The sequence below is a fragment of the Aquarana catesbeiana genome, linkage group LG07 (genome assembly GCF_042186555.1).
Source record: "Aquarana catesbeiana isolate 2022-GZ linkage group LG07, ASM4218655v1, whole genome shotgun sequence".
Taxonomy (NCBI): domain Eukaryota; kingdom Metazoa; phylum Chordata; class Amphibia; order Anura; family Ranidae; genus Aquarana; species Aquarana catesbeiana.
In genome coordinates, this window is record NC_133330.1 from 90,956,132 (window position 1) to 91,244,489 (window position 288,358).

General features: G+C 43.4%; 1 protein-coding gene and 1 non-coding gene across 2 annotated transcripts; one reads left to right on the forward strand and one right to left on the reverse strand.

Moving 5' to 3' along the window:
- Positions 1–72,803: 72,803 nt before the first annotated feature.
- Positions 72,804–211,517, reverse strand: CYTH4 (cytohesin 4). Its single transcript, XM_073592477.1, has 13 exons — positions 210,824–211,517; positions 165,200–165,270; positions 157,255–157,319; positions 157,108–157,174; positions 154,105–154,223; positions 151,074–151,154; positions 147,302–147,414; positions 106,095–106,243; positions 105,380–105,494; positions 82,050–82,126; positions 81,900–81,971; positions 76,250–76,395; positions 72,804–73,807 (listed from the first exon to the last, which is right to left on the reverse strand). Exons 1-13 carry the CDS (start codon positions 210,921–210,923, stop codon positions 73,729–73,731), a joined length of 1,254 nt encoding a protein of 417 aa, XP_073448578.1. The 5' UTR covers positions 210,924–211,517; the 3' UTR covers positions 72,804–73,728.
- LOC141104008 (small nucleolar RNA U3) lies at positions 160,581–160,795 on the forward strand. Its single transcript, XR_012235404.1, has one exon. It is a non-coding gene; the product is annotated as a small nucleolar RNA U3 (small nucleolar RNA).
- Positions 211,518–288,358: the final 76,841 nt, after the last annotated feature.

Genomic DNA, 288,358 nt, shown 5'->3' on the forward strand with positions numbered 1-288,358 from the left:
TGATCAGTGCGTGTGCCACCAAATCTTCATTGCTGGCCATCCTGGCACCCACTGGGCTGTTTCTCTAGAACTATGCTGCCATGAAAATTTCTTTTTAAAGAATTCTGCTGCTTCCGACGGAGAACAGGTGACAAATAATTATTAAGTAATGGAAAAAATACCGCGCTGTATGGTGGTGAAAATTAAAATAAAATATAAAGTGCAAATAGTGACACAAAGATTACCCTTCATCAATTATTAAAAAATGCAAACCTGAAAAAAATATTTATGGGTACTAATAGGAGCAGCCGCTAAATCTGGGATACATACAAAAATATATGGAATAAAAGGTAGCAACGCTAATAGCGTAAATGACAAACACTAAATTGTGATAAACCCCAAATGAAAAGATATGCAATATATATTGAACGGCACAGTGGTGTAGTGGTAGCACTCTCGCCTAGCAGTAAGAAGGGTCGCTGGTTCGAATGCCAACCACGACACTACCTGCCTGGAGTTTGCATGTTCTCCCTGTGCCTGCGTGGGTTTCCTCCGGGTAGTCCGGTTTCCTCCCACACTCCAAAGACATGCTGGTAGGTTAATTGGATCCTGTCTAAATTGTCCCTAGTATGTATGAATGTGAGTTAGGGACCTTAGATTGTAAGCTCCTTGAGGGTAGGGATTGATGTGAATGTACAATGTATATGTAAAGCGCTGTGTAAATTGACGGCGCTATATAAGTACCTGAAATAAATAAATAAATAAATATTGCATAAATAATCATATATGAAAAAAATGTCCATCTAAATAAATGTGACAAGCCTTAAGCCCATGACTAAATCTTAATTGTGATAATTCGATATGAAACTTGAATAAAAAATTCCTCCACCGCACTGCTGTGATGACACCATATAAAATGCACGCTTACCGCAAGGCAAGCTTTAAAAGCTTGCGACCTTTTACCCGGTCGGGGCCTTTAACCAGAGGGAGATCTGGAGGGCAATATTCCACCAAGCCTCACGGAAGGGGTCAGTCACAGCACAGATCAAATCAAGCATACAGATACAAGGTACCAGGATGGATAACACTCAGAGGTTCCCCGGGAAAAGGAAAGGAATCGACATAGCGTAATCCTGATAACTTGCATTTATTAATAGATTAAAAAGACACTTACAATGTTGTAGAAGTAAAACAGCAAATAACAATCAGCCGGCCGGCTAAAGCGAACACCCGTCCTACAGATGGTACACGCGGAACGTCAGCACGTCAGCTCCTCCCGACATGTATTTCGTCACACAGTGACGTCGTCTGGGGCACGGGCGACGCACTGACGTGTCGCATGTAAATACACAACGGTTTGAACCAAGCCTCAATGTGGGTCAAAACCGGAAATCACCTTGCGCTTCACCAGTGAATCTGGCAACGTTTAAAAACACCATTTTGGATGTGGGAAAAACTTTAATAAAGGATAAACTAAGGTTAATATCAATATGGATTAATATAAGTGTAATAAGAGCTTGGAAAGAGAATGGTGGGGCCAAATTAAAGGGCTCCACCAATCTGAACTCCTTGCGCTTTTACAAAAAAAAAAAAAAAAATTTCAATTTCACAAAAGGAAAATGCATTAGTAATTAATTTTAAAGGAAGAAACCATACTAATTAAAGTATTAATTTTCGTTTATGAAATCGATCTCTGTGCAGATAGGTATATATACCATGATCAGGTATTGGGTAAAATTAATAAATATATATATATATATATATATATATATATATATATATATATATATATATATATATATATACACATGAAAAATATTAGGCCTCAAACAAGGCTAGGACGGGATTAAAAACAGGGGACAGGAGAAACAGAGAGAGAATTGTGTATATCAAATCACCCTCCATTGGCGTTAAATTAACCGGGACCACAATAGGGCCCAGCTAACGAAGGGCAGATTTCCTGCACTTAGTTTATTATTCAAATTTCCAATATTTGGATAAAAAATGTGTATGGGAAAAATATAATGAAGTGCAATAAAAAAATATAAAAGATGATTTCCATTAACCCACATGGAGGGTGGTTAATTTAGCATATATTCGAATATGGGGGTATCCAATATGAAGACCCCATCTATTCTACAAAATAAACGTCTAATACATATAACAACTAGACGAGGCTAAACAGACATATACCCATATAGAAAAGCCTAAAAAAACATCAAAAACAAGTAGCCAGATGGCTATCAAGAATTGTCAATAAAGGCATTAGTATCAGTGTCCAGGTTGAGCCCAAATGGGGTGTAGCATTTAATTTTATGGATCCACAACATCTCGAGTCTGGAGATACTCCTGACTAGAGAGCTACCTCTTCAGTGGGGGCGTTACTTATCAATCCCCAAGAAGATGGTTTTGGAGGGGTCTTTGTTGTGTGTGGTCAGATAATGCTTTGAAACTGAATATTTTGGAAACCCATTTAGGTTGTATTTTATAACTGCACTGTAGCCTGAAGAAAAGTTTTTAGGGAGTACAGCATCACAGGATGAGTGAAAAGAATTACAAATCCTTTCACATGATAGAAAGCTCATATATATGCATATTAGTTCTTAAGGCCCGTACACATGATCGGACTTTTTGACAACAAACATGCAAATTAGCTGTTTTGGAGCAACATCCGACCGTGTGTACGCTCCATCGGACAAACTTTTTTCTGTTTCCATCGGACTTTTGTTGACTGTGCGAACGCACAAACTTTCTGGCAACAAAAGTCCGATGGAGCAAAGTCCGATCGTGTGTACACAAAACCATCGGACTTTTGTACAAACTACAGTACGCAGCCGCAAGAATCTGATTCTCGGCGCCAGGGTACTGTACATCTCGCGCTGGCTGCAATAGGAATAACACATTTTCCTACTGCGGCGGGCGCGAGGGGGAATTCCCCAAAAAAACGGCGTGGGCCCCCCCCAAAATCCATACCAGACCCTTATCCGAGTAAGCAGCTGCCCTGCCCCCCCTCCCCCAAAGCACCTTGTCCCCATGTTGATGAGGACAAGGGCCTCTTCCCGACAACCATGGCCGTTGGTTGTCGGGGTCAGCGGGCGAGGGTCTTATCGGAATCCAGGAGCCCCCTTTAATAAGGGGGCCCCCAGATCCTGGCCCCCCACCCTATGTGAATGAGTATGGGGTACATCGTACCCCTAACCATTCACCCAGGGAAAAAAGTGTCAATAAAAAAAACACTACACAGGTTTTTAAAGTAATTTATTAGGCAGCTCTGGGGTCTTCTTCCGACTTCGGGGGTCTCTCCGGCGTCTTCTCCCGGTGTCCGGTTCTTCTCCGCTCTCTCTCCAGAGTCTTCTCCCGGTGTCCGGTTCTTCTCTGCTCTCTCTGGCCTCTTCTCCCGGTGTCCGGTTCTTCTGCCAGCTCCTCCGCCGCATGACATGACCACGCCCCCTTATGACGTCACAGTCCCAGCATGCCACCGGGACTGTGATGTCATAAGGGGGCGGGGTCAACGCCTATATAAGTCATTGCGCAGCGCTCAGACAGCATTACAGCGGGAGAGTGCGTCGTGTCAACATCGGAAGAATAGAAGAGGGAAGAAGACGATGCAGAAGTCCGGGCCACCACTAGCAAAAGAGCGGCAGAAGATAGTGGAGGAGCCAGCAGAAGAACCGGACACTGGGAGAAGAGGTCGAACACCGGGAGAAGAGGCCAGAGAGCGGGAGAAGAACCGGACACCGGGAGAAGAGGCCGGAGAGACCCCCGAAGTCGGAAGAATACCCCCGGAGCTGTCTAATAAATTACTATAAAAACCTGTGTAGTGTGTTTTTTTTTTTATTGACACTTTTTCCCTAGGTGAATGGGCAGGGGTATGATGTACCCCATACTCATTCACTTAGGGTGGAAGGCCGGGATCTGGGGGCCCCCTTATTAAAGGGGGCTCCCGGAATCCGATAAGCCCCCACCCGCAGACCCCGACAACCAACGGCCAGGGTTGTTGGGAAGAGGCCCTTGTCCTCATCAACATGGGGACAAGGTGCTTTGGGGTGGGGGGGCCACAGGGTGCCACCCTCCCCCAAAGCACCCACCCCCCATGTTGAGGGCATGCGGCCTGGTACGGTTCAGGAGGGGGGGGTGCTCGCTCGTCCCCACCCCCTTTCCTGACTGGCCGGGCTGCATGCTCAGATAAGGGTCTGGTATGGATTTTGGGGGGCCCCACGCCGTTTTTTTGGCGTAGGGGCTCCCCTTAAAATCCATACCAGACCTAAGAGCCTGGTATGCCCCTGGAGGGGAACCCATGCCGGTTTTTTTTTAACATTTGGTGTGGAGTTCCCCCTCAAGATTCATACCAAACACGTCCGATGACCATGCCTCCTTATGATGTCACAGTCCCAGCATGCCCCGGGACTGTGACGTCATAAGGGGGCGGGGTCTCCGCCTAAATAAGTCATTGCGGGGACCTCACACAGCATTACAGTGGGAGAGAGCGTTGTGTCAACATCGGAAGAAGAGAAGAGGGAAGAAGAGGACGCAGAAGTCCAGGCCACCGCTAGCAAAAGAGCAGCAGAAGATAGCGGAGGAGCCGGCAGAAGAACCGGACATCGGGAGAAGAGGTCGAACACCGGGAGAAGAGACCGGAGAGCGGGAGAAGAACCGGACACCGGGAGAAGAGGCCGGAGAGAGTGGTGAAGTCGGAAGAAGACCCCCAAATTCGTAAGAAGACCCCCGGAGCTGTCTAATAAATTACTATAAAAACCTGTGTAGTGTGTGTTTTTTTTTAATTGACACTTTTTTCCCTAGGTGAATGGGTAGGGGGTACGATGTACCCCCTACTCATTCACATAGGGTGGGGGGCCGAGATCTGGGGGCTGCTATCACTCTTTTATCTGAGGCAGAGAGACAGCTGCAGACACACTTGGCTGCAGTAACCTCTCAAGAGATCTTCACCCCCCTCCGCCCTCTCTAATACAGGACAGCACTTTCCCAGGAGGATGCAGACAGGCTGAATAATCTCCCTTTCATCCAGCCCGTGAAAGAACGCTTATACGTGGACTGGTATGGAACACAGAAAACCATATTCCACATTTCAGGCCATCTTTTCCAACTAGCCATTATGTTGATGTACAGATTTTGGCCTACTGGCCCATAGAGACTGCGCCCTGGTTCTCAAAGGCTCCTCGAAACGCGTCAGCCAACTCTAAACACCCGCCTCAATATGGGCTCATGATACTTTTAACCCATTTTTATCTTTAAATTTCCATGTTTTTTATATTTTGTTACCTGTTTGTATTGATACGTAGTATTGGCATTATTTAATTGCTTTTATTTGCCTTCATTGGCTTTTATTTTCATATGAATACATTTTATACTTTTTGATGTGAGCAATTGATCATGCGCCCTTCATCCATCACTCTCCATAGGGTCCCCCACCCTACCTGAGCACGGGCTGCGTGCTCGGGTAAGAGTGTGGTATGGATTTTGGGGGGGCCCATGCCATTTTTTTGAGCGTAGGGGGTTCCCCTTAAAATCTATACCAGACCGAAGGGCCTGGTATTCCCCCAGAGGGGAATTCCCCCTCGCGCCTGCCGCAGTAGGAAAATGTGTTTTTCCTCTTGCAGCCAGCGCGAGATGTACAGTATCCTGTTGCCGAGAACCAGTGCGATGGGATTGCGCTGGAAACATTCTCGCGGCTGCGTACTGTAGTTTGTACAAAAGTCTGATGGTTTTGTGTACACACAATTGGACTTTGCTCCATTGGACTTTTGTTGGCGGAAAGTTTGTGTGTTCGCACAGCCAACAAAAGTCCGATAGAAACAGAAAAAGTTTGTCCAATGGAGTGTACACACGGTCGGATGTTGCTCCAAAACAGCTAATTTGCATGTTTGTTGTCAAAAAGTCCGATCATGTGTACGGGCCTTAACACATGAATATGTTTTGATCTAAACCATTCCATTGTAGCTCCGGCTGTATGTTTAGGGTCGTTGTCCTGCTGGAAGTTGAACCTCCACGCCAGTCTCAAGTCTTTTGCAGACTCTAACAGGTTTTCTTCTAAGATTGCCCTGTATTTGGCTTCATCCTTTTTCCCATAAACTCTGACCAGCTTCTCTGCCCCTGCTAAAGAAAAGCATCCCCACAACATGATGCTGCCACCGCGTTTCACGGTGGTTTGGCAGAAGAAAGGGAATGGGGTTTTTAGGGTGCCCAAAAAAATATAATAGTCAAATATATAAAAATATATTGAATATATTAATACAAAGTATTTAAAAAACATCACAGTATCACAATACAATAACCATCATATGAGTAACCAGCAGTAGCTTCATGCTGTACATGTTTCACCATGCAATGGCTTCCTCAGGAGACTTCCAATAAGCACTGCATAATGTGGTCACTATAGGTAAAAGACAATATGTTAGAAGATCAATATTCACTAATCATAACAAATGTAAACAAATAAAAAAAAACACCTGAACTTTAAAGCATGTCCTATGGAGGTCATGACCCTGATGTCTTAAGGACATTGAAAGATGCAGAGAAATCTGGTGTATCACAGAGGACATGCAAGCTCCAAGAGATAGAGTTCTATCTAGAAAGGGATACTGTATATTGTGAGCTCAAGCTAAACAATCTACAAAATATAATCAAGGAAGAATAAACATATTCTAACCTCAGAATACAGATTTCGGAACTGGTCAGTCAATGGTGGATGATATCTTAGCAAATGGTATTTCCAGATGGTTAACAAATTTGAAGGCAGACTTTGCCAGAAGGAACTTCCAAGCAGTCAAATATCCTAATCAATGACGAACAAGCGGGAGAAAAAAACATTCAGACCAACTTGCTAACTACTAATATGACAGTCCCTACTGCTATGCGAATAACTTTTACCTTAAACCTTGAAGCATCACATACCACTTGACCCAAGACTTCACCGCTGCCATATCTGCAGAAAGGGAGATCCTTTTATGTCCCCTCCACCTCCTCTGCATCCAGTGGCGCCGAAGGAGGCGCAGACGCCATAAATTGCCACCGCGCATGCGCAAACAGCGCCGGAAATGACCTCACGCGCAAGAGCAATAGTCATACAGGGCTATGTTACAGCTCCGGAAATGACATCATACGCAGGCACGATAGTCATATGGTGCCAAGATGGGAAATCTGCCCATAAACCCTCTTCGGTTGATTGAACCAGTGGCCGCCAACTCAACACCCATTTCCCAACCAAAGGGTTGGCAGGCGGGTATCCAGTCAAGGTAACACAATGAGCAGGTGGCCAGTGGCGCCAACCCCACAAACAAATACTGGAGAGATTCCCCTATATGGTTGGCGGAGAGGACATCCTGGGCGTCCATATGATCACCTATCTCCTAATTAAATATTGCCATCCAGTGGCCAACCATGGTAATGAAATCCCAGGCCTTAAAATTATAATAAGGGGAAAAAAAGGGAAAAAAGTACCTCTCCTCAAATAAAGAAAAAAGAGAGGAGAGAGAAATAAAGGCACATGTAAAATAATCAGTTCAGGTGGGGCAAACATGGGAACCCCCCTGGCCAAGGCATGAGCGAGTTACAAAGCAAACATAATAATTTAATTCACAACAAAGAATGGTCATTAAATTAATGGAGTCTTAACAATGGATCCCAGTTGCAAAGTATTTTAGTTTATCTAGAGTCTCTTATATAAAGAGATTCATATGATCCTAAAGAAAGGGTGTATAGCTAATGGACTTGTTCAGTCTAGGATGTTTTGTAGCTGATAAGGTGTGGATCCATTTTGTTTCACGCTGTAGAAGTAGATTATCCACATCACCCCCTCTTTCATGTACCGGTATATGCTCCAAAGCAAAAAAACGTAATTTTGGACAAGACAAAGTTATGATGGAAACCCCGATCAGCCAACACATGGGACTCTAGTTTTTTCTCGGAGACCAGGGACACATGGTCCCTGACCCTATGAAAAAATGGTCTTCTTCCATGAGATATATTACACCAATAGTCTGACAATCGGCATAGAAATTAGGTCTATATTGCTCTCCATTGGGTAGCAATATCTGAGAGGCACTCATCAGTTATCTACAGAAATTGCAATTCCTGCAGGGCCTGATACATGTGGTTTTACGGACAACATATTTTTAGATGTGGTTGTTAAATGACTGTATACAAGATGATCTCTGATTGAGATCTCTTATAAGTGATTTAAGGATATGAACTTACATATTTTGAGACAACATCGTCAGCCACCAATAGATGCCAATACTTTTGGATGACATCTTGTATCTGACGATGCTGTCCTGAAAATCTGGTTATCAATCGAACCTTTTGGTCTGGGATATGAACTTTTTTGGTATGAAAAGAACTTTTTTGGTAAATATGAACTTTTCAAGGTATCTCTTTCCTTCTGATTGGCCTTATGATAAGCCTTTTTGAGGCACGATCGACTGTAACCTCTTAATAATAGACGGTCTCATAGGGCCTTGGCTTCAATCTCAAAGTCTTCCTGTCAACTGCAGTTCTTTTTAGCCTGAAATAATGGCTATAAGGTATGCTAGAGATGAGAGATCTGGGATGGAAACTCTTGGAATGTAAAATCGTATTGCCCGCAGAGGGCTTACAATATAAGGAAGAACCTAAACTTCCATCCTCATTGATGAAAATCAAGATATTCAAAAAACTGATAGTCTTTTGGTCATAATTCATCATAAATCTGAGATTAAATTCATTTAATTTTAAAGTTTCCAAGAAGGAGATTAACTCCTTCTTGGACCCAGTCCATATCAAGAAAATATCATCAATGAATCTTCACCAAATTAATACCCTACTCAGGCTCTCTTGCAATTCATCACAAAATATAGATCGCTCCCACCCCCCCAGGTACAGGTTTGCATATGAGGGGGAACAACGTGTCCCCATTGCAACACCCTGCACCTGGAGGTAGTGGGAGCCATTGAACAAAAAGATATTATTGGCCAAAATAAAATACAATAATCCCAAGATTAACTCAAGTGGCAGCTCTACTACCCCTCTCTACAATGAAGCTCTCCACAACCTGAACCCTCAAATCATGGGGGATTGAGTTTTAGAGAGCCCCCACGTCGATGGCCAGTGTCCTGGATATGGGAGCTAAGAGCTACCACATGAAGCCGCAGGTAGTCATCGGCCAGTTGACTGGCTGATTCTGCTAAACAGTCATTCCCCGATATGATAAGTCATCCCGGGGGATGGTCCATACTCTTGTGTATCTTAGGTAATGCGTACAGGGTGGGCATTCTCGGAGCCTTCACTGAAAGAAATTCCCAAGTTTTTCTATCAATGATATCTTTATAAAAGGCCTGAGCAATTAAATTGGCATCATTTGTTTTAATCCGCTCAACCTGGAACCCAGGTATGGTGATATACCACTGACGGTTTTCTGATATTTTATTACATCCATAACCACTATGTTCCCATCTTTATCTGAAGGCTTAATGATTATGTTATGTTTTTCTTAAGGGCATTCAAAGCTTTTTGTTGGGCCGAACTGAGATTTGATGATTTATTATTTCTATTCCGATTGATTGGAGTGGGGATTTTGTGTTCAGGTTGCAGTGCAGTGTTATTATTTCTATTCCAATTGATTGATTGGAGTGGGGATGGTGTGTTCAGGTTGCAGTGCAGTGTTAGTTTTCCACCATAAATAGTGTTTTGCTTTTAGGTCAAAACATTCAATGTTGATCTCATCTGACCAGAGCACCTTCTTGCACATGTTTGCTGTGTCCCCCACATGGCTTCTCGAAAACTGCAAATGGCACTTCTTATAGCTTTCTTTCAAAAATGGCTTTCTTCCTGCCACTCTTAAGGCCAGATTTGTGGAGTACGCGACTAATAGTTGTCCTGTGGACAGATTTTCCCACCTGAGCTGTGACTCTCTGCAGCTCCTCCAGCGTTATTATGGGCCTCTTCCGCTTTTCTGATTAATGCTCTCCTTGCCTGGCCTGTCAGTTTAGGTGGACCGCCATGTCTTGGCAGGTTTGCAGTTGTGCCATACTCTTTCCATTTTCGGATGATGGATTAAACAGTGCTCTGTGAGATGTTCAAAGCTTGGGATATTTCTTTATATCCTAACCCTGCTTTAAACTTCTCCAAAACTTTATTCCCGACCTGTCTGGTGTGTTCCTTGGCCTTCATGATGCTGTTTGTTCACTAAGGTTCTCTAACAAACCTCCTGAGGGCTTCACAGAACAGCTGTATTTATACTGAGATTAAATTACACACAGGTGGACTCTATTTACTAATAGGGATACCAAACAGGCAAACAATTTGTCAGAACACACAAACACCGTTAAAGTCTATGGGGTGCGAACATGAATAATCAAAAGTGCTCATTTTAAAGGCTTATATGCAAGTTATTGTCATAAAAAGTGTTTGGGGACCCAGGTCCTGCCCCAGGGGACATGTATCAATGCAAACATTTTTTTTTAAAACAGACGTTTTTTCGGGAGCAGTGATTTTTTTAATGCTTAAAGTGAAACAATAAAAATGAAATATTCCTTTAAATATTGTGCCTAGGGGGTGTCTATAGTATGCCTGCAAAGTGGCACATTTTTCCCATGTTTAGAACATTACCACAGCAAAATGACATTTCTAAAGGAAAAATTGTCGTTTAAAACTGATCACGGCTGTAATGAATTGTCAGGTCTCGGCTAAATAGATAAAACTCATTAAAAAAAGAGCATGGGGTCCCCCCAGTCCATTACCAGGCTCTTTGGGTCTGGTATGAATATTAAGGGGAACCCCGAACCAAAATTAAAAAAAAAAATTGCTTGGGGGTCCCCCTAAAATCCATACCAGGCCCTCTGGGTCTGATATGGAAATGAAGGGGAACCCTGTGCCAATTTTTTTTAAAAATTGGCGTAGGTGGCCCCCCCCCAAAATCCATACCAGACCCTTATCCAAGCATGCAACCTGGCAGACCGCAGGAAAAGAGGGGGGAAGAGAGAGTGCCCCCCCTCCTGAACCATACCAGGCCACATGCCCTCAACATGGGGAGGGTGCTTTGGGGTAGCCCCTCAAAGCACCTTGACCCCATGTTGATGGGGACAAGGGCCTCATCCCCACAACCCTTGCCGGTGGTTGTGGGGGTCTGCGAGCGGGGGGCTTATTGGAATCTGGAAGCCCCTTTTAACAAGGGAACCCCCAGATCCCGACCTCCCCCCTGTGTGCAATGGTAATGGGGTACAAATGTACCCCGCCCCCTCTGACACCACGGGGAAATTCCCACGGCTTCCCCTGTGGTGTCAGAGGGGGCGGGGTCACTCGCTTACATAACCGGGTGGCCCACCCTCCTCTGATGCCACAGGGAAGCCATGGGAAAGTCCCCGTGGCTTCAGAGGGGGCGGGGTGACCCAGGGACGTCACCCTTAGTTATATAGGAACTGTCAAAGGCGATGAAGCGTCACCCGGGAGCCTCCCATTAAGGGCGGATTGGTCTTGGCTTTTTTTCTTTTCTTTTTCGGTCTGTCGCAGCATGAAGAAGATGAATGGACATCGTGGGACTTTTTTTTTTTTTTTAATAAAGGACTTGTCCCCAAGTTGTGTCTTGTCGTTTTTAACATTTTGATACTTTTTTGTGAAATGGTAGGGGTACTTGTACCCGTTGCCATATTATACAGAAGGGAGATCTGGGGGTCCCCTTGTTAAAAGGGGCTTCCAGATTCTGATAAGCCCCCTGCCCGCAGACCCCCACAACCACCAGGCAAGGGTTGTGGGGATGAGGCCCTTGTCCCTATCAAATCAACCTCCCCATGTGGAGGGCATGTAGCCTGGTAGGGTTCAGGAGGGGGGGTGCTCTCTTGCCCCCTCTCTTTTCCTGTGGCCTGCCAGGTTGCGTGCTCAGATAAGGGTCTAGTATGGATTTTGAGGGGGACCCCTATGCCATTTTTTTTTTTAATTTTGGCGTAGGGTTCCCCTTAAAATCCATACCAGACCTGTAGGGTCTGGTATGGATTTTGGGGGGGGGGCCCTACGCCATTTTTTTAAATTTGGCGCAGGGTTCCCCTTAATTTCCATATCAGACCCAAAGGGCCTGGTATGGATTTTAGGGGACCCCCACGCAATTTTTTTTTTAAATTTTGGTTCAGGGTTCCCCTTAATATTCATACCAGACCCAAAGGGCCTGGTAATGGACTGGGGGGGACCCCATGCTCTTTTTTTCAATGAGTTTTATCTATATTGCTGAGACCCAACAATTCATTACAGCCGTGATCAGTTTTAAATGACAATTTTTCTTTTAGAAATGTCATTTTGCTGTGGTACTGTTCTAAACACGGGAAAAATGCGCCACTTTACAGGCATACTCTAGACACCCCCCCCCCCAGGCACAATATTTAAAGGAATATTTAATTTTTATTGTTTCACTTTAAGCATTAATAAAATCACTGCTCCCGTAAAAACTTCCTTTTTTTCATTGATACATGTCCCCTGGGGCAGGACCCAGATCCCCAAACAATTTTTATGACAATAACTTGCATATAAGCCTTTAAAATAAACACGTTTGATTTTTCATGTTAATGTCCCATAGACTTTAACGGTGTTCCGGCGGCTTTCGAATTTGCTCCGAAAACCGCATATTGTTCGGTGTTTGCAGAACATCCGAACAACCAAAGTTCGGCCCGAACTTATGCTCGGGCCGAACCGTTCACCCATCCCTATTTACTAATTAGGTGACTTCGGAAGGCAATTGATTCCACTGGATTTTAGTTAGGGGTATTAGAGTAAAGGGGACTTCAAATGCAAGCCACACTTTTCAGATATTTATTTGTAAAAAAATTTGAAAACCATTTATCATTTTCATTCCACTTTGCGACTTTGTGTTGGTCTATCACTTAAAGTTCCAGTGAAATACATTTACATTTTTGGTTGTAACATGACAAAATGTGGAAAATTTCCAGGGGTGAATACTTTTTCAAGGCACTGTGCAACATGGGTGTCCATTATATTCACAATATACATTAATAAGCTTTCAACTGTCTTTGTAAAACTATAGGTATCAATATGCCTCACTCTCACTTACTTCTAAGTTGATAGCTGCAATCATCTTTGTCCAGGTCTGGCAGCCACTTTCACTATTAGGGATGAGCTGAACACCCCCCCGGTTTGGTTCGCATCCAGAACATGCGAACGGACCGAAACATTCGAACACCGTTAAAGTCTATGGGACTCAAACGTGAGAAATCAAAAGTGCGAATTTTAAAGGCTAATATAAAAGTTATTGTCCTAAAAAAGGTTTGGGGACCCGGGTTCTGCCCCAGGGGACATGTATCAATGCAAAAGAAAGTTTTAAAAACGGCCGTTTTTTCGGAAACAGTGATTTTAATGATGCTTAAAGTGAAAAAATAAAAGTGAAATATTCCTTTAAATATAGTTCCTGGGGGTTGTCTATAGTATGCCTGTATAGTGGCGCGTGTTTCCCGTGTTTAGAACAGTCCCTGCACAAAATGTAATTTCTAAAGGAATAAAAGTCATTTAAAACTGCTTGCAGCTGTAATGTAATGTCGGGTCCCAGCAATATGGATGAAAATTTTTGAGAAAAACGGCATGGGTAACCCCCCAGCCCATTAATAGGCCCCTTGGGTCTTGTATGGATATTAAGGGGAACCTCACACCCAAATTAAAAAAAGAAAAGGCATGGGGCCCTCAGGCCCTATATACTCTGAACAGCAGTATACAGGTGGTCCAAACAAGACAGGGACTGTAGGTTTGTTCTTAAGTTGAATCTGTTTGTAATTTGAAACAGGTACATTTTTTAAGTGTAGCTCCAGCCAGAAAATCTATTTTTAAGCTTTTTGATAACATAGGGAAGGGTTATCATCACCCCTGTAACATTTGTTTTTTTGTCTGTGCCCCTGTTCAGAAGATTTCACCTCACTTTCTGCCCCAATGACAATTGGATTTTGAAAATTTGGGGTTTTTAGGGAAACATGGATTGATGATAATAAAGCATCAGTGGAGACACCTTTTTTCCATATTAACTCTTTACAGGAAAGAATTTCTCTTCCTAGGGGTAGATTTCCTCTCACTTCCTGTTGTCTCCCTCTGTTTGTAAGTAGGAGTCATTTGTAAGTCGGATGCTTGAAATAGGGGACCGCCTGTATATACTATATGGCCTGCCCTATATGCTCTGCAGAAATTTGGGCCTTAGGTGTTGGTGGTACCAGAACACTGTAAGCCCTCACAGTTACTCTTGGTGGGCGCTGAAACAGGCCCTGCTGTGAAATATTATATCAAGAATTGTAATTACATGCCCCTGTTGAACAGGGTCAGAAAAATTGGGCCTTTGGTGGTGGTGGTGTTGCCACAACACTGTAAGCTCTCACAGTTACTTTTGGTGGGCACAGGAATGGTCCCTGCTGTGAAATATAATATCAAAAATTGTAATTACACACCCTGTTAAACAGGGGCAGAAAAATTGGGCTTTAGGCACTGGTGCTGGTGCCACAACACTGCAACCCCTCACAGATACTCTAGTTGAGTGCAGAAACGAGCCCTGCTCCAAAATATTACAGCAAACATTGTAATTACCCGCCCCTGTTAAACAGGGGCAGAAAAATTGGGCTTCAGGCACTGGTGCTGGTGCCACAACACTGCAACCCCTCACAGATACTCTAGTTGAGTGCAGAAACGAGCCCTGCTGCAAAATATTTTACAGCAAAAATTGTAATTGCACGCCCCTGTTAAACAGGGGCAGAAAAATTGGGCTTTAGGCACTGGTGGTGGTGTCCAGAACCAAAAATGTTCTTAGAAGCTATCAACATGAACATTGAGGAGGAATAGGATAGTCACTCAGCATAACAGGATAGTCACTCAGCATCAGCATAGGCAGTCTTCCATTGATCTCACATTCATAAAGAAATTAATCGTTTACATCAGCATCAGGTGCTTGGTAGCTGGTGATCCAAAACTGATTCATTTTTATGAAGGTGAGCCGATCAACCGAATCTGTGGACAGGCGCACTCTGTGATCAGTTACAAAGCCTCCAGCAGCACTGAATGTGCGTTCAGATAGAATGCTGGATGCAGGACAGGGCAGTAGCTCAATTGCATACTGTGCAAGCTCTGGCCAGTGATCCATCCTCAAGACCCAGTAACCCAGTGGATTTTCGGTTGGAAAGGTCTCCAAGTCTGATCTTACCCCAAGGTATTCCTGCATCATGTAAATCAGACACTGGCGATGGTTGCTGGAACCGATCAGACCTTGGGGCTGTGGACTAAAAAATTGTCTGAACACATCGGTCAGACCGCCACTTTCTCCAACACTCCTTCTGTGACTGACCGAAGCCTCAGCAACACGTTGTCCAGGAAGACCAGGAAATTGCAACCTCCCAGGCTCTGGAAACACATTGCACAAACCTTTCTGCAAGGCCTCCCGAAAATGTTTCATCCTCTGCTCCCTCTGTGAAGGCTGGATAAGTTCCCCAACCTTACCCTTGTAACGTGGATCACGAAGGGTTGCCAGCCAGTACTGATCCCTCTCCTTGATACCACGAATCCGAGGGTCCTTTCACAGGCTTTGCAGTATCAGGGAGGCCATGCAGCGTAGGTTTGCTGAGGCATTCGGTCCGGAGTCCTCTGGGTCACTAAGGACGACATGATCTGCAGCCACCTCCTCCCAGCCACAAACAAGTCTATGGGTTTCTGGGGACTGAAAACAATCCCTTGAAGACTGCTGCTGATGCTGAGTACCAGGCTCCACCTCCATGCTGACACAATCCTCCTCCTCCTCCTCTTCCTGTGTGATAGGCCTTCAGGAACACTGTCTAGATAAAGGAGGACTTGAGAGGTAAGGAAGTCCTCTTCCTCCCTCTTTTCTGCCTCAAGTGCCCTGTCCATTATTCCATGCAGTGTGTGCTCCAACAGGAAGACAAGAGGGACAGTATCACTGATGCATGCACTGTCACTGCTCACCATCATCGTGGCCTCCTCAAATGTTGACAGGACAGTGCATGCATCCTTGATCATTAGCTACTGGCATGGCGAAAAAAAGCCAAGCTCCCCTGACCCTGTCCTGGTGCCATACTCGCACAGGTACTCATTGATGACCCTCTGGTGCGTGTGCAGCCACTGCAGCATTGCCAACGTTGAGCTCCACCTGGTTTGCATGTCACAGATGAGGCGGTTCTTGAGCAGGTTGCATTCCTTTTGAAGGTCAGCCAGCCGAGCACTGGCATTATATGGTACCTGCACAAGAGCCCTTGCACCACCAAATTAAGGACGTGAGCCAAACAAGGAACATGGGTCAAGTGTACCTGTCAGAGGGTAGAGAGGAGGTTGGTGCCATTGTCGCAAACCACCATTCCTGACTGAAGCTGGCATGGCGTCAGCCACCTCTGAACCTGCCCCTGCAGAGCTGCCAGAATCTCTGTCCCAGTGTGGCTCCTGTACCCTAAGCAGACAAACTCAAGCATGGCATCTTTTTGCCTGAGTGCTTGCATAGCCCCTAGAATGCCTACAGAGCACCGCTGGTTCCGAGGACAAACCTGTAAAGGAAGAGGCCATAGAGGAAGAAGAAGAGGAGGGGGTGGAGGACAGAGGTGTAGCAAAATCACCACCACCAGCATTTTGGAGGCGTGGTGGCGGAACAAGCTCCAACATTACTGCACCCTGTCCTGCATCCTTCCCAGCTGCCAGCAGGGTTACCCAGTGCGCCATGAAAGAAAGGTAACGTCTCTGTCCATGCCTGCTGGACCATGAGTCAGCGGTAATATGCACCTTACCGCTGACCGCCCTGTCCAACGAGGCCAAGATATTGCCTTCCACATGCCAGTAGAGAGCCGGGATGGCCTTTCGAGAAAAAAATGGCGTTTGGGAACCTGCCACTGAGGTAACGCACATTCCACAAATTCTCAAAAGGGGGCAGAGTCTACCAGCTGAAAAGGCAGCAGTTGCAAGTGCTAGCAATTTAGCCAAACTAGCATTTAGCCGCTGAGCATGTGGATGGCTGAGACCGAATTTCTTTTGATAGTTTAACAACTGTAGTAGGGAAATTTGCCTGCTACAATCGGATTTAGGTGTATCGCTAGCAGATTGCCCGCAAGTGCTTGGGACACCTAATTCTACACCTTCTTTCCTCTCAGTGCAGGTCTGTGAAAGGACTGAAGGTATAGTGGGGTTGGAGATCACAGCTGATGAGGAGCAAGGAGAGGTCCGCCTTGTTCTTTGGTGTGGGTCTTTTAAGTACTGTTGCCAACGGACTGCATGTGAGCTCGACATATGTCTGGTCAAGCATGTGGTGCCCAAGCGGCTGCTGTTTTGGCCACACTTGATACGCTTCAGACATATGTTGCAAACAGCAACAGTGCGATCTGCTGCACACATCTCAAAAAAGGCCCACACCAAAGAACTTTTGAAAAAACACACAGAGTCAGCAGCGCCCTGCACATGCGGAGTTCTGCGGTGTGATGCAGTCGGTTGGCTGTCCTTAAGCTGGCCCCTGGAGGGCATCTTGCCTCGTTGGAGATGTGCCTCCTCCTCCTCCTCTCTTCTATCAGGCACCCACATAGACTCATTGACTACAGTTTAGTAATGTTAGTCTATATATATATTTGATTTTTTCATTTCTCTGGCCATTTAGGAACTTTTTTCCTTATGTTGTTATTTGGTTTTATTTTTGTGTTGTATAGCGGATGTCATATCGAGGCTTGGTGTCCTCCTGTGCATGCTCAATGCCAAGAACAGCGTCCAGACGAAAACGAGGTCTGGTTGTCGGTGTTTACTATAAAGGTGATGGTTCAGTGCGTCGCCCGTGCCCCTTTGAAGACGTCATTTATGACGAAACATGAAGGGCGTGGCTATGAACTGTACGCCATCACGCTGTTAGCCCCATGTTAGTTATGCACGGATGTTCGCTTTATATGCAGGCTTTTTTTTAACACTTTTTACTTACATTGTATGACGGAGATGTGCTCTCTGCTTTTATGAGGCAATAAATTACCTTAATTTTACTACATCATCTGAGTTTTTTTCTTGCTTCCTTTGTGCTCACGGCTCTTGGGATGAGCGAGTGCCTCCCTCTAGGCTGACGTGTTGGAACCACTTCCTGCTGGAACGCGGCACACATTGGTCGATCCAGACGCCTCCATCCATCTGTCCCTGCAGAGGGCTGTATCTGCATGCCTATAAGACCTTGCTATTAAGGTGGTCCATCTTTTCTGGTAAGGGTCCATCCTTATTATCCCTTGGATTCACCGCTGGCTTGGAGTTCCTTTCACGTTCCTTCCATCTTTTCTCACTTACATGGGTTGCATTTAATGAACTGTGGATATGCGACTTTCCCTTATGCGACTTGTGTGTCCTCATTGAACCCTTTACGAATGGATTGAACTTTACTACTAATTACTTGCACTTCTTAATGCACTAATATTTGCACTTCCTAATTGCACTAGTAATTTATGATTTTGGATGTTTTTTAATTTCATTCACTTCATTTCACATAATCACACACATTGGTTGGACTTGATGGACTTGTGTCTTTTTTCAACCTCACCTACTATGTAACTATATGTAACTATATTATGTAATCTGTTATTTTTGTATTAGGTTATTCTATGCTCATCCAATTTAAATTCACTATTTTTAAGCACTGATTATTAATTATTGTCAGTCAGTGTACTCACCGTATATTGACTTACATATTAGTATATTTATATTCTATTCACATTTTCATCATTTGACTGTCGAAATATTGATTTATGTCATTTAATGCAAGCGCACTTAATTTTTTACTTACTGCAGCATGTACCCGACACTGTGGTCGAACAGTTCGGGGGACTCCTCAGGACATGATGGTGGGGCTAGGGAAGGAGTGGCTGATGCCATTGAGCTGATGGAATAGGCCGCTTTGGCAGTTGCATTGTTAGCCAAACTTGTCTTAGCCTGGGTGACAGGATGAGAAGGATGAGAACGGCTTTGTGATCCACTCTACCAACTCTTCTGCATATTGTGGCTCAACACGGCCAGCTGTCGTAAAAAAGAACAAGCGTGCCCCACGGCCACATGCTGAGGATGCACCGTGTCTAAAACCAGCACTGTTGGCTGTAGACACAGAGCCTGCTTGCCCTCTTTTAGTGGTCTGTGAGCATCTGCATTTCCTTGGTGGCCTTCCAGATATGCTGTAAAATTGGATTAGCAAAACGCCTGAAGTTTACTAGAAAAATTACACCGGGAATGGCCTGCAGTCAGGTATAGGCTTGGCTAGACTAGAATGCAGTGGATATATATATGTAGGAGACTGTATATATATTTAATGCACTGCAGATAATTCAATCATTTGCCTGTCTGCCTGAAAGTGGCTGGGCCAGTCACGGAGTTGTTGTGAAGCCACTCCTTCATTATTTTAGCTGTGTGCTTAGGGTCATTGTCTTGTTGAAAGGTAAACCTTCGGCCCAGTCTGAGGTCCTGAGCACTTTGGAGAAGGTTTTCGTGCAGGATATCCCTGTACTTGGCCGCATTTATCTTTCTCTTGATTGTAACCAGTCGTCCTGTCCCTGCAGCTGAAAAATAACCCCACAGCATGATGCTGCCACCACCATGCTTCACTGTTGGGACTGTATTGGACAGGTGATGAGCAGTGCCTGGTTTTCTTCACACATACCGCTTAGAATTAAGGCCAAAAAGTTTTATCTTGGTCTCATCAGACCAAAGAATCTTATTTCTCACCATCTTGGAGTCCATCAGGTGTTTTTTAGCAAACTCCATGTGGGCTTTCATGTGTGTTGCACTGAGGAGAGGCTTCCATCGGGCCACTCTGCCATAAAGCCCAGACTGGTGGAGGGCTGCAGTGATGGTTGACTTTCTACAACTTTCTCCCATCTCCCGACTGCATCTCTGGAGCTCATCCACAGTGATCTTTGGGTTCTTCTTTACATCTCTCACCAAGGCTCTTCTCCCTCGATAGCTCAATTTGGCCGAACGGCCAGCTCTAGGAAGGGTTCTGGTCGTCCCAAACGTCTTCCATTTAAGGATTATGGAGGCCACTGTGCTCTTAGGAACCTTAAGTGCAGCTGAAATGTTTTTGTAACCTTGGCCAGATCTGTGCCTTGCCACAATTCTGTCTTTGAGCTCTTCAGGCAGTTCCTTTGACCTCATGATTCTCATTTGCTCTGACATGCACTGTGAGCTGTAAGGTCTTACATAGACAGGTCTGTGACTTTCCTAATCAAGTCGAATCAGTATAATCAAACACAGCTGGACTCAAATGAAGGTGTAGAACCATCTCAAGGATGATCAGAAGAAATGGACAGCACCTGAGTTAAATATATGAGTGTCACAGCAAAGGGTCTGAATACTTAGCACCATGTGATATTTCAGTTTTTCTTTTTTAATAAATCTGCAAAAATGTCAACAATTCTGTGTTTTTGTGTCAATATGGGGTGATGTGTGTACATTAATGAGGAAAAAAAATGAACTTAAATGATTTTAGCAAATGGCTGCAATATAACAAAGAGTGAAACATTTAAGGGGGTCTGAATACTTTCCGTCCCCACTGTATATGTTGGAGACTGTATATATATTTTATGCACTGCAGATCACTGATTCACCTGCCTGCCTGCCTGCCTGCCTGAAAGTGTATTTGAAAACGTACACCAGGAACTACCTGCAGTCAGATATAGGCTTGGCTAGACTAGAATGCAGTGGATATATATATGTAGGAGACTGTATATATATTTTATGCACTGCAGATCACTGAATAACCTGCCTGGCCTGCCTGCCTGAAAGTGTATTTGAATATGTACACCAGGAATGGTCTGCAGTGAGATCTGGCTAAACTGGATACAGTGTATATGTATATATACAAAGCTGCGATGTGTATATATATATATATACTAAATACACGGCAGCTAACTGAATCAACTGCCTGCCTGAAGTATATTAGAAACAGTACAGCAGGAACGGTCTGCAGTGAAATCTAGCTTAACTGTATGCAGTGGATATATATATATACCAGTCTGACTGTGTATATGTGTATATATATATATATATATATATATAAATATATAGTAAATACACTGCAGCTAACTGTATACAGTGTGTGTGTGTGTATATATATATATATATATATATATATATATATATATATATATATATATATATATACACAAAGCCAGGATGTATATATATATACTAAATACACTACAGCTAACTGAATCAACTGCTTGCCTGAAATATATTAGAAACAGTACAGCAGGAAAGGTCTGCAGTGAGATCTAGCTAACTGAATAAACTGCCTGCTCAAAGTAAATGAAATGACACTCTCTCTCTCTATCTCTCTCTCCGCCAGCAACAAACTACACAAGGCCGACGTGCAGGTGGCCTTATAAAGTTGGGGGGCATGGACTTAACTCCCTGATCCAATTTGGCCCAATACAGAGTTTGTATCCTTTACTTCCAGTCTATGTGATTTTGAAACACTTTGGGGCAATTATGAAACATTATGCAGCTCATCAACTTTAACATTCTTTATTTAGGCAATTATGACACCTATAACTTTTAATTTTAGTTCTGATATCACATATAAGAAATTGAAGTTATGGCTGTTTGATTGACTTTTTCAGTGTACAAATAATGTTAGTCTTAACCTCCCTGGCGGTATTCCCGAGTCTGGCTCAGGGTGGATTTTACATACCAAAAGCGGTATCCCCGAGCCAGACTCGGGCTTGCATCGCAGGATCCAGGAAGAGTTTACTTACCTTGTCCCCTGGATCCTGCGATGTCTCCCCGCTGTGATCGGCGAGCCGCTGTGTCTCGCTCGATTCACAGTGCCGAGCTCCGTTCCCTGCGAGCGTTGCGACGCACGGGGACGGAGTTCGGCGGTAAATTCAAAAGTGAAACACATAGTATAGATACAGCATACTGTAATCTTACAGATTACAGTACTGTATCAAATAACTACACATCCCCTTTGCCCTAGTGGTCTGCCCAGTGTCCTGCATGCAGTTTTATATATATAAAACTGTTCTTTCTGCCAGGAAACTGGAGATTGTCCATAGCAACCAAAACTGTCTCTTTACATCAAAAGTGGTTTTAGACCAGCTAGAAAAAAGCGATAATAAATTATAATCACTTGCAGAATTGAGCGATAGTGATTTGTGGGGAGATCCGTCATCAAACACTAAAAGTAATAAAAGCTAAAATTCTGCAACTGTGCAAATTTCAGTGTTTTTGATTTGATTACATTATTATAGAATTTTTATTATTATTATATTATTATGTGTTTTAATTATTTATAGTTATTTATTATATTATAATTTTTTATTTCGTTTTTCAAACTTTATCATACCCGGGATGTCTACTAGACTCTTGTTTGGACAGATTTAATGAACTATTCCTAAGAATTACAGGCCTACAATATAAAACGCCAAATTTCTGTGCAAAATAATTGTACCGCTTTCAGCACCTAAAATCTGAAATAATCATACCGCCAGGGAGGTTAAACCCAGATCTCATCCAGAGGCTTTTTTTTTGTATTTATTAGGGATATACAAACTAGGTTAGGAAGTAGTGAGGCAATACTAGGTACCCTTGAGTGTCCTTATGAGTACAATGATTTGGGGACCTGGGATTGCTGTTATCAAAGGTTGAGGAAAGGAGAAAGAGGACTGAGGTGGAATTAAGCAAAAATAAAAGATATGGGAAAGCCTTGGAACAGTTTAATCTAAGTGCCCAGGGGTTCCCTGGGTCCTTAGAGTGGTAGTAAATTCATTTTGTTCAATTGTACCTACAGGTAATACTATAATACACCTGTAGGTACAGTGAATATTTCCCAAACTTGCACAGTTTAGGAGATATTTACTGTTGCTGCAGCTGGTGATGTCATCGGCCCATGTGCTTTGAAGGGACAGCATACTCATGCCGCCCTATCTGTGTCATCCACACGTGTGACATCATTGCTGCTTGCCCATTCAAAGGACCAGAGCCCAGGAACCTGGAAGGAATACTGGGTGAAGATGGAAGCCTTGTAAGTGGCGATAGCACACTGCGGGAGGGCTTCATTTTAAGGTAAGTTTTTTTCATAGTGTACTAGTATGCAATGCATACTAACACATTATAAGGAAAGGAATGGTCAGCACCCAAAATAGTATTCCTTTATTAAATACATGTACAGAGCTGTAAAAAAAGCCCTTACGTGGAAAGGTTGCAGCACCTATACACTTGTTTTCCTTGGATACTAACACTTTATGCCATTGCCTTGCAGGAGATTTTTTTTTTTAAATTGCCAGAGTTTACTACCACTTTAAAGACACTAGCAACTCTCCTGCCAGTAAGTGAAGGGGTGTAGTTGGATGGCTGTCAGTAACTGGCTATCAGTCTGACAGTAGGCAACACTTAAAACATACAGTATAACAACTAGTTCAAATAACTTTACAAAAAAAAAAAGAACATTGCTGATAAGTGTTATCATTAACAACATGAAATATGCAAGATCTTCATATTCATGAGAATTAACACTGTTCTGTTGGCGCTGAATGAACGCATTTTCTAGTGTTTAAAAATAATCAGAAATTAGACAGTTTTCCCCTAGGGAAAAATCCATTTTAATCACACATAAAATAATTTTGCCAAGAGTGTCATCATGTTCACTTACTGGAAAGTGGTCATTTAATGATAAGTTGTCCTTTAAGTACATATGCTTTTTAATTATGGTAATTTATTTCTGTATCTTGGCCTGGCCATCTTTCTTTTCCAAGTGAACAGTGTAAAACCTCAAAGTCTGACTCCTCCACCTTACTTGCTTATTTGAACCCTTGGCAATAGTTAACAAGAACATGCAGATCAAGCAGGAATAGCTGTCTTCTCTAAAATACATAGTAAATGTGATATATTGTAATTTTGCTAAATATAGCACGCATTCAAAAGTTTCATGTGACTACAGAGGAAAATATAAGACGTGCTATAAAATATGTACCTTTCAAATCTTTATACACTACAATTTTTTATTCATAGCAATAAACTATTGAAAATGTAATTAAATCCAATTGTTTTTCATCAAAAATCATTATATCAGTCAAGTTAAACAGTTAAAATAAACAATTCAGTCCAGTTAAATTTTTATTAAAATCATTAAATGTATTTTACATATAACCAGCATGAGAATATGAATCTGTTTTAAAATAAACTTACTGTAACTTTCTGCACAGCAGTAGGGATAAGCAAATCTGCTAGGTTTGATTTGCCGAGTCCATCGAAGCCTGCTTGAAATCTGCAAAACCCAAACTTAGCAGTAAATCCTATTTAAATCATGATACAAAATTCTGGCTTATAGGGAGTTGCGCACTGCCATAAGGGACATTTAACAAAAAAGTTTTTTTTTTAATACCATAAAATGGAGAAAAGCTCCTTTTGATACAACTTCAAGGACAACATAAAAAAAAATAAAAAGGTCAAGGTCTCTAAATTTACCGAGGTGTAGGCGTACTGGGTGCACGTCATAGAGACTTCCTCTTACCAGTGGCGGCTGGTGGGTTCTTTTGGGGGGGCAGCAAACAAAGAACACCCCCCTGGCAGCGTGGCATGGCACTGAAATAGCACCCCCCAGGGGGTGTCCTCTCCTGGAGTGCGGGCAGCGGCGGCTCCGGTGTTTGCTCCTTCAGCTTCCTCCGCTGTGTGTCTCCTCTTCCGCCAAAGCACTAGGCATCCAATAGGTCTCACAGACCTGCCTCCTGATTGGCAGGGAGGAACTTTAGTGTGAAAATATCGAAAATGTATTCGCTATGGTCACACAACTGGGTGGCCTCAGAGCGCAATGCTCTGCGCTCTGAGGCCACCCTTTTTTATATCCTATTAGAGCCTCTGGCTCTAATCAGGTGCTTCAAAAAAACACCCACCCCAAAATGGAATCCATGGTACAGTGGCACTGATATGTAGATCAGGGGGCCCGGCGCATGGATAGGGGAGGTCACCCATGCGCCCTCTATGGACGGGCCGCCACTGCCTCCTGCCATAGCCTTTTGAACAACCACACCTAATAACTTCTTCCAGGGCCCAGGGCAACACTGGTCTCTTACCTCTGATGGCGTTTCCTCTTATTAATGAAATAGGTAGCACAAACCTATGCCTTGGTCTCCTGAACAAAGTGAAATGTCCTCTCCGAGGGCCTAAGGGATTGAGCAGCGAAATGGAAAATGAGGGGTGGGGCTTTTTTCTTTCTTTCTTTCCCCTCCTTTTTTTTCTTTCCTTTTTCTTGGTTCTATACCTGGTCTTTCTTCCTTCCTTGAACTACTGTAGATAGTTTATCCAGCCTGTAGATTCTCCCTGGTGAATGATTTTACATTCAGTTTGCAACATTAACCCCTTTGGTCCAACTGCTCTTTTATAAACTGAAGACTTCTACTAACCACAGCCAACCTGGTGAAGATATCTCCTTTGTAGACCCAGCCACTGAGTTTACATATCACTGAATCCCCAAAGATCAACTAACCCGCATAGCCAAGCTAAACTCACCCTAACTGAAGGATGGGATACACCCAGTGGCGGCTGGTGAAGTTTTAGGATGGGGGGCACCAGACCCCGTCCTTCCTTTTTGACCCCTCCCACTTGGTGAAAATGGGCGTGGTTTCAGCGAAATAGTGGGTGTGGCTCTAAGGCGGTGTGGTTAGCGTCTGAGATGAACGAGTGATGGAGGGAGAGGGAGGGAGAGAGGGAGGGACAGCAGGCCCAGATCCTACACAACAAAATAAATATGTGTATTCTAGAAAGTTTAACAATCAGCAGATAAAGATACTCCAAACACCTGGTGTTAGCACTTCAATCATCCCGGCACCATGGTTGTTATGGTGTCAGGATGATTGAAGGGCATTATTTCTATTATTACATTGTAATATAAAATGAAATCATTTAACTCACCATAATGCAGAATCAGTGGGAGCCCTGAGCCTGTCACTTGCCATGTTACCCGCCACTAGATGCCATCAAGTGTCCCCAGCAGAGTCCGTTCTTACATCAGGTGCCCCCAGCGGAGTCCATCCTTACATCAGGTGCCCCCAGCGGAGTCCATCCTTACATTAGGTTCCCCCAGCGGAGTCTGTCCTTACATTAGGTGCCCCCAGCGGAGAGGCTCTTTACATCAGGTGCCCCCAGTGGAGTCCCTCCTTACATCCGTGTCCCCTTCAGCGGAGTCCCTCCTTACATCTGTGTCCCTGCAAGCGGAGTCCCTCCTTACATCTGTGTCCCCAGCAGAGTCCCTCCTTACATCTGTGTCCCCAGTGGAGTCCCTCCTTACATCTGTGCCCCCAGCGGAGCCCCTCCTTACATCTGTGTCCCCAGCGGAGTCCCTCCTTACATTTGTGTCCCCAGCGGAGCACCTCCATACATCAGGTGCCCCCAGCGGAGCCTCTGCTTACATCTGTAACCCCAGCAGAGCCCCTCCATACATCAGGTGTCCCCAGCAGAGCCCCTCCTTACATCTGTGTCCCCAGCGGAGTCCCTCCTTACATCTGTGTCCACAGTGGAGTCCCTCCTTACATCTGTGTCCCCAGCGGAGTCCCTCCTTACATCTGTGTCCCCAGCGGAGCCCCTTCATACATCAGGTGTCCCCAGCGGAGCCCCTCCTTACATCTGTGTCCCCAGTGGAGCCCCTCCTTACATCTGTGTAAGGAGGGGCTGCCATTCTGCCTGCATAATGAATAACCGATGGGTGCTGGTGGACATCGAGTCTGCGGTACCTGCTGATTGGGAGCAAGGCGCCAGCGGTGCACCAGTGTGCCCCCAACCCGGAAGTGGACTTTACATAAGTGATTAACAATGTAAAGCCAAACTCCAGCTAACACTTTTTAGACCATTACAGCAATTTTCTTTTCTTTTGGAATAATGGCTTTACATAAATTAATAAAAGCTGATCATTGTAAGCACCCCTATCAATGTTAAAATGGTTCTAAAGTCTAAATGTTTTTTTTACCTTAATGCAATCTCTGCATTAAAGTAAAAATGCCCACTACCTGTCCTATTCCACTCTGTGAATAAACACTTACCTGGCAACACGTCACCTCTCCAGCACTGTTTCTGGGTCCAGTACCGCTCCTCTCATTTCCTGCATTCACAATAGAAACTAAGGGCAGCGAAGTCATAGACTCCTGCTGCTGTCAGTCAAACTCCTCCTGAGCAGGTACATGGCTGACCATTAGGGATGGGTGAACGGTTTGGCCCGAGCATAAGTTCGGGCCAAACTTTGGTTGTTCGGACATTCGGAGAACAACGTACGTTATGCAGTGTTTGCGGCAAATTCGAAAGCCACGGAACCCTGTTTAAGTCTATGGGACACTAACATGAAAAACCAAAAGTGCTAATTTTAAAGGGTCATATGCAATTTATTGCCATAAAAAGTGTTTGGGGACCCGGATCCTGCCCCAGGGGACACGTATCAATGCAAAAAAAAAGTTTTAAAAACTGCAGTTTTTTCGGGAGCAGTGATTTTAATAATGCTTAAAGTGAAACAATAAAAATGAAATGTTCCTTTAAATATCGTGCCTGGGGGGTGTCTATAGTATGCCTGGAGCAGGGTTCCCCTTAATATCCACACCAGACCTGAAGGGCCTGGTATGGATTTTGGGCGGACCCCCACAGAATTAGTTTTTTTAATTTTTGGTTCGGGTTCCCCTTAATATTCATACCAGACCCAAAGGGCCTGGTAATGGACTGGGGGGGTTTATCTATATTGCCGAGACTCGACAATTCATTACAGCCGCGGTCAGTTTTAAATTACTTTTTTCTTTTAGAAACGTCATTTTGCTGTGGTACTGTTCTAAACAGGGGAAAAATGCACCACTTTACAGGCATACTATAGACACACCCCAGGCACAATATTTAAAGGAATATTTCATTTTTATTGTTTCACTTTAAGCATTATTAAAATCACTGCTCCCGAAAAAAACGCCGTTTTTAAACTTTTTTTTGCATTGATACATGTCCCCTGGGGCAGGACCTAGGTCCCCAAACACTTTTTTTTGACAATTACTTGCATATAAGCCTTTAAAATGAGCACCTTAGATTTCTCATGTTCATTTATGACATCGGCCATTTGATGGCTTGATAGTTTGGTTGAGGCTCAAGCATATGTGACAGTATTCCCAGCAGGCCGGGAACATAACTGTTTTTTGAAACCGTTCAATTGATGGGTTTAGTTCAGCATTGAAGGAAGTTTGAAAACAACAGACTTATTGGCAGAATTACCAGATAATAAACTATGTTACATGGGGGACTCAGAAAAAAAATATTTGTATTTAATGCTAGTGACTGACTGTATTATATACACAGTTATTTTTGATTTTGATCAAAGTGTCACTTTAAGGGCTCATTCACACTTGCTTTGGCTTCATCACACATTAACGGCTAGTTTACGCTTAGTTCAAAACAAGGCTTCGGACACGCTTTGTTAAAGCTCTCTGAACGCCAGTCAAAGCTCATGTCACTAAATAAAATGGTTAGCTTACAGTCCTGTTTATACCTTGCTTTTGCTTTGCATTGCTTCGACCTTGCTTCAAAGATTATACCCCATGTAGCTTTAGTGGTGCTTCAAAGCATCTTCAAAGCCTCCATAGAAGTCTATGGTAAAGTTTGCTTGAAGCCCCACCGAAGTCTCATCGAAGCATCACCAAAGTCCCATCAAAGCCCCATTGAAGCTCCACCAAAGCCTCATCGAAGCCCCACCGAAGCCTCATCGAAGCCCCACCGAAGCCTCATCAAAGCCTCATCGAAGCCCCACTGAAGCCTAATCAAAGCCTCATCGAAGCACCAAGCAAAAGCAAGGTGTAAACAGGACTGTAAGCTAACCATTTTATTTAGTGACGGGGCTTTGACTGACCTTTAGAGAGCTATAACAAAAAGCGTGACCGAAGCCATGTTTTGACGCAAGTGTAAACTGGCCCTTACAGTTACTAGTGTGCTTTATGCCAGCTCTCAACCGACCTGTCAAGCTGGTTTCAATGGCTGGTGTCATAGCTGATCACATGAGCAACATGCAGCACCATGGCAACTGCAGATCAAACAGAGGCTAAGATGACAGCTTCCTTGGTTATAAAAAATAGGAGGGTTTAGTTCCACTTTAAATACCATGTGTCATTATTGGTGTCACGTTTACTAATACATGGTCCTTTAAAGTGACATTGTATTTGATGGCTTTAGATGCAGTAACCCTCAAACAGAAGAATGTCCCTAGAAATTTCGGATTGCATGTGTATCCACAATACACAAACCTCATACATGGCCACATGTCCTAAATGGGTCCTTGGCTCATAGCAGAGTGACAGCAGGATCTGGCTTATTCAGCATGTGATTTACAATCTCCGCTCTCACCTCATGCCTCCCCCCATTAGTCTTGGTGGCAGGTCTCCTGTCCTCCCTCTTGCACACACAGGAGCAGTATTCATCTTCATGCATCTTGATCAGTGACAGACAGAAACACTTAAACCCTATTGATAGATTTACCTACACTGTCCACACACCTAGACATGGAGAGAGATATTGTACATACTGTATATAAAGGAGATACGTTTTTACATTCATTGCATTTTAAATGCATCTGAAAATGCAAAAAAATAAACATGGATTTCTTTTCCGAAATACCTGTAATAAATAATAAGTAAATAATCAATCAAGTACAAATTCTACTTAATAGAAAACAATTTGAATATACATAAAAGACAGACAACATAAAAGCGAATCACTGGCAGCACTATTTAGAGAACATGAACTAATTATTTTTCCTACTTAGCCAATAAGGATTTGTGAAGTCAATACATTATTTACATATTCTTGCATTTCTTCCATTAACTCGTGATATGTTCCCCCTCTTCTCTTTATTGTACTATTATTTTCGCCATACTTCATTTATTACACTCACTTTCCACCACATCTTACCACTCATAATATCCTCTACATATCTCTCACGCCTTTAATTTTTTTCTTCCTCCTTTCCCTCTCTCCTTCTCCCCATCCCTCACTCCGGGGTGTGTCCTACCCCACCATAGCGCACTGCAGAGATGGGATGTGTTGTTACCATGGAAACCTCCTCTCCACAGCACCAATTAAACCTGATGCTTCACTGCTTTAAGTCCAGTGATCCATAGACCACACACACATCTCAGTGTACCACAACACACACAAAGCACACAGGAGATGTTATCACACGTAGCACACTGCATAACACAACATTCGTCCCTCTGGGTGCTATGGCATTCACACATCCTAAGAACACTAATACACAACTCACACAGTGTAACACCAGACTAACATCACACCATGTAGCAAAACTCTCATTCATCACAGAATCACAGAGAATCACAATGCATAGCACAGCATTACTCTCTGTGGCACACATCTTAATATAGAAGGTATTGCTTTGTGTAGCAGACACATCAAAATCATACAATGAGTGTTAATACACACGCACTGAATTTGCTTAATAGCTACATCATATAGACACATGAAGGTCTAACACATTACACTGGGCCTGATTTACTAGCCCGTACTTTTATACTGGCACATTGATCATGACTAGGGTAATAAAGATGGCTCCTGTCTGCTTGACCATCACTGCACCCTTTAACCACATTTAAGTAACCACACATGACAACAACCTGGAGTTTCATGGCCATAACAACCCTTTATTAATGAATTGTATAAATAACACATACAGTAAATAACATGTCATCTAGGGATGCACCAATGCCATTTTTTTTACAATGAGTACAAGTACCAATACATTTTTTTTTAGTACTCGCCAATACCAATTACCGATACCTACCGCAACTGTTTTGTTTTAACTTCAGCTGTCAGCAATGGTACAAAGCATTGAAAAGTTATTTACAAATGAAATAAATTGAATTTTTTTTTTTTAATTTTGCGCTTTTTCAATGTGAAATGTGTAAATATGTGTTAATATATATAAATATATTCACTAACAAAGTAAACAAAAAAAGTTTTAATTGTTTATCGTTTATAAAATAGACGTGAACAAAAGAAAAAAAGCAGGAAAATAATAATTAAATGGAGAAGAATAGGGAGTTAATTAAGGCCGATTCGAGTAAAGAAAAGGTTATTAAGGGGTTAAACAGAGGAACATTTGTTGATCCCTTTGATCTGCAGATGAAGAAACAGAAATATACAAAAAGAAACAATGGGGGTTATTTACTAAAGGAAAATCCACTTTGCACTGCAAGTGCACTTGAAAGTGCAGTCCCTGTAGATCCGAGGGGGCATGCAAGGAAAATAAAAAACAGCATTTTAGCTTGCACATGATTGGATGATAAAATCAGCAGAGCTTCCACTTATTTCATATCTACCCCTTAGATTTAGAGTGACTGCACTTCCAAGTGCACTTGCAGTGCAAAGTGGATTTGCTTTTCGTAAATAACCCCCAATGCTTCTTTTTATTTTAGTGTTTCAGGATTGAGCAATGATGGTAATAAACATTGCCAGCTGCTTTTTTTTTTTGACGGCTCCAATTACTGGACTTCTTTAACATTGGGGAGACCCGCTGACAGCTCAAAGAGCCGAGCCTGAAAGTATCGGTTTCAGGTATCGGTGCATTTGCACGAGTGCCGATACTTGTGCAAATGCTTGCTATCGGCACTGATACCGATACTAGTATCGGTGCAACCCTAATGTCAACAATAGACACAGTATGAATGGAACCCCAAGGTCCTAGTAGGCCTCAAATTAATCTAGTAACTGTAGGCCTTCAGCCGCAAATCCAGGTAAAGACGGAGACTGGGAGACAAACAACAAATGGCAGGTACACCATACCAAATACTGGAAGCTGTATGCCTGATGGGTCAATACAATGTATATTTGTGCCCCATAGCAACCTACAAGGACCTTATACCCCTCCAGCTGCCATGACACAACCACGCAAAGTACAAATTGGCCTATTAAAAGCCATAGAATCAACAGAACTGAATTAAGGGAGGGAGGGCAGGAAGCCTGACTCAGCTTCCTCCGACTGAGGACCCTCTGAGACCCTCCTGCTGACCACACATTTGAATCCACTCCAACCTGACTTCCAATCTGGTAAGTCCCTGCCAAAACATGTTTTTTTAAAATAGTTTAACCCCTCCTGGACCCCAACCCCTTTAACCCCTGTCATGCCAGCCCTGCATGCATGCTTTTCCTTTCTTGTACTCTGGACCTAACTTGAAATCGTAACTTTGCGGTATTTACTATTCACTTGCAATGCACGTAGATACGTGTGCACAGACTACAGCGTACATATCATAAATTTTCCTATAAGTAGTTATAAGCTTGGGTGTCTTTGAATCCTAGTCCACACTCACATGAATTAGCCTGGCAGGAAGCTGTCACCTCTACTGGGCCAATCATGTGGCCAGGGTATATACGTGCAGCTGCCTCGGTCGCAGATAATTGGAGTAGTACAATGTCAACTCGTGGGTTTGGACTAGGATCCAAACAAGTCCAAGCTTATCACTACTTACAAGTGTGGATTGCAAAGTAGTGTACATTGAGGGCCCATTCACACTTGTGCACTAGAAAAACACTGGTCTACACAATTGATATGAATGTGATCTGTCCACAATGGAACACAGGCAGCAGCTGCAGAGAATTGCTGTGCAGGAAAAATTGCAACGTGATTGTCTGCATTGCTCTGCACCACTCCACAGCTTTCTGTCCCACCTTATGTTTCTATGCACTGCAGATGAGCTGCAGAGCATAGAAAATAATGAAAAGTTACTTTGTAGCATTTCAATAATGTAAAGAAAAAAGGTAAAACATTGCCTTGCCCCAAAGAGCCTAATGCCTGTCCAGAATGGACACCAGCCCAGATATTGTAAACCAGCCCTTAAAGCGGCATTAAACCCAAAACCAGAAATGTAATGCAATGAAGCTTACCAGTCCTTAAATGTGGTAGCTGAATTTGTTTTCTTTTTAAGATTTTTTTCCTTTCTTTTCATCTGGGGATCCGGCCAGTAACACACTTCAGTGGTTGTAAACCTCAGACATGAAATATATGAACAAAGCATATCCTTCTATAGTGTATACCAGTCTCAATTGATAGCACTAAGTGCCATATCTGTCTGCAGCTTCATTTCTCTGTGATCAACATAAGTCACTTCTGAAAAGTTTTCCTGACACCAGGAGAAAAAAGGTGATGTGGAGGGATCTCCAGTGCACAGCCTGTGATTGACAGCCCCTGTTCTGTTCCTGTGTGAAGAGGGGTGTGTCCATTCCCTCCAACCAGCCCTTAGAGCTCTCCTTACTGTGCTCTGCAGAGTGTAAGTTCAGCTCTCTCCTTTCTGCTTTCTGGAAGCTCAGACAAGCTTCATAAATTATGCATTTTGGATTGATGTAGAGAAGAGAAGACTGCAGATAAAGATGTGCAACTTATATAGGAGGGTTTGTTTCATCTTTGTGTATCACCTGAGGCCAATCACTTCACTATGTGTAAGGGTTTACAACCACTTTAAGCCAGTTTCACACTCTGTGCTATGGTTTGGCTGCAGCGTAAGTGTAACTGGGATTTTTACACATTTTATCCGTATCATAAATGTGGCATGAAGGACTTTTAGTTTGCCAAAAATGCACCAAAAACATGTGACCTATCACATGATCACAATGTCAACAAAAATTAATTTCATTCATAACAGATGTGTTTCCTAATGAGTGATGCTGTGACAGCATCCTAATGTGATTAGCTGTAGCCAATCTCAGATCACTAGTAATCACAGCTGTTGTGAATGTAACCCATTCATGACAGTTCAAAACTTTACAACGATCATCATTATAGCAACAATCAAAGTGTAAAAAAAAGAAGAAAATCCCTTATCATCCCCCAGAGTAGCTTAGTGTTACTATGGTGACATAATGGTGACACTGAGCGATGCTGATGAGGGTGTGTAAAATAAAAAAATAGTAAAAAAAATGTTTAAAAAAAGTTAAAAAAGAAAATAAAATGTTTAAAAACATTGAATAAAAATGTATTTATTTTAACATACTGTTACCAGTCAGAATCCCTGATCGCCACCACACCAGTCATATGATGACGCTGTACGGCACTGGTGACAGTATGTAAAAAAAAAAAAAAAAAAATTGAAAAAAATATTTAATTTCTTCATTTACTATAAAATTTCGACAAAAAATTGCAACTTGAAAAAAATGGCCATGTCTCTTATTAAAAGCCTCAGACTGTCTATTTTTTCCAAAAAGGGGTCATTTGGGGGGTATTTGTTCTGTTCTGGCATTGTAGGGGTCTCGAGAAATGGCATAGGCCATCAGTACATCAAAACTGATCAATTTTCAAATATACAGTATCTCACAAAAGTGAGTACACCCCTCACATTTTTTCATGTGACAACACTGAAGAAATTACACTTTGCTTCAATGTAAAGTAGTGAGTGTACAGCTTGTATAACTGTAAATTTGCTGTCCCCTCAAAATAACTCAACACACAGCCATTAATGTCTAAACCACTGGCAACAAAAGTGAGTACACTACTAAGTGAAAATGTCCAAATTGGGCCCAGTTAGCCATTTTCCCTCCCCGGTGTCATGTGACTCGTTAGTGTTACAAGATCTCAGGTGTGAATGGGGAGCAGGTGTGTTAAATTTGGTGTTATCGCTCTCTCATACTGGTGACTGGAAGTTCAACATGGCACCTCATGGCAAAGAACTCTTTGAGGATCTGAAAAAAAAGAATTGCTGCTCTACATAAAGATTGCCTAGGCTATAAGAAGATTTCCAAGACCCTGAAACTGAGCTGCAGCACGGTGGCCAAGACCCTACAGTGGTTTAACTGGTCAGGTTCCACTCAGAACAGGCCTCGCCATGGTCGACCAAAGAGGTTGAGTGCACATGCTCAGTGTCATATCCACAGGTTGTCTTTGGGAAATAGACGTATGAGTGCTGCCAGCATTGCTGCAAAGGTTGAAGGGGTCAGCCTGTCAGTGCTTAGACCATACACATCAAATTGGTCTGTATGGCTGTCATCCCAGAAAGAGTCCTCTTCTAAAGATGATGCACAAGAAAGCCCGCAAACAGTTTGCTGAAGACAAGCAGACTAAGGGCATGGATTACTGGAACCATGTCCTGTGGTCTGATGAGACCAAGATAAACTTATTTGGTTCAGATGGTGTCAAGCGTGTGTGGCAGCAACCAGGTGAGGAGTACAAAGACAAGTATGTCTTGCCTACAGTCAAGCATGGTGGTGGGAGTGTCATGGTCTGGGGCTGCATGAGTGCTGTTGACACTGGGGAGCTACAGTTCATTGAGGGAACCATGAATGCCAACATGTACTGTGACATACTGAAGCAGAGCATGATCCCCACCCTTCAGAGACTGGGCCACAGGGCAGTATTCCAACATGATAATGACCCCAAACACACCTCCAAGACGACCACTACCTTGCTAAAGAAGCTGAGGGTAAAGGTGATGGACTGGCCAGGCATATCTCCAGACCTAAACCCTATTGAGCATCTGTGGGCCTTCCTCAAATGGAAGGTGGAGGAGCGCAAGGTCTCTAACATCCACCAGCTCCGTGATGTTGTCATGGAGGAGTGGAAGAAGACTCCAGTGGCAACCTATAAAGGGGGAAAAAACGCGCTAATGTATCAGTTAACAATTAATTAATAAATTAATCAAGTAATAACATTATATTCCAATGAGCAGCAGCTTAATGTGAGATATACATAAATAAACATAGATAGGAGAACTTGCGCTTATATAGTCCAATTATTGAAAAATATTTGATTGTGAAAATAAACATCATGTTTCTAAGGGCTGAAATGATGAAATAATAAACCAGGTTCTTCTAGTATTGACACCACAGTGAGTTCATTCAACGAAGTGTGCCACCACCTTTAGAAAAACTTGCTTACCAGATGGCAAGCAAAACCAGGTATGTGGCTATAGCCCAGTCAAGGCCTTTGCTTGCACGGAAGATTGTGGAAATAAACTCTGGATGGACCGATGGCTGTATAAGTATATCCAAACACTGATACCACCATTCAATCCAGGACATTAGTTCAGCAACAAACTCAGCAGTAAACCCAGAAAGAGAAAACCAACCATAGTGTAATATTGTCGAACCAGATATTTATTTGGTAAAAACAGTATTGCACTTACATTTAGACAGTAAAAACGCGCATAATGCGCATAAACAGCAGAGCTGGCCGGTTATAAACAAACTCCTGTCCTCCCAAGGAGACCACGTGGTGACTTCAGCAGCACGTATCCTCCTCCAGACATGTTTCATCATATGTGACGTTGTCAATTGGGAACTATGTGGCTTGATGAGCGAGTTTACAAGCTTATGTTTATGAGTAGACGTCTTTTTGGTTTTATTAGATATTTTTAATAAATTTGTTGGATGATTCACTAGGCCAGTGCACCCTCTCTCTCTTTTTTCTTATATTCCTACAGCATGGCCAGGACGACCCCAGTCTCTGTGCTGGGAGCGCGCCGTGCTGTGCGCTCCCGGCACAAAGGGAGGTATGCAAAAAGCCCAGTGCAGTGGGGCTGCATATTTGTGTGACTTCGGTGTGAAGGTGTTAATATGCGACTGCCTCGGAGGAGGTTTACAGTTATAAATACTGAGTATATGCAATATATATGGTTTTTCATTTCAGGCAAAACATTTTCAGGCCAGAAGTCACAAATGCACCATTCTTTTGACGCTCAATACACAAACTAGGACTGCACTGTACATACTGGGGCTGATTTACTAAAGGATCTGAGAATGTTCACAAAATCGTGTAAAAATTCACTTCAATATCTATTCATGTGAAAGGAAATCCCTGTTTACTTATCTCATCTCCACATGATTGGATAATAAAAGTATATATTCACACATTTTTTATTTATTTTTTTATGTCAGCATTATTAAATCCTTTCTAAAGGGTCATATATGCAGTCCAGTGTGCGTTTTTTCTGCATCAAAAATGCATGGAAAGTAGGTTATATGATTTCCAATAGCATAGTTCACCAGTGAGGTCAGTTCCAGGGCGTTCCAGTTCCAGAAAAAAATAGAACATGCTGCATTTTTTCTGCAAAAATGCATCAAAAACGCACCGGATTCCAGTACAGTGGAAAGAAAACAAGAAAAAAAGAAGAAATAAAGAATCTGGAATGCATCCAGAAATGCATCAAAAATGCACCAGAACTTGTCAAAAACGCGTGCATGCAGAAATGCATCCGGAACAGATCTGCAGTGTGTTTTTGTGGTGTGAACAGCCCTTAGTCCAGTGCAGTTTTTTTTTTTTCTGCATTAAAAATGCATGGAAAGTAGGTTATATGGTTTCCAGTGGCATCGTTCACACCAGTACGGTCAGTTCCAGAATGTTCCAGGTCCAGGACATTCCAGTTCCCCAAAAAAAAAAAAAAGTAGAACATGCAGCATTTTTCCTGCACTGGTCTGTACTGGAATGAGGTAAAACACATCAAAAATGCACCACAAGATGCTGGAAAACATTAAAAATGCACTAGACCCAAAAATGGAAGAAAGGAGCATCTGGAATGCATCTGGGAACGCAATGAAAAATGCATCAAAAACACTCCGGAAAGTGTAAAAACATTTAAAAAACGTGCATGCAGAAACGCATGTGGAACGGATCTGGAGTGCATTTTTGTGGTGTGAACCTGGAGTATTTGATTTGCTAGAAAGGTTAAGAGCTTGTGTTCCCTCAGTAAACATCCATCCATGTACCTATGCAAGCCTGCAGTGGTAGGGTAGCATAGCAATTGTATCCTTGTTTTTTATTTAGTAAATTAGATCCACTGCGTAGCACAAGGTACATTTATAAAAAATATTACATTTAAATAAATTATTAGGGTACAGTATCAGATAAGCCAAGGATTCCTGGTCAGGCCAGGCTAGGTTGCATTTAGGGGCTGCTGAAGAGGAAATAGCCAGTGGAGGGCCAACCCAGGAGTGGAACCCCAAAGGACCCATGTTATAGGAATCCCATGGGCCACATAATACATTTACGTACACTTCAGTCTACCAACATATACTGTATAAACTAGTTCTGTTTAAACAGATGTAAAGCTTTTCTCCTTGGGAAATACTGTTTTCATTTTTTTTTCAGTACTGCTGATCTCCTTCTGCCTCTTTGAAACCATTTCCTGTATACATATACTCCCCCCCAGGTCAGTGGGCACATTAACAATGACAGGACATGTCTGCACAAGAAGTCTATAGCCTTCACTGAAAACAACACAAGGTTACAATGCAGAATAGCAACTGGGAGATATGTAGAGTTGTCACCAGAGAAATCAGGAAGTGTCTGAACAGGAAAATTGCTCAGCAGGCAGCATCTCAGTAAAAGGAGTGAATCTGAAAATATTGCAACACATTTTTTAAAGCCTAATGGGGCGTACACACGGTCTGACTTTATGGGAAGCTAGGTCCGACATACTTGCCGCCAGACTTCCGGCGGACTACCGCCGGACTTTCTGAACGGACGGACTTGCCTACACACGGAAAAGTCCGTTCATTTTGAATGTGACTCGGGTACGACGGGACTAGAAAAGGAAGTCAATCTCGCTGCTTTTATCGGCGAGACTGACACCTTGCGAGCCCCGTCGCGGGCATCCCAGGCCCTTAGGTCTGGTATGGATTTTAAGGGGAACCCCCTACGCCGACAAAACGGCATGGGGTCCCCCCCAAAATCCATACCAGACCCCGATCCGAGCACACAGCCCGGCCGGTCAGGAAAGGGGGTGGGGACGAGCAAGGGCCCCCCCCCAACCGTACCAGGCCGCATGCCCTCAACATGGGGGGGTGGGTGCTTTGGGGGAGGGGGGCACCCTGCGGGCCCCACACCACAAAGCACCTTGTCCCCATGTTGATGAGGACAAGGGCCTCTTCCCGACAACCCTGGCCGTTGGTTGTCGGGGTCTGCAGGCGGGGGGCTTATCGGAATCCGGGAGCCCCCTTTAATAAGAGGGCCCCCAGATCCCGGCTCCCCACCCTATGTGAATGAGTATGGGGTACATGGTACCCCTACTCATTTACCTAGGGAAAAAGTGTCAATAATAAAACACACTACACAGGTTTTTAAAGTAATTTATTAGACAGCTCCGGGGGGTCTTCTTCCGACTTCGGGGGTCCCTCCGGTTCCTCTTCTCCCGGCGTCCGGTTGGTTCTTCTCTGCTCTCTCTGGCCTCTGCTCCCGGTGTTCCAGTTCTTCTGCCGGCTCCTCCGCTATCTTCATGCCGCTCTTTTGCCAGCGGAGGCCCGGACTTCTGGCTTCTGGTCTTCTTCCATCTTCTCTTCTTCCGATGTTGACACGATGGTTTCTCCGGCTGGAATGCTCTCTGAGCGATCCGATGTGACTTATATAGGCGGAGACCCCGCCCCCTTATGCCATCACAGTCACTGGGCATGATGGGACTGTGATGTTTTAGGGGCATGGTCACCGAGTGATGTTGACCACGCCCCTTAAAACGTCACAGTCCCAGCATGCCCAGTGACTGCTCAGAGAGCATTCCAGCCGGAGAGACCGTCGTGTCAGCATCGGAAGAAGAGAAGATGGAAGAAGACCAGAAGCCAGAAGTCCGGGCCTCTGCGGCATGAAGATAGCGGAGGAGCCGGCAGAAGAACTGGAACACCGAGAGCAGAGGCCAGAGAGAGCGGAGAAGAACCAACCGGGCGCCGGGAGAAGAGGAACCGGAGGGACCCCCGAAGTCGGAAGAAGACCCCCAAAGCCGGAAGAAGACCCCCCGGAGCTGTCTAATAAATTACTTTAAAAACCTGTGTAGTGTGTTTTATTATTGACACTTTTCCCCTAGGTAAATGGGTAGGGGTACCGATAAGCCCCCCGCCCGCAGACCCCGACAACCAACGTCCAGGGTTGTCGGGAAGAGGCCCTTGTCCTCATCAACATGGGGACAAGGTGCTTTGTGGTGGGGGGGGCCGGAGGGCGCCCCCCCTCCCAAAGCACCCACCCCCCATGTTGAGGGCATGCGGCCTGGTACGGTTCAGGAGGGGGGGGGGCGATCGCTCGTCCCCACCCCCTTTCCTGACCGGCCGGGCTGCGTGCTTGGATCGGGGTCTGGTATGGATTTTGGGGGGACCCCCACGCCGTATTTTTGGCGTAGGGGGTTTTCCTTAAAATCCATACCAAACCTAAGGGCCTGGGATGCCCCACGCTCGCCGCAATAGGAAAATTTGTTTTTCCTATTGCAGCGAGCGCGAGATGCAGTACCCTGCCCCTCTGTTGTATCTGGTCCATCCATGAAACTAGCACCCCCTGAAGATGTGAATTTGCATAAAATGTGTTGGGGCAGTAGCGACAGGCTGATGTCATGCTTGGAACTGGCAGCTCTCTTTGTAAGTGTACTGTTTTATTAGTCATGACAAGTGTTTTACTGGCATTTGGAAAAAACTCTTTTACTTTTTAATAAATATACTACACTTTATGTGGTCTGGTCTCCTGCTTGTGGCTCATTGTGGTGAGCACTTTTTCCTAGACAGTATCAAGCAAACCTTCTGACTGTCCCCAGTGGTAAGAAGCGGTACTGCGGGTGACCATGTGTAAAGGATCCTGTAGACACAAACATACATGTTGTTGCTTTTTCATCTGGCAGCTTTAATGTGTGCATTTTAGTTTTGTTGTTTACGTGTGGTGGAGAGGATTTTCATTAGCTGGTGGAAGACATTTTCTTTGTGGTGATATTTATCACATATTTTGGACTCTTTTGTATTGGACTTTATTTACACTGACTTATTTTTATTATCATTTTTTAATATCGTGGATGCTTTTTGCACATTAAAAATGCTGTGTTGATGGCACATGTTTTAAGTTTGTATTATTCTATATTTGGAGGCACTGCATTATTTTCTTTGTACATCTGCAAGAGAGCTTGTTCTTTTTAAAAACACCAGACTTACTGGCCAGATCACTAGGTGAAAACTGAGGAAGAAAGCCTAAGAAAAGAAAAAAAATGTAGCCAATGCTTCTAAAAATTGGTAAGCTGCAACATAATAAATGTTTGCTTTTGGGTGTTAACAAGCATTTAACTCTTGCAATGCACTGCAAGGGTATTTTTTGGTTGTGCCTGGAGTTGGGATTTAAATGACATGTTAAAGATTATATGTGATTTTAATGATTGGCTTTAGATCTTTAAAGTGATCCTAAGGCTACAAAAGCACTTAACCACTTGCTTACAGGGCACTTAAACCCCCCTCCTATCCAGACCAATTTTCAGCTTTCAGCGCTGACTCACTTTGAATGATAATTGCGCGGTCATACAACACTGTACCCAAATGAAATTTTTATCATTTTTTCACCACAAATAGAGCTTTCTTTTGGTGGTATTTGATCACCTCTGAAGTTTTTACTTTTTGTTAAAAAAAATGTAAAAAACTGAATTAAAAAAAAAAAAAAAATTATTTTTTATATTTTGTTATAATAAATTTAAAACAGGTCATTTTTGTCCTTCATTGATGTACGCTGATGAGGGGGCAGTGATGGGAACTGATAGGCGGCAGTGATGGGCACTGATGGGTGACAGGGATGGGCACTGATGGGTGGCAGTGATGGGCACTGATGGGTGGCAGTGATGGGCAGTACTGCTAGGTGGCACTGATTGGCACTACAGGTGGGCATTGATAGCTGGCACTTGTGGGCATTGATAGGTGGCACTTGTGGGCACTGTTAGGTGGCACTGTGGGCACTGTTAGCTGGCACTATTAGGTGACACTGATGAGGCAGATGCGCCTCTTCCACTTCGGGACCGATGTCCCTCACATCTGAGCCGGTGATCGGCTTTTTTTTCTACTCACGCTGTCAGCGTGAGTAGAAAAAAAAAAACGATTACCGATCTTTTGTTTACATCATGTGATCAGCTGTCATTGGCTGACAGCTGATCACATGGTAAGGGGCCGGGACCAGCCCCTTACTTAGAACGGTGATCACCCGAGTCTCAGTGACTCGGTGGTCACAGCACGCTCGGTGCGTGCCTGCAATGCACGTGCACAGGGGAGGCCGTCATATAACGGCCTCCCTGGAATTCAGGTCCGCGCTGTGGCCGTCATTCGGCCATAGCGCGGATGTGAAGTGGTTAAAGTAAATGTATAATTTCCACCATATAATGTGAAATCCTACCATTTATAGTATTACATGCTACCCAAAACCACTCCAAGACCCTGGGAAAATTATATGTAAATAGTGGCTTTCTGAAAACAGTATTTAAATAAAGATAAGTGTGTTTGCAAATGTAGGCCTGGTGATTGGTTACTCCTAAGTGGACTGAGGAGGTAATGAAAAAGGTACATGGATGCATCTCATTGCACATACCATATAGTATCACACTCACTCCTTTACTTTAAGGACCTGTTCACACCACATGCAGTCCAGTGCGTTTTTTTTCTGCATCAAAAACGCATGGAAAGTAGGTTGTATGGTTTTCAATGGCATAGGTCACACCAGTGCTTGCAGTTCCAGAAAAAAAAGTACAACATGCTGCAATTTTCCTGCACTGGACTGTACTGGAACACTATAAAACACATAAAAAATGCACCGGTACGCACCTAAATGCATCAAAAACGCACTGGAACACACATGTCCTTATTTAAGGTTAAGAAAAAAGAGGGAGAAAAAATGAACTGGACTGCATCAAAAACACATAAAAAATGCACTGGAACGCATCAAAAACGCGCATGCAGAAAAGCATCTGGAACGCATCCAGACTGCATTTCTAAGGTGTGAACTGACCCTAAAGCCCAATTGTATGCATACATCACATTTAAATAGTGCCTCAGTCTTGATTCCAAACACCTCTACCTAAGCTATCCAGTGGTGTAATGGATCAAAGTCACAGTTTCCTCTATGATCCAGGTTAGTTTCCTGCCCTGGGGACCAGACGTTTTACCCTGCTTGTTATTTGCTTGGAAACTGGTCTCCGCACCACCCCCATGAGTTTTCCTGCCTCTGGAGCCTATGAGAGAAGACCCAGCTGGAACCCTCACCTCCACCAATAGGAAGTGTCCAAGTCATGCACGGCAGTGACGTTGACACCCAAAGAAATACCCCCAGAAGTAAACAGAAGAATATAGATTGGGCTAGCAGTGTCATGTGACTGCAGCTTCAGGTAAGTAAAATGGGTGTTTGGTTAGTTTTCTATTTTTTTTTTTTTTGTTTGGCTGTACTTCTCCTGTGGATCGCAGGGGTGCAGTTCATCCTGCACTCCTGTGACCCGTTTTCAGCTGACAGCAGGCTGTAGCTCGCTGTCGGCTGACGTCAGAGCCGGTCTAGGCTGGGGAAAGATTGCGACCATATGGTCTGGATCCACCCAGGAGCCTGGATTGGCACCTGGCTCAGCCTCTCGGCGAGCCTGGGCCAGCCGCTCCCGCCCCTTCACAGCCCAGCCATCCAGTGAGTGTGGGGGGGGAGGGGGCAGAGCAGACAGCGGTGACTGAGTGATCGGCGTTGTTCAATCACTCGGTTCTCAGTCTTAGAGCCGGTGGGGTACAAATGCTGCATCGACTTGATGCTGTATCCACCTAGGTAAGTATGATTCCAAAATCAAAAAGATATAACAAACTTCTCTTTTTATACCAGCAGTTACTTAGAGGGGTGTAGGGAAAGTTGCTAATATCCTGGAGTTGGGTTTTAAAAAAAAAAGTACAATTCTAATTGTTTTTTCAACTCATGAAAATAACATACATTTTTATAGAAGCAATCCTCACAACAGACTGATGGAACCAGAAGAAGCAATCTCTGTAAATATACGTTTCCAACCCATTTCTGCTGTATACTGTAAAGAGTCTCTTTGCCTGTCTGTTTTTACATCCTGAGCTAATGATGTGATCAGTTGCAATGCACACACATGCACAAGTGATTGTGACACTTACAGGATTTCCTAGATATGAAATCATCTTGATGTCTGTAACTGTTGCTAACGTATTTTGTAAACGTTAGTAGATCCAAAACTTTTTTTCTTTATGTTGTTAGGATTAAAATCTCATTCATTTACCCAGCAATGTCCTGAAACAAGAATAGAAGGGAAATCTTTCTATAAGGACACTAAAGCCTGGTACACACTATTCGTTTTTGTTTTTTTTTGTTCAACCCCTACATACCATACGATTGTGTATGTAGGGGATGGCACCCCTACCAGAACACTCCAATCAGCGCTCTCTGCCATGGGCTGAGAGCGCTGATTGGGAGTTAGTCAGATGTTGGTTTTCCAGCATGCACATCCGACAGACCGACATGGGCCGAATGTCATCCCTTTTTTTTTTAACCGGCCGCTGTCTCCCAACATTTAGCCTGTGTGTACCCGGTTTTATTCTGGGTGGGGGTGGCACAAATTACTCTAACTTCCAGGGGTTTTACTCATGGCCATAACTCCAACAGCTCTGGGGGAGCTGGGGTGTTTGAGGTGGAAGGTAGGTGCTTTGACCTGGTGGATGAGAGGTCCATGGCACAAAGGCAATGTAATGAAATAGAGGGTAAATTGTGCGTAGAATGGAGGTTAGAAGGTAGTATGAGGAAGAAGAGGGGTTAGAGTTTGGTGTCACTGTGACCTGGGAGGCAAGGTAGTTGGCAGAGAGGCACAGAAACCAGGGAGAGAGGTGAGTGAGAAGTGCTAAGATTGGAGTAGAGAAGGTGAGATGGTATGGGCAGGGGGATTTAAGGTGGCAGGGAGTTGTTGAGAGTGGAAAAAAGTAATGAAAGGGGTGTATCACCACCCCTGTAGGAGCCGCTGTAGATGTACCCTTATGGATACATCCCCACAGAGGGGAAAAAAAACATCTCCTCAGGGCTCCAGACATTTTAATAGCAACCGAGCTCTATCTGGGCACACCTCCCTCAGGGACTGGCTAGGCCTTGCTGAATTATACATTGGAATCCTCCTGCCCTAAGTTCTAGAAACTTATTCTAGAGGCAGAGGGAAGTAATCAAACTCTCAGCATGTGAAGCAGACCAAACCAAACAATTACTCCGCCTGTGATAACAGCAGAAGTTAAAAACTAAATTTGTTTAGTAGCCTAACTAGAAGGGCGCTACAGGGAAAGGGGGGGGGGGGGGTTGTTTCTAGGGACCCTGCCAATGCTTCCAGTCCAGCACAAGCATAATATAGTCATCAGTCTCCTGATTCATGGAGCTCCTCCTCCTCTTTTGATGCTCCTGATCCAGATTCTCACAGAGGATGCCAGCAAAGCCAAAACCCTGTCTTGAAGAAATCAGTGCTGCTGGTTGGCCTGGAGCAATGGCAGAGCACACCCTGTCCAGGGCCGGTGCTACCACTAGGCATACTAGGCAGCCACCTAGGGCGCACTGCCGCCCGGGGGAGCCCAGCCACTGGGTTCCTACTCTCTCTCTCTCTCTGCAGCAAGCAACTAAGTCTCAGCATCAGCAGGCAGCCACCACTTCGTTCACACATAGTGTCAGAGGCACAGCGACGGTGGAGGACTATGTCTGTGTCCCGACTCCCGAATGAATGGAAGCAAGCAAACATTGATTGATGGGCACTGGTAAGCTGCACTGATGGGTGCTAGTGAGTTGCATTTGATGGGCGCTGGTAAGGCTGCATTAATGGGCGCTGGTAGGCTGCATTGATGGGCACTGGTGAGACTGCATTAATGGGCACTGGTAGGCTGCATTGATGAGGGTGCTGGTGAGGCTGCATTAATGGGCGCCTGTGGGCTGCATTTGATGAGCGATTCATTAAAAAGGTGGGGAATACATGGGCATGGCAAAAGGGGGTGGAGTCAGGGGTGGAGCCAAGGGGGGTGGCAAAATGAGGCTTCGCCTAGGGTGTCAAAAATCCTTGCTCCAGCTCGGCCCCTGTCCTACCTGCTGCAATATCGCTCCCTGTCCTGTGGATAAATTGCAGGATAGGGGTTCAGTGTTTTTTCAGCTGATCAGCTTTTATTCTGGAGCTGGTGACACTGTGCTGCAAGCTGCCTGGACTGAGGTGTACTGACGTGATTGCAAAGCTGTCAGCACACCTCTGTCAGGGAGCTTGTTGGCAGTAGTTGCCAGCAACTAAATGTCATCAGGCACATAAAAATAATCTTTCAGTAGCACAGTGCAGGGATTGATATAGCAGCAGGCAGCCTGCTGCAGGATGGGGGCAGTCTCTGCTGCTTGTCCATGCTGGCCAGTGGTACTGAATACAACAGTAGGAGGGGATGGTGGATTTGTTAGCATTCTTTGTGAGGAGCAGAATCAGCAGCATCAGATTTGTGGTGAGGAGCACCAGTACCAGGCTCAGCTTATGCTTCTGGCAAAATAATGAAGGCCCCTTGACCCGCCCCGCCCTAAGGAAAGGGAGCCTTGACTGCTGGATGCTTGGCAACCAAGCGGGTCGTCAACCTAATCAGGGAGTTGGAGTGGCTCCATTGGGATTGGCTATAATGGCACGAAGTGACTGGGTGGAGCAGAGGCACGTCCCACTACTTTCCAGAGAATTTGACGTCACAAGAGTTGGCCTCCCCTGCGTTCCTGCTGGAGTCTCCATGGACACTGATGCCTTGATTGAGAGGGTCAGGGATCTTCTAGAAAGAGGTCAAGCTTGACTGGCTCCTGCCTTTACTCACTGGTGAGACTGTTTCCCCAGCCCTCACTTCGCCTCCCATTGATGCTTCCGAGGCTGGCAGGTTGCCAGCTTCCAGGGACAGCAGGGCCACCCTCCCGCCCTCCAGACTGAGCCCCAGTCCCCCTAGAACCACATCTTGGGCCTCTAGGATGGTTAGCGGAGCCAGCCCTGCGCTGCACATGAATCCCTGAATGCTTCCAGCCATGGTCGCAGCTCTCCTGCTCCCCCCCCATGCAGCTCATCAGCGTCTCCCCCCGCTCTAGGAGCCCCAGAGCCCTGCTGCACTCGGATACATTCCCCTGTGCTCAGCTCTCGGCTCCCTGCAGGGCGAGAGCTGCTGCTAATACTTCTCTTCCCTCTCCCAGTGCCACGCGCGTGCGCCATTATTGGTTGCAGGGCTCGCCCCTCCACACAGCGGGAGGTTTCCGGCTCTCTGGCAGGCCTCCACCCGCTCCCCTGGTTTCAGTCACCCTTTTTTGGGCTGAGTCATTCGTCGAGATACAGGCTCTAATCGAATCTGGGGCTGCAGACCTGTTCATTGATGCTGCCTTTGTATCAAAGCACTAGATTCCGCTGCAGATGCGTGACACTCCACTTGCCATTGAGGCTCTTGACGGGAGACCTCTACAGCCTGCCCATGTGACTCATGAGACGGTTCTGTTGCCCATGGCCGTAGGGGTCCTTCACCATGAAATAATCCAATTCCAAGTTATTTCCTTACCTAAGTTTCTGCTGGTTATTGGTTATCCTTGGTTACAGAGATACAACCTCTCTTTTGATTGGCTCCGTGCTGAGGTTCTCTCTTGGTCACCACAATGCAGTGAGACATGCTTCCAGAAGGTAGAAGAGGGCCTGTGCACCTCTTCACTCTCCTCCCTGCCGGAGGAGTACCGCAATTTTAGCGACGTCTTTGACAAAGGTCAAACCAGTAGTTTAATGATAAAAGTGGATGGTGCTGCGCTAATCCAAAGCAATTAAAATTGGATATAAGTGTGTGTGAATGAATAAATAAATACGTGTATCACAAATTCCGTGCAATTTCTTAAAAGAAAATATATATGTATAACCCAAATAAAATAGTCAATTACTTAGATGACTGGTGCGAGAGTGGCATACATACATTATAAATAAATAATCACAAAAAAAAAAAAAAAAAAGGATTGGTAAAATTATGAATACAAAAACGTGATTAATGAAACTACCTAAACAAACAGTAGCTAAGATTCAGTTAAGCATAAATAAAGTGCAACTGTAAACAACGTGCATCTATAATAAAACCAGCAAAGTGTACAGTGCAAACACAAAAGTGCAATGTGCAACCTTAAGAGGTAATATCTAGCTCTTATTCATATAATGCATGTGTGTAGAAATGACATCAAGGAATAAAAAGGAAAAATGACAAAGAAAAAGCGCATACAAAATGCATAAAAGAGTCCGTTTATAAAATTGTGACAGCAACGTCCTGGCATGCACACGTTGCAATTAAAGTGCTGAAGTGAACCACATCAAGTGTTTTCTTCGTGTACAAAAACCACTCGGATAGGTAATGGCCCCTTACCTTAAAGTAATAGGGCAAAAGCATGTGTCAGGATAGTTGTTAGGGCGTCCACCTATAGGCTCCAAACACGTCCCTCACTGTCCTAGATCCAAGGATGGAGTTCCCTCAATCCGGATGCGGGGGGGTTGTATGTATAGGGGGTAATCGGCAAAAGAAAAGCCAATAGTGTAATCCCGTTTGGTGAATGATTTTCTCTTTATTAATAAATAGGTACTCACATAAAGATTAAAAAACAGCGGTATCAATCCGACGAGCGGCGAGCTCGTATGCCTCTGTTAGTGTATTCACGCACCCGGAAGACACGGGTTACTTTGGAGCCGGCCGGCTTTTTCTTACGTGTTTTAAATCTTCTATGCTTCTGTAAGTGCAACCTTTAATTTTATATTTAATAAAACGCTGGTTTTATGCTATGTGGAGCACTTTGTTTTTTGCATGGTGACATTTCCTTATTTGCGGAGGCTGGTGGGAGAGAGTCCCTGGATCTGGACGCTGAGTGCCTGCTTTAAAGATCCCTGGCTGGGGTTGCAGCCATCCGCTTCCTGGGTCTCCTGTAATTTAGAGACCATTTTTATCTGGTAAGAGGCAGCATTTTTCCAAGAGGTGGAGGTCTGTCTACGCACTCTAATTTTTACCACAGCAAGATTCTGTTACATTATTTCACAAGAGCACTGGGAAGTTATTTTCTTTGCATATCAATTTAGCACGGATGGACTTTTACTATCACTGTTTTTGTTGAGCCACGGACTTTTTTTGGGTTTATTGTATTTTTCTTTATTCATTTATATTTTTTTTCCTCATTCATCACGGTTCAGTTTTTGAGTCACAGATTTGTCACAATATTATTCCTACAATTATTTGAGATATTCACCTGTCACTGATTGGGTCATGCAATATTTTCACACGGACATAGTCAATGTTTTCTGTGTCCTATTTAATTAACAGCATTTATTTTTGTAGTGTGTATTTACATTGCTCAGCACTCCTATGAAACTCATCTATTTAGTGATCACTATTCACCTTCATATCCTTATGAAGTTTTTTAGACATTTGTCTGTCACCTCTAGTTTTTAGCGCGACTTTTTGATTTATATATGATTTATGGTTTACTACTTTTTAGTCGCTGCTTATATTTATTAGTGTAAGCGCAATTTTTGTTTTTACCTTTATGTATTGTGGTTTATCTCGATGATATCCTCATATTTTTCAAGTCCCTGGAGAGCCACCACACAGATGTCTGTCATGTGCTTCAGAAACTAAGAGAGAACAATCTCTATTGTAAACTGCAGAAGTGCGAGTTCCATTGTGAACAGGTTAAATTCTTGGGCTATGTCATTTCCACTGCTGGTTTTTCGATGGACCCAGAGAAACTTTCGGCAGTCCTACGGTGGCCCCGACCCGTGGGTTTACGTCCTCTGCAATGTTTCCTGGGCTTTGCCAACTATTATCAAAAGTTTATTCGTAACTTCTTGTCTCTGGTCAAGCCCCTGACTGATATAACCAGAAAGGACGGTAACCCACGGAGTTGGTCTCCGGAGTCCATTAAGGCATTTGAGAGTCTCAAAGCTGCCTTTGTTTCTGCTCCTGTGTTGGCACATGCTAATCCTATGTTACCGTTTATCCTTGAGGTTGATGCTTCTGAGACTGTTGTTGGCGCCCTTCTGTCTCAACTTCCTACCTCTGAGAATGCTATGCATCCTTGTGGCTACTTTTTTTTAAGAAATTGTCACCTGCGGAGTGCATATACGAGATTGGTGACAGAGAGCTGTTGGCGATCATTTTAGCCCTGAAAAAATGGAGACATCTCCTCGAAGGTACCACTGTGCCAGTTCTCATTCTTACTGACCATAAGAATCTCACATTCTTGTCTGAGGCTAAAATACCTCTCTCCCAGAAGGGCACGATGGGCTTTTTTCTTGTCAAGTTTCAATTATTGTCTCATTCTTACCTGGTACTAAGAATGTAGGGGCTGATGCCTTGTCACGACAATTTTCCTCCACTTCCAAGTTGGAGTCGGTTCCGGTTCCTGTGATTGCTCCTGATCGTATTCTGGCTACTGTTCGCACCAGTCTCACTTCTCTTTTGGGTGACAAAATTCTTGCTGCTCAGGTCCATGCTCCTCCTGAGAAACCTTGTGACCACTGCTTTGTCCCAGAGAGTCTCCGTACTGCCGTGCTCCAGGCTTACCATTCTCCCAAGACTGCTGGCCACCCTGGGTAGAATCAACTCGTTTGGGCCATTTCCCAACAATTCTGGTGGCCTAGTCTACGTGCTGATGTAACTGCCTTCGTAGCTGCCTGTTCCGTGTGTGCTCAGAGTAAGACTCCATGACACCTTCCAGTGGGCCTCCTACAACCCATACCCAATGGAGAGAGGCCCTGGACCCACCTTTCTATGGATTTCATTGTGGAGTTACCCAACTCCCAGGGCAACACAGTTATCCTTATGGTGGTTGACTGGTTCTCAATGATGTGTCATTGTGTCTACTTAAGAAGTTGCCCACTTCTAAGGAACTAGCTTCCATTTTTGCTCGGGAGATCTTTCTCTTACATGGGCTACCCAAGGTGATTGTCTTGGACAGGGGTAGTCAGTTTGTGTCCCGGTGTCCCGGTTCTGGCGAGCCTTTTGTGCACAGTTGAGAATTCAGCTTGCTTTTTCCTTTGCGTATCACCCTCAGTCTAATGGGGCCACAGCAACGAGCCAATCAGTCCTTGGAGCAATTCCTATGTTGCTATATTTCTGACCATCATAAAAACTGGTCAGACCTATTACCACGGGCAGAGTTTGCTCACAACAGTGCCTTGAATTCTGCTTCCCGATTGTCCCCGTTTATGGTGAATTATGGTTTCCAACCTTCCATGTTGCCTGACTCGTTTGTTCCGCAGAGTATTCCTGCGTTAGAGGCCTTTGCCTTGGTCAACATCACAAGTAACATCTCCTGCGTTCCTGTTTAAAGACTGGCTTTGCTGACATCCCTTCTGGCTCCGGATCCTGCTTGCTGTTCCACTACTTTTGATCCCTGACTTCTGGCTTGGCTGACTATCCATTCCGGTTACTGAACTTTGGCTATGTTTTGACTACGTTTGTTCTTTTTACTTTTATTATTAAACAAGTGTGATTTAACTGTACTGTCTCGGTCTGATTTCATGGTTTCTGACAAAAGGATACAGCTTGCCATGAGGGAGGTTAAAGAGTGCACATTGCTGTCTGGTGTGCACCATCACTGCTGCATAACGGCGGCCTGAGCAGGATCGGGAGTGCTGAGTCCAGATGTGCCAACAGCCAGAGTCACCTGGGTGAGGAGCAGAGAGTGGACTAATCACTGTGTGTGACTGAATAGTGAGCTGCAATATCACTGGGACTGGTAAGCTGCTGCTGTGGGGATTTTTCATCTGCTGCTAGGGAGACTGAGCCCTTTAGGAACTGACCAAACCAGCCATCTGGTAGTTTTATTGCCGCCTGCAGGCTTGACTGAGACTAGTCTCAAGTGCACCAATGGTACAATTTGGCCCCAATGCCAGCCGGCTGAAGTGTTTGGACTAAAGCCTACCCTTTTACAGCTGCTACACATATGTTTACCTATTGCTTATGCTAAGAGGTACCTGCCAAGGGACATTGAATCATATCCAGGCCATTCTCCTAGAGTGCACTCTAAACTAGTTATAGTATTATTATTCACATTGCAGTTAATGCTTATATGTACTGTTTATTTCTGACTTATGTTTGATTTATATTTTGATTCCAGCCTAGTGGTACAGAACTCTATTCTAAGTTACTTTGGCATAATTATTATACTGTCTAGCAGACTGTGTCTGAACCTACAGTGCCTTGAAAAAGTATTCACACCCCTTGACATTTTATACTTTTTGTCATGTTACAACCAAAAACGTAAATGTATTTTATTGGGATTTTATGTGATAGACCAACACAAAGTGGCACATAATTGTGAAGTGGAAGGAATATGATAAATGGTTTTCAAAATATTTTACAAATAAATATGTGAAAAGTGTGGTGTGCATTTGTATTCAGTCTATACTTGAGTCAATATTTTGTAGAACCACCTTTCACTGCAATTACAGCTGCAAGTCTTTTTGGGTATGCCTCTACCAGCTTTGCACATATAGAGAGTGAATTTTTTGTCCAGTCTTATTTGCAAAATAGCTCAAGCTCTGTCAGATTGGATTGCATCTGTGAACAGCAATTTTCAAATCTTGCCTTAGATTCTCAATTGGATTTAGGTCTGGACTTTGACTGGGCCATTCTAACACATGAATATTATTATTATTATTATTATACAGGATTTATATAGCGCCGACAGTTTACGCAGCGCTTTACAACATTAGGGCAGACAGTACAAGTACAATACAATTCAATACAGGAGGAATCAGAGGGCCCTGCTCGTTAGAGCTTACAATCTAGGAGGGAGGGTCAAGTGATACAAAAGGGTAATAGCTGTGGGGGATGAGCTAATGGAGAAAATAGTGCAGTTGTTAGATGGAGGCAGGATAGGCTTCTCTGAAGAGGAAAGTTTTCAGGGATCGCCTAAAAGTGGATAAAGTTGGAAACAGTCTGACAGATTGGGGTAGGGAATTCCAGAGGATGGGCGAGGCTCGGGAGAAGTCCTGGAGGCGGATATGGGAGGAGGTGATGAGGGAGCTAGAGAGCAGGAGGTCTTGGGAGGAACGGAGATGGCGATTAGGTTGGTATTTTGAGACTAGGTTAGTGATGTAGCTGGGGGCAGAGTTGTGGATGGCTTTGTAACTTATTGTTAGTATTTTGAATTTAATTCGTTGGGCGAGTGGTAGCCAATGGAGGGATTGGCAGAGAGGGGTAGCAGACACTGAGCGGTTTGTAAGGTGGATGAGTCTGGCAGCAGCATTCATGATGGACTGAAGGGGGGATAGTCTGTTTAAAGGTAAGCCAATGAGGAGTGAGTTGCAGTAGTCAAGGCGACAGATAACCAGGGAGTGAATCAGGAGCTTTGTGGTTTCATTGGTTAGAAAGGGACGTAGTTTAGAGATGTTGCGGAGATTGAGGCGGCAAGCTTTGGAAAGTGATTGGATGTGGGGCTGAAAGGAGAGTTCAGAATCCAGGATAACACCTAGTACCCTGACATGTGGGGACGGGTGGATGGTTTTGCCATTGCTCTTGACAGAGAAGTCGGGGGAAGAGGAACGTGGGGGAGGAAATATTATAAGCTCGGTTTTGGACAAGTTGAGTTTGAGGAAGTGGTGTGACATCCATACAGATATGTCGGTTAGTAAGTTAGTGATGCGTGAGGAGACTGATGGAGTGAGTTGAGGGGTGGAGAGATAGATTTGTGTGTCATCAGCATAGAAATGATATTGAAAGCCGTGAGAAGATATCAGCTGACCCAGGGAAGAGGTGTAGATTGAAAATAAAAGAGGTCCAAGAACAGAACCTTGGGGGACCCCGACAGAGAAGGGAAGAGGAGTGGAGGAAGTAGAATTGTAAGTGACACTGAAGGTGCGTTGGGATAGGTAGGATGAGAGCCACTGAAGAGCACAGTCACGGAGACCGAGGGAGTAAAGTTTTTTGAGGAGGAGGGGGTGGTCAACCGTGTCAAAGGCAGCTGAAAGATCCAGAAGTAGGAGTACAGAATAGTGTCCATTGGTTTTTGCAGTTAGTAGGTCATTTGTGAGTTTTAAAAGAGCAGTTTCTGTGGAGTGTTGAGGGCGAAATCCAGATTGAAGGGGATCAAGAAGGTTGTTTTTAATGAGGTGGTCACTCAGTTGGTTGTAAACCAGGCGTTCAAGGAGTTTAGAGGAAAAGGGGAGCAAGGAGATTGGGCGTAGGTTGTTAAGATTGGTAGGGTCCAAGGACGGCTTTTTGAGTATGGGGGTGACCAGTGCATGTTTTAGAGCATCGGGAAAGATGCCAGAGGTGAGGGAGAGTTTGAAGATGTGGGTTAGAGAGTGTAGGATGGGGTCAGAGGGTGACCGTAGCATTTGAGAGGGAATAGGGTCCAGGGGACAGGTGGTTAGGTGGGCGATAGAAAGGAGTTTAGCAACTTCATCTGTAGTAGTAGATTTGAATAGGGGGAGTGTCAGTTGTATCTGTTGACATGGGGTCTTAGCTGGGGGAGATACCTGTAGAATAGAGATTTCATCACGGATTGTATCAATCTTGTTTTTGAAGTGATTAGCGATTTCCTGGGCAGTGAGTAAGTCGGTGGGTGGAGGCGGTGGAGGACAAGGTAGAGAGTTGAAGGTAGATAAGAGTTTACGGGGATTGGATGAGAAAGTGTTAATAAGAGTTGTAAAATAGGTTTGCTTGGCAGTGTGGAGGAAAGAATAGTATATTTGGAGGGCAGATTTGTATTGGTTGAAGTCTTTGAGAGACTTAGTCTTGTGCCACAGACGCTCAAGAGCGCGACTACGTTTTTTGAGAATTTTAGTGTCATCTGTTTGCCAGGGTTGTAGGGGTCGAGGCCTGATTCTGCGTGTAGTGAGGGGAGCGAGCTTATCCAGGGTGGAGGACAGAGATTTATTGTAGATGGACATGGCTTGGTTGGGGCAGGACATGGGAGAGATTTTGTCATAGAGGTGGTCAGTAGCAGAATAGAGGAGACAGGAGTTGAAGTTGCGAAAGTTTCTACGGGTGATGGTTAGGCGATTGGAGAGAAAGGTGGTGGAAGACAGGGGGAGAGAGAAACTAATAAGGTGGTGGTCCGAGAGAGGAAAAGGATTGTTTGAGAAGTTGCATGGAGTGCATAGGTAGGAGAATACAAGGTCAAGGGTGTTGCCATCAGAGTGAGTAGAAGCCTGTACCCATTGCTTCAGGTCAAATGAAGAGGTTAGACTAAGAAGTTTAGAAGTAGCGGGAGTGTTTGTATTAGCAGGGATGTTGAAATCACCGAGAAGGATTGTGGGAATATCCGAAGAGAGAAAGTAGGGTAGCCAGGCAGAAAACTCATCAAGGAAAGTCGATAATGGTCCAGGGGGCCGGTAGATCACAGCAATTCTTAGGGAAGTAGGAGAGAATAGACGTATACAGTGGGCTTCGAATGATGAGAGGGAAAAAGAGGGAGGAGGGTGAATAACCTGGAAGGTGCTCTGGGGGGATAGGAGGAATCCCACTCCACCTCCCTTGCGTCCATTAGGCCTAGGGGAGTGAGTCCAGTGAAGGCCACCCTGGGAGAGGGAAGCAGGAGAAGGGGTGTCATATTCGTGGAGCCAGGTTTCGGTGAGAGCAAGTAGATTAAAGGAATTAGTGACAAAGAGGTCATGAACAGCAGTGAGTTTGTTGCAGACAGAGCGGGTGTTCCAGAGGGCACAGGAGAGAGGGAGGCTGGCGTTGGGAAGAAGAGGAATGGAGACTAAATTGTGTAGAGTGCGACTACTGCCAGAGGGTGTAGGGTGATGGTGATGGTGATGGGTGTGTTGGGCACAGTTAAATAAGGGAGGCCCAGGGTTTGGGGAAATATCTCCAGCAATTAGGAGAAGCAGAAGAGTGAGGGAGGTAATATGAGAATATGATTTGTATGAGGGGACATGCTTTAGTATCCTGGGGGGTATGTTAGCAAGTGGGCTTAGAGTTAGAAAGAGGTGATGAGTGCAGTAGTAGGGGGAGGGGAGAAGTGAGGGTGATATGTACAGATTGTGTGGTGGAGCAGAGGGATGTAGAAAAGAGAGCTTGAGGAGAGAGGCTGCAATTGTGAAGAGGAGGAGAGGTAAAGAGAGCATGTTTCAGAGAAGGTGAGATAATATGAAAAAGAGATCACCTGCAATCTGCTATGGTTAGCTTTGTGCAAATCGCTGAAGTGCAAGAGCAGAAGTGTCACTTATTTTCAGAACCCCACTTCTTTGGAAGAACCCCCTGTATGTGCAGCCCCCTGAATATGCTTTGATCTAAAATATTCCATTGTAGCTCTGGGTGTCTATGTTTAGGCTCGTTGTCCTCCTGGAAGGTGACCCCAGTCTCAAGTTTTTTACAGACTCTAACAGGTCTTCTTCTAAGATTGCCCTGTATTTGGCTCCATCCATCTTCCCATCAACTTTGACCAACTTCCCTGTATTTGCTGAAGAAAAGCATCCCCATAACATGATGCTGCCACCACCATGTTTCACGGTGGGGATGGTGGGTTCAGGGTGATGCGCAGTGTTAGTTTTCCGGCATATATAGTGTTTTGCTTTTAGTCCAAAAAGTTCAATTTTGGTCTCATTTGACCAGAACACCTTCTTCCACATGTTTGCTGTGTCCCCCACATGGCTTCTCGCAAACGGGACTTATTATGGCTTTGTTTCATCAATGGCTTTCTTCTTGCCACTCTTCCATAAAGGCCAGTTTTGTGGAGTGCAGGTCTAATAAGGCTGGGTTCACACTCATACGACACGACTGTTGTAGGACTGTCATCCTACTTTGCCTTGCTACATCTGTCCTACATCGGTCCTACTTCCATCCGACTTGAATGAACAAGATAAGATTTTGCTCCTACTTTGCGATAGTATGACTTGTCCTTTGACCAATCAAAACAATCCCAGAGAGACATAAATTCCTTTTACTATTGCTGTAAACACCATGTCTGTTGTCACAAGTCGGATGGTTAGGACAAGGATCCTACTTTGATCCGACTTCAATGATATTCAATGGATTGAAGTAGGACCAAAGTCAGACCAAAGTAGTGCAGGGAGAATTCCTACCTCCCAACTTTGGAACTTGATCAATGAGGGACACCTAAGGATGGAAAAGACAAACGAAATGCACCGCGACATTAATGGGCGTGGATTACATAAGTTGAATATTGAGGTGGCTTAAAGGAACATGGTTAAATAGAGTCTAAAGCGGTATTAAACCCACAAAGCAAACATTTATTATACTTCAGCTTACCAATTCTTAGATGTGATGGCTGCATTTGTTTTCTTTTTCTTTCTTTTTTAGGGTTTCTTCTATTTTCACCTGGTGATCCAGGAAGTATGTTTTTTTTTCAAAAGAACAAGCTGTCCTGCAGATGTAGCAGTGAGAGTGTTGAGACAAACCATTTACCACTGGCAGGGGTGCTTACAATGATCAGCTTTTATTTATTTATGTAAGACATTTATCCTGAAAGAAAGAATCTGTTTGCAACTGCTTATAAAGTGTTAGTGTATTTAAATCCGCTAGTCCATCTAACACTCCCCTCCCTCCAGATTGACAATTCTGCTATGTTACTGACCAGATCACCAGGTGAAAAAGCCTAAAAAAACAACTAATGCAGACACCACTAACTAATGCAGCTTTGAGAACTGCCTGCACTCTACAAGAGCGAGTGGCAGTGGATGCAATGCGGGAAACAGCTCAGCTGAGCGGGACTGCGGGACATAAGTCCGAATCTGGGGCTGTCCCGTAGAATCTGGGACTGTTGGGAGGTATGGAGAATTTTCAAAATCGGACCGACTTGTGTAGGACCAGTTAAGACGGCTCTCATAGGGAATCATTGATTTACACACTTCGTGCGACATGAGCTCCCAATGTCGGAGCGTATGTCGTACCAGTGTGAACCCAGCCTAATAGTTGTCCTGTGGGCAGATTCTCCCACCTGAGCTGTGGATCTCTGAAGCTCCTCCAGAGTTACCATGGGCCTCTTGGCTGCTTCTCTGATTATTGCTCTCCTTGCCCGGCCTGTCAGTTTAGCAGGACGGCCATGTCTTGGTAGGTTTACAGTTGTGCCATACTCTTTCCATTTTTGGATGATGGATTGAACAGTGCTCTGTGAGATGTTCAAGGCTTGGGATATTTTTTTATATCCTAACCATGCTTTAAACTTCTCCAACTTTATCCCTGACCTGTCTGGAATATCTTCTCGTGACCTCACATTGTGACTCTACAGCTCCATGCACCCCATTCCTCTTGGATATCACTACTGGTTATATTACATTTCATCTCTATCCATTGGATTAGATTATAATAATTGGAGGTGTTACTTGAGTCTCTGGTGTGATATAATCGGTCATTATTAGTATGATGTGTGTTCTTATGTTTTGTACATTACCTTTTTAACTTTATTCAATTAAAAATTTTCAATACTTTCTATCCTCTGTGTGTGCCTTACAAAGTCCATTTTTGCAAATTCTTATGCCGTGTACACACGGTCGGATTTTCCGACGGGAAATGTTGGATGTGAGCTTGTTGTCGGAAAGTCCGACCATGTGTATGCTCCATCGAACATTTGCTGTCGGACTTTCCGCCAACAAATGTTTCTTAGCAGGTTCTCAAATTTTCCACCAACAAAACTTTGTTGTTGGAAAGTCCAATCGTGTGTACACAAGCCCGTCGCACAAAAGTTCACGCATGCTCGGAATCAAGCAGAAGGAGCCGCACTGGCTATTGAACTTCCTTTTTCTCGGCTCGTCGTACATCTTGTATGTCACCGCGTTCTCACGTTCGGAGGTGTTGGCCAACATTTGTGAGACCGTGTGTATACAAGACAAGTTTGAGCCAACAATCTTCAAACAAAAATCCACGGTTTTGTTGGCGGAAAGTCCGATCTTGTGTACGGGGCATTAGTCTTTTCCATACATTACACAGGACTGATTCAGAGTTGTTATCATCAGGAAGTCGGTCCAGAGCAATGATGTACAGCCAATGCTGAAGCAAGTGTATGTAAATGGTAAGTGGTCATGAGTGTCAGGAGGGGATCAGCAGCACTGAGATACAAAATGGGATGAAAAAAGGTCAAAACAGTATAATGCAAGTACTTATAGTTAGCAAACTAAATGTCATCCAGTTAGTATTTAGATTTACTTTAACTACTGCTAAACATCCATTGAATCTTAAATATGTCTGTAAAAAATGGGTAAATCTACCAACCAATAACCCAGGCTCAATTATAAAACATTTGCTTAGAAAATTCCCAGCGGGCAACCATATTTAAAGATCCCCTCTGCATATTATCTTCTGACAGTCATATTCCTCTGGAGGTAAATCTGACTAGAGGGTGACGTGATAGAGAGCGATGTGGGATTAAGATGAAACGTCCCCTCACTCCCATCCTTCCAACATCCAGCATGGGCTCGGGGCTCCAGAGATGGAAATGCAGCCGTCAGCTAGCAGAGGCACAGGACGGCTCTGCTTGTGTTGATTGGAAAGGAGAGGGTTAAATTGCATCTCTTTTATCTTTCTTGTTAGCAGGGACTTCAAAGAAGTAATATTTGGCACCTCATTTACATACATCACTTTTAATGAGGACAGATCTGTAGCTGGTATTGAAAGTATGCACACTGCATGTAAGAGACATGTACCATATTTTCAAAAACAGAACTGCTTAACCCCCCCCGCCACATGAGGCTATGCTTGTTTCGCAGTATAGGAGATGAATGCTGCCATGCTTGGGTTACACAAGCAACTTGGCATCTGCGGTGGGGGATGGCCTACCTTTCCTAACAAATAAATATGATGAAAGCCACGAGAAACCTGTCCTAGTCACTTTTAATGGGTATTCCATCCATTTGTGAGTCTCAGAGCTATTTCTGTCTCCAAGTACATCAAAGAAGCCCCAGCCTGTAATTCCCACTAAGTTGTCGTTTTGACTGTGAAATATGCCTAGACCCTTCTAACGTTCTGTAGGCGAATCACTGTTTATTAATGAAGCGTTCGCTCAGTACCGCGGTGTTGGATGACCTCTGGTGGGCACATGTGCTATAGTTAGGGAGCTCGTCCCCCTAGAGCTGAAGATTCTTACCGTTTTCTTTTATTTGAAGTTCTGTTTACAATGCAATCATACCATTGCATATAATACAATTAAAATGGACAAGATATGATAACTGAGCGGATCGCTTTCTCTATAAGCCAGCATGTGCTTGTCACTGTGTTAGTATGTTAGTATTTACAAAGTAGCTTTTTTTTTTTTTTTTTTTTTATTTCAATAGTTTTTACTGATTTTTTCAAGGTAACAACAAACAGGGAAATACACACATTTGCAGTAGTGTACATTTGATCATCATGTATATATTCAAACGTTTACACCATGACAACGTTGGTGTATAATATTTATAACAGTAACATTTCTAGTAACCTAGCTACTATGGACTGCTGTATTTGTCCATCCAAATTTTCTAGTTCCTATTGAATGATGTACATGAGAAGGTATTATTAGCTAATAACCATTCAAGGGTGTAATTTTCATGGACTAAGTTTAACATATCTGATACATTGACATCAGTGGCAGTGCGTCCATTCGCTTTCCTAACATTAAACCGCCTCTCCGCCAATCAGGTGCTCGGATCTGTTACCCGTCACCTGATTGGCTGAAATGACAGGCACTGTGATTGGACGCCAGGTCTCCAATCATAGCAGGGGACGGGAAGAGAAGACGAGAGAAGACATCGAGGAGCTGTCTCACCGAGACAGGTAAGTGCAGACGGCGGGCCGGCGGGGGGCACACTGGCAGCATTTGATATGGCACATTGGCTGCGTTTGATGGGGCACAGTGGCGGCAGTTGATGGGCACGGTGAGAGAAATTGATGGTCACAGTGGCGGCAATTGATGGGCACAGTGGCGGCAATTGATGGGCACAGTGGGAGCAATTGATGGGCACAGTTGCGGCAATTGATGGGCACAGTGGCGGCAATTGATGGGCACAGTGGCTTCATTTTATGGGGCACAGTGGCTGCATTTGATGGCACAGTGTCTGCGTTTGATGGCACAGTGGCGGCAATTGATGGGCACAGTGGCTGCATTTTATGGGGCACAGTGGCTGCTTTTAATGGGGCACAGAGGCAGTATTTGATGGCACAGTGGCTGCGTTTGATGGCACAGTGGCTGCATTTGTTGGCACAGTGACTGCGATTGATGGTACAGTGAGGCTGCAATTGATGGGGTTTTTTTTCCAAATTTTTCAGTTTGAGTCGCCACTGATTGACAGGTTGAGCATCGTTCCAGTTTTGGAGTACTAGAGTACGAGCCGCTAATAGTACATGGGGGGAATCTCTCTACTCCTATGTGAAGTGTTGCCAATTCGGGATTTGGAGGGTTATGACTCATGTGAGGGATGAAATTACTTGTTTACAAAAACTTGTGGGGCTCTGGCAATCCCAAAAGGTATATAGCAGAGAAATGAGGTAGTATGCAGTAACTTATGACATTTAGTTCAAGTACAGTTATTTCCTGTATGCGTTTCCTTCATGTGTTTGCAGCTAAATTTCCTGACTGCAAGAAACCCCACATTTACTGCAATCTTTTTTTTTTCTTAAAGAGGCTAGCTACAGGTTAAAGCAGTATTAACCACTTCAAGACCAGGCCTATAGTTGACATTTGTTGTTTACAAATGAAAATCTGTATTTTTTGCTAGAAAATTACATGGAACCCCCAAACATTATATATATATTTCTTTTTAGCAGAGACCCTAGAGAAAAAAATGGCGGCTGTTGCAATATTTTATGTCACACTGTATTTGCACAGTGGTTTTTTAAATGCAATTTTTTTAAAAAAAATCCACTTCAATTAGTTAAAAATAAAAACTCAACAGTAAAGTTAGCCCAATTTTTTGTAGAATGTGAAAGATCAAGTTACGCTGAGTAAATAGATACCTAATATGGCACACTTTAAAATTGTGCATGCTCATAGAATGGCAACGAACTACGGTACTTAAAAATCTCCTTAGCCAGTGCTTTAAATAAAAATTAACGATTACCTGTTTAGAGTTACAGAGGAGGTCTTGCATGAGGATTATTGCTCTCGCTTCAACGATTGCGGTGATAACTCACATGTGTTGTTTGAACACTGCTTATGTTTACGGGTGCGACTTACGTTGGCGTTTTATTTTTTTGGCGCACAAGCATGGCGGGATGGGGCGCTTTCTTTTCTTATTTAATTAATTATTTTTTAAATTTTTTTTATCACTGTCCCTTTACAAAAAAAAATCTGATCACTTTTATTGCTGTCACAAGGAATGTAAACATCCCTTGTGACAGTAATAGGCATGTGACAAGTATTCTTTATGGAGGGATTTGGGGTCTAAAAAACCCCAAACCCATCCTCTGCACTTAAAAGTATTCAAAATGCCAAGATCAGCGTTTTTGAATACTGTAATTTTTTTTTAATCTGTGCCGTTTGCCGCCAAGGAAACCGGAAGTGACGTTGTGACATCGCTTCTGGGTTTCTACATCGGAGGCGCGATCAAAGCCGAATCCGGCTTTCTTTGGGACTCCGGACAGTCGACGAACATGTGGGCTGGTGGCTCGGGTCCCCTCCCACTCCTTGTAATAACAGTTGGGCGGCCGCTTAGCCGCATCAGTTGTTATTACTAGAAAGCCGACCGTCAGCTCTAAAAAACTGTACCAGGGTGATGCCTGTAGCTGCAGGCATCTCTCCGGTACAACCACTTCAGCAAAATGACGTACAGTTACGTGATTTTGCGGGAAGAGGTTAAACCCTCAGCATTTTTTTAATTTATTAACATGTTGAACACAATAAAATAAAGACTCCCTTAAAATTCTTACCCCAGCACCTGCAGAGTACAACTTTCATCGCTGCTGGCTCCTGCTGTCTCATTGCTACTTCCCTGAACTTTTAGTATTCACAGGAAAGAATTAACAGTGGACAGTGCAGTCTCTGTTTGCTTGGAGGAGGAGGGTTGAAGGGGAGGGAGAAGCAGGAGAGTGCCTTGTCATCCTAGGCTATGGGGCTATGTATTTGTATAGATGCTCATAGTGTGGGGAGACACAACTCTATCCCTTGCATGCATGGGTGGCTCCATAGAATGCTACAAGAGAAAGGAGCCATCCTGAAACAGGAACAAAGTTAAGAATAAAAGATAAAAAAGCTGCATACGCAGTAAATTATTAGATTATGTAGGGTAAGATGCCGCTCAAAACCGACCCAGTGCTTTAGATTTTAATATTGCTGTGTATGGTCTTAGCCAGTGCTGCTCCAGCCATGCCTCCTGACATTTTCGCCCTGCCTACTGGGGGCTTGGTCACAGCAGTCATAGACCTCCACATCTAAAGCACTGGGTTGGCTTTGAGCGGCGTCTTACCCCACATAAGTTCACTCTTCTGAATTAGTGCCTGATGCCTGCTCCCACTTTCTGAATACCGGTAGGGACACCTCTTATTGATTAGCCACTGAAAATACTTTTTAAAAACTGAGGGTCACTTTAATCGCCTTTTACACTGATAGTTAAAGAGACAGACCACACAAAAGTGAGATTTCCTATAGAGAGCCTATAGAAATCTGGTGTTGTGATTTCCCTGTAGTTCTTATCAGTGGCGTGGGGGGTGCGGGGGGTGCCGTGGCCCCGGGCGCAAAATTTGGGGGGGCGCAGCATCAGGTGACAGTGACACTCCGTCCAAATGCTGTGTACGGACGGTGTCACTGGCTGTGCTCCGTCCACCAGGTTCCGGCATGGGCAGCGGGTGCCCGGTGATTGGATGAACGGGGTCACGTGCGGTGGCAGGGCAGGATTGCTCCAGGAGTCCCGCCTCCGCCTTACTTTCTACAGTGCGGCAGCCAGTCCAGCTCTACCCCACATGCAATGATAACATCTCCGGGGAACCGGATCTTCCTGACCAAGTGAACTTCGGTATGTGAAACAGATGTACACTTCACATACACAGAGCATCACCCTCTCCCCCACTTATCTCAAATGTCCCTCCTGCCCGCCCCCCAATGTCCCTCCTGTCCTCCCACTTATCCTCAATGTCCCTCCCGCCCCCCCAATATTCCTCCTGTCCCCCAATGTCCCTCCTGCCCCCACTTATCCCCAATGTCCCTCCTGTCCCCCCGAATATTCCTCTTGTCCCCCAATGTCCCTCCTGCCCCCCCACCTATCCCCAATGTCCCTCCTGTCCCCCAATGTCCCTCCTGTCCCCCCGAATATTCCTCTTGTCCCCCAATGTCCCTCCTGCCCCCCACCTATCCCCAATGTCCCTCCTGTCCCCCAATGTCCCTCCTGCCCCCCCCTGAATATTCCTCTTGTCCCCCAATGTCCCTCCTGCCCCCCACTTATCCCCAATGTCCCTCCTGTCCCCCAATGTCCCTCCCGCCCCCCCTCCTGCCCCCCACTTATCCCCAATGTCCCTCCTGTCCCCCAGTGTCCCTCCCGCCCCCCCTGAATATTCCTCTTGTCCCCCAATGTCCCTCCTGCTCCCCAATGTCCCTCCTGTCCCCCCCAATGTCCCTCCTGCCCCCCCCATGTTCCTCCTGCCCCCCAATGTCCCTCCTGTCCCCCACTTATCCTCAATGTCCCTCCTGCCCCCCCATGTCCCTCCTGTCCTCCCACTTATCCTCAAAGTCCCTCCCGCCCCCCAAATATTCCTCTTGTCCCCCAATGTCCCTCCTGTCCCCCCCCAATGTCCCTCCTGCCCCCCCAATGTTCCTCCTGTCCCCCAATGTCCCTCCTGCCCCCCACTTATCCCCAATGTCCCTCCTGTCCCCCAATGTCCCTCCCTCCCCCCCGAATATTCCTCTCGTCCCCCAATGTCCCTCCTGCCCCCCACTTATCCCCAATGTCCCTCCTGCCCACCAATGTCCCTCCTGTCTCCCACTTATCCCCAATGTCCCTCCTGTCCCCCCAATGTCCCTCTAGTACCCCCACTTATCCTCAATGTCCCTCCTGTCCCCCCACTTATCCTCAATGTCCCTCCTGTTCCTCCAATGTTCCTCCTGTCCCCCCACTTATCCTCAGTGCCCCTCCTCTCCTCTCACTTATCCCAAATGTTCCTCCTCTCCCCCCACTTATCCTCAGTGTCTCTCCTGTCCCCCCAATGTCCCTCCAATGTTCCTCATTTCCCCCAATGTCCCTCCTGTCCTCCCACTTATCCTCCCACTTATCCTCAATCTCCCTCCCGCCCCCCCCAATGTCCCTCCTGTCCCCCAATGTCCCTCCAATGTTCCTCCTGTCCCCCAATGTCCCTCCTGTCCCCCCACTTATCCCCAATGTCCCTCCTCTTACTTATTCCAAATGTTCCTCCTCTCCCCCCACTTATCCTCAATGTCCCTCCCCTCCTCCCACTTATCCTCAGTGTCCCTCCTGTCCTCCCACTTATCCTCATGATCCCACCCATTCCCCCCAATGTCCCTCCTGTCCCTCCAATGTTCCTCCTGTCCCCCCACTTATCCCCACATTATCCCACTTATCCTCACTTATCCTAAATGCCCCCCCTCCCCTCCCACTTATTAGAAATGCCCCTCCTCTCCCCCCATTTATCCCCAATGCCCCTCCTCTCCCCCCACTTATCCCCAATGTCCCTCCTGTCCCGCCACTTATCCCAAAGGTTTCTCCTCTCCTCCCATGTATCCCCAATATCCTCCACTTATCCCAAGTAACCCCTCCCTCTTCACTTATCCCAAACATCCCCCCACTTATTCCCAATGTCCCTCCTGTCCCGCCTACTTATCCTTATACTTATAATGTTCCAACTCTCCCCCAAGTTAGAAATTAGCACATTGCCCCCCCCCCCCCATTTAGCATCAATGCCCTATTAACTTAGCACCAATATCATTGCCTATACCCCCTCATTGCACTAATGCCCCCTCTCCCCACCTAACAACATTGCACTCCTACTGTAAGCTGTAGCTGCACTTCTGTAGCAGCCCCTCTCCTGATACTTTGTAGGTGGGGAAGAGAGGATTTTGAGGTGGGAGGACAGCTCTGTACTGGAAGGGGAGTTGTAAACTGTCCTGTGAGACATGCATTCCTGAGCCCTGCAATCTGTACGTAGCATAGTCATGAACTCTGCAGTGCATTCTCTATGCAGTGCACTTCTGAACTCTGCTCACTCTGCGTAGCGCTCTCCTGAACTATTTGCACTTTTGAACTCTTCACTCTCTATGTAGTGCACTCCTGAATCCTGCACTCAGTACATAGGACAGTCCTGATCTTTGCACTCAGTGCGTAGTTTTCTCTTTGTATTTAGCACACTCCTAATCTTTGCACTCTGTACGTAGCTCACTACTGAATTCTGCACGGTGTATGCAGTACACTCCTGAGCTCTTCACTCTGTATGAATTGCACTCTGAACTCTGTACCTAGCGCTCTCCTAAACTTTACACTCTGTATATAGGGTACTCCTGATTTTTGGTACGTAGCATAATCTTGATCTTTGCACTTTGTATATAGCACACTCCTGATCTTTGTACCCTGTACGCAGTACACTCATAAACTCTGTACATATTGCACTCCTGAACTCTGCACTCTGCGCAGAATGCACAAGTAGTATTTAACAATGCTCTATTAAGACTCTGATCATCTCCTGTAGTATGTCTGCAGTCTCTGATCATCTCCTGTAGTATGTCTGCAGTCTCTGACCATCTCCTGTAGTATGTCTGCAGTCTCTGACCATCTCCTATAGTATGCCTGCAGTTTCTGACTGTCTCCTGTAGTATGTCTAGCATTAAATAATATGCACAACCCTTACGTCTGGGTTACTATTGGCTGCCTGCTCTGCTGTATATAAGGTGCTCCTTGTTATTTACAACCTAGACCTCTGATTGGCTGCCCGCAGCCTTTTATTATTGGCTGATACTGAGAAGATATCTCTTTGACTACTGTAATCAAAGAGATATCTCAGATCTAACCATTAATAAAAGGCTGCAGGCGGCCAATCAGAGGCTCAGGCTGTGAGTGGAGGAACCTGGGCCCCCATTCTTAGGTGCTAAAAGCCCACAGGTTAGGGGGCGCAAATTACTCGCCTTGCCCCGGGTGCTGACAACCCACACTACGCCACTGGTTCTTATATCTGTTGGGGACTACAGCACCAAGATCTAATCTTGACTCTGCTCCTGCCCGCCTTGGTGTTTTGGGTGTTTTTGCCAGTCTTGGAGTGTTTCCACTCTTCCTGTTGCCTTTTTTCATCCATAATTAATAAATTTAAAGCAAAATCAAACTTTTTCAAAACTAAACTGAAGTTTAGTCAATTTTTTGGATACAGCACCAGACACATTAGTTGAGTGTAATATATTTTATCTCATGCCCTGCAGGCTGTTGTTTCTTCCCTTTATGCTACTATTATAACATAGTTGCTAACATTGTAAAAATATTTTTAGGTACACTTTTTTGGCTGTAGGCGGAGTCACATTATAATTAGGGGGCGGGGCATGCATTTGTGGGCGTGACATCATTGAAATAAAAAATGCGGGGCGCAAAGCGCCGACAAATGGGCATGGTTTACGTGGGAAAGTGGGCGTGGCTTAAATGGGCATGGCTCAAATGAGGTGTGGTTAGAGTCTGAGATGAATATGGGATGGAGAGGAAAAGGGGGGAAGGGGGGGACAGGGATGGAGGGACAGCAGCCCCAGATCCTACACCACAATAGAAATGTGTATTCCAGAGTTTAACAATAAGCAGATAAAGATACTCCAAACACCTGGTGTTAGCGCTTCAATCATCCCGGCACCATGATTGTTATGGTGTCAGGATGATTGAAGCACATTATTTCTATTATTACATTGCAATATAAAATGAAATCATTCAACTCACCATAATGCAGAATCAGTGGGAGCCCTGAGCGTGTCACCTGCCACGTTGCCTACCACCAGATGCCATCAGGTGTCCCCAGCTGAGCCTTCCTCACATCTGTGTCCACATCAGCAGAGTCCTCCTTACATCTGTGTCCACATCAGTCCTTCTTACATCTGTGTCCCCATCAGTCCTCCCTACATCTGTGTCCTCATTAGTCCTCCTTACATCTGTGTCCCCATCAGTCCTCCTTACATCTGTGTCCCCATCAGTCTTCCTTACATCTGTGTCCCCATCAGCAGAGTCCTCTTTACATCTGTGTCCCCATCAGTCCTCCTTACATCTGGTGCCCCCCTGTGACATCCAGACTGGCCCCCCGTGACATCCAGACTATACGGCCCCCCCGTGACATCCAGACTATACGGCCCCCCCCCGTGACATCCAGACTATACGGCCCCCCCTGTGACATCCAGACTATACGCCCCCCCCCGTGACATCCAGACTATACGGCCCCCCCGTGACATCCAGACTATACGGCCCCCCCCATGACATCCAGACTATACGGCCCCCCCTGTGACATCCAGACTATACGGCCCCCCCATGACATCCAGACTATACGGCCCCCCTTTGTGACATCCAGACTATACGGCCCCCCTGTGACATCCAGACTATACGGCCCCCCCTGTGACACCCAGACTATACGGACCCCCCGTGACATCCAGACTGGCCCCCCCGTGACATCCAGACTATACAGTCCCCCCTGTGACATCCAGACTATACAGCCCCCCCCTGTGACACCCAGACTATACGGCCCCCCCCGTGACATCCAGACTGTCCCCCCCGTGACATCCAGACTGCCCCCCCTGTGACATCCAGACATACGCCCCCCCCGTGACATCCAGACTGGTCCCCCTTGTGACATCCAGATTATACAGCCCCCCGTGACATCCAGACTGGCCCCCACCTGTGACATCCAGCCTGGCCCCCCCGTGACATCCAGACTGGCCCCCCCTGTGACATCCAGACGGCCCCCCCATGACATCCAGACTGGCCCCCCGTGACATCCAGACTGGCCCCCCCTGTGACATCCAGACTGACCCCCCTGTGACATCCAGACCGCTCCCCCCTGTGACGACCAGACTGGCCCCCCTGTGACATCCAGACCGGCCCCCCCTGTGACATCCAGGCTATATGGCCCCAAAGCTGGTCAAGCGGAACCGTAGAGATTGAGCTGTGGCGCCGCCCATCTCCCGTCCCTTTCTATAACAGGTCACAGAGACTGGCAGCAGGACGGAGCGGGCGGCGCCGCAGCTCAATCTCTATTGTAGCCATCTGGCCAGCCTACTTCTACGCTCTCGTTGAAAATGGCGGCCGGCGGAGACATCGTCTCCGCTGGCCGCGGACCTCTAGCGGCCAGCGGCGCAAACCTTGGTGGCGAAAATTGGGAAAAACCGAATTTCTCGGGACATCTCCCGGGAAACGATTAAATCGGGAAAAGGGTCTAAATCCCGGGAATGTCCCGGGAAATTCGGGACAGTTGGCAAGTATGTTATAACCGCTGGATATTGCCCTGAGTGGCTGTCTTCTGGTGAATGGGTTCACAACAGTGTGAAGAGTTGCACTGTTTACCCACCCCCTTCTGCCCTCTCTGCCATTCACAGACCTTGTACTACTATTCTCCCAAAATACATCATGTTCTGTGCATGGAGGAGAGGATGAATGACAGGATCCCCACTGCCTGTTCACAGGACGCATTGCATTGTGGAAGAATAGTATTATAAGGTCTCTGGCAGAATGGGGCGGGCAAGCAGTAAAACTCTTCACAGTAGCAGCTGCTGTTATCTCATACATCAGAGGAAGATAGCCACTCAGGGCAATATCTCCTGGTTATGAAGGTGGCGTAAAGGGAGGATTTTTGCAAGAATCAGCAGCATGCAGGATGTGGGGTATACGTCATTACACGTAACTAAAGAAAAAAATACCTTCTGTTAAAAAAAGAAAGAAAGAATATCACCAAACCTTAGATTACATTTTTGAATATTTTTTTTTGCAGAAGAGACATGCAGTCTCCCTCATCTTAGACCAGACAGTACTGGAGGAGGGCACACTTGTAAGGTATGTGTGCAGTGCTCTGCATACTTGTACATTGTGGCATTATTAACAGCTCATCCCCCTGCACAGAATTTCACTTTAATTAAAAAAATAAACAGTCCAAAAGAACAAGCAGGCCTGAGTTGCAAAAGTGACAGCATCTGTGCAGTTAACTTTCCAGTTTTAGCAAAACACTGAGATTTTATTATCCCCTTAGGTCAGTGGTTCTCAACCTGGGGGTCGGGACCCCCTAGGGAGTCGCATGACGATTTGCCAGGGGTCACCAAATCCTGGGCTGTTCCTGAAGCCTACACCGCTCTCCCAGCCTTTTCGTGGCCGCCCACTCAGCCTCTTTGCAGCCTCCCATTCAGTTCACAGCATTGCTGGGGAGGCAGAGACTAGAGGTCAGCTGACTAGTGAGTAATGTGAAGTGGGAGGGGCTGGAGGAGACCCCATCTCCTGATTTCTGGCATAGGTGTCACTGCTGCGAGACACCACAGAGCTGGAGTCACAGTGAGTAACACTACCTGTGATTAGAGTTGCCATTAAAAGTCCCCACTACAGTTCTCAGATCAGCAGATGACCTTGATCAAGAGCACCTAAGTTGGCTGATAAGAACTCCCCCCAGCATTGCCACTGATCCCATTTCCCCCTATTTTTATATTCAGTCCCCCTGAGTCAATGCTTTGTAGAACCACCTTTCCCTGCAATTACAGCTGCAAGTCTTTTTGAGTATGTCTCTTCCAGCTTTGCACATCTAGAGAGTGGATTTTTTGTCCATTCTTCTCTGCAAAATAGCTCAAGCTCTGTCAGATTGGATAGAGAGCGTCTGTGAACAGCAATTCTTGTCACAGATTCTCAATTGGATTTAGGTCTGGACTTTGACTGGGCCATTCTAACACATGACTATGCTTTAAACTATTCTAAACCATTCCATTGTAGCTCTGGCTGTATGTTTAGTGTTGTGCTGCTGGAAGGTGAACCTCCACCCCAGTCTGAAGTCTTTTGCAGACTTTAAAAGCCTCGCACACACAAGCGGAATGTCCGACAGAAAAAGCCAGACGGAAGCTTTTTGTCTATTCCGATCGTGTGTGTGCCTCATCTGACTTTTTTTTTGGAAATTCTGACAGACCTAGAAATAGAACATGTTCTAAATATTTCCAACGGAACCAATTCCTATTGGGAAAACCGCTCGTCTGTATACTGTTCCGACGGACCAAAAACGACGCATGCTCTGAAGCAAGTACGAGACGGGAGCTACTGGCTATTGAACTTCCTTTTTCTAGTCCCATCGTATGTGCTGTACGTCACTGCGTTCTGGACGGTCGGACTTTGGTCGCACTTTGGGTTGGCCGTGTGTAGGCAAGACCGCTTGAATGGAATTCCGTCAGAGTTCTGTCGGAGAAACCTTCGGAGTTTATTCCGACGGCAAAACCGATTGCTCTGTTTTTGGCTCCATCCATCATCTCATCAACTCTGACCAGCTTCTCTGTACATGCTGAAGAAAAGAATCCCCTACCATGTTTCACAGTGGAAATGGTGTGTTCAGGGTGATGTGCAGTGTTAGTTTTCCACCACACATAGCGTTTTGCTTTTAGGCCAAAAATTTCAATTTTGGTCTCATTTGACCAGAGCACCTTCATCCACATGTTTGCTGTGTCCCCCTCCCCCCCTTTGGCTTCTCGCAAACTGCAAATGGGACTTCTTATGGCTTTCTTTCAACAATGGCTTTCTTCTTCCATAAAGGCCAGATTTGTGGAGTGCACGACTAATAGTTGTCCTGTGGACATATTCTCCCACCTGAGCTGTGGATCTTTGCAGCTTCTCCAGAGTTATCATGGGCCTCTTGGCTGCTTCTCTGATTAATGCTCTCCTTGCCTGGCCTGTCAGTTTAGGTGGACGGCCATGTCTTGGTAGGTTTGCAGTTGTGCCATACTCTTTCCATTTTCGGATGATGGATTGAACAGTATTCCGTGAGATGTTCAAAGCTTGGGATATTTTTTTATAACCTAACCCTGATTTAAACTTCTCCACAATTTTATCCCTGACCTGTCTGGTGTGTTCATTGGCCTTCATGATGCTGCTTGTTCACTAAGGTTCTAAAAAAACATCAGAGGGCTTCAAAGAACAGCTGTATTTATACTGACATTAAATTACACACAGATGGACTCTATTTATTAATTAGGTGACTTCTGGCAATTGGTTCGACTAGATTTTAGTTAGGGGTAACAGAGTAATGGGGGCTGAATACAAATGCATGCCACACTTTTCATATATTTATTTATAAAAAATTTTGAAAACCATTTATCATTTTCCTTCCACTTCACCATTACGTGCCACTTTGTGTTGGTCTATCACATAAAATCCCAATAAAATACATACAGGCAGTCCCCGAGTTACGAACACCCGAGTTATGAACGACTCCTACTTACTAATGGCCTCAAATGCCGGCCACTTGTGCTCCACACTGATCCTGGATACCTCCGGACACATTCCATACTGCAGTACTACATGTACTGCATGGCCAGAAGAGCCCCAGATAACATAACAAGCGCCCGGAACATCCCACGTACATGCAAAGACAGACATTACACTTACAAATGCAGTGTTCCGACCAGAATTTACACTTACAAATGCAGTGTTGCGACTTACGAACAACTTCGACTTACGAACAAACCTACAGTCCCTATTGTGTTCGTAACTCAGGGACTTCTTGTATATGTTTTTGGTTGTAACATGACAAAATGTGGAAAGTTTCAAGGGGTATGAATACTTTTCAAGGCACTGTACTTGTATGAAAAACTATCCTGTTCTCTTTGTATTGCTTCCTTTATGTGAAATCCCTGGTGTTCCTGCCAGTATCTCTAATTCCCTAATAAAAACTGACTACACTAGACAGCATGGTCAGTTCTCTAGATGTAGTGCAAACTCAGCCTGCTCTCCTCCAATTATCAGACTTGACCTGACATGCCCCCCCCCCCCCCTTGCATAGCCAATCACTGGAAAGCTCAGTGTTGCTTCTCCTCCCCCCAGCTCTTATGCAGCTGAGAACAAAGGGAATAAAAAAGGGAGGAATGGTATTTATGTTGTTTTTATATCTTTACACAAATGTTTTGCTTTTCATTTGTATTTTAAACGGAATGGGTTGTTTTACAAGGAAATCATTTACAATCACTTTAATGCTGCTTGAGGGTCAAGTAATAACACAGCAGATTACAACAAATCCAAGACTGCTGACAACAATAACATATAGATCCTTAGTATAATTAATATTTTATTGTGTTATATTCTCAGTTAATTAACATCATATACATCAGAAAGTAAAACAAAACAGTTTGGGGACTATTGCATTGATCTAAAACAAAATTGTGTAAGCTGGAATTCCCCCTTTAGCCTGGGTTCACACATGTGCAGTGAGAATTGAAGCTCACGTTTCACTGGGAAGATAAAAATCCGTTGTTCAAAGGTTCATCTGCGGTTCAGCTGCGGATCAGTGAGCAGGGAGAGGGGGAGGGAGAGGGGGGGAGAGGGGGAGGTGTAGTGAGAAGGAGAAAATGCATGTTCAGAACGCAATGCATCTGCGAATCAGATGCGTTCCCATAGAAAATACTGGGCTTGTAATTCGCACCGCAATGCCCAGAAAACGCACACGTTTTTTGTGCAATGCGCAGTGTGAATGCAACGCACATATGTGAACCAGATGCATTCATATGAATGTATTTTAAAATGTCCTGCGAATTGGATGCATTGTAAGCCGCATCTAATTCGCATAGGTGTGAACAGGGGCTAAAACTCATGTATGTTAAATGTGAATGCACTCACACATCACAAAGCATCACAATGCTAAACATTGTGCAGTTTCTTTTTCCTGGTTTGAGTCCCTACTCCTGATCGTCTTTAAAGATGAGGTTTTTTGTCCGTAGTTTGAAATGAATTGCACATATTTTTGTAAGAAGATTCTGTCCACAATTGTCTTTATGTTATGCTCCAGGAATTCCAGGGATATGCAGGATAGGATGCCGAGCTAGCCAACCACCCAGTGCTAGAGCATTAACCTGGAAGTGTTTTCAGAGAAGGCAACACAGCAACCAAGGCTGATCTCTAGACTGTGGATCCCTGTAAAGACTTCGGATTTCTCCAGTCTAGTTTTTTAATCCAAGGAAATACATACAGCTGTTCTGCTTATTCAGTGGTCCTTTTTCATTGATGATATTTTCTTCTGTATGGTAACCTGATCAAGGAAAGGATTCCAAGAAATGCTGGATCTGGAAAAAAAAAAAAAAAGGAGGTTTCTGGATGGAATTTCCTTAAAAAAAAAAAAAAAAGTTTGAGATATGTTGATGGCATGTGACACTCAGGGCCTCCGATTAGAAGGTTTCTTGTTTGTTACATGTAGTCAACATTTTTTAGAGATTTAGACTCCAGGCAGATAAAAAAGATACACATTAATGTAGCTCTGTAATATACAAATACATCCTAAGGGTCCATGCACACTGGGTTAAAAATCGCTGCTTCTATAGGAGTTTTGTGTTTTGCCTGTAGAAGCAGCTCAATGTTATCCTATATGTCCATGCACATTAGAACGATTAGAGGCATATTTTTAGCTCAGCATTTAGAGGCAGGAAAAAAAAAACCTTCTGGTTTGCGTTTCTGATTGGAGCTTTCTGGCAGAAAAAAATGCTAAACTCTCCTACTAAATTCGCCTAAACTGTGTACAAAAAAATGTGAGCATTTTTTTCCGCCAAGGGAACTGGAATTTTTTTAAGCCCACTGTGCATTGAGCTTTAAAGGGTTAGTTCATCTTTTCACAATACTTAAAAAGGTAAACTAACTGAAAGCACCCTCTCCACACCCTCGATCCCATATGCACTTAGCTCCTTGGAGGACTATCTCCCACTGCCCATTCTAGCTGATGTAGTGGTCCATGCATTTGAAAGCTGCTCTCTTCTGCACCCTTATATTTTTCTTCTGGGATGCTGGGATGACACACACTGAAATTCATTGGTCAGCACAGTCAAATGCCAGTGCTGACCAATGCCCGCTCACCACTATGATGCCATAAAGCCTCTGGACTGTGTACTGCATTTCTCAGATGCCCAGACTGCTTGAGCAGGAGAAGATAATCAAAGACGGAGACAAGTGCAGTGGGGATTGGGGGTGGGGGTATAATGAGACATAGTCTGAACGTAAAGTATGCACATGACATAGCATATACAAAGCATAGTAAGAGCTAGTCTGAAAGGAAAAAGCTACTGCTGTGCTTTCTCTTAGAAAACCCATAATGTTCTGCAAACCTGGTGACATGTGGACCCCCAATATTCACATTTTTTATAGTAAAATAAAGATTTTTTTTAGAGATAGTAAAACACTTTAAATGTAGTTTAATAAACCTAAAAAAATAAACATATTGCCCTAAAACCATTTCTCTTTAAAGGAGAGGCAGCACTGTTTTCACTTCAATTTGAATTGACATGCTTACTTGAGGTCAGTGACTCAAAGTTATTAAGATAGAGATGGCCAGGCAACTAGCATTTTTGGAAAGAGCTTTCGTGGGTGTTTGTGTTTGCTTGTTCAAATGGTATAACACCATAGGCTCAATTCACAAAGCTTTAACACCAGCCTAGGACACTATGGGGGTAATTTATCCAAATTGGTGCTGGCAGAGTCTGGAGCAGCTGTGCAAGACAACCAATCATCTTCTATATTTAGTTAAGCTTTGAAAATGAAAAATAGACATTGATTAGTTGTCATGTACGACTGATCCAGATTCTGCCTTTTGATAAATTTCCCTTTATCTGTTTTCAGCTGTGTGACTGTAATTTTCAATTTTTATAGGATGCAACTGGAAATAACTGCCACTTTCTTTTAATTATGGATACGTATCCTGAGGTGTTAGCTTTGTGAACTGAGTCGTATGTATTTGCAGTAATGCTAAAATACTGCTTTTGGGAGATGTTTAACTTTTTAACTTTTGAGTACCAGCCTGTACTTACTTAATTACCAGGCCTTTTTTCAGTGTTCAGTGCTGTGATAATTTTATTGATAATTACAACATGCAACACTATACCCAAATTACTTTTACATATTTTTTGAGACAGAGCATTTTTTTTTTACTATATAAAGAAAAAAAGACCAAACATTTTACAAAATAAAAAACCTGTTTACCTTATCTTATTTTATTAAAATAAAAAAGCCAGGACAGTGTATTCTATAGTTGCATTTCTCATGCAATAAACCAAGTTTTTAAAAAATGCCAGGACAGTACGCACACCCCCAAAATAACCTGTTTTTGTACAATGGGCACCCTAAGGTGATCTTATTTGTTTGGAACTAAAGGAGCATGCTATTATTGAGGTAGTTAAAACATGGATTTAGGCGATTGTGCACTAGATACAGTGCACACAAACCATACACAAAGGGAGGACGTGGTGAAGGGGTTAACGTGATCTATGACCAATTATAGTGATCCCAAGCCACTGTTTAAGGACAGCTCAAGTCACAAGAATTAACAGGTGCACTAGCCAACAATGTTCTTTTTTGTAGTACAGTTTATAAATGACACTGGGTATATAATGGTCAACCACTTTGTAATTTTTTTAGACCTACGGTGATAAAAAAAAAAAAAAGTGTTTAAATAATTTTAATTCCATGCTATGGAAAGTACACTATTATCAAATGAACTGATTTAGTATCATTTACATACTGACCTGAGGCTCTGTACCCAGCTCTCCCTTTCTTCACCACTGGTAGCAGACAAGCGATATGATTGGTGGTTTCCTTGCACTTTCTTCCCATCTGCCTGCGTCTTGCAAGCTTTAACAGTGTGCCCTCTTGCATGTAGGTCAAAGCAGTGCTGAAGAAACAAATGGAAGAGAATATTACTTTTAATTTGCTCCTCCAGTTGATCATTCAAAAAAATAATCATTACATGACTATCCACATTCACCCTGGCCAAAGGTGTTTGAGTATGTCTTGTGTAGAGAACTTTGGTGCCAAAAACAGGGCCTGTTCAGGTAAATCCTTCCAAGCTAATCTAACATTTCCTTGTGATCAGTCAGCCCATGGATGTATCTAGTCTTGAAATGCCCTTTGATATGCAGTAATTTTATAGATGATATATTTCAGTGACAATCATCTTTCATCTATGGCTATCTTTTGTGTCAATATGAGGTTGACATGTTATTTAGATTTTCTGCATTTTTGAGAACATTGGGGATTTGCCATTGAAGATGATTATGTCCTTGTGTCATTTCACCTTCTTCCCTCTGTTGTCTCATGAGTCATGGGAATTCAGACAGACAGGTAACTGCCTGAGAAGAAAAACTGCTTACTTCACACATCACATAACCAGTAGACCAGGAGGACAGAGGGAATATAGGGGCCAGCATTGTTTTATATGAACTTGGCAGCATGGAGTGTTTAGGGATAGAAACATTACCAGCAAGTTATTTGTTTAGATTTTTGAAATGGACATTCACTGGAAAAATTCATACACACGCACACATTTTTTTTTTTTTTTTTTAAGATCAGCCCACCTTCTGCCTTAATTCTCACCTAGGCAAACATTACGCTCCTGCAGCCTCCCGTTATATCCCTGTTACATATCCCAGAAGGCTGTAGGAGCAGGTAGTTACAGCAGCTGGAGGGTGGATCTGATGGCACACCTTCAGGGGCCAGGTGCAAGAGTCAGGAAGAGGTAGCTGGCTCCCAATGACAAAAACGGATGACAGAGGAAGGGAAGGTGGCAGCCTGTGGCAGCAGAGCAGCAGATGCACAGCAGGGCACCGCTGGATTTTCTGAGCAGGTGCATAACAAAGTTCCTCTTTAACTTCTTTACAAAATTGACTGGACAATATCAGCTGAGCTAACATGGTATTTACCAAACCATTCCAGGGCCGTCTTTTCGCATTGGGCACGCTGGGCAGTTGCCCGGGGGCCCCACTTGCCTGGGGGGCCCCACCTTCCCAGTGACCCAGGGCCGTCTTACCCAGGGGCCCCAAGTGCTCATGGCGCCTCATCAGGGCTGGCTCTGATCTAGGGTGATGCAGTACTAACCCTTGGCTCGACTGCGCATGTGCAGTTCCCGGCTGGAGCCGGCGGAGACCGAGAGTCTCCAATCATCTATCTGAATGAGTGAAGCTATTTGTATTCTCCCCCTATCTTTCAGTATGCCTTATTCAAGTTCCTCACAGGAGAAGCTGAGAGGGGGAGGAGTGGAGCCATCCTGCAGTGGAGGACGGAGTTTAGCCTATCCTAAGGTAAGCTAGCTGAACAACATGCAGTCCTGTCGGTGGCTTGTCTTCGTGGGCAGGAGGAGGAGGAGAGATGGGGAGAGGATGGGCTCTGTGTAGGGGATGGGCTCTGTGTAGGGGATGGGCTCTGTGTAGAGGATGGGCTCTGTGTAGCAGGCTCCTCTCTCATCCTGTTACACTAGATCGTTTTTGTGTTGGGCTGTGAACTGCTCTGCTTCTAAAGGGAGCACGTTTTCTGAGATCTCTCCCCAATCTCTATTACACCTCCCTGCCCCTACCCATCACCTGCTCACCAGGCACAGCCTCCTCTCCTGCATGACCACCTCATGTGTTAGACTGTGGCACTACAAATCCCATCATGCCAGGAGAGGGGAGGCAGCAGCAATATCACAGATCAGGCTGGTTTTGTAGATAAAAAGTGCTGGTGTTGTATAGTGTGTGTTTTATAAAATGTATGATCATTATATATTTGTTTATTGTGCTTGATGGTCTTAAGGTGTTTATTATTCATATATTTTTTTAGTAAGTAGTGAGCAAATTTAGAGTGGAAGTGCACTGGAGTATTTTTATTTGTTTATAATGGAAAGAGAGTAGTGGAGTGATAGGGGAGGTGGATGGACAGAGAGATGGAAAGAGTGAGGAGTGAGTTAGGCCCCTTTCACACATACACGTTCAGGTCTGTCTGTCAGTTTTTCAGGCGGACCTGATCGGACGCTCCATTCACCTCTATGGAGAGACGGATGTCAGCGGTGACCTGTCCGTTGGCATCCAATCCGCTAATCCAGACGGATGGAAACCCTATTGTCCATCCCTCTGGACGATGGGATGAAAACAGACAGGCAGATCTGTTTTCATCCGATCCCCCATAGAGGAGAGCGGAGCTCTGACAGGTCCGTCTCTCCACAGTGAGCAGAGACGGACCTGTCATCCCTCAGCTCAGCGGAGCGATCCCTGCTGAGCAAGCGGAGTTCGTGAAAACGGACGTGTGTAGAGCCCTAAAGGATGGAGGTAAAGACTGGGTGACAGAGAGATGGATGGTGGGATAGAGCAAGGCATGGAGGGATGTGAGTGAGACAGAGAAATGGAATGATGAAGAAAAAGATGGAGAGAGGGAGTTATGGAAAGAAAGAGGGAGAGACAGAATACTAGAGGGATGAAAGTGATGGAGGATAGAAAAGGTGGAGGGATATAAGGCACAAGGAGTTGTGGAAAGATAAAAGAAGGGAGGGATAGAGGAATGGAAGTGATGGAGGATGAAGAGGTTGGAGGGACCTGCAACAGAGGGAGGGATGGAGACAGGAGGTCTTTAGAATTCTTGTGATCCTGGTTGCTACCTGGGATTGGGTTGCATTTGGTGAGCGGTAGTGCAGGCTTGTGGGGGCCCCAGTGCATTACTTTGCCCAGGGGCCCACAATGCTATTAAGATGGCACTGAACTATCCTATAAAAACCAACACATTGTTTTCACAGAATGCAACATGTTCTGGAAACAGGGGAGAGGTGGATGACAGAATCATCTCCCCCATTCAGAGAACATGTTGCATTCTGGAAAAACAATGTGAGCACTAAGTAAATGGAGGAGACAAAAGGACAAAAAGGGACGGTCTCCATCAGAACCTTTTTCAATGTATTTCAATATTAGACTATAAAGCTATTAACGTCTGCAGCTGCACAAGGTCAACACTATGAAGAGGACCGGGCATCACTGGAGAGAAGATATCTATAGGAACGGAAGGATTCATTATAGGTAAGTTTTGTGACTGCAGCTGTAGCAAAAAAACAAAACAAAAGGTACTTTAATGCTGGAAGGCTGCCAAGACTCTACTTTCATAAAAATTTGCGTGAACTAGATGAATTTTTCAACAATGCCTATAGCTACAGAGGTGACTGACAGCTTGTTTTAATGTAATTATTCCACCGGTTCAAACTATGTAAATAATTTGCATAGTGTGCATAGTATGGGTGCATGTTCTATATGAGTGTATTTTTGAGTGGTTCCAGCAGTACTGGAAATAATTAAGGAAGGAGGGTCCCCTTTAGAATTGAAATAAAAAAAATTGAAATAAAAATAAAACATACACATTATCCAACATTACTGCAAACACTGAATAGTGCTTAGCATATGTCACCAACAAGATAATAATTTTCATGATATATGCAAGGAATAGTTGTTTTATTGTTCTTAAATTGTTGAATAAAAAGTCAGTTTTCATGCTATTTCCTTTGATCTGGTGTGGTATCAGTGAGTGATTTACTCTCCTGCATTAAAGTGTCTGGGGAGTTTCATATCACAGCAGAGATATGAGAATACAGAAGGGTCAGGTTAGCAGGCCGCTTCTGATACAAGGCGGACAGCGCAATCAAGCAATTGAGTCTCTTGAGGTGGAGATAACTGGAGTGTTGTGGAGGACTTTTGGTCATCTTTTTAGATTTTGCTGATTGTAGGATCTTACAGATTCTAGTCATTGCCTTTATTAGCTGTCCTAGTGGTGGTGTATTATGAACATTGCATGTTTGGGATGAAGGATGGTTTAAGCTTGGTCTTCTTGGGGTATATGCCAAATTCATCTTGTTTGGAACATATGCTAAGCCCCATTCAATATGCACAATAAGGGTTGCTGACTGATAAAGAAAAAGGACTTGTTTTTTTACATTTTATATTATGCTGTGGATTACGTGTTTGTTTGCTGTGTTTAATTTCTGTAAATATCTGTTTTTTGAGTGTTGCTTTTAGTGGCGGTTCAAACAAGGGCGGCTTCAAAATCATCCGACTCTGAAGCCGCCCCATACAGCGCGACTTCAACGCGGCTTGCAATATGACTTCTGTATAGAAGTCAATGCAAGCCGCTCCGAAGTCGCCCCAAAGTAGTACAGAAACCTTTTTCTAAGTCGGATTAAAACAATCCTATTAGAAGGGTTCTATTGCAATGCATGGAGCCCGACTTGTCAGGCGGCTAAGTCGCCCGACAGGTCGCCCCTGTGTGAACCGGCATTTAATAATATTAAAGAATAATAATATTAAACCATATCCAACATATTGATGAAGCTCTGGGTTTAGACCAGGACCATTCTCTTTCTTTGGAAAGTGTGTATATAGTAACTCAAGTCACTCAAGTCTGATCTTAGCGACCTATGGTTTGGCCTGAATGCAGGAAGCTGTCACATGATAGCAAGTCGCTGGCCCAATCAGCTGCCAAAGAGGCAGGGATGCTGGTGACCTCATTGATTGATATTTAGATGATGACATCAGAAAACATACCTGCTCCTTTGTACATGCAGCTACGGGGAGCACAGCTGATTGGGCTGACAGCCTACTATCATGTGACAGCCTCCCACACATGATTAAAATTTATTTTACTTTTAAAACCAACACTTCCATAATCGATCACTAATTTGCGGTTACAAAATACAAAACATATCAATGGATAGATCTTTCTCAATAAGACACTGGCTCTTTTTTGGACAGCTAAAATGCCAGATCTACTTAAAATTGATATTTTAGCTAAGCATGGTTAAGCTGAAAAACGTGTTGTCTTCTAATGGTTCTGGGAAACTGCATTGGTAATGTTTTCCATGATCTCCAAATTCATTACTATGTAGCCAGACATAGAAAGCTTTATATTCATTCTCTGCACTTTGAACCCCATTTCCTACTCAGGCCAAATGGTTATATGGGTGCTGTTATAAAATTATACTCTTGGACCCTACGTCTGACCCTAGTGGTTCAGATAACACAGGCAGATGGTAATTTGTGTTTTTCTCATATCACACAACCCAAATAAAATGTATGTGAGCTATATCACTGGCTGTGTGTAATGTTACAGTTAGGTTAGTTGGAATGACTAATCCCCCTTCCCCAGTCTCCTAAAAGGGAAAGCATATCCCTTTGGCTGCAAAAAGCGCTTTGCAGCCAAAGTTTTTCATATGGTAAGTCCCATTTCCATATACATAACCTGATTGCATGAATACTGTGCTGAACAAATTGTTGGTGCTATATAAATCCTCTATAGTGATACTGTACACCTGACTGTATAAGTGAGAGCTCTATAAAACCTTCAGATTAGACACAACCATTAAATGCCCTTTTCCCCCCTCTTTATAGCTACCGGCTTTTTCGGGTCTTCCGCTAATTCAACACACAGGTTTTCCAAAGGAATTATTCCAAGAGGATCTTTGTCCTGGAATAACATAAAATACAGCATGTTACATTATTTTACCATATTCATCTCTAACTTGCTCTGGTGTACTTTACTCACCGTTGTATATTCAAAATAGTATAGGCAGTTATCTTTGAGAATGAACCATCGCTTTTTCCAAGTCTTAACACGGCCACCTGTAACAATATTAAATGTTAGATACTTATGGTGTTTGCTTTCAGTGTGGCTATATGTAATAGTTAAGGCATCATGTGCAATATCTCACAAAAGTGAGTACACCCCTCACATTTTTGTAACTATTTTATCTATATATTTATATATTTTATTATATCTTTTCATGTGACAACACTGAAGAAATGACACTTTGGTACAAAGTAGTGAGTGTACAGCTTGCAGTGTAAATTTCCCCTCAAAATAACTCAACACACATTCATTAATGTCTAAACCACTGGCAACAAAAGTGAGTACACCCCTAAGTGAAAATGTCCAAATTGGGCCCAAAGTGTCAATATTTTGTGTGGCCACCATTATTTTTCAGCACTGCCTTAACCCTCTTGGGCATGGACTTCACCAGAGCTTCGCAGGTTGCCACTGGAGTCCTCTTCCACCCCTCCATGATAACATCACGGAACTGGTGGATGTTAGAGACATCCATGGTCGTTATCGTGTTGGAACACTGCCCAGTCTCTGAAGGGAGGGGATCATGCTTTGCTTCAGTATGTCACAGTACATGTTGGCATTCATGATTCCCTCAATGAACTGTAGCTCCCCAGTGCTGGCAGCACTCATGCAGCCCCAGACCATGACACTCCCACAACCATGCTTGACTGTAGGCAAGACACACTTGTCTTTGTACTCCTCACCTGGTAGCCCCCACACATGCTTGCCACCATCTGAACCAAATAAGTTTATCTTGGTTTCATCAGACCACATGACATGTTTCCAGTAATCCATGTCCTTAGTCTGCTTGCCTTCAGCAAACTGTTTGCGGGCTTTCGTGTGCATCATCTTTAGAAGAGGCTTCCTTGTGGATTGACAGCCATGCAGACCAATTTGATGCAGTGTGCGGCGTATGGTGTGATCACTGACCAGCTGACCCCTCACCCTTTCAATCTCTGCAGCAATGCTGGCAGCATTCATACGTCTATTTCCCAAAGACAACCTCTGGATATGACGCTGAGCACGTGCACGCAGCCTCTTTGGTCGACCATGGCGAGATCTGTTCTGAGTGGAACCTGTCCCGGTAAACCGCTGTATGGTCTTGGCCAACATGCTGCAGCTCAGTTTCAGGGTCTTGGCAATCTTCTTATAGCCTAGGCCATCTTTATGTAGAGCAACATTTTTTTCCAGATCCTCAGAGAGTTCTTTGCCATGAGGTGCCACGTTGAACTTCCAGTGACCAATATGTGAGAGTGATAACACCAAATTTAGCACACCTGCTCCCCATTCACACCTGAGACCTTGTAACACTAACGAGTCACATGACACCGGGAGAGAAAATGTCTAATTGGGCCCAATTTAAACATTTTCACTTAGGGGTGTACTCACTTTTGTTGCCAGAGGTTCAGACATTAATGGCTGTGTGTTGTTGTTTTGAGGGGACAGCAAATTTACACTATTATACAAGCTGTACACTCACTACTTTACATTGTAGCAAAGTGTCATTTCTTCAGTGTTGTCACATGAAAAGGTATAATAAAATATTTACAAAAATGTGAGGGGTGTACTCACTTTTGAGAGATACTGTATATGCTATAGGTATGGCATCAGATAAACCTTTTTTATTCTGTAACAGAAAAACACAATGTATGTTATAATTAACACCCTATATAATACACTACTATCGTCTTCAGTCATAGGAGTTTACAAAAAAAAATCAGATTGTCTGCATATTGTCAAGGGTAAACAGATATAACTTTGCAGTTACATTTTTAAAGCAGTAATGTCTGTATCTAACTAAAGAATAGTGTGATGTCTAGTATAAATATAGGAATACTAACAGGATAGGAAGGGTCTGGGAGGCACTTTCTCCCGGGTCAATATTATTAAAATATATTGCATTGGTGGTCCTGAGTGGAGACACTTCACCATTCAGTTATCGATCAGAGAAGGAGCCTCAATCAGTGACTTGTGGTGGGCAATATATAGCTACCCATTGAGAACTGTGATCACAGCCTTAGCAAAGGAAAGTAATCCAACAAAGATTTCTTTGAAATCTTCCTTGAAGAGTTGTCATGTGACGGAATGCTTGAAACTACAAAGGAAGCTGATGTTGGGAGATGTGAAAGTATGTCACAATAAACCATCTCCTTTAAGAATAACCAGCTATCACTATGATCATTTTTTTTTTCAATTATGTTGGTTTTAACTTTTTGAAAACTCATCTTATTGTAAAATATTGAGGGATCTAAGACTCAAATCTAATTCTTTTTTCAGCTCTGAGATGGGAATATTGTAAGACATTTTCCATTCCCTTGGGCAGAGTGCACAAAAGACTACATATCTCTTGGGGGTTGAATGGTTACAAACATTTGCATTTCTAGTCTTATGTTTTTTTTAGAATCCCCCATAATCTCCACCACAGTAACACTTTAAAAAGAGCAGTGGAGAACAGACAAGTCATATGAAGTTGTTCTGGATGGCTTATGATTTGAGATCAGACAGACAACGTTCCTTCCTTCTCATAATATGTAAAGCAAGCAGATTAGCTGGTCAGTATATTACAGAATGTAAGTAAATACGGTTTTAAATTCTTTTTCCCATACTTTGAAAAACCAAACCACAAGTCCAAGTCAGGAAATGATCTACGAAATTGCAACATTTCTACTTTTCCCTTTCTGCAAATGTTTCCGTTCCCTCCTCCATCCACCAGTGTAAGACCATGACAGAATGCTTCTCCTTTTTCTTAGGCATACTTCCTTAATTGTTTTATCACTATCACATTTTAGTTGAAGTTTATGCAAATAATGAAGAGTAGACATTGTAAACAAGGGCTGTAATTTGCCAATTATGAGAGATGTCCTAGGATGAATGAGCTTGCTCATATTTTTTGCAATGTACCAAAGTACCTTAAATTCTTTAAAGGGCAGCATAGCAGCTACGTGGCTTGTACGCCTGCCTGGCAGCACTAGAGTCACCCATTCAAATCCCAACCACGACTCTACCTGCTTGGAGTTTGCAAGTTCTCGCTGTCTATATGTGGGTTTTCACCCATGCTCCAAAGACATGCTAGTAGGTTAATTGGGTTCTGTCTAAATAGGCCTTAGTATGTGTATGTATGAATGTGAGTTAAGCTGGCCATAGATGGATCAGTTCATCAGGGAATGGCTGAGATTCGATCCATCTATGGGCAAGCTGGTTGTACCCAAGTCAATCCATTGATTTTTTACATGCGACTACTGCCGGCAGCTATAGTCACTAGAAGTAATTACTGTGTTCTGCTGGCCGGGAAGGCTACCTGCCAGCAGAACACAACAGTACTGCAGGAGCGATTCCCCCATCAACACTGGTGGCACATGTTCCCTGTGGTGTAGTCCTAGATACTGAATGAGGTGTATGTGCTGGGGGTTGGATCATGCTTGTTGCAGCTAAGTTCTATCTTGGTGGCAAAATCCTCCAGTACCAAAACAAAAAGTTGTACTGTGGCTTGCCCTGCCTAAATGATAAAAAAATAATTAAAAAGTGTAGTTTTTCTGAAAAACTGTGATTGACCAAAGTACATTTATTATATGCATGTGTCATTCTGTCATCAAAAATCTAGCTTGAAAGTCTCCCTCTGCTAATCTGATTTGCACTTAAAGCATACCTAAAGCCAAAACATTGTTTTTTTATTTTTATTTTATTTATTTATTGTCTTCTATGTATATCACATTGGAGAGATTTCCTTTCTCGTAAACACAACAGGAAGTGTCAGAAAATCTCTGTAAAGTGACGTATACCTTCTTTAAAGTGTTGCTAAACCCACAACAGTAAAATCACCTTGTATATACAGTAACGCATGCTTGTTATACTCACTGTGGAACCTAAGGGGTTAATCCTGTGCATCGTGTAAAAAGGTTGTTTGATCCTGTTTTCTTTGATCCTCTCCTTCTTTCACAGTCCCCATTCCATCTCCTGATAGTACAGAGCCTGGGGGGGGGGGGGGGGGCATTCTGCACATGCTCAGTTTGGTATGTAGTGCTAAAGAGGGTTTTTTTTGGAAGGGTGCATGTGATTGGCACAGGGCCAATCAGCACTGTCCAGACAGAGGGTCAGGGGTCATGCAGCCTCATAGGACAGTCAGAAGAGAATGAAAACTCCTTCTACAAGTATTAACCAGTGCTCAGTTGGACACTGATAGAAGTCATAAAACTGCTATATACTGCTGATGAGTAAAGGTATTTAGCACTGGCAGTTTATACAGTATTTACTAAAATAATTTCCATGTTCTGTGTACTGTGAGGAACCAAATATAGTGAATGCAGGGTCCTGGGTTTAGTAACACTTTAAGTTATAACTGCAAGAAAGTTCCTACTGGAAGATTTCTCCTCTTTCCTGTTCCAGTAACAACTTATAATTCCTCCAACAGAGGGGCTAATCCTTTCCCACTCTGAAACTAAAAAAGGTTTGGCCTAATGTACACTTTTATTGACTGCAGACGTTCATAAACCAGTTGTCGCAAATAAAATATTTGCAGCAATGTGCATAAATCCTGCTTCTGTAGAAAATCAAATAAATTTACAGAAATGATCAACAAGCCACTGTCAGTACAAACATCAATCAGTGCAATTCTCTCCCAATTCCCAATGTGACAGCAATGGTTGAGACCCTGTGACATAATGTCTGAAGTTGAGGTTGCAGACAGATTTAGTACAACAATTTTGTGGGAAAAGTATTAAATCCATCACCGTCCTATAGTCAGCTATAAAGAATTTTTTAATAAAAATGCAATCATTTTTTTCAACTTTCAAATATGTTTATCAAACACCGACATGAAAAGCAAATTACTTTCAAAAGATCAGTTTAGCAACAACTAATACAAAAGGGGTTCAATACATCTTATATTGGAATGTGTTCTATTTTCTGCTACTGTGATAATGAACAATAAGCCTTTTAATGCATCTACTTGCAGTTTTTTGCTTCTAAAACTACAGTCCACTGTAATCAGTGGCAGCTAGTGGTATATTTTTTGGCAGGGGGCGGCAGTATGTTGGTTGATCGGTCCCCGCACTTACACCCACTAGGTCACGGGCTTCCTGTGGGCGGCGGGCGGAGGCTTCACCCTGGGTCTCCTCTTTCCTCTGCTTTATGGCGGCGTGGCTTCCCCTGCATCTCCACCCTCCTCGGCGGCCAATAGGATCTCTTCTCCTCTCTGCCATTCGGGTCTCAGGACCGGAGCTGGGATTGGCCTGGTGAAGGATCAGGAGGACAATAGCAAATATTAATTCGCTATTGTCACACAACTGGGTGGGCTCACTGCACCCCGAGCGCACCCTTTTTTGAAGCCAATTAGAGCTTCAGGCTCTAATTACGTGCTCAAAAAAAAAAAAAAAAACATTAAAATCCATGCGTCCCGTGCCCTGCATGTAAATTAGGGGTGGGCGCATGGATTAGGGGAGTGAAATGTATGGATGGGCCACCGCTCAGAGTCGAATTTTCAATTAGGCACATGTCTATAGCTGCCGATGTCAGAGAGGCAGTCATCTAAGTGTGCCAGTGCTATTCTTTCCTCACATTGCAGTCCTACAAACATTGTGCTGACCAGTTTTCAGCAGTCCTGGCAGCTAGCTTAGATTAAATCCTTGGACTCTCACTAGCCCTCGCTGTCATTTTTGCCATCCAGGACAGACAGTGTTGGCATACATGCCATGTATTGAGAAATGCCATGTAATACCTGCATTGCTACATTGTATTTAAACCCAAACATTCATGTGCAGATGAAATAGGTATTCTGCTTTGTTCTGCAAAAAAATAAAAATTAAATACCGTATTTATCGGCGTATAACACGCACCCCAAGTTTAGGAGGGAATTTTAAGGAAAAAAAATTTTAGGAGGGAAGTTTAAGGAAAAAAACTTACATTTAAATGCCCGTCAATGCAGCCTTGTCAGTGTCCATCTGTAGCCTTGTCCATTATTGCAGCCTTGTCAGTGTTAGTGTAGCATTGTCAGTGTCCATTATTGCAGCCTTTCAGTGTTAGTGTAGCATTGTCAGTGTCCATCATTGCAGCCTTTCAGTGTTAGTGTAGCATTGTCAGTATCCATCATTGCAGCCTTTCAGTGTTAGTGTAGCCTTGTGAGTGTCCATCTGTAGTATCATTGCAGCCTTGCCCCTGTGTTTGCAGTGCTGCCGTTTAAAAATGGCGCCGCCGAGAGCCATTCTCGACGAGAGCCATTCTCAGCGAGAGCCATTCTCGGCGGCTTTCGGCTGCTTTCGGACATTCTCGGCGGCTCTCGGCCGCTCTCGGCGGCTCTCGGCCATTCTCGGCGTGAGCCGCTGAAAGCCGCCGAGAGCCACGAAAAGGCTCACAAAGGGATTGGCGTATAACACGCACCCATGATTTTCCTCTGAATTTAAAGGGAAAAAGTGCGTGTTATACGCCGATAAATACGGTACGTTTTCCTATTTAACCACTTTTTAACCCTCAGTTAACCTTTATCATACTTACTTATTTTATTTTCCCCTCTAGCTATTTTTTTTTTTTTTTGCATCAAAACTTTTTTTATTGACAAGAATCACTGGGTAACAGTTTTACAATAAAGGGGCATACACATTTCCCCATTCTGTACATACACATTACATACAAACATATGCATATATAAAACTCCAGTACCTAGGATTAGGTATGTATACCTTCGTTTTTTTGTAGAACATAAAATAAACACAAACAAAACTAAGAAAATAACAGGAATAAAGAGAAGAAGAGAGAAAGTTCACCCTTCTAAGTAATAACAAAAATAATCTGACAGGAAATAAAATAAAATACAATTATATTTAATGTTACAGGGCATCGGTTCACTCCTCCAGGCTTGTCTATGGGCCTTATTATCATATGAGTTACCTTCCGCACAGCATATGCATTACAGGAGAGGCCTCAGGCGCTAGAGGAGTGCCTATTTGAAGCATTAAAGTTCTTATAACCTTAGCAGTCTATCCATTATTAATTGGGTTGGAGCAAGGTTGGGGTCATCCAGCCAGTTTTGCCATATAAGGTCAACATTTTTTGGAGCCTTCCTGTGTCTATAGGCTAACTGCTCTCTAATGAGGAGGGAGTTGACATATGCAATCCACTGAGCCTTTGTAGGCACATTATTCGCAAGCCAATAACGTGCTATGAGTTTTCTAGCCAAGTATAGTAATCTAGTTACCATTATATATATGACTTTTGGATACATTTCAGCATCAACCGAACCCAGGAGACATACCAAAGGTGTACATGAAATGGGCGTCTGTGCTACAGCGGATACAGTCTGTGTGACCTCTGTGCAATATCTAGCAAGTTTCAGACAGCACCATATCATGTGTATGAACTCTCCCCTGTATGCGGCACATTTAGGGCACAAGGGGGAGTCTCTTCTGCCCCATTCAAATAGTTGTGCGGGTGTACGATATGACCTGTGAAGTATAAACAATTGTGAGAGCTTGTGAGATGCCGCAATTGACACCGCTGGGATCAACTCCAGTACCATGTTCCATTGGTCATCGTCTATGTCACCCACATTCGTGGACCAATGTGTTCTACATTTAAGTAGAGTCGGATTTTGGATTGTGGCCACCAAGGTAGCATATGCCCTGGAAATCAACCCCTTGTGGCTGTCAGCTTATAGGACCTCCTATATCAGGTGAGAACTAGTAATATTCAGGTTTACCGTCCGAGTTTGGGTCTGCAATGCATGCCTGAGCTGAAGGTATTGATAGAATTGGTTCTTTGTTAGTGAGAATTCCTTGCATAGGTTTTCAAATGATTTGAGTACAGTGCCACTATATAATTGTGTAAAGAACCATATCCCTATTTTGGACCAAGCGACGAAGCCCTGTAATTTGAGTAACTCGGGGTAATTAGGGTTAGTCCAAATAGGGGTAAACTCCATTGGGCCATCTACGGACAGTGCTTTTTTAACTGCCTCCCAAACCTTCTGTAGTAGTATTGCCGTTGGTGAGGATGAGGGGATACCCGGCAGACCCATCTCCAAATGTGAGCCAGCTGTTAACATGGGATTGGTGCGAGACACCAGTTGTATAATGGGGCCATCTGACTCGTGTAGATCCCAGCCAGCAAGTTGTTGTAGCTGTGATGCTAAGAAATACATCTTGGAGTGCGGTACCGCCAAGCCCCCCCGTCCTTGCCAAATTGTAGTGTTGTTAGGCTAATGCAAGCGCTACCTTTTTTCCAAATAAGGTCACTAAATTGGGAATTGGGTGTCAATCTTCTTAAACCATTTATTGGGAATCCACATAGGTGAGTTATGGAAGATATATAGAAGTTGCGGGGCCCATACCATTTTGATCAAATTCACCCTCCCTACTACCGACAGTGGAAGCTTACACCATCCCTGGGATTTTACACTTTATCTTTCCAGTAGGGGTGCTGAATTCAATTTCAAATATTTAGCGGGGTCTGGTGATATCATTATTCCCAGATATTTAAAAGTGTTGACAATGGCTATTTGGGACGCCCCTGTGGGGAGAGCTGACACTAGTGGATCCAGGGGCATAAATACGGATTTGGACCAGTTAATAGTGAATCCAGAGAATTTACCAAATTTAGTAATGGTCGCCATCAGCGTCCGCAATGAATCCCCTGAGTCTGCCAGATAAAGTAGGGCATCGTCGGCATACAGAGATAGCTTGTCCTCCAGCCGACCCCTGCGGAAACCCACAATGTTTTTATCATTATGGATTAACATTGCAAGTGGTTCTACTGCAAGCGCAAATAAAAGAGGGGACAGCGGGCAGCCCTGCCGAGTGCCCCGGTGTAGTTGAAGGGGCTGGGAGAGGGAGCCATTCATTCGCACCCTGGCCCGAGGTTCGTAATAAAGCACCTTCACCCAGTTAATAAAGGTTTTCCCCAGGCCAAAGCCAGCCAGGACTTCCCAGAGGTAGGGCCACTCAACACTGTCAAATGCCTTGGCAGCATCTAAGGATAGAATGACCCTACCTCCGGGATTATCCACTGGGGTCTGAATATTTAGAAAAAGGCGTCGGATGTTGTCCGCTGTGGACCTTGTCGGAATAAATCCGGACTGGTCACGATATACCAGTCTTCCTACAATACCCGCAAGTCTGTTAGCAAGGACCCTTGCCAGCAGCTTGACATCGATATTTAGCAGAGATAGGGAGGACCACTATAATAGCCTCCCTCATCGAATCAGGCAGATGTCCTGTCTTAGCCGCCTCTTGTAGGGGTAGAAGGATAGACCCATAACTGGTATACACCTCAGCAGGTAGCCCGTCCGAACCAGAAGATTTGTGGTTTGGGGCGTCTGCTAATGCCTCAGTCAGCTCTTCAATCGGGGAGTCTAATATTTCTTTTTCAGTCGCAGTCACCTGGGGAAAGGAACAGTCCCTAAGAAATAGAGTCAGGTCAGAAGGTGTATTGTTAGTTTTAGACGTGTATAAATCTGCATAGAATTGCTGAAATGTATCCAAAATGTCAACAGTGGAAGTGCTAATTTTATTAATTTTATTATTGATACTAAATCTGTGGAAAGCTGAAATACACAGTGGTTGGATGCTGTACCAGGCAACTCACCTTAAGAGCCGTATGCCCCAAATGCAAAATTTCAGGCTAAACCACACATGTGCAGGAGGCCTTACTGAGAAATACCATATTACAACCTTATTATTACATTGCTTTTAAATTACAAGAAGATCAAATGTATGATCCACCTTTGATTTGCACACAATCTCAATTAAAGCAACCTTTCAAAAAACAAAAAAACTTGTAAATATAACATGTTCTTATTTGCCCCCTATTAACCTTTAGTTAACCCTAATAAGCACTAATTAATTATTTTCTCCACATTCATTTTTATTGCTATTTATCTACCATTGATATTTTGACATTTTTCATTTTAATTGGTTTTGTACATTTTAGTGTGGCAATAAAATAAATGCACATAATAAATGCTTTTTTACTACTAACTGTTGTATTATTATAAAAAGGACAAATCACACAATAAAATATGCAGTTTTTACTTACAATAATGCTAGTTTGAAAATTAACACTGATTTACAAAATAAGAGTTCAATAAATTTGAAATTTAATCTCCTAGGCTAGAGTCACATCGGAGGAAGTCTCTACTGCTCCTCTGAAAAGCAAACCTCATTGGACTGCTTTTCAAAGGACAGTAAAGCAGTGACATTCAAGAGGTGATACTATTGCCTCCTGAATGTTTTTTTTTTTTTTTTGCAGTGCGGTCCTATTGACTTCAACGGCATCATGGCATGTGTATTATCGCCTCCGACTGCCATGTTAGACTTTTGGTAGGAGGTCAGGGGGCCATAATCTATTGATTGCATAGAAAGTAAAATAATTTTTTTGCAAAAAAAATTGCCAAAATAAAGTCCTCTTTGGCCTGAGAAAGGATATATGCATTATTCATATTTACAGTGCCTTGCAAAAGTATTCACCCCCTTGGCATTGTTCGTGTTTTGTTGCCTCACAACCTGGAATTAACATGGATTGTTTGAGGATTTGCATCATATAATTTACAGAACATGCCCACAACATTGAAGATTTTTTTTTTTTTTTTATTATGATACAAACAACAAATAGGACAAAATAACAGAAAAAGTCAATGTGCATAATTATTCACCCCCCCCAAAGTCAATACTTTGTAGAGCCACCTTTTGCAGCTATCACAGCTCCAAGTCGCTTTGGATAAGTCTCTATGAGCTTGCCATATCTTACCACTGGGATTTTTTGCCCGTTCCTCCTTGCAAAACTGCTCCAGCTCCTTCAAGTTGGATGGTTTGTGCTTGTGAACAGCAATCTTTAAGTCTGACCACAGTTTTTCTATTGGATTGAGGTCTGGGCTTTGACTAGGCCATTCCAACACATTTATGTGTTTCCCCTTAAACCACTCAAGTGTTGCTTTAGCAGTCTGTTTGGGATCATTGTCCTGCTGGAAGGTGAACCTCCGTCCTAGCCTCAAATCACACACAGAGTGGTACAGGTTTTGCTTAAGAATATCCCTGTATTTAGCACCATCCATCTTTCTGTCAATTCAGACCAGTTTCCCAGTCCCAACTGCTGAAAAACATCCCCACAGCATGATGCTGCCACCACCATGCTTCACTGTGGGGATGGTATTCTTTGGGTGATGTGATGTGTTGGGTTTGCGCCAGACATAGCGTTTTCTTTGATGGCCAAAAAGTTCAATTTTATTCTCATCAGACCAGAGCACCTTCCTCCATACATTTTGGGAGTCTCCCACATGCAAACTCAAAACGTGCCATTTTGTTTTTTGCTGAAAGTAATGGCTTTCTTCAGGCCACTCTGCCATAAAGTCCAACTCTATGGAGCGTACAGCTTATTGTTGTCCTATGTACAGATACTCTAGTCTCTGCTGAGGAACTCTGCAGCTCCTCCAGGGTTACTTTAGGTCTCTGTGCTGCCTCTCTGATTAATGCCCTCCTTGCCCGGTCTGTCAGTTTTGGTGTGTGGCCGTCTCTTGGCAGGTTTGCTGTTGTGCCATGTTCTTTCCATTTGGTTATGATAGATTTGATGGTGCTCCTAGGGATCATCAACGATTTGGATGTTTTTTTATAACCTAACCCTGACTTGTACTTCTCAACAACATTGTCCCTTACTTGTTTGGAAAGTTCCTTGGTCTTCATGGCAGTGTTTGGTTAGTGGTGCCTCTTGCTTAGGTGTTGCATCCCCTGGGGCCTTTTAAAAAGGTGTGCATATGTAATGACAGATCATGTGACACTTAGATTGCACACAGGTGGATATCATTTCACTAATTATGTGACTTCTGAAGGTAATTGGTTGCACCAGAGCTTTTTATGGGCTTCATAACAAAGGGGGTGAATACATACGCACATGCCAATTATCAGTTTTTAATTTCTGAAAAATAGTTTTATGTATATATTTTTCTAATTTTACTTCACCAACTTAGACTATTGTGTTTTGATCCATCACATATAATTTAGATTAAAAAAATATTGAACTAAAGGCTGTAATGTAACAAAATAGGTAAAAAGCCAAGGGGGTGAATACTTTTGCAAGGCACTGTATTTCTGTCTATGTAGCCTGACTGCATAACAGTAATACATAGCTAAGGTTCAATTGGTTCAAGGTTCAAACCCTGGCCCTCCCACCCCCAATTCCCACCCCCAAAATTGGCTGTCTACCTCCTCCAACAGTAGTTGTAACTCCCACATTCTCATCCCAATTCCCCTGATTCCACAAGTCAGCCCCCCTCTTTCATGTGGCCTCTGGAATGCGCGCTCGGTCTTCAACAAACTAGCTTCTCGCAATGACCTTTTCCTCTCCAAATCCCTTAATCTATTTGCCATTACCGAAACCTGGCTCCAGGAATTCGACAATACCTCTCCAGCTGCCCTGTCCCACAGTGGCCTCCTCTTGACTCACTCCACCAGACCCAGTGGAAGAAAAGGAGGTGGCGTCGGAATTCTCCACTCCCCACAATGCACCTTCTAGGTTCTTCCCACACCTCCCTCTCTTTCCCTCTGCTCTTTCAAACTGCATTCATCATTTCTCTCCAGTTTGTCTGAGGGTTGCATTTATGTGCCACGCTTTTTCAATGACTTCTCTGCATGGCTACCCTACTTTCTCTCCTCTGAAGTACCTGCCATCATCCTAGGTGACTTTAACATTCCAATCAATGTTAATACTGCAACCACTTCTCAACTACTCAACCTAACCTCCTCTTTTAACCTAACAAAATGGACACAAACCACCACTCACTCCAACGGCAATAATACTCTCGACCTGGTATTCTCCCATCACTGCACTCCCTGCAACCTCTCTAACACCCCCTTTTCTCTCTCTGATCAGCTTTTCCGTTTCCACCCTCTACTTGTCACCTACCTCCCATGCTGACAACCCACAAGTATGGGGGTAACCAGTGTATGTTTCCACTACTGACAGAAACCTTTGCAACCTCAACCCTTTCCTTCTTTATTCTGCTACTGATGGCCTTTACGACAAAATCGCACCCCTGTCCTGCCCAGACCTAACCACTTCCATCTACAACAACATGCTGTCATCCTCCCTAGACGTACTTGCTCCTCTTTCTACACACAGAACCAGGCCCCATCTGCCACAACCCTGGCAAACAGACGACACCAGAAGTCTCAAGAGACGCAGCCGTGCTCTTGAGCGAGCATGGCGTAAATCTAAATCCCTGCAAGACTTTACCCTCTACAAGTCTGCCCTTCTCAAATACAACTCCTACCTCCACACCGCTAAACAAACCTACTACAATGCTCTAATCAAAACCATCTCATCCAAACCTCGTCAACTCTTTTCTAACCTTAATTCCTTACTTCACCCCCCACTGCCCCCACCCACCAACTTGCTTACCGCTCAACAGATTGCCAACCATTTCAAAAGCAAAATCCACACATTTCACAAGGAGATATCCAGCATTCAACTTCCTCCCCTACCCAACACATCAGGTCCAACAGCACATTCAAAACTCTCCTCCTTCTGCCCAGTTGCCACCGATGAAGTTGATAAACTCCTCTCCATGGCCCACATCACCACCTGTCCCCTGGACCCTGTCCCCTCACAATTACTGCGACCACCTTCCCACTCTATCCTTAATTCCCTAACCCACATCTTCAACCTCTCCCTCTCCTCCGGCACCTTTCCTTCCCCACTCAAACATGCACTGGTTACCCCCATACTTAAAAAAAAACCCTCACTAGACCCCACCAGTTTGAATAACTTAAGACCCATCTCCCTGCTCTTATTTGCCTCCAAGCTCATTGAACGCCTAGTCCATGACCGAATGAGTCGCTACCTGACGGACAACAACCTTCTCGACCCCCTAGAGTTCAGCTTCCGTCCACAACATTCCACTGAAACTGCCCTACTAAAACTCACCAATGACCTACTAACTGCTAAAACCAATAACCATTAATCCATACTCATATTCTTAGACCTCTCTGCTGCCTTCAACACAGGTGACCACCTGCTCCTCTTCAGCAAACTACACTCCCTTGACCTCTGTGATTCTGCTTTATCCTGGTTCTCCTCCTACCTATCTCAGCGCACTTTCAGTGTCACTTACAACTCCATCTCCTCCTCTCCTCTTCCTCTCTCGGTTGGGGTACCCCAAGGCTCTGTCCTTGGGCCCCTCCTATTCCCACTCTATACATTTTCCCTGGGCCAGTTGATAACCTCCCATGGCTTCTACTACCACCTCTACGCCGATGACACCCAGATCTATTTCTCCACGTCTCAACTCACCCCCTCGATCTCCTCATGGATCTCAAACTTACTGAATGACATATCAGTATGGTTGTCACACCACTTTCTCAAACTCATTCTTTCTAAAACTGAGCTTGTTATATTTCCTCCTTCCCGGTCCCCCTCCCATGACTTTACCATTAAGATCAACAGCACAACCATTGGTCCCTCCACACATGCCAGGGTGCTGGGTGTAATCCTTGATTCTGACCTCTCCTTCAGCCCCCACATCCAATCACTGGCTAAATCCTGCTGCCTTAACCTCTGCAGCATCTCCAGAATTCGACCCTTCCTGACTAATAATACCACAAAGCAACTTATTCATTCCTTGATTATTTCCCACCTTGACTACTGCAACTCTCTTCTTAATGGCCTACTCTTACGCAGGCTTTCCCCCCTTCAGTCTATTATGAATGCTGCTGTTAGACTAATACACCTCACTAACCGATCCGTGACTGCTGCCCCTCTCTGCCAATCCCTTCACTGGCTTACCCTACCCCACGATATAAAATTCAAAATGCTAACCACAACATACAAGGCCATCCAGAACCCCCCCCCAGCTACATCACCAACCTCATCTGCAGATATCGCCCAAATCATCCCCTCCGCTCCTCCCAAGACCTCCTACTCTCTAGCTCGCTTGTTACCTCCTCTCATGCTCGCCTTCAGGACTTCTCCAGAGCCACTCCCATCCTCTGGAACTCCCTGTCCTGGTATATCCGATTAGCCCCTAACCTGTCCACCTTTAGGAGATCCCTGAAAACTCATTTATTCAGGGAAGCCTATCCCACACCCACCTAACAACTATCCCTGAGCCATCCCCATCAAATTGTTCCCCGCATCTATTACCTTTTGTACCACCACCCCCTCCCTTTAGAATGTAAGCTCTACGAGCAGGGTCCCTTCTGTATTGAACTGTACTGTAACTGTGCTGTCCCCCCCTCTACATTGTAAAGTGCTGCGTAAACTGTTGGCGCTATATAAATCGTGTATACTAATAATAATAATAATTGTAACTTTCCTTACAGGAAAAAAGGAATAGGTTTTCATGAACGCCCCATACCTACTGGTACTCAGCTTTGCTGATCCATTTATCTACTGGAGGCCTTGGAAATACACAGTGGTATGGAGGAGCATATGACTAATCACCAGACCTGAGTGCTGATCTACACAGAGCTTACATAACATTTAGACCAATGGATTTGGCAGAAAAATGTGTGAGCACAGAGAGGATTAATATAGGAGGGGGGAGGGGAGGGGTGAGCTTGCAAAAGAACCTATGATTTTAAGCATTGAATGGGCTAAAGGGCAAATTCAGTTCCTAAAAATTTTCTACATTAAGTAGACAGATCATTTTTTTCTTTCTGTTATGCAAGTCACAAGTATTACTTATTGCTCAATAGTGTTAATCCTGAATTTTGGGTGAAGTTTAATTCAGGCTGAATTTCAGGATTCTGAGATAAAAAGACCACAGTCTGTGTCAAAGGCTGGGTCTGCCTTATAACTGCTTCTACAACTGCCTTAGCACCTTTAGCTTAAGATCGCTTTCACACAGGGGCAGGGGCGTTAGCTGTAAAGCGCCGCTAGTTATGGCGACGCTTTACCACTGTTATAGCGGCGCTATTCGGCCACTAGCGGGGTGCATTTAACCCCCGCTAGCGGCCAAGGAAAGGATCAATAGCGCCCGAAAAGCGCTGCTGCCGAATTGCTTTGCAGTCGCTTTGGCAGCGGTGCATATAATTTTCAATGGGCAGCCCCCGCACCGCCCCAAAGATGCTGCTTGCAAGACTTTTTTCCTGTCCTTTAAGCGCACTGCCCTATTGTGAAAGCACTCAGACATTCACATGGGGCTGCAGAAGAGGCAGTTTACAGGCGCTTTTCAGGCACTATTTTTAGCGCAAAAAAGCCTGTAAAACGCCTTAGTGTGAAAGGAGTCTTACAGTACCACCAGGTTCTCAGTTTTCTTCGTGGAATTTTAAAGGCTGTTCTTTAACCACATAATTTTGTTTAAACTTTCCAGCTGCAGCATCAGATCAAAGTAGCATCTACTTAAAGTGAAGCTCCACCCAAAAGGGGAAGCTCCACTTGTCTTCCTCCTGCCCCCCTCCGCTGCCACATAGGGCACCTTTTGGGTGGGAGGGAGGAGAAGGCACCTGGTTTTGACAAATCAGCCCCCCCTCCTTCCCCCCGCAGCCATCTGGGACCTGTGTCTTCACAGGTCCCAGAAGACTGCGGCCCATTCGCAAAGTGCAGCATACTTCGTGTATGCACAGTAGGAAACCGCCTGGTTTCCCTTAGTCAAGATGGTGGCGTCAGCACCCGATAGCCGATTAAAGAATCGGAGGACACCGCTGGATGCCTGGACAGGTAAGTGCCCTAATATTAAATGTCAGCAGCTACAGTATTTGTAGCTGTTGACTTTTAATTTTTTCTTTTTTTTGGGGGGGGGGCTTGATCTCCTCTTTAAAGCGATAATAAAATCTTTTTTTTTTCAAAAATAAAAAACATGTTATGCTTACCTGCTCTGTCCCACTGGCTATGTCAAGTCCCTGGAACAATGAATCTGGTATCTTGTGACTTAAAGGATGTGTTTGACATCTGATGAGGTTATTTGTTCTATCCCATGTTTATGGACTGGTGTCCTCTAGTTAGGTGTCTGTTAACGGTCTCCCCCTAGCCTGAACACACCTGATGTGCTTATAAGGTATGTTCAGTTGATGAGATTGAAGCCTCGAAGAAGCGGTCTATACCACAAAACATGTAAGCTAGCTCTTTGTTAAACCTGACTGTCCTTTTCATACCTTATTTTATATGCATGGGCCTGTATTTGCCCTATGGATGTTATGTTCTTTTTAAGCATCTTCTGTAATAATTTTTTTTTCTTTTAATGAAAAAGTTGTGTATATTTGATGACTGTGTACATATCAGGAGACCATCGCGAAACGCCCAATTTCTGTGCATCTTCTAGTATTTACCCCAGGGCTGGTGATCTCCTGATTTAAGTCTATTCTAGCATCCTGGTCATACCCCTCTTTTATACCTCATCTCCTATATGTCACTAACACCATCCTTTCTTACAACACTACCATGGTGTATTACGGGAATGTTCTTGTCACATATTATTTCACATCCTTCTTTGCTAGCAAAGTATAGTAAACACATATAACTAAAGTCCTAGATTGGCCAATAATCATATGAGGGCAATGTTTGCTATAGACACCAGCAACTTTCATAATGAACATTTGTCATAAGGACAGCAATGTCTAAGTCTATTCCTGTATTCAATGTGGAATAAAGATATGGCTGCTAATTCACTTTTGTTTATGGTGGAAAAAGAGAAAAAGGAATATTTAGTTGGTATATTGAATGTAGAAAAGGAGAGCAGATGAGGGAAGGAAGGTTAAATGTGCTGCTGGGAAGCCAGCCTTTAGGGCAAACCTAAAGAGGAAAGGAACGCCATTACTAATGACCAGCACAGGTAAGACTACATGTCTCCACCAAACCATACACCTTGATGCATTTTGTCTGGCCCACCAGGGCTTGGTCATAGAGTTGACTCTCTTTACATTTACTAGCCCCCTAGACTGGTATCAGGACAAGCCTGCACCCCATGCTCTGGGACACAGGGATAGTGATCTTTCACCTCTACTATGAGCAGCGGCAAAAGGAATATAACAGGTCGCTTTAAGACAAACCTATAGCTGTGCCCTGCATGGGCAAAGTGCAGGTTCAAGAAAGAATAGAGACTGCCATTGATTAGCCCTCTATTAGTTTACTGATGTGATGATTAATTAATTACTGCAGTATTTTCAAATCACTGACCTTTAACAAATATGTATAGGTCCTGGCTTCACTCTGACTTTCCAGATTTACACATTTGTTCCACCTCAATGATTCAATGTTTTAATGTCAGACACACAGCCATCAGCTCACATTTTCAGAAGCAGCTCAGCAATGGCAGTCCGGTTTTCTTTAAATATATGAAACAACTAAATACAAAGATATAATATGTCTGCTTTACCTGCCAAAAAATTTTTCTGGCCATCCAGATCTGAGATTTACGTACATAGATCCTCTACACAGTATTCCCTGTCTATTAGGGCAGGGGAGATTTTCTCTATTGGAGTTACAAAACATGTATTATTGACAAGCTGATCTGACACTCTGTTCTCTCCTACTATCACTGTATCATTATATGTTACTTTATATGTTACTTTATTGCAATGAGCATTGCCACACAACTGATTGACGCCTTGTGTGATACCAGTTCAAATTCCGGTGCTTACACTGCTTGTATTTAAAGGAGATGGATGGGGTTAATAAAAAAAATTAACATACATACTCAGCTCAATGCTGCAGCTGTTCTATGTCAGCGCTAAGCCTGAGAACTGAGCAATCATATGACCAATGATCGTTCAGTCCTCAGTGCAGAGATCACTTCTCTGAGCAGAGAGCAGTGACTGTCAGTTAGCACTCTCCATTCTGTCTCTCCGGTGCTTACTGGAGCATCTGGCTATAGAAGGGGCAGGAGTGGCTTCGCCACATGCTGAGAACCAGAGCCAGCTGTCCATCAAGCAGTAACAATATAATCAGAATCCTTCCAGAGGATTTAGCTTTGGCCTTCTGTCAGCTGATTCTGGGTCACAGGAGAACAAAAGTAAGTGCACTAATGTGACCCACAAGAGAAGTATATAATGATATATTAATGAATACAGAGCTGCATTTATTTGTGTCTTGTGTGTTTAAGACAAATTCTAATAAAACAGAGTAATGTCTATGATCCTACATTTAATCACAAGGAGATGTTGTGTGCTGAAGAGTTCTACTTAAATCAGACTCTCTTGTGTTTGGTGATATCAGAAGAGGGAAGTACAGGTCTGTCACAGCTACTGGATCTCTTCTCTACAAGTACTAAGGGAAATTACAGCGTGGTTTTCCCAGCTCTGTATTCTCAGTCACGGACTAAATCAATTTTTTAATACTGAAAATAATCCAGGATTAAAGACATCCCTATTTTATAATGACATGAAAAATACAGTTTTAAAAACAGCCATGACAAATTCACATAATAAACACACAGAACTATAATACAGAGATGATGTGACAAGGAAGAAGATGTCAATTTAGAAATGGAACATTTGCAGTCTATGAAGAAATGAGAAGTGAGAAATGTATTGCTGGAATGCAGGATTATTTATTAAAAGGGAACTGACCCATGAACAAAATGCCAGGGTTATAGTATGTGGTTTCTCAATAATTCATATTCATGATTACATGTTATGTGTCATTTACTGAAAAATGGAAAGAGAAAAAAAATGATAGTCTCCCCCCGATGTAATGATTACTGTCAGAAATGCCACACCAAAACCTAATGTAGATGCGTAACCAACCTACAGCAGATTCATGAAACATCAACATAAACCATCAGGCTCTGCTTAGTGACTAGTGAATAGAGACGCTTGACGAAGACGCTCACTACTAAACATGGTGGCACATTCATAGGAACTTCCTGTTCTACAAAGAGTAATGAGCATGGAAAACTTTAAGAACCCCTTCATACCTTTGTGGTACACTGCAGTGCATTACAGCACATGCTATCATGCAAGTTATCATGCATTGTGTAAAGGCGGGTAATCCATTTTGAATTGACTGTGAATGCACATCAGGCCACCTAAAACCAGACCTGGCCGTTTTTGCCAAGGCAGCGCACCACAACACGCAGCAGTATGCTTGCCCCAGAGCATTTATGAATTTTTGCCAGAAGGTGGAACTCTAACTTCAGCTCAGTAACTGAAGCTCAGATTAAACACACAGCTGAGTGGGAAAGAATAATGAACCATCCCTCATCCTTACCTGGTCTGTCCAGCTGTGTACAGGGTTTCTATAAGTTGGAGACCGTCTAAATGGAAAAAAGCTGCTGCAGCAGCAGTGCTCTTTCTCTAGGAAACCAATAATGCTTTACAAAACCAGTACCATGTAATAAATGTTTATTTCTATTGAGGGCCCATTTAGATCTATGTGCGTGAATGGAGGTGTATTTTTTGTAGTATTAGGTAGGTGCACTGTTAAGCATCAATGTGCATTTCGTTTCTGCGTTGACATGTATTTGGTGCTTGTTGACTTGCATTTTCAATGTATTTCTTTTTATTTAAAATTTGGAGTGGATAGGGTTAATGGCCAGTGTGGGGGTGGGGAGTGCCCCAGCTCTCTCTCTGGGGGGCAGTCTGGGTTGGGGTTTGGGGGCATTCTGGGATATTTGGGGAGCAGTCGTGTGTGGGGTGGTTAGAATTGGTGGGGGGTGGGGGCAGGGGCGTGTGGGACTTGCAATGCTACTGTGGTTTTTTTGTGTGTGTTTTTTGTGTTTTTGATACATACAGAATAAACCATATATTTTTTTAGTGGTACCTATTTGGGTGTTTGTTTTCCTGCTCTTTTCTTCTTTTGTGTTTAACAACCATAAACCATTGCTTCTTAATAAATGCTGCCAATGCATCAAAATGCATGCTATGTTCATTTTGATGTACTACTCTGATTACTATGGGCTTTTCAATGCATTAAAATGCAGAAAATAATGGACATATTGGGAGTAATTTACGAAAGGCAAATCCACTTTGCACTACAAGTGCACTGAAAGTGCCTTTATTGTCCCTTTATTAAGCCATTGATGCAATCATTAGTGTTTCAAAGTCCAAGTCCAGTGTTGCAGGATCTCTTTATAAATCTACAGACACAAGTTTTGCACCTTTATAAAGAAGACCCACGCCACGTCAGCAAATTATTGTTATCTAATACTGTATATAAGGACACTAATAGATTTGCTGCTAAAGATAAATAATACCAGCAAATATGTCTATCAACTAGAATAGAAAAGAAAGCACTTCTTGTACATCTGCTGTATCAGCCCTTTCATCTGCACATTTGCTTATCTGCCCCCTGAATATTTTGTTCTAGGGAATTGACCCAAATCGACAGGACCTTGTGAGGGGAGTTATCCAGCTAACGTTTTTATTGCTGCTGTATTATCATTTCTAGGGATTTCAGTTCACTTCTTGTCTGACTGATCATACAGCAAGTAAGCAGAATTTTTACAACTGGAGGTATGTGCAACAATGAAACTACCTCTTTCTGATTCTACCCAACACTGAATAGAAACCTTTCGGCTGGAGTTAAAACCCAGGGAATGCTTATGTTGAAGTCCAGTTGGTTTTATTATGTAACAACACGGGGAGATTAAAAAAGAGGAACCTTTAATGTGCACTTATGCTAAGGCTATCGACATATTTAATGATTTACATATCCTTAAAGTGATTGTAAAGGCTCTTAAAAAAAAAATAACAAAAATGTTATATTTACCTCCTCTGTGCAGTTGGTTTTGCACAGAGCAGCCTGGATCCTCCTCTTCTCTGGTCCCTCTTTGCTGCTCCTAGCCCCTCCCTCCTTTGAATGCCCCTCAGCCAGCAGCTTGTTACAGGGGGCACCCAAGCCAAGTCAGAACTCCATGTATCCATTCAGACACGGAATCCCAACCTGGCCCCGTCCCCTCTCTTCCCTAAATTGCTGACTGACTGATTGACAGCTGCGGGAGCCAATGGCACCGCTGCTCTGTCTCAGCCAATTAGGAGGAGTGTACTGGATGGCTGAGGGGATCATAAACATCGCTGGAGAGAGAAGGAGCTCAGGTAGTTAATTGGGGGGTGCTGCGGAGGCTGCTACACACAGAAGTTTTTCTGCCTTTACAACTCCTTTAACAAGCAGTAAAGAAGCAAGCCCCAACTGATTTCTGTAGCTGCATGTACTGTGAAGGTATTCATTCCTAAAGATCACAACATAGATTCTTTTAGCCACAGAGGGGTGCCGTGATTTCAATGCCTCAGTTGTGAAATTTGAAGATTTTTCCACAGTTTCTATAGCTACAGAGTTCATGCAGCTACAGATGGTTTGTTTAAAAGTCTCTTTACTGCTTGTTAGGAATATGTAGTTGATTTAATGTCTATAGTCTGAGAGAAAGTGCACTTTAAAGAATACAATCACTAAATGTATACATTTTGGGGTGGTTCATCTTAAACTGGCTGGCAGGTGGCAAGGGTTGCCCAGTAAAACTTTTTATAAAGTTATGTAGCGCCCTTGCCTTGGGCTGATTACATTTAGTATATACTGTAGGTTTGCTGTAGCCAGCTGAGCTGCAATTCATTTTCAGGTCTGTTTGGGTTTTACCTAGTACTTGATTTCTTCAGTCTGCTTCTGGAAGAATATTCCAAAAATAAAGTGGATGGAACAATCACTGGAGTTATGAATAGTTATCTGACTCTAGCCTATCCCTGGGAGGCTGACATGGAAGGTGTGGCTGGGTAAATATTTGGGAGGATCTGATCAGTTTCTCTCTTTCCTGAGGCTTCTCCCCTGGGACAAAGCAATTGTGTGTGTTCCAGGAAAGCTACTGCTGCTAGACCTCGGCACATACCATGTGCTGGGGGCCTGAAAGACGCTACTTATAGAAGCTGAGCTAAAAAAAGAAACCTTTACTGAAGTGTGTTGCAGGGGAGCTGGATAAGAGTTGCTACCTGAACATTGTGAATATGACCTTTTGCCCATAGCTCTAGGTACTTACAGTAAGTTTTTTCTGAGGGCTAGACGCCAGAAGTTGCTGCCTAAGGACTGTGACTGTTCTTATAGGGTCTCCGATTTGGCTATCCCATCTTTTTTCAGCATTTCTGCTGGAACAAATATATTTTGCAAGAAGCTATCCTGCAAGATCTAGGTGCAGTTGGGTATGCCCACCCTCAAGCTTCCTCCCTGTATTTTGTTAAAAATCTGCAATAAAAGGTAAAAAGACCCCTAGAATGTGCTTGAACAGGATGGGCAGCCTCTGGTCAGGTAAGGGACTCCCAATTCTTTTCCAGTGGCCATTAGGGGGGTCATCACTACAGTTAAGTACCGGTAAAATGGTTTTATAATATTTCTCTATTGTGACAATTGTAAGAAAAGAAGGAAAAGGATAGTCTTACCCATTTTCAGAAGCCAGCCCTCTCTCTGTGGCTTCTGAAAGGCAAGTGTGAGCTCCCAGGCGTCTTCCTCTTCTGGAAGCCTAAATGGTTCCTTTTTCAGACTCTCATACATATCCTGTTCAAGGAAGGGTAATATTAGTGTTAACATCTTAAAGTGGACCTAGACACAGGGAATCTTATTTATTCAAATGGTGTAAAACAAGTCAGCTATGAATTTGATAGCAGTTATAGTAGGTATTCAAAAGCTGCCTTTTGCCTATGCACAGTCCTTTGTGTATTCCACACCAATGTATGGCAATGATGCAGTTGCCATATTAGAAGTACAAGCTGTGATGGGTGTAATCCGGTGACCGGAGGCAGAAGTGCTGGTATATATACGGTACTTCTCATGGATGGGGCTAGAACAATGGCGCATGCCTAGGCACTCCTATATTTGTAGAAGTGTCATGCTGCTTCCAATCATGAGTTTTATGATAAATGTACATTTATATAGAGATAGCAGTACTTTATGAGTCAGTGAGCCAGAACATTTAAATAGATCAGAAGTTCTGACTTTTGACATGCTTATTTCGGGCCAGTAGCTGAGAAAGTACTAAATTCAGTAGCAGCCAGTATTTTCAAAAGGCCAACAATGGGAGTTAATGTATTTTTCTTAGCACAGGTTATGTTTATGAATATACATTACATACAATATATACATTAAAGTTGTACTTACAGTCAGCAATTCTGAGGGTATATCACCACCTGGATGTATACCTTTGTGTATGGAAATGAATTGTTGTAGGTCGGGCTTTTCCTTAACACTTGGATTATGCAGGCTTGTATTTAAGATGATCAGCGAGAAGGAGACAATATAACAAGTATCTGCAGTCATAAAAAAAGGAAAATTAGGGAAAGAATAATTTAAAAACAATTTGTTAGAGTACAAAAGGCATTACATTTTATGTTTGTCTAATTCAGTTTCCAGTTTTCAAAGTACTATACTGAACTTAGTATTTGGGATTTTAACTAAGCAGATAACTATATTGTACCTAATTATTAAATACATTTGGATAAAAGATTATTATTAGCGGTGTTCTAACTGAAAGAAAATAGACAACGTTGTCCCACAATTATATACTGAGGTTCAGTAAATATCAAATGGTTACGTATTGTCTCAAAAAAAAAAAAAATATCTGAACACATATCCAATGTACTGAGAGGTGCCTTCAGCACCCCAAAAGTGCTGCTGGCCCCCCTAAACTGCTGTCTCTCCAATCAACCAGCTTTGACAATTCTTACATTTGTTACAGACCGACCACTCCTGGGATAGGCCAACTAGAAATAAGAGCATGCAGAAAGGGGGCAGGCTAGCCGTCTACACTAGGAAGTACAAACCGGTTGATATGGGAGGTAGTTGTTTCACTGAACCCATGGCATTTTGTGAGTGCCCACACTTTATACAAATGTTCAGTATTTATTTATTTTTATTTGGAGACAAGTGTATGTTAAGCTGCTCATATATGTGGATGGAACCTATTAAAGTGTATGTTATGGCACATTTTGTCTAGTATTGGATAGAGTACAGAAAGGATTAGGACTCCTGTTGGGTTTTCACTGCTATTCACCACTCCAGCACAGAGAATCACCTACGTTTCCTGCCCTGCTGACATTGGTTTCACCAGACAGAAAATATTTCAACAGGGGCAGAAATTTAAATCTGAATGTAGCTCTAGCCTTCCCCTAATCTATCAAATATTTTATTTCGGAGAGCAGCGATGAGCTATGATTCCACTCTAGTTTGGCCCAAACCATATTTGGGAATCTGTCATATGATAGCAGGCCGCTGGCACAATAATTTGAGAATTCCCTGCCCTGCAGCCACATGGGACAGGGATGCTGGCTGATGTTATTATCCAAATATGGTCACATGGCCATATCTGAACAATGTCATTAGGTTAATCCCCTTTGTTACGTGCAGCTGCCGGGTGGGGAATTTTCTGGTTGAAGCTCATTAGGCTGACAGTCAATTGACAGCTTCCTACGGTTTGGACCAAACTGGGACCAAACTGGGTTTGGCCTAAATCTAAACTCTTTACTATTAGAGAGTTACCCTCATTTCTGGTAAAATGTTGTGCGCAAGACAGGAAGTAAGGGTATATGTCTCTTCCCTATCTACCCAAAACTAAGAAAAAGTTTTGGCTGGATATACACTTTAATTACCACATATTTCTACTTCTGAATGATATTGACCTGCAAATCTATTATTTTATGCTGACTGGACAATCTCTTTTTTTATTGTTTATGCTACATAAATGGGAAATATTAACATACTGACTATTGTTATTCATAAAAAAACAAAGCCACTTAATTTGCCAGTAAGCACATTAAGCCCCACAATCATGGATTTTGTTCTCCTAAAACTATTGCTTGCACAATATATACAGAAACCTAATAAGGACCTAAAATTTAAATTCAAACTTAATACGAATGTATAAAGTAAATGACAGTTTTACTAAATGCCAGGTAAATTTAGTTTTTGGCTCCTTCAGTAATCAAGGGAGGAAAGATTGTTTTAGTCTGTTCGGGGTTTCACAGGCTGGGAGTTTGACTGCTTCCCCCTACCTCCAGAAGACGTTTCTAGAGCTTAGGGAGGTAGAATTCAAATAACCAGCCTAGGGCCTAGTCAATCCCGGAGAAGGTGTGCCCAGATGGATGCTGGGGAAGCTGATAAATAGTCTGAAGCCCTGAATAGATTGTCTTCCCCAGCAAGGAGAAGTTCCCAGCCTTAGAGGGGGCATTTGCCCCTGGGGCAAGCTTTGGCATGTGCTGATACTCTCTGAGGTCTCGGTATTGGAGACTTGGAATTAACCTGGAACTGGCTGCAGGACCTAACCAAAGGGATCTGGTCTTGAGAAGGAGTCTTACTCTCACTGGGAACTGTCCGGAAGAAACTGGGAGGAGGCAACTGGGAGGAGGCAGCTGCCTTGGAAACTTGTGAGTAATGACACCAAACTTATACCTGGTGACTGCGTTCTTCAGGGATATAAAAGTCAGACATTGCTATGACGGAGACTGCTCTTATTGGGTCTCAGATACTGGCCATTCCCCTGTCCCCGGTTAGGGGAGAGGAGGGTTTAGATTGTTCCCTTTTTGAAGTTGCTAGCCATTTTGAAGTATCCCATGCCTTAATCCATCTCCTGTTACACGTCCTACAAGCAATAAAGTACAAAAAGACAAAACCCCTATAGCCGGAGTGAATAGATTGTTGCTTGGGTGGATGGTGGCCTCTGTACTCTTTGGGTGAGAACCAGTTAAAACCAACTTCCTCTGTGGGGGTAGTGTTACATAAACCACATTGCTCATTTTCAGTAAAAGTTAAACGTTTATTTAGTGTTCATTTACCATAAATAAAAAGTTTCTACATCCTAAATGCTATTGTGTGACTTAAAACCTGGAAAGTCTAGATCCCATGGTCTCTGGATACCAGAACCATTATAGATGTTCCATGGCATTACAGACAGTTGAGTATCTACTATTTCCTTTCTGTCATTCCTGAATAAAAGACTTGCAAAGCATAAGCACAGTGCAGTACAACTAAATGCTAAAATAGAAACAAGTGCATCTGTGATAAGAAGATATGGATTCTACCTTGTGCCCCCTCCAACCCCCAAAATACTCACCTGAGCTCGATCTCCATCCAGCGCTCCCTCCTCTCCTTGCTCGCAAATGCTTGGCTGTGAGCAGCGGGAGGCATTGGCTCCTGCTGCTGTCAGTCAAAACCTGTGAGCAGAGAGCAGGGGGTGAGGCCGAGCTGGGCTGTGTGCCTGAATCACAAACCCAAACAGCCCGACTTGGGATCAAGAACGCACAAGTGCCCCATAGACGTGGAGCCAGAAGTGCCGACGGGGGACCCCAGAAGAGGAGGATCGGGGCTGCTCTGTGCAAAACCATTGCACAGAGCAGGTATGTATGACATGTTTATTATTTTATTTTTTTTTAAAATGTAAGATTTACAATCACTTTAATACATAAAGAGCCTGAGTAGAGGGCCAAATGCTGCATGCTCTTAGGTGCATTCAGCTTGCCTTTGAGATGCTTCTAGGATGCTTCTATGTTCAGAGGTGCTTCTGATCTCCTTCTGACCTGCTTCTAGTCTCCTTCTGACCTGATTCTTGCCTCTTTCTAAACTGCTTTAAGCTGTTTTTGCACTACCATCGGCTTCTATGCAAATAGAAATTTTTGACACAACCCTAACAAATATTTTAAAGATAAGTCACAGTAAGCTGATTCTTTTATATGAATATCTAAAAGTCGTTACATATACTAATAATTTATTGAAACCTATATCGGACTTACTAACAAGAAGGATCAGAAAAGTACAACTGTAGACTATGTTCTTTAGCAAAGAGGGTATTAGGATTACAACAGACTGATTTCTTTCACAGGATTATCTACAAAACATCACGAAGACTGCAACTATATAGCAAACAATAACCTAACCTCATTGGGGATATCAATCTCCCCTACTCTTAGTTAAAAACGGAGCCATTGATACATATTGATTTTGCTGGGTTTTCGGGATCAAAAGAAAAACAGGAGAAAAGCTGAACATCAATCACATATGAAATATCATTTAAAGCGGGGTTCCACCCAAATTTTGAACAATATCTGTATGTATTCTCTTCCTTGCCTAGATGCTGACATGCCGTTTAAAAAAATTTAAATCGCCGTAATTACCTTTTATTTTTCTATTCTTCTTTGCACTTCCTGGTTCTCCTCCCGTGGGAGTAGGCGTGTTTCTAGCCTCTCCCAGACTCCTGGGAGCTAGTCTCAGGCTTCCCAGGATGCCACTGAGCATGTGCGGGAACGAGCAGTGAATGCTGGGAGCACAGCATTCACCACATCCAGGAAATAAATGCTTGTGGGCTTCAAATGCCCACAATCAAGATGGAAACCGCCTGCAGTGAATAATATAAGATATTCTTTCCGACGAAATCTGACACAGGCGGACATATTACACACAATATGTGAGTATGTAATGCTGAGAAGAAAAGTTTGTGAATGCACTAAAAAAAAAAAAAACGATAGATAGGTGGACCCCCGCTTTAAAGCTGACCTCTAGTCAATCATATACATTACAAAGATTAAATAGATACATGAGAGCTGCTCTATCTGCCAAAGTATTTGTAGCTCTGCCTATCCAGTCCAGAGATCTGCTCTGCACAGCAAAGTCCTGCCTGGCAGGGAAGAAGAGCTAAGTTTTCTCTGCTACCATTTCACTTTCACGTCTAGGTCTCTCCTCCCCAAGCCTGTGATTAGATTGTGGAAGTAGAAGCAGCAGACCAATGAACTCATCTCTCTTTCAATATGCTCTCTCTCCTCCTATCAACATGTTCCTTCAAGTAAAGCATTACTGGTTGGCTCTTTGGGCTGCGTGTATTTATGTATACATTTCCATATATATTAATGATTACAGAGCTGCAATTATGTGTCTTTTACACTGCCCTGTGGATCAGCTTTAATTCATTTATGTATGCATTGAAAACTATTAAATGTACTTTTTGATGGAACTAGTGTAAATGCCTGAGTTTCACTTGGTATCCTGCACATCAGCAACATGGCTAGAAAAGAAAGGTGCAGCTTTGGAAGCCAATTAGGTATGCTGCAGTGCACATGTGCAAACGAGGCCTGACAAAAGGAGAGAGACCTCATCTGTCTTGTAATTTTACTGTCCAGTAATTGGCTGTGACCAGGGAGATGAACTGCAGTTCTGTATAAGTCAGGTCACTTGGGGTTCGTTTACACTTGTGTTGCACTTTAAAGCGCAATCCACATTGGATTGCATAGTATTATAGACTTAGTAGGTGTTATGTCTCCGCCTCTCTGCCCATTTTAAACTTTAAACACCCGCGCCACAACTGCATGAATTGCACATGGTTGTGGTGTGGTTGTGGCATGATCCAATTAATTTAAAGTGGATCTTCACTGCATCTGGAGACTATAAACCAAAAACACTATTTAATTCATTTTTAATATTCAAAGCAAGCTCCCCCATCCATCCATGTCCCCATGCTTTATTTTGTTGAGAAATCACTTTGAAAAACACCTGCTAGCATTTCTGGCTGTGGCCATCTTGAGTGAGGGCAAATGATTCATGTAGTATTTATTTCCTGGAATCCATCTGCCCTTACCTCAAACATGCACACCGGGGAGAGTGCTTAGCTCAGAAAACCCCTCCTCCTCTCCTGAAGACTCCTGGAATGTATGACATCATTTGCCTGGGCAAGAAACTGAGAACTAACTAAAGAAATGTAAACACCTCCATCAGCTGCCTTTGCAGCTTAAGAGGGTGTAGATGGGGGGCGCAGTAAAAGTTCAGCTCACCCACGTGTTTTATTGCGCTATCCAGCAGGTCTCTGTATATCTCTAGACTGGCTAAACAGAAATCATCAAGCATGGATAATAGCATTGGATGTTTAAAACTGAACTATTCCTTGTCCTTTACTGCCTTTTAAACCTTGTTCACTCAAGCAACATAGTGGAGATTCAACATTTCTCCAGAATCCCAAAAAGAAAAATTGTATGAATTGGTGAAAATAGATCAGCTTATAATATATGTTTTAATGCTTAATGTTTGAGATCATTTTTAAAGATGTTCCCACCAAGCTGAAAGGTTTACATCACTTCCTCAATCAGTTTTCAAACACAGATCTGACCAGTTCTGCAAATCTTTTCCGTGAACTTTATGCATCTTTTCATAATACAAAAAAATGTTGTTGATATAGTGCAGTAAATGACTGCTTGCTGGTTGTGGTGGGATACTGTCCTTCACCACATTTTCGATGACTTAGGTTGGTGCACCAGCAAAGCGGGACTGACATTTGGCAAACACAAGAATACATTTTCTTTTCAATACAAAAACAGTAATGCTGTAGTGTAGTAGCTGACTGGTTTCTGTTTCTTAAGGTTAGCAAAACAGGATTGACATTTGACAAATATAGGAGGTACAGTATGTGGCCACATAAAGTCTATTATGACATTGTAGGTAGGCGGAGGTAGCAACAATTTATTTCAATTTAGTTTGCACATACTACTTTAAAAAAAAAGAGGAAATAAAAAGTTAAAAAGACACAAAAACATCAACTGGAAACCACCAGTTATTGCTCATCTGTCTAGTAGTAGACCATAATCTCAGTAGCAGGAGGAGGTCCTTATCAAAGGTAAACATTTCAGAAGAGAGCTGGCTCAGACTAGGGGAGTGAAAGATCATACTGTAATCATATTTACAGCTCTGTTAGGTTTAGAAAAAACAAAAAAACATGCAAAGAATACCTAAACTTTTTTCCTTATTTATATTCCGCTGAAGATCTAACATCCCTAACCTCCAAAACACACCATCAGGAGCTCAGTAAGTCAGTGATCCTACCATTGTGACCAGTATATTTTTGAGTCATGAAAGGAAAAGGGCGTAAACCAACAGACACATGGGAAAAACCTGCTAACTCTTGCATATAATAACCATGGTGGGAACTGAACCCTCCCACCCAGTGCTGCATTGCTACAAATGCTTTTGTTTGAAAGTGTATCTCAAGGCCCCTGTGTGACAGTCTAAAAAGGTCCAAAATCCAGTTACTATTTAAAGCACATAAAAAAAAAATACTTCCCCTGAATAAGCAAAATTCCTCCTTTTATGCACCTGACGATCTCCCCCTCTCAGACACTATAGCTCATCGGTGGAAGGGTTTCAGCAGAAGTCCAGGTAGCAGTGGACAGGGCTAGGTGCAGCCAGTTAGTGACTACTTACAGGTTCGTGAATCAGCAGTAACAGAGCTGACAAGCACGCCTACTGCAACGTCTTATCCCATTGGTGTGTAAACCTACATGAGGGTTACAATGTTGTTCTGAATTCAAGAGCCATTCAGCAGCGCTGTTGCCCTATCACAGGAAGCTGCATGAGGTAGATAGCACTGGCAGGATCAATAAGTATTTGTGAAAGTTTTCAGTTGGACCAAGGGAATACTGTAAGCACAAATGCACTTAAAATTCAACACATATGAGCTGGCAATTAAAAAACAGATGCTGAAAAGTCCAAGAAACACTAACTGATCAGGTGGTGTGCACTTTTACAGGGAAAGAGGAACCTTGCCCTTAAGATAACAAGCTTGAATAATGAGCTGTATAAGCCATCTGTGAAAGTGGAACGAGAAGCAGGCTGCCTCTTATGAGGACCTTCAGGAAATTGAAACAGAGTCAAATTGTCTAAAGTTAGATGAAGTAGGAATCCAGGCATTAGAGGGAAAACTCCTAACTATTAGACAGGCCCCTATTTCTCAGAACCAGGGATTAACAGCCAGGATTTTAAAGCAAGCAGCTGAGAAGCAGGGACAGAAGATCAAGGTGATCTGGGAGAACCAAGAGTTTTCTAGGTTCCTGTCAAGGTCTGAGGCCAGTTCAGTGTGATGAAAATCACAGAAATACCCTCCCTCTTGATCTGACAGAGCGGGAGGAGAATGAGTTTTAGAGGCAAAGATGTATGAGTATATCAGGTTGAACTAACACACAAGAACATCCACTGTGAAGATTAAAGAATCCTTGGATATGGAGTAAAACCTGCTATGTATGTTGATGAACCTGAAACCAGAAGATCCACAATTCGCATTCCCCACCTGTAACAGAGGTCTTGAAACACCTCGGGCTGAAGATTCCATTCTCCAAAGTCCAGACTTCGATACCTTAGGAAGACTGTTTGCTAATTTTCCATACTGGGATGTAGATGGTGGTCAGAGCTGGAACATGAGGTTTTGCTCAAACTAGTATTAGACTACTACTTCTTGAGCCACACAACTTCTGGTTCCTCTGTGATGGTTGATGTAAGCCAAGGTGCAAGGTGCATCCCTGAAGGGATAACTGAATCATGCTGAGTTCCTAAATATATTGATCAGGAGACAAACCCTAAGGACCAAGTTTGTTGTACAGAGAAGGTACCTAGAACTCCTCTCTAGCCCAATAGGCTGGCATCTGTCCAAAGAACCTTCCAAAACACTGGGAGGAAGTACTTTACCAGTTCAATGGCTAACTTGAGCCCCCTCATGTCAGGGCAAGCCTGTTCCTGCTGGTCCAGTGATCCACGGACTGAACCCGCCTGTCCCACACTGCCAGAATTTTTAAGTGCAACAGTCTGGAGTAAAATCTTGTCAGAAACAATGAAAACAGACCAAGACAGAAGTACAGTTAAATGACACTTGTCTAATAATAAAAGTAAAAGAACAAACGTAGTCAAAACATAGCCACAGTTCAGTAACCGGAAAGGATAGTCAGCCAAGCCAGAAGTCAGGGATCAATGTAGTGGAACAGCAATCAGGATCTGGAGCCAGAAGCGATGTCAGCAAAGCCAGTCTTTAAACAGGAACGCAGGAGATGTTTTTTGTGATGCTGACCAAGGCAAAGGCAGAGCTCCTCTGGACTAGATGGCTTAACCACTTGACAACTGGGCACTTAAACCCCCTTCCTAACCAGACCAATTTTCAGCTTTTGGTGCTCTCACATTTTGAATGACAATTATTCAGCCATGCAACACTGTATCTATATGAAATTTTTGTCCTTTTTTTCACACAAATAGAGCTTTCTTTTGGTGGTATTTAATCACCGCTGGGTTCTTTATTTTTTGCGCCGTAAAAGAAAAAAGACAGAAAAATCTGTAAAAAAATAAATTTTTCTTCATTTCTGTTATAATATTTTGCAAATTAGTAATTTTTCTTCATATATTTTGGCCAAAATTAATACCGCTACATATCTTTGGTAAAAATAACCCAAATCGGTGGATATTATTTGGTCTTTTTGAAAGTTATAGAGTCCAAAAACTATGGTGCCAATCTCTGAAAATTGATCACACCTGAAGTACTGACGGCCTATCTAATTTCTTGAGACCCTAACATGCCAGAAAAGTACAAATACCCCCCAAATGACCCCTTTTTGGAAAGAAGACATTTCAAGGTATTTAGAAAGATTCATGGTGAGTTTTTTGAAGTTGTCATTTTTTCCCACAATTCTTTGCAAAATCAAGGTTTTTTTTTTACTTTTTTTTTTTTCCACAAAATTGTCATATTAGCAGGTTATTTCTCACACACGGCATATGCATACCACAAATTACACCCCAAAACACATTCTGCTATTACTCTCGAGTATGGCGATACCACATGTGTGAGACTTTTACACAGCGTGGCTACATACAGAGGCCCAACATGCAGGGGAGCACCTTCAGGCGTTCTGGAGCACCCAGGCCAATTCTGACATTTCTCTCCTACATGTAAAAATCGTCATTTATTAGCTAGAAAATTACAAAGAAACCCCAAAACATTATATATATGTTTTTTTAGCAAAGACCCTAGAGAATACAATGGCGGTCGTTGCAACTTTTTATCTCGCACGGTATTTGCGCAGCAATTTTTTTAAACGCTTTTTTTTGGAAAAAAAAATGTTTTGTGCTTTACAAAAACAAAACAGTAAAGTTAGCCCAATGTTTTTGCATAATATGAAAGATGAAGTTACGCCGAGTAAAAAGATACCCAACATGTCACCTTTCAAAATTGCACGCGCTTGTGGAATGGCGCCAAACTTTGCTACTCAAAAATTCCCATAGGCGACGCTTTAAAATTTTTTACTGGTTACATGTTTTGAGTTACAGAGGAGGTCTAGGGCCAAAATTATTGCTCTCGCTCTACCGATTGCAGCGATACCTCACATGTGTGGTTTGAACACCGTTTTCATATGTGGGCGGGACTTACGTATGCGTTCGCTTCTGCATGCGAGCACACAGGGACAGGGGCGCTTTAAAAATTATTTTTTCTTTTTTTATTGTTCATTTTACTTTATTTATTTTAGTTTGATGCTTTTTTCCAAAAAAAAATTTTTTGACCACTTTTATTCCTATTACAAGGAATGTAAAAACATCCTTGTAATAGGAATATGGCATGACAGGTCCTCTTTACGGTGAGATATGGGGTCAATAAGACCCCACATCTGACCTCTAGGCTGGGAAGCCTGAAATTTAAAAAAAAACAAAAACGATCCTGGCTTCGATCGTAGCGGTGAGTCGGTAGAAGCGCGGGAGGGGGGACATCCCCTCTCGCCTCCTGTAAGAACAATCAAGCAGTGGAACAGCCGCTATGATCATTCTTTTGGTGTAGGGAATCGCCGGCTGAAAAAGCTGATATCTGAATGATGCCTGTAGCTGCAGGCATCATTCGGATATCCCCGCACAAAGTCAAGGACGTTGTATGACGGCCGGCGGGCGGGAAGTGGTTAAAATGCATTTTTTTTTTAACACAAAGTTGTCCATTTATACAATATTTCTACCACATAACATGTACATACCAAAAATGACACCCCAAAATATATTCTCCTACTCCTCCTGAGTACGGCAATACCACATGTGTGAGACTTCCAAAGCCTGGCCACATACAGAGGCCGAGTACAGCCGAGCATGGCTCAGCATGGCAGGGTATGGCTGGGTATGGCGGGGTATTGCAGAGTATGGCGGGGTATTGCGGAGTATGGTGGGGTATTGCGGAGTATGGCGGGGTATTGCGGGGTATTGCGGAGTATAGCGGGGTATTGCGGAGTATGGCGGGGTATTGCGGAGTATGGCGGGGTATTGCGGGGTATGGCGGGGTATTGCGGAGTATGGCGGAGTATGGCGGGGTATGGCGGGGTGTGGCGGAGTATGGCGGGGTATTGCGGAGTATGGCGGGGTATGGCGGAGTATGGCGGGGTATGGCGGAGTATGGCGGGGTATGGCGGGGTATGGCGGAGTATGGCGGGGTATGTCGGAGTATGGCGGGGTATGGCGGAGTATGGCGGGGTATGGCGGGGTAATGCGGGGTATTGCAGGGTAATGTGGGGCTTTGCAGAGTATTGTGGGGGTATTGCAGAGTAATGTGGGGTATTCCAGGGTAATGTGGGGCTTTGCAGAGTATTGTGGGGGTATTGCAGAGTAATGTGGGGTATTCCAGGGTAATGTGGGGCTTTGCAGGGTAATGTGGGGCTTTGCAGAGTATTGCACAGCATTGCAGAGCAGCCATCCATCCACCCCCCTCTCCGCTCACAGTGTACCGATCGGTACACAGGAGGGGAGGAGAGGAACCGGCGTCATCAGATGACGCCGGTCTGTTTACATGTGATCGCGCCATCATTTGACGGCGCGATCACATGGTAAACGGCCGCGATCAGCGGCCATTTACCGGGATCCGTGATGCGCCAGGTCCGGTCACGGATGTGTTCGGGTGCGCGCCCCAGGGGGCGCGCGAGAGGGAAATTCTGGGAGGACGTCATATGACGTCAGTTAAGCAACCGCCCTGCAGCCGTCATTCGGCTATGGGCCGGTTGTTAAGTGGTTAAGTAGGCAGGACTGACAAGCAGGATATGATTAACAGCTGAGTAACTGTGGAGAGAGATGGGAGCTGGCAATTAACCGACAGCTGAGCGGCCAGCTCAGAGAAGGAAAGGCTGAGCCCAGCCCTGACAGTGTCCCCTCCTCAATGACCCCTCCCCCTCGGAGGACTACTAGGCTTGAGGGGAAAACGTCTATGGAAATCACGGAGGAGGACAGGGGCATGTATGTCCAAGGATGAGACCCAAGAGCGTTCCTCTGGACCATACCCTTTCCAATGCACCAGGTACTGTATGCGCCCACGGAACCTATGGAAGCCAACAATGGACTGTACTTCATACTCCTCATGGTTCTCAACCTGTACAGGGTGAGGACGTTGAGACAGAAGGGTGCCAACACCAGTCTCAGAAGAATCCACCTCAAGCATAAAGGGTAACGTAGGATCTGGATGTGCCAACACAGGAGCAGAAACAAAGGCAGCCTTGAGACTCTCAAAAGCCTTAATGGACTCTGGAGACCAACTCTGTTGGTTACCGTCCTTTCTGGGCATATCAGTCAGGGGCTTGACCAGAGACAAGAAGTTATGAATAAACTTCCGATAATAGTTGGCAAAGCCCAGGAAATGCTGCAGAGGATGTAAACCCACGGATCGGGGCCTCTGTAATGCCCCGTACACACGGTCGGACATTGATCGGACATTCCGACAACAAAATCCATGGATTTTTTCTGACGGATGTTGGCTCAAACTTGTCTTGCATACACACGGCCACACAAAGTTGTCGGAAAATCCAATCGTTCTGAACGTAGTGACGTAAAACACCTACCTCGGGTCTATAAACGGGGCAGTAGCCAATAGCTTTCGTCTCTTAATTTATTCTGAGCATGCGTGGCACTTTGTGCGTCAGATTTGTGTACACACGATTGGAAACCTTGAGAAAGTGCTTCTGCAACATACTCCTCCATGGCCTTATCATCCAAGACCGACAAAGGGTAAACCCGGCCAAGAGGGGGTATGGCACCAGGTTGAAGGTCAATTGCACATTCATACGGCCAGTATGGAGGCAAACAACCGGCTTAACCTTTATCAAAGACATTGCTAAAATCGCGGTACTCCTCTGGCAGGGAGGAGAGTGAAGAGGTGCACAGTACCTTGGCTACCTTCTGGAAGCATGTCTCACTGCATTGTGGTAACCAGGAGAGAACCTCAGCACTGAGCCAATCAAAAGAGGGGTTGTGCCTCTGTAACTAAGGATAAACAAAAACCAGCGGAAAAGGTGAGGAAATAACGTGGAATTGGATTATCTCATGGTGAAGAGCCCCTACGGCCATTGACAACGGAACTGTCTCATGAGTCACATGTGCAGGCTGTAGAGGTCTCCTGTCAAGAGCCTCAATGGCAAGTGGAGTGTCATGCAGCTGCAGTGGAATCGAGTTCTTCGATACAAAGGCAGCATCCATGAACAGGCCTGCAGCCCCAGGGTCGATTAGAGCCTGTATCTCGACGGACGACTCAGCCCAAGATAGGGTGACTGAAACCAGGGGCTTATCCTTCTGGATAACTGAGGATGAAACACCGCCACCTAAGGTCTGTCCGTGACAGGACCTCAAGGTTCGAGCGTTCCCTGGACAGGTAGGACAAGATTTCAAAAAGTGACCTGCCTGGCCACAATACAAGCACAATCTCTCTCTCGTCCTAAAGTTTCTCTTATCCGCAGAGAGACGCGTGAAACCCAAGTGCATGGATTCACCTTCACTGCCGGACTCAGTACCAGGAGGCATGGGAGGTGAGGGAGGCACGAGTGGGACTGCAAAGCTCGGAGACAAACGTACAGGAGGCTTCCGCAAGCACTCCTTAAAAGACAGTCTTTCTCTGAGTCTGGAGTCAGAGGATGGCAAACGTGATCGACTTATCCAGCTCAGTGGGCATATCTCGGGCTGCTATCTCATCCTTGATGGTATCTGAGAGACCATGAGAAAAAGCAGCCACGAGGGCCTCATTGTTCTACGCAACCTCTGCTGACAGAGTACGGAATTCAATGGCATAGTTGGTAACAGTTCTCGTACTCTGTTAGATGGAAATGAGGCACTTGGCAGCAGAAGCAGAGCGTGCGGGAACGTCAAATACCCTTTTAAACGAAGCCACAAACTCAGGGTAACTCATGACAACAGGTTTTTGCCTCTCCCATAGAGGGCTTGCCCAGGCCAAGGCTCTCTCAGAGGCAAAGATATCACAAAACCTACTTTGCTTCTGTCCGTGGGAAATGCCTGGGGCAGCATCTCAAAGTGTATCTCAACCTGGCTGAGAAATCCTCTGCATTGGACTGGATCGCCCCCAAATTGCTGGGGAAGCAGAGCGGAACCAGACATACCTCTTATAGAGATAATACTCGAGGCGGGTGCCTGCACAGGGACTGGAGCAGCAGCAGGGTCGGCCTGCAACATAAGTTGTATTGGGGCGGCCACAGTGGGAGATTCCAAGTGAGCCGTTCGACTCAGGAGAGTTTGTAATGCCATGGCAAACTAATCCATGTGGTGATCTAGTTCATCCAATCTGGAAAAAATATTACCAACAAGTGGATTGACTGCATCTTCTGAATTCATGGCCTTCGCGTACTGTCAGAAACCATGAAAACAGACCGAGACAGAAGTACAATTAAATCACACTTGTTTAATAATAAAAGTAAACGAACAAACGTAGTCAAAACATAGCCACAGTTCAGTAACCGGAACGGATAGTCAGCCAAGCCAGAAGTCAGGGATCAATGTAGTGGAACAGCAAGCAGGATCTGGAGCCAGAAGGGATGTCAGCAAAGCCAGTCTTTAAACAGGAATGCAGGAGATGTTTCTTGTGATGTTGACCAAGGCGAAGGCAGAGCTCCTCTGGACTAGATGGCTTAAGTAGGCAGGACTGACAAGCAGGATGTGATCAACAGCTGAGTAACTGTGGAGAGAGATGGGAGCTGGAAATTAGCCAACAGCTAAGCAGCCAGCTCAGAGAAGGAAGGGCTGAGCTCAGCCCTGACAAATCTGGCATACATAAATGCCTCTTTAAGGATAAGTGGGCCAACATTTTTGAGAGGAGGGCCTGTTTATGGTGCTGGAGGACTTGGGATAAAAGGACTTACAGCTGAACTCTGTTTTAAGCTTTACCTTGGACTTGGAAGCCTGGGAGAAATTAAAGGATTTTTTGTTAGGTGCAATGAGGCAAAAAGGGCACGTTTCCCCTAAGTTACTTCTCTGCTATAACTGTTAAGGGATTCACCAAAAAAAGGCATTTTCCATCAACGAGCATACAAAAAAGACATTTCTTGCACTGAAGCTTTACAAACCAACATTCGAACAAAAAGGTTCTTTGGCTATTTAGCTAATAATATCCCCTAGAAACAATAGAGCAGGGCCACAGAAAAGAGCTCCAGTTTTTACAGAAAAGAAGGGTCCTGCAGGATAGAACCAGAATCGCAAGATATACCCTTGGACCAAACAGATAAGGTCTGGCAGATAGACATAATTGAAATGGCAGGTTGCAGGGCCGAGCCTGCAAGTGAGAACAAGGACTTAGAAAGGCTTTCCAAACTTTTTTATCCACAGGATATTAAACACTGGGATGTCCTCTACAGGGACAGGTAAACTCTTGTTAAGACAGGACAAGGCAGGCTCCACAATAGCAATGATCAATTTTTTCCCTTAGCAAGGATGCCGACGCCTGTACCCGGAGCCGATGGATGGGTCGGCTTCGGGTGCCGACATCGCTGGCTGGATATTAAAAGTCAGCAGCTACAGTATTTGTAGCTGCTGACTTTTAATTTTTTTTCACCCAGGCGGATCTCTGCTTTAAGTTTATTGTAAAGGCTATTTTTTTTAACCAAAAAAATAAACAGGTTTATACTTACCTGCTCTGTGCAGTGGTATTGCATAGAACCACCCCTCAACTTCAATTTTATGGTCCCCCATTAGAGATCTTGGCTACTCCTTCTTAGTGTCAGTGTCTGCCCCCCATGGCAGGCCACCTGCTATGGGAGCAGACGTGCAGGCTTAAAAAACACAGTGTGGCTCGGCTTTGCTCCCCACCCTCTGCTCACTAGATTTGAATGATAGTAACAGGCGTCAATGGCTCCCACTGTTCTCAGTATATGCCTGTGAGACCAGGAAGAGAGGGAGAGAAGACCTGCAACTGGATATAGTGCTGGATCGATACAAGATTCAAGTATGTATTAGGGAGCCTGACGGATCGTCCATGCGATCATTACCAGCGACTATATCCGCTAGCAATAATCACTGTGTGTTCTCCAGGCAGGGACAGCACCTTGTTGGGGGAACACAATAGCTCCATGATAGGAGGGACTCCCCCATCAACACTGACTGTGTTGATGGGGGAATTGAGAGATTTTCTTTCCTGTACCCCTTTTTTGGCCGGGTTAAGGATGCCAAGATGAGCCCCTAATGCAATCCAGTGTCCAAAGGCACATTAACTAGTTGCAGACTTTGGATGTGTTTCCTCATTGTATACAGGATGTGTGTAGCATGTCCAGTCTCTCTGCCCTGCTTCCCCTCCTCCTAGTATACCGTAATTGTCAGCTATGATTAACCAGAGCCAGCATTACAGTATATCCAGAAAAGTCGGCAGTCAAAAAAGAAGTCTGAACTGGTGTTTATAAACAGCACTGCTCCAGACCACGATTACACAAAGATGCAAAGTAACATATTATTGTGTTTGTATCTTTCTGTTAATTCATCTGCAGATCAAAGGGATTAACTTAGATCTGCAGATGATATTAGTTAAAGCAACCTGTGTTTTTTGTTTTTTTTAATGTCCCTCTGTTTATACCTTATTAACCCTTAGTTTATCGTAATCAGCCCTAATTAACTCCTTAGTCTCCTTCTCTCTTCACCTATTTTTTTCCTGTTGATTTTTTTGTTTGTCTCTGTTTTCTTTAACTATTAATATTTAACCATTTTGTTTTTGGTAAAATTTTTACACATTTAACACATATTTACACATTTTCCATTTATAAAAGGGCAAAACTGAAAAAAACAAAACTTTATTGCAATTGTAAATAACTTTGCAATGCTTTGTACCAGAATCATAATTTTAGTGTCATTTTAAACAGGATACAATACAAAATAAACAAGTCCTAACAAGTGTATGCAAGTGTATGTGTACTGCTCTTACTTACTGATCTTAGCTGGGTTTCTCTCCTTGCTTTCAGTTCTGAACGGCAAGGAGAAATCTAGCCAGATCCTGTGTTTACAAACACAGAAACCTGTGCTGTGATTGGCCACAGCTGATCAGCAGGTATACAGTAAAAATGATTGGCTGTAACTTGTTGATAAACTCATGCTGTGTCCAATCACAACACAGGTCAGCAGAAGGTATGCGTATGCACACCTCCAAATCAGGAAGTACACCGTTACGCACAGGTATGTTGTGGTGTCTGGCTGTGCCATCTGCTAGCAGTAAATGTACTATTAGCGGGCGGCAGGTGTTTAAAGCACATTGCTTACATTATTTACATCTAGCTAAGCTTTTTTTACAGGTATATCTAAAATCCATTAAAAATAGATCAAGTACCTTCAAAAGAACATGTATTGTACTCGAAGTCAGCCTGTGATAGTGAAGAGTTAAACAAAAACCAAAACAAAAACATTGTCCTGAGGTGTGCCGTGGTCACGTGGTCAGTATGCCTAAAAGGGGCCATACCCAAGTATGAAAAGAGAAAGAAATCAATTGAAATAAAGAAAAGGGAATGGGTGGGTGGGGTACGAGCGCCTACGACCACGAAGGACAGAGGCAGAGGCGGGCCGGCTTTATGCAGCCTGACTCCGCCTACAAAAACAGGCTGACCTGCGGTCAGCCTTATACTTGTACTCGGAGTCAGCCTGTGATAGTGAAGAGTTAAACAAAAACCAAAACAAAAACATTGACCTGAGATGTGCCGTGGTCACGTGGTCAGTATGCCTAAAAGGGGGCAAAAAATAAAACAGTAGGATGAAAGTTTATCAAAAGTTTATTATACACTGAATCACATTTAATCAGCTAAATTGACAAAAGCCTGTGACATTTCCAAAACAGGATCTGGAATATACCTAGAAAAACAATCTGACCTCCACCTGCCTAACTTCTTTATGATATGAGCAGGGACCCCCTGACGTGAAGCTGCAGAAGCTGCTCCTCTCCTAAATGAATGACCAGAGTATGCCTTCGGGTCCAAACCCAGGTTAGCCAAAAGGATACGACAATGTAGAGTGAATTGAGCTACAGAGAGGGGAGCACAAGGGAAGGGCAACAGAGGCCCATCCCTAGGTTTGTCAGCCGTAGCCCTGACTAGCTGATCTAATACTGATACCGGGCACCATGCCCTCCCGGTCTCAAAAAACCTAATGTCCGTACCACCTCCTGTTTGCTGTGTCTTGCACGCATGTAAATGTAAACAAAAATAACCTGAGTGCCTGACCAACTGATTGGACAGAAGTATGTGAGACCCTGCACCAGTATGCGCAAATTCCCCTGGCCTTAAAAACCCGAAAAAGGCCAGATAAATGGCTGCTTTAAGCACCAAGCTTGGTAACCACCCAAAAGGAGATCTAGAGAGAATATCAGACATATCCCGGAAAATGTGACCAGTTATGGGAAGTCTACTTAGCCTGATAGGAGGGGTACATTTCTGAATTCCTTTGGCCCTGATAGGGTGAGCTGAAAATATAGAGGGCCTATTAGGGTCTTCTAACAACATAAAGTGTTGAATGCCAGCCAGATATGTCCTAATAGTACTATGGGCCAGTTTAAGTTGAGAGTGGCAAAAAGCGGTGAAAGCAAGTAGGTACTGGATATTGTAACTGTCTAAGCAAGGAAATCTAGCCTGGAAAGCCTGAAAGACCCTCCAAGCTGTGGCATAGGCCTTCCTGGTATTCAGAGATAAAGAACTGTTAATTAAATTAACCGCTTCAACCCAATGAGAGTCTAATCCATCACCAATTGTTGGAACTGCGGAGAAGGTGTGGCGTAAGCGTCTGCGTCCGGGACCTGCTGAAAAAATAACGGGTAATTAAACCGGGACAAAGCATCGGCCGCTATATTATCTATACCATTAATGAATCTACCATGGATATGAAAATTAAAATGAAGAGATAACCAAATAAGCCTACGCACAAATCTCATGATCAGCAAGGATCTGGATCTGCCACTACTGATAATCTCAGAGATTGCTTGATTATCAGTAGAAAAAACTACTGTCTGACCTGCCCATAGATGCCCCCATACCTGAGCGGCTGCCACTATGGGATACACTTCGAACAAAGCCGAAGTCTCAGTGAACCGAGGAATTGCCAAAACCTCGTCCGACCAAGATCCCGCCATCCAATGAGAACCGAAAATGGCTGCATAGCCCTTGGTGGCTGCTGCGTCTGTGAAAATTTGGGGAGAGGAATTAGACACAGCCGGGATAAACATAGCTACCCCATTCCAATGTTGCAGGAACTCATCCCACATCAGCAGGTCAGCAAGCGCAGAAGAATCCAGGAACACCTGAGCATCAGGGTTGGGGGCCGAAGGCAATAATGCTAACAATCTAGATATAAAAGCTCTCCCCTGGGGGATGATCCTCATCGCAAAATTTAACATACCGAGAAGTGACTGTAATTCCACCCTGGTACAGACTCTGGAGACTGTGAACGCATGAATGCAATCTCTGATTCTCACAAGCTTATCTGTGGGAAGACTGGCCTGCATGGATTGCGAATCCAGCGACGTGAGTCTGGTAACTGGACCCTCCATCTTATTGACAGACAGCGGTATGTTAAGTGCAGAGAAAAGTGAAGTAAGTTTCCGCAGGTCAGAAGGGACTTGCTCACCACCTTCAATGAGGAGAAAATCGTCTAAATAATGGATCACCTTATGACAATTCTCCCTGTACGTGAGAATCCAGTTAAGGGCCTGAGCAAAAACGTTGAACAACCAAGGGCTACTTCTAGACCCAAATGTAAGCTTGGTGGCAAAATAATAAACCCCTTTCCATTTGATACCATGCCATTGCCAAAGAGACGGCAGAATAGGCAGAAGCTTAAAAGCATCCGCAACATCCGCCTTGGACAACCAAGCTCCTGAGCCCACCTCAATAATGGACTGAATAGCTTGATCCACTGAAGCATATTTGAGAGAAAATTCTTCTGACGGGATCAAAGAGTTGAGGCTAGCAACATGCGAACAATGAGGGGCAGACAAGTCATAAATTAAACGTGGTTTATTTGAAAATTTCCCTCTAACAAGCCCCAGAGGGTTGACCCTCCATACCCGGAAGGGAGGAGAAGTAAAAGGCCCGATGACAAACCCCTTATCAAGTTCTGACTGTAATAGCAAATCTACCGCTTCAGTATCTACAGCAGATGACCTAAGGTTTTTACACTCATAACTATTAGATGGTAAGGAGACAAACCCTGTGTGGAAACCCTCAGTGAAACCCCTAGCCAAAAAATTGCTCCAAGAAGGTGACGGGTGGGCAGCTAAACACTCCTGCAAAAAAGGAACATTGATACGGCTTAGTCATGACGTTTTATTCTGCTTAAGTGAACAGGCTGACGTGGGGTGAGCCCTGAAACACCCAGTACAGATATGCAGCAACCGGCATTGACTAAAATTGCATACCCCAAGGTTGTAGTTATTGCAAATCTGGGATTTCCCCAGAAAATGAATAGGACGGCCTAACTTGTCCAACGGGGCCGGATGACCTGAGGAAGGGAGCATCATACCTGACCCCCTGGACGTACTGGGTACTGCAGGAACCTCCAAATTGGGGCACCAGTATGCCGTGTGCGATGAAGATTGACAAGAAGCACATACCAGAGACTGGAGACCTGAGCCCGGCGAAATGCCGGTAAAACAACTCGGTATCCATGTTGCTCCAAACCGTCACCACCTGAAATTGAGCAAAACGGGCCGCAGCTTTAGCGGAAAAAGACCGGTGATAATCATAAAAATTGGACCCCCCATACTTGTGGCCTAACTCAACCACTGTATACAGGTACAGGTCCAACTCTTCCCTCCTAAGTGGAGTAACAGAGCAGATTACATCTCTGTAGAGACTAAAGGCCAAGACAAACTCAGGGATGGACAACTTGCGACTAAGTCTGTGATCCCTGGTCTTCACTACCACCGAAACATCCCCACAAGCGTAGGACCTATAGTCCGCAACATCATGAGCAGCAATTAATAAGGATGCCAGGTTGACATCCTTCCCTTCAAGAATGTCCTTCCTAATATTAGACGGAATAAAATGTGCTGGGTTAACAGGGGGGGCACACAAAATATTACCTGGACCAACCGAAACCGGCCCGGGTACCGAGGAGGACCTAGAATCAGCTAGAGCCACCGGGCAGGCTGCTGCTGTAGTAACCGGACTCGGCTGATTCTCCAAAACCTCCACCCTACTACGCAACTCGTGGCAAGACGTGGCCAGAGAACTAAGGGTAGTGTGGATCTCGGCCAAGGAAGCAGCCACAGTCCGAAGGGTAACTTGCTCCGCACTTGAATCAGCTGTACGAGGGAACAGCAACCTAAAAAGCTGGGCTTTCCGAGCCGATGCTGGGTATGAAATCCCCCTGCGCTGGAGCTCTGCTATGAGTCTAGGAACAGTCCAGGTTCTGAGAGATTGTACGCCTACGACCACGAAGGACAGAGGCAGAGGCGGGCCAGGTTTATGCAGCCTGACTCCGCCTACAAAAACAGGCTGACCTGCGGTCAGCCTTATACTTGTGGAATATAGAGACTGTCAGTGCTGACCACCCTTCTGAAAGTAATTCCCTGGCTGTCATCCAGTAGCTTCCCACTAACTTAGTATAAGTACATCGGTCAGCTACCATTTTTAGAGTGAGGCCCATAATAGAAGTTTAGATATTACAGATTTTGTTTAGACCATAATGCTAAGACTGTGCTAAGAATCAGGCTTCAGCAATGATCACTTCTTTATTCTAATCTTCATGTTAGTCAGTTGCAGTGCTAGGTTAACTGGCTTCTGACTTAACCAACCCCAAATATGTAACTTGTGTGTCAAGCAATGTTAGAAGCCTTCCTTAATCTAATATCTAATATTTACCAATTGACATTACTAACATATGTATGAATGCGTTAGATCTTTTTTAGTATAATTGAGTTGTGTATATTTATCTCTGCTAGATTTGGAAAAGTAACAAATACGATTTTACAGTCTGTGCTTCTCTTTGGAGAGCTTACATATGTTACTAATTAGGCTTGAGCTAGTCCCCCCCCCCCCCCCCCCCCCCGATCGCAAATGAGATAAGGTTTCACATTTCTTAAGATTCAGAGGTTTGAGTTAAGAATATTAGTTCTTTATACTGTAATAGTTCTTGATTAGGATATTAATAAGAATAAGGGCTTTTCTATGAGTATATTTTTTTAATCTATTTGATTTAGATGATAAATGTGGTTACGTAAACGGGTGGCCCCGCCCCCCTCTGACGCCCTGGGAAAGCCATAGGGAAGTCCCTGTGCGTCAGAGGGGGGAAGGTTCACCCGGGAATAACACCGGGTGGCCCCGCCCTCAGTTATAAAAGAACTGTCAAAGCGAAGACGCGTCATACGGCGGGTGCCTCCCATACAGGCCATACAGTACCTCCCATACAGGGGGGAGGCCAGGATCTGGGGGTCCCCTTGTTAAAGGGGGCTTCCAGATTCCGATAAGCCCCCTGCCCGCAGACCCCCACAACCATGGAGCAAGGGTTGTGGGGATGAGGCCCTTGTCCCCATCAACATGGGGACAAGGTGCATTGGGGGGGCTACCCCAAAGCACCCTCCCCATGTTGAGGGCATGTGGCCTGGTACAGTTCAGGAGGGGGGCGCTCTCTCGTCCTCCCCTCTTTTCCTGCAGCCTGTCAGGTTGCATGCTCAGATAAGGGCCTGGTATGGAATTTGGGGGGACCCCCACACAATTTTTTTTTTTAATTTTGGTTTGGGGTTCCCCTTAATATTCATACCAGACCCAAAGGGCCTGGTAATGGACTGGGGAGGATCCGTTTTTTCAATGACTTCTTTTATCTCTATTGCTGGGACCGACAATTCATTATAGCCGCGAGTACTTTTAAATTACTTTTTTTCCTTTAGAAATGTCATTTTATGCAGGGACTGTTCTAAACACGGGAAACATGCGCCACTTTACAGGCATACTATAGACACCCCCCAGGTACGAAATTTAAAGAAATATTTCACTTTTAGTGTTTCACTTTAAGCATTATTAAAATCACTGCTTCCGAAAAAAAATGGCTTTTTTAAAACTTTTTTTTGCATTGATACGTGTCCCCTGGGGCAGGACCCAGGTCCCCAATCACTTTTTATGACAATACCATGCATATATGCCTTTAAAATTGATTTTGATTTCTCCCATAGACAATTTATTATAGCCGCAAGTAGTTTTAAATTACTTTTTTTCCCTTTAGAAATGTCATTTTGCTGCAGGGACTGTTCTAAACATGGGAAACATGCGCCACTTTATAGGCATACTATAGACACCCCCCAGGTGCGAAATTTAAAGGAATATTTCACTTTTATTGTTTCACTTTAAGCATTATTAAAATCACTGCTCCCAAAAAAGGCCATTTTTAAAACTTTTTTTTGCATTGATACATGTCCCCTGGGGCAGGACCCAGGTCCCCAAACACTTTTTATGACAATAACTTGCATATTAACCCTTAAAATTAGCACTTTTGATTTTTCATGTTCGTGTCCCATAGACTTTAATGGTGTTGGCGTGTTCGAGCAAATTTTTTGCCTGTTCGCATGTTCTGGTGCGAACCAAACCGGGGAGTGTTCAGCTCATCCCTATTGATGAATGATGCCTTCAAAATAATACATTTATTTAGTACTAGCACAGTACTAAATTCATCTAAGCTGACCCTATGATATAAACCCAATGTAGTTTCAGTGAAAAAAAAAATATATTTCTGAGAAAAACAAACATTTTTTATGGCTTGAATTAAACCTACTTTTGTAGTTCAACAATCATGTGCAGTCCCTCTGCAGCCTAAGAAGTAGAGCTGCACGATTCTGGCTAAATTGACAATCACAATGTTTTTGCTTAGAATAAAGATCACGATTCTCTCACGATTGTCGCGGCATATCATCATCTTTCACATTATACCAAAAATTAGGCTAATGCCCTTTACACACGATCAGAATTTCCGTCAGAAAATCCTTGGATAGTTTTTCCGACGGAATTCCGCTCAAGCTTGCCTTGCATACACACGGTCACACAAAAGTTCTCTGCACTTTCGACTGTCAAGAACGTGGTGACGTACAACACTACGAAGAGCGCATCGGAATTGCTACAGACGATCGGAATTTCTGATAGAACCTGCTCTCAAGCTTTTGCTGGAGGAAATTCCGCCAGCAGAAGTCTGATGGAGCATACACACGGTCGGAATTTCCGACCAAAAGCTCACATCGGACTTTTGCTGGCGGAATTTCCGATCGGACTTTTGCTGGCAGAATTTCTGATCGTGTGTACGGGGCATAACTTTACTGTTTAGTTTTTTTAAATTCATTGAAGTGTATTTTTTACCAAAAAATTGCATTTAAAAGACTGCTGCGCAAATATAGTGTGACATAAAATATTGCAACAACCAGAATTTTATTCTCTAGGGTCTCTGCTAATTTATATATATATATATATATATATATATATATATATATATATATATATATATATATATATATAATGTTTGGGGGTTCTAAGTAATTTTCTAGCAAAAAATACTGATTTTAACTTGTAAATAATATGTGTCAGAAAAAGGCTTAGTCTTTAAGTGGTTAAACTTACTTCATTTACAGACCAAAGTTCATCCCTTTGATCTAAAACAGTGGTCATCAACCCTGCCCTCAAGGCCCACTAACAGGCCAGGTTTTATGTATTACCTTGGGGAGATGCAGACTAGAATACTGCAATCACTGAGCAGCAAATGATATCACCTGTGATGTTTTTCAGTTATCTTGCAAACCTGGCCTGTTGGTGGGCCATGAGGACAGGGTTGATGACCACTGATCTAAAACAACCAAATCATACTTTAGTTCTCTTAGCGCTGAGCAATGTTGATAAACATTTGCCGTTTTTTTTTTTTTGACAGCTCTGAACAGAGAACGGCTCTGCACTTGTTATATAGAATTGTGGAAATGCCGGATTAAGATCGTAAGGGGGGTTGAATAGAGATTGTAATTTTTTAATGATTAATCATGCAGCTCTACTAAGAAGATTACCTAGTTTTGGTATCTTGCTAGCATCTCATCAGAGCAGCACAGGACATATCCATGTGCATAAAAGGAAAGTCTTACACCTTATTTTCTTTAGAAAGTAGCCACCACCTGGAAAAGCCTGTTCCCTGTCAGCATGCTGGAGAGTAGGATCTTGTTCTCTGTGTTGAAGCAGTGGCCTCTCTTCAGAGGTCCAATGCCCCCCTGCTGAGTCAGAGCAATAACTCTGCAACATCAAAAAACAACAGTCTTTGCTGCTTTTTCCCTTGCAATCTAGCCTCAAAATTTCTAACCCAAACCATACATAATTTCCTTTTGTCTCATGCCATACATACAACTGAAGGTCAGAGAACTAGTTTCCCTTACTTTCATTTTACAAAATTAACCCAGATATACAATAGTGATTAATAAAATGTACTACATTACATTCTGCACAGCAAAACAGAAAATGATCCCAGTACGACATGGGAGCGGAGTTATTTATTTCTGGTATACTGCTGCTAAGGCATGATATGTATACCCCTGCAACTATGCCTACTGGAAGCATGGGCACACTTATTCTCGATTAATTGACTTAATCGAAACATAAACCAAAAATCAATCAAAAGTTGCCTGTAGTGTTTTGTACTTAATTACATGAACTCTTTGATAAGTTTAGATACTTGCATTACTTTTTTTTTTTTTTTCACCCATTGAATACATATATTTAAGGTTTGTCTGTAATTGCTGTTTTGTGCCAGGTAGTGAACTATAAAAATGAAATGCGGTATAAGCTAGGAAGGTTTATTGTAGAGTTGGGAAGCACAAAGATACCTGGAGGGCTTGTAGGATAGATCTACTTTATCTTCAAAAAAAGTGTATCCTTGTTAAGTATTTACAGAGTAGCTCTTTTTTAATTTGTTCTTGACTCAGGCTTGAAGTGAACTTATTAGTAATTTTAAACTTTTGCAAGTAAACGTTCTACCTAAATACAGATTCCACAAATGTCACAATTCAGTCTTTTATGCTACTCCTGTAGATAAAGACAATGTTAGCAGCACACATGGATGGTTTTATTACATCCTTGTGTAGGGAGGACACTGCCAGGATCATTTCTCATCAGGAACGTTTTTTCTTCTGCAGCTGCACTCTGAGGTTTATACATCTGGTGAGTGTATTGTATTGTAGCACCCTCCTAGATAGGTGCTAGGATTAGGTAGATTTAGTTCTGGCTCACTGCGTCCAGTGAGCTATATTTTTGTTGTTAGATAAATGAAGCTTGTCTCGGTGTAATCAGGGTAGCTGCAATTCTGGGTTAGGCAAATTTAGTTAAAAAAAAGGGAAATCCCCCAAAGAGGGTTTTTTTTAGCAGCCAGGAATAATAAAAAAATATGCAAAACTGGTAACGTAATAGATAATTTTTATTATTACATAATATCAAAAAATGTTGCTACTGACATATATAGTCAGAACATGAACTGTAGTACAAAAGCAGTAGATTAAAAACAACACCAATGACATAGAGTGATACGCGGTATGTTACACCATATGCGTCAGTAATACAGAAGTCTGGTATGTAAGATTCTGACGCGTTTCGACCCCAGTGGGTCTTCTTCAGAGGAGATATGTATAAAAAACTGTAAAGGTGTAAAAATATATTAAAATACTTAAAGGAGATGTGGGAAAAAAAAAAAAATATATATACATATATATACAGTTTGCTCAAGGGCCTGATCCAAATAAACTGGCATAAAAAGTAAAAAAAAAAAAAAAAAAAAGATGCAAGTGCAACTTAGAACATCCAAGTGAAAGATATAACACCAACATGTCAGAAAAAAATCAAAACAGATCTACTGAGTTGGAAAAAGGATCACCCCCTCCTTCCGGAGAGCTTTTGACAGTGCCTTGCCATCCATAGTTGATTGTTTGCTTCAGTTGCACTACCATGGACTGAAATGATCCAGGAAAGCTCTTTTCATGCTGAGCTAATCAAATATACCACAACTGATCGCGGTTGACAGTCAAATGGCTTTGTGTGCCATTGAGAATTGAATTGTGTGGCATTAGCTACACCAAATTGAGTCATTTTTAGGAGGGGTGATCCTTTTTCCAACTCAGTGATTCTGTTTTTGATTTTTTTCTGACATGTTGGTGTTATATCTTTCACTTGGATGTTCTAAGTTGCACTTGCATCTTTTTTTTTTTTTTTTTTTTACTTTTTATGCCAGTTTATTTGGATCAGGCCCTTGAGCAAACTGTAAGCTACCCTGAACAATTTGAAAGTACAATAAAGAGGGTCAAAATGGGGACAGGCACAGTTTCCGCTAAACAACATACATCACAGGACCCAAGCCCTGACATCTTTAAACTTTAGTTAGAACAGACAGTGTTCAAAACTAGTTGAAAACTGATGAGATCTGATAGCACAGTACAGGCAGGGTAAATTACAGTTAAAGCGGTAGTAAACCACAGCCTTCCAAAAAACAAAAAAAAACCCCTGCAAGGCAATGGAATAATGTGCTAGTATGCATCGCATACTAGCGCATTAAGAAATGCTTACCTTAGGGGGCGTGGTGTCCGCCGAAGAAGATGCCTGCATGATACAGCAGCTCCGCTCAGGCCACCCGCAACTTCAGTCTTTAGAGGGCACCTCCGCACTCTATGAGGATCACATCTTTCCCCCCTAGTACTGCGACACTGAGAGCAATGACCCACCGCAAGAAGGACCGCCAGCAAGTCTGTAAACTGGCGAGCTTCTTCCAGCCAATGGGCTCCAGGCCACAACAAAATGTCAGTGACTTGCAGCCACATCAACAGCATGGAGCTACGGCCAATGAATACAGCGGTGGAATCTCTGTACCAGGCACCTGGCAGGTAGGCAAACCTGACAGCAGGGAATCCCTGCAGAGGCAACAACAGGGGGCAGACATGGAAATAGGCCCAACACAAGTACCTGATACAGGCCTGCTTCATTCTAAGAAAGACCCTATAGATGCCTTTCCCACAATGGGGTAGTCCATATCGGACACCATGTTGAAAGGGATGTTGATTTCTCTAAGATCATTACTACAGTCAGATATGCAGGACTGTATGAAACAATTCCGCCAGAATTTACATATCATGGAAGACAAGCTGGCCTACAACTGATTCCTAACCTGTCTCGATACACTCTCCAAAAACGCAGGAATCTAGCCATCATAACAAAGGCATTGAGGAACCACAACATTCCACACAGATGGAAATATCCAGCATCCCTAGCTATCATGCACAATGGAACAACATACCCGGTCACAAATCTGGAGGAAGGCCTACAACTTCTTTAACATTGGGGAATAATACTCCCTCCATTACCATCTGCATCTCCAAATCCTGCTCCATCCGCTCTTCACAATGAATGGCAAGTTGTGTTTCGCAAAAAGATCTGCAAAGAAAAAGTTCACTAACGGAGGTACTTGAATCTTATAATTCCTCAACTGTCGCTATTCAAGTCCCAGGCCATGGGATAAATGTTCATCCTTATGACCCCTAACAACGCTTCAACAGTTTTACCTGGTCAGGGATCACTAAGGTGGTTCTTTTTTTAAGTTTTATTTGATTTTCAACGTTTGTTCTTAGTTCATATGTTATACTCTACTTCTTCACGGGTCACAAGTACAGGATTCTACGCGGTTCTTCAAATAAAAATGTACGTAAACTTTGATATCAAGAACAGTCTCTGCATTCGAAGACCACAGCACCTTACACCCTGGAAAGCTACAGCTCCATTCATGATATACCTTTCATCCTATAATGCCTATCAAGTGCTTTTCTATTAATGCTAATGGACTTAACCATCCAGCCAAAAGATTTTCACTCTGAAAGAAGCATCTGCAAGCAAAGCGGACATTGTTGCGGTCCAAGAGACTCCCAAGCACAGAATCATCCTCGCTGTGATCACAAGGACTACCCACACATCTTCTTGGTAAACCCATCAGAGAAGACGAAAGGTGTCATGGTAGCCATTAGGAACACTGTCACCTCACAGCTTAAAAACTCCATCCTGGACGCGGAGGGTCGTTTCATTATACTCGCATGCGATATTAATGAAATATCCCCTTACTCTAGTATCAGTCTATGTGCTTAATTCACACCAGCTTCATTTTCTACGCAGGTTACTTAAGAAGGTATCCTCAGTTAAGTATGGTAACTCGTTAATGTGTGGCGATTTTAATGCTACGGTTGACCCAAGACTAGAGTCTACCTCATCTGCCGACTACTTTCTTTACGATCCTTGTTTCATGAGGAGCAGGTTTACGATGTATGGAGCCAACACTCCACTGAGAGAGATTTTACTTTCTACTCCTCCAGGCATCGTTCCTACTCCTGCATAGATCTTGTTGTTGCTGACATGAGGCTACTCCAGAGAACATCCTCCTTGTCCATCAAGGATATCACGTGGTCAGACCATGCTATGATTGAAATGATGTTGGAGGAGCAGGTATCTCTGGATCGAGCATCAGTGTGGCATTGTAATGTCAGGAACTTACAAGACCCCCAAAGTTCTAACATTATATCTCAACATCTCCGTGCATTTTTCAAAATAAATACCCATTCAGTATCAGACCCATTGGTTTTGTGGAATCCACATAAAGCTTTTATGAGGGACATTTGCATCCAACAAAACTCTAGAATTAGGAAGCTATATAACAGTAAATTAACGAAGATAATGTTGGAAATCCACACCCTAGACACCAGGAATAAACTCCCTACACACCTAAATGCAGAATCCCTATACAAACTGAGACAAGAGCTAAGATGCTTACTCTCTGAACAATATGATAAACACCTAAGAAAGCTAAAACTTACTTCTTATGCTCAGGCCAACAAGATGGGAAAATATTTAGCAAATAAAATTTAAATAAAACAAGCAAAATCCAGAATTACCCACCTAATCCATTCTACTTCCAGACATAAAATCACACATCCCCAAGAAATAGCAGATGAATTCGCTAGCTATTACAGCTCACTGAAGACCCTACTAATCACCAACCATCTATACCTGAAATTCAAAAATTTCTTGACAAACTAGATTTACCTACCCTATCTGAGGATCAATTACAAAAACTCAACACTCCTTTAACTAATGCGGAACTGTCCCAAATTATAAAGTCTCTCCCAAATGGAAAATCCCCAGGCCGAGATGGATTTCCTAACGAATACTATAAGATCTTTCAACAAAAAATGAGCCCTCATCTCTTAACTGTCTTTACTAAAGTGACACAGAAAGCTTCACTCCCCCCAGAGATGTTGAAAGCATATGTAGTCACCCTTCCTAAACCTAGGAAAGACCCAACAACACCAGCCAACTTCCTCATAGGTATATTGCTGTATCTGATATAAAAAGACCAAATGGGTTTTGTTGCAGGTCGCCAAACATCAGACGCAACTAGAAGGATTATTAATATGATTCATTATGCTGAAAAAACCCGAACGCCTTCTCTGCTCCTAGCATTGGATGCAGAGAAGGCGTTCGAACGGGTACACTGGCATTATATGTCAAAATTTGGTTTCTCAGGAGACATTTCATCAGCTATACTAGCACTTTACTCAAGTCCTTCATCACAGGTATACACATCCGGTATTTTGTCAAAACCATTTAACACCTCTAATGGAACTCGACAGGGGTGTCCGTTATCCCCCACAATATATAACTTAGTTCTAGAACCATTAGCAGAAGCCATCTGCTCCAATCCATCTATCAAAGGCTTTTCATTCAAAGTATCTCCACCCAAAATACATTTATTTGCTGATGACATTATCATAATGTTGACCCGGCAAAATCTCTCCCCATAGCATATCATATACTACAACAATTTAGCAACATTTCATACTACAAGATGAATACTTAGAAATCATTAATCTGAGACCTTGGAGTAAAAACCTCCACTTCAAATATCCTTAAATCCCAACTCCCTTTTCCATGGAGCAAGGAAGGAGTGAAATACCTGGGCATTACCCTTACAGCCAACACGTCCTAATTAATCTCACTTAATATCGCACCTCTTTTAACAAAAATATCTAACAAACTAAATCGAATCTCCCAATTTTAACTCTCTTGGGGTGGGAGGCTAGCAGCCTTTAAGATGAATATACTACTCCAACTTCTATATCTTTTTAGGGCTCTCCCGATATTGCTTCCAATTAAACAATTGAACAATTGAGAACCCTGTTGAATCTCCTCCATAAGTTCATCTGAAAGGGGAATTCTCATCAAACATAGATCCATGAGGGGTACAGGTTTACCAGAACTACTAGATTATTACTGGGCAGTGCACCTGGATCAATTCAAACACTGGTTCCTTGAAGGAAAAACTCCCTAATGGGTGGAAATAGAAGCAAATCTAGCACCGACCATGGATCTCCGCACATTGCTTTCGAGCAATCTGTGGAAACCCTGGGATATTGCTTCGCTCCTTCTTCCTCCACGACACCTCTATAAACACCATGATTCTTTTGTTTTAATACCCAGTACCGCTCTCCCTTTGAATACCCTAGAGGCCATGATCCCTTTGTTAATTACCGAATCTCTTTGTAAATGTGGAATGCAGTGCAAAATATCCATCTATTCTATAATAACAACAAGCTTAAAACCAGAGAGTTTTTAATAGAAGAATTTTGCCTACCCCAAACATACACGTTCACACTTACCCGCATACTACATTTCCTGTCAAAACACCTCTAGAAAGATTAGTCATGCATCCAAAAGCATGGAATTTTTTTTAGTCCTCAGGTTACATAGCTGAAGGAATTTCTCTTTTCTATGGTATCTTTCAAAACAAAAACAAGTTTTATAAAACAAACCCCATACAGAAATGGGAAAAGGGAGTTAAAACGCACATTTACCCAAGAACAATGGAGGAATGCACTCCAATCTATTCTCAAGATCTCCCATTGTACCACCTACTGGGAAATTACCCCAAAAATTACAAACAGATGGTATTACACGCCTTTTCGGTTGGCAAAATTCTCCTCTTCACACTCTCCATTATGCTGGTGTAATTGTGGTCAAGTACGGAACCAACTACACATTCTATGGCAGTGCCCAGCAATAACAAGCTTCTGCAACCAAGTTTTTAAATGTATTTCCTCATGTATAGGTGTGCTACTGCCCCCCTGCCCTGAACTAGTCCTCCTTAATATAGGTATAGACATCAACCCTTATGCTGCGCACACACGAGCGGATTTTTCGTCGGAAAAAACTTGGATGGTTTCTCCGACGGAATTCCGCTCAAGCTTGCCTTGCATACACACGGTCACACAAACGTTCTCTGAACTTTCGACCGTCAAGAATGAGGTGACGTACAACACTACGACGAGCTGAGAAAATGAAGTTCAATGCTTCCGAGCATGCGACGAATTGTTTCCGAGCATGCGTAGGAATTTTGCACGTCGGAACTTGTACAGACGATCGCATTTTCGGATAGGAACTTTTTCCGACCGAAAATTTGAGAACCTGCTCTCAATCTTTTGCTGGCGGTAATGCCCGCCAGCAAAAGTCCGATGGAGCATACACACGGTCGCATTTTCCGACCAAAAGCTCTCATCGGTCTTTTGCTGGCCGAATTTCCGATCGTGTGTACGCGGCATAAGAGCTATAGACAGTTGGTTACACATATATTCCTAGCGGCTAGTTCTATAATACTTAGGCGGTGGAAGTCAACATTAGCTCCAAACCTATCAGAGGTAATTGATATCATCAACATGAATAAAACATAGGAGAAACTTCTAGCTTCCAACATATTTTCTTATAAAACCACTTCAAGAAGCATGGAGCATTTGGCCGAATGACTAACAGAGTTTATTAAAGCTTTACTGTTTATGTACCTCACACATGTAGCGCATATAAATACTGTACTTTCTATATTCACTTCTTTCATGTTGCTTTGCAATTGTTTACCATGTTTACTATGTATTAACATATGTTTATAAACTAATAAAAACGTATTGCTTAAAAAAAAAAAAGAAATGCTTACCTTAGAATGTAGCCCTCCAGCCGTGCGCTGTCACCGCTGACAGGGCTTAAATTCCCCCCCCCCCCCGGTCTTCCTTCAGGGGTCACTGGCTCCGGTCCTTTAAATGGCTAAGCCACAAAGACAGCACTGCACAGGAGTCACAGTTTACGGCACAGACCATCCCTTCAGAGCGTATGCGCCGGTGACCTCACTGGCTGCATCCAGTGTGAATATCTCCTAAACACCGCAAGTTTAGGAGATATTTACTGTACCTACAGGGAAGCCTGTCTTAAGCTGGGTTGTGGTTTGTCAAATGTGTCACCTTTTCTGACTACTTACCATAGGCAAGAGATTTAAAGTGATTGAAAAGGCAGAAGGTTTTTTTTATCATAATATAAATAATAAGATAAAAAACCTTCTGTGTGCAGCAGCCTACCCAGCACCCCCTGGAGGGGCCAGGAGCGTCGAAGAGGGACCAGAGAAGAGGAGGATCAGGGCTGCTCTGTGCAAAACCATTACACAGAGCAAGTAAGTATAACATGTTTGTTATGTTTAAAGAAAAAATGAGACTTTAGTATCACTTTAAGTCTGACTATTTATGTTACCCATTTGCAAGTTCTGGGGAAAATGAGGGTGGCACTGTGTTCAGTACTACTCCCCTTTTTCCCTCCACACAGTTTGGGATTTTCAGATCTCGCAGATACCTGCTACTTTTCAAAATATTGCTTTGCTACATAAGCTAACTACATTTTCAGTATTTTGAAAATGTAACATCCACACTATCAATTTTTCCATTCTCTGACCAACCCAACCATTAGAACATAAGGCATCTATGATTAATAAGCAATGAATAATGGCATGCCACCATCACTGGTTTATGAAGTGGTGATGGTTAATGGTATATGACACTGTAAAAGCTGATCCTGTGGTTAAATAAGGATGTGCCTGTGGGTGGTAGTGGGAATTATACAGTTACCACCAGCTGTAGCTTTAAACTTTCACAACAGGTCAGTATTTCAAATTCCATCCAACTGCTATCTTCATATATATTCTATAAAATAGAAAGGATGGAATGATGATGAAAAAGAAGTTACAGATTAAAGAGATTTTATAAAAATGATTGACACTCAAATAGCAGCTTGAAATTTGAAAGCTTCTTTCCAAGTGCAGAGAACATCTTTAAAGGTAAAGAAAAAGATGATCCTCCAAACAGGTGTGTTGAAGCCAGGTAAAGCAGAGCGTCGGACTGCACAGGCAAACGTCTAACTGCATTGGATCTATTGTGTGCTGAGCTTACCTAATTACAACAAATACATCATTATTTAGGTGCCATCTACACTTGCAATTGAGGGGCGGTAAAACCTCACTGTTAAGCCGGGGGTGTACACATGTCATGGCAGCAGCAGGAATCATATCCCTTGTTGCTCTAGGTGGGCGGTACTGCCTACCCAGTGCGCCCAATTCAAGTGCATGGGGTTGTGCTACGACTGCCCCATAACACACAATTACGGCATGATTGTCCGGGTGATTAGGGATTTAGAACAGGCAGTGAGGAGACAATGCAAAACCTCCTAACTTCCTGTATATTGCTGTCTAAAGAGCGATTAGAATGTGGACCATGCATCAGACAACAAAGAAAGTCTAAATGAGACCTAAAAATAAATGAAAGAGGGACCTGCAGAATGTAGAGACTCTGATTATCAATAAAATATTAAACACTTGACCAATCCCCCCTTTCAAAAGGACTAGATGACACATTTTATTTAGAGTCGAATGGCCATAGCAGCCTTTTATTACAAACCATTAAATACAACATGCATAACAAATAAACCAACCTCAGCTTATGCCCGGTCTAAGGTCTTTGAAGGCCTATATACTCATGATTAACCAGTTGTATCTAGCACCCAATCGAAGGCCCCCAGCTGCAACTACACCGCCTCAGGGACAATTAGCCACTTATGTACTACCAGATACAACCTAATTAATACCCCGATGGGGTATACTCAGATGGGCCCAACCCACAATTTTCCACAATTATTTACCCAGCACTGCCTTCAAAGACCCATTAGACCCCCTGCCCCCTGCTATGACAAGAATCTAAAAGGACCAAGAGATTTAATGGCAAGCTAACATAAAACCTGAAAACCCACTACAAATACCCCAGCTCCTTGAGAAAGTAGGAGGCTCCCCCAAACCAAAACAAACAAGGGAGGGAGGGTGGGAGAAAACTGCCTTCTCCTCAGCTCCAGGCCATATACTTTCTTAGAATGTGATTTTCACATCTTGCAGAATGTTAAAGCTGAGCTCTGGGGAAAAATAAAGTCCTACCTTCCTGCTGAACTGGCCGAATTTCAATCCATGTATTACCAGCTTTAGGCACTGCTAGACTAGTGCCCACAGCCTCTTTTCCCATATTCTTCAGGGATCTAAGGTCTTTGATGTCATGCTCATAGCCCTGCATTGGACATGAGGATGCCAAGGGAAAGTCCACTGCTAGAGTATAGGGAAGCTTTCTTTGCCCAGGAAGTGGAGGATCAGGTAAATAAAAGAGCTTTTCCTGTACCCTGGAGATGAGCAGTTATCCCCTGCAGTGTGGGTACAGCCCCACTGCAAGGGAGGACTTTTCCTTTTCTCGGAGTCTGAGAAAGGTTAAGCCCTCCCATCACATGCCTAGAAATGTTTTCATTCGTACACAAAAGGTCTTAAAAAGCAATTCCGGACACTAAGCAAAGCAATCTATGAGCTAGTAATTAAATCCAGTAAACGCTGCAACTAAGCTAAATAGAGCAAATGCACTCAATATGCTATATATTACTCGTAGTTATGTGTAATCTCCTGCAGAATAAGCACACACAACTCCATAAGGAGCCATTAGGAGGGCTGTAGGAACTACTCCCTGAAACCTGTGCTGTATGACTTCCTTTCATTCACTGCTTCCTTCATCACCAATATTAAAATTTCTAGGCAGTGTTGAATCTGATTGGTGGCTGTTACAAACTTCTCAGTACAGGATCACACTGTGTTTTGTTTGTGTGTGGGCAGGAAAAGCACAGACCTATGGTCCAATAGAGAGTGCTGGGAGAGAGAAGTCATAATAGTGATCCTGCTGGAGGTAAGTGATGTCACCGTAGTCTGCCCTTTGGAGCAGCAAAAGAAAAGTCCTTTTTTTCTCTGCTCTATAAAACTCCAAAAAAAAAAAGGTCTGATATAACTCACTTGCTGGAGATAATTCAGCAGGGGGCTGAAAGGATGGGCGAGGCTAATGGGATGTAGCTCAATCAGCTCCATTAGCTGCATCAGTTCATGCAGGCAGAATAGAAGAATAGAAGTCTGCTGCAGGCAGTGAGAGCGGGTGATCACCATCATGATAGACAGTCTGTGCGGTCTGGAGCTGATGGGGGCATTGCTAGGCCAGTCAGTCAGTCAATGAGGTGTTTAGGAGTGGAATCTGGCCCTTCTGAGATCTTCTGTGGGCAGCACTTCTTCATTGTCTTTGCATGTTTTAGGGACCATGGTTGAACAATTATCTACCCCTTTCCTTTTACATCTGCCCCCATACATGCAAACCCTTTATTATGTTGTGCCTCATTAAATTGCTTTACAGTTATTGTCCCATACTTTGAGTCTTAATTTGCATAGGAACTCTGTTTTCAGCACAGATTCCTGTTCTGCACCTTCGCTTTTTCAGCACTCTTCCAAACCTTCTTCCTGCCCTTCAGGTACACAACCTTTAATTTTGCAAGTGACCTGGTTAGGGAAGCTGGTCCAGGCGCTCTTATGCAAAATTGGATTTGGCGTTTTGGTTGCTTCCAGTGCACCCGAACAGTCTACATCTATTCAGTTGTAAGTACGATGGGAGCTGTTTTGTCAATAGGTGCCTCCCAATGGGTTGGGCAGTTGTTCCTGGATTGTGTAGTAAAGGAGTGATCAGGCATATCAACCATCACCCATTATCTTGATTTTTTCCTAGGAGTCCCCTAGATTCTGACCTTTGTAGGCAGCTGTTGTGACATCTTAATTCAGTTTTTCCAAGTTTTGGAGTTCTACTTGTGGATGAGAAGACTGAAAGCCCTTGCACAGTGATTACTTTTCTTGAGATTGATTCAGTTTCTACTTTGCTGCAAACTAACTTGGCAGGCCTTTGGAGATTATTAATTTTGCTCTGGGAGCTAAAAAAAAATTACACTTTGTCAGGTTCAATTGCTTTTAGGAAATTAGAACTTTGCATAGGGTGTTGCCTGTAGGATGCACCTTTTGCAGATTATCCCTGGATAAAACTGTAATATCAGAGCCACATTACTTTATTTGTTTGAATTCTAGTCAGAAAACAGAATTATGCAATTCCCTGGGTGTTTTGATGGAAGATCTTATTGGCTGGCTTCTGTTTAGGCCAATTCTTAATTGGAACTGTACACAGATGCAGCTGGAGGGGAAGGTTTTGGAGCTTATTTTTCCAGTCGTTGGCAGAATGGGCAACACATTGGATGTCCTCCTATCTTATAAGGAATTGGGCCTTCTTATGCCCCGTACACACGGTCAGACTTTGTTCGGACATTCCGACAACAAAATCCTAGGATTTTTTCCGACGCATGTTGGCTCAAACTTGTCTTGCATACACACGGTCACACAAAGTTGTCGGAAAATCCGATCGTTCTAAACGCGGTGACGTAAAACACGTACGTCGGAACTATAAACGGGGCAGTGGCCAATAGCTTTCATCTCTTTATTTATTCTGAGCATGCGTGGCACTTTGTCCGTCGGATTTGTGTACACACAATCAGAATTTCCGACAACGGATTTTGTTGTCGGAAAATTTTATAGCCTGCTCTCAAACTTTGTGTGTCGGAAAATCCGATGGAAAATATCCGATGGAGCCTACACGTGGTCGGAATTTCCAACAACACGCTCCGATCGGACATTTTCCATCGGAAAATCCGACCGTGTGTACGGGGCATTAGACCTGTTCCATTTGTTGATATCTGTAGCACTGTGGCGTGCTGTGCTGTACTATGGAGGTCAGGAATAAAGCAATTTGTTTTTATTCTGATAACACTGCTGTGGTCTCAGTAATTAACTCCCTATTGCCATTCTTAATCCCAGTTGTGACTTTACTGCATCAGCTTGTTTTGTTATGTTTGAAATATAATGTATTATTTAGAGCTCACCATATCCCTGGTCAATTTAATGAAATAGCTGATTCTTTGTTACGCTTTCAGCGGTATCGATTTTGAGCCTTGGCTCCAGAGACGAGAGAGGAAGAGGACTTGTGTGAAGCCTGTTGTGGGAAATCATTTAGGTGCTTTGTGATAACTGATAAGATATTCACTTGCACCTAGTGCCTGGGCAGCTTACAGTAGGAATGTAATGTGATTCACTAGAGCAGGGGTTTTGAATTAAAATTCACAGAGGTCCAGTTAGTAAAATTTGCTTCCAACAGAGGGCCGAATTCCATGTTTGTGCTATGACTCAGATCCTTCACATCACAACCCCCTCTCCTCTTAGGTGTTCCCATCTCTGGGAAAATTGCTCATGTTCCCAAACTGCAGAGTAACATCCTGTACTTTAGCACATGCGCGTGCCAAACCGCATTGTCCTGTAGCACTATGCAGGGTCTTTCTCCTCATTTCTCATGGGTAGTGCAGCCCATTAAAATGAATGAACCAAGCTCCATATCACAGTTCTATCCTTACATCAGTGTCTGCAGTCCCCACTGCACATCACAGTTCCCTCTCCTTCACATTAAGATCCCACCTTCACAGCAGTGTGTCCTCAGCCCTCCTTTACATCCCCTCCCTACACCCCTTTCACAATAGTGTTCTCATACCCTCTTGACATCAACCCTCTCCAACAGTACTGTCCTTAGCCCCCCCCACATTACTGTCCTCAGCCCCCCCCCACATTACTGTCCTTAGCTCCCTCATTACAGTACTCAGCTCTCCCACATTACTGTCCTCGCCCCCCCCCACATTACTGTCCTTAACTCCCCCATTACAGTACTCAGCTCTCCCACATTACTGTCCTCGCCCCCCCCCCACATTACTGTCCTTAACTCCCCCATTACAGTACTCAGCTCTCCCACATTACTGTCCTCGCCCCCCCCCCACATTACTGTCCTCGCCCCCCCCCCACATTACTGTCCTCGCCCCCCCCCACATTACTGTCCTTAGCTCCCCCATTACAGTACTCAGCTCTCCCACATTACTGTCCTCGCCCCCCCCCCACATTACTGTCCTTGCCCCCCCACATTACTGTCCTCCCCCCCCCCACATTACTGTCCTTAGCTCCCCCATTACAGTACTCAGCTCTCCCACATTACTGTCCTCGCCCCCCCCCCCACATTACTGTCCTCGCCCCCCCCCCCCCACATTACTGTCCGTAGCTCCCCCATTACAGTACTCAGCTCTCCCACATTACTGTCCTCAGCCTTGGGCAGCTCCTGCCTCCCTCCAGAAGTGTCCTGCCTCCCGCTGTCGGCTCTGTGAGGATGACAGCAGCTACGGCTGGGATAAGAAAAGCCTCCTAAATGATGTGACTGCTGCAGTCAGGATGGGTGAATGGGTCCGGATCCGAACCACGGTCCCCCATTGAGTGATGCCTGGACTAGAGGGTGGCTATGTTCGTTCTCATTGCCCCACTCTATGTACTTTGTAGGGATGTAGTCACCCTCTTCTTGCTCTCTCCGAGATGGATTAGGGACTATGGGTTATGAACTATGGGATTTGTTGTATGCATAGAGCAGTACAGATAACCACAACTAGCGTGCACCACTTGTTCCAAATAAAATGGAAGTGAGGGGGAAAAGGAGAGGTTCAAAAGCTCACAAAGGACTTTACAAGGAGGCAGAAAAATACAGTGAAAATGATTTAATGTAAATTCAATTATAGGACCATTTAATGTCGTAGGGACTTTGCAATACAGTTATACCCATGCAGGGATCATAACTTTTGCTTAGTTTCAGAAGTTATCTTTCTTAAGCCTTGTACACACAATGAAAATATCGGACAAATGATTGTCCTTTTTTTTTTTTGCATGCTAGTCTCATTTTGAAAATGAAGAGGTTACTTAAGTTATGAAAATTCTCATAGGACAGAATACAACTTTGGAAGTGATGTAAAGTGTTGTATTGTATTGTAATGTATTCTGTAATTTCTGAGCAGGCATGGTCTTGGTCTTCCAATTTGTTTCAGCCGAATACTGTACTGATTAAACAAATATTGTACATTCTTCTATTGTACAAGAAAAATATTTGTCCCTTCGGATAATTTTGCATGAACTGTCATGATCGATTCTCTTGAAAGCTGTTTATTAACAATCAGATTATCTTATGATCATTTTGAAAGCAGATTTTTTATCCAATTTTCTGATCATGTGTACTAGGCTTTACCTTTTTCACATGGTTAAAAAAATCATGCCATGTGTCCATGCATCTCTTCTTCCTGAAGGTGGGAGCAGGGTTAGAGGACACTATGGAGACACACTGGGGTTGATGTACTAAATAGACTGTGCGCTTTCTATGTGCAGTTGCACATATTTTCCCTATAGCTTAGTGAATGCGGTGAAGCTTCACTTTGTAAAAAATTCTCAATCAGCTGCAAGGTTAATAAAAAAAGACAGCATTTTTGCTTGGACGATTGGATGATGGAAATCATTACTATGCACTGGGGAAAATGAGTGCAACTGCACTTTTATCTTTAGTAAATCCTCCCCACTGTGTGCCTGCATTCCATATTCTTTTCAACCTGAGGCAAGATGCAGGCTGTACTTGGGGGGGGGGTGTGATTGTGGTTGGTTGGGGGAGGTGGCTGAACAAACGACCCAGTGCAGGCATGCTGTGTGTCTGCACAGTGTCCTGTAACTCTGAATGGCCAGCCAAAAAACTCACCACATTAACACAGATCAGCTTCTGTGCTTTATGTGGGTGGTCAATTAAGAACAAGGAATATTAGTGACTGGCAGGATCAACCAGGTACTTCAGATGGAAGAAGTACATGAAAATGACAGAGACTATGATATCTAAAATACACATATGTATTGATTGTATATACTGTATATATATATTACAGTATTTTAAAGGTGTAGTTTTTACAATCCACTGCACTAAAGTAAAATGCACTTTTTTTCCAGTCTCTTGCACATGAACCAAGACTAATAGTCATTACAATAACAGTAGACAGTATTATCCCATTGAATGTTTAAATCGTCACTTTTCTGTGAATTCCTATATTTATACAGTATACTCTGAAGTTAATGTTAGTAGTTTATATACTGTCAAATATTTTGCTGATATTTTGAAACTAAATTGTTTGATGTGCTGATAGGATACTTGTGATTACCTGTAGACTGTAAGGTCCCTGGGTTACACTGGCAGTAATGAGCTGAGAATGCCTCCATTATTCGATCAATTTTCTGAGCCTCTCCGGGCAGCCTGAAACTTCCCAGGAATCTTCTATGAATAATATAAAGGAGGAAAGTTAGTTGAAATTGTTGATTACTTTACTTTAACAGTTTATTGCTAAGCATTAAAAAAAAAAAATCAGTTAAGATACCAATATACCAATAGGAATTAAAGAAAAATCTACTGTGTTAAAAAGGACTATTCTTTTTTCTTTTGAAAGATTTTTTTTTTTTTTTTGTAGCTGATGCCTTTACATATACAGTATACCAGATAATACATCTCATTTATTTTTCCATTTTGACTGCACCCATTTTATCTTTGTAGTTGTTTTAAATTTTTAAATTCTCCTCCGTGTTCTTGCATGTGCAAACATTTTGTCGTTGGTAGTTAATACGCTGACAATATTTTTACTGATTAAGTAGTGTGTGTGACTGTAAACTTGAGCTGTTGAGCTCTGTAAACAATAAGCTTTCCAATAGAAAAGCTAAAGTCAGTGAGGAAGAGGCTGCACATGAAAACAGAAAACATTCATACACAATATTTCAAGTTTACCTGATTTTTGTGTAGTCCTGGCCATATTTAGAAAAAAAATGCACACAAAACCATTGTATGTTTCCTTTAGTGTCCAAAACAGGCAAAAATATATATTTTTTACTGTTTCTATTATTGACTTTTATCCAATTAAGGGCATCCATGCACAGCATATTGTTTTCTTGGTAAATAACTTAAACTGTGTCTATACCATAACTGCAGCACCATCCCATCTATCACTATACTTAATTTGGGCATTTGATTTGGACTTTTTCTTTTGCAGAGGTGACTTTTTTGCCTTAAAGAAAACCTGTGCTTTGCTCATATGGAAAAAAGCAACATGTTCATCTTAATGCAGTCCTTTTTACCAGCACAGGCCAGTTTCTCTTCTCTCCCACTGCAATGTTCAGCCACTGGGATCAAAAACAAGGCCATAAAAAAACAAGAAAAATAGCCCAGGGACTTTAAATGAGGTGAGAGAGGTTTAGCCAATGTCCACAGCGAACACTGAGACAAAATCAATTTATTCATTTCAAAATGTTATGTAACGGAGCGGTAAAAACAATGATTGTGAGTTACCAGGCATAATAGCCAATGTATACAACACAGATGAACGTAAATATACAAAGATTTATTACAAATGTTATACATCAATGAGCAACAATAAAACTTGAAAGTTGCTGGGTCAGTAAATACACATACAGAATAAGAAGATAAAGTGTACATACATGTGGACAGGGAAGTATGTGAACATAATGCAGACATCAATAATACCCAGCATGTACCGGCATAAAACAAGCATCAATAAAGCCCTATGCATTTCGCGAGACCCTGCTCGCTTCTTCAGGGGCGGATGCATGAATGTTGTATCGAAGTCTGAGATAAAACGCTGGATATCAAGATGGCAGCAGTGTAATGCATCCAGCTCGGGAGCTGAGGAGGCGGAACCAAACAAAGGCCACACTAGGGGAACATCCGGGGGATCAGCACGGTCTGGATAGGGGTATTTCTCACTGCGGTTTCCACTTAGCCCCTTAAAATTGTGTCTGGAAAATGTCTCAATGGAGTGAAAAACATCCAATGGTTGTCAGTTTGTTCTTAGAGATGTGACCGCTCTATCCAATCGTCAAGTTGTGAATCAGAATCCCAGCCGTGCTGAACGTCCAGATATACCCACAAGAGCCCGAAGGCTACGCCCCCAGCGTCATGTACGGGCGGTGACGCATGGGCGTTCAAAAGACATCCACCATCAAAAGGGGGTGCCCAGATGCAAATTGGCTATTATGCCTGGTAACTCACAATCATTGTTGTTACCGCTCCGTTACATAACATTTTGAAATGAATAAATTGATTTTGTCTCAGTGTTCGCTGTGGACATTGGCTAAACCTCTCTCACCTCATTTAAAGTGCCAGGGCTATTTTTCTTGTTTTTTTGTGCACTATTAGGGATGGAGGTGTCAGAGGGGTCACACCAGATCTTAATCTTCCTTTTTTTGGAAAAGCAAGGCCATGGGCATTAGTCATCAGTGTCGTAAGCTTACATAGGGCTATCAATGTAACATGGCTAACTGGACCAATGTTATCACATTTAGTAAGTCACATGCCCTTCCATACCTGTAAGCAGTGGCGGCCCATCCATTAGGGGCTCAGGGGCGCCCCCCCAATCCATGCGTCGGCCCCCTAATCTACATGCGGAGCACTGGACGAACGGATTCCAATGGGGTTTTTTTTTTAGAAGCACATGATTAGAGCCACAGGCTCTAATAGGCTTCAAAAAAAAGGTGGGCTCGGCGCGCAGAGCACTGGTCCCAAGCCCACCCAGTTGTGTGACAATAGCGAATGAATATTAGCTATTTTCTTCCTGATTCTCCTCCCGGCCAATCAGGAAGCGGGTCCTGAGACCCGTCACCTGATTGGCTGAGAGGAGTAGCGATCCTATTGGCCACTGAGGAGGAGGAGGGAGGATACACAGGGGAAGCCACTGTGAAGCACCAGGAGGAGAAGACGCCGCCCATGCCCGCCACCCATGTCCGCCGCCCAGGGGAAGCTCTGCCCACGACCTAGATGGGGTAAGTGCAGGGCTGGCTAGCAACTGACCGACTGGAGGGTTGCCTGTGAACCAACCGTTTGCCCCCCCCAAAAAAAAATATACCACCAGTCGCCACTGCCTGTAAGTAATTGCTATTTTCTTTTACTCTGGCCAAGAGATTTGCTTTAAAGTGGAAGAAAGCCCTAGTTAAAACTATTCTTACAAATGTTTCTTGCCCTCTCCTCCTACATATTCTGCCTACCTTATATAAAAAAGATCTGTGTACTTACTTGTTTTCAATCCTCTCTGGTCCAGTCACATGGTCCTGCAGCTCTGTGTAAGGTAGCTCTCGACAACTACTGTGAATTGCAGGAGCCGTGACATCACCCATAGGTTCCCATGGCCCAGCCGTTGTTGGCGCTCCCTCCTCTCCCCTGCAGCAGCCGCTCACTGACACAGGAAAACCAGAGCTGTGGGATCACATGACTGGGCCACAGCAGATTGAAAATAGGTAAGTATAACGTTTTTTCTTTTTTACGGGCTAGGCAAGATAGATGGGGTAGGGCATTTTCAAGAATAGTTATAGTTAGGCTCTTCTTTAAGCATCAAACATAATCAAAAGACTTAACCTTTAAATATTTTCAGTACATTAGATGTGTGTCTAAATTTCCTGTGCAATGTTTGAATGAACTTTCCTAATTAAAAAATAAAAAGGTTATCACTGGACTTTTTAAAGTGTAGGCCCGGGCATTACCCAAAACTCCCTCTCCACCTCTAGAGCATGTTCAATGACAAGGCTAGTTGGGATTTCAGTGCAGAAAAGCCTCTGTATTAACTCCCCTGTATATTATGGAAATGAGGAAAGGGTGAGGTGTTTTGTAGTCAAGCACAAGCAAACTGGGCAGAGAATAAGGATTTCTTGCAGTTCAACAGCTATTTTTTGCTAATTTTTTTGCACAGCAATTTTTTAAATATTTTGTTTATTTTTATTTTTATTATTCAATCACGGGAAATGGGCAAGTTTTTTAAAATTAGCTCTGACATAAACTTTAATAAACATGTTTCTTCATAATCCACTATCAGATCCTGAGCTCAGACTATATATTATGACAGACAGCAAGACACTTTATACCTGTGACATATTTCTCACCTCAGAGCCTCCACTAATCCGAGTTGGTTAAGGTCATGGCATCTCACAAATGCCTGTAAAACCTGAATATTTAGAGAATCCCTGGAGAGATAGAACAAAAGAGAGAATTGTGAGGAAGGAAATGGGATGGGGGGTGTACGAGAGGAAAAATAAGAGTAAGAGGAAAAAATACACAATGGCACATCTAAAAAACTGTGTTTTCACAGGACAGACGCTCTGTCATATATCTTTAAAAGCGATTACAGGAAGTTCCTTTTCTTTTATTATATTATTACAGCAGTATAAAAATATAATATTGTATTGTGAATTATGTCAGATGCACAAAGGGTCAGTCAAATAAGTTAGACAATTTGCATAAGACTTGTTACAGTAATTCCTGTAATCAGTTAGTACATCAAAATAACTTTCCATTTATAAACAAAGATAAACTGAACACTATATTTTTTTAGATATACACAATATTTTTTTTAACACAGCACCTACATACACTTATGGGACAGTGCAGTGGCTTAGCAGTTAAACTATCATAAAGCCAGGAACTCGGTGCTGCTATCAAAAATAGCGATCTAACTTTGGTAGGTATCATCCCCCCAAGATCATAAAGAGCATTAGCAGTTAGCACTTTAACTTTAGCATGGTGATTTTCTGTCCAGATACTTTATTTAATTTCAAAGAAGAAAAATGCTGTAAACTACATTTGAAAGATCTAATGGAATGAGTCTGTGAAAGACATGAGAAGGCAAAGGATTAGGTTTAGACCCATGGTCTCCAAACTGTGGTCCAGAGGCCAGATGAAGTCCTTAGTCATCTTTATCGGGCCCTCGGGGCACCATTCCTCCAACTGTCACCAATGATGGGGTACGATTCCTCCTATTTACATCATCAATGGGGCACTATTCCTCCCACTTATACCAACAATGGGGGGCACTATTCCTCCCACTAAAGCCAACAATAGGCATTGTTTACTCCTATTGATGCCAGGGCATTTTTATTCCCACTGGCCACAGTCTGGCCCCTCTAAAGTCTGAAGTACAGTAAACTGGTCCTTTGTTTAGAATGTTTAGAGACCCCTGGTTTAGACCCTCAGCATCCACCCATAACGTTATCAGTTTTGGATGGAACTGGTCCTTTGTTTAGAATGTTTAGAGACCCCTGGTTTAGACCCTCAGCATCCACCCATAACGTTATCAGTTTTGGATGGATATACTCCAATAAAGAGTTTAGGAAGTAAGGCCGGCCATAAACTGAGCAAATTTCTTTCCTGCAGGTTGCAGGAAAGAAATTCACTGGATTCCCCCATCAACACAAACAGTGTTGACAAGGGAATCCCTCCTGCCTAGCCATTGTGTTTCACCCACCCCCTGCCGGGGAGAGGACAATGATTATTGCTAGCAGCTATAACAGCCGCTTGCAATAATCGCATGGAAAATCCAGCAGGCTGGTTGTACCTACGTTGATCGATTGATCAACTTGTGTACATTCAGCCTGCCCATACATCTTTAAATCCTGTCCGGCTCTTGCTGAACCAGCTGAGATTTAAACCATTTATGGCTGGCTTAGGGGTCAAGGAATAAGCATGTTGCTTTTTATTGTTTCCCACTTGCAGAAGAATTGTATAGAGATGCAGTGTGTACCAGATGGTTTATTCCATTTTTCTCTGTATGAGTGTTTATGTGTGGTCAAAAAGAATACGTGTTTGTTGTTTTTATGCTCTACATGATTCTCTGAAAAAAGGATACAAGAAGGAGAACCTAATTTGTTCCAGCATTATTATTTGCTTAAGATGTTCTACTATTAACAAATAAAAGCCCAACTCTGGGCTCCTGGATTCCCTCCCCCTCAGTGTGTATCTCTTGCTGTTCTTTTAGGTACTTTCCATTCCCATATGACTTTATTTACCTTTTCTCTGGTTCTGGGTATTGGTCAGGAATGCAGAGAGCACTGCTCTCTACACAATTACACTGTGTGTCCAAGCACTGTAGTGAAACCTCTTCAGGGAGCAAGTCTATGATGCCATGCACTCACAGTATGTGCTCAGTATTCTGGATTGAATGGGGCAAGCTGTCATTCAGCCAGGAAGACTGAGGACATCTAGTGGTGAAAAACAATTATTGGGGGCAGGACTGGAAAGGCGATAAGTATTGCAGGGAGACTAGTTAAAAAGAAATCTGTGTTTATTTAAGCTCAGGAGGAATTATATACTATTTCTGCTATTTTTACTTCTAATAAAATAAAAATGTAATCTCCCCTTACATCTGATTGAGAGTTGAAATGAACACAGGTTGTCTTTTTTTGTAAAATGAATTCACTAGCAAATTATTCTCTGCTTCATCATTATCTTAAAGTGGTAAAGCCAACAAGCTAAGAGCATTATTTATTTATTTATAATTGTTTGTTTTTTGTTTTTTTTTGCTGCTGTGATTCGAGTTCCTGTTAGAGGGTAGCTACATTTGTTCTCCGTGGTCCCACTCTGCTTAGGAACGTAGCCATTCCCTCTTGCTTGCTCCTGAAATGGACTGTGGACTATGGACTATGGAGTATGCGATTCGGCGTGTGCATAGAGCAATTTACATGTCCACAACAAATGTGCACTGCTCATTCAAATCAAACAGCAATGAGAGGTAAAAGGAGCATCTCTAGGGCTCACAAAGGACATTACAAGGAGGCATACAAACACAGTAAGAGACAATTTTGTGAAAAACAGATTACAGAGCCATTAAATAGTGGATGTGCATGGAATATTTTTGGGGAATAAGGATATTATGTAGTGTCACTTTAGGTGAAAAATCAATGTTCACAATTTCTCCCAATATGACAGTTATTTTATTCAATTTTTTTTAAATCAGAACAAGTGTGAGTCAATCTTGAAAATGGGAGGTGGCACATAAATAGGTCATTTATCTACAGGTAAATCTAAAACTGATTTGCTACAGATAAACAGCACAATAAGGGCATGTCAAGTCCATTACTTATAATGACAAAATCTTCAGTGTATGTAAATCATATTATTTTCATTGTCTTCATTTCTCACCTTTGACCAAGGTACTCCCCAATTGCAGTCTTGCTAAGTCCTGCGCCTTTATATAGGAAGCTGGCAATATGTTCCGCGTCTCTTTCCAGAAATTTCCTGCTGATCAGCAACTGAATTCCCTGAATTATCAATTGATTAACGAAAGAAATAATTATTACCATACTATACAAAGAACTAAAAACATATTCCATGGGAGTTTAAATGAGGTACAACATTTGCGTAAAATGATTTATTAAGCAATAGATGAAAATATTTTACATGCAGTACCATACTATGACATTATGCAAATACTTTATGATACCAATAATATCTAAAGCTGCTTAAACGAGAACTCCAGAAAAAAAATACAACATTCTGTAGCAAATATACAAAAATAATAGCTGTTTAAGGCGTATGTACAATTATTTATTTTTTATTCTCCTTAAAGTAAGGGGAATTTGCCTCGTCTACTGTGCTCTGAACAACAATGGTGGTCAACTTTCTTGATACATGGGACATTAAATGCATGCTTCCCCAGCAAAGCCCTGTAGTGAAGATTTCTACAGAATCCAGCAGCCTGCACATTGTGGGACATCAGGGGCACCAGGCGCTATAGGCACGGAATTTTGTTCTAAGTGCTCCTCCTCGGAACATGCCACATAAAAATATACCTGCTTATGCTTAGCAGAATCAGTGTGACCTTCATTTGCTCAGAAAATCTGAATGTTGAAGGATATACAATCTCTTAAGGCTATGATTGCTGCTAAACAAAGAATCAAGGATCCCTGTTTTGGGTGGTTTGAAATGGATACACTTCCATCATTGTAGAAGTAAATCATACATTGCACAAGACTTTTTGCTTATGCTTGCTTAATCTAAACAACTTTAGCCTTGACAATGACTTCATCGCCATCCTTTCACTGAAAAGTAGACATTGCCCCAGGGCACAATCAGAAAAAGCAGAAGCTTTTACCACAATTAGTGCTACGAAAAAATGCAAAGCAGTGTGCTACTTTGTGCTGGAATTAAAGCAGAAAGAAAACAACCACGGTTTGCATTTACATATGGATACAGCATAATGATGATAACAAGAGTTTATGTGGTTTACTTAAATAATGGCCAAACTCTGGGAAAGGATGAGTTACATCAGATGGGGATTATATGTTTTAAGTTTAGCTCTTTAGATATGTACGGCTATGAGGTATGTGGTCTAAACTGAGCAACTGGTAAAATTGCATCTAGCAATGAGAATTTGTGGAATCTAGTATGTAAATTATAAGGAATTTAAGAAGAATTAAAAATAAAAATTTTTAGGGATGTGGAGTGTTCATTGTCTGGGTTTTCAGAAAAAAAAAAAACCATAAGTAATGAAAGATTTTTAGAACACTGCGACTCTCTCTAGCATTTCATTTTATATCAATATTTGTTGGCAGTTATAAAAACGTGCCCCATGGCATTCATAATGTAATGTTCCATCAAAAAACAATACTTTTATTTGATAAGGAACATGAAAACATGAGGTGCAGTGGTCACCAGGGGTGGACTGACAACTCATGGGGCCCCCGGGCAATAGTAGATTATGGGGCCCCCGGGCAATAGGAGAAGATTATGGGGCCCCCGGGCAATATGAGATTATGGGGCCCCCAGGCAATAGGAGATTATGGGGCCCCCAGGCAATAGATTATGGGGCCACACAGTATACACACACACACATACAGTATAAACACACAGACACACAATATTCACACACAGTATACACACACAGAATACACACACACACACTGAAAAGGTACTGGAGAGGCGGGGAAGTTATAATCTTGGGATTTAAAAAAAAAAAAACACAGATTTTTACATACTGTCCCTGGTTTTATTGAGGCTGGCAACCCTGATGGGGCCCCTTAGTGGCATGGGGCCCTCGGGCAGTGCCTGAGGGCCGAATGGTCAGTCCGCCCCTGGTGGTCACAGTTATGACCATTATGACACTATGGGGGTTATTTACTAAAGGCAAATCCACTTTGCACTACAAGTGCACGTTGAAAGTGTACTGGAAGTGCACTTGGAAGTAAAGTCACTATAGATCCTAGGGGTACATGCAAGGAAAATAAAAAACAGCATTTTAGCTTGCACATGATTGGATGATAAAATCCGCAGAGCTTCACCTCATTTCAGAGCTTCCCCTCAGATCTACAGCAATCTACAGCGACTGCACTTACACTTTCAGTGCACTTGTAGTGCAAAGTGGATTTGCCTTTAGTAAATCAACCCCTATGTCCAAAGGGTATTGCTCTGGTATAGTCTTCCAGTTCCTTTCCCCCCGCCCCATCCCCTAGTATTGATAACCTAAAGTGACTCTTTCATGAGATAAGTATGGAGCTGCCATTGCTGGCCTCCTTTTGGAAATTCTAATTTGCTGGCTGTGTCTGACATAAGCACATTTGAATCATAGACCTGAAATATTCATATTTCTATATCTGTTTTAGGTCAGGAGCTCAGAAAGCACTGAAGCAAAAGCATCAGGCTGAAGGCCAGAGAACTAGCATGTTCAAAAGGATTGTTTAGCAATGACACTATCAATCACCATTGACACTCATATAGTAAATGAAAGGCTTTAACTTTGTGATACGTAAAATGGACTGTCTTTAAATAGAGATTCACACACAGGTAAGGACTAGAAGGACAGTGGATGAGCTGGTAGGGCTTCAATCACCTGCTGGCCTCTTACAACTTTCAAGGATTCCAATGAGGTGGTATGCATCAGAGATGCTCTCTCCTGTGCTCTTACAAACGCTTTGGCCAACCTCTGCTTGGTCTCCTTCCAGCCTAATAGCTCATTTCAACATAATATGTCATATGGTGGGGTAAAAACACATTGCCAAACATCAATACTTGCAAAATGTATCTGACTATAGCAATCTGGTGTTTTGGGTTTACAAAGTATTTCATTACAAAAAATAATCAGAAGGCAATACACAATGTAGATCTACTATAAACTATCAAGTCAAGTGTCCTATTTCTTTCACTCACTTTCTCTGGATCCATGTTAAATTTCCTGTTAGCACTGAGCAATTCATTCTCCCTCTGTGTTTTACGACTGAAAAATGAAAGCAGATGTTAATAATCTGTAAATATACTACAGATATAATCAAATTCAACTTAGTAATGCCTACTCACCTTATTTCCAGACGTTCAAAATCGTCTATTTCTGCCACTATTTCCGTTATTTCATTTTGTAAGTTCTGCAAGCAAGGTCAAGAAAGAATGTAAAAAAATAAATAAATAAAAAACTAGGCCAATATATAACAGGGTATAAGTGAACAAGAGTGTAGTAATAAATAGAATACAGTATAATATTGCAGTCTTGGAACTACAAGATTAAATTGGTATTTTAATTTTCATTAAATGTATTTAGTGCTACTGTTTATTTTGCTGTTTAATGAAAATTCGCAACTACTTAAAGTGTGAAAGTAAAATAAGAAGGGGCAGTACAATTTTGTAGTATCAGGACTCATTCACACATAAAGCAAGTGGCAACAACGGGTATTTCCAGGGCAACCAATCATATGTCAAAGTGGTTACCCGTGTGCAATTAATGTAAATTATAAAATAACAATACGGCCAGGCTGAATAGGTTAAATTGCTTGACAAATTGAACAACAGTTTTATCCAGTATCCCGCATGCTAAGTTCCTCACCTAATACTGCAGTATTCTGATATGCAAATATCAACCTTTGTCATCTCAGGTCTGGAAAGGTGTTGTTCTATTATGTAACTATAGGGGGTACTGATATACAGCTGCTCTTGGACTGAAGGTTTCAGGGGGCAAGACATACTTGTGACCAGGAATACATTAACCTTATGGGCCATAGAATCCATTTACCCCAGTCAATGGTTTGAGGGTCCCACCAGACCCACAGCCATAGCAATCCACACATATGACTCCATTATGCCTAAAGAAGAAGCTGTGGTGTTTATTTAAAATATTGCTTGTCCAGTTTTTTTAAGCACGTGTAACTACCTCCCCACTTCCCAGATTTCCGAACTCAGTGACCAAGCAGCATGTACATGTAAGCATTCAAGTAAGGGTCCTTTCACACGGGACGGATCCATGTTCATCCGCTGACACCCGCTATCCCATAGGGATGCATGTATGTCCGTATTTCATCCGAAAACGGATGGATGAAATACGGACATACTGTCTGCACGTGTGAAAGGGGCCAAACATGTTTCAAAGTGAAGAAGATTAGAAAAAACTGCGCTATAAACCAAGTGAATATTCAATTCATGTGAAAAGCTGCAATCCCCACAATAAACATCAATTGTAGATAAACATAGGGAAAAAATAAGGAATTGCGCTAATACCTGTGTAACATGACATAAAATCTACAGTGAAAGGAGATTTTGATAATAAATATAAATAAAGATAAATGTGCAAAACATTTGATAGTGATCTAAAAAAGTCCCATCAAGTGAAACATCAATAGGATATCATAGTGACTCCAAATCACCAGCAGAAAAAACAAAAAACAAGTCCAAGTGATGATTAATGTTAATCCGTGACAACAAGGGAGGGTCCACCACCAGGAATGGAAGGGGTTACTCCTTACCAGATGGCCATGATGGCCATGAGCAGCTCCATGATGAAGTTCCTTTGGGATGGAACAAGATCGGAATCTCTGGTCAGGTACATATCTACTGCCTCAAACCCTAAGTCATGGGGTATGATGGTATAAAGTGAGGTCACATCGGCTGTGACCAACCGTATACCCGGCTTCCACACAATATGGGACAGCATATTTATGACCTGTACTAGTCAAATTTTATTCTGAATAATTTATTTTTTGTTTATTTTTTATATTTTGAGTGTTATATATTTTTCTGTGATCCCCATAACATCCATTGGATGTTGTTTTACATTTGATGGAGACATCTTGGCGATCTAGTCCACAACATAGGTGTTTGCAGCGTTTTTTGATACATCCACTAGATGGCGCTACTGAGTAGCGGTGGGGATTGTTGGTTGGAGACCACAATCAACAAATTACTCCACTTCTGGTTTTTGTAACACCTAAGTTTAAAGTGGTGAGGAATATATATTATATTTTTTTATAGAGCATCTGGATAGAAGTCCCTTTGGGGACTCCTTTCCCCCTAGCTCCGACCCATCTACCAGATGCCACCCCAATTTGATCACAACATTTGATTGCTCACTAAACGATGCATGTCTCCCAATGGGCCTTTAAGACTCAATCACCAGATGGCGCTGTTGTACCCATGTGGGAGAGTTAGATTGAAGACTACTATTCATTAATTATAGCATTTCCGGTCTCTAAAGTTTAGACCTAGATGTAAGGATGGAGGAATATAGGTATATATATCCTTAACTCCTCTTTTAATAGTCCTTTTTTGGTTTTCATATAGGTCTCGCTGGGTTCCATATCTGATTAGTTTAAATCACTAAACTTGGAGCTTTTTGTTACTAACTAGAAGTTTACCATTGCTAAGAAATGTAAGAATGGTTCATTTTACTCTATTCATTTCATGTCCAGCTCTATATATGCATTGGGTATGGTGTGCATTTGCATAATACTTATGTATGGACATGCTGTTTAAATGTATATGATTCCCATAAACATGTATTGGTCCGTATGGATTGCTAAAAACAGACAACCTCTGCTGATCGCTTGTGCTGTGGAGCGCATCCGGATGCCGGAAGTGTTTGTGGCGGTTTGGTGACCCACAGCGTGTAGCGATCCATAGCGAGGCATGGTTTAGCTTTGGGATTATTTAAGGGAGGTGACGCAGCGCGCCGCCTGTGCCCCTGGAAGACGTGATGATGTCACGAAACGCGTAGGGCGGAGCCAGACGACGCGCTGACGTCACCCCCAAGCAAGTCGTATTCCAGCAGGACGGGTTTGTCAGAGCTCCTGTGGCCAAGGAGCCAGACCTAAGGCTGTTTTATTCATCACGCTTTGTAAGTGTGCATTTTGTATTTTAAATTCAAATAAATCTTGTCGGTTTTACACTATGTGAGCTCCCTTTATATATTTTATGGTACCTTTGCCATGGGTTCGTTGGTGTGGCTGATGATGAGATGACCTCTGGTGGACGCCGCTGGCAGTTCCCATTTTCTGGCTTACAAGGATTTCTGCTTGCTGTGATCCTCTGTGGTGGGGGGTCATGGCCATCTGGTAAGGAGTAACCCCTTCCATTCCTGGTGGTTGGACTTGTTTTTTGTTTTTTCTGCTGGTGATTTGGAGTCACTATGATATCCTATTGATGTTTCACTTGATGGGACTTTTTTAGATAACTATCAAATGTTTTGCACATTTATCTTTATTTATATTTATTATCAAAATCTCCTTTCACTGTAGATTTTATGTCATGTTACACATGTTTCAAAGTGAGAAGTGATATAATTTCCTCCCCATCAAAGGAAGCAATGAAACCATTGTATGTAGTTTTGTCTGGTTAGGTGTTACATGAAAATTTTGTATATCAGAACTATACTTTCAGGGATCAATTCTGTAGGATTCAAAGGGAGAAAAGTGCTCGAAAGTGTACAAACTCGCCTTCGACATTGATTAATTTTAGGGCTCTTGTCTCATTAGGACTCCTGTTGGCAGTGCTGCTCTATGCAGGTGCTGCCACCATTTGATGACATGTTCATCTTTCTAGATGGGAAGATGGCAGGAGGGAGCTCATTCAGAGTAAAAAGAAAAAAGAAAAGAAAATCTGTATATCAGGTTGGTCACCGGGATCTGAGGTCTTCTGGGGAAACAATCAATGTATGTGTAGCACCCTGGTATTAAGCAGGGTTGCTAACAAATTTAGTTATGCTAGGTGGTCATTAACTTGGCTAATTGGTAGTTGTATCCACTGATTTTTTGTCCTAAAGCCTGAACCTGGTGCATTTCTCTCTTCTGTCAATAGGTGGCAATGCTGTCTTTGGGATTAGAATGACAAGACCACAGTGAGTTCAGGTTGTGAAAAGACGTAATTTCTTAGCCAATCATATTTGTGGCTAAGCGTGCTGGGAGAGTCTATTTAAGGAGAAAGAGTCAGGTGACCAGTGTTCTTTTAGCCACAGGCTGAGGCCTGGGGGCTGTATGTGAAGCAGCAGCTGAAAGTTAGACCTAAGCCTGAGGCCTAGCCATGTGTGTAGAGGCTCAGCCTGAGGGGAGCCTGATCATTGCAGCGCTTCAGCTGGATGGTGAACCCAGTGTTGCCAGAGGTGAAGGAGAAGCAGATGCCACATGGGACGACCACTCCTGTTACCAGAGGCAAGTGAGAACCAGGGGTCAGAGATAAAGGGGACACTGTCGACGGTAAGGGACAACTACTCCTGTTATCAGAGGCCAGGTTTGTGAAGTCTGAAGAAGTACCAGAGCAGCCTTTTTCACTAAGGGACATTGAACAAGTTGGGAAAGCTTCAGAGTTCAAGTCAGGGACCCAGTGGGTGAGCATGGGTAACATTTGAAGAGGATTCAGCTGGTTAGCTGAGAGCCAAGGAAGGGACCCAGCAGGTAGTGTGGGGGATGCTTGGAGTGTACAGCAGATTAGCTGTGGAAGAGCTCAGGGGATCCAGTGGCAGCTGGGATCTGAAGGTCGGGTGAGAAGACTGGGAGCTCAGTGAGGAATGCTACAGTGGGAGGCTGTGAGATGGAGGCCAGATCCTACACAACGGGGATACCAAGTCTGGTTTGTGTACAGATCTGTGTTGAAGTCAACCTACAAGTTCAGTTGCCATAGGAGACAGCAGTTCTACAAATACAGTGCTGCAACCAGCTTAAAGGCCCTCAACCTGTATAGCTGTCTGCCTATTTTGTTTCGAAGTCTGCCAATTGCTATTGCATCTGCCTAAGGGTGTTCAGGCCCTAACCCTTTCTCCCCCAGTTTTTTGACAATAAATAAATCTCTTTTGTTCTCATTCAAAAAGTGACTGGTGCCCAATCATTCTATCTTGCATTACACCCACTATGCCTAGTAACCCAATCTACAAAGAAGGATGTCAGCTCTCCCTGACTCTGGAGGTCGCCATTAGGCCTCTAGGTGTCGGGGCCCTTGCTACATATGAAATACATCAATGTTTTTCCTGCCTCTCCCAACAAATGGCGAGAGAGAGAGAGCGCACGTGCATATGTGTGATTAAGCTGTGACTTGTAGTTTCACAAATCCTACTGGTAAGAGTAATTTCCCAATACTTAGTGGTTAGCATTTCTGTTTGGTAGCACTAGGGCCATTGGTTTGATTTCCAACCACTACACCACTTGCATGGAGTTTGCATGTTCTCCATGTGCTTGCAAGGGTTTCCTCCCACACTCCAAAGACATGTTAATTGTCTCTTGTTTAAGTTGGCTCTAATATGTTAGATAGGGACCCTAGATTGTAATCTCCTTGAGGGCAGGGACTGATATGAATGTACAGTATATGTAAAGCACTGCATAAATTGTTAGTGGTATATAAATACATGTAATAAATAAAATGAGCCCGCTAGCAACTGAAAACAGCCCTACCAGCCACAGCAACTTTTTTTAAAAAGTTGCTTGGTTACATAACAATTTGTACAGAATAAAATAGAATTTCTCCCCATTTTTTTTTTTGGCTTACTGCTTTTTTAGGCTTACTGAAAAATAACACAACTACCAATTTCATTACATATTGAACACTGAATTGAACAAATGAATGTGTTATGAGATATAAGAGTTTACAATTAATATAAAACAATAGGGTCCTGTGGCTGTTACAGCTGCTTACATCATTTAGATGTTCTGCAATGTGAACAGTTTAAGAGTAAGAGCCTGTTTCCCTCAGGCTAATGAAGGCTAGAAATTGACACAGCTCTGGTGCCACAGCACCAGTGGGCCCAGGGCATTTGTCGGAAATCTACTGAGCAGATAACTTTCTGTTGATGTCTGATGACCTCAAACTGTGCAAAGGGAATGGGGAAGTCATATCGCACACAGTGCCACTCTTATTTCTCCAGTTTCAGTTTTTTCATGTTTCAGTTTTCGAAGTCTAAAAATGAAAATGATCTCCTGTCTTGGATAGGCATTCTCGGGAGGTAACACATTACAGTCCAGTTCAAGACACATTAACTCAAAGCAGATTAGCTAGAGGGAATTTAGCAGTATCATAAAAATCCAGCTAGAAGCAAGCAGGATGTCCAAACCATCTATTAGCAAAAACTCCTTAAAGTGGTTGTGAACTCTCTCTCAAAAAAAGGAAGAAGACAAAGGCATAATGAGCTAGTATGCATCGCATACTAGCTCATTATGAAATACTTACCTTGGATTGAAGCTGTTGCAGAGGTCCCCGTATACCGCTGTGGCTGGCGACATGTCTCCCAGGGTTATTTCCGGGTTCGTGATTGGTCGAAGCCATGATGACGTCACACAGGAACCATTGGTCACAACACAGCTACTGAAGAAACAGCACGAGCTAGTCCTTTCTTCAGTGAGCATGTGCCGGTGACATCTGCACATGCGGATACAGTGAATATCTCCTAAACGGTGCAAGTTTAGGAGATATTCATGGTACCTACAGGTAAGGTAATATAGGCTTACCTGTAGGTAAAAGTGGCAGTACAGGGTTTACAACCACTTTAATGGCTGTTGCAAACCAGTCGTAAAGCAAAACACATCTGTAAATCTGGTCTTATTTTACTAAAACAGAACTTCAGTATCTCAAGCTCTCAAACTGATCCATAATTCCTACTGGGATAAAATTACATTTATAAAAATAGAAATATAAGAAAACAAATATGCCTATAATATAAGGTGCAGGAGGCAAATAGATCACATTAGATCTTCTATGCAATAAATCCATCTATCATATTTTGTCTCTAATGAATCATAATGTAATTCTGTTCAATTATAATGTATGTTGGATGGATAATTGGCATTGAGGGAGGATATGCTGGGACATAATACAACCCTTCAGCACACCCCTCGGAGTGTTCAATTGGTTCTGTTATTTCTGTAAGTGCAGGTCTCTTCTAGGATCAGAAAAGTCAGCACTACTCACTTACCATAGACACTTTGAGGAAATGCTAAGGCTATTTTTTTTTTTTTTTTTTTAGAGCCAATGACTTTGATATATCATATTGGACTTTTGCAGGGAACCAAAAGCAGTTGAACTTTACTGAGTAATTTTTAATTCTAATCATGTTTATTTTACTGTTGCATAATTGTCTGTTTTTACTAGCTTTTTCATAAATGTTTTCTTTTCTTTTCAAACAACATTTTAAATTCCTTAAGCTGAGTTCAGAATCATCAGTTAAATAATTTTTGTCTCTGTGAGGGCTACCGCCTTTGAAAACTCTGTCACGTTCTTCTCTGGGTGTGGCAGCGAGTGGAACAGACATTTTTTAAAAGAGACACCTTTACCTAAAACCACTTCAAGGAGTACTACTAGCCTGTTTAAGCCATTCGGCTTGCTATCACATCACTGTGCCTTATTACATATAATCTAATGAGCTCCAACTGCCGGTGAAGACTATCAGGCCTGCATCTTGGACATTGCTGTTGTTACCATTTAAAGGGCCCTATTCTATCTCTATTCTGTCTGATCTCTCATTAGGCTATAAAGGTTGAATAGGCCGGCCTGGGGTTCCCCTTTAGTGTGACTATCTGCCTTAGATAGCTAACCCTTTACTGTCCTTACAGGTCATGCTCCACGTGGTACTTCATTGTACATATATGTAAATTATATTCTTGTGCTGTTGAACCGTTCCTAAGCTGTCTTGTCGGCAAATTATTCTCCCAAGTCTGGGCTGTTATCCAGAACTCGCTTAACCAATTACCCTCCTTTGTATATAAATACCACATTGCTTACTCCAGTAAAAGCTGAGATAATATAAACATATTTGACGTGTGTGATGTGTCATTTAAAGGTGCTGTAAAAGATGTCTGAACCCAGAGTGTCAGATGGGCTGGAATGTTCACAGGGTCATGGTGATGCAAATGAACAGGTAGAGCCAAGCAGTCTTCAAGGGGGCCGTGTTACATCGATACACATTAAGTCAAAGAGAATGAGACTAAACAACGTAAAAGCATAATAAAATATAAAGTTGTTTGAGAGGTAGAGGAAGAATTATGGAGTTTAGTATATACTGTACTTTAATGTGGTCAAGCAGCTCTTCTCGAGTAGATGATGTTTTGATGGTATCTTCTGGAATCATGGTTTGGTCTGGAAAGACAAAAGAAAATATGAAGTGCTTTAGCCAGGAAAAAATAATTATGTTTTGGCAAAAAGGTGATATCACATATACACAGTATTATAACTGTACTGGAAAAGCATACATAGGCAGAGAACGGATATATAAGTAACTTTCAGCCTTTTTCATCTGCAGTTTTTTTACCTGTATGACTCTTGTGATGCTGCTTTTAAATGGTACCTTTTTAAAAAGCAGAAATTTAAAGATTGGTTCGAAGGTCTTCAATGTTTAAAATCGTTTTTTTTTTTTTCAAAATTCACCTCTTTGGGTGGCTGTAAAATGAACAAAACCAAAAGGCTTCAACATTTAGAGTGAGCTTGCTCTCAGTTTAATCTTTGCTATATACAGTACATCTTAAAGTGGTTGCCCAGTCTCCTGTGAATTTTTTTTAGAATCAGCAGCTTTAAAGATCTTTATCTGCTTACTTTTAAAAAACAGCCACTCACGAACCAGCAGTGTGCTCACCCCAGCCAGTTTCACCTGCTGTCTTCTTTCCTCGGTGCTGGCATCTTAACTGTGGGCACCCAGCTGTAACAGCTTGCAGCTTCACAGCTGGGTGCACACTGCGCATGTGTGAGCAGCATTGCTCATTGTGAATGGTCCCAAAGTCTTCTGGGACCTGTCACGTGTCTCAGAAGACTGCGGGGGGAAGGAAGGAGAAGAACCTCTACTTCCAATTGCCTAGGGGGCCAGAGCGAAAGTGGGAGAGAGTACCTGTCAAATTAGGTACTCACTCCTCCCCCAGCTCCTCAAAAGTGCCAATTCTTTGAGAGGAGCGGGGTACAAGCCCTTAAAGTGGAACTTTCCCTTTTGGGTGGAGCTCTGCTTTAATGTTTTACTGCCATACATAAAAACAGGGCCACACTTACAGAGGCATCTTAGTGTGGTCTTTGGCTTCCATAAATGGCATATTCACAAACATTATTTAACTTAAAGTAATTGAGACCTCTCTTGTAATGTAAAATAATTTTCTTGGAGTCCATTGAGTCTTTACCCACAGGCTATACTGCTGCCTAAAGGGGGTTGGACAAAAAAAAATGTGAGCCATAACAAAGCACCAGGGCAAAAATTGGAGCCAGCACCCTGGGGAAAATTTGGGATTCAGGGGCAAGACAGAAGAGTCATAGTCTGGGAGAAGCAAAAGTGGTGAGGTAGGTCTGCTAATCAGTGCCGTACCATAGGAAGTTTGAAGGTGACAAACTGAAAGGGGATCAAGGGGCAAGGGTTAATTCTGTAATCCCAAAATATCACTCTTTGCGCCTGAACGACAAGCTACTCATGATTTGCAAGGATTAACAAATGAACCCCCACTGAAGACAGGGGCAAAGGGGTGACCCTGTATGCTGAAGTCTTTTCTGGGTATTTGGCAGCAGGATCCTTTGCCCAGACCTGGTGGGAGGCCTGAAAAACAAGTGCTGGAGGTGTAGGCGTTTTACTCCAGAAGTGAATGAAGGAGCAGGAGGAGACTTAGGCCCCTTTCACACTTGTGCGACTTGTCCTGTGATTTTGGACAACAGAGTCACATGACAAATCATACCCCATGATTTCCAATCATACCCATTCATATCTGTGTGACTCTTTGAAGAAATCAGCGTCTGTTGGCTGGTGAAACGTGTCAGAAATGTGACGTCAGCACGTCACCTAGGAGCCGCGCGCTTCTTGAATACGAGTGTCTGCAAGGAATGAACAGCTGATGAACAGCTGACGACCGGCGTCTTTTCTCCGGATGGTTGCCGGACTTCATGTGAGGTAAAGAATATACAGCGAGGGATTAATTTACCTGGCAGCAACCCAGCCACTTGCTAAATACGGACTGGCTCTTCTAGCCACAAATCTTCAGGGGTAGAGTCACGATACAGGAGGTCGATGTTTACCGCCCAGCTGGTGTGAGAAGCTTTGATCCATTTAACAAGTGTGTATATATGGAGGCGCTCTTTCAACCTATAGCACACCCCCTGTCGATACTTGCATATTCATTCAATTATATGCCTTAGCCCCGCTGTACCTCACAAATTTTTGAACATTCCAGTCCAGTTGTTTGTTACATTTGCTGTATTCCAGCTTATCAATAACGATGGTCTGTGGTCCTACATCTGACAGACCCTGACGAACTGCTACACTTTATTAATCATCATCAGTACACTCCATTCATCCATCCATCCACTTACTCAGTATACCACGCTTATGGCCAACGATTGAAGAGATTCTATTATTAGGAGTTTGTCTCATGAACATCATTTATTTATTATTTTTTATTTACTATTTAAGTTTAGCCTCCATTCCTAAATTAATTTTTTCTTCAACTATTATGCCCCGTACACACGTACGGATTTTCCGATGGAAAATGTGTGATAGGACCTTGTTGTCGGAAATTCTGACCGTGTGTAGGCTCCATCACACATTTTCCATCGGATTTCCCGACACACAAAATTTGAGAGCAGGATATAAAATTTTCCGACAACAAAATCTGTTGTCGGAAATTCCGATCGTGTGTACACAAATCCGACGGACAAAGTGCCACGCATGCTCAGAATAAATAAAGAGATGAAAGCTATTGGCCACTGCCCCGTTTATAGTCCCGACGTACGTGTTTTACGTCACCGCATTTAGAACGATCGGATTTTCCGACAACTTTGTGTGACCGTGTGTATGCAAGACAAGTTTGAGCCAACATCCGTCGAAAAAAATCCTAGGATTTTGTTGTCGGAATGTCCGATCAATGTCCGACCGTGTGTACGGGGCATTAGAGTCTGTATGTGGTGACTGTGGTATGTATGTGTGATGTGCAGCTGTGGCTCCCCATGTTTTTAATAACAAACAAAGTTATCTTTATTTTAATTGGTTTATGTTAACCACCTATCTGTGCCCTTCTCTTTTTCTTTAATTAAGTCAATTAGTGCGGTGTATTTTTTGTACTAATAAAGCAAGTGTTTTGTATTTTCCACAGTGTTCTGTGTTTTACCCTCTTAATGGTTACATACACTTGCTAATATTTTCTATACACTCTAATTAACTATTGAGGTTGATCCAGGCAACTAATTATTATATTCTGTGCGACTTTAAGTTGCACCGACTTCAAAGTAGTCCCTGTATTACTTTGGTCCGACTTTGATGTGAGTTGAGGTCCATAGACCTCAGGTTTACACAGGCATTCCCTGAAATCGCGGCAAAATCACAGATGCAAAATCGAGCGACTTTCAAGTTGTGGCAGTGTGAAAGGGGCCTTAGCTGGCCTTTCTCCAGACCTCTTATACAAAGGCAGGCAACTGTCCTTGCTTCAAAAGATATCCCTAATATTAAGGTCCACGGTTGGATTTTGTAAGCCAACTGATCTGGGCATGATCTTTACAAGACTTTGGTCCGGCCTCACCTGGAGTATGCAGTCCAGTTCTGGGCACCAGTCCTTGGGAGGGATGTACTGGAAATGGAGCGAGTACAGGTCTGGAGGATATTAGTTATGAAGAAAGGTTGCGAGCACTGAACTTATTCTCTCTGGAGAAGAGACGCAATATAATTTCAATTTACAAATACCATACTGGTGACCCCACAATAGGGATAAAACTTTTTTACGGAAGGGAGTTTAATAAGACACGTGGCCACTCATTAAAATGAGAAGAAAAGAGGTTTAACCTTAAACTGCGTAGAGGGTTCTTTACTGTAAGAGCGGCAAGGATGTGGAATTCCCTTCCACAGGTGGTGGTTTCAGCGGGGGGGGGGGGGGGGGGGGCATCGATAGTTTCGAAAAACTATTAGATAAGCACCTGAATGACCACAACATACAGGGATATACAATGTAATGCTGACATATAATCACACACATAGGTTGGACTTGATGGACTTGTGTCTTTTTTCAACCTCACCTACTATGTAACTATGTAACTATGTGTACTGAAAAAAAATCCATATGGGAGAAAATCCAACATGATTCCAGCAGACTATAATAGTTCAAGCATAATGCTCCAGACATCTGCCTCAAATGCTTTATCAGGAAAGAATCCACTGTCTTCGTGAAAAAAATCACTGTTAAGGGATGTTGGTCTTTCTGCCTTAATAAATTAGGGTCATATCCATAACAGGATGAAGGACAGGGCCCACCAGCAAGAACTGGGTTTTTAAAAAGGATTCCATTTGCTACTCAGTAGGATCCTTAAATGTAGGAATTCCCTCCACAGTGGGTGTAGACCACTGTACAACAAAATCATTTTTAAACAGCAACATATGAAGTAAGTGCTTCCAACACTCATAGAGGAATACCACGAAGAGTGAGTGCAATGGAAAGGTCTTTGCAACTGTAGGCGTTTTGAAAGACTACTGGAGAAAGTAGGCTAATCCTCCAGATATACAGCGGTATGTTACTTATTCTTTACATGTTTTTTGTTATTTGGGCATTGGTACATATATCTCATGGCAGTATCCGGCTTCCAGAATTTAGGAACAATGATTTTCCCCCTAAGACCTTAGAAGGGTTTGCTTCACAATTATCAAACTTTGAGCAAATATTGAGAAACTGTTTATAAAATAAGTCTAGGCAGATTCGCTGATTCATAATGTTAACCAGTACATGGTCCTCCTAGGTTAACACCACCTTAAAAACTCTCCTAAATATTAATGCTTTGCCAGATATAAAACAGCTGTAGAATGTAACCATGATGTTGTAATTTATTTTTTTTGTTTACTAACTATTTTTATTTGGTACAAAAGATGGTACAGAAAGTTTTGTCACATGCCAGAGGAAATTACAATACAGGTAGGTTACACATAGGAAAGAACAGTGGTGTAGTGAGTAGCACTCTCACCTAGCAGTAAGAAGTGTCGCTGGTTCAAATCCCAACCACGACTACCTGCCTGGAGTTTGCATGTTCTCCCTGTGCCTGCGTGGGTTTCCTCCGGGTACTCCAGTTTCCTCCCACACTACCAAGACATGCTGGTAGGTTAATTGGTTTCTGTCCAAACATGGCCCTAGTATATGAATGTTAGGGACCTTGGATTGTGGGCTCCTTGAGGGTAGGGACCGATGTGAGTGTGTCATATATGTGTGGAGCGCTGCGTAAAAATTGACACAGCGCTATATGGGTACCTTAAAAAAAATAGGGATAATTGTAGACACGCACCCACACTCACTCAGGTTGAACTCGATGGACTGGTGTCTTTATTCAACCTTACTAACTATGTAACTATGTAACTTTGTGATATATGATGAATATAGTTTGCTTTAGTAAATTAACTTTATAATAGTGTACACTATGCATATTGTAAACATATACCTCATATAATGTTCTTCAGATAGTTAATAGTAATATAATTCAGTGTTGAAAATGAGATTGGAAAAATTAAGCCATGGGTCCCATTTTTTATTATAAAAATGATTAGTGTTCTGTAGTGTGTGGAATATTTTTTCCATAAGATTGATATTGTTAATTCTGGTTTTCAAGTGTGTTAATGGAACTGATGAGGATTTGCAGTGAAATGCTATTAACCAGTGTATTGCTACACATATTGTGTGGATCAGTCTCCTATTATAGGATGTGAGTCCAGTGATAGGGGAAAATAATAGGCAGTTGTGGAGAGTCAGGTTAATAGTACTATCTGAGATTTTGGAGGCAAATTTTTCTAATTGCTTCCATATATGTGTGACTTTCTCACAATTCCAAAAAACGTGTGAGAAAGAACCCGTGCAATTACAACCTCTGAAGCATGTCTGAGGAGCTGTGGGGAAAATGGTGTGAATTTTAACCGGAGTGTAATACCATCTTGTGAATAATTTAATTGCAGTCTCTTTAATTGTGATTGATCTGGTACACTTGTGTAGATTATTGATGCAAGTGTCCCAGTTTTCAGTTGTAAACGTGAATTTGCATTCTTGCTCCCATTTATGCGTATAGGGGAGTTTGTTTTTTTCTACGTTATTAACTAGATTAGAGTATATTTCTGAAATCAGTCCAGTTCTTCTTGGTGATTTTAGACAAATGCTTTCGGTGGATGTGAGTTTGTTGTTTGGAAATATGTGTTACAAAAGTGTCTAATTTGGAGGAATTTATTCAACTCGGCATTGGGAAACTGATATTTAGACTTTAGTGAAGAGAATGAGGCAAAATTGTTGTGTTCTATAAAATTAGAGAGGGATGTCAGGTTGTTACTTATCCACCATGAGAAGTCTCCAGTATTATGTGCATTAAGGGGGAGTTTTGGGTCTCCAACAAAAGAAGCATGTGGTGGTGTGTTAGATATCAGTTTGTATTTTTTGTTAAGTAGATTCCATAATTGGTATGCTTGTGCTACTAGTTGGTTGAGAGTGTCTAAAGTATGAATTGAAATCTTATTTCCCCATAATATTCCATAGATAGTATATTAGGATTGAGTCTTTCTCAAACCTAACCCATGGGACCACCATGGGGTTGGGAGTATACCATTGTGCAATTTGAGACCATCTGGCAGCTAAGTCATATAACCAGAAATCTGGAAGGCCAAGTCCTCCATTCTTATGATTTTGTAATTTCTTAAAGCAAAAATATGATGTCGTTTCCCTTAAAGTAATTTTACTGTGACTTTAACATGTTTACATATTGGCTTATTGTGGTAAATGTAGAAATCTGTAGACAAGATATCAGCCGCACAAAGAGTGTGTTGCTTTCAGTAAGTTGTTTGCTATATGGACTTGTGAGAAGGAGTAGTATAGGTCAACCGTTGTATAGCAGTAAGCAGAGCCTTAAAATGCTGCATGCAAATACGGCTGCCCCCAAGTACACGTTTAACCACTTAAGGACCCACGTACATATACCACGTACATTAAGCGCAAAATCACGTACCTGGCTCTGGGGCGCGATGGCCGTCAGCCACCCGTAATTATTCGCTGGAGAGGCAGACTGTCATTCTGTCACAGAGGGAGAGGGAGATCTTGTGTTCCTGCTAATCAGGAACACAGTCAGTCCATCCCCCACACAGATAGAAAGCATTCCCTAGGAGCACACTTAACCCTTTGATTGCCCCCGATGTTAACCCCTTCCCTGCCAGTGTCATTTATACAGTGACAGTGCCTTTTTTTTTTAGCACTGATCACTGTATTGGTGTCACTGGTCCACCAAAAAGTGTTGCTTAGTGTCAGATTTGTCACAGTCCCGTTAAAAATCGCTGATCGCCACAATTACTAGTAAAGACTATAAAAAAATAAATAAAAAGTCCATAAATCTATCCCATAGTTTGTAAACGTTATAATTTTTGCGCAAACCAATCAATATATGCTTTTTGGGATTTTTTTTACCAAAAATATGTAGCAGAATACAAACTGGCCAAAACTGATGAAGAAATTAGATTTATTTATTTTTATTGGAAATGTTTTATAGCAGAAAGTAAAAAATATTTTTTTTTTTTCAAAATTTGTTTAAAGCGCAAAAAATAAAAAGTGCAGAGGTAATCAAATACCACCAAAGGAAAGCTCTATTTGTGGGAAAAAAAGGGCATCAATTTTATTTGGCTACAGTGTCACACGACCACGCAATTGTCAGTTAAAGCAACGCATTGCCGTATTGCAAAAAATGGCCTGGTCAGGAAGTGGGTAAACCCTTCCGTAGCTGAAGTGGTTAATTACAAACTGTACAAAGAGTTTTTAAAAAATGTATCCTCATACACAAGGGAGCCTGGGGCCATACATCTTAAAGTTCAAATGTTTTTCCTTTACAGAGGGAGTGATAGGCTCTGTGAACCCTCACCTGTACAAAACAATGGCTGAATACTTGTATAAACATACGCATGCATACGTATGAAGCTGGACATAGACTGTATATCTAAAAGGCATTAAAAACATCACGTAAAACAATCACTTTCTGCTAAGCAAATAGACTTGTTTAATGTATACACACTCTAAATTGTCATAAAATATTAAAAGCTATAAATGATAAATTTAATAATATAAGTTATGTTCTTCATATACTGAATCCTTTGTATTCCAGACAGAACTCAGTGTCCTAATGTTAACATCCCTTTATGAACAACAATGCAGCCTTTATTAAAGATATGTAAAATACGTGTATATGTAAAATCTAGACCGAAGTGTAATGGATTCGATGTTTAACGAAGGAAATATGTTCATTACTGTTTGCCATTAATAGACATTCCATATTTAAAATTCATCCCAAGTGACCTGTAATTCCTTGAAGAACAATGCATGGCAGCATACCGATCATGCACTACTAATGTAATAGGAAGCATTCCTACAGAGCATTGTTTTTCTATAAAAAGCATAGATCCTCTAAATATAACAAACGGAAGAAGTTCACTAGCAAAATAACATTTTGCTTTCATTCACCTTTTAAAACGAAAGGAATATCTGCTCTAAAAGTTACATTAAAATAACACTATATTGAATTAGCTGTGAACATACAATGTTATAGACACATTCTAAAACCATTTTAACTAGGTAAGCGCTATTGGGGTACCATAACTGCTTTTGCTTAGTTTCAGAAATTATCTTTCTTAACCATGTTTACAAGGTTAAAAAGTTCTGGTATGTAACCATGCACTTTGTCTTTCTGATGGTGGGAGGTGGGGTAACAGGATACTGTGCAGACACACCGTATGCCTGTATTCTATAGTCTATTCAGCCTGAGGCAAGATGCAGGCTGTGACTGAGGGTGGGGTGTGCGCAAAAGGTAGGCTGTGATTGAGAGGGGTTGTGGCTACAATTGGTCGGGGGTGTGGTGGCTGAAGAAACCCAATACAGACATGCTGTGTGTCTGCACAGTGTCCTATACCTCTGAATGGCCAGCCAATGGATGAAAACTGACCACTCTAACATATTGTTTTCTGTGCATTGTGTAGTCAGTTTAAAACAAGGAAGAATGGTGACTGGCAGGATCAACCAGGTACTTCAGATGGTAGAGATTATGCTTCATAAAAATACACATAGGTTGTTATTATTATTATTCTACAGGATTTATATAGCGCCAACAGTTTGCACAGCGCTTTACAACATGAGGGCAGACAGTACACTTACAATACAAATCAATACAGGAGGGATCAGAGGGCCCTGCTCGTTAGAGCTTACAATCTAGAAAGGAGGGTCAAGTGGAAACAAAAGGTAATAACTGTGGGGGATAAGCTGATGGAAAAAATGAAAATACAGTTGTTAATTGTGGGTAGGGTAGGCTTCTCTGAAGAGAAGGGTTTTCAGGTTAACACACACACACAGAAAAAAAACTTTGGGTAACATACACTTTAAATATTATTTCTGGGCAATTTCTGGGTTTTTTCTTCTAGCCTTGTGAAACAAGATATACTCACCTAAGTCCACCTTCTAGATCCCTTGTCGGCAACAATTTCAGGTGAAGGGAGCCTCTAATCCAGGGCAGTAGATGTGTCTATGTCAGCCAGCCGCCCTGTGCTAACATCACCAGTGCAGACTTCATGTGTCCATGTCATGCTGGTAGTGACATGAACACCTAAAGTAGGATCCCGTCTTTAGTCAACAGAAGAAGAAAGAGGTCTCAGGACTGGGAAGTCACTTTGATAGAAAACTGGTTAGAGGGGCGTGACCGAAGGGTGGTGATAAATAACATGTACTCAGGCTCAGTGGTAAGTGGGGTACCCCAAGGCTCTGTCTTGGGACCAATTCTGTTTAATTTATTTATAAATGATATAGAGGTTGGTATAAATAGCTCAATCTCAGTTTTTGCAGACAACACAAAAATGAGCAGGGCCTAAACTTCACATCAGGATATACAAATTTTACAGGAAGACCAAATTAAAATAATGGGGTGGGCAACTACATGGCAAATGAGGTTTAATGATGAGAAATGTAAAGTGATGCACTTGGGGGCTAAAAATATAAATGCAAACTACTCACTAGGAGGAGAACCTCTGGGGGAATCAAGGATGGTGAAAGATCTGGGGGTCCTGATAGAAGACAGACTAAGCACTAGCAGTCAATGTCAAGCCGCAGTAAGCAAAGCCAGCGGGCTATTAGCTTGCATAAAAAAGGGAATTTACTCCAGAGATAAATAGATAATCCTGCCACTTTATAAAATTCAAGTTCACCTAGAGTGTTCCATCCAATTCTGGTCACCAGTCCTCAGGAAGGATGTGACTACAAGCACTAAAAAGTATTCTCTCTGGAGAAGAGACGCTTGAGAGGATTTATGATAGCAATATACAAATACCCCAATGGTGATCCCAGCGTAGGAAGAAAACGTGTCAGTCTCAGGGAGTGTAGGAGGACACAGGGCCATACAATGAGATTGGAGGAGAAGCGGTTTAAACTTAAGCTGCGTAGGTTTTTTTTACTGTCAGGGCAATAGGGATGTGAAACTCTCTTTCACAATTGGTGGTGTCAGCAGGGAGTATTGATATTTTAAAAGACTCTTATGCCGTGTACACAAGGGTGGACTATTCGGCATCAAAGGTCCGACGGTCTTTCCGACTGACTTTTGACGGACTTCCGACAGACTTTCGAATGAACGGACTTGCCTACACACGATCACACCAAAGTCCAACGGATTCGTACGTGATGATGTATGACTGGACTAAAATAAGGAAGTTGATAGGCAGTAGCCAATAGCTGCCCTAGCGTTGGTTTTTATCCGTCGGACTAGCATACAAACGAGTGGATTTTTTGACCGGACTCGAATCCGTCGGAAAGATTTGAAACATGAAAAAATGGAAGAACACATATGTGAGAGTACCCGGGGCTGCACAACCCAAAAAAAGGATGCAAAATATCGTTGGTTTCCCCAAGGGGTTTTTTAAGCAGCAAAATATTAAATGTAAATATATGAATGGGGTAGGTCAAAAATTCAGAATAAATTCAGATATACAATAGGTTTATTATAAAGTACAAACTCTGGTTCACGTTTAACAAACAACAACATAAAACATCACTCATGGCCAAGAGGCCCCCAGTAAAACATATAGCCAGTTGCGTGTACAAAAGTTAATATCCACATGAATACCCCAATGCATTTCGACCCATTCTGGTCTTCTTCAGGGGGATATAATATGATGAGACATTTTTCTGCACCATTTATAATGTACCAAAATGTTTTGTATATTAACCAAAGTTCCAAGTCAAATTTTATTTTGATATATCTCCCTAGAATCTAAATCCCCCTTAAGAAGACCAGAATGGGTCGAAATGCATTGGGGTATTCATGTGGATATTAACTTTTGTACATGCAACTGGCTATATGTTCTCCTGGGGGCCTCTTGGCCATGAGTGATGTTTTATGTTGTTGTTTGTTAAACGTGAACCAGAGTTTGTATTTTATAATAAACCTATTGTATATCTAAATTTATTCTGAATTTTTGACCTACCCCATTCATATATTTATATTTAATATATTGCTGCTTAAAAAACCCCTTGGGGAAACCAACGATTTTTTGCAGATTTGAAACATGTTCCAAATCTAAAGTCCGTCTGATTTTCGTCCGAAAAAGTCCGATGAAGCCCACACACGGTCGGATTGTCCGACGGATTCGTTCCGTTGGACCAGTCTGGTCAAAAAGTCCGCCCGTGTGTACACAGCATTAGACGAGCATCTTAGTGAACACAACATACAGGGATATGGGATATTATCGACACTGACACACATACACCTACACAGGTTGAACTGGATGGACTATTGTCTTTATTCAACCTTACCTACTATAAAACTATGAAACATGACTGCAGCTTTATGTAAGTAAAAAGGGAATTTAGGTTTAATTTTGCTTTTGTATTGCCAGTGATAGGGTAAATGGAATAGCCATTTTATTTATCAAACATTTATTTATGATTATCAAAACATGTATTTCTGATTAAGCAGATATATTTGATGCAAATTGTTAGAAGTGTAACAGCTGTTGTGTTCAAATGCTGTTTACACCTTAATTTGCAAAGATTGCTATCTCAGTCTTTTCCCAGAAAACTACTGGAAGTGAAATGTCTATTTGAACCAAGTATTTTGCATTTCAATCAAGATTTGATGTCAAAGAACCTTTAGCTAGCTAGTTCCCACCTTGTGGTAAAACATAAATTGTATCACAAGGCCCTAGCTCAGTGATGGCAAACCTTGGCACCCCAGATGTTTTGGAACTACATTTCCCATGATGCACTCTGCAGTGTACTTGAGCATCATGGGAAATGTAGTTCCAAAACATCTGGGGTGCCAAGGTTCGCCATCACTGCCCTAGCTAGTTAGAGCAATTATTTGGAAACCAACCTCTACATACTGTGATTGTGCTGCCGCTGCAGGCTTGTATTATAAATACATCTATTTTTCAATCTGGCTTCAGTAGTCAAAATATTACTGAAACCCATGAGTCTTGAGGTTTCCCCTACACCAGCAATCAATTAGAGGGGGTGGGGGTATAGGGAAGCCCAGAGCCCTGGAGTGCTAACCTCTATGTATTTTTTAAAATGACAACAAAAAAAAACACCATTGTCCAACTTGTTGCCCAGGGCATCTCCAGGCATGTCCCTAGGCATTCTTTTTATATGCTCATGGGCATGCCATCACTTGATGGCCCTGGTCACCATTGGATCATTCAGCAAACAGTAATGATACCCGCTACTGTAGGCAGCGCACCACCTTTACATGACTAGTATTTGTCCCCAATTAAGAGCTGCATTCACATTAGAGTAAATCTAGCTACACACATTAAAATCGTTTTGCTCAGTCTCTGTACAAGCACCTTTTTTTTTACCAACAACCATACAATAAAGGTCTTCTAAACAATCCATTCAACTGATATTCACTCTGCTAGGCTACAAACGGAGGGAGACAACAGGAAGTGAGAGGAAATCTACCCCTAGGAAGGGAAATTCACTCCTGTAAGAGCTATTATGGGGAGAAGGTGCCTCCACTGATGCTTTATCACCAAGGTTTGTTTCCACAACAACCCAAAATTTTCAAATTCCAATTGTCATTGGGACAGAAAGTGAGGTGAAATCTTCTGAACAGGGGCACACACAGTAAAACGAATGTTACAGGGGTGTTAACCCTTCCCTATGCTATCCAAAAAGCTTAAAAATAGTTTTTTTGCTGGAGCTACACTTAAAAAATGTACCTGTTCTGACTTACAAACAGATTCAACTTAAGAACAAACCTACAGTCCCTAACTTGTTTGTAACCCGGGGACCCCCTGTAAAGCCAAAACTAGTATTAGAACACTGGGCTTCAAAAAAATGCCAGTTCCCTTGGCAGAATCAAACACTCCTATAGAGCTTTTTTTGTACAAAGTTTGGACGAGTTTAGGAGAGTTTTGTGTTTGTTCTGCCAGAAAGCTACAATCAGAAACGCAAACCAGAAGGTTTTTTTTGTTTCCTGCCTCTATACATTGAGCTCATAATATGCCTGTAATGGTCCTAATGTGTATGGACACATAGGATAACATTGAGCTGCTTCTACAGGCAGAACACAAAACTCCCGTAGAAGCGGCGATTTTGAAGCCAGTGTACACGGAGCATTATCGACTTAGACTACAGTCAGAGCAGCAGTTGAGGTAGGGTTTGGGTTGTGGTCAGATTCATGTTTAATATAACTATAGTTACTTATACACTATTGTAAATAAGACACTTATTAAGTGGTAAAGCGATGAAGGTTTAATTGTGACTAATGTTTTACCACAATGCTAGTTATAAAAAGCCTTCTTCGCTTTAGAATTTTGGAGATTGTATGAGAGCTTCTACACCTACTGAGATATGAATTTTTTTTGCAAACAGGCCATCTTCTCTACAGAAATGTGTTTGGCAACACACAAAAAATTTTGTTCAATTCATTAACAAATTAAATCAAAAAGATGTTAAAATATAAATTACTTTAGGAGTGTTGTATTAGTAATAACAAATCCATAACGGACATAGATTTTAGTAGCAGAATGAAATATATGAATACGCAGACTGCCATGCTGTCCAATCCCTGGTTATAGTCATAGTCAGATGCAGCACATTGGTGTTTGCTTTATTTAACATATTACATGTCAGTGCTTCTTAATTTAGATGTAAATCATGACAATGATTTTGATTGCTAAAGCACTGTGAATCATAAGCAATTACCATGATTTTGTTTTCTTGTATAATTAAGTTTTCCTTTTTTTTTTCGTGTTTTTCGTCTCAGTGATGTTGATCTCCTTTCATTCACTTCCCACCTACAGGTATTCTCTCCAACATCAGCTGCACAGCATTGCTCTGAACCAGCTGCCTGATGGTGACAACAGTGGACCATGCCTGGACAATGTGTGTTGGCACAGTCACATATCGTTTCCATTGGGATTACTTGTGATAGGTTGACAATACAGGAGTATTATTGGAAGACAGGGAAATAGCATTCTCCCCCTATAACAAGGATATCTGACCAAGGATCTTCATGGCAGGATTATTAGGTATTATTTCATGGAAAGCTGACATTTTCAAAAGATTGGAAACAACTTTTAAAACTAACATTAACATCTTAAATGGGATTTTGGTCATTGACCCATTTCCATCGCCGCCTCCTGGCCCTTTAAGAGTTTCTAAATGCTGGAAGGAGGAGGCGGCCATTTGGGTCATGTGACCACTCTGATTGGTTGCCATGACGGCTACATGATCGGAAAGCTCCCGATCGCAGGTATGTATCGGGAGCTTTCCAGGCCCGCCAGTTACTGTGCTGGGAGTGTGTGAGGGCGCGCGTTCTCATCATATAAAAGTGTATACATAGGGCCAGATCTATGCAGCTTTTTTGCTGTTAAAGCCCACCCACTGAGAAGCGGCATATATGCACCACGTTGGCAGGAAGAGGTTAACCACTTGTCCACCAAGCTACGTTTGTAAACATCATGGTAGACAAGGAAAATCAAGCTCACAGCTGCTGCTAGTGTAGCTGAGAATGCAGCTATTCCAGCATGATCTATGCTGGAATAGTTGCATTGGAGGGCAGACAATTTAAAAAGTGTAAAAAGAAAAGAATTGTATAAAATACATTTATAAAAAATGTATTAAAGATTTAAAAAAGTGTCACCCTTGCACGCACCTCATATAAAAAGAAAAAGTGAGGTACATGTGAGGTATCGTCATGAGAGCGAGAGCAATAATTCTAGCACCAGAGCTCACAGTTAACTCCAAACTGATGACCTTCAAAGGCAGTGAAAGCGTCGCCTATGGAGAATTTCGGGTACCATAGTTTTTTGTGATTCCATGAGTGTGTACAATTTTAACACTTCACATGTTTGGTATCTATTTACTTGACGCAACCTTATCTTTCATATTTTACAAAAAAATTGGGTATTATATTGTGTTTGTGTGCACTAAAATTCATTTTAGTGTATTTTTTCCTGAAAATATGTATTTGATAAATATCTGTGCAAATTTCAAGCAACATAAATAATTGCAATTACCACCATTTTATTTTCTAGGGTCTCTGCTTTCAGAACATACATACTAGTTTCTAGCAAAAAAATGCAGCTTTAACATGTGTGCAAAAATGAAAAAATTACCCTGGTAGACAAGTGGTTAAGTTTACATACACGTTAATTCTAACTGTCAGTAACTCCAATTTCTCACTGTGTGTGTGAACAGTGCCCCATTGTTGGTATTATTTGGAAGACTGGAAGCAATATGGTCCCATCATTGGTATCAGTGGCAGGAATAGTGTCCCATCGTTGCTATCAGGGCAGAAATAGTGTCCCATTGTTGGTGTCAGTGAGAGGAATAGGACCATCAGTGGTATCATTAACAGACATAGTGCCTTATTGGTGGCATCAGTAACAGAAAAAGTGCCCCATGCTTGGTATCAATAGGAGGAATATTGGCCCATTGTTGCTTTTAGTAGAAGGAATAGTGCTCCCTTGCTGGTACCAGTGGAATTATTTTGAGCTAGAGACCATGCTGGACCAGTAAAATGATTCATGATAGATATTATGTGGATTATGTGAATGATGGTGTTGATCTCTCTCTCTGGAGATATGGGCTGTTACCTTGCTGGTACTACAGACCTGTCACAGCTGAGAAGATACTTGAGTAAGGAGAAAGGTGCACCTGGTGTCCAGAATAAGGAAACTTTTGAGGAAGAAAATAATCATTTATTAGAGGTAAAACATGTACAAATAGAGCCAATGCATTTTGGGGGAATTGCCTCCCCCTTCCTCAGAACCGTTGATACATTCTAATGGAGATGGGTAGGCTCTGCAGTTGTACCTAAATTTCTTATTAAAGCTGATAACTGTTAGTGAGATGCAGAGGCAGGAAATGACATTCCCCAAAATGCATTCGCTCTATCTCTACATTTTTGTATTCCCACTGCAAAAAAAAAGCAATATCTCCAGTTCTAACAACTCACAACTAAAGCCTATTCTACATAAAAGGTTATCCTTATTCACAGTGGTGGCTGGTGCTCAAACTTTTTGAGGGGGGCGCAAACTGAAAAATTCTGAAAAATACTGAAAAAAACCCCATCAATTTCAGCCTCAATGTGCCCATTAAATACAGTCACTGTGCCATCAATAGCAGCCGCTGTGCCCATCAAATGCAGCCACTGTGCCATCAATTGCAGAAACTGTGCCCATCAAATGCAGCCACTGTGCCCATCAAATGTAGCCACTGTGCCCATCGAATGCAGCCACTGTGCCATCAATTGCAGCCACTGTGCCATCAATTGCAGCCACTGTGCCATCAATAGCAGCCACTGTGCCATCAATAGCAGCCACTGTGCCCATCAAATGCAGCCACTGTGCCATCAATTGCAGAAACTGTGCCCATCAAATGCAGCCACTGTGCCCATCAAATGTAGCCACTGTGTCCATCGAATGCAGCCACTGTGCCATCAATTGCAGCCACTGTGCCATCAATTGCAGCCACTGTGCCATCAATAGCAGCCACTGTGCCATCAATAGCAGCCACTGTGCCCATCAAATGCAGCCACTGTGCCATCAATTGCAGAAACTGTGCCCATCAAATGCAGCCACTATGCCCATCAAATGCAGCCACTGTGCCCATCGAATGCAGCCACTGTGCCATCAATTGCAGCCACTGTGCCATCAATTGCAGCCACTGTCCCCATTGAATGCAGCCACTGTCCCCATTGAATGCAGCCACTGTGCCATCAATTGCAGCCACTGTGCCCATCAAATGCAGCCACTGTGCCCTTCAAATGCTGCCACTGTGCCATCAATAGCAGCCACTGTGCCATCAATAGCAGCCACTGTGCCCATCAAATGAAGCCACTGTGCCATCAATTGCAGACACTGTGCCCATCAAATGCAGCCACTGCGCCCATCAAATGTAGCTACTGTGCCCATCAAATGTAGCTACTGTGCCCATCAAATGTAGCTACTGTGCCCATCAAATGCAGCCACTGTGCCAACAATTGCAGCCACTGTGCCATCAATTGCAGCCACTGTACCCATTGAATGCAGCTATTGTGCCATCAATTGCAGCCACTGTGCCCATCAAATGCAGCCACTGTGCCCATCAAATGCAGCCACTGTGCCCCATCAAATGCAGCCACTGTGCCCCATCAAATGCTGCCACTATGCCCCATCAAATGCTGCCACTGTGCCCATTAAAAGTTGCCACTGTGACCACCCCACCAGCTCGCCATCTGACCGGCACTTACCCTATCTCGGTGGCGAGCTGTGGGACCTTGCAGTGGGTCAGACAGCGGCGAGCTGTGTCCTCCTTGTGTCTCCTCCCCTCCTCCTGATATGCATCCAATAGCAGCGCCTGTCCTTTAAGCCAATCAGGTGACGAGCAACAGACCCGCGCTTCCTGATTGGCATAGAGGCGGTTCAGTGTTAGAAAAGCAAATATTCATTCGCTTTTCTAACACACATGGGTGCTCTGAAGTTCACTATTTTTGAAGCCTATTAGAGCCTATGGCTCTTATCAGGTGCTTCAAAAATACACCTCCGCCACTGTAATTCAGGCACCCGGCGTCCAAAAAGAGGACTCCATGGATAGATTCATGCAATGCATGAATCTATCCATTATTTTTAGAGGGGGTGGCTGAAGAGAGGGGGGGGGGCGCCCATGTGCCCTTAATGGACGGGCCACCCCTGCTTATTCAGAACATATACTGTACATCACCTCATGCAAAATAGTAAAAATGCAACTAAAATACATTTTTCACCCCTTTTTTTTTTACGAATATCACATTTCATAATTAGTTGGTATAAACACATAGGTCAGGATCCTGGTTTAGCAGTAAATGTGGGTGTCTGCCCCATGGTCTTTCAGTAGCCTCTATAGCTGAAAAGCTGCTTTTCTAGGCATGACTTTAAGCAAATTTGTTTTACTTTAAGCTGCATTACAGCAGGACTACGAGAATCCACTATAAATAGACGTGGTTTTTACTGTCACTAAGCACCATATATGAAAGAGATCAACCAAGCACAATTTGCATCTTAAAGCAGAAGTGAGGTATATATGAAACATCACCATTTAGAGCTGTATTAATCCCAAAAAGCAAACATTTATTATATTGTAGCTTACCAATCCTTAGATGTGAATGCTGCATTTGTTTTTAGGCTTTTTTCTTTTATTTTTATCTGGTGATCCAGCTAGCAAGTCTGTTGTTTTTCACATGCTTAAGCGCTCCAGCAGAATGTATCAGTTTACATGGATGAAACATACCATTTAGCACTGGCAGGGATGACTAAAATGATCTGCTGTTATTTATTCCTGCACAACCTTTATCCCAAAAGGAGAAAAAAATCAGTTTGCTGTAATTGATTATAAAGTATGAGCTGGAGTTTGGCTTCAATTTGCTAAATCTGCTAATACATTTAACACTACCTTCCCCCCAAGACCTCCAGTTCTCCAGTTCTCATTCCTATGGAGTTGTATCTCACTAATACAGTAGGTGTGTTACTGGCCAGACCACCAGGTGAAAACAGAGGGGGAGAAAAGAACAATAATGCCACCACCACATCTATCGTGATTGGTAATCTGTAATATATTACATTTTTGATTTTGGATTTAAGTCTTTAGATATTTAAGCCAGTTAGGTATATTTATAAAAATGTAAACCCATACAAGTATTTTGAAAAGTACCCTAACGAAATCCCTTGTAGTTGTACAGTAGGTTTCAGACCAGGTTAGGAAGGGGTAGAACTTTAAGCCAATGAGATTTTACTATGGTACATTGCATAGAGCACAGAAAGCTGGCCGCATGTCGGGAGAGCACGCAGGTGACTTCATCAGTGTATTGCTGCTCTTTTACTATGCAATGTTGGCTGCTCGACCCCTACAATAACTCTGAATAAAGCAAGTAGGGAAGACCCTCACCATGCCAACATCCAAAATATGTATTTAAGGATTGACCAAGTCAAAACATTTGCTGACTTTGTAGGCACATAATCAGAGAGAGAGAATTAATAAAAAAGTATACATTTTATTAAAACATAGTTAAAAACATATAAACAACATACAAACAAAACCCTGTATGGACACAGTTACCAGTTACCCAATAATGCAGTTATAGAGGACTGGACCTACGGTACAAAAATTAATTTAATACTGTATCAAGGTAAAAGAAAAATTTCTGATCCAGTAATGCCTCCAAAAACTTGCTTGTCGACGCGTTTCACTAAAATATTAGCTTCCTGGAAACTAATATTTTAGAGAAACGCACCGACGAGCAAGATTTTGGAGGCATTACTGGATCAGAAATTTTTCTTTTAACTTGATACAGTATTAAATTAATTTTCAGTCCTCTATAACTGCATTATTGGGTAACTGGTAACTGTGTTCATACAGGGTGTTGTTTGCATGTTGTTTATATGTTTTTGTTAATCATGTTGTAATATAATTGATACATTTTTGTTGATTATCTCTTTCATTATGTGCCCACAAAGTCCGCTAATTTTTTGACTTGGTCAATCCTTGAATATCTGAATGAAGCAATTGCTGGCTTTGTATGTGGTTGCGGACTTCATTGTTTAAAGAGAAGGAGCACTGCCTGGTTAACACAATATGCCATTATACCCATATGAGACAGCATAGTGTGTTTTTTTTTCATAAAGCTGAACTTACAATTTAAAATTGGACTGAAATTCCATCTTCATTTTCCAAAATCTACAAAAAGCTGAAATAGTATATTTAGATTCACTAATCTAGATTTGTGAAAGGTAAACCTGAGCTTATGTTGAAACAAATACAACTCAAAGACCCACAAGTCAGAATGATCAGTGGAATCAGAAATACAGGCAACAGAGGCTGCATATAACTCTTGACAAGTTAAAGCGTAACTCCACTTTTGTTGAGAAAAAAACATTCACCTCTGGGTGATCTATGTGCATTACAAGGATTTTAACAAGCGTTGTTGCAGATTCCTACAATTTTGTTAATCTGAAGAAATCCATGTGTGTTTGTCTGTGTCTCTGTGCTAATGGGAGGGGTTTCCTAATTATCAGTCAGCTGTGGCACCTGCAGAGCACCATCCCAGCCTAATGCAGCACCTCCTTGTGCTATGGGAGGGAGCCCTGTCCTGTTTTTTTGGACCGCACATGCGCAGCGTGTACTCTCTCCTATCACCTATGATGAGACCAGTGGCTGCAACAGGAGAGAGTGCACACTTTGAGCTGTGCATCACATATTATGGGCTCAGCAACTGCAATAGGAGAGCATGCACACTGTGCATGTACGACCCAGAAGAACAACGCTGGCTGCAGAAGATTTTATGAATTTTCTTCTAAATGTGGCTGTGGACTTCATTGTCTAAACTGAAGGGAGCCCTGTTTGGTAGGTAGGTTTAGTACACTGTGCCGCTGTACCTATACGAGAAAGCATAATGTGCCTTTTCGTAAAGCTGAACTAACACTTTAACCACTTTCCACCCGGCCTATAGTAAAATGGCAGCTGGGCGTCGGTTGTGCAGTGTGTCGCTCGGACACACCACATTTCCGATCACAGTAAAGAGCCTATGACATAGGCTCTTTACCATGGGATCAGCTGTGTCTAATCACCAGTGCCAGTTGGAAGTGCCAGTTATTGGCATTCCTCTACTTATGCTGACAGTGCATGAGTAGAGTAGAGCTGATTAGAAGCTTTCCTCACATGGGGGATCTGCACTGATAATCAATGCAATGTTTATCAATGCAGCCCCATCAGCAATGCCTGCCAGTGCCCATCAGTAATGCCAATCAGTGCCCATCAGCGCTGCCTTTCAGTGCCCATTAATGATGCCTGCCAGTGCCTCCTCATCGGTGCCACCTTTCAGTACCACCCATCAGTGCCACTCAGTAGTGCACATCGGGGCCACCTATCAATGCCCATCAGTGCTGCATGTCAGTGCCCATCAGTGCTGCATATTAGTGCCTCCTTATCAGTGCCCATCAGTGCAACCTCATCAGTGCCCTTCAGCGCCACCCCATCAGTGCAGCCTATCCGTGCCCGTCAGTGCAGTCTCATCAGCGCACATCAGTAAAGGAGAAACATTACTTATTTACAAAAATTTTTAACAGAAGCAAAGGAAACTTTTTTTAAAAAAACTTTTTTGGTCATTTTTCATTTGTTTAGTAAAAAATAGAAAACTCAGTGGTGATTAAATACCACCAAATGAAAGCTCTATCTGACTCAAAAAAATGATAAAAATGTTGTTTGGGTACCTCATTGCATGACCGCGCAATTGTCATTCAAAGTGTGACAGCTCTGAAAGCTGAAAATTGGCCTGGGCAGGAAGGGGGTGAAAGAGCCAGGTATTGAAGGGGTTAAATTTAGATTTGGATAGAGTATGGAGTTTTATACCCTCTGTTAATTTTCTGACTTATGTCATGAGTTGCCTTAAAGGGGTTGTAAAGGTTCATGTTTTTTCACTTTAATGCATCCTATGCATTAAGGTGAAAAAACATCCGACAATGCTGGCCCCCCCATTTTACTTACCTGACCCCTCGAAAATCCCACGCTCGCTCCCGACATCCTCTTTGCCGCTCAGCCTGGCCGTTGATTGGCTAGAGTGGATGGATTGAAAGCAGCGCAGCCATTGGCTCGCGCTGCTGTCAATCACATCCAATGACGCGGAGCGCCTGGGGGCGGGGCCAAGTGATACAGTCAGCGGCTATAGCCGCCAGCTGTATCACGGGAGTGTGCCCGCAAGAACTAAACACCATGCGAGAGAGCTCACATGAAGGTGTTTAGTCCTGGTGGGGAGGAGCTGAGACAGCCACCGAGGGATCCCAGAAGAGCAGGTTCGGGGCCGCTCTGTGCAAAACGAGCTGCACAGTGGAGGTAAGTATAACATGTTTGTTATTTAAAAAAAAAAAAAAAATACCTTTACAACCCCTTTAAAGAAGAATTCCAGGTGCAGCATTTTTACATAGTCACATTGGTCCAGCATGGATCAATGTAACTAGGTATATGCTATACCCGTCGGATCTCTCTAGAAGCTGCAAATAACTGCAGTAGACACTGCTACTACTGTGATCTCTACTAGCTTTCAGGTCCAAGGCTGCCCTGCTGCAATCTGAACACAGATGGTCGGATTTTCCCAATTAATGCACTAAGACCTTTTTCACGCTGGGGCCATGGCTGCGGCAGCGCTAAAGCACCGCTCGTTTTAGCAGTGCTTTGGCGCTGTTTAAGTGGCACTTTTTGGCCGCTAGCAGGGTGCTTTTAACCCCCACTAGCGGCCGAAGAAGGGGTTAAAAGCGCCCATGTTGCAGTGCTTCCCAATGCTTTTGAGGCACTTTGCAAGAGCTGGCCATTCATTTCAATGGGCAGGGCATTTTGGGAGCGCTGTATTCAGTGCTCCCAAACCGCCCCAAAGATGCTGCTTGCAGGACTTTTCCTAACGTCCCACAAGTGCACCGCCCCAGTTTGAAATGTCACACTGAAATAAATGGGAGGCGGTTTTCAGGCACTTTACAGGCGCTATTTCTAGCACTACAATGCGTGAAAACCGACTTAGTGTGAAAGGGGTCTTAAAACTCAGCATGGGATCCAGAAGCTTGTGGAGATAATTAGAGTAGCAGTGTTTACTACAGTGATTTCCAGGTTCTAGAGGGAGCCATGTATAGTTACATTGGTTCAAGCCAGGGCTTTTTTTCTCAGACAACAGGTGCAGGAACTCCCCCTTTCCGAGTCACCCCGTCCCTACCCACCCCTGAGCACCATGCCTTGGTTCCATCCCCTACCCACCTCCCAGTACCGCCCCTTTTAGACAATACAGAACCAAGTATCATTTTGTGTTGCTAAGTAATTTGTATGGAATTTGGTAATGATATCAAGAAAAGCAGTAAAATAGATCCCTTGCAGCCAGCAACAATAGATCCCCCTAACAGCAATGGAGCAACCCACAACAAAATTTCCCCCCCAGCAACAATAGACTCCCGGCAGCATCAACAGATCTCCGCACAGCCAGCATTAATAGACTCTGCAGTAGCCATCAACAATAGACCCCTCCCCCCAACAGTAGATCTCTTTCAGCAACAACTGACCCCCCAGCAACATAAGACCCACCCCCAGCAACAATAGGTCCCCCACCAGCAACCATAGACCTCCTTAGCAACAATAGACCCGCCCTGCAAAAAAATAACCCCCCCCAGCTAAAATAGATCCCCCAGCAGTGATCATCAATACCCTGCAGCACATCCCAGCACCCCTTACCATTACATACAGTCAGTCCAGGAAGTGCTGGAACTGCGTTCCCTGCGTTCCCGCTAAAAAAAAGCCCTGGTTCCAACCATACGTAGAAATGCGGTACCTGCAATTCCTGTTTAACTTTCTGTCCTGAAAGCCACAAAAGAATTGTGGCGCAGCCACTATCTCCACTGGAGAGACTCCCCTTATTTGTGTCCTTCTGTTAAAAACAAATAAAATGTTTGGGAGTTCCACTTTAAAGATGCCGGACTACATACTCCAATGCTGAGTGCTGAGAGTCTCTCTGTCTGTTCTGAAACCCCCAACTGAAATTGAACCCCCAACAGCATAATTAGCACCAATGAAAAGCCTCCAAGCAGTGAGCGATGTTTAGCTGCTTAGTAGAGTTATTCAACACCTGATTGGCAGTAGCCAGGAGTGTGAAATCCCTACACGGTTTTCTGTTTGAAAATGGTAGATGAAAACTATTCAAGAACTATTAGATAATCACCTGAATGACCGCAACATACAGGGATATACAATGTAATACTGACACATAATCACACACATTGGTTGGACTTGATGGACTTGTGTCTCTTTTCAACCTCACCTACTATGTAACTATGTAAAAGAGGTGCAAAATATGACAGAGAGATCCCACTGAGCAGTCACAAACAGAGATATAAGAAGTCACTGGACTCTATTTTTAAAAAAAAAATATCTGTTTTGAGTGGTGAGTGGACTGATCCTTTTTGCAAGCTAAAAAAGAAAAACTGCACAAAATCTCACAAAAACGACAACACCCATTTGTCTGAAAAAATAAAAATGGACTAAATTGTTAAGCACGTGTGGAAGAATTACAAAGAAAAATGGACCTGACCTGATCATCATTTTTCCTGCCCATCATATCCTATCTGTATGACGAGTCAGAAAACCACTTCCCATATTCTGCTGTACTGTATGTGAGCTGTGCTGTCACTTAGCATGATATAATGACGGGGGAACCCAGACACAGCTGCCATGTCAGCTCTTTGGTTGCATATTAGCAGCCTTTGCATTACAGAAAAGCAGGAAAAGTGTTTTTGGTTATAATTGGTGTGATTTTAGCAGCTCCTCATTTGTTGTCCCGCTTTTCTACTAAACTGCTGTTTCTCTGTGAACTTTAGATTCATATATTTCAACCCATTCATTTGTCTGGAAATTGATTGACCAGTCTCCAAATGCAAGATAACAGCACCAGACCTATTTGTTTTATCAGTGTCATTGCTTTCTACTAATTGCTACAAGTAACACATTGTACGTTATTTATTGGAAAACTAAAAGTGAGAAGGGTTGTAACCGACCGAATAGGTACATTAATCTTTTATCTGCCAGAAAAAGACTTGATTTACTAAAACAAACATTCAATTCCCTGGGCACATGATTGGATTGTTGAAATGAACAGATTGGTATATGAATATAAAAAAAAAGCTTAAAATGTTATCCTGTGCCTTTCATTAAATACAAAATAAAAACGTGACAAACATGCACATTTCACATACAATGAAAATCGCTGTATTTTGTGTAATATGATTATTACCTATGAATGTAAGCACCAATTAGTGGCCATGATGCAGTATTTCTTTAAAGCGGATCTACACTGCATCTGAACATCACAAACCAAAAACACTATTTCATTTATTTTTAATATTCAGTGCAAACGCCCCCATCCATCCATGTGTCCATGCTTTATTTTTGTGAGAAATCTCTCTGAACCCCCCCCCAGGATTTCTGTCCACAAGGGCACATGAATCATGTAGCATTTACTTCCTGCCCTTAGCTCAAGTATGCATACAGGAGAGTGTGCTGAGAAAACCCCTCCTCAAGACTCCTGGGATGTATGACATAATCTGCCTAGGAAGGAAACCAGGCAGTAACTGAGGAAATGTAGAACAAAAAGTTTAAAACAAGTAAATATAATATGCTTTCCTCTCTATTTACTAATGCTAGCAACATAAGAATTACAAATAATCAATGTTGATTGGGAGAGTGGAGTTCCATTTTAAAGCGGAGTTCCACCCAAAAATGGAACTTCCCCTTTACCAGTTCCTCCCCCCCTCTGGTGTCACATTTGACACCTTTCAGGGGGGAGTGGGGGAGCAGATACATGTCTAATACAGGTATTTTGCTCCCACTTCCGGGCATAGATACCCGAGCCACCCGCGGGTATCTACACCACTTCCGGTGACTTCTCCGCCCCTCCCCCCTGTCTTCTCTCTGGGAAACACAGGTCCCAGAAGACAGCAGGGACCAGTGAGATAGCACAGCGCGAGTCGCGTATGCGCAGTGGGGAGCCAGGAAGTGAAACCGCAAGGCTTCACTTCCTGATTCCCTTACCGAAGATGGTAGCGGCAGCACCCGACAGCCGAGGGATAGATCGGTTTCAGGTGCCGACACCGCAGGCGCCCTGGACAGAAAAGTGTCCATATTTTAAAAGACTTTAAAAAAAAAAAAATCAGCGGACCTCTGCTGTAAGTAGCTTGATCAGGAAAAATACCACATTATGGCCACTAGATGGCACTTACAATCGTAGGAAATAATTATAATACACAAATACATTCATTTTTGTTTGTCCCATTTGTGCAGCAACATTTTTATACATAGACCCCAATGTCAGTGTCAGAAACCATGAATCAGACTGAAACAGAAGTACAGTTAAATCACACTTGTTTAATAATAATAATAAAAAGGTAAACAGAGTAAACATAGTCAAAACATAGCCAGAGTTCAGAAAAAGGAACGGATAGTCGGACAAGCCAAAACGTCAGGGAGCCAGAGATGAGCGTAGTAGAACAGCAAGCAGGATCTGGAGCCAGAAGGAATGTCAGCCAAGCAAGTCTTTCATCAAACATTTGGGCAATATAGTGTGTTTTAGTGCATTAAAATTTAAAAAAGTGTGTTTTTTCCCCAAAAAATGCGTTTGAAAAATCGCTGCGCAAATACTGTGTGAAAAAAAAAAAACACACCATTTTAATCTGTAGGGCATTTGCTTTAAAAAAATATATAATGTTTGGGGGTTCAAAGTAATTTTCTTGCAAAAAAAAATTATTTTTTTATGTAATCAAAAAGTGTCAGAAAGGGCTTTGTCTTCAAGTGGTTAGAAGAGTGGGTGATGTGTGACATAAGCTTCAAAATGTTGTGCATAAAATTCCAGGACAGTTCAAAACCCCCCCAAATGACCCCATTTTGGAAAGTAGACACCCCAAGCTATTTGCTGAGAGGCATGTCGAGTCCATGGAATATTTTATATTGTGAAACAAGTTGCGGGAAAGAGACAATTTTTTATTTTTTTTATTTTTTTTTGCGCAAAGTTGTCACTAAATGATATATTGCTCAAACATGCCATGGGAATATGTGAAAATACACCCCAAAATGCATTCTGTTGCTTCTCCTGAGTACGGGGATACCACATGTGTGAGACTTTTTGGGAGCCTAGCCGCGTACGGGACCCCAAAACCCAAGCACCGCCTTCAGGCTTTCTAAGGCCGTAAATTTTTGATTTCACTCTTCACTGCCTATCACAGTTTCGGAGGCCATGGAATGCCCAGGTGGCAAAAAAAACCCCCAAATGACCCCATTTTGGAAAGTAGACACCCCAAGCTATTTGCTGAGAGGTATAGTGAGTATTTTGCAGACCTCACTTTTTGTCACAAAGTTTTGAAAATTGAAAAAAGAAAAAAAAAAATGTTTTTTCTCGTCTTTCTTTATTTTCAAAAACAAATGAGAGCTGCAAAATACTCACCATGCCTCTCAGCAAATAGCTTGGGGAGTCTACTTTCCAAAATGGGGTCATTTGGGGAGGGTTTGTGCCACCTGGGCATTCTGTGATAGGCAGTGAAGAGTGAAATCAAAAATTTACACCCTTAGAAATCCTGAAGGCGGTGATTGGTTTTCGGGGCCCGTACGCGGCTAGGCTCCCAAAAAGTCCACACATGTGCAAAAAAAAAAAAAAAAAATTTGTCACTTTCCCGCAACTGTGTCAAAATATAAAACATTCCATGGACTCAACATGCCTCAAAGCAAATAGCTTGGGTTGTCTACTTTCCAAAATGGGGTCATTTGGGGGGGTTTTATGCCATCTGGGCATTTTATGGCCTTTAAAACTGTGATAGGTAGTGAGGAGTAAAATCAAAAATGTACGCCCTTAGAAATCCTGAAGGCAGTGATTGGTTTTCGGGGCCCCGTACGCGGCTAGGCTCCCAAAAAGTCCCACACATGTGGTATCCCCATACTCAAGAGAAGCAGCTAAATGTATTTTGGGGTGCAATTCCACATATAACCATGGCCTGTGTGAGTAATATATCATTTAGTGACAACTTTTTGTAATTTTTTTTTTTTTTTTGTCATTATTCAATCACTTGGGACAAAAAAAATTAATATTCAATGGGCTCAACATGCCTCTCAGCAATTTCCTTGGGGTGTCTACTTTCCAAAATGGGGTCATTTGTGGGGGTTTTGTACTGCCCTGCCATTTTAACACCTCAAGAAACGACATAGGCAGTCATAAATTAAAGGCTGTGTAAATTCCAGAAAATGTACCCTAGTTTGTAGGCACTATAACTTTTGCGCAAACCAATAAATATACACTTATTGACATTTTTTTTACCAAAGACATGTGGCCGAATACATTTTGGCCTAAATGTATGACTAAAATTGAGTTTATTGGATTTTTTTTAGAACAAAAAGTAGAAAATATCATTTTTTTTCAAAATTTTCGGTCTTTTTCCGTGTATAGCGCAAAAAATAAAAATGGCAGAGGTGATCAAATACCATCAAAAGAAAGCTCTATTTGTGGGAAGAAAAGGACGCAAATTTCGTTTGGGTACAGCATTGCATGACCGCGCAATTAGCAGTTAAAGCGACGCAGTGCCAAATTGTAAAAAGTGCTCTGGTCAGGAAGGGGGTAAAACCTTCCGGGGCTGAAGTGGTTAAAGGGGGATTGGGCTACCTCCAGGCCCACCTGCCCCTCATCTATCCATTTAATGCATGTGCTTCCATTGTGGAGACACTTATAAATTCAGTAGTGTTAGGACTGCAAGCATACACAGGGTGCCGTGAAGAGGCCTTGCACCTTATACATGCGTTTTGCAAATGCGTGCTAACTAAACCCCTGTTTTTAACGCAGACTGTTGGACAGGTTAATTTGGTCAGTTGGCAGACTGGTTGGTGAGTTGAGCTATGGAATGTTCTGTTTTTGTCTTCCATTCGCATACTCCCTAAGGAGGTTCCAATCAATGGCTTACTTATTTTTTCTTATGACAAATTCACATAATTTTTGATCATTGGCATCATGAAAATAAATATGCCATTGTACTGTATATGTCATATACGCAATATACCTTTATCTGTAGGCACTGGAAATAAGAACAAATGTTTGCCTGTTCAAATATGTTGAAATAATCAACAATTTTCATGGGGTAATTACTTTTTCACAACATTTTATGTGTCTAGGGTAGTGGAGCTGTGAGTATTATGTTTAGATCTAAGTTTAAATTGTGCATAAGATGGGTGAATGAGCCCTATGCAGGTCTCTAGTGTGTAGAATATATCTATATTAGTTTCTTCTATTCTTCAATCCAAGTCCCTGAGTTCTTTGTTATCTACCTAGGTATAAATGGGTATCAATAATGCTCCTACTACTACAATATGAAGGAAAACCCAAAGTGCAAGCTACAGTTCCAGAAGTCATTAAAGGACCACTATAGTGAAATCTATTGTATTCTGGTAACTATATCTGGTTAGTAACTGTAAAGATAATATTTATTATATGAATTAATTTTTTTACAATCCATATGCCTTTATTTATTTTATCCCATTTACATGCAGATCAAGTTTTTTTTTTTTTTTTTTTTTAAAAGAGAGAGTTACAGGGGTTAAGACAAACCAATAAACACTGCAAGGGAATACATAGTGTACAGTCAACTTTGATATACTATATGTTAAAAGATTTTTTTCTAACAGAAATAGACTGCTGCTGTAACCTTCTAAAAGTGTTTGTTAGAGTTGGGCATTCATTTGTGTGTTTTTTACTTAAAGTCTATTGATAATTACAGTAAATAATTACAGCTAATTTAAAGTCTATATAAGACCACCCTGTCCACACGCTGACACTATAGTGATTTCACGGCAGAATAAACAGCATTGTCACTGTGCTAAAGGAATTGAAAAAATGGTTCCACCACCAGGGCAAACCGGTAATTAAATGATGTTTCAAGGTGGATCAAGGTGTTATCGCCAGACTACAGCATATACAATATGTCATTTTTATTCTTCCCATAGTTAACAATGAATTCAGTATTGGAAATCAAAAAGCTCGGGACATGTAGATAACAGAACTAAAGGCACATTCACTACCTTCTACTACAATGGTCCATTCTTGCTAACTGTCCTAAAAACTGAAATCCTGAGAACACACCTATCTTCCTGTTGGACAATGAAGAGAAGCAGCAACACAGTAATGATGTAATCCCACTTCTCTCCCCCACTTTGAGCATCTTCTCTGCCAGCTCATTTGTAGTGCTACAGATATGGATTGACTCCTAGGGCTGCTCCCTTTCACCTCCAGCCTGAGTACTGGCAAGAAGGAGAGTTGATAAATGCATGTCCCTACATTAGTTGCATTTAAAAATACATGAAATAATTTTTTGATGAATACGTAACTGCATAAACTTAAACTTAAACCGTAAACTTCAATGATAATTTGTACCTATAGAAAAACCTACAATAATGCTTAGCTATAGGTACTGTAAATATCTCCTAAACATGCACCGTTTAGAAGATATTTACTGTATATGCAGCTGATTACATCATCGGCGCATGTGCTCTGAAGAAATGGCCACCTGTGCCATTTCTTCAGAGCCCTGTGCTGTGACCAGCGGCTCCCACGCGCATGCGTGGGAGTGACGTCACACGGCTCCGGCCAGTCACACAACCGGAATCCCTGGACCCGGAAATAAAGACGGGTGAAGATGGATGCGGCCTCCAGTGGTGAAATGCATCACTGGAAGGCTTTGTTAGCAGGTAAGTTTCACATAATGTGCTAGTGTGTGATGCATACTAGCACATTATGCCTTTACTTTGCAGGTCAGAAAAAAAAGGAAGTGCTTTACTTCCTCTTTAAGAGCTTTTTGTGTCTGACTCGAGTCTTCCTTATAAATGTAATTAACCTCTTCTTGCCCAGCCCCACCATCTTTTTTTTATCGGTCTTCTCACCTGCGGGGCTGGATGGACTTCACCAGTCATGTCTCCACTGTGATTGGCTGTCACATGATTGGGAGCCTGCCAGCTCAGTCACTGTGCTCTCAGAGCATGAGTGTGTTCTTAGCACCTTGGCTGTTCATGGAGCATTAAAGCCCACCCTCTTTGCTGCTGAACATATGCGTTACATGGGTGGCAAAAGGACAAAGGTGTTATGAGATGTATGCATCTGCTACCATATATACCGGTAAATACATTTGTCATTTTATGTAAGTGATAACTGTCTGTCTTTGACTGTTTGACATATCAAAGTATATTGGTAAGTATATAGAGTATTGAGAGGCACAGAAAAGGAAGTTTGTAGGATTAAAGACCTTTGAGCAAAGGAAATCACCAAGCAGGAAGTAGAGGGATTCACAATGCAAGAAGTGAGCATAATAAATCATAGAACTGGTCAGGATCAAAGGAAAAATCACAATGCAAAACAGAGAAGCAACCTCAGACTAGTGGCTACAAAATACGCCTAAAAAATAGCAGACACCTTAGCAAATATTACCTACAGCTTAGAGGTCACGGTTTTAAAGAAACATGTACTGAGGAAAAATAAATGACATTTTTTACCTAGGCTGACATGCTTATCCAAAAGCTACAGTACTTATGGAGTAATTGACCTGGAAGTTAACCACTTCCCGCCTAAAGCCTGTATATATACAGCCGCAGGTTAAAGTGGCTATACCAGGACCATGGTTGAAACTACAACCATGATCCTGGTATTGTACTTTTCTGCCAGCGATTCCCTTAAAACTATAAGTGATCCCCCCTCCCGCTGCCACCTTTACCAGGCTCTCCTGTCTAATGTTTTGTTAAGTCCTTAACCCTCTATTTTACCTTTAATAATGTTACTGTTCTACTCAGGGACACTGTAATGCCCCGTACACACGGTCGGACATTGATCGGACATTCCAGCAACAAACTCCATGGATTTTTTCCGACGGATGTTGGCTCAAACTTGTCTTGCATACGCACGGTCACACAAAGTTGTCGGAAAATGCGATCGTTCTAAACGCGGTGACGTAAAACACGTACGTCGGGACTATAAACGGGGCAGTAGCCAATAGCTTTTTTCTCCTAAATTATTCTGAGCTTGCATGGCACTTTGTGCGTCGGATTTGTGTACACACGATCGGAACTTCATAAAAACGGATTTTGTTGTCAGAAAAGTTTGTAGCAAGTTCTCAAACTTTGTGTGTCAGAAATTCCGATTGAAAATGTGTGATGGAGCCCACACACGGTCAGAATTTCTGACAACAAGGTCCTATTAGACATTTTCCGTCGGAAAATCCGACCGTGTGTACAGGGCATAAGGGTTGAAAGCAAAGATCATACTTGTAGACTTCCACCAAATGGATTAGCTTTTACATCTCAAACAGAACTTTGTCAGGGTGGCAAACCATCTCTGCTCTATTGGGGGTGTTAGCACACACATTAGTAAGTTAATGTGTAGGACTGCACAGATCAGGGCAAACATTATACTATATTCACTTTTGGTTTGACTGCGATCCCTTTCACACTGAGGCGCTCTACAGGCGCTATAGCGCTAATAAATAGTGCCTGTAAAGCGCCTCTCCTTTCACTCCAGTGTGAAAGCCCAAGTGCTTTCACACTGGAGCGCTGCACTGGCAGGACACTCAAAAAAGTCCTGCAAGCAGCTTCCTTGAGGCGCTTTAATAGCGGTGAAATCAATGGGCAGTGCCGCCAAATTGGCGGCACTTTTCACCCTTTTTTGGCCACTAGCGGGGTTTTAAAAGCGCCTTGCTAGTGGCCGAAAAGCGCCGCTAAAATTACAGTAAAGCGCCGCTAAAAATAGCGGTGCTTTACCGCCGTTGCCCGGGGTGGCTCAGTGTGAAAGTGCCCCAACAATAATTCGATTTGAATTATCTTCCACCTGACAAAACAAACAAAACAAAAAGTCTGTGGCTTCTAAAATCACCAGATCAGTGATACCATGCATTTGGTTGCGTCCAACCTCGTAGGGTCTGGGCAGCCTTGTATAGCATTTCCAACAATTTTAGCCTGTGGGCTAGAGAAGAGAAGTCGATTAGAGTCCTCCTTTCACGTTAAACAGTATGGATGGAGGAATTTTCTTTGCTGGCTCCTTGAATACCCGAACAATGACTGAAACAGGTAGGAACCCATCACTGTTCGGCCAAGAATTTTCTAACTGGCTCCTTTGCTTTTCCAGTCGGAGTTTGTCCAGCCTTTGTCAAGTTCAAGCCAGAAATGGCTTGGTGGAGCCAAGGGTTCTGCTGCCTGCAACTCCCTTGGAACCCCCAAACAGTGGTTGTTTTCTCATGACAGCCTATCCCTGCCAGAACTCACGATCAGTACAGTTCTTAATGCAGGGTGATATTTTAATGTCTGACAAGGACAGGGATGTCCTTCTCCTTCTAAATGGGTACTTTATTGATTAAGTGACACCTTTCCACTGACTACCAATGTAACAAATGCTTTGTCATTAACCACCAATGTAGAGGAGTACTTCACTACTGATCAGCGTGTATTTTTATGTGCCGTACCATAAGTACAAAATATTTATAATCTAAGCAATTTCTACTTGCTTAGTTATCCACCTACATTTAGTGGATATTCTTTAAAGTTGAATTCCAGCCTTAGCTTCGGTCTTGCAGAGTTTTGCACAGGCTCTTTTCCTGTACCAAAATTGCATACTCTGATTTCACTGCACACTGTGACCTTCTCACAGTGTGCATTAGAAGCTGCAGCAACTCAGAAAGAGTCTGCCTCATATCCTGGCTGAAGAACATCTGCTCTTTCCTCCTCAAGCTTACTGTCCCTGGACTGTCCCTTTCATTCACTGGATTAGAGTTTTTCAAATCATGGAGGCTCAGCATTACATGCAGGCATGACCTAGGGCAGACTAACATCCACCCATCAAGCCATTTTGATATTTGCATACCTCCTCCCAAGAGCCAACCCGCTGCTTGCCACAGGGGGATGCGGGTTCTGGAGAGGAGAACTGAGGTAGGATAATGTCATGTTTTCAGGAAGCTATGTACAGCACCAACCGTGATCTGCCTGTATTGCATAGAAAAGTTCGCCGTGCATGTTGAACATCCAAATAATGTTGCTTTTGTGCCATTTGCTTGCAAAGCAATGGAATGTGGAAAGTAGTATTTATCATTGGGAACGTCTTCAAAGGCAGCAGGAAATAAAATTGTGTACACTCACCGGCTATGGCATATCTATGCGTGAACACTGTGAAATTGCCAGCACAGCTATAGCTTTTGTACTTCGCTGTTAATATTAGTTAATACAGGTTTATTCCAACAAGTAATGTGCTTGGGATAAACCACTATCAATTTTCAACCAAAAATTATATATATATATATATATATGTGTGTGTGTGTGTGTGTGTGTGTGTGTGTGTGTGTGTATATATATATATATATATATATATATATATACATATATATATATATATATATATATATATATATATATATATATATATATATTGAATGCAAAGAGCAGATTTAAAGGAACATTTTGTCTATTTTTTTTTCTTTCTTTTAGCCGCTTTTGTGTTTCTAAAATTCCTTACAGTGGTCAGCACATTTTTTATTTTAGCCATGTCACAGTTTCACAACTTATAGTGGATGGTTTAGGTTAAGATGCTGAAGCATACAATCCATTGCAAACCACATTTGTTAGTAGACTCATCGTACTGTATGTATGCTGGAGCCTATATAAATACTGTAATAATATGGTTTGCTCATCTGTGCAAATCAATGCGCTGATATACGTTCAAAAGCTTTCGTAAATCGGGCCCAGAATGTTAATTTTGTGTTTAGATTTTTGGTGGAAAAAAAAATAGTAAAAAAAAAAAAAAAAAGACTTTTTTTTTCTCCAGCCACATTCTATCCTCCCTGCAGGTGCCCAGCATGTCTAGGAATCCTAACAATGTCCATGCCCATGTAAACGTAAATTATGTTGCAGTTTTTACACAAGATTCTCCAAGCTGTATAGGATACCAGGGATGTGTCCTGGATGGTATGTTTCCCTTTTATTTGGTTTGTGGTCCCTTTAAGGGGGGTGACAAGAGACATTTTTAGTAATCAGGGGTTCTCCCCCATAAGGGGTTCCAGGCTACTCCGGATGGAGAGGAGAGGACTAATTTACTGTATTCTCTGGATTTGCAAGTCCTCCTTGGGACCTGGAGTTCGGAAACTCTGAGAGACTTTGGGTTGGAAAAATCCTCTAAAACCTGATTACAGGGACATTGGTCCTAAAAGGGTTAACCAGCATGTAGGTGAAGCTTGAAAAGGGGTAGGAATGGGTCAGCACTTGTTTGTGAGGTAGTGTGAAGTGGTTAACAAGTGTGAGAAAGTATGGACTATCTGGAGACTGAGACATGGTTTTGCTGAGCTCCTGCGGCCTTTACAGTACCCTGAAGCAGATGAGAACCCCCAAACCCTAGTGTGGGAGTAAGCCAAAGGTTGGTAACAGATTGTTGTGAAGATACGTATGGCAGTAGGAGTGAAAGGAGCAGGATTAAATTGCTTTGGTATGCTAGCGTAATGCATGTGATTCCTGAACTCTCCCCACCGTTCTACGTAGTTGACCCATTAGATTTGTTGGTAAAAATATTGGAATTGTCTGACTGAAACATGTATAATAATTTTGGTAAAATATCCATTTTTACTATATTAATCCTCAGCGTCCAGGAAAAAAAACTTCCTGTCGTATTTTAGGAGTAACTTCATTATATTTTGAATCATCGGAAGATAATTTAATTCTTTTAGTTCCTGTTAAATCTTTAGGGATGTATATTCCTAAATATTTAATGGCAACTTTTTGCCACTTAAAGGAAAAATTCCTTTGAAGAAGATCCTGAGTTTTATTTGATAGTGTAATATTTAAAGCTTCTCATTTGTCATAATTAACTTTAAAGTTACTCATTGTTCTGAAACGATTAAATTCCTGGATTAGATTTGGTATAGTTACTACTGGATTAGTAATGTATAACAATAAATCATCTGCGTATATTTTATATTCTATTTCCTTGACCTTAATCCCTTGAATATTTGGATTATTACGAATAGCTGTGGTCAAATGTTCCATTACCAATACATATATCAGAGGGGATAAAGAACATCCCTGTCGGGTTCTGTTCAAAATAGTCACAGGGTCCAAGAGGGCTCCATTTATCCGTAGTCTAGCTCTTGGGTTTTGATAAAGAACCATTATTTTCTCCAAAAGTTGAGTGCCTATTCCCCATTGCTTTAGGGTTTCTTCAAAGAAGCACCATCCCACCCTGTCGAATGCCTTTTTTGGCATCTATAGGCAGAAGACAGGATGGGGTGGATTGTCTTCGAGCAAATTCCACCAGTGTAAGAGTTTTCAGTTTATTGTCTCTGGCCTCCCGACCCATCGTAAATCCCTTCTGGTCCAAATGAATATATGTTGGTGAGACTGGTGTTAGTCTATCTGCAATTATCTTAGAATATAATCGAAGATCTATATTTGTTATGGAGATCGGGTGATAATTTCCACATACTGTATGATCTTTCTCTGGCTTGAGAATGACCGAGATGTATGTTTCCATCCCCTGTTTAACAAAGGGCTGGGAGGCAGAGACTGAATTAAAGGTCCTACTAAATCCATCTGGACCTGGGCTTTTACCCGATACCAGTGAATCTATTGCTTTTTGTAACTCTACTACCAAGAACTCTCTTTCTAACTCTTCCACTTCTACATCAGACAAAGTAAGTATTGGTGTTTCTCATATATATATACTGACACACTTTTTGCAGGAATATTTCCGGATCCATTCCCGTTTGTTGGTTTGGAACATTATACAGCCGAGAATAAAAGGAGTGAAATGTTTTTAGAATTCCTTTAGGGTCATGTATCATTTCTCGCGATGGTTTTTGGATATTTACTATGGAAGTCGAGGGTGCTCGTTGGCGCAATGCCCCTGCTAGCAGCCGACTTGGTTTATTCCCATATTGGTAGAACAATAAAAGGTACAAAATTCCACAAAACAACACACAATAAGAAAAAAAAAGAAAACACACTCTAAGTGACTCCTTTGAGTCTCATCTTACTATAGTAAGTTCCCTACGTTAGAGGTATAGAGAGACCTTCGTTAGATAAGCCACGCTTTACCCGGGTTTATTTATCTACATTAAATTAACTTTCAATTCCTAACCACCATCCTGGTTATTTATGTAAGGAAAGAAGACAAAAAAAAGAGGGGGGGGGGGGGGCAAAAGAGAGAAAGAAAAAAAGAAAGAAGAGGGACCCATTGAAGAAAGGGGGAGGAAAAAAGAAAGGGAAAAAAAAGGAGACGAAAAAAAAAGGGGGAAGTGAAGAAGAGGGGCAGTAGAGACAAGTATTTGCCCTTTAACTACCTCATTATATATCTAAGTATTCTAAGTGAGTGTTATTGTGTATCCTTATATTTCATGTGTAAACATAGTGTGTATTCAGTTCCCCAACTATTGCCTGAGGGCACTTAGGTGGAAGGGCGTTTCCCCAGGAGAGAGAGAAGAGGAAAAAAACGGGGAGGGGAAAGCCATCCCAAACCCCCCAAAAAAACTAGTGAAAAAATTTGAACATGAGGGAAGATTAAGATTGGGGCGTTAACCCCCCATTCTCCCCTAAGTGATTTTTAATATTCTAAGTGAATGTTTATTTTGTGTCTCTTTATACTTTATACTAGTTTATCTCCTTTTACTTCTCGTGGGGAGGCTCCTCTCCCCCCATTGGCAAGGGGGGGGAGGAGTCTCCCCTCGAGGCACCCTGTGTGAAAAAACAAAAAACCAACCCTAGTTATATATCCCAAACATTGTTATAAAGTCAGCACTTGGTTTCTAGAATTGCTATATTCACCCCGGTCGCCCTGGGAGTATTCAGTAATATCTGTGAACTAATCTCCTCCCAAGTGCACACATATTTAATTACCTTTTCTATTTTTACATTCCACACAACATTATCCCTATAATCTTTACACAATATTTCAGGTTAATCTTAAACGCATGTTATATTCCAAAAAAAAAAAAAAATAATTGTCGTTCTCTCCCTTCCCTTCACCCCCCTCCCCCCGACAGTGTCTCCCCGTCACCCCCGACTCTGACGAAAGATTACATAAAAAAAGTCCTTATTTATCTTCTTCCGAGGGGTCTCGTTGAAGGATCCAGGTGAGTTTGAGGCCATTGAGGCAGGTCGATTTTAGGCAGCTGGAGATTATTTAGGAAATGAGGACGGTCTCCAATGTCCCGAAATATAACTCTTTGTCCCTTATGGTGCACTAAGATCTGAAAAGGAAATCCCCATCTGTATAAAATATCTCTTCCTCTGAGAGCTTCCAAAAGAGGTTTTGCTGCTTTCCTTAAAGCCAGAGTATATCTGGATAAATCTTGTAACAAAAATATCTGTGCCCCGTCAAAATCTATATTTCTTTGCTGATGTGCCGCCATGATCTTTTCTTTGGTATGAAAATAGTGTACTCTACAGATTACGTCCCTGGGTTTCATAGGGTCAGAATTTTTAGGGTCTAGTGATCTATGTGCATGATCTAACATAAGTTCAGCTGTTTCTGCGCAAATTAACAGTGCTGAATATGCCTCGTAATGTCGGCATTAATTCCTCTGGTCCGTTGCCTCTGGTAGACCTCTAACCCTAATATTGTTTTGTCTATTCCTATTTTCCAATTCATCAATGGTGGTAATAGCATATTTTAAACATTGATCCTGTTCCTGATTTTTCTTTTCAGATTGCATTAATTTTTGTTCAATAATTGATACTCTTAATTCCACAGTGTCCATCCTGTCTTGAGTGTTTGCCAAAGAGGTTTTCATTAATTGCAGCTCTGCTTTGTATGACGTTTCCAATCTATATACATATCTATCCATGTCCTCTCTCGTCAGTAAGGATTGTACAGTATATATGACTGCATATCCCAGGGCTCTCTTTCTATTCTCTCTACTCCCGTTATAGCTTGTTGCATGCTTGAAAAGGGGCTACTAGTGGATCGTTCTAACTCTGTCTCTGTAGTTGAGGGAGTTGCATTTAAGTCTGTCATATTAGAAGCTTCTGACTTACTTTGTAGCTGCGGTTGTTGAAAAAAACCCTTAATATCTGTTTTTTGGGCAGGTTGAACTTTCGGGGCAGTTTTAGCTGCACCCCCTGTAGACTCCCGCTCTGCTTTTTGTGATTGTGACCCTTTGGGTGGCATAATGCATTCAGTATTATTTATACCCTAGTATTTATGACAATAGTTCTGGATCTCACCTTACTCTTGCTCTTCTCTATGGCTTTGCTTTATAACAATGCTGCTGAAGTATATTCTGAGATGAGCCTTTCAGGTTGCCAGCAGCCCATGTCTCTTTTTCCAGGCTGTCTGCAGCTGACTATAACCCTCTAGCTAGTCCCCCTCTCATTTGGGTCCGGCGTCCTCCACTTGTGTCTGAGTCCCAGGGAGCGCTGTGCGCCGCCACCATACACGCCACCTCTAGGGGTCTCCTGTCCCACTCCAGACTCCGTCCATGTTTCAGGCAGTGTAGGGGTGGTGATTCTGGACACTGGGCCTCGGCAGGCCTGGGGACCAGCAAGGAGAGGTCTGCTCTCCATTCCACCCTGTAGATGGATAAGGCAGGTAAGACAGCGTCCTCCCTGTGCAGCTCGTTCCCTCTATGTGGCAACTGGAATCTGCCACTGAGTGTGACCACTCTCTCAGATCTCCAGGGCCTCTGCATGCTATGGAGGTAGGAGGTCAGTTAGACTGTGCGCCCGGGTTTAGAGGAGCTTCCTCATTGCGTGGTCATTTTGGTCTGTCTCCCCGCCCTCTCCGTGTCAATTCAGTGTGTGTTGTGACCTCCGTAAATGGTTTAGTTATGATGTATGCTTACAATAAAATAATTTGTTGGAAATTATCTTTAGCTTAAATATAAGTCTTGGTTAAATCACTAATTCTGTGCATGGTATAACAAGTTTGTCCATGTGGTGTTAAAGTAATTGAGCTCACAAAATCTGTTGACTGAGAGAGAGGGGTCACATGTCGAAATCAGCACTTTGTGTTTTCACATTCTGAGCCACTGATAAGCTATTAATCACTTTTAAGGAATTACTAAGTTTTGCTACCTTGGTATTTTTGAAACAACATCCTGTGCTTATTTTCTCATTGTCTGTATTATCCATATTAAAAATTGAAATGTTGATCCATATTCTTTGTTTGACACCAGCTATATTTTGATATTATTCTGCACTGAATTTTAGTAAATAAATATATATATTTTTGCACATTTTTGCATTCCTTTTGTCTTCAGGTTAGCGCGCGAATAAACAAATTCGAGTTATTTTGTTGATTTGTGGAAATAAGTGGGAATCTCCTTGATTATAGATCCTTGCTCATTTTCATAAATATAAAACTGTTTAATATTTCAGTATAAACATTCTGACAACACATTCCTTAGGCCCTCCTACAGAAATAAGGAATGCCTACACATACAGCCTTTTAATATTCTTAACTGTGGCAGAAGTATAGTGTACAATCCTTTACATCACAACCTTTATCTCCACACTTCCAGTCCAGACCCACATATTTTGCACAGTGCATCTTCAACACAATAGCCACCCCACTCTTCCAAAGCCCTTATTACAGGTTCACCATAGGTGGGTTTTCTAAATGGGCTTGTACAATCTACCCTAAAGGGTTCACTTTCAGAGGCTACAGGGTTACATACCAATATACAGTACCAGGGGTAGCCTATTTCCATCACCCTGGTTCTTCGGGCTTCAGCTTATATAGGATGTGCTAGCTCCGCCCACTTTACTTTATTGGCGTGGACGGAGAGAGAGTGTCATTTAGATTGAGCAGGCAGGCAGGCAGATTATTCAGTTAGCTGCAGTGTATTTAATATAGTGTATTTAATATATATATATATATATATATATATATATATATATATATATATATATATATATATATATATATATACAGACAGTCTTGTCTGTATAAACGCGGTACTGCACACGCTTTGGCCTGAATCGTGCTCGTTTTGCGAGACAACACTCACAAACCGAGTTACGATTTTTAAAAATACAGTGCTCGTATTGCGAAACGCTCGTTAACCGCGTTACTTGCAATCCAAGGTTCCACTGTATATATATACAGATAGTCTCGTGTATATATATATATATATATGTATATATATATATATATATATATATATATATATATATATATATATATATATATATATATATATGCATATATATGTATCCACTGCATACAGTTTAGCTATATCTCACTGCAGGCTGTTCCTGGTGTACTGTTTCCAATATACTTCAGGCAGGCAGGTGATTCAATTAGTTGCAATGTGCAGTGTATTTAACCACTTGCTGCCCGCCATATAGCAGAATGACGGCGGTAAAGTGGTTTCAATATCCTGACTGGGCGTCATATGACCCGGGGGCGCGCATCGCGGCGATCGTTGTTGCGGAGTGTCAGTCTAACACCCTGCAACACCGATCTAGGTAAAGAGTCTCTGACGGAGACTCTTTACCACGTGATCAGTCGTGTCCAATCACGGCTGATCACAATGTAAATAGGAAGAGCCGGTGATCGGCTTTTCCTCACTCGCGTCTGACAGACGCGAGTAGAGGAGAGCCGATCGGCTGCTCTCCTGACAGGGGGGGTCTGTGCTGATTGTTTATCAGCACAGCCCCCCCTCGGATCCCACCCAGGACCACCAGGGAAGCCATCCACACTGGACCACCAGGTATGCCCCCTAGACCTCCGGGGAAATTCTAATCTGTGCCCAGGCAGCTGCCAATCAATGCCCAGGCAGCTGCCAATCAGTGCCCACTCACAATGCCTACCACTGCCTGTGCCACCAGGAATGCCTATCAGTGCCGCGTATCAGTGCCGCGTATCAGTGCCCATCAGTGCCACATATCAGTGCCCAGCAGTGCCACCTATCAGTGCCACCCATAAGAACCCATCTTTGCAGCCTTTCAGTGCCCATCAGTGTCGCCTATCAGTGCCCATCAGTGCCCACCAGTGCCACCCATAAGAACCCATCTTTGCAGCCTTTTCAGTGCCCATCAGTGCCACCCATAAAAGACCCTTGGCTGGGTGTTAGCCACAGGCATTTCTTGTCTGTGAAGCTGGTAAGCGCACATTTCTTAGGGTGGTGGATTCACAGTGTCTGTCAAGCAAAAGTCACACCAATTTTTTTGAACTGTTCACACGTTGGTTTATTCAACATTTGATAAGGGTTTTTTGATTGAAAGTTTGATTTACCGTCATTGGAACTTTTTACAGTCATTGAATTATTCACAGAGTTAACTAATTTATATTTTTTATTTGGGACTGTTTATTTCAAGTTTTCACTAACTGATCATTTATTATCACGGTTTATAAGGTTAAGGGTTTAGAGCGCAACCATATTTTGTTCCCATTTGTATTTATGTGTATTTCACTTTGTGTTGCAGCTTACTATTAGGATATTTTTCCAGCGCAGTCTTTTTTTTTCCTATTATATCAGCATGGATGTCGCACCACTTCCTTAAATGAAATCTCTCTAAAACTGAGCTATTAATATCCCCCCCCCCGTGTCCCCCTCCATGGCTTTTCCATCAAAATCAGCAATGCAACTATCAGTCCCTCCCCTCACGCCAGGGTACTAGGTGTAATCCTAGACTCTGATTTGTCATTTGAGCCTCAAGTCCAATTGTTGTCAAAAGTTTGTAGAATTCACCTCCATAACATCTCTAAAATTCGCCCCCTTTTTAACAAATGAAACCACCAAGCTCCTCATTCACTCCCTTGTTATCTCTCGCCTTGACTATTGCAACTCGCTTGGCCTGCCTCTCCATAGGCTATCCCCTCTTCAGTCTATCATGAATGCTACTGCCAGACTTATCTACCTTACCAACCAATCAGTGTCTGCCAACCCTCTCCTCCAAACCCTACCACAACATGCAAAGCCATTCACAACTCTGCCCCGAGCTACATCACCAATCTTGTCTCCAAATATCGCCCAAATCATCCTCACCGCTCTTCTCAAGACCTCCTACTCTCAAGCTCTCTCTTCTCCAGGATTTCTCCTGAGCCTCTCCCATCCTCTGGAACTCGCTACCTCAACCTGTTCGGCTATCCCCTACTCTTGCTACCTTTAGGCAATCCCTGAAAACTCATCTCTTCAGGAAAGCCTATCACGTCTCCAACTAATCTTTTACCACTACCATCAGCTCATTCCCTACAGTTACAACTTTTGTACCACCTGCCCCACCCTATTAGATTGTAAGCTCTTCTGAGCAGGGACCTCCTAATCCTCTTGTATTTTATTGTATTATAACTGTATTGTCTCCCTTTTTTATTGTAAAGCAGTGCGTTAACTGCTGGCGCTATATAAATCCTGCATAATAATAATAATTTGCAATTACGGTAAATCTGTATAATGGAATAGCTGAATTTCTTAGGCTCGGCATAGGAGTACTACACAGTATGTGTCATTTGCTGATCCTTACTTTATTGGAAGTCAGCCAAACATGGTCTGTCTAAGGCCTCATTCACACGGGTGTATCTATATGTACATACATGCAAATGGTGCCTTCGCTCACATGGGGTGCATGGGTATTCCCTACATTTGCACACAAGGAGTCGCACTTGAGTCTATTGGGATGTAGGGGCTGTACAGGCACAGCGGTTGGACACAATCTGGCAGGTTTGCAGGTGCGGGTGCATGTCCCTGAACGCAGACAGTGTGTGTTCAGGGACACGCACCCGCACCTGCATTGCTGTCATATAGGAACCATCAGTGTCCATGGAGCCTCTGCATCCGAATAGACCTAAATGGGACTGCCTGCATGTGAATGCAAGGAACACCTGGGCATCCTGGGGGGGGGGGCAAACATGGCCCTTTGCATTAGTATGCACATAGATATGCCCATGTGCACGAGGCTTTAAACAGACCATGTTTGGCTGACTTGTAGTAAAATAAGGATAGCAATGGAGAAATATTGAGTAGCACTGCTATCAGAACTTAATAAGCATATGTAGTTGTTCCATTATACAGATATAATTGCAATCTATACATTGATAAAGATATACCCGTGTGAACAAGGCCTAAATGACAAGATATTTTCTGCACCTAATGAAGCAAAACATCTACAATGCAATTGATAGTTAGAGACCATATATTTTAGAGGGGCTAGGATCATGAACAGCACTTTTTCATCCACTGCAAGCAAGACACTATAAAAGATGCAGCATACTTGTGTAATGGTATTTTGAGTTTGGTACCTTTTACCAGTTTCTTTTTATGACTTTTTATGACTGTGAACACAGCTCTGTTTCAGCCAATGTGTCCATGGGCATATGTGCGGTTCATTCAATTCATACTTTAGAGCAGCGTTGAGGGGCATTAAAAAAATGCCCCAAAATGCCCCACACCTGCATTCAGAGAGCTTAGTAACATAATTTGAGCATATAAACGTGCAAATACGTACCGGTATATGTGTAAGTTCATTCAAATGGCTAGAATAAATGAATAGTATAGCCAATAGAATGGGTTTACCTGCACACGCTTCTAAAGCTGCATTCACACCTGAGCGTTTTGTAGCTTGAAGCTCAAAAAGGCCGGAGCAGAAAAAAAATCAATGTTTCTCTATGGAAATGGTTCACAACTCCAATCCATGTTGCCTGAAGCCAAATGCCTGGAGCTCAAAAAAGTTCTGGAGCTGTTTTTGTCGCTCAAATTGGGCAGATTAGGGTGTTTTTGTTGCGTTTCTAATCTCAGAGAAATGACTGGAAATGTGCCATTCGCAAATTTTTGTGTGTTTTGGCGCATGTTTTTGCGTGGTTTTCTGCTCAAATTAAAAATTAACAAAATAAAATAGTAATATATGAACAAATAACTAAAAATCATCATATATAAGTAAAATAAATTAATGTAATAATACATTAATAAATAATAATTAACCCCTAACCTTAAAAAATAATACATTATTATTATTGTTATTATTAATAATAATATAACAATAAACACCCAAACTTGAACAAAAAATACAATATTATTAATAATAATAATAATTTATTTTGTGTTAGGGTGTTTAGTTATTTATTATTTTTTAATTTTTTTAAGGGGTTAAAGTTAAGGGTTAATTATTTATTTATTGTTACTTAGTATTAATATATTGAATTTATTAATTTTTTATTTACGATTTTTATTTATTTTACATTTATTTATTCTTTTATTACTATTCATATAATAATAAATAAAATAAAACAAAAATAAATAAAATAATAATAAATAACCCTAACCTCAAATCCTAATCTTAACCCTAACCTAAACTGAACTCGAACCCCTTACCCTAAGGAAAAAACATTAGAATAAAGGAATAATAATAATAAAAGAAGAAATAAAAGCTAATGGAAAAGCTGAAATATCTAGCAACAAATGTTGCAACAGATAATAGTTTCCTCTGTTGGCTAATAAAAAAAAAACACCAAAGCCCAAAAACGCTGCACACGAACATGCAAGTTTATGAAAAAACGCTGGAAAAGCGCTCAAAGACGCTACGCTCAGGTGTGAATGCAGCTTAAAAGTGATTACGTGCCAAAACAAACAGTTTGTTACACTGGATTTTTTTGCCAGCTCCTGGCAGAAGGATCCAGCATAGATGAGAATATTTGAATGTGTCCTTGTGCAAGGAGCCATAGAGAGTGATATGTTGAATGAACTCACCTGTCTCTCCGTTCTGCATTATGAGTTGGACCTCTCTCTCCACACTGGCAGAAGGCTGCTGCGGCATCACCAAATATCTTGCTGTATCTCTGCTCTCCATTGCAAGTGCTCTCTGTCCTGGTCACTTCTCTTATATTGTTTTAGTAATAATTAAGTTACTGTTCACTTGCAAGTTCTCCATCCAATGATGTCTTCAGGCTTTTACTGCTTTTTATGTGCTGACCAGCTATTTCTCTGACTTGGCTTTTCATTATTAATATATGTGTCCCGCATGCTCAGTTCTCTTATCAGTTTTCAATCCCTGCCCTTTACCCATCCATCAGATGGTCTTCATCTCACCATACAATATGGTCCGTCTCCTCCGATCTTTGCCTTTACTTCCAACCTACCTGCACCAATTATCTGTCAAATCCCATACTCCGCAGGAAATGATCTTCTCTAAGGTCTGACAAAATATGAGCACACAAACCTACTGGAAGAAGTCTGTTCCTAGCAACAGGAAGGGGACAGTCAGACTGTGGTCAGTATTTTGTTAGCAGAAGTCGCACTTCCTAACACTGCCTGCTATCACCTACAAAAATATATAAAGAATTCATTCGAGAGACAACAGCAACAATGCGCTACAGAAATCGCCCGCTGCTTCCTGTTTATCCATTCTCTGTGGTTTTATTGAGAAAGCTTTTTATCTTTCTGACTCTTTTAACCCTTTCTTTTTTTTTGTATCTCATTTTATATCCACCCCCCACCCAACACTGCAAGTTCCTCTTTCTGAAACCACAAGTTCTCTGAAACCGATTTGCTGTTTTAAACCTGAGGCAGGATCTCCTTGCACATCAGTCATTTCTGTAAAAGATAAGAAAAAAAAAAAAAAAAAGGTTGGGCAATGCAGAGGCAGGAAGGAGTTAACCACAAACAGAGGTACAATACATACCATACCATACAATACAAAGATTTTTAAGGTACTTTTATTAGGTGGAGGCTTATAATGCTGTGATAACATTGTGGGCTCAGAATGGGTTAAGGAGCTTTTATCTTCCAGTTGCAATTTTTTTTTTGTTCCAGCAGGTCTCTTAAAACAAATGTAAGTCATCTCTTGACCATTTTCTTAGTACTTTTTCCTTCTCTAAAATGTCACGCAAACAATACAAATGTTGCACAGCAGCACCGGAAGACAGGTGAAATAAATATGTGTTTTTTTTTAATGTATAAACTACAGTCAGTACTCAAAAATTTGATTTGCCAAGTAAGTACAGGCATACCCCACTTTTAAGTACAGAATGGGGTTTATTTACTAAAGCTGGAAAGTGCAAAATCAGGCTCACTTCTGCATAGAAACCAATAAGCTTCCAGGTTTTATTATCAAAGCTTAATTGAACAAGTTGGTGTTAGAAGCTCATTGGTTTCTATGCAGAAGGGAGCCTCATTTTGCACTTTCCAGCTTTAGTAAATAAACCCCATTGTGTACTTAAAAGTGGGGCATGCCTGGTATTGCATTTACATTTTTTTATATTTCTCTTTTTTCAGCCAATGGGTGTCACTCAGTTTCTATTATTATGTTTGTATAGTGGGCTTGCTTATCTAAAAGCCCCTTTGTTGGCCCTTCTAAAGCTGGCATACATGGCCCAGTCTTTTTTGATTAGCCAGAGGGCTGAACAAAAAAAACTGAACTGATGTTCCCATCCATACAGTCGTGTTGGATGCGTGAATCCTGCCCGCTGCACTACTGTATTCTGTCTTCTGCTGTCAGAATACACAAATCAGTGCTACAGCCATTGGCTCCAGCTGCTGATCAAGTAGCTTTTTTCCAACAGATCCATTCAACAAAAATTGACTTCTGTTGAGCAACAGTGACTACACATGGATCGAAATTTGGCTGGTCCCTGCTTAACTAGTCAAATTTTGCTCCATCTATGATCACCTGCTAGCCATAGTTCAAAGGCCATGCAGTGCATTATGAGTTTAAAAAAATCTTTCTGAGCAAATATGCACATAAATTCCCATGAATCCCAAACCTGCAGGATTCATGTCAGGAACGGTGTCATTACTGGTTTCACCTGCTGGTGGCACTGTTACACTCAGCACCAAAGGGTGTAATTCTGGTGGCCACCAGCGGGTGTCTCCCTGCCAGAAATACCAACCAGCTATCAAGCACACCTGTTGGAGTCTGCTGGTCTATATAAACCCGCCCTGAACCAAAGCTCAAATGCTTCAGAATTCCCTCTGCTAGCCTTGTCCCTGCCTGAACCTGCTTTGTTCCTGCTTTTGTCCTGGACTCCGTTCCATGTACCCTGTCCTTGTGACCTGTTCCCTGTACCTGCTCCCTGCTCCCATTATGGTCTGTTTCTTCATTCCTGGCTTCTGTTTCCCTTTTGCTTTTGTCCCTGCCTGGGGTATTTATGTTTGTTTTCTGTGCTTATGAACATATAATTATTTAGTTAGATAGTTAGGTGTTTTGGGTTTTGCTGTGTCTTGCACGTATTACTTGTTTACGATTTGCTGTTTGGTTTGCATTTGTCTTTATCTTAAATAAACTTACTTTTTTCACTTACTCGTTTGTTCCTAATTCTTAGGTGCAGCCAAACGATCTGATCGCCTGTATTGGATGTCTGTGTATGACATCCCCTGACAATTCATCTCCAACCCATGATAGCAGTGAACCTGAACAGTGTATTTTTACATGCAATGGTGAACAGTTCATGTATGGTGGTTCACACTTCGTGTCAATTCTTGTGAATCATACGAGCGACTCCCACCACCATTCATAAATGCGCTCACCTCCACATTTGACCTAATCCCAGGTCAACCCATACTTTCCCCACATAGGGGTTCAAAAACCAAGCTCCCTTATAATACTTCTCCTTGTTCTCTTTTGTTCCTTGGATGACACAGACTCATCCACGATTTTGGTGCCTGGCCCTTGAAATCCATGATACCGGCACTATGGGCAAACTGGTGATCCTGCCAAGAACATCCTGGTATAGGGTGACAATGCTGTGCCCATCTCCCAATTTTACTCTTGCACTGCCACTAGGGATGAGCAGGATTTTCAGCAAAATTTTCAGATTACACTCTGCATAGAAGGCCATAGAACGCCCTCTATGCAAAGTGTGATATTTTTAGATATTTTTTATCTATTTATTAGTCTCTATTAATGGATTAAACACGGAAAATTACTATTTGCTTTCATAAACCCACCTTGGGATTTATCTTATCAATTATATTAACCCTTTGTTCCCAAATACTGTATATTCTTGAGTATTTGACACAAAATATCATCTTATGGTATAGTTACATAGTTAGTCAGGTTGAAAAAAGACACAGGTCCATTTAGTTCAACCAAAAAAAAAAATTCAACCCCATATACACAATTCTATACCCACAGTTGATCCAGAGAAAGGTGAAAAACCCCAGGAATGCTCCAATTTACTACAGCGGGGAAAAACTCCTTCCTGATCGGATTTTCACTGGACAAACTTTACCTATAAATATTAGTATCCAGTTATATTATGTACATTTAGGAAAGAATCCAGTCCTTTTTTAAAGCAATCTACTGAGCTGGCCAGAACCACCTCTGGAGGGAGACTATTCCACATGTTCACAGCTCTTACTGTGAAGAAACCTTTCCGTATTTGGAGATGAAATCTTTTTTCCTCTAGACATAAAGAGTGCTCCCTTTTCCTCTGTGATGACCTTAAAGTATGAAACAATCCTTCAAAAAACTTGTGTTTCTCCAAGGAACATCCCCTCTAAACGTCCATGTTATATATTGATTTCCCTTTTACACATGAATTTTACTTATTTTAATATAACACATTTCATTCATATAATTATGGGAGCCATTTCTAATCTCACTTCACTACATCCACCATGTTAGGAGGGCAAAACATTCTGTTTTACAGGAAGGGACCAAAATCCATTTTTGGTAGTGGCAGTGTATTATCTTTTAACCTGTAAATACATTTACTTTCTAGTAGAAATAAAATTGCAATTTGGTCCCCACCCCTATGGATCCATATGTAAATGGTCAACTACCTGTATGTAAAAATCATCAGGTTTGCTGCTACAGTCTATAATAAAAAACATGACCAGTTACAGGATGTAAATTTCCTATAAGGTTATCATATGGTGTTAATTAGCCAGTTCCGGACCAGCCGCCGCAGTTATACTGCGGCAGGTTGGTCCGACTGCGTGAAACCACGTAGCATATACGTTCCGCGCGTGGCCGGCCGCGACAATCGGATTCGATCAGGAACTAATCAATCCCCAGGCCCAGGCCAATGATATCTGGCCTGGACCTGGTGATCGGTCCTGACGCATGAGATCCTTCCCCTGTCGTGTAAGTGTAAACATGGACAGGGGAAGTGATGTCATCTCTCCTTGTGTCATTTTTTTTCCGTTCCAGACCGAGGAGAGAAGACATCACAGAGTGAGTTGCACCAACACTACACTGACACCAGGTCACATAGGCACACAATTCACCCCCGATCACCCCCCCCAGTTAACCCCTTCACCACCTGTCACTGTGTCACCCAGTACAGCAATCAGATTTTTGTTTGATCGCTGTACTGGTGTCATAGTCTTAATTAGTCTAATTAGACTAATTAGGTAATTAGTCTTAGGCCCAGATAGGTCTAGGGACCCCCCCTAACCCCCCCCCCAATAAAGGTTTAACCCCTTGATCACCCCCCTGTCACCTGTGATCACTGTATAAGTGTCACGGTTGACGCAGTTTAGCTAGTTTATTTTTTATAGCGTCAGGGCACCCGCTGTGTTTTACCCAATAAAGGTTTATCCCCCTGATCACCTGGCGGTTGATCAAAGCTAGGTTTTAGGGCCTGCGTCGCCCCCGGGCAGCATTAGATTAGTGCCAGTAGCGCTAACTCCCATGCATGCACCATACGCCTCCCTTAGTAGTATAGTGTCTGAACGGATCCATATCTGATCTGATTAGAACTATATTAGCGTCCCCAGCAGTTTAGGGTTCCCAAAAACGCAGTGTTAGCGAGATCTGCCCAGATACCTGCTAGCACCTGCGTTTAGCCCCTCCTCCCAGCCCAGCCCACCCAAGTGAAGTATCAATCGATCACTGTCACTTACAAAACACAAAACAATAACTGCAGTGTTCACAGAGTCAGGCCTGATCCCTGCAAACGCTAACAGTTTTTTTACAGCATATGAAGCAGTCGCTGACAGTCAGGTGCTTTTTTAACTGTGAGTCTCACTAGTGTACCAGTAAATTTAGAGACCAAAATGTCAAATCGAAGGTACACTAGTGAAGAGGCCTACATGTTTCTGAGCATGACAGATAGTGAAGAGGAAGTCACTCATCTGTCAGATTCATGCTCAGAATGCGAACCTGTAGACAACAGCGGCACCCTGACAGATAGCTCTGACAACGGCGTTTTGGTCCCTTCCAAGGTCAGGCGTACCAGACCCCGATCTTTTTCTGCTGTCGTTGAGGTGCAAGAACCACAGGTCCCTCGTATGGAGCAGAGAGCCAGTACTAGCGCCGCTCATCCTTCTGGTGAACTGGCAGCCACCAGCGGCCTAGTACATCCTGGTCATACATCCAGGACTGCAGTAACACTTGGTGACGTTGCGAGTCCCATAAGTGCAGTTCAAGCTGACGAGGTGGCAAGCACGAGTAGTGTCCCGCTGCCACCAAGAAGAAGACAAACACAGGCCCATCCAGCCCATAGTGCCCTTCCTGCTGCATTCACCAATCCTAAATGGGAGCACACCACATCTGCAGCACGCGTACTTCCCCCATTCACTGGCCAACCCGGAATTCAGGTGGAGGTGATTTTACGTCACTTGATTTTTATTCGCTGTTTTTCACCGAAGATCTCTATAGATCTATTGTGGACCAAAGCAATTTGTATGCTGGTCAATTCATCCCCACTAATCCCCAGCTGACCCTTGCCAGATTTTGGAGACCTATTACGGTCTCCGAATTTAAGACATTCCTGGGCCTATACCTCCTCATGGGCATAACTAAAAAGAGTGAGTTGCGGTCATATTGGTGCACTGACCCAATTCACCTGTCACGAAAGAAGCAAGTACCAGTCTCGCCAATATCGCTGCCTTCCTTCGCACATACGCGGTAGAGCATCACTCCGGCGCATCCCTGGGCACAATACAGCGAAAGGGCTAATGCGCGTGCGCAATTCAGCTAAGCGGCTAATGTGTGTGTGTGCAATTCAGCGAAACGGCTAATGAATCGCGCACGCGCATACGCAATAGCACGCGCATAACTAGAACCTCCCACTGGCCTATAAAGCCACTCTGTGCCATGACCAGATTGCTGGTTTGTCTTTCAGCTCCCCGTATGTTTCCTGCTTGTATCCTGATTGATTACCTGTTGTGACCCGGATTGACCTTGACCTGCTCTGATCTCTTCCTGCATCTGACCCTCGGCTTGCCTCTCGGACTTCTCCACTTGCTTCCTGTGTTTGACCCTCGGCCTGTCTACGGATATTGCTTCCTGTCCCCAGTGATTGACCCTCAGCCTGCTCCTGGACTTTGCTATTTTCTTCAGTGCTCGATCCCTGGGTTGCTCGCAGATTTTGCCTCCAGTTACTTGTGTTTGACCCTTGGCCTGTTTACGGACTCTACTATCAATCTTCAGTCATCAGCTTGCTGACAGACCTGCTAACAGTCCTTTGCACTAGACTGTTCTTGCTTATCTAAGAGACTCTTACTAGTCATCAGTGTTTGACCCCTGGCCTGTTGTTGGATTACTGTTCATCTTCCTTCTTGAGCTTCAGCATCTTCCAGTCCTGCACAGTTGTCTCCCTGCTGGTGACTCGTGCCTCTTTGTGCCCTTCACCACCTGTACCATCTTCAGGAGTGCCTTGTTTACTCCCAATCAAGTTGTCTGCGTTGATGAGTCTCTGATTAAGTTTTCTGGCCGCTTGTCTAGCAAACAGTATCTTCCCAGCAAGCGTGCCAGATACGGGGTCAAGATGTATAAGCTCTGTGACAGGGCCACAGGCTATACATATAGTTTTATGATTTACGAGGGAAGAGATAGTCACGTAGAGCCGGAGAACTGCTCATACATAGGGAGCGCTGGTAAGATAGTGTGGGACTTGGTGTCATCCTTATTCAGAATGGGGTACCACTTGTATGTGGACAATTATTACAAGAGCGTGCTTGTAGAATCCCGACTTAGACGGGGGGAGAGAGCCTGCTTGAAGTGTAATAATTTGTTAGCAGTGCAGTGGAGTGATTCATGAAATGTTTTTGTACTGTCCTCGCTTCACGCAGACACGGCAGTCCAAATTCCTACGGTGACTGGTGTTGTTGAGAAACCCCTCTGTGTCCACAAATACAACCTTAACATGGGAGGGGTGGACCTCAACGACCAGTTGTTTGCGCTGTACCTAATTGCAGTAAGGCCAGACGCTGGTACAAAAAAGTGTCTGTTTCTTTATTTCAGTTGGCTTTGCTGAACGCTTTTGTGCTATACAAAGCTTCAGGACGGACTGGATCCTTCCTTAAATTCCAGGAAGAGATCGTCAGAGCCCTTCTGTTTCCAGACGGTGCTCTTGCCCAACTTCCCAACGCAAATGCAGTGAGCCGGCTGCATGAGAGGCATTTTACTTATGTCCTCCCTGGTATCCCTACCCAAACAACACCCCAAAGAAGATGTCGTGTCTGCAGCAAACGCGGATTTAGGCGTGACACCTGCTTTTATTGTCCCTCCTGTCCTGACCAACCTGGTCTCTGCATTGGTGAATGTTTCAAACGCTACCACACACTAGTTGAGTATTAGCGTAGGGTACAGCACCAAACAGTGCTAGGTACACTAACACAGGGTCTCGGGGTCTTGAAAGATGTGACGGCCATCACATTTTGAGAGACCCTAATCTGCAACGTTTACAGTTTTTTTTCCAGTTTTTATAAAAGTGAAAAAAAAACACACACACAAAAACACAAAAAAATATAAAATAAAAAATCCAAAAATAGTTGTGGTGTATTTTTCTTCTCTCTCTCTATTGTTCTCTCTCTTATGTTTGCTCTACTGTTCGCTCACTATTGTTCTATATCTATCGTTTTCTCTCTGTTTTATTTTTACTATGTTTTATTGTATTTGCTTTGCAGGTATGGTATGTTATACTGTAATGTTTGTTTTATTGTTAACCATCATTTGCTTAGCAGGTACGCCATTCAGCTGCAGCACAGGTTTATTTATCTTGACAGCAACAGCGATTGCTCCCACGATACATAAAGCCGTGACTTCAGCGCTGTCGGATGTGATTTCACCATCACAGTTAAAAAAAAAAATGCATATATGCTGAAGCATGGCGGCAGGGGTGGAGGAGCGATTTTCTCTTAACATTAGGGGCGAATTGCCCCCATGCTTCGGCATATATTTTTTTAGGCACAGATTGCAATGTTTTATTTTTACTATGTTTTATTGTACTTGCTTTGCAGGTATGGTAAGTCTTATAGGGCGTACACATGGTCGGACTTTGTTCGGACATTCCGACAACAAAATCCTAGGATTTTTTCAGACGGATGTTGGCTCAAACTTGTTTTGCCTACACACGGTCGCACAAAGTTGTCGGAATTTCCGATCGCCAACCACGCGGTCATGTACACCACGTACGACGAGACTAGAAAAGGCCGGTTCAGAACCAAGCGCGGCACCCTTTGGGCTCCTTTTGCTAATCTCATGTTAGTAAAAGTTTGGTGAGAGACGATTCGCGCTTTTTCAGACTCGTGGCTTTCAGATCGTTTTCTGCCGTTCAGTTTGTGCTTGTGGGTTTGTATCTGCTCTTCAGTGCGTGCAAGCAAGTTCCGCGTGACTTTAGGTAGTCATTGTATTCTTGTTCGTTCGTTACTGTTTTTCAGGTCGCTCTTCACAGGCCTTGCTGTTCTTCAGTGCGTTCTGTTACTTCGTTCTGGGCAGCCGACCGTTTTCTAGCCATGTTTCGTATGCGTACTCCTCGTAGAGTTCGTGCTGTGCGGGGGCTTGGTGTTGGGGTCCTGACCTTGACACAAGTCCAGTCCATGAACAGGGTGGGGAGGAGTTCATGGACCAAGAATTGGTTGCTTCAACGTGACCAGTTCTCTCATATGCCTTTGCTCCGTGAGATCCGTGAGAATAATCCTGATGATTTCAGGAACTTTCTCAGGATGACGGACCCCGTGTTTCACTGTCTGTTGGCTTCGCTGACCCTCTATATCAGCAGGCAGGATACCTGCATGAGGCAAGCCATCACTCCGGAGCAGAGGTTGGTCGCTACCTTGCGGTATTTGGCCACAGGGAGAAGTCTGCAGGACTTGAAGTTCTCGACAGGCATCTCCCCCCAGGCTCTGGGGATCATTATCCCAGAGACCTGTTCTGCCATCATACAGGTCCTGCAGAAGGAGTATATGAAGGTAAGATTTTTATCCTTTTATATCACATTTTATTGTATTGAATGTTTGTTAATATATTGTATTTCTTTCCTCATTCCCTAATTACCATGATTGTAATATGCTGTGAATGTCCCCTTTGTTCTCATGCATGCTGGATTTTTATGTAATTATTATTTTATGTCCTTCATACATATTTGCCCTTCACTAACCTCCCCAGCATGGTGTCTCCTGGCCCTATATTCACCTCATGTAGTCACTTAACAATGTATTTTATCAGCTCCATAGTAGTGCTTTACCCCAAACACCCCCTAAAATGTTTGGAAATGTTATTTTTTATTTAAATTCAGGCAGAGTGCCAGAGGCTTTTTTTTATGATGTCCCCAAATAATTTTTAGTAACCCTCCCTCCCCCCAACTGCTAAGTCAGCTGATTCCAATTCTCTATCCTCAATCATCTATCTGCTGACTTTGCCAAACCCATACACACTATACCCATCTCTTTACTGGTCAGATTTATGGATGAATTCCCCAAAGCATGTAGTGCAAGGGCCTGCCTGTATACTTTCAAATGGTACTGTTTAAAGTTGTTGTATCCTATTATTATCTTGATAGGTAATAGCAGAATATCCAAATGTCCTCAAATGTGTACAGTGTGTATTTATATCTTTGTATTATGACACTTCTTACCTGTCCAGTGTGCTGCCAATAGTGTAACTAAGGAGGGCCTGTTCAAAGTAATACCCATTATTTATGCATTCATCTCTCAATGAAGTGAAGAGGGTTACCTGTCCAAGATTTCCACACACCCCATAATGTTAGAAATGGCCCATGAGAGGGGGGGGGGGAATATGATAGGTGTACCTTATACTTTGGCCTTGTTAAATTCCCCTTACTAAATGCTATCTGGAGGTTGCCCCATAATGTTTGTGTATAATCTGCTTGCCATGTTTCTGTGAAAAAATAGTAATGTTTATTGTTTTTTCCTCAACAGTTTCCTTCCATGCCACAGGAATGGCAGACTGTGGCCTCCCACTTTGGTCAGCGGTGGGACTTTCCTAACTGCGGAGGGGCAATTGATGGGAAACACGTCCACATCGTCCCACCACCCAACTCGGGGTCATACTATTATAATTACAAGGGGTTCAATAGTATAGTGATGTTGGCGGTGGTGTTGGCTAATTACGACTTCTTGTATGTGGACGTAGGGAAGAATGGCCGGATGTCCGATGGTGGAGTCATCGCCCAGACGGAGTTTTACAGGCGTCTCCAGAATGGCAGCTTGGACTTGCCAGCTCCAGAGGACAATGTGGAAGGACTCCCATTCGTGTTCGTTGCTGATGAAGCGCTTGCGCTGGGGGACCACCTGATGCGGCCATTCCCAATGAGGACCCTCACCCCGGAACAGAGGGTTTTTAATTACCGGCTGGCCAGAGCCCAAAGAGTGGTGGAGAACACATTTGGAATCCTGGCCAGCCGGTTCCGCCTATTTATGACACCCATCCATATTGCGGAGTATAAACTGAACCATATAATACTTGCGTGCTGTGTTCTCCATAACTTTTTAAGGAAACATTCGGCCAACTATGCTGGCTCAGTTGGGCCTGAGGCCGGAATCATACATCAAACCACACTGACGGCGCTTGAAAGCGGCCGTCCTGGCTTGCCCTCCCTGAGTGCCCATGATGTCCGGTTACGATACCAGGAGTTCTTTGCGGGTAGGGGGGCCATCAATATGCCAGGCAATCTGTGAAGCCTTTTTATAATAAAAAAAATAAATAAATCTTTGTGGACATTTACTGCTTGTGTTTGTTTTAGCTGAGCCTGACAGAAATGTTTGGAGTGCAGAAAATGTCGTGATTGTGTAACCTTATTATACAAAGCACTGTTGGCTGTTATTTACTAAATGCAAAAACACATTTCACTACAAGTGCACTTGCAACTGCACTGAAACTGCACTTGTAGTGCAAAGTGGATTTGCCCTTAGGAAATAACCCCCATTTTCTCATAAAACAACAATTACATCACCCCAAAAGTGTTGTAGCGTTGAGACAATAATCCACACATTCTTGATTAACAATCTTTTTAATACCTGCACAATCACATGTGCATTTACCAAAGGTTTTTCACACAAACCAACATGTTTGTTGTATACCAATTTTTGTGGTGGCATTATCCAAAATCAAAATGTCCATTTTATAGAAAACAGGCCTGTGTAAAACCAACAAGAAAGACACAAATCTTGATCTTACAAAGTTCACATTTGGTAGAACTTGAAGGCAATATCAGACATGAGTATTTAGGAACTGTGTTTGATATTGCGTTCAGATGGGGGGAAATCACCCCTGGAAAAGCCAAATTTGGAAGATGCACACAAATTTCCCAATGTCAACATGTGCTACCTGCCATCACGGGGGATCAAGGGATGTGTTTTGGGGGAGCAAGCCCTTCCTCACCGCTACTTTATTATTGAGGAAGGGGTTGCACCCCCAAAATGCGTCCATTGATCTCCCGTAATGGCAGATAGCACATGTTGACACACTGTGTGCATCCTCCAAATTTGGCTTTGGGAAAAATCACAAAAACATTTAGCACATTGTAGCACACAAAAGAAGAAAGTGATTTGGAGGGGTTTTAAATTCGCCCCAAAACATCAATGATGTTTTTATATTTTGGAATAACATCATTGATGTTTTGCTTGATGATTTTCAATTGTAAATTACACCCCATGATCTCCCCGATCAGGATCTGGGCACTTTCGGATGTGAAAGGATCTTGATCCACAACCTCACGATCACCTAAAAAGAGAGGAACCCCAAAATAAATTTGGTTTCAAAAAAATGCCGCCATCCATCTCTTATCTGAGCCTGTGGTTGAAGACACTCACCTGTTGTGGTGACTAGTTCCACCACGTCTTCTTCCTCCTGCTCAGCTTGTGTTGGGGGGATTTCCCCTTCTTCCAGAGGGGGGGGGGGGCTCTGGTCTCCTCAGATGAGGGATGTCCTCCGAGTCTTTTCTCCCCTATGTCAAACAACATGGTATAATTAGCAAACAGATATTTAATGTCAGAACTATAAATAGGAAACATTGCTTGGAAGTGGGGTACAATTGTCAATTTTAGCAGAGTTCCAAGTTGTAATTTTTTTAATGCCCTTTATCAACCTGCAATACTTTACCTGTTTAGTGTGAGCTTCACAGATGGAGACCCCCCTATAGTATACACTGGAGCACCTGTGTGGCCCCCCCTAATAAAAATGGCGTTTTTGTGTCCCACACTAGTGCTCCAGTGTCCAGATGTGAAAACAGCTGCTCAGTGTCCTCTCCTTACATAGAATCTAGTTTGCATTTCATTCTAGTAACAAAGCCATCTACACAACCCAATTCTTTGAAGACAAGTATAGGGCGTCAAAATGGTGGGCAAATGCATATGGGCTAAACAATGGTATTTTATATTTGGAACGAAAAATGTTTGATCCGAACGAATAATGTGCCCATGAACATGAAAGTTGCCATTTTAAACTGTACAACAGTTCCTAAAAGCACATGGAGCAGCATGAACGTAATAAACACAAAAAGAATAGGAACACAGCACAACTACTTACTTTTTTGCAGCACTCTCCGGATCTTTCTGTACTGCTTATGTTCTCGTAATTTCAGGTCCGACCACCGCTTCCTGAGCTGATCTTTCGATCGGCGTACCTCGAATTTCCGGTGCAGACTCCTGACCACTTTCGCCATGATCTTGGCCTTTCGGATATTGGGGTTGGGGTAAGGCCCATACTTTCCATCATAGTCGGACTTCTTCAGGATGTCCACCATTTCCAACATCTCCCCAAAGGACATATTTGAGTCCTTAAATCTCCTTCTGGATCGGGGTGTTTCAGGCTCCGGTCTTTCCTCCTCCTCCTCGTTGCTACAATTAGCACGCACCTGCTGTCTATCCGCCATGTGCTCTTCCCCCACTGCGCCGAACGAAAAGGGGCGGGGAATAGACTAGAAAGAACGTCAGGGGTGGGCGGAGTTATACGCATGCGCAGTGTGTATAAAGCGTAACACACGTGCGTCTTACGTACGATCTGTGAGTGGAGGAAGGAGCATCGGAGACGCCGATCGTGATAGCGAAGGTAAGATCTAAACTTGGGCCTATACTGCTTCGAAATGGAAGCCTATATTGTAACAAGATTAGGGGAGTTTGGCCTTACATTAGGGTTTGTCTTGTGTTGTGTATTGCAGAGAAAATGGATGGGTTCAACGACCACAATTTTCTGCCCCTGTTCATAGACAAGTACAGGGAGCTGCCCTGTCTGTGGCAGGTGAGACACCCCCACTATAATCACAAACAGAAGAGGCAGGCAGCGCTGGAGAAACTGCTGGAGTTGGTGAAGCCGGTGGTCCCCACAGCAACCATCCCTTATTTAAAAGCTAAAATTGGTGGCCTGAGGAGCACTTATCTGAGGGAGCGCAAGAAGGTCACAGATTCCCAGAGATCAGGAGCTGCAGCAGATGACGTTTATGTCCCCAGGCTGTGGTACTACGAGAGACTGCGATTTCTGTCAGACCACACTGAAGTCAGGGAATCCCTCTCCACTCTTCCTTCCACTCTTTCTTCCACCCCAGCTGAGGCTTCCGATGTCCAACCTGGGCCTTCCAGCCAGGAAGAAGTGGAGGAGCCCAGCTGGAGCCAGGTATAGCATTCTTCTACAGATTTCTGGTCAATAAATAAATGATGTTTACTAGATTTTATTATTGATCACTAATTGCTGATTGAAAAAAGTGTTTTACATATCAATAGACAGTAGTGGGCACCCAAAATTGGGACAAGAATGAAAAATGCTGGGCTCAGAATGATAGTCTGTTATATTTGTTAACATTCAATTTGCAGCAGTCAGGAGGTGAAAATTGTGTGTGATTGATGAAGAAAAAACTAAAACTATGTCCCTTTTTCATACACAGGAAGACCTCAGCCAGGAGGAGGTTGTGGAATGTGGCAGTCAGGAGGAGGCGGGGATTAGTGGCAGCCAGGAGGAGGCGGGGCTAAGTGGCAGCCAAGAGAAGCCTGGGACCAGTCGCAGCCTGACTGAGTCTCAGGTCCCTCCCCTCCGCCTGCCACATAAACGAGCCAGGAAGGCCACTCCGAGTCCCGTGCAGGATTCAGCGTTCAGGCTGATCCAGGAGGCTTCTGCGTCCCTCAGAGCCTTACCCACTCCTGAAGAGGCCTTTGCCTGCATGGCTGCCACCAAATTGCAGGGCATGCAGGAGGGCCAACGCAGGCTCTCTGAGGACCTTATTTATAAAGTCCTACGTAAGGGGGTGAGTGGGGAACTAACACCCAAGACGGATGTCATTGAGATGGACGATCCTCCTCCTCCTCCTCCTCCTGCTGCCACAACTCCACCACCAGAGCCACCACGTGGAAGGAGGTGTGGAAAGAAGACCAAAGAGTGATGGCCTTGGGTTCAGTCTGGTCTGACAGAAGATGCAGTCTCTCGTATGACCACAGCCTGGGGACATAAATGTCATCTGCTGCTTTCCGGATCTCTGGGACTTCTGGACCACACTGTCCTCCCTTAGATATGGACTCCTCAGGCCACCAATTTTGCTTTTAAATAATTGATGTCTGCCCCTGGGGGTACAAGGCTTCACCCACTTCTGCAGTTTCTCCAGCGTTGCCTCCCTCTTTCTTTATAGTTGTGAGCCCTTAATAAATTTTGGGGGGAAATTTTACTCTCCTGTGTGTGTTTTCATCCAAAAAGGACAGTTTGTTGGTGACGATTCAGGTACATTTCTAACATAAAATGTAAAATTAACAAGAGACAACAACACCAAACAATCTCCTACAGATTAAATAGAACAACATATCAATGGTGTTGTGGGAACTTGTCACAAAAAACACACACAAACATTTTCAGGAGTACAAATCAAAATCGCAAAAATAAAAAAATAAAAATAGAAACACAAAAAAAGAATCTACATTAAAGCCAAAAAATATATAAAAAACATACAAAAATATGTTGTCAGATGTGAGAAATCAAAATATATTGAGGGAATCCCGATAAATAGTAACGAAAGAAGTTTGTGAGAAGTGTGTGTGAATATGAGCAGCAAAACTACTTAATTCTTGTCACATTATAAAGAAGAAGAGAGTGCGCTGTATTAAACCATTTTGAACATTGCAGCGTGACGAAAGTGCTGTATCCATTGCGAACGCTAAGTTTACTAGAATGAGCTGTCCCGTCTCGGAATTTCTTCTGAGCATGCGTGGCACTTTGTGCATCGGAACAGGCCACACACGGTCGGAATTGACGTGATCGGATTTTGTTGTCGGAAAATTTTATCTCCTGCTGTCCAACTTTGTGTGTCGGAAAATCTGATGGAAAATGTCCGATGGAGCCCACACACGGTCGGAATTTCCGACAACACGCTCCGATCGGACATTTTCCATCGGAAAATCCGACCGTGTGTACGGGGCATACCTGTTATTAGGGATGAGCCGAACACCCCCCGGTTCGGTTCGCACCAGAACCTGCGAACGGACCGAAAGTTCGCACGAACGTTAGAACCCCATTGACATCTATGGGACTCGAACGTTCGAAATCAAAAGTGCTCATTTTAAAGGCTAATTTGCATGGTATTGTCCTAAAAAGGGTTTGGGGACCAGGGTCCTACCCCAGGGGACATGTATCAATGCAAAAAAAACTTTTAAAAACGGCCGTTTTTTCGGGAGCAGTGATTTTAATGATGCTTAAAGTAAAAAAAAAAAAGTGAAATATTCCTTTAAATATCGTACCTGAGGGGTGTCTATAGTATGCCTGTAAAGTGACGCGTGTTTCCCGTGTTTAGAACAGTCCCTGCACCAAATGTCATTTTTAAAGGAAAAAATCTCATTTAAAACTGCTTGCGGGTTTAATGTAATGTCGGGTTATGGCAATATGGATGAAAATCAGTGAGACAAACGGCATGGGTACCCCCCAGTCCATTACCAGGCCCTTTGGGTCTTGTATGGATATTAAGGGGAACCCCGCACCCAAATTAAAATAAGTAAAGGTGTGGGGCCACCAGGCCCTATATACTCTGAACAGCAGTATACAGGCTGTAGGTTTGTTGTTAAGTAGAATCTCTTTGTAATTTTGAACGGGTACATTTTTAACGTGTTTAGCTCCAGCCAAAAAATCTTTTTTAAGCTTTTTGGAAAACATAGGGAAGGGTTATCACCCCTGTGACATTTGTTTTGCTGTCTTTCCTCCTCTTCAGAAGGTTTCACCTCACTTTTTGTCCCAATGGATTGGAAAGCATCAGTGGAAAGGAGAAATGTTTTTCCCATATTAACTCTTACAGGAGAGAATTTCCCTTCCTAGGGGTAGATTTATTCTCACTTCCTGTTGTCTCCTTCCGTTTGCAAGTAGGAGTTGTTTGTAAGTTAGTTGTTTGAAAGTAGGGTCCTGCCCTATATACTCAGCAGAAATTTGGGCCTTAGGTGTTGCTGTGGCCACAACACTGTAAGCCCTCACAGGGCTCTGCTGTGAAATATTAGATCAAGAATTGTAATTACATGCCCCTGTTGAACAGGAGCTGAAAAATTAGGCCTTAGGCACTGGTGCTGGTGCCACAACACTGCAACCCCTCACAGACACTCTAGTTGGAATGCAGGAACGAGCCCTGCTGCAAAGTATTGCATCAAAAATTGTAATTACACGCCCCTGTTAAACAAGGGCTGAAAAATTGGGCCTTAGGCACTGGTGCTGGTGCCACAACACTGCAACCCCTCACAGACACTCTAGTTGGAATGCAGGAACGAGCCCTGCTGCAAAGTATTACATCAAAAATCGTAATTACACGCCCCTGTTAAACAGGGGCTGAAAAATTGTGCCTTAGGCACTGGTGGTGGCACCCAGAACCAAAAATGTTCTTACAAGCTATCAGCGTGATGATTGAGGAGGAAGAGGATAATTACTCAGGGATAGTCACTCAGCATCAGCATAGGCAGTCTTTGAAGGGATCTGAGATTTCAAAAAAAATTATTCGGTTACATCAGCATCAGGTGCTTGGTAGCTGGTGGTGATCCAAGACTCATTCATTTTTATGAAGGTCAGTCGATCGACCGAGTCAGTGGACAGACGCACCCTGTGATCGGTTACCACGCCTCCAGCAGCACTGAATGTGCGTTCCGAAAGAACGCTGGATGCAGGACAGGCCAGTAGCTCAATTGCATACTGTGCAAGCTCTGGCCAGTGATCCATCCTCAAGACCCAGTAACCCAGAGGATTTTCGGTTGGAAAGGTGTCCAAGTCTGATCTTGCCCCTAGGTATTCCTGCACCATGTAAAACAGACGCTGGCGATGGTTGCTGGAACCGATCATACCTTGGGGCTGCGGACCAAAAAATTGTCTGAACGCATCGGTCAGGCGGCCACCTTCTCCACCGCTCCTTCTTTGACTGACCGAAGCCTCAGCAACACGTTGTCCAGAAACAGGAGTTTGTAACCTCCCAGTCTCTGGGAACGCGTTGCACAGACCTTTCTGCAAGGCCTCCCGAAGATGTTTCATCCTCTGCTCCCTCTGCGATGGCAAGATAAGGTCCGCAACCTTACCCTTGTAACGTGGATCAAGGAGGGTTGCCAGCCAGTATTGGTCCTTCTCCTTGATACCACGAATACGAGGATCCTTACGCAGGCTTTGCAGGATCAGGGAGGCCATGCAGCGTAGGTTTGCTGAGGCATTCGGTCCGGAGTCCTCTGGGTCACTAAGGACGACATGGTCCGCAGCCACCTCCTCCCAGCCACGTACAAGTCCATGTGTTTCTTGGGACTGATCCCTTAAAGACTGCTGCTGATGCTGAGTGCCAGTCTCCACTTCCATACTGACACAATCTTCCTCCTCCTCCTCCTCCTCTTCCTCCTAGTCCTCTTCCTGTGTGATCGGCGGGCACGCAGGAACACTGTCTGGATAAAGGGGGCCTTGAGAGCTAAGGAAGTCTTCCTCTTCCTGCCTCTGTTCTGCCTCAAGTGCCCTGTCCATTATTCCACGCAGCGTGTGCTCCAACAGGTGGACAAGGGGGACAGTGTCACTGATGCATGCACTGTCACTGCTCACCATCCTCGTGGCCTCCTCAAATGGTGACAGGACAGTGCATGCATCCCTGATCATGGCCCACTGGCGTGGGGAAAAAAAACCAAGCCCCCCTGACCCTGTCCTGGTGCCATAGTCGCACAGGTACTCATTGATGGCCCTCTGCTGCGTGTGCAGCCGCTGCAGCATGGCCAACGTTGAGTTCCACCTGGTGGGCATGTCACAGATTAGGCGGTTCTTGGGCAGGTTAAACTCCTTTTGGAGGTCCGTCAGCCGAGCACTGGCATTATATGACCGGCGGAAATGCACACAGACTTTCCTGGCCTGCCTCAGGACATCCTGTAAGCCCGGGTACCTGCCCAAGAACCGCTGCACCACCAAGTTAAGGACGTGAGCCAAACAGGGCACATGGGTCATTTGTCCCTGTCGGAGGGCAGAGAGGAGGTTGGTGCCATTGTCGCAAACCACCATTCCTGCCTTAAGTTGGCGTGGCGTCAACCACCTCTGAACCTGCCCCTGCAGAGCTGACAGAACCTCTGCCCCAGTGTGGCTCCTGTCCCCCAAGCACACCAGCTCAAGCACCGCATGGCATCTTTTGGCCTGCGTACTTGCGTAGCCCCTTGAACGACTACGGAGCACCGCTGGTTCCGAGGAAGAGGCCATGGAGGAAGAAGAAGAGGAGGGGGTGGAGGAGAGAGGTGTGTCACAATCATTAGCATTTTGGAGGCGTGGTGGCGGAACAACCTCCAACACTACTGCACCTTGTCCTGCATCCTTCCCAGCTGCCAGCAGAGTCACCCAATGCGCCGTGAAACTTAGGTAACGTCCCTGTCCATGCCTGCTGGACCATGAGTCAGCGGTAATATGCACCTTACCGCTGACCGCCCTGTCCAGCGAGGCATGGACATTGCCTTCCACATGCTGGTAGAGAGCCGGAATCGCCTTCCGTGAGAAAAAGTGGCGTTTGGGTACCTGCCACTGAGGAACCGCACATTCCACAAACTCACGGAAGGGGGAAGAGTCTACCAACTGAAAAGGCAGCAGTTGAAGTGCTAGCAATTTTGCCAAGCTAGCATTCAACCGTTGGGCATGTGGATGGCTGGGAGCAAACTTCTTTCGGCGGTGCAGCAGCTGGGGCAGGGAAATTTGCCTGGTACAATCTGACGTCGGTGTACCAAAATCAGATTGCCCACAAGTACGTGGCTGTGACACACCTAATTCTACACCTTCATTCCTCTCAGTGCAGGTCTCAGAGAGGACTGAAGGTCTAGTGGGGTTGGAAATCTCAGCTGATGAGGAGCAAGCAGAGGTCCTCTTTGTTCTTTGGTGTGGGTCTTTTAGATACGCTTGCCAACGAACTGCATGGCAGGTCAACATATGTCTGGTCAAGCATGTGGTACCCAAGCGGGAGATGTTTTGGCCACGCGAGATACGCTTGAGACATATGTTGCAAATAGCAGCGGTGCGATCTGATGCACTCGTCTCAAAAAAGGCCCACACCAAAGAACTTTTTGAATAACGCGCAGAGACTGCAGCGCCCTGCACATGTGGAGCTTTGGGGTGTGATGCAGTCAATGTGCTGCCCTTAGGCTGGCCCCTGGAGGGCATCCTGCCTCGTTGGTGATGTGCCGCCTCCTCCTCCTCTCTCCTATCAGGCACCCACGTTGAGTCAGTGACCTCATCATCCCCTCCCTCCTCATCACTGGAGCAAACCTGGCAGTATGCTGCAGCAGGGGGAGCATGACTGCCAGATTGCTGTCCTCCTTGGGCACCCCCTCTGTCCGTGCTCGTGTTACTGCCTTCATCGAGCTCAGTATCATCATCAGAGCCTTCCAAACGCTGGGCATCCTCCTGGAGCATGTACCCAACACTGTGGTCAAACAGTTCGAGGGACTCCTCAGGAGGACATGGTGGGGCTAGGGAAGGAGTCACTGATGACATTGAGCCGAGGGAAGAGGCTGCTGCTTTGCCAGACAAAGTACCCTGGGCATGGGTGAGAGAGGATGAGGAGGATGAGGACGGCTTGGTCATCCACTCGACCAAGTCTTCCGCATGTTGCGGCTCAACATGGCCAGCTGCCGAAAAAAGGCCAAGCGTGTCCCATGGCCACGTGCTGATGAGGATGCACCGTCTCCACGACCAGCACTAGACACAGAGCCTGCTTGCCCTCTCTTATTGGCTTGTGACTGTCTGCCTCTCCTTCTTGGCCTTCCAGACATACTAATGGCCTGTAGCTGCACTAAGCTGAGATATATATATATATATATATATATATATATATATATATATATATATATGTACTGATACTGCAGCTAGCAAAATCAACTGCCTGCCTGTAGTATGAGAACACCACCAACCTTCTACAGGTAGCTTTAGCTAAACACTGTGAGGTGGACGCACCCCACTAACTTGTAGGTTTAGCAGAACACTGTGAGCAGGACGCACTGCACTAACTGTAAATAGTCTAGCTGCCTGACTGTGGTACTAATAGGATCAAAAGAACACCAGCAATTTTCTTCAGGTAGCTGTATTTACTGTAACAAGACAAGCCAGCCTGTCAGTAAGAAGATAACAGAAACGGATCTAGCTGAACACTGTGAGCAGGACGCACCCCACTAGCTTGTAGGTTTAGCTGAACACTGTGAGGTGGACGCACCCCACTAACTTGTAGGTTTAGCTGAACACTGTGAGCAGGACGCACCCCACTAACTTGTAGGTTTAGCAGAACACTGTGAGCAGGACGCACTGCACTAACTGTAAATAGTCTAGCTGTCTGACTGTGGTACTAATAGGATCAAAAGAACATCAGTAATTTTCTTTAAAATACTGTAACAAGACAAGCCTGCCTGTCAGTAAGAAGATAACAGGAACGGATCTAGCTGAACACTGTGAGCAGGACGCACCCCACTAGCTTGTAGGTTTAGCTGAACACTGTGAGGTGGACGCACCCCACTAACTTGTAGGTTTAGCTGAACACTGTGAGCAGGACACACCCCACTAACTTGTAGGTTTAGCAGAACACTGTGAGCAGGATGCACTGCACTAACTGTAAATAGTCTAGCTGCCTGACTGTGGTACTAATAGGATCAAAAGAACACCAGCAATTTTCTTTAAAATACTGTAACAAGACAAGCCTGCCTGTCAGTAAGAAGATAACAGGAACGGATCTAGCTGAACACTGTGAGCAGGACGCACCCCACTAGCTTGTAGGTTTAGCTGAACACTGTGAGGTGGACGCACCCCACTAACTTGTAGGTTTAGCTGAACACTGTGAGCAGGACGCACCCCACTAACTTGTAGGTTTAGCAGAACACTGTGAGCAGGACGCACTGCACTAACTGTAAATAGTCTAGCTGCCTGACTGTGGTACTAATAGGATCAAAAGAACACCAGCAATTTTCTTCAGGTAGCTGTATTTACTGTAACAAGACAAGCCTGCCTGTCAGTAAGAAGATAACAGGAACGGATCTAGCTGAACACTGTGAGCAGGACGCACCCCACTAGCTTGTAGGTTTAGCTGAACACTGTGAGGTGGACGCACCCCACTAACTTGTAGGTTTAGCTGAACACTGTGAGCAGGACGCACCCCACTAACTTGTAGGTTTAGCAGAACACTGTGAGCAGGACGCACTGCACTAACTGTAAATAGTCTAGCTGCCTGACTGTGGTACTAATAGGATCAAAAGAACACCAGCAATTTTCTTCAGGTAGCTGTATTTACTGTAACAAGACAAGCCTGCCTGTCAGTAAGAAGATAACAGAAACAGATCTAGCTGAACACTGTGAGCAGGACGCACCCCACTAGCTTGTAGGTTTAGCTGAACACTGTGAGGTGGACGCACCCCACTAACTTGTAGGTTTAGCTGAACACTGTGAGCAGGACGCACCCCACTAACTTGTAGGTTTAGCAGAACATTGGGAGCAGGACGCACTGCACTAACTGTAAATAGTCTAGCTGCCTGACTGTGGTACTAATAGGATCAAAAGAACACCAGCAATTTTCTTCAGGTAGCTGTATTTACTGTAACAAGACAAGCCTGCCTGTCAGTAAGAAGATAACAGAAACGGATCTAGCTGAACACTGTGAGCAGGACGCACCCCACTAGCTTGTAGGTTTAGCTGAACACTGTGAGGTGGACGCACCCCACTAACTTGTAGGTTTAGCTGAACACTGTGAGCAGGACGCACCCCACTTACTTGTAGGTTTAGCAGAACACTGTGGGCAGGACGCACTGCACTAACTGTAAATAGTCTAGCTGCCTGACTGTGGTACTAATAGGATCAAAAGAACACCAGTAATTTTCTTTAAAATACTGTAACAAGACAAGCCTGCCTGTCAGTAAGAAGATAACAGGAACGGATCTAGCTGAACACTGTGAGCAGGACGCACTGCACTAAATGTAAATAGTCTAGCTGCCTGACTGTGGTACTAATAGGATCAAAAGAACACCAGTAATTTTCTTCAAAATACTGTAACAAGACAAGCCTGCCTGTCAGTAGGAATATAACAGGAACGGATCTAGCTGAACACTGTGAGCAGGACGCACTGCACTAAATGTAAATAGTCTAGAAGATAACAGGAACGGATCTAGCTAAACTGAATACAGTGTATATATATATATATATATATATATATATATATATATATATATATATGCAACACCTGGGATGCATATATATACACAATACACTTTAAGTGCAGCTAACTGACTGACTGTCCTGCCTAATCTAGCTAACTCAAATGAAATGACACTGTCTCTCTCTCTCTAAGCACACCGGAACACACTGCACAGGGCCGCCGTGCAGGCCGCCTTATATAGTGTGGGGCGTGTACTAAATTCCCTGAGCCATAATTGGCCAAAGCCTCCTTGGCTTTGGCCAATTATGGCTCTCTGTTAAGGCGGCGCTGTGATTGGCCAAGCATGCGGGTCATAGTGCATGCTTGGCCAATCATCAGCAAGCAATGCACTGCGATGCCGCAGTGAATTATGGGCCGTGACGCGCCACACGAATTTGGCGCGAACGGCCCATATCGTTTGCAATTCGGCGAACGATTGAACAGCCGATGTTCGAGTCGAACATGGGTTCGACTCGAACACGAAGCTCATCCCTACCTGTTATACTGTAATGTTACTTTGTTTAATTGTTAACCATCATTTGCTTAGCAGGTACGCCATTCAGCTGCAGCATGGGTTTATTTATCTTGACAGCAACAGCATTTGCTCCCACGATACATAAAGCCGTGACTCCAGCGCTGTCAGAGGTGATTTCACCAGCACAGTTAAAAAAAAATGGTGCATGTATTCCCATCATTAGAAGTGGGTGGATGAAGGGCGGTATTCTGATGGTGGGCATACCAACCGATCAATCTCTTTTTTTCGTTCAGCCCACAGGCTGGATGCCCAACAAGTACTGGTATGTTGCTGGACTTTGAGTGGTTATACTAGAATGATGCCTGCAAGTTTAGGTATCATCTTGGTATCATTCTTTCAGCCAGCGGTCAGCTTTCATATAAAAGCAAACCTAGTGGCTAATTAGCCTCTAGATTGCTTTTATAAACAGTAGGAGGGAATGTCCCCCCCTCCCACCGTCAGCAATTTCCTTGGGGTGTCTACTTTCCAAAATGGGGTCATTTGGGGGGGGGGGGGTTTACTGCCTTTTCATTTTACCACCTCAAGAAATGAGGCAGTCATAAACTAAAAGCTGCGTAAATTCCAGAAAATGTACCCTAGTTTGTAGGGGCTATAACTTTTGTGCAAACCAATAACTATACGCTTATTGACATTTATTTTACAAAAGACATGTGGCTGAATACATTTTGGCCTAAATGTATGACTAAAATTGAGTTTATTAATTTTTTTTTATAACAAAAAGTAGAAAATATTTTTTTTTTTCAAAATTTTCGGTCTTTTTCCGTTTATATCGCAAAAAATGATGATCGCAGAGGCATCATTGCCATCAAAAGAAAGCTTTATTTGTGGGAAAAAAAGGACGCAAATTTTGTTTGGGTACAACCAGGGCTTTTTTTCTCAAACAATAGGTGCTGGAACTCAACCACAACCCCCCAAAACCCCTTCTCCCACACACACCCTTCAAATCACATCAAATAATGGGTGTGGTCATATTTCACAAACAGTATAAGGGTCTTAAAGGGGCATTAAATATCAGGATTGCATTACATACAGAGTGCAGAGTTCATGGGGGTTACACACAGAGTCCAGAGCTGTCAATTGTAAACACAGAAACCAGACTTCTGTGTTTACAAGTCATTCTGTTGAGCAGGCACCAAAGGGTCTGAGCCAGAGGTGGTGGAACTGCCACCCACTTTGCGACCCATTGGGACTTTCCCAACTGCGGAGGGGAAATCGATGGGAAGCACGTCCACATCGTCCCACCACCCTATTTGGGGTCATACTATTATAATTACAAGGGGTTAATAGTATTGTGTTGATGGCAGTGGTGTCGGTGACATATGAGTTTTTATGTGGGGAGGAATGGCCGGATGTTGGATGGTGGAGTATTTGCCCGGACCGAGTTCTACCGACGTCTAGAGAGTGGTGGCTTGGGATTGCCACCTCCGGAGGAGAATGTGGAAGGACTGCCATTTGTGTTCGTCGCAGATGAGGCATTCGGTCTGGGTGACCACGTGATGAGGGCATTCCCCCAGAGGACCCTCACCCCGGAGAAGAGGGTTTTTAATTACCGGCTGGCCAGAGCCAGAAGAGATGTGGAGAATGAGTTTGGGATCCTGGTCAGCCGGTTCCGCCTGTTTCAAGTTATGTTGCCTCTGATGGACCTGAGGCCAGACTTTCAGAAGTTCCAATGAGGGCTCTGGAAGCAGGCCATCCTGGCTTGACCCCCAAAGTGCCTGTGAAGTGAGAGAAAATTATGTCCAATATTTTACGGGTAGGGGGGCCATTGCTTTGCCATCAAATTTGGAATAAATTTTCTTTTTTATCAGATAAAATCTTGATTTTCATTTACTGGTTGAGTTTCTTTTTGCTGTCTCCTAGATTCTCCTAGTGCACTTTTAGTGCCAATTGTTTTTGCATTATTAAATAACACCCATTGTCACTGTAAACCCCAACTTAATACAAAAACTGGTATTGATCATTGAAAGAAAAAGCCACACATTGTTGAGTATAAAATCTTCTATTCTGTGCACATGTACATGTGTGTTATAAAACATATTTTTGGTAAAAACAATTCTTGGTTTCATATTTTTTTGGTTTGTTTTTTTATAGGGTACATAAACAGGCATGTTTCAAAACATAACATACACAACTCAGGAACTTACAAAGTTCAACATTGAAACACCAAAGGCAATATCAGACATTATAGTGTCCAAAATGTGTTGATATTGCCTCTATCAGATGGGGTGATGTCACCCCTGTAAAAGCCAAGATGCACACAAATTGGAAGTCAAACTGGGGATTTCCCTCCTGATCCCATGCCTAATGTCAACATGTGCTATCTCCCATCATGGGGGATCAATGGACGTGTTTTTGGGGTGCAACCCCTTCATCTCACCTACTTGATTTGCGAGGAAGGGGTTGTAGCCACAAAACATGTACATTGATATCCCCTGATGGCAGATAGCACATGTTGACACACTGTGTGCATATTCAAAATTTGGCTTTTAGAATGTGTAAATAATTTGTGCTTTAAAAATAAAAAAATGGTGGCATTTTTGGGGTATTTAGATTCTTCCTAGTACATCAATCATGGTCTTCAGTTTTTGTTCAATCTCAATAGTTTTTTTCTTTATACAGTCTAAATCCCGAATACAACACATGGGGGCTGATTTACGAAGCATTTGCGCCATGAGTTGCGGCACACGTAGATGCGCAAAGAACTTTTTCGTATTTACAAAACATTTGCGCCGGTAACACAGCGCAATTTACCATTTACTTTTCTCTTCCCGGCGCACGGGAGGAGGCGATCGGTACGCCACTATAGACATGGCGCACGGCATCTTTAACTTAAAATTTAAACAAGCTGGAAGTGCCAATATTATGGGGGTGATGTGGGTGATGTGAGGAAGTATAGTAATAACTGCCCAAGTAACAAATATGGCCAAAATAGAATGAGAAAGTAACTTTATCTGAACAAGCCTGCTGCGCCGGCAAGTACATTTAGAACTGCGGGAGGTCAATTTATGCACCACGCATGCGCAAACGGCATTTGTGCTTGTTCAAATGCTTTGGTTCACTGCGTCGGCAAAATCTTCGTAAATGTCAAGCAACGTAAATGCATTTGCATAGGTTGAACGGGCGCACCTCTAAACTTTTTTTTTTTTTTTATAACGCTGGTTCACTTCGCGGCTATAATGAAATGTTGGTCCGGCAATACACATAAAAGTTCATTGATAAAAACAGCATTAAGAAAAAAAAATGCGTGGGGTTCCCCCGAAATTCCATACCAGGCCCTTCAGGTCTGGTATGGATATTAAGGGGAACCCCACGCCAAAAAAAAAAATGGCGTGGAGGTCCCCCTCAAAATCCATACCAGGCCCTTCAGGTCTGGTATGGATTTTAAGGGGATCCCGCGACAAAATTAAAAAAAAAAAGGCGTGGGGTCCCCCTAAAAACCCATACCAGACCCTTATCCGAGCACGCAACCTGGCAGACTGCAGGAAAAGAGGGGGGGATGAGAGAGAGCCCCTCTCCTGAACCGTACCAGGCCACATGCCCTCAACATTGGGAGGGTGCTTTGGGGTCCCCCTCAAAGCACATTGTCCCCATGTTGATGAGGAGGACCTCATCCCCACAACCCTTGCCCGGTGGTTGTGGGGGTCGGCGGGCGGGGGGCTTATCGGAATTTGGAAGCCCCCTTTAACAAGGGAACCCCCAGATCCCGCCCCCCCCCGTGTGAAATGGTAATGGGGTACAAAAGTACCCCTACCATTTCACAAAAAAAGTGTCAAAAATGTTAAAAATGACAAGAGACTGTTTTTGACAATTCCTTTATTTAATGCCTTCTTCTTTCCATCTTCTTTGGGTCTTCTTCCTTCTTCCTTCCTTCTTCCTTCGGTTCTTTCCTCCATCTTTTTCTTCCTCTGGTTCTTCCTCCGATCCTCTGCTTCTTGCTCCGGTGTTCTCATCCGGCATCTTCCTCCGCGGCATCTTCTTCCACGCTTCGTTCTTGGGCCGCTCCGCATCCATGGGAGGCATCTGCTGTGTGATGCTTCTCTTCTTCTGACACTTCTGAAGCACAGTTTCATTATATAAGTGCAGTGCGCCCCCCTTCCCCAAAGCACCCATCCCCCATGTTGAGGGCATGCGGCCTGGGACAATTCAGGAGGGGGGGTGCTCACTTGTCCCCACCCCCTTTCCTGATCGGCCAGGCTGCGTGCTCGGATAAGGGTCTGGTATGAATTTTGGGTGGACCCCCATGCCGTTTTTTCGGCGTAGGGGGTTCCCCTTAATATCCATACCAGACCGAAGGGCCTGGTATGCCCCTGGAGGGGGAACCCATGCCATTTTTTCTCGCGCTGCTTTAATAGGAAGATGTGTTTTTCCTATTGCAGCGAGCACGAGATGTACCTCCCCAAGAACCAGTGTGATGGGAATGGGCTGGAAACATTCTCACGTGCAGGTACTGCTGTGCGTGCACCGGTTCACGCTCAATTAAGGATTTATCCGACGCACCAATTAAGGTATGAACCAGCGCAGCACATTCATCTTAGTAAATGACCCTCATTATCTCTTGGATTAGCCTTTGGGCACTGTCACTGGTGAAATTACGTGATTGTTCTTCCACAACCTGAACATCACCTAAAAAAAAAATACACACCATGTATTATCAATATGTATGCATACATCTTTTACCTGAATCTGTGGTGTCAGACACTCACCTGTTTTGGTGACAATCTCCACCACCTCTCCTTCCTCCACATCCTCTGGTTGTGACCTCTGTTCCCCTTCTTCAGGAGGTGTGGGGTTCCTGGTGTCCTCATGTTTTCTGAGTCTTTGCTCCCCTATGAGAATGAAACAAAAGCTATACTTAGCACACCGATATTTGAGGCCAGAAATAGGAATATGAAACATTGCTGGGAAGTGGGGTACAATTGTCTGTTTGGGCAGAGTTCAAAGCTGAAGACAAGATTTATTCCATTAACCAAGCTGGAATACTTACCTTTTTTGGACAACTTTCACACATGTAGACACCCCAAGTATCCACTGGAGTACCTGTGTGGGACACTCTAAAAAGTTTGTTCTTGTGTCCCACACTAGTGCTCCTGAGTCCAGAGGTGTAAACAGCTGCTGAGTGTCCTCTCCTTACATTACACTGAATCAGGTTTGCAATTCATTCTAGTTTCAAACATATCTAGACAACAATGTCCTAAACTTCTTTTTCGACAAATTATCATGACCAAATGTAGTTAACGCTGTATCTGCCTAAAACATCGTATTTAGTTGGCAAACGAACAATGTTTACTACGACCGATTACTGTGCCGCCCACGAACATGAAAGTAGCCATTTTAAACTGTACAACAGTAAAGAAAAGCACATGGGAGCAGCATGCAAGTAATAATAAAAATAGGGACACATGACAACTACTTACTTTTTAGAAGCACTTTCTTGATCCTTCTATACTGATCCTGCTCCCTCAGTTTCAGGTCTGACCAGCGTTTCCTCAATTGCTCCTTGAATCGTCGTACCCCAAAATTCCAACGCAGACTCTTCACAACTTTAGTCATGATCTTAGCCTTTCTCACATTTGGGTTTAGGTACGGTCCATACTTCCCATCATAGTCGGCCCTCCTCAAAATGTCCACCATCTCTTTAGAGGACATATTTGAGGCCTTAAATCTTCTTCTCCTGGATCGGGACATTTCTGGCTCCGGGCTTTCCTTCTCATTACTGCTATTATGCACCTGCTGTGTCTCCATCATGTTCCTCTCTCACTGCAACGATAGAGAAGGGGCGGGGAATATTCTAGAAAGAACGTCAGGGGCAGGCGACGCAGGCGGAGTTTCAAGCATGCGCAGTGTATATAAAGCGGAACATGCGTGTGTACTGTTGTGGAAAATTTTATATTAATGTGTTGTCATAAGAGTCTCCCAGTGTCTGATAAACCACAGCCCGCTCTAATAGCTGACTGGGGCAGACCAACCCTGGTTGAGATCCGTTTGGTAGTGAAAAGCTCTTTGGGGATGTAGAGAAATGTTTGTGGAGTGGGGACATGTCCGCCAGCTAAGGGCCCCTGTGCGATGCACAGAACGATCGTCTGGTGGGGATGTGTTCGCTCTGCAAAGACATTGTCGGTTTAACGAGTGTACTCTCATGTTGCCCCTGTGTGCCTGATCAACACATTTGTGGTCCAATGAGTGTACACCTGCCGATAATCTCTCGTCCACAAAGACAGTAGAATAATCCAGGTATACATTGTTCTCTGGAACAATGTATAATAAGGATTTCTATCAACGGAAATAAGGGAGTCTTTTGGGTTCTGGTTGGAGACAGGGTTAATGTTTGAAAGCCATGTGGCTTCTAAAAACATACAGGCACCCTGTCTCTGCTCAGACACACCCATAAGACTCCTGTAGTCATTGTTCATTGGTTGTTGCATTTTCCTGTGTTGTTAAATCCTTATATGGTCACTTACATCCTGTGAGGTCACAAGCTTTGTAAGAGGTGTTTGGCTGTTGGAGGCGGAACCCTCGAGCTTTTGGGACCTCCTATTGATATGCTAATAAAGTGGCTCAGGCAGACAGCTAAGGGGGGCTGGCGAGCAGTGAGCTTTTGGAACCTGAAGGAGCAGGATGTGATTTTTTGTGAGCATGAGACACACACATAGGCGTGCCCACGGGGTGTGCCGGGTGTGCCTGGGCACACCCTAATCCCCTGAGCAGTGTTTAGTTGCATGCCCTCTGTATCCTGACATCTGCCTGGGCTGATGTGCAATGTGTACCCCGCACCACCTGTGAGGCAGTATAACATTGCCGATCGCTTAGTGTGACACTGTCCTCCTGTATAATAACTGCATGCAGAGAGAGAGAGAGGACCTGTCAGAATTCATGTATGATGTCGGGGTGGGCGGGACCGAGCAGCTACCGAATACCAGCCAATGGGATGAGTCTGGCGGGGCCGCTACGTGTATGTAGCCCCGCCCCCTTTCTTAAGCTGCTCGGTCCTGCTCGGATGTCACACAGGCACAGCGAGCAGAGTGAAGCCGCCTCCCCCTCCAGTGTTTATGTGTACACAGGGGGAGGGGACCTGCTGTGCCTGTGCCACGCTGATCAGAGGTACTGAATGGGATGGGGGGAGGGGGGTCTGTCTGTGCTGAAGGGGGGTTTATGCTGAATGGGGGGCTCCATTTGTGCTGAAGGAGGGGTGTGCTTAATAGGGGGTCCATCTGTGGTAAAGGGGGGGTTTGTGCTGAATGGGGGGCTCCATCTGTGCTGAAGGTGGGTCTGTCTGTGCTAAGGGGGGGTCTGTGCTGAAGTGGGGTATGTCTGAATGGGGGGGGGTCTGTGCTGAATAGGGGGGGGGTCTATGCTGAAGGGGGAGGTCCGTCTGTGCTGAAGGGGGGGTCTGTGCTGAGGGGGGTTGAATAATGTAAAGGGGTCCAGTGGAGCACAGTGGGGTGTTTTTACATTTTAATGTGGGGGGTGCCAGATATATGATCCGCCCAGGTGCCAAATGCTCTAGGTACGCCCCTGTAAACCCCCCCTCTCCTCTGTCAGTGCTTCCAACTAATGCCACCTGTCTATGCCAGTCAGTGCCGCCTGTCAGTTTGAGAGTGCCAATTAGTGCTTCCAATCAGTGCCACCTGTCAGTGCCAAACAGTGCCAGCGCCGCCTGTCAGTGCCAAACAGTGCCAGCGCCGCCTGTCAGTGCCACCTGTCAGTGCCAAACAGTGCCAGCGCCGCCTGTCAGTGCCACCTGTCAGTGCCAAACAGTGCCAGCGCCACCTGTCAGTGCCAATTAGTACTTCCAATCAGTGCCACCTGTCAGTGCCAATGAGTGCCAGTCAGTGCTTCCAAACAGTGCCACCTGTCAGTGCCAGCCAGTGCCGCCTGTCAGTGCCAATTAGTGCTTCCAATCAGTGCCAACTGTTAGTGCTAATGAGTGCCAAGTGCTTTCAATCAGTGCCACCTGTCAGTGTCAATGAGTGCCACCTATCAGTGCTTCCAATCAGTGCCACCTGTCAGTGCCAATCAATGCTTCCAATCAGTGCCACCTTTCGGTGCCAATCAGTATCAGTGCCGCCTGTCAATGTCAATCAGTGCCACCTGGCAGTGCCAATCAGTGCCAGTGCTGACTGTCAGTGCCAATTAGTGCTTCCAATCAGTGCCACCTGTTAGTGCCAATCAGTACTTCCAATCAGTGTTACCTGTCAGTGCCAATCAGTGCCAGTGCTGCCTGTCAGTGCCAATCAGTGCCAATGCCACCTGTCAGTGCCAATCAGTGCGACCTGTCAGTGCCAGTCAGTTACACACCAGTGCAAATGAGTACCACCTGTCAGTGCCAATCAGTGCCGCTTATCAGTGCTGTTAATAAGTGCCCATCAGTGCACTGAGTGCAGGGATGGGGGTGATGAACTCAGCAGCCAGGCACATTGTCCAAGGGTGTGCCGGCCTGGTGGGGCACAAATGAAATCTGTTGATGTTTATTAATGCCACATGCTGATTTTAGTATAATAGGTAATCACCACACTACTATTTACAATAAAGTACTGGAGGTAAAATAAAAAAAGTGTAATTGAAAGGCCGGCCACTAAGCACTGTTATGTGTTCCCACACCACAAAATAAAAAAAAGAAAAGTGCAGTGCTAACTTACTGATCAATAACTTAACAATAATGGTGGAATCCTCTAATATATGGAAATCTCAATAAACTTCAATATTATCACAACACCGATCTCTGTGATACGCAACTTCACATATAATACACATCAAGCTGAGAATAAGACATACTGTATAAAAATAAACTTAGCAAGGATGGTGGAAACCCCTCCTATAGCTATTTACCATACAGATTAATCTCAAGTGAAAATTTTTTTAGTTGGGAGGTTCCCACCATTATAGCACTTTTGAATTTTTATTTTTTAGATCACTACACTTAATTTTAGATATTTTAGTTACTATTGTAATGTGAATTTTTGCACTTGAAGGTAATTTTCCAACACCCTTGCTAAGTCCATGTCTTTATGGACCTTGCTTTGTGCACTGGTGTGCACTCATGTTGGAACAGGAAGGGGCCATCCCCAAACTCCTCCCACAAAGTTGGGAGCATAAAATTGTGCAAAATGTCTTGGTATTCTGACGCCTTAAGAGTTCCCTTCACTGGAACTAAGGGGCCAAGCCCAACCCCTGAAAAACAACCCCACACTATAATCCCCCCTCCACCAAATGATTAGGACCAGTGCACAGAGCAAGGTCCATAAAGACATGGATGAGCGAGTTTGGGGTGGAGGAACTTGACTGGCCTGCACAGAGTCCTGACCTCAACCTGATAGAACACCTTTGGGGTGAATTAGTGAGGAGAATGCGAGCCAGGCCTTCTCATCCAACATTAGTGCCTGACCTCACAAATGCTCTTCTGGAAGAATGGTCAAACATTCCCATAGAGACACTCCTAAACCTTGTGGACGGCCTTCCCAGAAGAGTTGAAGCTGTTATAGCTGCAAAGGGCGGAGCCAACTCAATATTGAACCCTACGGACTAAGACTGGGATGTCATTATAGTTCATGTGCATGTAAAGGCAGGCGTCCCAATACTTTTGTCTGTTTGAGCTTTGGGGTGCACACCCTAATGCAATAGGCTGCGCACGCCTATGGACACACACACACACACACACACCAGAGGATGGATACGATCAAAAGGTGAGATGCACTGGTATTATATCATTAGACGAAATTGCTATTATGTTTAGAAACAGGAGATTTGGCTGTGTGCTCTGCGTACAACCAAATTTCCATAACAGTACGTAAGATCTGCGAGCTGAACCACCCGTTTTTTAATGATCAAACAAAGAGAAAGGCAAATTGGTGCAATTTGTGAAGCCAGTGATCCCCACAGCAGACATCCCCTATTTGAAGGCCCTAATTGGTGGCATGAGGAGCACTTATAATAGGGAGCTCAAGAAGGTCCAGGATTCCCTGAGATCAGGTGCTGCAGCAGATGGCATTTATGTACCCAGGCTGTGGTACTATGACAGACTGCATTTTCTGTCAGGCCAGACTGAACCCAGGCCAGCACTCTCTAGTCTTCCTTCAAGGCTTCCTTCCCCCCCAGCTGAGGCTTCTGACAACCAACCTGGGCCTTCCAGGCAGCAACATGTGGAGGAGCCCAGCTTGAGCCAGGTATAGCATTCTTCAAAATATTTCTGGTTGTCAAATTAATGATGTTAAATATATGCTAATTTTGATCACTAATTTCTGATTTCACAAAGTGTTTTACATATCAATAGACAGTAGTGGCCACAAATAATTGGGACAAGAATGAAAAATGCTGGGGTCAGAATAAGAGTCGTTTCTATTTATTAACATTCAATTTGCAACAGTCATGTGATGAAAATTGTGTGTGATTGATGTCCCTTTTTCATACACATGAAAGCCTCAGCCAGGCAGTGGAAAGTGGCAGCCAGGACGTGGCCGGGCCCAGTAGCCTGCCAGAATCGCAGGTCCCTCCCCTCCGCCTTCCACCAAAAAGTGTCAGGAAGAGGAGTAACGTGGAGGAGGCCGCAATTGGCCTATTTCTGAAGGCTACTGCGGCCCTCAGAAACCCCCCCAGTGTTCAAGAGGACTTTGCGTACATTACAGCATGCAAAATGCTGGAAATAGAGGAGGGCCAACGCCTCTTGTGAGGAAATCATCTGGAAAGCCCTAAATAAGGGGTTGAGGGGCCAACTCACAAGACAAACCCTCATTTGTGAGTTGAACCATGGTCCTCCTCCTCCTCCAGGTCCTCCTCCTCCTCCAGGTCCTACTCCTCCTCCTCCACCTCCTGCCACACCTCCAACACCAGAGCCACAGCCTGGAAGGAAGCGTCTAAGGAAGAACGAGAGAGTGATGGCCTGGGTTCAGTCTGGTCTGGCAAAAGATGCAGGCTGTGGTATGACCACAGCCTGGGGACAGATATGTCATCTGCTGCTGTTCTTGATCCATTGTAGTCCTGGACCGGATTGCGCTCACTATTATAAAGACTCCTCAGGCCACCAATTTTGACTATAAAATTATTGATGTCTGCCCTGGGGTACAAAGGCTTCGCAAATTTCACCAGTTTATCCAGCTTTGCCGCCCTCCTTATTGTGTTGTGACCCATAATAAATGGCTATTTTGTTTTCAGAAATACTTGGCTATGTGTTTTACTTCAAAAAGGACAGTTTGTTTGTGAGTAGGCAGGTACATTTCAAAAATAAAATGTCAAATTAACAAGAGACACCAACCAACCTCCTTGAGATTTACAAATACAAGATAATAATGGTGTTGTGGAAACGTGACATACAAAAAAAAAAATGGAGATCAATATAAAATAATTTTCCAATTGCATTGAAAGATTAAAAAATTATCTGTGTGACAAATGTGCCATCTCCATTACGCATGGTAGTTTTACCAGAGCAGGCGGCTCCGTCTCGTACTTGAGTCTGAGCATGCGTGTTTTTTGCGCGTCGGAATTGCATAAACACGAATGGAATTTCCGATAGAAACTTTTTCCGTCAAAAAAATTGAGAAACTGCTCTCAAACTTTTGCTATCGGAAATTCGGCCAGCAAAAATCCGATGGAGCATACACACGGTCACATTTTCCAACCAAAAGCTCTCATCGGTCTTTTGCTGGCCGAAATTCCGATCGTGTGTGTGCGTGGCATAATAGTTGTCCTGTGGATAGATTCTCCCACCTGAGCTATGGATCTCGCCAGCTCCTCCAGCGTTACCATGGGCCTCTTGGCTGCTTCTCTGATTAATGCTCTCCTTGCCCGGCCTGTGAGTTTAGGTGGACGGACATGTCATGGTAAGTTTGCAGTTGTGCCATACTCTTTTCATTTTCGGATGAAGGATTGAACAGTGCTTTGTTAGATGTTCAAAGCTTGGGATATTTTTGTATACCCTAACCCTGCTTTAAAGTTCTCCACAACTTTATCCCTGACCTGTCTGGTGTGTTCCTTGGCCTTCATGATGCTGTTTGTTCACTAAGGTTCTCTAACAAACCTCTGATGGGCTTCACAGAACAGCTGTATTTGTGCTGAGATTAAATAACACACAGGTGGACTCTATTTTACTAATTACGTGACTTCTGAAGGCAATTGGTTCCACTAGATTTTAGTTAGGGGTATCAGAGTAAAGGGGGCTGAGTACAAATGCACACCACACTTTTCAGATATTTATTTGTAAAAAAATTTTGAAAACCATTTATCATTTTCCCTCCATTTCACAATTATGTGCCACTTTGTGTTGGTCTATCACATAAAATCCCAATAAAAATACATTTACATTTTCAAGGCACTATACATAAAAACACACCCACATGGAATACTTTTTTTTTTAAAGAACAATTATGGCTATATTATACATAGTATTATAGATCGTTACATCTAGCTTGGAACAATGTAAGTATGCACATACCATATTGCACAAAACACATAAACACTTCCAGCACATAGCGTTCTGCCTTAGCGTCTACTTGTGCAGTGGATCATCAAAAACAAAATAGAATAACATCCTTCAGGTATGCTTTGTCGATGCAGCCCCCCTCAGATCGGGGAATCTAGTAGACAACTATAAAACAGCGCACAGGATGGCGGTTATGCCTAGTGCACTACCAAAGGTTTATTGTATAAAACTAAACATACAGCCAAATGGATACTCACAACAATAAATGTATATAGGCATTGTATGACACTAATCCAGTGTGTAAATAGCGTGCCTGCGCAGCGTTGCAATGTGTTTTCCCATGCTATTCCCGCACTGGATTGAGATTTAGTGTCATGCAACACCGGTATACATATATTTTTGTGAGTATCCATTTGGCTGTATGTTTTGTTCTATACATTAAACCTTCGGTAATGCAGTAGGCGTGTGCGCACTCCTGTGTGCTCTTTTACAGTATGCATATACCATAACAAAGAACAATATATATGAGTTCAACTGTAAGCGTCAACACCAAATCCCCAAAGTGTAGTCAAGAAATTATTTGTAAGAGGATTATGGGATTTTAACTCCTTCTACCAGAATGATTACACCAACATGAGTTCAATTTATTAGAAACATATACTTTATTACAAAATTCATTAAAAAATGTGGGGTATCAAACCCCTTAAGAACATGAACTCAGCATACCACACTACTAAATGCCAACCCCAGGAGATTATGGCACCCCCCTTCCAAGGCATAAATCACTCTGAATACTTAGTCTAGATATATAACATATACATATAGGTAATACACAATGTTCAGCATGGGAAAGAAGAGTATATTGGGGTGCTTTGCCCCAACGCTTTTCGCACTGTAGGCTTCCTCAGGAGTTCACGGGGTGCAAAGTGTGTGGTTGCTGAAATAAAGAGAAATCCAATAATATATGGGGTTACTTGATCATGTAGAAGGTATATCTATTTCTCCAATGTCATATACCATAACGATCCCCCTTGAAGCTGGAGAACACTGTAATAAACTCCACTACTTCAGTGATCTCCACTTGCTTCTGGGTCCTGTGCTGAGCAGCCAGCCTGATGCATTGTGAACACGTGAAAGTCAGACACTCAGCATGGGTGCCATTCAGAGAGTGCTTTGTATTTTCTAAATGAATGCAAAGTGTTTTCTGATTGGACGAGGGGGAGAGCGTGACGTCACTGCCCCACTTGTCCACTCTGTCCAATCTTAAAATACTTTACATTCATTCAGAAAATGTTTTCAGTAAGCAGGAGATCACTGGAGTAGGGGTGTCTGCTTCCAGGGGCATTGGACAGGTATACAGTTATACATAACCATATACAATATAGCCATGCCTAGAATTATTCTTTAAAGTAGCATTAAGGCCCCTTTCACACTGGAGCGGTTTTCAGGTGGTATTGCGCTAAAAATACCGCCTGAAAACCGCCCCTAAACAGCCTCCGCTGTTTGTTCAGTGTGAAAGCCCGAGGGCTTTCACACTGAAGCGGTGCGCTCGCAGGACGGTAAAAAAAGTCCTGCGAGCCGCTTCTTTGTAGCAGGGAAGGAGCGGTGTATTCACCGCTCCTAAACCGCTCCTGCCCATTGAAATCAATGGGACAGCGCGGCTATACCGCGGTAATACCGCGGCTATAGCCGCGCTGTACGAGCGGATTTAACCCTTTTTCGGCCGTCAGCGGGGGTTAAAACCGAACCGCTAGCGGCCTAATACCGCTGCAAGAACGACGGTACAGCAGCGCTAAAAATAGCGCTGTTGTACCGCCGACGCCCCCACCGCCCCAGTGTGAAAGGGGCCTAAGTCCAAAAACAAAAAATAAACATATTTTTTTTCTTTTTTTTTTTTCCTCTGTTTTCACCGGGTGATCTGACTAGTAACACAGTTCCTGTAGTAGGCTGCATTCAAACCTAAGCGCTCCAGGAATGCAGACAGAAATGCTGGTTTCTACCTGCATTTCCAGAAACAAGGTAAAAACAGAGCAAAATGCACATCATGATTGCGGTACCATTATTTCTTAATTACACCCCGAACGCAGATAGCAGTTGCACGACAAAACATACGAAAAATGCTCATCACAAAACAGGTTTGGCTCAGTGCCAAAAAAAAAAAAAAAAAAGGTATTTGAGCTACTTTGGCGCATTTGTCATGCGCGGGCATCCCATTCAAACAAATGAGCTGCTTTATGCTGTCACACAACAACAAAAAAACAGGCTTACTGGCAGGATCACCAGGAAAAGAAAGGAAAGAAAGCCTAGAAAAGAACAATATTCCAACAATCACATCTAATGCTGCGTACACACGGTCGGACTTTTTGACTACAAAAGTCCGACAGCCCGTCCGACAGACTTTCGACAGACTTTTGGCGGACTTGCGGCGGACTTTCTAAGGAACGGACTTAACTACATATGATCACACAAAAGTCTGACGGACTCGTACGTGATGACGTACACCGGACTAAAATAAAGAAGTTGATAGCCAGTAGCCAATAGCTGCCCTAGCATCGGTTTTTGTCTGTCGGACTAGCATACAGACGAGCGGATTTCTGGGTCCGGCGGAGTTACGACGTAAAGATTTGAAGCATGTTCCAAATTTAAGTCCGTCAGATTTGCGTCTGGAAAAGTCCGCTAAAGGTCCGGTGAAGCCCACACACGATCAGATTGTCCGCCGGATTTGGTCCGTCAGCGTCCTTTCGGACCAGTCCGGTCAAAAAGTCCGACCGTCTGTATGCGGCATTAGAATTGGTAAGCTGCAAAATAATAAATGTTTTTGCTTTTGGGTTTAATACTACTTTAACTCTAGCTGCTCAAACAAAAACACAGTTGAAATTTAGTTTGGAGAAGTTATTTGGCATCTAGATAGGTCTTATCTTACAAACAGTATTTAGCAAGAAGATGTGTTACTATCTAGAGATTACAGAGGTTTGGTACAGGCAGCAGTCACAGGGTGCTATGCTTAAGTTGATAAAAGCAGCAGCTTCCCCCTCCCAGAATTAGTAATTATTACATTACAGTATAACTTATAATGCTCTTAATTCTGGAATAGGGCAATAATTAACCCCTTAGGGTTAGAGGTGCTGTAGGACAGTGTTTCTCAACCTTTTACGGTGAAGTACACCTGCAGGTCTAAAAAAATGTCCTAAGTACCCCTGTCTCGAGAAAGTAATTTCTATTGTGTGGGTGTCATGGTTTCTGTATGTGTGTGTAATGTCAGTATGTGTTTGTGATGATTTCTGTTTGTGTTTGTGATGGTTTTTGTTCGTGTGCAATATCATTGTATGCATGCATGCTGCAATGACAGAGATACACACACACACACACACATATATACTGATAGATAAACACACACAATCACAAATTAACACAATGACACCCGCACAATCCCAAACTAACCCACACAAATACCCACAAAATCCCAAATGAACACACTGGCAGACACACACATACACTTAATCCCAAATGAACACACTGGCAGACACACACACACTTAATCCCAAATGAACATACCGGCAGACACACACACACACTTAATCCCAAATGAACACACTGGCAGACACACACACACTTAATCCCAAATGAACATACCGGCAGACACACACACACACTTAATCCCAAATGAACACACTGGCAGACACACACACACTTAATCCCAAATGAACACACTGGCAGACACACACACACTTAATCCCAAATGAACACACTGGCAGATACACACATAATCCTAAATTAACACAATGGCGGACACACAAACACACAGAATTCCAACTTAACACACTTGTAGACACACGCACGCATACCTCCCAACATTTTGAGATGGGAATGAGGGACACCTACTGTCAAACGTATGTAGGCATAGGACATGCCCACTGCCACACCCCCTTAAAGGAGAATTAACCAAAAAAAGGTTAATTAAATTCACAAGGACTTTTCTTTACCACTACTATTCCTTTGTATTGGCTTTTAACCACTTTAAGACCAGGCCTCTTTTTTAGATGTGGTGTTTACAAATTAAAAACAGTTTTTTTGCTAGAAAATTACTTAGACCCCCCAAACATTTTACATTTTTTTCTAACATCCTAGGGAATAAAATGGCGGTCGTTGCAATGCTTTCTGTCACACCGTATTTGCGCAGCGGTCTTACAAGCACACTTTTTTTGAAAAAATACGCTTTTTGAATTAAAACATAAGACACCAGTAAAGTTAGCCCAATTTTTTTTATATATTGTGAAAGATAATGTTACGCCGAGTAAATTGATACCCAACATGTCACGCTTCAAAATTGCGCCCGCTCGTGGAATGGCGACAAACTTTAGAATCATTGCTCTCGCTATACTGATCACGGCGATACCTCACATGTGTGGTTTTCATATGCGGGCGCTACTCACGTATGCGTTCGCTTCTGCGCGCGAGCTCGGCTGGACGGGGCGCGTTTTACTTTCTTTTTTTTTTTAAATTTATTTTACCTTTTACTTTTTATTTTTACACTGTTTAAAAAAAAAAAAATAGTCACTTTTATTTCTATTACAAGGAATGTAAACATCCCTTAAGTAATAGAAAAAAAGCATGACAGGACCTTTTTAAATATAAGATCTAGGGTCAAAAAGACCTCAGATCTCATATTTACACTAAAATGCAATAAAAAAAAAAATACATTTTGTCATTTAAAAAATAAACAAAATAAATTGGCCCTTTAAGAGTTATGGGCAGAAGTGACGTTTTGACGTCACTTCCGCCCTGCAGTGTCAGGTAGATGGGTGGGGGCCATCTTCCCCTCACTCGTCTCCCTGTCAGCCCAGGGGACAGATGCAATCACCTCCGCCTCTGCTGACGGCTCTGGTAAGCGGCGGAGGGCACTGGATCGCGGCAGGAGGGGTGGGCCCTCTCCCGCCTCCGATAAAAGTGATCTTGTGGCAAATCTGCCACAGAGACCACTTTTATCTTGTACCGGACCGCCGGCCGAACACGGGAATACCGGGGTTATGGCAGCTAGCTGCTGCCATAACAACGATATCTGTCCCCAAAGTAGGGACGTACATCGGCGCGCGGCGGTCCGGAAGTGGTTAAAATATACAAATGCAGCAATTTAGAAATTGTATGAAAGGTGTAGCACTGGGAAACACTTTTTGAAAGATAAAAAGTGCATTTTATATACAACTATAAAGATCAGACCAAAATGAGGAACAAATTAGGGGGGAAGAGGGACAGAGGGACATTGCTCCACATCAGGGACAGTCCCTCGAAAATCAGGGACAGTTGGGAGCTATGCGCACATAATCCAAAATTAACACACAGGTAAACACATGCACGCACATGCAGCCTACCAGTGCAGTGTCCACCAAATGCAGCCTCACCAATGCAGTAAAAGGACAAAAGAGGTGCAGCGCTAAAAAATATATGTGTACCCCAGATGGATGTCTAGGGGTAAGTGCGGCACTGACGGCACTGATGGGCACTGATAGGTGGCACTGGATAGGCAGCACTGATGGGGAGCTACTAACAGGCATTACTGAGTGGCACTGATTGTCACTTTGATAGGGCACTTTGATGGAGCACTGACAGACATTACTGATGGGGCACTGATTTTGGCACTCATTGGCACTGTTGTGGGCACTGATCAGCACTGTTGTGGGCACTGACAGGCGTTTATTATAGGGGCAGGCTGGCAGGTGTTGGCAGCTGATGGGCACCTTTTGATGGGGGCTGTGCTAATAATCAATGTGTTGATACTGTATATGTATGGTTGTATGTATTTATGGATGGTTTGCACCTAAATGGAAGGGCTCTGCTGTGCTTGGGGAGAGGTTCATGAGAAGTCTGGAGAAGTATTTAAACTAGGATTGAGGGGGCAGAGTGAACTAGACAGACAGGTCAGGCAGGGGTCCGATGCTAATGGTGGGTGGAATGGAGGAAGACAGGGGAAGGGCTATGGCAGGTGATAAGAAGGTTCCCATGTTACAAACAACCATTGGAAATTATAGTACTATTTGTACTACAAATAAAATATGCAAAACGCAAGTGCAAAATGCAACAATGAACAAGTCAACAAGTGTTTACCAATGACAGAAATCTGACAAGCATAATAGGTAAGTTGGAAGCTTTGGTGCAAGAAAAGAACTGTGATTTAATTTTATGCATTGCTGAATATTGGCTGCATTCTTCACATGATTAGGCTATTCAAATTCCTAGCTATGCTCTCTTTTGAAGAGAAAAGGGTAAAACATAAAGGTGGTGGCCTTTGCCTCTATGTGACAAGTGATCTCAAAGGAAGTGTGAAAGAATAACTTGATAATGGAGAGTGTGATGGTGCTGAAGCATTATGGGTAACTGCATATTGGTGTGCATACTTTAAAGTTGATTATTGGAGTTTGTTGCAGGCTACCTAGTGGTAATGAGGAGGTGGAGACTCAGCTCTTTGACAAATAGAAAGGGCTGCAGGGGCTTGGACAGTGATGATAATGGGTGATTTTAACCACTTACAGACCGGAAGATTTTCCTGCTTAATGACCAGGCCATTTTTTCCGATATGGCACTGCGTCGCTTTAACTGACAACTGCGCAGACGTGCGACGCTGTACCCAAACAAAATTGTTGTCCTTTTGGTGGTATTTGATCACCTCTGCGGTTTTTACTTTTTGCGCTATAAACAAAATAAGAGCGACAATTTTGAAAAAAAAAAAAAACTTTTTTCCCTTTTTGCTATAATAAATATCCCCAAAAATGTTTTTTAAAAAACTAATTTCTTCATCAATAAAGATACGGGACCTCTGCGCTACTATAAATCTGAAGTGAATACAAAATAAAAATATGTATACAAAGAACGTGGAGATGCTGCAAAATCAATATAGTGATCATTAGTCACCTAAATACAGTAGAAAGTATATAATTAACCACTTGACAACTGGGCACTTAAACCCCCTTCCTAACCAGACCAATTTTCAGCTTTTGGTGCTCTCACATTTTGAATGACAATTACTCAGTCATGCAACACTGTATCTATATGAAATTTTTGTCCTTTTTTTCACACAAATGGAGCTTTCTTTTGGTGGTATTTAATCACCGCTGGGTTCTTTATTTTTTGCGCCGTAAAAGAAAAAAGACCGAAAAATCTGTAAAAAAATACATTTTTCTTCATTTCTGTTATAATATTTTGCAAATTAGTAATTTTTCTTCATATATTTTGGCCAAAATTTATACCGCTACATATCTTTGGTAAAATTAACCCAAATCGGTGGATATTATTTGGTCTTTGTGAAAGTTATAGAGTCCAAAAGCTATGGTGCGAATATCTGAAAATTGATCACACCTGAAGTACTGACGGCCTATCTAAATTCTTGAGATCCTAACATTCCAGAAAAGTACAAATACCCCCCAAATGACCCCTTTTTGGAAAGAAGACATTCCAAGGTATTTAGAAAGATGCATGGTGAGTTTTTTGAAGTTGTCATTTTTTCCCACAATTCTTTGCAAAATCAAGGTTTTTTTTTTACTTTTTTTTTTTCCCACAAAATTGTCATATTAGCAGGTTATTTCTCACACACAGCATATGCATACCACAAATTACACCCCAAAACACATTCTGCTATTACTCCCGAGTATGGCGATACCACATGTGTGAGACTTTTACACAGCGTGGCCACATACAGAGGCCCAACATGCAGGGGAGCACCTTCAGGCGTTCTGGAGCACCCAGGCCAATTCTGACATTTCTCTCCTACATGTAAAAATCATCATTTATTAGCTAGAAAATTACATAGAACCCAAAACATTATATATGTTTTTTTATCAAAGACCCTAGAGAATACAATGGCGGTTGTTGCAACTTTTTATCTCGCACGGTATTTGCGCAGCAAATTTTTTAACACTTTTTTTTGGAAAAAAAAAGTTTTGTGCTTTACAAATACCAAAACAGTAAAGTTAGCCTAATGTTTTTGCATAATGTGAAAGATGAAGTTACGCCGAGTAAATAGATACCCAACATGTCACCTTTCAAAATTGCACACGCTTGTGGAATGGCGCCAAACTTTGCTACTCAAAAATCCCCATAGGCGACGCTTTAAAATTTTTTACTGGTTACATGTTTTGAGTTACAGAGGAGGTCTAGGGCTAAAATTATTGCTCTCGCTCTACCGATCGCAGCGATACCTCACATGTGTGGTTTGAACACCGTTTTCATATGTGGGCGGGGCTTACGTATGCGTTCGCTTCTGCATGCGAGCACACAGGGACAGGGGCGCTTTAAATTTTTTTTTTTTTTTTTATTGTTCATTTTACTTTATTTATTTTAGTTTGATGCTTTTTTCCAAAAAAAAAAAAATTTTGGACCACTTTTATTCCTATTACAAGGAATATAAACATCCTTGTAATAGGAATATGGCATGACGGGTCCTCTTTACAGTGAGATATGGGGCCAATAAGACCCCACATCTCACCTCTAGGCTGGGAAGCCTGAAATAAAAAAAAAAAAAAAAATGATCCTGGCTTCGATCGTAGCGGTGAGTCGGTAGAAGCACGGGAGGGGGGGACATCCCCTCTCGCCTCCCGTAAGAACGATCAAGCAGTGGAACAGCTGCTATGATCATTCTCATGGTGTAGGGAATCGCCGGCTGAAAAAGCTGATATCTGAATGATGCCTGTAGCTGCAACCATCATTCAGATATCCCCGCACAAAGTCAAGGACGTTGTATGACGGCCGGCGGGCGGGAAGTGGTTAAAACGCTTTTTTTTTTTTTAACACAAAGTTGTCCATTTATACAATATTTCTACCACATAACATGTACATACCAAAAATGACACCCCAAAATAGATTCTCCTGCTCCTCCTGAGTATGGCGATACCACATGTGTGAGACTTCCACAGCCTGGCCACATACAGAGGCCGAGTACAGCCGAGCATGGCTCAGCATGGCAGGGTATGGCGGGGTATTGCGAAGTATGGCGGGGTATTGCGGAGTATGGCGGAGTATGGCGGAGTATGGCGGGGGCATGGCGGAGTATGGCGGGGGCATGGCAGAGTATGGCGGGGGCATGGCAGAGTATGGCGGGGGCATTGCAGAGTATGGCGGGGGCATTGCAGAGTATGGCGGGGGCATTGCAGAGTATTGCACAGCATTGCAGAGTATTGCACAGCATTGCAGAGTATTGTGGGGGCATTGCAGAGTATTGTGGGGGCATTGCAGAGTATTGCACAGCATTGCAGAGTATTGTGGGGGCATTGCAGAGTATTGTGGGGGCATTGCAGAGTATTGTGGGGGCATTGCAGAGTATTGCACAGCATTGCAGAGTATTGTGGGGGTATTGCAGAGTATTGCACAGCATTGCAGAGTATTGCACAGCATTGCAGAGTATTGTGGGGGCATTGCAGAGTATTGTGGGGGCATTGCAGAGTATTGCACAGCATTGCAGAGTATTGCACAGCATTGCAGAGTATTGCACAGCATTGCAGAGTATTGTGGGGGCATTGCAGAGTATTGCACAGCATTGCAGAGTATTGTGGGGGCATTGCAGAGTATTGCACAGCATTGCAGAGTATTGTGGGGGCATTGCAGAGTATTGCACAGCATTGCAGAGTATTGTGGGGGCATTGCAGAGTATTGCACAGCATTGCAGAGTATTGTGGGGGCATTGCAGAGTATTGCACAGCATTGCAGAGTATTGTGGGGGTATTGCAGTGTATTGCACAGCATTGCAGAGTATTGCACAGCATTGCAGAGTATTGTGGGGGTATTGCAGTGTATTGCACAGCATTGCAGAGTATTGCACAGCATTGCAGAGTATTGTGGGGGCATTGCAGAGTATTGTGGGGGTATTGCAGAGTATTGCACAGCATTGCATAGTAGTAGGGATGGCTGAGCATGGATGGATGGATGGCTGGATGTCTACACATACAGCCCACAGCGCTGCAGCCATCCATCCATCTCCCTCTCCTCCACAGTGTACCGATCGGTACACAGGAGGGGAGGAGAGGAACCGGCGTCATCAGATGACGCCGGTCTGTTTACATGTGATCGCGCCGTCATTTGACGACGCGAACACATAGTAAACGGCCGCGATCAGCGGCCATTTACCGGGATCCGTGATGACCCGGCGGTCACGGATGTGTTCGGGTGCGCGCCCCAGGGGGCGCGCGAGAGGGGAATTCTGGGAGGACGTCATAGTACGTCCTCCCAGAGTTATCCAACCGCCCTGCAGCCGTCATTCGGCTATGGGCCGGTTGGTAAGTGGTTAAATTATATGTGATCTTGCGCGCAAATCTCAGTTAACAGTGAATGGTTGAGAAAGCTGCTAAAAATAATCGTGTGTGCAGCACAGTCACCAACCAATAATGCAACTTTCCACCAAAAAACTCATATACAAAAAATGTGCTTACATGTGTAACAGAATAAGAATGATCAATACATAACACAATACATGTGCAAGCTATAAACATCAAGAAAGGGGTGTATATAATGAATGTTCATAAAAAAGTGTCCAAAAATGATGTGCAAAACTCCCAATGTATCCAGTGAAAATACTAAATAAAGTTCAAATAAAAAATTCAAATACAAAATTCCAATGTGTAAAACTTTCCAGAGTCTTCACCAGCAAATGGAAAATAAATAATGTGTTGACCGTGGTTCAAATGATATCCCTTCATTGTGCTCCCATTGCTCTTACCTTGAGGGCATGGATCAAATGCCTTGAACCATTCCTAGGACCACCACCTCGGTGTTGGAGCACACTCAATCTGGATAGGGGGGGGATTCTTGATGCAACAGGTGAATATCTCCTCCACCCCGGTATCCGGATCCACATGTAAAGGAATAGCCTCCAATAGTTTATTACCACAAAAGACCAATTTATTAAAGATAAAATTATGCTTACATCAAACAAATGACGGATAAGCCAAACAAAGACCAGAAACAGCGTGTTTTCACCACCTCATACGTCACTTCCGGTCCGCGGTGACCACTTCCGGTTTGCGGTAAACTCCTCCAGGTTTGCTGTGAACGGCTTCCGGTTTAGACGCAAGGCGTAACCGGAAGCCGTTCACCGCAAACCGAGAGTTTCCCGCGAACCGGAAGTGATCACCGCGGACCGGAAGTGACGTATAAGGTGGGGAAAACACGCTGTTTCTGGTCTATGGCTTATCCTTCATTTGTTTGATGTAAGCAAAATTTTATCTTTAATAAATTGGTCTTTTGTGGTAATACACTATTGGAGGCTATTCCTTTACATGTGGATCCAGATACCGGGGTGGAGGAGATATTCACCTATTGCATCAATAATCCACCCCCTATCCAGATTGAGTGTGGACTCCAACACCAAGGCGATTGTCCTAGGAATGGTTCAAGGCATTTGATCCATGCCCTCAAGGTAAGAGCAATGGGAACACAATGAAGGGATATCATTTGAACCACGGTCAACACATTATTTATTTTCCATCTGCTGGTGAAGACTCTTAAAAGTTTTACACATTGGAATTTTTTATTTGAATTTTTTATTGGAACTTTATTTAGTATTTTCACTGGATACATTGGGAGTTTTGCACATCATTTTTGAACACTTTTTTTATGAACATTCATTATATACACCCCTTTCTTGATATTTATAGCTTGCACATGTATTGTGTTATGTATTGATCATTCTTATTCTGTTACACATGTGAGCACATTTTTTGTATATGAGTTTATTGGTGGAAAGTTGTATTATTGGCTGGTGACTGTGCTGCACACACGATCATTTTTAGCACCTTTCTCAACCCTTCACTGCTAACTGAGATTTATGTGCAAGATCACATATAATTCAATTATATACTTTCTAAATTTCTTCATCAGTTTAGGCCAATATATATTCTTCTACATATGTTTGGTAAAACAAATTGCAATAAGCGTATATTGATTGGTTTGCGCAAAAGTTATAGCGTCTACAAACTATGGGAAACATTTATGGCATTTTTTTTTTTTTTTTACTAATGGCGATGATCTGCGATTTTTAGCGGTATTGTGACATTGCAGCGGACAGATCGGACACTTTTGACACATTTTTGGGACCATTGACATTTATACAGTGATCAGTGCTATAAAAATGCACTGATTACTGTGTAAATGTCACTGGCAGGGAAGGGGTTGACACTAGGGGGTGATAAAGGGGTTAAATGTGTTCCCTCATGTGTGTTTCTTACTGTGAGGGGATGGGACTGACTGGGGGAGGACACATATCGCTGTTCCTACTTAGTAGGAATAAACAATCTGTCTCCTCTCCCCTGACAGAACAGGGATTTGTGCCCCCGTTCACAAATCCCCATTATGGCTCTCGTGCCCACGATCGCGGGTGGCCGGCGGCGATCGCACCCACCGGCCATGCGCATCGGGTCCCCCACCGTGCAGCGGGCACCTCCTTCAGCTCTTAAAGGGAACAACGTACCTATCAGAGGCGTAGCTTGAAGCTTGTGGGCCCCGATGCAAAAGTTGACCTGGGCCCCCCCCCACTACTTCCAACATGCGTGCAGATACATCCACCGCAGGCCAAGATACTCTAAGTTGCTTAAGAGTTTTGAGTTCCCAGAGTTCCTCTTTACATCAGAGGACAGGGATCACCGCTGGAGAATCAGAGGACAGGGATCATCGCTGGAGAATCAGAGGACAAGGATCACTGCTGGAGAATCAGAGGACAAGGATCACTGCTGGAGAATCAGAGGACAGGGATCACAGCTGGAGAATCGGAGGACAGGGACCCCTGGCAGGTCACTTGGCAGGGCTCCTTTCCCATCCCAGCACACACACACACACACACTACACAGGGCTGAAATCACATTCCTTTACACACAGTCTATCAACCTTCACAGGGTGTATCTGGCTTTTATGTTGCCCTTCTGACCTGTGAAATCCCCTGGTCGGAACGGCAGTGTAGTTGCAGTAGGCAGACACTCTGTGAAGATCTTGGCTAACTGGCTGTGTTGTAAGGGAATGTGATTTCAGCCCTGCTGAGGAGGAACAGTATAGGGTGCTGAAATGGGAAAGGAGCTCAGCAGCCAGGCATAGCATGCAGGCTGGAGGGGGTGGTCAGGGGGCTTTGGAGGGGGGGAAACTTAGATCTGGGAGGGCAAAGCCATGTGACACAAAATCTGAAGCCTGCAGCCCTATAAGGGCCCCTCGAGGAGGTGTTAAGGGATTTGTTTTAGCAATTTCTGAAGGTTTCTCTGTCAGTGTTGGCAGGTGTTGGGGGAAGGTCACCTTCCGGAGGTGTGTGTCTTTTCCCCAGTTGTCAGGAAAGTGGGGTAAGTAGACATCCCCGAATGGGGGGGGGGGTACAGAGAATCCCAGCTGGTGACTAGGAGACACTGAGCAGTGCCATACCTCACCAGTGACATCGGTTCCATGGCTACAAGATGGCACTCTCCTCCTCTTGCCTCGCTGAGCTTGGTTACCATTCCATGTTGCCAGCACACAGCACAGACACTTCCCCATCCTGGGCTGTTTTCACCTTGTGCTCCTCTCCATTCAGGAAATGGCTTACAGCTTCTCCCCAGCCAGTGGGAACAGAGGGGTGTGGACTGTGGAAGGCAAAGTAGAAGCCCAGTACTGGAGCGTGGCTGTGGGGCCCTAGGGCAGATCAGAGCTGGACTTTGTGGATGATATAATATTATAACAGGGAGGCTGCAGGGGCCCCCTGGAGCTAGGGACAGGGTTGCGATTACCCCCATGGTACCCATACGCTGTTTTGCTGGAACGTGCCACTTTGCCGATGTATATGGGTGTGAGCCGGTCGCCAAGTGGTTCACTACCCTGATATTGGCTGAAGTAATGGCATCGCTGGAATAGTTAAAGGGCAGAAATGTATACACCTATTATAAGACATTTTTATGGTACAGTTGATAAAAGCCCTAACTAGAAATGATGCTCTGCTGGACCTGGTAATCTCAAACCATGCATTATTAATGTTCATATAAAAGAACATCTGGGTAGCAGTGATCATAACATGATTTAATTTATTGTAAGCTGTACATTTTCCAAGGCTGAGAGCTCCTCTATAAGACTTGGGGGGAAAATATTTTCATTGAAGAACACAGAACAGAAATGGGAATGCATCAAACCAACTGTACGCGAACACACTGCAACATGTACCCCCATGGGCAATACATATAAAAGGCTAAAAATAAAGTGGCTCACGGCCAAAAGTTAAAATAGCTATAAATAACAAGAAAAGAGCATTTAAAAATATAGAAATTAAGGGAAACTATCATCATTTAAAAATTGCAAAGAAAATAACATAATCTGTTACAAAGGAAACCAAGCCTGCAAAACTTCCAAACGAATTACATTTTGCAAAAGAGATTTCCAAAAAATCTTCAAATATATTAACAGTAAAAAGGTCACACCTGAGTATGTAGGCCTTTTACAAAAACAGCTTGTTTTTTTTTTCAGAATTGATGATGTTTTTTCATTTGTTTAGAAAAAAAAAAACCCATTGGTGATTAAATACCACCAAAAGAAAACGCTATCTTTCTAAGCCCCGGTTCACACAGGGGCGACTTGTCAGGCGACTTAGCCGCCTGACAAGTTGCGTCCCGTTCTGTACTACAGAACTGTTCTAATAGGAGCAACACAAGTCGCTCTGACTTAGCAAAAGGTTCTTGTACTATTTTTGGGGTGACTTCAGGTGACTTGCATTGACTTCTATACAGAAGTCGTTTTGCAAGTCGCCGCTGAAGTCGTGTGCAGGTCGCCTCTGTGAGTTGGCCTGCAAGTCGTGTTGCCCCTGTATGAACCGGCAGTAAAAAGAAAAATTATAAAAATTAAATTTGGGTACAGTGTTATATGACCACGCAAATGTCATTCAAAGTGTGATAGCACTAAAAGAAAAAAGAGAGACGTAATTTTGCCCCTGTACAAATCATTAGTAAGACCTCATCTGGAATTTGCAGTTCAGTTTTGGGCACCACAAAAAGGATATCAGAGAACTGGAGAAAGTGTAGACAAGGGAAATCAAACTGCTAAGAGGCATGGAGGAGCTCAGCTCTAATGGAATGATTACCTGAACAGAATTTATTCTTTCTTGAGAATAGGAGATTAAGGGGGGGTATGGTCTCCATGTATAAATACATATGTGGCCCATTTAGTGAACTTGGTGTGGAGTTATTTAGTTTGAGGTCATCACAAAAGACAAGGGACTCTTCATGTTTGCAGGAAAAGAGAATTAAAGGAGAAGTATAGCCAAAGCTTTTTTGGCTTTACTTCTCCTATGGATCAGCGATCCGCTGAGAGCCTGAACCAGCCCCTTCCGCCCCCTCCACAACCCAGCGCTCCAGTGAGTACCGGAGGGGAGAGCAGAGAGATACTGACTGACAGCCATGGCTCTCTGCTCAGGGTGGAGGGGGAGAACTTCAGCTGTGTTTGATTGCTCAGTTCTCACTACAGAGTCAGCAGGGGACAGATGCAGCAACTGTCATTGGCTAAAAGACCGTATACACAGAGTAGTGATCAATGATTCATAGCTAGTTCTGGCCAGTTCAGTAGGCTTGGATTCTTTTCTTAATACAAGTATTAACACCAAGAGTAGTAGATACAGAGAACATCTGATTACTACCTGGGGAATGAGGAACAATTTTTTTCTCACTGAAGCAAATTGGATCATGCTTTAGTGTTTTGTTGTTTTTTTTTGCCTTCCTGTGGATCAACTGTGAGTATAGAATTGTGTATATGGAGGTTTTCTATTTGTGTGTGTGTGTTTTTTTTTTTTTTCTACATTGGTTGAACTAGATGGACTTGTGTCTGTTGTCAATAAGACTAATGCCGCGTACACACGAGCGGACTTTCTATCCTACTTGGTCCGGCACACTTTCCGACGGACTTTGTCCGCCAGGTGCGCCGGACTTTAAAACGAACGGACTTGCCCACACACGCCGGGATTTTCCGGCGGGCTAAGTCCGCCCGTCTTTCCGACGGACTTTCGCCGGAGTTCCGGCGGACTTTCAGAATGAACGGACTTGCCCACACACGGACAAGTCCGTTCATTTTGAACGTGACTCAGGTGCGACGGGACTAGAAAAGGATGTCAATCTTGCCGCTTTTATCGGCGAGATTGACACCTTGCGAGCCCCGTCGCGGGGCATACCAGGCCCTTAGGTCTGGTATGGATTATAAAGGGGAACCCCCGCTACGCCGAAAAAACGGCGTGGGGTCCCCCTAAAATCCATACCAGACCCCGATCCGAGCACGCAGCCTGGCCGGTCAGGAAAGGGGGTGGGGACGAGCGAGCGCCCCCCCCCCTCCTGAACCGTACCAGGCCGCATGCCCTCAACATGGGGGGTGGGTGCTTTGGGGGAGGGGGGCGCCCTGCGCCCCCCCCCCCAAAGCACCTTGTCCCCATGTTGATGAGGACAAGGGCCTCTTCCCGACAACCCTGGCCGTTGGTTGTCGGGGTCTGCGGGCGGGGGCTTATCGGAATCTGGGAGCCCCCTTTAATAAGGGGGCCCCCAGATCCCGGCCCCCCACCCTATGTAAATGAGTATGGGGTACATGGTACCCCTACCCATTTACCTAGGAAAAAAGTGTAAGTAATAAAACACACTACACAGGTTTTTAAAATATTTTATTAAACAGCTCCGGGGGGGGATCTTCCTCCGGCTTCGGGGGTCTTCTTCCGGCTTCGGGGGTCCCTCCGCTTCATCTTCTCCCGGCGTCCGGTTGGTTCTTCTCCGCTCTCCGGCCTCTTCTCCCGGTGTCGCAGGTCTTCGGCCGGCCCCTCCGCTCTCTTCATGTAGCTCTATTGCGAGCGGAGGTCCGGACTTCTGGGCTTCTGGGCTTCTTGGCTTCTTGGCTTGGCTTGGCTTGGCTTGGCTTCTCTTCTCTTCCCCCAGATGTTGACACGACGCTCTCTCCGGCTGGACTGGTTTCTGAGGGCTGCGTTGTGACTTATATAGGCGGAGACCCCGCCCCCATATGATGTCACAGTCCCTGGGCATGCTGGGACTGTGACGTTTTAGGGGGCGTGGTCGGGGGCGTGGTCGACCACGCCCCCTAAAACGTCACAGTCCCAGCATGCCCAGGGACTGTGACATCATATGGGGGCGGGGTCTCCGCCTATATAAGTCACAACGCAGCCCTCAGAAACCAGTCCAGCCGGAGAGAGCGTCGTGTCAACATCTGGGGGAAGAGAAGAGAAGCCAAGCCAAGCCAAGCCAAGCCAAGAAGCCAAGAAGCCCAGAAGCCCAGAAGCCCAGAAGTCCGGACCTCCGCTCGCAATAGAGCTACATGAAGAGAGCGGAGGGGCCGGCCGAAGACCTGCGACACCGGGAGAAGAGGCCGGAGAGCGGAGAAGAACCAACCGGACGCCGGGAGAAGATGAAGCGGAGGGACCCCCGAAGCCGGAGGAAGATCCCCCCCCCGGAGCTGTTTAATAAAATATTTTAAAAACCTGTGTAGTGTGTTTTATTACTTACACTTTTTTCCTAGGTAAATGGGTAGGGGTACCATGTACCCCATACTCATTTACATAGGGTGGGGGGCCGGGATCTGGGGGCCCCCTTATTAAAGGGGGCTCCCAGATTCCGATAAGCCCCCGCCCGCAGACCCCGACAACCAACGGCCAGGGTTGTCGGGAAGAGGCCCTTGTCCTCATCAACATGGGGACAAGGTGCTTTGGGGGGGGGGGGCGCAGGGCGCCCCCCTCCCCCAAAGCACCCACCCCCCATGTTGAGGGCATGCGGCCTGGTACGGTTCAGGAGGGGGGGGGGGGCGCTCGCTCGTCCCCACCCCCTTTCCTGACCGGCCAGGCTGCGTGCTCGGATCGGGGTCTGGTATGGATTTTAGGGGGACCCCACGCCGTTTTTTCGGCGTAGCGGGGTTCCCCTTTATAATCCATACCAGACCTAAGGGCCTGGTATGCCCCGCGCTCGCCGCAATAGGAAGATTTGTTTTTCCTATTGCAGCGAGCGCGAGATGCAATACCATCCCCTCGTGTCGTATTTGGTCTGTCGGACCAGCCTACACACGAGCGGGCTTTCCGTCGGACCAGCACACACACGAGCGGACTTTCCGCCCGAAACTGAGTCCGACGGAAAGATTTCAAACATGTTTGAAATCTAGGTCCGGCGGGCTTTTGGGAAGAAGTCCGCCGGAAAAGTCCGCCGCCGCCCACACACGGGCGGATTGTCCGGCACACTCTGGTCTGCCGGACCAAGTATGCCGGAAAGTCCGACCGTGTGTACGCGGCATTACTATGTAACTATGTTATTCTAGTTTGCAGTGGAGTGTCTCTTTGTTTTTGGATACCTCCAGCTGTTTGCTCATGTTATCAGGGATACCCTGGACTTTACTGAGAGGGATGCTGTATGTGAGGAAAATCACAAGTCGCTGTGTTCTGAGCAGTTTTACTGAAGTAGTGCTTCTTAAACTTTATGTCGTTATAAAGTCTTATAGGGCCTATTCTATGCAGTCACATGTTACCCTGAGCCAGAGAGACATTACCAGTGGTGGCCCTCTCATTAGGGGCGCAGGGGCACCGCCCCCCTAATCCATGCGCCTGACCCATCATCTCTATGCAGGGTGCAAGACGCATGGATTTCAATGGGGTTTGTTTTGTTTTTTTAACGCATGTGATTAAAGCCTGAGGCTCTAATTGGCTTCAAAAGGGTGGGCTCAGGGCGCAGAGCACTGCGCCCCGAGCCCGCTTGTGTGACATTAGCAAATTAATATTCACTAATGTCTTCCTGCATCTCCTCCCGGCCAATCAGGAAGCTGGTCCTGAGACCCAATTGGCCAGGAGTTGGGGCGGAGCTTGGCCACGAGTCAGTATGGCTGCTTGATCGGGGAGCTCCAGCGGTGATCAGCAGCCAGCAACCTAGAGACGAGATGGCCCACACTGTGTACTCGAAGCCCAGAGATAACAGGGAGCTCCGCTTCTCGCCAAACTCTGCACAGCCCACAATAAGGAGAGGTCGAACGGGACATGGAGCACACTCCCTCTCCACAGCAGGGGCTGGTGAGTAAAAAACAAAAACAAAAGCCTGACGTTGGGGACTCAGAGGCAGACTTTCCTCTGGAGCCACAGCAAACACTTGCTGACTTCCCTGTCACCTACAACCTACACGAGTCAAGTTTGTTTGCTTCTCCCCCCCCCCTCCTCCACAAAATGGAGCACCAACCACCACTGGACATTACCATGAAGAATCTATGTTTGTGCAGCTTTCAGAATCTGCATTGCACTGTATGCATGTTCTTTGCCATCCTGAACCCATTTTGCATTATTAAACTTAACTGCTAGTTAGTTACTCCTTGTCTGATCCTTAGGCCGATTACCTATTCTGATAAAGTGCACAAACTGTAACCTTGTAAACACAGCGCATAGCATAGTAGAGATTCATTGCTGTGTGTAGAGACAGAAAACAGGCGCTTTAGTTTCAAAGTTGCCTGAGACAGTTTTCTGACATTGTCATTAATGATTCAACAATTCTTCAGCTTATGCTGTGTCCCTAACTGCTAGGACGTGCACAAGTACACGAGTTAATGACCCTATTTGATCCTGGTAATTATTAAAGGTCAGATTGGTCACTTACATTTTATGTCTTATATGTTTATTGGGTGTGTTCTAAAACAGTGTGGGATTATTTCAATGCAATTGCCAAACTGCAATGATGGTTACTCAAGTTCCAAGGAACACAGTGTATGAATTATGAAAGATAAACCAACTTATGCTTTAAAAATACAGAGCACAAATATATAAAATGGATATGCCTATTGTTAATCTGTGAAGTGCTTTTTTTACTGTAAAAAAAGGCACAAGAAAACAGCTGTGATGTGCAAAGTATTGACAACCATCTGGAAAAGGTTAGTTCACATTTACAGTTCTGAAAAAAAAATTAGGCAGGTGTGAAAAAATGCTGTATATTAAGAATACTTTCAGAAATAGAAGTATTAATAGTTCATTTTTATCAATTAACAAATGGAAAGTAAATGAACAAAAGAGAAATCCAAATGAAATCAATATTTGGTGTGACTCTTTGCCTTCAAAACAACATCAGTTCTTCTAGGTATACTTGCACATAGATTAAGAAGGAACTCGGCAGGTAGATTGTTCCAAAACATCTTGGAGAACCAACCACAGATCTTCTGTGGATGTATTCTGCCTCAAATCCTTCTGTCTCTTCATGTTATCCCAGACAGACTTACAGTGGTTGTAAAGCCACTTTGTAATGTACATACAATCCCTTGTGTTAGATAACATTATATGCTCCAGTGAATGTTCTTTGTAAAAAATATGCAGATTTATACCTCATTTCATAGCACCACTCTGCGCTCACGTGACTGCCCTCTGCTTCCTCTCCTGATCTGACAGCTACAGTGGGAGGGGCTAAGAATCCCCCACTGACGTCACCCAGGAGGAGGGGAGGAGAGCAGCGGGCAGTCACATGAGCAATGAGCGGTGCTATGAAATAAGGTACAAATCTGCATTGTTTTTCCACCGAGCATACACTGGAGCATATCATTTTATCTAACACAAGGGATTGTATGTACATTACAGAGTTATTTTAGCTGCAGGAGGGAAGGGTAGGGACGGGCACTGACACAGCTGACAGGCAGGGAGGGAGGGGGAGAGAGAGCAAGGAAAGACAGCAGAGGACAGAGGCACGTAAACTGACCACAATATCTCAGCAGTCATGATAAACGTGGTGAGTTTACAAAGGGGAGGGCAGCACCAGGCAGGATCAGCTAGGTATTTTAGGCGATAGAAAGGGCCAAATTACACAGCACAAGCCAAGCACTGTGCTGTTATTCATGCTTTAAAAAAACAGGATCCATTTTTTTTTTTACAACCGCTTCAATGATCACTTCCAGGACTTGTTCTTAAAGCAGAACTTCACCCGTTTTGACAAGTTCCCTTCACACCAACTCTCCTCTACACAAATACGGGAGTTTATTTTTTAAAATTTTTAAATTTTTAAATTTTTTATTATTTATCTTTTTTTTTTTTCTTAAACAAACAGCTTGGCCCCTCCCCTCAAAGCACGTAATTTGCCTAGACAAATGATGTACACAGTGCTCGATGGGCCTCCTGGGATATGTACGTCACATATCCCATAGGACTCCATACCTTTTATTGTTCTAATTTCAGTTGAAATCTGTGAACCGTGGAAGACCAATACAGGAAGGTAAAGGAGGGATGGTTGTAGGGGGTGACTGTAGGAGAATCGATCGAAGCTGTGTGAGAGGGGGAGTTTGGGGGAGAGGAGCTGCACTGCCTGTGCTCAGACTTTGTGCAGTATGGGGATGTGAAATGGAGCCCAATGGACACAGCTTTCATGGGGGAGTGGGGGCACAATTGAAATCCTTGGGGGGGAGATGGGGCGCAGCCCTCCCCAACACCTCCTCCTAGATACAGCCATGTCTATACCACTTTTGTATTTTCCCCTATGCACAGGAAAAGTACAGTGCCTGAACTTGTTCACTGTTCAGGTGTGTGTGTGTTTAGTAAGCTCAGCCACATCTCCCAGTAGAGGAGTGACAGAGAGAGGGGGTGGATTTCTGAAGTTTTATACACCCCCTCTAAAGTTTCAAACAGAAAATGGACAATACTGGGACCTGCATGAAAGAGGAAGTGTCCCTGCTGGATAAACAAAAGGAGAAAGGAAAGAAATAACAGCTGGATCATGACTATAGTAATATTTGTTTGCTGCAACCCCCCCCCCCCAGCTGTGACAATGTATTCTGACAGTGGGACTCCCTGCTCTCAGAATACGCAGATCAGTAGCTGCAGCCGCTGATCATCAAAAGTTTTCATGTCCAGCATGTTCAATCACTAGAAGTGGATTGACTTCTTTCAATCGGGGATACACACAGATCGAAATTAGTTTGAAAGCTTCTTTCCCTTTTTCATACTGTGATATGCTACCTGTTTGGGGACTATAATTCCCCTGATTCAATCCTTTGGTGTTGTCTTTCATTTGACCCAGGCACCCTGACATCCTCTTTTATAAAAATTAGCTCACTGTCAACAGCAAATAACCTAGGTGAGAGTACATCACACACACAAACATTTGACTATCATGCAGATAGCATTGCGATATCTAAAACAAAAAAAAGGGACATTTTGTAAAATATTTATTGGAAATAGATTAAAAATCGACAAATGAAGGACACACTATTACACTACCAGGCACTGCATTAAAGCATGTGCTTTGTGGCAACACATCTTAATGGGCTCTTATGCTGCGTACACACGGTCGGACTTTTCGACCGGACTGGTCCGACAGACTTTCCAGTGGACTTTTGACGGACTTCCGACTGACTTTTTAACAAACGGACTTGCCTACACATGATCACACCAAAGTTCGACGGATTCGTACGTGATGACGTACACTGGACTAAAATAAGGAAGTTGATAGCCAGTAGCCAATAGCTGCCCTAGCGTCGGTTTTTGTCCGTCGGACTAGCATACAGACAAGCAGATTTCTGGGTCCGGCGGAGTTGCGACGTAAAGATTTGAAGCATGTTCCAAATCTAAAGTCCGTCAGATTTGCGACTGGAAAAGTCCGCTGAAGGTCCGGTGAAGCCCACACACGATCGGATTGTCCGCCGGATTTGGTCCGTCGGTGTCCGTCGGACAAGTCTGGTCGAAAAGTCCGACCGTGTGTATGCTGCATTAGGGTTTGTAAATAGAACTCCAAACATTATAATGCTTTTGTTAAAGTGGTTAAGTAGAGGAAACTTGAATATTTCTATCCCTAATATGGAAGGAGACTGCTCCCTGGAAATAAGCTACATATACTCAGAGAAGGGCCGCTTTCCCATGAGGTGCAATTTTGCAGTCCGTTAATTTGAATGAGCTGAAAATTGCATTGGAACATTGAAAAGTAGTGCATGCACTACTTTTAAAAAATGAGCCGCAAGAAAACACATGGTACTGAGGTATCATGCACATTGGTGGCTGCAAACATAATTAACATTTCACTGGCACCTGCATGCAGATCACAAGGGCAGTTCATTTGATTGTGGTGCAAGAAACGTGCAAGCAACACACCTTTCTTGCACCATGTTCTGGTGAAAAACCTGTATTTCATTCCTTTGGGTTGCACTGTTTTTTTGCTAAAACCTTACAGTAACTACCCTTGTTAACCCAATGTATAATGCCAGGTATAGGAGAAAAAGGAGCTGCTGGATTTGGTTTCAAATGGAGACAAACGGTACTGAATAGTGAATGCAGAGAAAACAGGCTGCCGTACCCCAGTTTATATTTATGCTGGTGACTCACCATGCTGTAGCTAAACACATATTTTCTAATTATGTCCACAAAATCTGCCTTGACTCCTTTGCCTTTTGAGCTGCTAAGCTGTTCTCAAGCAGTAGTATTAAAAATAAAATCAGCTTGTATGTAATTGTTTCTTTGGTAAAAATATTTTTTTGTTGTTTTTGTATGTTTTCTTTATTATGTTAGAAATGTAGATAGAAACAGTTAAATATTAATATATCATATTTAATGTTTCAAATGTGCAGGAAGAGCTCTAGATTCTTTTTCTGTATATGAGGCTAACTCTAACTGCTTTGCTACAAAAAGCCTGTTGCATACATACTTTAATTACTGAAACTCAGATTACACGCATAGCTGAATCTGTCTAAAGTGTGAATCATTCTACAGCCCCTCGCTCTGTATATCTTGATGGCAGTGGCTTTTTTTTTTTTCGGGAGGGCGGAAAACAACCACTCACCCCCCCCCCCCCGAGCGGGTGCTTTGGTTTGGCTCCGAGTACTCTCCTCCAAGGCGGCTTCCAGCTCCTCCCCTCCTCCTCCTAAGCATCCAAAAAGATCGCCTATCCTTTCAGCCAATTGGGTGACCGGTGTCAAAACCCGCTTTCTGATTGGCCAGGAGGAGAGTCAGTGTTACAACAGTGAATATTGATTCGCTCTTGTAACACCTGGGTGGGCTTGGAGTGCACCCTATATTAAGAGCCTCTGGCTCTAATCTGTGCTTTAAAAAAAAAGCCCCTCCGCATTGGAATCCATGCACCGGTGTCCTGAAAGGGGCCAGACGCATAGATAGGGGAGGCGACGATGGACGGGGGGGGCGACAATGGACGGGGGGGGGGACTCGTGCGCTCTTGATGGAGGGCTGCTCCTGCTTGATGCAGAGTTTCATCTTGAGAGAGACAGGAAAAAGTTACTGCTTCAGTCTCTCTAATCTGAACTCCAAATACTGTATGTATACAAATGTAAGCATAAATATTGCAAAACTGCGGGACTAGTATAAAAGCGAAGAATCACTATACTAGTTGTTACCAAAGTGATGGCCACAGTCCTCTGGGTCTTATGCTAAGTGGCTGCCCTTCTGCATAGTCAACACAAGGGGGAACTCGCTCGGCATGGCTGGCATTTACAATAAGCAATGTGTTTTTTTTCAATGAATACAAGGTTGTCTCTGATTGGACAAGGTGGAGAGGCAGGGCAGTAACGTCAAGATCTCCACTTTATTCAATCAGAAAATTTCTTGTATTCATAGTTAAGAAAAAAAAAACCTACAATTTATTTCAAAGTGCTCATTGCTGGCCCTTTAAGAGGTTATGACACCAGGAGGTGGGGCGGGGCTTATAAGCACATGATCGCCGTGATTGACTATCACGGCGGTCATGTGATCCGAAAACTCCCAATCACAAGCAGCGATCAGAAGCTTTTGGTTAGGCGCCTGTAATTGTGTCGGGAACGCGCACCACACATGCTCTCGGCACAGCTGTATGGGCAGCAATTCACACAAATATTTTATTAAATTTTTTATTATTTCAGGTACTTATATAGCGCCATCAATTTACGCAGCGCTTTACATATACATTGTGCATTCACATCAGTCCCTACCCTCAAGGAGCTTACAATCTAAGGTATGCGGCCTCTCTGCGTCAAGGATCAGGGACTGGGATATTTGCGTGCAGCCGGCACCAAGGGGTTAATAAACACATACCACAAATACATATTTAATATTGCACATATTCATTGCCCTTTCACACTGGTCAGTTTTTCAGTGTAACCCCTTCATGCTGACTTAACGTAAATATGCGGCCTCAGCTTGAAGGGGTTGTACCGGGGTGATGCCTGCAGCTGCGGGCATCACCCCGGTACCATTTTTTTAGAACAAACATTTTTTAGAACGCTTTCTTTTGATGTCAACCGATGTGGCTAAAAGCTGCTCGGCTGTTATTACAAGCAGCGGGAGGGGACGTCCCATCGGGAGGCCAAAGTGACCAGCCGGCACACTTGCCAGCTGGCCGGAGACCCGAACAAAGCTGGAATCAGCTTCAATTGGGTCTCAGATCTAGTAACCAGGAAATGTCATGACATCACTTATGGTTTACAGAAGACTTACAGGCACCAAATTGAAAAAAAAAACTACAGCATTCAAGACTACCAAACTTGGCGTTTTGAATGCTTTTAAGGGCAAAGGAGGGATTTGGGGTCTTGTAGACCCCCGACCCTTCCATAAACAGTACCTGTCACTGTCTATTACTTTCACAAGGGATGTTTACATTCCTTGTGACAGCAATAAAAGTGATCAAAAAAAATAATTAAGGGGACAATGTAAAATAAATAAACAAAACAATTTTTTAAAGGCGCCCCATCCTTCTGTGCTCGCGCGCAGAAGCGAACGTATACTTGAGTCGCGCCAGCAAATGTAAACGATGTTCAAGCCACACATGTGAGATATCGCCGCGATTGTTAGAGGGAGAGCAATAATTCTAGCACAAGACCTCCTCTATAACTCTAAACTGGTAACCTGTAGAAATGTTTAAATCGTCGCCTATGGGGATTTTTAAGTACCATCATTTGTCGTGTGTGCAATTTTAAAGCATGACATGTCAGGTGTCTATTTACTCAGCGTAACATCAACTTTCACATTATACAAAAAATTGGGCTAACTTTACTGTGATTTATTTACTTATTTTTTATTCATGAAAGTGTATTTTCTCCCCAAAAAATTGCATTTGAAAGACCGCTGCGCAAATACAGTGTGACATAAAATATTGCAACGATTGCTATTTTATTCTCTAGGGTCTCTGCTAATATATATATATATATATATATATATATATATATATATAAAATGTTTGGGGGTTCTATGTAACTTTCTAGCAAAAAATACTGATTTTAACCTGTAAGCAACAAATGTCAGAACAAAGCTTAAGCAGCAAAGAGTTAAGAAAAGCAGAAGAAAAATGCATGAAAAATGCAGCCTTTTAAATCATTTGGGATTTTTTTCATTTGCTTTTTTTAAAGTCCTGCTTGCTGCCTTTATGGTGCATGTTCGATACTTGTTTTTTAGGGTTTGTTCAGTTTGCTTGTTCAGTTTTGCTTTTTATCTTATCCATCCATCATTGGTTTATCCAGAATATTTATTACACCTTTATTTACAGCTAAATGAATACATAACATGCTAACATTTTACAGTCTTACGCCTGTTAGTATTTTTATCTTGCTGAGTTTGTGGTCCATGCTGCGGAGGCCAAAAGGTTTTAAATAGAACAATGCTTGAGAAAAGTTATTTGGGGATGTTCACATCTTCCATTCATGACTAGTGGTGCGGAATACATTTTTAATGAGTAATTACAGTGAACTGTATTTAGTTGAGGTAGGAAGGTGATTATAAATAACATTAAAAACAGAATTCTAGCCAAAAAATAGTAAGATAAAAATGATTAGCCCATATAAAATAACAAAACCAAAAACTTTTGCTGTAATGTTCAGCTGCAGTCAAGAGATTTTATGCCACGAGATGTCCTCACTCTTATGGCTGGTATAATTCAACCCACTTCCTCTGAGCCCAGGTTGTCAAGTACCAAGCTCTGTTTGTCACTTGACTTTGACATTCTGCTTTCTAGTCCTATCAGCATGATTCTTGTCAGAGCATGAACTGACTGGCTCCTTGTACTGCTTTTACCTCTTACAATTCAGCACTACCTAAAGGGACTACAGAAGGCTGATACCAGGTTAAATTCAGGTACTTGCTCAACTTGCATTTAAAAATACATGTCATTCTATACTTAGAAAAATCGCTGCTCTCCCAATCCAGGATGTGTACTTAACATGTGTGAGATGGCCTCAGCCTTGCACCACTCCACAAGCCACACACTATGACATGTTTTGCCCCAACCCCCGGGGCTTAGTCATACGCGTTTCATCAGCAATGTATGACATTATAAGGAACCTGATGACATCAGATGTTGCTCATGAAACGCAAAGGGTGGGGCTTCCGGGACACATCACTTCTGCTTACTGGAACACAGGTGGATGGCATTTCCAAACTGTAATACCCGTCTGTGTTTTTTTTTGTAATATAAGTGCAATTTTAATGGTTTCTCCCATTAAATAATGTTTCTACCCTATGTAGCGCCCTGCTCCTGTTGATTAGGCGCTTGCATGTAAATTTAGGGGGTTATCTGTTCTGTATATAGTTCAGATTTAATCTGAGGCTAAATTAGTTTCTGTTCCAGCATTGGCTGTGTTGCGTGTAGTTCCACACTGTTGTCTGTAGGTGTCGTTGTCACCACAGGCCAGTGTTGGAAGAGCAACAGGCTGAAGTGTATTGAGTGCTCCTCTTTCTCAGAAGTAACCCAGCAGAGGTGTGGTCCACCGCTACTTAAGGGACAGATGCCATTTTTAGGTCTCTCTTACCTCCTGGCCCTGCTGGCCTAAAGTATGTGACAACTTCTTTCCTGTCTCGAAGCCATGCTGGTCCGAGGCTATGTTACTTCAAGTAGGCCCAGAAGTCGCCTGGGACTTGTTGGTTCAGAGGTGGTCCTGTGCTGTCTAACCGGGAAGAAGCCAAGCAATTGAAAGATCCAGGGGAGGAGTCATCTTGGAGAGGACCGTGCGAAAGGCTGGTATCTCAAGAAGAGCCTGGTGACTCAATTGGAGGATGCATCCTAACTAACCTACCGCACAGTACTGCCGGGTCGACTTAAAGGTTCTGGTACTGTGTTGCTGTTCATCTAATATTAAATCCTGTGGCAGAGGATTGTTCATCTAATACTACATCCTGTGGCAGAGGATCGTACAACCATTTTTGTTTTTCTCAAGTCTGTGGCAGAGACTTTTCATCTGTGCGCCATTCCGGCTGCTAGGTCAGTGAGAGAGATCTATCCCGGTGGGCAAAGATCTGTAGACTGAAAGTGTGTTTGTCTTCAGGATCTTAAATTCCTCAGTGATCTGCATAAGGTATTTGAACTCTCCTGCAACTCCCTTTCTACCTCTTTACTGCTACTTCCTAAAAAGTTTTGCAATAAAGCATTGGAAACAGAGCAAAGTGACTGGTGCATACATTGGTGGGTGTAAGGCCTAATATAGACTCTAAGTCGCGTATATGGTGGAAATACAGGTAAGAGGGTGACGGCAAAGACCCAAATAAAATCAGCAGCTCCTTTGGGGGTCAGTGCTACACCTATGAGAGGCTTACCCATCTCATTGTCTATTTAATACCTGGTATATCATTGAGCTTCCTGAAGGTGAAGGGATGCTAAAAGTGCTGTGGTATACATTTATCCATGTGTACAGGATTAATGAGAAGATGGATCATGGAATTTGGAAACCCCATCCCTCAACCTATCAATTCCATGCCTATTGGTCTTTTTCAGAATAGAATTACACGGTCATCTCTTGCTCTCTATATATATTTACTTACTTATTGTTCGAAGACATTAGCTATTGGATCGCTCCCCTATATGACACCTGGCACGTCATTTCTTGAGGGCTCCTATCTATATGTAAGTGACCCTTGATGCAAGTCTTCCTACCCAATTAGATGGTATGTCAATGTGAATATGTTACACCCCCACCTATTCAAAATGTAAATATTGTTCGTGTTCTTTTCTTTCTTTTGAACAGAATCTCTGTTTTTAATCAAGAATGTAGGTCCTGAGGAAGCATAGATGTGAAACGCGTCGACCTCTTGACATTGTATTAACAGAGATCGACTACATTATAATTGTTTAATAGATCAAATTGGATAGAGTCATACAATTTTGAATTGATTTTACTTGTAAAACAATTTTAATAATTTTGTAATAAAAATATTTAGTATGATTTTGCTTTGATTGTCCTTCACTGGTACCTGTAAAGTCCGTTACATCAGTCCTATCTTCTATAAGATTCTCAATTGGTTTTAGGGGTCGACTTAAATGGGCCATTCTAACATGTGAATATGCTTTGATCTAAACCATTCCGTTGTAGCTCTGGCTGTATGTTTAGGGTCCTTGTTCTGCTGGAAGGTGGAACCTCTGCCCCAGTCTCAGTCTTTTGCAGACCTCTAACAGGTTTTCTTCTAAGACTGCCCTGTATTTTGCTTCATCCATCTTCCCATCAACTATGACCAGCTTCCTTGTCCTTGCTAAAGAAAAGCATGATGCTGCCACCACCATGTTTCACGGTTTGTGGTGTGTTCAGGATAATGTGCAGTGTTTGTTTTCGTTTTACATAGCAGTATTTTTTTTTTAGGCCAAAGAGTTAAAATTTTTGGTCTCATCTGACCAGAGCACCTTCTTACACATGTTTGCTGTGTCCCCCACATGGCTTCTCGCAAACTGCAAATGGGACTTCTTATGGCTTTCTTTCCACAATGGTTTTCTTCTTGCCACTCTTCTATAAAGGCCAGATTTGTGGAGTGCATGACTAATAGTTGTCCTGTGGACAGATTCTCCCACACTGAGCTGTGGATCTCTACAGCTCCTCCAGAGTTACCATGGCCTCTTGGTTGCTTCTCTGATTAATGCTCTCCTTGCCCGGCCTGTCAATATAGATGGATGGCCATGTCTTGGTAGGTTTGCAGTGTCATACTCTTTCTATTTTCGGATTGATGGATTGAACAGTGCTCCATGAGATGTTCAAAGCTTGGGATATGTTTTATAACCTAAACCCTGCTTTAAACTTCTCCAGCCAACTTTATCCCTGATTTGTCTGGTGTGTTCCTTGGCCTTCATGATGCTGTTTGTTGACTAAGGTTCTCTAACAAACCTTTGAGGACTTCACAAGAACAGCTGTATTTATACTGAGATTAAATTACACAAAGGTGGACTCTATTTACTAATTAGGCGACTTCTGAAGGCAATTGGTTTTAGTTAGGGGTTATCAGAGTAAAGGGGGCTGAATACAAATGCATGCCACACTTTTCAGATATTTATTTGTAAAAAAATTGGAAAACCATTTATCATTTTCCTTCCACTTCACAATAATGTGGGGAGAGAGAGAGAGAGAGAGAGAGAGAGAGAGAGAGAGAGAGAGAGAGAGAGAGAGAGAGATGATGAGGAGAGAGAGAGAGAGAGAGAGAGAGAGAGAGAGAGAGAGAGAGAGAGGAGAGAGAGAGAGAGGAGAGAGAGAGAGAGAGAGGAGAGAGAGAGAGAGAGAGAGAGGAGAGAGAGAGAGAGAGAGAGAGAGAGAGAGAGAGAGAGAGAGAGAGAGAGGAGAGAGAGAGAGAGAGAGCTGCCCTGTACAGCACAGTGGTGTAGTGGTTAGCACCTCTCGCCTCGCAGCAATGGGGTCGGTGGTTCGAATCCCAACTACGACACTACCTGCCTGGAGTTTTGCATGTTCTCCCTGTGCCTGCGTGGTTTTCTCGGGCACTCCGGTTTCCTCCCACACTCCAAAGACATGCTGGTATGTTTATTGGCTTCTGTCCAAAAATTGGCCCTGGTGTGTGAGTTGGGGACCTTGGATTGCAGACCCCTTGGGGGTGGGGACTGGTGTGGGTGTGTGTGGAGCTCTGCGTAGATTGATGGCACTACATGGGTACCTTAAAAATATATATAAAAAATAATAATATAGTGGATGGGCATCTTGATGGACGCAATGTGAGGGGATGGGGACAATTGTGGGTGCTCACTCAGGTTGAACTGGATGGACGGGTGTCTTTATTCAACCTTAGTAACTGTGTAAATCATTAGTAAGACCTCATCTGGAATATGTGGTTCAGTTTTGGGTACCAGTTCATAAAAAGGATATTGGGGAACTGGAGAAAGTGCAGAGAAGGGCAACCAAACTGATAAGAGGCACAGAGGAGCTCAGCTATGAGGAAGGATTAGCTGAACTGAATTCATTCGCTCTCGAGAAGAAGAGATTTAGGGGGGCTATGATCAACATCTACTGTATAAATACATAAGTGGTCCATGTAGTGAACATGGTGTTTATTCACTTTAAGGTCATCCCAGAGGACAAGGGGGCACTCTTTATGTCTGGAGGAAAAGAGATTTCTTCTTCAAACCTGGAAAGGCTGGGTGGGGGGTGTGGCCTGATGAGGCATGTGAGAAGACCTGCTGCACGGAGCTCCCGCTGATGATCCTGTTAAAAATCCTCTCCTCTCAAGTGATTCTGCCCGGATTCTGCCGCAAATACTGCCTGCTGACACCCTGACCCATCCGGACCCACTGGCTACCCGAACCGAGCCGATGATGACGCGGGGGAACCGTGGAGACGCCATGGCCGCAGCGCCTGGCAGTCACAGCCTCCTAAAGCACCACGAGGCATGGAGAAGAAAACCGAGCAGGGGGGGCAAGTTAAACAAACCCTGAAGCCCAAAGAGCAGCCCAGGGATATGCTTTATTATACCCAGAAGTTGTTGGGTGTTGCTGATTCACCCTTGAATGCTTCACAGTGGCACACACACACCCCTGAGCCTATAGACGTGGAGGATGCAGGCCTGCTAGATGACACAGTGCCATTAGACTCTCAGAACGACCCTATGCCTGATATATTTGATCTACCTTCAGAGGACAGTGCTCAACCCACCTTTAGTGAGATCCTGCATGCAGTCCACAAGTGCACTGCCTCTGTGGATGACCTGAAAGAGAAGTTTGGAGGGCTGAGGGAAACAGTGTCTCTCCTCTGCCAAGACCTCCAGAAGATCAGGGAAAGAACCACAGCAGTGGAGGGCAGGGTGAGCGAGGTGGAAGATCAGTTGCCCCCTCTGAATAGGGATGTTAGATTTGCTACTCAGCAGTCATTTCAAGCCCTTAACAAAACAATTGACATCGAGAACCGTCTGAGACGCAATAATGTTCATATAGTGGGGCTCCCAGAAAAGGCGGAGGGCAGGGACCCCACAGCATTTGTTGAAAGTTGGCTACAGGAAGTGTTCGGCAAAGAAGCCTTCTCACCTATCTACGCTGTGGAAAGGGCACACAGGGTACCCCCGAAGCCCCTACCACCTGGCAACCCTCCGCGCTCGGTAATAGCCAGGCTTTTGAATTACTAGGATCGAGAGGTAGTGCTGCGCCTGGCCAGGAGAAGGGGGCCATTCACTACAACGGCACCAAAATCTCATTCTACCCGGATTTCTCAGCGGAGGCGCAACGCAGACGATCGAAGTTTGCAGATGTTAAGAAGAGGTTACAAAGGCTGCAGTTATCCTACGCTATGTTATTCCCTGCCAAGCTGAGGGTAACAGCCAGGGGTCAGAACCAGTTCTTTGAAAGCGCACAAGATGCGGCTGTTTGGCTGGATCAAAATTAGCAAGATCTCCGCCGCCACGGATGCAAAGATGGTGCAGGATGAACCCTACTTGGAAATTCAAGGAACGGGGCAATGTCGGGTGCTAAGTCCCTTATACAGTTTGCCTTTTATAGAGGAACTATCCCTGCAATCAATACACAGTGAGTGACTACACACTTTTCACTTTTTGTTGGTTCTTCTTGTTACCCCAGCCCACACGGGTGATGTTACCATGTTGGATGCATGTGAACCATCTGTGGGCATGGGATACATGACCTTTGTTTCAGTGCCCAGTTGGCACGAGAAGATATAATGGAACATACACCTTACAATGCCTGGGAAGTTCTAGCTATGTCTGGTTGATCATGGCTGTGTCCCAGAGTATCTTTTGCACCAGTTTGTGTTTTTTTTTCTTCAATTTATATGCCACACAGTTGCGCAAGATTGACTGCCTCCTACTCACAATGTTTTTTAAATGTACAGCCCCCTTGAGGGGCATGCTCTGTTTAATGCATTTTCTACTGACCACTCCAGGTTATCGACGTGCCCAGAATGGCTGGATAACTAGGGGACCATTAATCCCCACTGGGCTATCAGTATATATCTAAGAGTATGCAATTTTATCCACATCTTTTTTGTCTTGGGATGTCCGAGGAGTGAATGACCCCCTGAAACAGACCATGATCTCCTTTTGCCTGCGCAAATTCCACCCAACCATTATTGGCCTGCAGGAGACTCACCTCCTGGGGGACAATGTGGGGGTTCCTGCAATATGCATGGGTTGGCAAGGCGTATCACTCCACTCACTCTGCTTACTCTCGTGGGGTGAGTGTACTGATACACAAAGTGTTGGCCTATCAGGAGCTTGACTCACTGATAGAGGCCTCTGGCAGATTTGTATTTTTATACTGCAAACTGTTCACCATAATCTTGCTTCTAGCTTTTGAATACATTCCACCCCCGTTTTCGCAGGAGGTGTTGTATTTCTGTAGTTACATAGTGACATAGTAGGTGAGGTTGAAAAAAGACACAAGTCCATCAAGTCCAACCTATTAGTGTGATTATATGTCAGTATTACCTTGCATATCCTTGTATGTTGTGGTCATTCAGGTGCTTATCTAATAGTTTCTTGAAACTATCGATGCCCCCCGCTGAGACGAGTGGGGGGAATTCCACATGAAGGGAATTCCACATCCTTGCCGCTCTTACAGTAAAGAACCCTCTACGTAGTTTAAGGTTAAACCTCTTTTCTTCTTAAATAATGAGTGGCCACAAGTCTTGTTAATCTCCCTACCGCGAAAACCTTTTATCCCTATCGTGGGGTCACCAGTACGGTATTTGTAAATTGAAATCATATCCCCTCTCAAGCGTCTCTTCTCCAGAGAGAATAAGTTCAGTGCTAGTTGCTGCTGTCTTACCTGGCAAACAAGCCTGATGTTTCCGGTGTTGATTATGGAGGACTTTAATTGCTACCTAGACCCTAGATTGGATAGGCACCCCCCAAACAGGGGTACAGCTCTCAGCTGCCTGCTCTCTGAAGTGGGCTGGATGGATATATGGCGCATACGTAACCCAGACACGAAACAATTTTCATGTTTCTCCAAAACCCATGGCTCCCTGTCACGTATTGATCTGTGTATAGCCACCCCTAACATAGTTGACTATACCTCCAGGGTGTAATACTTCCAGCGAGGAGTGTCTGACCACTCCCCCGTGGTCCTATGGCTGATTACCCAGCCCCCCACTTCACTACCCAAGGCCCCTTGAAAGCTTAACGCCTTCTGGCTCAAACTGTTCACCTCACTAGAATGGATAGCTGCCCAAATCAAAGGATTTTTCCAATCCCATAAGAAATACACCGATACAATACAAAAGTGGGAACTTTTAAATACCTCAGGGGGGTGTTCATTGCAGAAATCACAAATGTCAAACGGAACTCCTCCGCTTTGCTGGAGCAGGTGGGAGACCAGGTGTGACAGCTGGAACTATCCTATGTTACAAACCCAATGGATTTTGCAAGGGAGGCATGGATGTTGGCCCAGGACTCCTTGGACTGGCTGAGATCCTCCACTGCAGAGTGTAAGAGGTTCTTCACTAAGCTTGCTTTCTATGAGGAGGGGGAAAAAACAGGTCGCCTACTGGCAAAAATTGCTAGATCTCAGCAAAAATCCCCGGCCATCGGGGCAATCCACTCTGCCAGTGGTCGAGTGGTAAATGATCTGGAACAAATCATATCTGAGTTGGCAGCCTTCTACAAAGACCTCTATGGGTCGAGGGATGATTACCCAGATACCGATCTAGAGAATTACCTCTCTGGTATTGACTTACCCTCCCTGTCTGAGGGGGCCAGACAACTGTTAGAAGCCCCTTTAACTTTGTAGGAGCTACAGAGGGTGGCGAGCTCCTTTGCCACGTGCAAGGCCCCCGGGAAGGATGGTCTCCCCATGAAGGTCTTTACCCAGTACGGTGAACAGGTACTGCCAAGGTTGCTGGAGGTGTTCAATGCCTCCATTGGGGAGGGGCACCTCCCACCCTCAATGGTCAGAGCTAATGTGATACTATTGCTTAAGCCTGGGAAGGATCCGGTTGACCCGGGTTCCTATAGACCCATCTCCCTCCTTCAGAGCAATGTTAAAATCCTGGCTAAGGTCTTGGTGCTCCGGGTCAGCGGGATCATAATCTCTATAATACATCCTGACTATGCCAAAAAAGTCCACAGCCACTAATCTCAGATGCCTTTTTATGAACATGCAAATACAGGGGGGCAGAGAGCTCTGCTGTCCCTAGACACCAACAAGGCATTCGACAGTATTGGCTGGCGATACCTGTGGGCGGTGCTATCCAAATTTGGATTCGGAGAGCGATTCATAGCTTGGGTCAGACTGCTATATGCATCCCCACAAGTGACAATTAGGATGTTGGGCAGAATGTCTCATGTGTTTGCTCTGGGCAGGGGTATGAGGATGGGGGGTGCAGAAGTGAGTAACAGACATGGGGTGAAGAGGTGAGTTGCAGAAAGACGGCGCAGAGGTGAGTCGCAGAAGGAGAGCGCAGAGGTGAGTCGCAGAAAGAGGGCGCAGGGGTGAGTAGCAGAAAGAGGACGCAGAGGTGAGTCGCAGAAAGAGGGCACAGGGGTGAGTCGCAGAAAGAGGGAGCAGAATTGAATCGCAGAAAGAGGGGGCAGGGGTAAGTCTCAGAAAGAGGGCACAGGGGTGAGTCGCAGAAAGAGGGTGCAGAGGTGAGTCACAGAAAGAGAGCGCAGAGGTGAGTTGTAGACAGGCGGTGCAGATGTGAGTTGCCAAAGAGTGTGGGTGTGTAGATGTGAGTTGGAGAAGGGTGGGGGGGGCAGAGGTGGGTTGTGGATGGGTGGGAATGAGGAGGTGGGTTGTGGATGGGTGGGTGTGCAGATATGAGTTATGGACAGGGGGTGCAGGTGAGTTGTGGATTGGGGTGTAGTAGTAAGTTGTGGATGGTGGGTGCAAAGGTGAGTTGTGGCAGGGGGTGCAGAGATGAGTTGCAGACAGGAGTTCAGAAGTGAGTTGTAGATGGGGGTGCAGAGGTGAGTTTTGGACTGGGGACAGAAGTGAGCTGCAAACCATTTTGGACGGGGGTGCCAAAGCAAGTAATGGTTGGGGGTGCAGTCAGTGCTGTTTCTTGGCTAAGGCCCAGGCCAGCACTTTTCGGGGGGGAGCGGCGTCCCAGCACGAAAAAAGCCCCCCCCAGAGTCCTGGATCCCGCAGACAAACTGTCCCCAGCTACAGCCCCCAGCTGGCAGCAGGCAGCTTTTCTGTAACCTGTAGCTGCGCTGTTTTCTGGTGGTGAATTGACCGGGGAGGGAGCACTTAAAGCAACTGATGGAGGCTCCACCTACCCTCCTCCATGGCATCTATCGCAACTTCCTCCTGCCTCCTGCCCGGGCTCTGTGTGTTTACGATTGGAGAGGAGGATGAGGGGAACCACCAGGACAGCCAGGTCTGATTCTTATACCTCTTGGGCACTTTTTTTTCTGTTCGATAAGCTGCACTGAGGGGACGACTGTATTGATGGGCACTGATAAGGCAGCACTTATGGGACTGTAGTGATGGGCACTGATAAGCCTGCACTGATGGGACTGTACTGATGGGCACTGATAAGGCTGCACTGATGGGCACTGGGGGGACTGCACTGATGGCACTGAAAATAATAGATACAACATTTGAAATGGTATACAAAACAACAAAATATACAAGTAGGCACTTGGTACCCACAGAGAGGAAGAGGTGGAGCTCTGAGAGGAAAAGGTGGAGCCTAAAGAGGAAGGGGGGGTTTACAGATGACAGGGCGGGTCTTAAACAGGAAAGGTGTGGCCTTGACAGGAAGGGGTGGGTCATAATTTAATTAGATGGTGCACGAGTTTAGTCAGGCCTAGGGCAGCACAAAATCTAAATACACCACTGCCTATGGGAAAGAGACGTAGGCCCACTTACGGGAGACCAATAGGAGGAAGTCCTGCAATCTATTACTACCTGCTCTCTTAACGTTGCCCAAAAAGTCTCCCAACTATACATTGTACTTTGGGTGCACTACACCCCACTTAGACTATATAAGATGGGTAGACGGCCAGACCCCCTGTGCGGCAGATGTGGGAAACACCAGGGGGATCTCATTTATCTGCTCTGGCGATGCCCAAAGCTCCACTGTTACTGGAACGCAGTACTTAGGACGCTTAATCAAGTGTTCCAAACGACCGTTCCCCTAGACCCAATTAACTGTATCTTGGGAGTTCTGGGGGAGTTTATTCCCGAGGAGAAGGTTAGAATAGCATTCTCTAGGGCACTGATTCAAGCCCGAAAACTCATCCTAATGGGATGGAAATCGATCTCACCACCCATAGTTGCTTCATGGATAGCGCACATGGGAAACACCTTGGTCATGGAAAGGTATATCTATCAACACAGGGGAAGCCCAGGTAGATTCGAAAAAATCTGGTCACCATGGCTGCATACCCCTGGGCTAAGTCCCAGGGAACTGGTAATGTCCAGAATCTTACAATGCCCTACGGGTGGACCCTAACGAGCTAGGGTTGCTCAATACCAGATGTAATGTATATGTATATGTGCTTCAAAATATTGTGGACTTGAAGGTCATGATGATTGGATTAAAATTAAAAGGCACCAGGATAACCACAAAATGTAACTATAGATATATGCAAATGCATTGTTTGTACATTGGAAACTGTCTAATCACCTTTTTGATAAAAAAAATAAACACCTTTTTGATAAAAAAAAAAAATCTGGAAAGGCTTCTTCACAGTAAGAGCTGTGAAAATGTGGAATAGACTCCCTCAAGAAGTGGTTCTGGCCAGCTTTTTAAGAAAATCCTGTATTCTTTCCTAGATACACATAATATAACCGGATACTAATATTTATAGGTAAAGTTGATCCAGGGAATATCCGATTGCCTCTTGGGGGATCAGGAAGTAATTTTTCCCCTGCTGGAAAAAATTGGATCATGCTTTGTTTGGGTTTTTTGCCTTCCTCTGGATCAACTGCGGGTAAAGGATTGTGTGTGTATATATATATACACAGTATCTCACAACAGTGAGTACACCCTTCACATTTTTGTAAATATTTTATTATATCTTTTCATGTGACAACACTGAAGAAATGACACTTTGCTACAATGTAAATTAGTGAGTGTACAGCTTGTATAACAGTGTAAATTTACTCTCCCCCCAAAATAACTCAACACACAGCTATTAATATCTAAACCGCTGACAACAAAAGTGAGTACACCCCTAAGTGAAAATGTCCAAATTGGGCCCAATTAGCCATTTTCCCTCCCCAATATCATGTGACTCGTTAGTGTTACAAGATCTCAGGTGTGAATGGGGAGCAGGTGTGTTAAATTTGGTTTTATCGCTCTCACGCTCTCATACTGGTCACTGGAAGTTCCAACATGGCACCTCATGGCAAAGAACTCTCTGAGGATCTGAAAAAAAGAATTATTGCGCTACATAAAGATGGCCTAGGCTATAAGAAGATTGCCAAGACCCTGAAACTAAGATGCAGCACGGTGGCCAAGTCCATACAGCGGTTTAATAGGACAGATTCCACTCAGAACAGGCCTCGCCATAGTCGACCAAAGAAGTTGAGTGCACGTGCTCATCTCTCTCAAAAGCACTAAGTCCCATGTCTTTCTGCTGGTCCCTCCTTCTGTTATCAGCATGATAACTTCTGACAAGTTCTCCGACACATGAGATAAAACCAGCCTGAAATTGATGTTGGGGTGGGTGCTATAAGTAGATCAGCAGAGAGCTGGCCTATTCGCAGTACGTTCCTTCCTCTGCCTATGTATATGTCTGCCTATCAGCTGTCACACAGTGTATGCCAAGACTACACTCCCATTGCTGAACAGGAAGGGAAAATTTCTAACACGATGTGCACTTTCTATAGAATATAGCAAGCTGAAGACAGCAGATATACAAGTAAAACTTATGCAGGAGGATTTGTTTCATCTCCGTGTATCATCTGAGGCTGTTCACTTCACTGGTAATATGTGAGGGTTTACATCCACTTTAAGCCTTTTTAACCACTTTAGCATATTGCAGCTTACTAATCCTTAGCTGCTTTTGTTTTCTTTTTTAGGCTTTTTTTCCCTGGTGATCTGGCCAGTAACACATGTCCTAAAGAAGAGCAGGGGCACATTTGGACAGCAGCACTGTTAATTTGAGGGGAGCGTTAGATGCATTAGCAAATTTAGATAAACTAACAAATTGAAGTCAAGCTCCAGCTAACACTTTTTAAGCAGTTACAGCAAAACATATTTTTTTTCTTTTGTGATAAAAATTTAAAAAATAAAATAAAAGTTCATTGTAAGCACCCCTGTCAAAGGTAAATGCTTTGTATTGGCCCTCAAAATGCTACACATGCAGGACAGCTTTTTCTGTTAAAAAAAATATCAGACAAACTGGCTGATTTACCAGGCAAAACTTCATATGGGTATTGTTTCTTTTTGACAGGTTCCTTTTAAGCAGAAATCTTATATATCCTCAGTTACAATTAAACTGAAAAAATTGTTACAGTATGCTGTGGCAAATCTCACAACAGCTATGAAGGAGATGGCTGATTCATAGCTGCAGCTTGGCTGTAAGCACATTACTAAGACAAGCAACAGCAAGAAGAATTCAGAGGCTGACATGCCTCCTCTCCCTCTGCACCCTCTGGCTGTTGCTTTTCTTAGGGAAGTGCTCACAGCCAAGCTGCAGCTCTGAATCAGCCATCTCCTTCATAGCTGTTGTTGCAATTGCCCTGGCAGGAAGGAAGATGGACAGGTCGGACCTCATACCCAGGGTTAGAAAGCACTCAAACATGGGACAACATACTACAATAAGGGGACAGAACTGTCAAACTGTATAATAGTAATAGATCTTCTTCAATATAATAGCTACATAAATATTTAGATTGATTGGTACTGTTTAATAGTAACGGTGTAGTGGGATGCCCTTTTGTCCAGATTCTGGTTCAGGTCCCTTTAACTCAACTCCCCACAATCCTCTGAGCCCGGGGGATATAAAAGTCAGCTCCACCCAGCTTCCTGTGCTCAGAGAGATCCTGCCTGATGGGACAGCAGTGACTGGGCAAGTGAGCTGTTCCCAGGTGCTGGGTCCTCCCCTGTTAAGTCTGGTGTGCGGGCCACCAGCAGTGAGCACAAGAGCACGCAGTATCTTTCCAAGCCCCAGTCACTGGAGAGGACTCTGTTACAGTCCATTGGTGGAAGCTGTCCATGAAGTGAGTTGGCCCTATCTCCAGCCACCAGAACCCCCTGACCAAAGCAAGTAGAAAGCAGTGCCAGCATGAAGTTTGTGTCAGCAGGAGGTCCACTCAGCTCACATTCTGTGGAATGAACGATTACTATGTTGGAACACATGAGATTCTTAAGTTTTCATTTCTATCTGTAGATTGGACTCAGAACACGCTGCTGCCACCTTGTGGACATTAGTTGAAAGGCAGTGAAATAGTTATATCCTCTTCCTTTACGGTTTATATTAATGTTCTGTACTGTATACCCAGTTTCACACGATTTCCGGTACAATTTATGTTGAAGTTCACTGTTAAGTAAAATAGAGATTGCACATCACCACTGGTCTGATTATTTGGCTGTGACCGTTACACTACACTTGGCGTCACGAACAGGATACAGCCATGTCAGACAATGATGAGGAGAACAGCACAAGGGCAGAGCCAGTCCACAGCGGCACTGAGGGAGTTAAACAGTCTGCCATAGCTTCTCTACTGCTGGCAGGATTGCTACCACAACAGCTGCCTAAGTATACAGGACCGGATCAGGACTTAGATGATTGGATTAGGAGGTTGCGGGGCTTGATCCGGTCATATGGGGTCCCACCTGCACAGCAGGCAGACCTGGCCATTAATGCCCTTGAAGGGGAAGCAAGGAAGTTGATCCTATACCTTCCAGCAGAGGACCAGGACTCCCTAGACAAGATAATCAGCTGCTTGGAAGCAGTGTACACCCAGACGGTTGCATTAGGGGACTGTTAGAGAAATTATACTTTAAATGTCAGTTATGAAAGACGCCATTTTGTTTATCATGGCCTAGAAATAAGCTATGAATCTAGGATTGAGCTAAAACTAGTAATAAAATGGTGTCAGCAATATAATATGCTTGGATATGCAGTTTTCTGAATGTATCCTGTATTTTTGTGTTGGCTTGGGGAGTTTTCAAGTCAGTATCCTGTAACCATTGTTATATGAAGATAACAGTCTGTAACAGACACTTCCACCTTTCCTGTACTGTCCAGAATAAAGTTGAAAATACATGAGACTGGGTATGTTTTAAGACAGGAAAGGGGGGTGTCCAGGGCTTATAAAAAAGACATGTACCACAGTATTTTCCTTCAGAAATGACAATGACAGCATGAAGATGTAATGCTATTCATTTCTCTTGCATATGCAATAAATATTACCTTGATGCCCGAGGACGGTCTGAGATGGTGAATTATTTCCCTAACAGTTTGGTCCTTCGAGGAGCCGGGAGTCCCCCGAGAAGCACTGGCCAACAGTGACCGA

Excerpts from the sequence above, each read along its gene's own strand:
- CYTH4 (XM_073592477.1), bottom strand. The coding sequence starts at position 210,923 with ATGGAGAGCAGAGATACAGCAAGATATTTGGTGATGCCGCAGCAGCCT. Across the intron at positions 105,495-106,094 it reads TACCCTCAGAATTGCTGACT|GATATGTATGAGAGTCTGAA; the intron begins GTAAGTACAACT and ends TTCCTTGAACAG. Across the intron at positions 82,127-105,379 it reads GGGCTGGCTTCTGAAAATGG|GTGGCCGTGTTAAGACTTGG; the intron begins GTAAGACTATCC and ends ATATTGTTACAG.